Genomic DNA, 288,358 nt, shown 5'->3' with positions numbered 1-288,358 from the left:
AGAAAAGGAACTAGATAGGATAAATTAGGTGAAACAAAAATAAGCACTGCATAAAGGAAGGAATAAGGAAAAGGGACAGGAAAAGCCTCTAATATTTGAACTGAGTCTTGAAGGAAGCCTCATGGTAGAAATATGCCTTAGTTAAAAACTTCACCCCAAATGTTTTGGGACAATGCATTATATATTGCTAGAAAGCAATGTGCAAATCTATGCAAGAAGATATATGATTCTGCACATAAACTTATAGCAAAGATGATGAATTCATGTTTTAGATATGATCATTAGGGTAATCTTTATTATTTATGTACACTGGTAATTGGGTCACCTTAGTTCTTCAGTTTTCCATTTTAAAACATGTCCATGTTTTGTAGTCAGACTGGGTAAAGCTTAATGTTAAGTTAAATTTCCCTGTGGGTAAATAAACTTTTCTGTATCATGGCTCAAGAATGATGACATTTCCACTATCCTTCTTACAAATATGTGCCAATAGAAAGTGTATGGAATCCTTTTCTGCTCCCTTCTGGCTCCTGATTAGATAAGAATCATCCCAGAGAGCTATACCTAGCTCTTGTCTCCAAATAGGAGAAATTCAGAAAGACTTATCAAGTAGAAGTCCTCAAGAACAAATCATGATGGACAAAGCTGTGAACAAATAAGTAAAGGCGCTACATTTGGAGTCAGAACACTTATTATTTGCAGGGTAGGAGAGGGCAATCCCTCCATCTTCTACCCACAATTTAGTGTGCTGTGCCCTCAAATCTATTAAGATGCCAGACCTTCTAGAATTTTTAGCCTTGGTCTTAGATTTAAAATGTTGAAGCCATAAAACTACATAGGTTTATTCTAGAGAGAGGGGGAGATATTTAATAGAAACTATGAGAACATTGATTTAATAATGAAAATACCAATCTAGTGGAAGTTAAATAACTGGATTATTGCTGATGAGAGAGAATCAATAGCTTGGCACCACATAAATTTATTAATAATTACTTCTGTGTAATTATATAATAAAATATAATTCTTAACAATAACCCTGTCATTAAGAAATGAAAAAGTATTCATATGTATATATATGTATGTATGTATAGTACATAAACACACACACTGTACACCAGAAAATGGGGATGTTTCTGGCATTAATATGAGATGAAGTATTTACTGATCTGGGAATTATTGCCAAAGCGTCAGGAAAACATTTTATTGTTGATTCCAAGCCCCAAAGAAAATCATTGACAAAAATGGTAAATAAAGGGAACAAGAGCAACAGGAATGTGTTCTTTCTCATAATTTTCTCATATATTATGTTTTCTCAAAGATGAAATACAGTTGTGTAAATAGATCTGTGCTTGGAATGTAAGGAGGGAGGTAGATGAGCCAATTGAAGCTGAGGCTTTTGGAAAACAGGAAAAATTTGCCTAAAATAGAATAGCTTATGTCTTCAGTATAGGACTGATTGAAAACACATCAGGCTGAGTACGAACTTAAAGGCATACAAAAATGTAAAAATAATGAGGAATTTGTGTCAGAGTTATTGTTTTGGGTTCTTTTTTTAAAACCTCACCTGTGATATTATTTAGCCTTGCATCAGTAGGAGCTGACCCTTTTCTTCATGATCTTAATGGAACTGAGGTCCACAGAGGACAAATGACTTATTTGTCATACTCCCCCCATTTCCTCTGGTGAATGTGTAACAAAGCTTGAGATAAGACCCACATCTGCCAATTCATAATCTATTATTCATTTCCCAAGAGAGCATGCCTTATGCACAATTCATTTCCAATTTTCATCTTTACATGTATTGTAATTGTAAAAGAAAATGTTGGGGGAGGGATGTTTTTGTTTTGTTTTTTAGAAATCTTTAAACCTCCTACCTCCCCCACACACACTAGCGTCCCTTTCTTGAATGTCAGTCTCACATCTACTTTTCTGCCTGAATTATAACTGACATTGTGTCCTATTTTATTTCCTAGATTCCCTTGTTGGTATTGAAATGCTCTTTATGCTCCTTCACACCTAAGGTTCTATTTCAACTTGGGGCTTCCTCTGTACCCTATAGACTCTGGCTCTAAGAGGAGTCAAGGTTAGTTTTTCTGTACATTGGTGCTACTTCCTCTGGGTGGCCATTGGCCAGCTTTAGTAAAGGTAAAATACCCAATTCTTCAAGTTAATATTGATTTTTGTTCATCTCGAGAGGTGATAAGAATTACAGAAAACCTATAACACTTATTGCCATTATGAAGCAGACAAAATTTGTCCACTGTGTGATCTCTTCATTCCTTTCAGTCTTTCATATCACTCATTTTCTTCTCCTTCTCCTTCTTCAGCCTCAGGTTTCTCCCAGTCTGATGTTGAGGAAAACAGATCTGATAAATCATTAACAGAAGCAATTTAGGAGGTCTGCAAGATGGCAGAATGGTTTTTCTTGAAATTCCTTTAACCCAAAAATTTCAGAAAAAAGAAAATGTCTGACATAGAGAAATAAGTTGAATCCTTGGGATAAATAGACATAAACATTGCACAAAATTTTGGAAAAAGTGGAAAGAATTCTGGATTTGGAGCCAGAGGACTTAAATTCCAATTCCAGCTCTATCAGAGCTGTTATTGGTATGAACTTGGGCAAATCTCTGGGCCCCAATTTCCTCATCTGTAAAATTATGATGTGGATTAGATAAAATAATTTCAAAGATCTCCTTTCAACTCTTTGTTGGGCACCATGATTATAGCATAACATTAGAGAATTCTTTCTTAAAACCTTCACAGCCTTACCCATTCTGTGTGAATTCAAGCAACTTCACAATTCAGATCCATCATTGGAAGACGCTCCCCAGTGATACTAGCAGGGACTCTACTTGACCAGTATACACTTCCTCACCCCACAAGATTTGGTGACCAAATTCTTTCTTCGAAAAAGAAAGGAACAGGAAGAGAGGAAGGGGTGGGAAATATAAGCAAGGCAGAGTACATTATAAACCACAGTGCAAAATCAAAGAGAGGGGAATAAAGCTTCCAGGCTTGGTGGAACTCAAGCCAAGTGGGGAGCTGAGGATGTGCAACCATAGAGTCATGTTCAAAAGTGGAAGGGAAATAGATCAAAGACCAAGAAGGAAGATTAGATACAAGCATATGTTTTTTATCTTTCTTTATATATCCAGAACTTAGTATAGTACCTGGTATACAGTAGGTACTTACTGAGTCTTCTTTATTGACTGATTGTAAAGAAAAGGTAGAAGGAATATGAACCTGAGTTCCTTAAACAATTAGAATTCTATATAAAGAAATCATGAAACAACAAGAAGAAACTTGAGGATGGTTCAAAAAAGAAAGAATACTTTTTAAAGAAGGTATTAGAAATGAAAATTTATATCATAAACAGCAGAATATAGAATTTAGAAGATACTCTACAACCTAGCTTCTGAAATTAAGTGTGGAGGTTGTGAAATTATGATTTATTATCAGTAAATGTTTGATTTGTATACCTATTTTATATACTTATATACTCAGGGGCACATAAAAATTTCTCAGATAAGAAAGGGAAAACAAGTAGGAAAAGTTTAAGAATGCTGCTCTAAAAAAAAAAAAAAAAAAAAAAGAATGCTGCTCTAGAAAGAACCCTCAAGAAGAATAAAGAAATAGGTAATGAATTGAAGAATATAATTCAGAATTTACCTGAAAAAAATTAAAGTAGAAGGACAAAACAAATGAAAACATCTAGGGAAAGGGTATTACAAAAGAATATTATTTAAAGTACAATGTGAGAGAATAGTAAGGAATAGAGATTTTGACCCAGAAACTTAGTAGGTCATAGAAAGAGAAGGAGCAAAAGATAAGGAGAAATAAAGAAAAAGAAATTAGCAAATTAATGAAAGGCAAATAATGGGGATAGAATAGGTAAACAAGGCTGTAAATATAAATTTACATTTATAAATATATAAAATAGCCAGTTAAGGCTGGCTTAGACCTTAGCAGAAAGGAAACATTTTAAATAACTAAGTTTCCACAAAATAAAATTGGATAATAATAACAATAATAAATGGAATAAGTCTTAAAGGAACTATCATTGGGGAAGACAAGCAGTCCAGTTAGATTTGGAAAAGCAGCATAGTGTAGTAGAAAAAAAAGTGAGCCTTAGGAAGGCCTAAGTTTAAGTCTGAGCAGACATTTATTGGCTGTGTGACCCTAGGCAAGTCATGTAACCTATAAATGTTTTAGACAACTTACTAAACCTGAAATTTGTAAAGATATTGTCAGCCTGCCATTGATAGAGTGTTTCCTTATCTGGGAATTCCCTATGCCAGTAAATAAAGGTTTAATTTTTATCTTATTCAGATGGATTTACAAAGGAATTCTTCTAGGCATTTAAAGATTAATTACCTATGCTACACAGATTATTCCCAGTCATTAAGAGAATGGAAAAAGCCCATTCAACCATTTTTAAAAATGACAAATAGCAAATATGATTCTAAAACCCAGGCCAGATAAAAATAAAGAAAAAAGCAAACCACAGATTAATATCACTAATGAACATTGACATAAATATTTGAATAAAATCCTAGCAAGACTACAGCAGTATATGCAAAAAATTATTTACTCTGATCCAGGTATTTTTATTTTAGCAATGCAAAAATGGTTCGTTAGGAAAATAATATAAAAGCACTCCGAATCACATGATTATATCATTTGTTTCAGGTATGTTCAATTCTATGTGATCTCCCTTAAGGGTTTTCTCAGCAAAAATGCAGAAGTGCTTTGCCATTTCCTTCTCCAGTTTATTTTGCAGATGAGGAAACTGAGGCAAACAAAGGTAAGTAAGTGACTTGTCCATGATCACACAATTAGTAAGTGTCTGGGACTGGATTTGAACTCAGATCTTCCTCACAACATGTCTGGTGCTCTATATACTGTACCACTTATTGTGGTATAGTATTGTATAGTAGGCATTTATTAAATGTTTATTCCTTTCCTTTTGGGAGGCAATCATATTAGAAGACTGGAGAATGCTGCCAAACTAACAAAGAAAACTAATTAGAAATAATCAGACAGGTGAGAGGAGAATCAAGAGGGAGTAATGTCACAGAAGCCCAGTTTAGAGAGAGTAGACTTTGTAGTGGAGGATGTTAACAAATTCAAAAGCTGTAAAATATCAAGGAATCTAAGAATGTGAAAAAAAGCCTTTGATTTAGCTGTTAAGAGATTCCTGGCAATATTTAAAAGAGCAATTTCAGCTCAGAGGTAGAATCAGTAAGCAATAAGGAAGAAGCAGAAAATGTAGATTATTCTTTTATGGTGTCATCTATACTCATAACCGTAACACAGGGTTAAGAAAAAATCTTCTAAAGGACATAGCACAAATCTTTCCCCATGTATGAATGGATCTGTGGAATAGGACAGGGAAGGCTTAGAATTATTCTATTATTTAATTTTTCTCTATTATTTACTTTGCTATTTGTTGTTATTCAGTCACATCTAATTCTTTAGGACTCTATTTGGAGTTTACTTGGCATTTCTCCATCTCATTTTAAAGATAAGGAAACTAAGACAAACAGGGTTAATTGACTTGTTCAAAGTCACTTAACTAGTAAGTTTCTGAGGCCATATTTGAATTTAGGAAAATAAGTCTTCCTCACTCCATACCCATTACTCTACCTGCCATTTGCTTTGCTATTCTGTTTTAATTAAATACTTTGCTATTGAAAAACAAAACAAAATCATAATATCATATGAATATGAGATGTTATTAATAATGTTGATTATGTACCTACATATATTCTATTTTTAAATAGTAGTTTATAGCAATTTTAATATAGTAAATTTTATGCTAAAATTTAATAAAATTTTATAGAAGAAATTATTTATTGTAAATTTAAATAGTTAAATATAAATATTTACATAGTGCTTTAAGGCTACATAGGTCTTTAAGCTTCCTAAAATACATTATATGTAATTTTTATATCATCACAATCCTCACAATAACTCTGTGAAGTAAATACTATTATAATCTTCATTTTATAGATAAAAAAAAAACAAACACCAAAAGCTGAATACATTTAGGTGACTTACCCAGGGATGCATAACTAGGAAGTATGTAAAATAGGATTTGAACCCTGTTGTCTTTGGCTACGTGTTCAACAATATATTCACTAAGTCACACTCAAAAGTCAGCTGCTACTACTATGCTCAGGGTTATAGGGTAATAGTAAAATATGGGATTTCTGGGAATGTTATTCACAAGCTTCTCTTGGTGTGCTTCTTCATTATCAATTAGTCAGACTTAAATTAACATTTAGAAAAAGTATTTACTAATATGGTAGAGGGAGAACATTTGGTATAAAACATCTCTTTATAAGTCTGGGGGATATACTCCCCTTGCACGCACAAGATTACTGGGGAGAATGGACTCAAACTAAATATAAAGTTATCTACTGTGTGTTGTTGTTAACTCATTTTGCAGTCATGTCCAACTCTTTATAATGCAGAGATATTGCAGTAATTTGCTATTTCCTTCTCCAGCTCATTTTATAAATGAGGAAACTGAGTAAAGTAACACATAGAGCCACACAGCTAGTATCTGAGGCCAGATTTGAACTTAGGAGGATGAACCTTCCTTATTTCAGACCCACTGTGCCATTTAATGATTCCCTGATTGGTCCAACTGTTAGATTGGACCAATATCTGTTACCAGACCAAGCTGCTCAGCTAACAACTTACAACTTCTCCAAACCTTACAATGCTTACAAGTTCTTTGCCTGAATACATCATGGCTGGCTTCTACTTGTTCATCTCTTAACTTCGGTGGCTAGTGCTCTGGTGGCCTGTGCTAGTCATCAGTAGAACCCCTGAGGTGACCTCTGAATCTCCTAAATTATTAATGAACACATCCCATTCAGAATACTTGTTTATCTGATATTAAGAAAGAAAATAAGGAAAATATAAACACAAAATAGGCAAAAGCAGCCATGTACTTAAAATTACCAATCAGATGGGAGACTGCTCAAGACTTTTGTATCTACTTTCATTTTTAGCTCCTGAGTCGTAAGTTCTTTCACTTCATTAATCAATCAAAAGACTTTACATCATCACACAATCCCAAGGCCAGAGTCATTCATAATTAGACACTAGCTCCCCAAAATGTCCATGTGATTGGAATGTAATAATGTGGAAGCATCTATGCAAGCTTCAAGGACTGGTTCTCATAATCCAGTATACTTATGATACAGTGACTTACAGAACTCCTTTGACATTAAAAAAAAAAAAGGTGGGAGTAGAGGGAAGGGAATCTAGTAATGGCTTGGCTTTTCTTTATTCTTTTCAAAGAATTGGGCTGGAAATATAGAAATCTAATACAATTCTTTCTTTTTTAAATAGGGAAATAGGGACTAAAATAACCAGTCATACAGCTCAGGACTGCAAAAGCTGAGGTAAAATCCAGATCACTACTTTCATAACATAGCAATATTTTTAAAGAGAAGTCAAATATAGTGGTCCTTCCCCCACATATACACACTCACTCAGGACACCATACCACATTGTAACAAGATGGAAGAAATGACTGAAGGAGCTAGCTGTTCAACAGAGAAACTGATCATCAAAATCAAGTCTCTTTGCTATGCGCTTTAACAAAACACTATGGTCAGATTTATCTTTGAGAGAATATTTCTTTCTTTCTTGACACCTGCAAGAAATTATTTAAAAGGCCTCCGTCTCTGAACTGTTCATCACTCCATCTGCATCAAAAATTAAATCATCTTTATACAAGGCTGCAAGGACATCTGTTTGCAATCATCCTCCCCGAGGAAGCAGTGTTTCTGGAAAAGTAGAAATCCGATTCTCCCCTTTCTGTGTTCATAGGCTGCTTTTGGAGAAGTTTCCAGCAGAGGATCTGGGAAGGCTGAAGGAAGTCAGATAAGAGTGCCTTTCATATGACTTCACCACCGGGGCCTGGCTGGCTCAGGGGGCTGAAAATGCTTTTCCTCCACCATTTAGTCATTGCTTGTCCTACTTTTCTGAAGTCAAGAAGTACTCACATAAAGAGCAACTTGTTCAGTGACAGAAAAGGTCATTTCTACTGGCCAAGCACTTGGAAAGGAGACAGGAAGCATATTATTTTTGAAAGGTAAAGTGATAAAATATTTGCTTACCAAAGGGACAGGCAGCAATGTCTTAAACCCACCTTGGGGTCTGCTCTATCCTGCAGGGTGGGAAATGACTCCATCATTTTGCTATTACTCTGATGGAAATAGCAGGCAGTTAGGAACTGAAATAGCTTTTGCTTGAATAACACAGGGGCTCAAACTATGCAGATGAGTGACTGTATACACTGATGGCAGACAGTAACCTCTTCTACCTCTCTTGGAACTGGCAAATTCAGAAATTTCTCAGGAGTTAGGAAAGGTGGAAAATGGCTTTCTCCAAGATGCAAACCCAGGTTTAATGCATTTTTAGAGATGATTGTGTTGTGAAATTGCTCCTCCTTCTAATTTTGCCTCCCATTTTTATATATGCAGCAAGAGGATAGCAATTAAAAACCTCTGCTGAAATGTAAATGGGAAACTTTCCACAGTCAGAGTTTATATTGTGGCATCGTTAGTATGTAAATAACACATGGTACTTTATAGAATGTGCCATAATTGGCTCTATTTGAAAGGATGCCTTTATGTAAGAGAATATTATCATTGGAAATGCGATATAAGAGGTGCCATCAAGCATACAGTATATTTTAGGGAAGAACTACCAATGTTTTATTCGGGAGAGCAAGATGCATAACTTTCTAATTTTTTGTGACTAAGACTTAATTAAAGGCAGAAATACTATATAATTAAGAGCAAAATGTTTATTTTTGCTGGTAAAAGCTTTGATCAAACAAATGAAGTATTTTATTAAGTATGATATTAATCCAAGCATGCTGCTTTAGAGTCAGGATTAAGTCTTTCTTTCCTCTAATAATTGTAACTCTAGTCATTTACCCTCACCATATGCTAGGCAACTATTAAAACCTGTAAGTAATAGAGTAACTGTTGATTTGTATCAATAGAGGGAGTTTCCACACTGGGAATTCCTCAGATGACTGAAATCAAGGATTTTAATGATTTAAAAAGGATGCTTTTAAAAAAAAAAATTCAAGCCAGTTTTGTAATTAAGAACAAAACCTTTAACTGCTCGCACAGCAGGATCTCCCCCATAGAGACCACAACTGTAGTAAAATGAATTAAATTCACTCTGTTTTTTTTCCCCTGCTTGTTTGACTTAACGTTGGCATTTGCTCTGAGAAACTATGCAAGGCTAACCACAATTATGTTCTACCCACAGAGGCAACAAAGCTTTGGTTTTAGGGAGAATTATTCTGTCAACATATACTGCTTCCAGCAGACTTTTGTCTGGATCACTGCTCCTTGAATGGGGCTCAGTTGATTTTCAAGTGGGAAAAATAATCATAGAATTATAGAATTTTAGCATAATTTATGTAGTCTGACAGAAGCACCATTATTGGAGATTTGAATTTTCTGACTGTGGAAAAAAAAAAGGAAAAAAAATTGAAGTCAATGGGCTGATATTATACTGGCTCTGGAATCTTTGTGCTTAATTCTTTTTTCATTAAAACCAAGGGAAATTTAAAAGGAAAGAAAAAAACTAAATAAACCAGGTGATCTGATTCAGTTATAATTGGTTCCCTGAAAGTCATGGAATCAAAGAGGTGGGAGGAGGTGAGATTAGGAGGGGAAGGAAGTTATTTAATCATTTCTTTGCCTTCAAGAAAGGTCACATAGAGAGCATATTCCTGAAATGGGAAATCTCTTTTCTCCAGAGCCAGAAATTCTAAAACTTCCCCTGGTTACCTACTTCAACTTTTAATGACAGTCATGCAGGAGAAAAGCCAGCTTATATAAAAGAAATGTAATCAAAATGAGCCTCAATTATAAGTCCAGAATTGCCTTACTTATCTGACATCATCGGGGAAAATGAGTTACTCTTTATACGCGAATTTTCCTGACAAATGAAACTAAGCTTCATTTTTTCTTTTGATCTGGGGAGGAAATTTTCTTAAAAATATATGTAGATCATTTCTACACTTAAGAAAAATATAGTGAAGATAATTTAATTGTATCTTGTTGACTGGGACAATCATTATGAACAAAAAAGCAGTGGCTATAGAGTTGCTCATACCTCATGGAGGACATCTGGTATGCAGATTTCAACTCTTCTATGATTTAGAGGAAGTTCTAGGAAAGGACATTCAATAGATAGAAATAAGTGATTTTCCTAATGTCAAAAAGCTAACAAGTGCTAGGGACTGGATTTGGATCCAATTTAAAATTAAAATCATAATGTTAGAACTATTTTTTATGAGAAGTCACAATTTTTCCCTCCAAAATTTTAGAATTCACATAATATAAATAAAATTTATATATTTTGTATAATTTTATGACTGTGAAACTACAGGCAGATTATTTCTTGCATCCCAAGACATTACTATTAATAGTTTAGGAAATACTTTCCCTATGAAAAGTATACTATAAAATGGGAGACCAAAATCAAATGTATATTTCTCAAAGTGATAGGTGAAACATTGCATTGTAACTTATAAATGTCAGAAAAAAGGGGGGGGGTCTACTTAATTCAGTGGGGATAAAGCAGGTTTTCTTTTTTTTTTTAAATCGGGAAACAGCAATATGGAAGTGGTGAAGAACATAATTGTTTTAAAGTAATATTTAGAATACTTAGAATTTTATTATTTTTTTCTATCCAAAGAACTACAGAGAAAACATTGATATAAGGCAGGTTAGAAAACTTTTGAATTCTTCCCTCCCCCTTCTTAAATTCTCTGATTTCCAAGTTGTAGCAGCCAAAAATCTCATATGCTATATTCTCAGCCTATGGAAACACTATCCAAGAAAATGAGCTAAAAATAGCTTGTCCCCTGCATATATACATAGAAAGAAAACTAATGAATGTGGAGCCTTTGAAAAAAGCATGAATATGTAAAACCACCCAATAGGATTTTGAGGTTAAAGAGAAGGATGGAAACTGAAGTGGTTTAGGACAGACCCTGTCATGCTGAAGCCAAGTAAGATGAAAAAATGGGTTATCAAAAGTAGTGATAGCAACTTCTCTCTTGAGCAAGTTTATATATATGTGTGTGTGTGTGTGTGTGTGTGTGTGTGTATGTATAGTGCTTCTAGAACCTTCACAATTTAGAGTAATTTTACATATTAGTGATTTCATTATTCCAGTCACTTGAGAATTTCCATAGTTTACTAGGATCAATGTAGGGATGATATATAACCCCAGTCCCCAAATAGTACCTACTCTACTAATAGTCAAGGAAGAAAAAAAAAAAAAAAACCAAATAGTCTAGTATTTAATTGATATAGAATAGAAGAGGAAATATCAAGAAAAGGGTAAAGAAAAGAATCATTTTCAGCCCCATACATAAATGAGTACAATTACCCACAAATTTTCGTGCTGGATTTTATCCCTAATTAAATTACTAGAAAACTCATACCCTAGAGGAGCATGTTCCTTCAAAAATGTGCCCCTCCTCATTTCCCAAGTTTTATTGATGTCACTACTATGCTCTCAGTTACCCAGGTTCAGGTGCTTGTTTCTCCCTCTGAAATATCTTTTATTCATTTATTCCTTAATTTGTCAGTTTTATAAGATTATGTAGAATAGTTGTAATACTTTATTTTTATAGTGAATTATTCTTTTAAAAAATGAACAACTTTGATTTCATTTGATGCTTCAAGCAAGTAAGCATTGTTACTCCCATTTTACAAATTAAGAAACTGAGTGAGATTCTGACTGGTTAAATGACTTGTCTAAGGTTATACCAGTAGTTGATAAGGGAACTGAAGTTCATTCTTTCCGTTCACTCTGATATCAATCTAGTTGACTCCCACTTGCACTAATATAATAGTCTACTAATTATTATCTCTACTATGAGCTTCACACCTTTTTTCTTTCCAGAAGTTAATGTAAATTAGAAAAGGACACAGCTACGTCACTTTGCTCAAAAATCTTTAAAAAAAAAATTTATTAAAGGCCTTTTATTTACAAAACATATGCATGGGTAAATTTTCAATACTCATCCTTGCAAAGCCTTCTGTTCCAAATTATCCTCTCTTTCTCCCCTCCCCCCTCCCCTAGGTGGCAGGTAGTCCAATACATATTAAAATATATGTTAAATTCGATATATGTAAACATATTTATACAGTTATCTTGCTGCACAAGAAAAATAGGCTCAAGAAGGAAAAAAACTAGAAAAGAAAACAAAATACAAGCAAATAACAACAAAAAGAGTGAGAATACTATGTTGTGGTCCACACTCAACTCCCATGGTCCTCTCTCTTAGTTGTAGATTGCTCTCTTCATCACTGAACAAGTAGCACTGGTTTGAATCATCTCATTGTTGAAGAGAGCCACATCCATCAGAACTGATCGTCATATAGTCTTGTTGCTATGTATAGTGCTCATTTCACTCAGCATCAGTTCATGTAAGTCTCTCCAAGCCTCTCTGAAATCATCCGGCTGGTCATTTCTTACAGAACAATAATATTCCATAACATTCATATACCATAACTCATTTAGTCATTCTCCAACTAATGGGCATCCACTCAGTTTCCATTTTCTAGCCACTACCAAAAAGGGCTGCCACAAACATTTTGGCACATACAGGTCCCTTTCTCTCCTTTAAGATCTCTTTGGGATATAAGCCCAATAGAAACACTACTGGATCAAAAGGTATACACTGTTTGATAATTTTTTGAGCATATTTCCAAAGTGTTTTTCAGAATGGTTAGATCCATTCATAGTTCCACCAACAATAGAGCAATGTCTCAGTTTTCCCACATGTCTTCCAACATTCATCATTATTGTTTCCTGTCATTTTAGCTAATCTGACAGGTGTGTAGTGGTATCTCAGAGTTGTCTTAATTTGCATTTCTCTGATCAATAGTGATTTGGAGCATCTTTTCATGTGATTACAAATAGTTTCAATTTCTTCATCTGAAAATTGTCTATTCATATCCTTTGACCATTTATCAGTTGGGGGATGGCTTGACTTCTTATAAATTTGAGCCAATTCTCTATATATTTTAGAAATGAGGCCTTTATCAGAACCTTTAACCGTAAAACTGTTTTCCCAGTTTTTTCTTCCCTTCTAATCTTGTCTGCATTAGTCTTGTTTGTACAAAACCTTTTTAACTTAATATGATAAAAATTATTTGTTTTGTGATCAATAATGATCTCTAGTTCTTCTTTGTTCACAGATTCCTTCCTCCTCCACAAGTCTGAGAGGTAAACTATTGTATGTTCTCATTTGCTTATAATATCATTCTTTATGTCTAGATCATAAACCCATTTTGATCTTATCTTGGTATATAGTGTTATGTGTGAGTCTGCCATACTAGTTTCCTATTTTCCCAGAAGTTTTTGTCAAATAGTGAATTCTTATCCCAAAAGCTGGGGTCTTTGGGTTTGTCAAACACTAGATTGCTATAGTCATTGATTATTTTATTCTGTGAACTTAACCTATTCCACTGATCAATTGCTCTATTTTTTAGCCAGTACCAAATGGTTTAGATGATTGCTACTTTATAATGTAGGTTTTAGATCTGGTACAACTAGTCCACCTTCATTTGCTTTTTTTTTTAATCAATTCCCTTGAAATTCTTGACCTTTTGTTCTTTTAGATGAATTTTGTTGTAATTTTTTTCTAGGTCAGTAAAATAGTTTCTTGGGAGTTTGATTGGTATAGCACTAAATAAATAGATTAGTTTAGATAGTATTGTCATCTTTAATACATTCACTCAACCTCTCCAAGAGCACTTGATATTTTTCCAGTTGTTTAGATCTGACTTTATTTGTATAGAAAGTGTTTTGTACTTTTGCTCAAATAGTTCCTGACTTTCCCTTGGCAGATAGATTCCCAAATATTTTATACTATTAACAGTTATTTTAAATGGAATTTCTCTTTGTATCTTTTGCTGTTGGAGGTTGTTAGTGATGTATAAAAATGCTAACGATTTAGGTGGATTTATTTTATATCCTGCAACTTTGCTAAAGTTGTGCATTATTTCTAATAACTTTTTAGTTGATTCTCTAGGGTTCTATAAGTATACCATCATATCATCTGCAAAGAATGATAATTTGATTTCCTCATTACTTACTCTAATTCCTTTAATCTCTTTTTCTTCTCTTATTGTCAAAGCTAGCATTTTTAATACAATATTGAATAGTAATGGTGATAGTGGACAACTTTGTTTCACCTCTGATCCTATTGGGAATAGTTCCAGTTTGTCCCTATTACATATGATGCTTGCTGATGGTTTTAAATATATGCTACTGACTATTTTAAGGAAAAGTCCATTTATTTCTATATTTCCTATTGGTTTTAATAGGAATAGGTGTTGGATTTTATCAAATGCTTTTTCTGCATCTATTGAAGATAATCATATGGTTTTTGTTAATTTGATTACTGATAAAGTCAATTATGCTAATAATTTTCCTAATATTGAATCAGTCCTGCATTCCTGGTATAAATCCAACTTGGTCATGGTATATTATCCTGGGGATGATTTTCTGTAATTTCTTTGCTAATATTTTATTTAAATTTTTTGCATCAATATTCATTAGAGAGATTGGTCTATAATTTTCTTTCTCTGTTTTTGTCCTACCTTGTTTAGGTACCATGTCTGTGTCAAAAAGGAATTTGATAGGAGTCTTTCATTCCCTATTTTTTCAAATACTTTATATAGTACTAGAGTTAATTGTTCTTTAAATATTTGGTAGAATTTACATGTAAATCCGTCTGGTCCTGGGGATTTTTTCTTAGAGAGTTGACTAATAGCTTATTCTATTTCTTTTTCTAAAATGGGGCTATTTAATTAATTTATTTCCTCTTCTGTTAATCTGGGCAATCTATGTTTTTGTAGGTATTCCTCCTTTTCACTTACATTATCAAATTTATTGGCATAAAGTTGGGCAAAATAACTCCTAATTATTGCTCTAATTTCTTCTTCATTAGTGGAAAGTTCTCCCTTTTTGTTTTTGAGACTAATAATTTGATTTTCCTCTTTCCTTTTTCTAATTAAATCAACTAAAGGTTTATCTATTTTGTTGGTTTTTTCATAAAACCAACTCTTAGTTTTATTTATTAATACAATAGTTTTTTTTTTTTTTTTTTACTTTCAATTCTATTGATCTCTCCTTTAATTTTTAGAATTTCAAGTTTGGTATTTGATTGGGGGAATTTTAATTTGTTCTTTTTCTAGCTTTTTTTCATTGCAAGTGCCCAATTCATTGATCTTCTCTCTTTCTATTTTGTGCAAATAAGCATCTAGAGATATAAAATTTCCCCTTATTACAACTTTGGCTGCATCCCACAAATTTTGGTATGTTGTCCCATTATTGTCATTCTCTTGGATGAAAGTATTTATTGTGTCTATGATTTGCTGTTTTACCCATTCATTCTTTAGGATGAGATTATTTAGTTTCCAATTACTTTTTGGTCTGTTTCCCCTAGCCTTTTATTGCATGTAATTTTTATTGCATCATGATCTGAAAAAATGCATTTATTATTTCTGCCTTTCTGCATTTGATTTTGAGGTCTTTATGTCCTAATATTTGGTCAATTTTTGTAAAGGTTCCATGAACTGCCAAAAAGAAAGTATATTCCCTTCTGTCTCCATTCCACTTTCTCCAAAGATCTATTACCTAACTTTTCTAGTATTCTATTTATCTCTTTAACTTCTTTCTTATTTATTTTGTGGTTTGATTTATCTAATTCTGAGAGAACAAGTTTGAAATCTCCCACTATTATATTTTTGCTGCCTATTTCTTAACTTCTCCTTTAAGCATTTCCATGCTATACCACTTGGTGCATATATGTTTAGTATTGATATTGCTTCATTATCTATGGTACCCTTTAACGAGATATAATTTCCTTCCTTGTCTCTTTTAATTAGATCAGTTTTTGCTTTTGCTTGATCCCTGAGATCAGGATGGATAATCCCTGTTTTTTTTTTTTTTTTTTTTTTTTTACTTCACCTGAAGTATAATAGATTTTGCTCCAGCCTTTTACCTTTACTCTGAATGTATCACTCGGCTTTAAATGTGTTTCTTGTAAACAACATATTTTAGGATTCTGGCTTTTAATTCAGTCCACTTATGCTTTATTGGAGAATTCACCCCATTCACATTTATGGTTAAAACTACCAATTCTGTATTTCCTACCATTTTATTAATCCCAAATTATACTTATCTCTTTCCTTTTCTCCTTTCCCTCCTCCCCAGTATTTTAGTTATGAGCACTACTTTCTTCAAGCAATCTTCCCCCCTTTAGAATTCCTCCCTCTTTCTTATACTTTCCCCCTATTATTTCTGTTTTCCCCTCTATTTATACTACCCTTTTCTTTTTCCCCTTTTCCCTTCCACTTTTCTATAAGGTAAGAGAACTTTCTGGGTGAAACCAAATATGTATAATATTTTCTCTTTGAGCCATATCTGATGAAAATAAGATTCACACAATGTTCATTCCCCTTCTTTCTTTCCCTCAATTATAATAAGTTTTCTTTGCCTCTTCCTGAGATGTAATTTTCCTCATTTTATCTCCACTTTCCCCTTTTTCTGGTACAATTCCCTTTCCAGCTCTAGTTTCTTTTTTATAACAGTAAAATCAAATTATACATACACTCTCTGTGTATGCTCATAACGAAATACAGTTCTCAAGAGTTCTTTTCTCTTTACCTTTTTATGCTTCTCTTGAGTCAAAAACCTTTTTAAAAAAATCTTATTTCATTAAATATTTTTCAATTACACATAACAAGTTTTAATATTCATTAAAAAAATTTTAGTTACAAATCCTCTCTTTTCCCCTACCCCTTAAAAAGGCAAGCAATATGATATTAACTATACATATGAAATCATTCAAACTATATTTCTATATTAGTCATTTTACAAAAGAAAACACATAAATAAGAAAAAAGGAGAAAGTTTTTAAAAAGTTTGTTTCAAGGGGCAGCTAGGTATTGCAGTGGATAGAGCATCAGCTCTGAAGTCAGGAGAGCCTGAGTTCAAATCTGGCCTTAAGCACTCAACACTTCCTAGCTATGTAACCCTGGGAAAGTCACTTAACCCCAATTGACTTAGAAAAAAAAATTGTTTAAAAAAGTATGTTTCAATCTGCACTCAGAGTTCATCAATTCTCTCTGAAGACGGATAGCATTTTTCATCATTAAATCCTGTAGATTATGGTTTTGTCTTGGATTATAGTCTTGGTCAGAGTAGCTAAGTGAGTCACAGTTGATCATCTACTTACAATAATGTTAGTGTGCACAATTTCTCCTGGATCTGCTCACTTCACTTTCCATCAATTCTTGTAAAACTTCCTAGGCTTTTTTGAAACCATTCTGCTTATTATTTCTTATAGCCCAATACTATTTCATTCAATATTTATTCAATCATTCCTCCAAATGATGGGTATCCCCTCAATTTTCAATTCTTTGCTACCACAAAAAGTCATGCTCAAAAATCTTTCATGACTTCTGATTGTATATTTAAAAAAATTATAAACTTTTAAACCTAACATTCATAGATTTAAAGAATGATTCCAAACTACTCTTATAGCTATATTTTATATGTGATATTCTGCTCTGTGGCCAAATTGGATTGCTCATTGTTCCATAATCTCATCCTCTTCTCTTTCCTATGTTTGTAATGGATTCTCCATATATGACTCCATGTCAATTTAGTGAAATATTTCTCCTTCCTCAAGTCCCAGATCAAGTGCCATCAATTCCATAATATTCTCTCTGACCTCCACAGTCAAAAGGTATTCTTCCTCTGTGGAAGGAACAAATGATCTGTCACAGAAAATTTTATTTATGATACACAATTTACATAACTGCAGGAAAGTGGCCAACACAGTTTCCCCACTAACCAGAGATTTGCTTAAAGTAAAGTGCAATGAACTTTTATAATAACAATATTATAAAAAATGAGGGAACTCAATGGGAAAGACAAATTATTCAATTTTTAATGTTGTTTTTTAAAAATCATATTTAACGTAAAGGGAACAGTGATATAACATCTTTTGGAAAGATCTGGTCAATGGTTCTGACCTTGTAGGTCATTATGGGCACTGTCATTATTATAGCACTAATTCATAACCACAGAATTTGAGAATTAGAAGGTACCTCAACAGTCATCAAATCTAACCCATATATAAAAGGAATCCCAATCATCACATAACCAATAAGCAATCTTTCAGCTTCTAAAGACCTCCAAGAAGGAGTATACACAGGTCTTAATATAGTACCTCATACAAACTTAGATCTATGGACATTCTGATTGCAACTTATTTGTACTTGCTCATCCTGTGTGATTTCTGTCTATGGGTTCCCACAGATTCATCACATATTATCCATCTAACATTTTAAGGAATTTCCTTATCACTTTTTAACATTGTAATAATATAGTAAAGTCCATGGATTCCCCCCCCCCCCCAATGATTATCCTTCTTTTAAAAACTCATCTTTTTCAATTATCCATCTATTTCTCCAACGAAGATAACAGGGTAGCAAACATTCCATCTTGGGGGATGTTTCATCATGGCAGAGCATAATGAATTTCCCAACTCTCATTATCTTAATAATTTTTATATCAGATCACACAGCTAGTAAGTGTTTAAAGCTGAATTTTAACTTGGGTCTTCTTGATTCCAAATCCAGGGCTCTGCTGATCAAAATGATTTAAAGTCTATTTTAGTTTCTTCATTAATAGTAACTGATATACACTGGTAAATTTTTTGTTTTTATATAATTTCTTTCATGCATTTCTAATTTTTTTAACATTAATACCTTTTAAAAATTGGTTGGGTTGTAGTTGATTTCATTGTAAGTGCTCTATTTTTTGTAGTTTATTCTTCAAGCCTGATACTAGGCTTGATCTAACACATTAGTAACTATAGAGGGATAGCAGGATCAGTCTTGGCAGCAGATTAAGTTTACCATCTGAGGACTTCTCTAATCATCAGTAGGCTGGTCATTTGATCATGAATTCTTTGGCTATGGCAACCAGGGAAACAAAGAAAAATACCAAATCCTCTCAGTCCTTTATAGGCCCTTTCCTTTCTGCAGTGTACATAGTGGACAGTTAATGGACACTTGTTGAATATGCTGCTGCATTAAATTAAGTTTCAGAGAGATGTTAAACACTTCAAGCAAACAGTTCTCTTAGAAGGGCCAGATTCAAACTGTGGGAAGCCCATTTACAAAGAGGCATTGAATTAAGTGCTCCATCTAGCTGCCTCTAGAATACAAAGCAAAAGAAACTGATACCCAAATTGGGGGGAGGGGGGTTTAATGCAAGTCCAAAGTCACAGTCCCAGTGATTATTCTATTCCTCCTGAAGAAGGGGCATTGGGAAGATTTGATTATTAACCTTAAACTCCAGTACTAATGAATTACCTTCTCCCTTCTCCACCCTGAAATAGAGTTCTTGGGTTTCTCAGGAAAGACACACTAACTGATATGCTGGAGTACTTTGGATAACAAATTGTTAAATTTTCAATGTAAGCATTTACACCTTGAAAATTATATGGGGGGGGGGGGTGCAGTTAGGTGGTGCAGTGGATGAAGTACCAGCTCTGAAGTCAGGAGGACCTGAGTTCAAATGTGACCTCAGTCACTTAACATTTCCTGGCTGTATGACCCTGGGCAAGTCACTTAACCCCAATTGCCTCAGCAAAAAGAGAGAGAGAGAGAGAGAGAGAGAGAAAATTATATGGAAAGGTGAACTCAAATTAAAACCAGAGGCACTCAAATAAGAAAAGCAAAAAGGGGTTTATTATGATCTTACAAGAAAGGGCAACTCTCAACAGATAAGGTATCAGTAGAGAAGAGCAAAGTGTAAACTGCAGTCACAGGATTACATAGACCCTAACCAGACATACTCATTCTGGCCTCTACCCTTTTCTCCCATTGGCTGGAGAGTTCTAATTTACCCAAGAAACTAAATATGGACCCCAGAACACACTTTGCTGTATTAGTTATTTAAATGCTAATAAAAAAGGGAAGGGTGGAGAGACAGGAGGGAAATGCTTGTTTATCTAAGATAATCAAACACCTGCAGCTTTTATCTATCACTCAATTTGTTATTGCAAAGTCTCAACTTACAATTAGGGTTTAGGTCAGGCTACATTCTTATGAGAGGTCTTTACTCAGTTTATCCCATACATTCCCCCTCTCACACCATTCTTGATATATTCTCCGAATCTTCTGGACCTGGTCTGTCCTTTTTTTTTTTTTTTTTTTTTTTTTTTTTTACTGGAGTACTGCTTCTCTAATCTGATTGGCTTGGTCTCCTAAAAAATCGAAGGCCTTTGTGGTCTGCTTAATTATTTCCACCATGGCCTAGAGTCTAATGAGCCTATTCAGCATACAAATTGAGGTTGTGTACCCCCAACTCCCATGGGGGGGCCACCTATCACCCCAACCATTGTGTCCCCAGTAATTAGGATAGGTAACTTTTCACAAATAAAAATGCCTATCATTAAACAAAAATGCTAAAAGAAACAGACAGATATATGCATCTAGCAACAGATGGATGACTAGGCCAAATACTCACTCACTTATGTAAGATATAATGATTTTCAGATAGGAAACTTCAAGATCTTACATACTTGAATTGTGCTCATAGTTTCTTCTGAATGCTTACCGTGATTATAGAAATTTGTTATAAGAGGAAAAAGCAGGGATGTGATTATAATCAAAAACTCGTCCTTCAGGCCTCAGCCTAATAGCACATACATAACAGGATGAAGCATCCTTAGCTAATTGTGTGCAATAACAATTCCACCTTCTATCCAGACTTAGGAATAATCAGGTAGGTTCTTATTCAAAGAAACACCATTGGGAAACTGAGTCAGAAGAATCCCATCTTAAGGGGAGGCTAAGGTTGTCCTCTCAATTCTTGCCCAGATACTAATCTCTGTAACAATTCAGGATCACATTCCTCTGAGTAGTTTTGGTATATTCCTTTCAGATGCTGGATTACTGGCTTGATGATCCATCAGACAATCATAGCTGAATTCAAAACTCCAAATTATATCAGCTTTAGTTCTAAAAGATATTATCTCAAATAGAAAGTCTCAATAATTAGAGCTTTAGGTGATTTTAGCTCTCAGGGATCACATATCCTAAATAAGTATTGACTATAAGACTATAAGACTATAATTTTGCATTGATAACAGTAAGAAATTCAGCCTAAAAACTTCACAAATTATTTTATTTATTTATTTGTTTGTTTGTTTGTTTTTGCTGAGGCAATTGGAGTTAAGGGACTTGCCCAGGATCACACAGCTAAGAAATGTTGAACTCAAGTCCTCCTGACTTCAGAGCTAATACTCTATCCACTGCACCATCTAGCTACCCCAAGCTTATTTTTATATCTAAGTAGATGAGTTTTAAAATCAACATTATACAAATCATTTTACTTTAAGATATTCAATAACCAATCTATATCAAAACATGTTTAGATATTAATCATGTTCAAAGGGACAAAGACATAGAACACTGTTCTCAGAATCTCCCTAAACAATGGGAAAAGCCTTAAAATGACTCAATACATAGAATATATAGGATATTCTAATTTCACATTAACTGCAGTCTTAATCATCTGTAACAAAGTCCTTTCCATTCTGCTTCTTTCAGGACTTAATAAGCAGCCACTGTCTTGGAACTGCAAACTCCAAAGGTGTTGTCTGAGCTAGTAATCCTTGCTTCCTAAGGGCTAAAAAGGATGAGGACACTGCCAATATATAATTCCTTAAAAACTTATCCTTTGTTTCAAAAAAGGATCTTTCCTTTTTCCTCCCAAATAAAATAAACCAATATCATACGGGAAAGTCCCAAATTACTTCTAGGACCGATTCCAATTATTTAACAGAGCAATAGGCAAACATTTGGTCTAAGGCAATTTAGTCTCTAATATCCCTTTCTTAAGAATCTGATTCATTCTTTTCACTTTCCCTGATGAGGGTCTGCCCTCAGGTATAGAGAATTGCCACTCAATTTGCAATCTCTTCCCATTATTGCCTTTATCAAAATCAAACTCTCTTGGTTTTTCCACAGGTCTCAAGGACTTAAAGCTACTTTAAAATGATAATAATGATAATAATTAACAATTAAATAGCATTTCTAGTGTTGCTTAATACTTCACAAATGTTATCTCTTTTGATCCTCACCACAACCCTTTGAAGTAGGAGCTACTATTTTAGATAATAGCTGGGATTATAAATTTGAGTAGCATCCCTGATGAAAGTCTTATTGATTCCAAAATTTGTCCTCAATCCATCATGGCATACTTCTTCTTTAAAGAAACTCATTACATCCCACCCCTCATTTCTATAGGATTAAGTTATCTTTATTCCCCAACTGACAACTCACAGTTGGTACAAAAGATGGCCTTAGCCTACTTTTGTTTGCATAGGGACAATAAATCCCAATAAATGAACAAATCCCCTATAGCAGACAGTTAATCCATTAATGAAGAAATTGCCCTTTGAGTACCTTATATAGATACAGTGACTGAATTTGAATTTCTATAGCTGGTTTGATTCTTTTTGTTTAATCATTTCAATCATGTCTAACTCTTTATGATTCAATTTGGTTTTTGTTTGTTTTTGATAAAGATATTGGAGTGGGTTGCTATTTCTTTTTCCAGCTCATTTTACAAATGAGGAAACTCCTTGTATGTGTCTCATGCTGAATTTGAAAACTCATGAAGATGAATATTCCTGATTCCAAGCCCAGTACTCTATCTACTGCACAACCTAGATACCCAGATTTGGCCCTTAAGCAAAGCCATAGTCACAAAATAGACAGTATTTATTTACTAATTTCTTTACTGACTTTTTTATTGACAAAAAATTAAGACTGACATTTTTAACTTGCATAGCATATTTAAAAATTTCCACAAACATTTAAATAGGGGATTAATATGTGCAAAAGCACTGATCTAAACTGACTGTTGAATTAAGGAATGGTAGCTGATAATTCTTTTCACACTAATTACATAGATAAATAAAAAATGACTTTGATCAACATCTGCAGAGCACATTTTCTTCACAAATGATTTCTTGCTTTAAACAGGAACAGATATAATATTCTCTTTGTGACAGAATTTGATATACTGTGTTCTCTCTTTTCACTGAGTCTTGCTGCTACTTTATTATTCTATCATTCCTTATTTTATCATTTCAATCTATGTGAGCTTCCTTCCCTGGGCCTCAGTTTCTTTATCTTAAAGTGAAGGGATCAGACAAGCTGGTCTGTAAAATCCTTTCCAACACTAAAACTACAATTCTATGTTTCTATTAATTCTTACTCCCCCCCCCCCCATTACTTCTACCCCTCACTACTGTGGACAAGTAACATTAGTTTGTTCAATAAACATTTATTAAGACCTACTATGTGCCAGACACTGTGCTAAATCCTGGATTTACAAATAAGAAAAATAATCCCTATTCTTAAAAAGCTTATAATCTAATAGAAGAGGATAACCCATGAAAGGAAACTGAAAGGAGGGTATCTAGCATGAAAGCATAATGTTCCATAGGGCTGGACAGTTCTGAGCCTTCTATAAAAAAAGGCTTTGAGAGGATTCTATTGCTCCAATCTCCATCCTTCCAATCAGAGGAGAGAGACACCTGTAGCTGAGAAGGTATTGAGTATCAAAAACCTGAGCCAATCCTCATGGTGTTGAGAGATTTCAGGTGATGGGCTGATCCTAGAGGAGAAATAATGTTCCCTGGATTAAATATTGGAAAGCAAAAAGAACTAGATGTAAAATAGAGTTAACTAACTGCTACAATATTCCATATCCCATATATAATACAGACATATATATTTTTTGTGTGTATATAGAGGTATAAATATATAATGTTGCCTTTGTCACATTTAGCAAAGTGCCCAGCAAACATCATAAAGGATTGCTCTATGCTTGTAGAATGATGGAATAACTAACAAACTAAGCTTTATCATTTTCTCTGCTTTTCAGTGCTTCTTTTTCTATTTTGTTAGGCTTCTTTACTCTGTGCTGGGTCCCTAGTGCACTTGCATTTTTAATTTTTAGAGTGTATGCTCCTTGGGAGCAAGGTCTTTCTTTTGCCCTTATTTGTATACTCCACACAATGCCTGGCACTTAATAAAAGCTTATTTTCTTATTGACTTACACTGGTCTTTGAGACTGCTCAGAATTCCCCACAGCATCAATAAACAAAAATTTAGCACTGCCTACTGATATTGACTGTCAACCTTTTTTTCCGAGTTTGGTCTAAGAAAGACAAAACAGGTTGTATCTGTGGGTTAATTCCTCCTAAGTAGATGAACATGTATATATAGGAACAAACTTAGAACTGAACTCAGGGCAGAAACAGAAGGACATTGCACAGAGTATCACCAACATTTTGTAATGATCAGCTGTGATAAATTTGGCTCTTCTCAATAGTACAGTAATTCAAAACAATTATAAGTAAATGGATTAGGCAGAATGTGGATTGAAGGATAGTATTTTCACTTTTTTTTTTTTTTTTGCTTGTTTGCTTTTTCTCTCTTATGGTTTTATCCCTTTTGGCCTGATTTTTTTTGCACAACATGACAAATATGGAAACACATTTAAATATGTTGCACATATTTAACCTATATCAGATTGTTTGCTGTTTTGGGGAAAGGGAGGTAAGAGAGGAAGAAAAATTTGGAACACAAAATCTTACAAAAATAAATGTTGAAAACTATATATAATTTGGAAAAACAAAATACTATTGAGAAAAAAAGAATTGAGCTCAGGGTAAGTATAAACAAAAATCACAGAATGGGAGAGAGGAGGGATAAAATCTGCATAGTGATCTTATCAAGTTATCTCTAGACTAGGTTGTTTTTCACATCTGGGAGTTAATATGAATCAGTCTGAATTGGTTATGTGACATGGAAGGGGTAAGTTCTGGGTTTAGTTTATCAATGCTACAACGAACTTCTGATACCCCCCAGCTTAAGGAATTCTTAGTTTTATCTGATTCCCGAGTCAGGCCTCTTCTGGATATGAGAGCTCAAGCAAATGAAGATGATTAGTAAAGTCATGAACCATTCCTTTTTCACATGATTTTCTTCTTACTAGTCAAACTCTATACTTCTATATTCTCTTAGACTTCTGCTCAAGTTAAATAAATTTCTTTGAGTCAGTATGTTCATGTTTTCTTTTGGTGATTGTATGCTAGGTATGCATATCACAAACAAGAAATTATACATTGGGATAAAGGCTATCATCAAAGATATATATGAGGGAAAAAGTAAAGCAGAATACTTTTGCTGAGAGCAGTGCTCCTCTTGTACGTTTAAGATAATAGAAATTGAGAAAGACTCCAAAGCATTGTGTGAGTCCTTTCTGTTGAGTTTTTGGGAGGGATATAGAAAGGTGTTATAGAGGACGGGTAGTAGGGGTATGATGTACATCTTTGGAAAGAAAACTCTTTTCATATCATAGATCCTTTGAAGTATTGTATTAAGCCAAAAGATGATTTGTTTATTAACCATTACCTTCAATGGAGAATTCAAAGTAATGATATATCTAGTAGGAAATTATTAGTACCAAGCTGGGTTTATGGGTAAGAGGGAAAGTACTTACTGAGACTCCATCAAATTCTTGTTCAAAATACTGGTTAGGCCAACCTTATTTCTTCCTTTCCAATAGCCTGTCACTTACGCTATGGCCAAAGCCATATTGATCATCAAAAGGCAAGGGCAATGAATGATAGATTGTAAAGAATGAAGAGAAATGTGGAAGCTCAGTACACAATCTTGAAAGAGGCTAAGGGTTCTCAGCATTTTGCCATACTTATTTGATATACAGTTGATGAAATCAATTAACAAGTTGTATATTATTCTATTTCTACAGAAAACAAGATGCTCATTTCTTTATCCCCATTCCCAATGATACCTCCCAATGTCTTCTGTAAAGCATATTCCATCTGACTTTCGTAATTGATGTTTAAATAATCTCTCAGCTATTTGAATTTCTAATATATGCAGAGAAATTCAGACTTGTTTGTCAGCCTGTAATAATCAGAAGTACAATAACATGACATGAATGACTAAAGTCGACTTTTAGTAAGCTCTTTCATTGTCATTATCAGGAATTAAGATTAAAAAACAATTCTGAACCATAAAAAATTTATTTAAAAGTTTTGTACAAATGATCTATTTTGCTCAAACTCTTAATTTTATGGTATTATTTAACCAAAGGACCCCTTGCCTTCAAAATATTGAACAATTCATTCTTTTTTTCATTTTCTATTCTGTGGATTTAAGCGTTAGACTTTAGTGCTAGAGAAATGTTCCTTTAGACACAAAGAAAAGATTTTTTAAAATGTCATTTAAAAAACAGAATACTGTTTTTTAAAATTTGTAATTGAATGAAGTATTTTGTTTCTTTCTGCAGTAGAAGCAGGGGTGGTGAAATCAAGCTGCCTAAAGTTGAAGGAAGGAATTTATCCTCCAGAAATTTTGTGTTGAGAAACAGATTTCTTGCCGTGTGGTTGAAAGTTGGAATACTTTTTTTTTTCATACTGTGCTAGACATAACTTGTTCCAGATAAAAGGCAACTCATATAAGGAACAAAAATACCTCTCAAAAATATTGCTTGAGCTGATACTATGGGTGATTTTAGAGAAAGATGAATTGCTAATTACATGCAGTTAAAGCTTAAGGCTCAGTAAAGTGGATTGTGGGTTGGTAAGTGAAGGGAGAAGGGACATTGAGTGAAAGGGCAAACCCCTAATGTGAATAAAGTACACTAATGTTAAAATTATACTGAGGTTTGTTGCTTCTTATTAATGGAAATTGATTCTCATATTTCTCACAGTTGAGTTCCACCATTAGTGGCTGTTTGTTATTCAAAGTATTGGCAATCTCCCAGATGTCAGTCTCTAGTGGGGGTAGCACAGGAAATGCAAAATGATTTTTTCTGCTCAGATATTAGGGCTTAGCTACCACAGAGAATATACTGTGGAGTGACCACTGTCTTTTAGTCTAAGTGAAAGATCCCCAGTGACCTGTATACTTGAAATTGCCTGGAAAAATCACAGAACCTTAAAACTGAAGGGCATCTCAGACGTCATCTACTCTGATAGTTTGATAGCATGGAAGGAATTTTCCATGATAGTCTAGTTTGATAGCATACAGGAATTTGTAAGCCTCCTCTGTGGAAATAGTCCAAAACTAGTTAGTGTTATAGTTTGGGGTTAAGGCTTGAAAGACAGCATGCCATAGAGGAAAGAATACTACAAAACTGAAGAAGAAGAGAATTCAAATCCAAGAAATTTCATTTATTTGGGACTCAATTTCCTTCATTGTAAAATGAGAGGGTAAGACTAGATCAAGAGTTCTTAATTTTTCTGTGTGTTTTTGGAAGCTTAGTGGAGCTCATAGACCCCTTCTCAGAATACTGTTTTTTAAAATTTGTAATTGAATGAAGTACTAAAATTCATAAAAATTAGTGTGAATAACAATATAATTTTTTCTCTTCAAAGTTAATGTACCCCATGTACTCACATACTCCATGGGATCTTAACAGATCCCATGTTAAGAACCTGTAAATTGAATGATCTGAAATGTTCCTTGCAATTTTAATTCCTTTGAGGATACCCTTATTTGTTCTCCTTAAAACAAAACAAGCAAACAAACAACCCTCCCCCCTCAAAACAGTATGCTAATTCAACTGTGAATTAAACTCACTATGACAAGAACAAAACAGAATTTTATTTCCTCCTAATCTGTGAGTTATCCCACAAGGCAAGGCAATAAAAGGCACAGTCAATAGTAGGTTAATAATTATAAGAAGGAAATTCACTTCCAAACTGGTGAGCCAAAGTCACATTATACTTGCTTTTCCTTTAGGAAAAAAAGAAAGCAAGCCATTAAGAACTTTAAATGAAAAAAGGAAAGAAAGAAAGAAAGATAGGAAGATAGAAAGAAAGAAAGAAAGAAAGAAAGAAAGAAAGAAAGAAAGAAAGAAAGATAGGAAGAAAGAAGGAAAGATAGGAAGAAAGAAGGAAAAAAGAGAAGGGAGGGAAGGAAGGAAGAAAGGAAGAAAAGAAGGAGAGAGGGAGAAAGACAAAGGAAGGAAGGAAAGAAAGAAGGAAGGAAGGAAAGAAAGAAAAAATAGAAGGGAGGAAAGGAAAGAAGAAAAGAAGTAAGAGAGGGGAGGAAGGAAAGAAGAAAAGAAGAAAGAAAGAAAGAAAAGGGAGGGAAGGAAGAAAGAAAGGAAGAAAAGAGGCAAGAGAGAGAAGGAGAAAGAAAGGAAGAAAGAAAGAAGGAAAGAAAGAAAGAAAGAAAGAAAGAAAGAAAGAAAGAAAGAAAGAAAGAAAGAAAGAAAGAAAGAAAGAAAGAAAGAAAGAGAAGGAAGGGAAGGAAGGAAGAAAGGAAGAAAAGAAGCAAGTGAGAGAGGGAGGAAGGAAAGAAGAAGAAAGGAAGAAAGAAAGAAGGAAGGAAAGAAAGAAAGAAGGAAAGAAAGAGAAGGGAGGGAAGGAAGGAAGGAAGGAAGAAAAGCAAGGGAGAGAGGGAGGAAGGAAAGAAAGAAAAAGGAAGGAAAGAAAGAAAGAAGGAAGGAAGGAAAGAAAGAGAAGGGAGAGAAGGAAGGAAGAAAGAGAAGAAGCAAGGGAGAGAGGGAGGAAGGAAAGACAAAGGAAGAAAGGAAAGAAAAAGAAAGGAAGGAAGAAAGAAGGAAGGAAAGAAAGAAAGAAAGAAAAGGAAGGAAGGATATATATATATATATAGTATATTGTGGTCTTCAAAATACTTTTCTTACAATATCCTTGTTATTATTTTACAGATAAAGAAATTGAGATTCAAAGAGATTGTGTATTGACAACAATTACCCAGGGAGACATTTTTAAAAATTCTACATTGATAATGACATTTGAATTTCCATCTCTCTCTATCTCCCCTACCATGGAGATCCATATATGGGTTTCATTGTCTTATATTTCTTCTCCTTTTTACCTCAAAATTATTAATAATTACATTGTAATTAACACTATAGTTTGCCAGTATTTTACCAGTATTATGGTATAATGAAATTAACATTGGATTCTGATTTAGACAGTTATTTTTTTCCCCTGTGGTACTTTATATTGTATGACTTTGGCTAATCAGTCTACAAGCTTTTATTAAGCTCTTATTATGTGGCAATACTGTTCTGGGTAATGGATATAATGAGAACAATGAAACAATCACTTATCTCATGAACCTTATATTATATTGGAAGAGACAACATATGAATATAAATTATATTTTAAAAGATGTTCAAAACAAATACACGGGAGCTACTAGGTGGTGCCATAGATAGAGCACCAGCCCTGAAGTCTGGAGGACTTGAGTTCAAATCTGACCTCAGACACTTAACACTTCCTAGCTATTGTGCGACCCTGGGCAAGTCACTTAACCCCAATTCCTCAGCAAAAATTAAAAAAAAAAAAATACATGCGTACAAATACAATACATACACGCATACAAAATATATACATGGGAATTTAAGGGATATAATGCTGAGTGGGTGGGTGGAGGTTGAAAGTCAGTAAATCAGGAAAAGCCTCATGAGAGAAGTAACATTTTTTTTTTTTAATAGCCTTTTATTTACAGGATATATACATGGGTAACTTTACAGCATTAACAATTGCCAAACCTCTTGTTCCAATTTTTCACCTCTTACCCCCCCACCCCCTCCCCTAGATGGCAGGATGACCAGTAGATGTTAAATATATTAAAATATAAATTAGATACACAATAAGTATACATGACCAAAACGTTATTTTGCTGTACAAAAAGAATCAGACTCTGAAATATTGTACAATTAGCTTGTGAAGGAAATCAAAAATGCAGGTGTGCATAAATATAGGGATTGGGAATTCAATGTAATGGTTTTTAGTCATCTCCCAGAGTTCTTTTTCTGGGTATAGCTAGTTCAGTTCATTACTGCTCCATTAGAAATGATTTGGTTGATCTCGTTGCTGAGGATGGCCTGATCCATCAGAACTGGTCATCATCTAGTATTGTTGTTGAAGTATATAATGATCTCCTGGTCCTGCTCATTTCACTCAGCATCAGTTCGTGTAAGTCTCTCCAGGCCTTTCTGAAATCATCCTGTTGGTCATTTCTTACAGAACAGTAATATTCCATAATTTTCATATACCACAATTTATTCAGCCATTCTCCAACTGATGGACATCCATTCAGTTTCCAGTTTCTAGCCACTACAAAAAGGGCTGCCACAAACATTCGTTGCACATACAGGTCCCTTTCCCTTCTTTATAATCTCTTTGGGATATAATCCCAGTAGTAACACTGCTGGATCAAAGGGTATGCACAGTTTGATAACTTTTTGAGCATAGTTCCAAACTACTCTCCAAAATGGTTGGATTCGTTCACAACTCCACCAACAATGAATCAATGTCCCAGTTTTCCCACATCCCCTCCAACAATCATCATTATTTTTTCCTGTCATCTTAGCCAATCTGACAGGTGTGTAGTGGTATCTTAGAGTTGTCGAAGTAACATTTTTTTTTAAAAAAGGCTAAGCAGTCTAAGAGGCAGAGTTGAGAAGGGAATACACTTCAGATATTGGGAACAGAATTTAGCATGTGTCATATATGAAGAATAAAAAAAAAAACTAGTTTAACTATATCAAAGTATCCTTGAAGTAGAGAAATCTATAATAAAGTTGAAAAGATAATAAAGTATATCTATATAGGACTCTAAATGCTAAATGAGTGTGGATTTGATCCAAGATGTTATAGGAAAAAATATTGTTTGTTGAACAAGAGAATAACTATTTTAGATTGTTGTCATCCTTCACACCTGAGGAGAATCAAAAACATATTGTTGTCATCGTACAATTTATCTCACTTGGCTCATTACAAGCTCAGAAAACTCAACCACAGGTTGGTTACAAATAGTTCCTATGAACTTTAGGGATGGAGATGGCTTTAGATTTGTACATCTCACTTGCCCATCATCTTCTGCATTCCGTGCAGAGTGGTCCTGTGTCAACCAGAGTTGTTCAGAGAGATCTTGAGAACGTCTTTTATTGCTTCTTCTATGTGAGCACTGGGAGGCACTGCTTAGATTTGTACTTTAGGAAAAATCGTTTTAGCAGTTTTCTGGAGGATGGAGAGACTTGTGTCATGGAGTCCAATGGGGAGACTACTACAATAGTCCAGGTAAGGAGATGATGAGGATCTGACTTAGGAAAGAGAAGGGATTCAATAAGGACATGGAAAAAGAATTGATAATTGGCCACTGTAGAGTAAGGGAAAGTAAGGAGTCATGGATGACTCAAAGGTTGCAAACTGATATAATTGGAAGGATGCTGGACAATAGGTTCTAGCTTTTTCATCTGTAAAATTAGGGAGATGGAGTAGATGGAGTACCTCTTCTCTCTTCTTTTTCTGTTTTTTTTCTTCCTCTGCCTCTCTGCCATAGTCTGGAAAGGGGCATCTAGCGTGAGGGCAGCACTGTGATTGAGGTGCTAGACCAAAACCCTCTAGGTAGCAGTCATGGCTAATGGGACTACCAACTGCTATTGGTTGGGTAGGGGCTGCTTGATACAGACCCTGCAGGTGCAGGGGTTGGCAGAGTCCCAAGGTAGTGACTCAGGCAATAATTTTCAAATGTTTCTAGGTCACCATGCAGCTCATAAATATAAGGCTGGAGTGATGCCTTTCTACTTCTTAGCAGGTCAGTTCTATTCAGGTCAAAGAAAAAGGCACCTTGCCACCGAACCAAGGTTTTCTGCTGAGTTAGCATCTGTTAGGAAACTGGGAGAATATGACCTCCTCTAGCTTACTAGATTCTGAAAATTTTTAGGCATTTCAACAGCATGAAGTTACCCTTGTAGACTCAAATTAATGACATTCTTCAGTTCTGAATTTGAAATAACTAAGAAGACTAAACTGAAGAAGCTTTGATTTTACAGTGATTTTTTTTTCCCTAAATAACATTTGCTTCATTGTCCTACTTATACTATATTATCAATGACCTTTAATAATGCTCAAAACACCTGTGATTTCCTTAGCATGGATAACATCCTGCCTGTGGACATCACAATGCCTCATTGAGGTATCTGGATAAAGGGCTGGACATGGAATCAGGAAGAAAAGTTCAAATCTTGCCTCAGAAACATTCTAGATGTGTGACCCCAAGCAACCTTAACTTCTCTGGGTCTAAGAATAGGGATAATAATAACACTTCTCTCAGAGTTGTTGTGAGGACCAAATTATATATGTAAAGTGCTCTGCAAACCTTAAAGCATCACATAAATGCTGATGATGTCCCTGGAGACATTGGGAGACGTTGGCTTTTTTAAACTCAAGTTTTTAACAGATCTCAGTTTGACTGAGGCAATACCCAATAGATGATTAAGGCCAGGTAAGAAATGAGGGAGAGAATGGCCCCTTTTACCTAATTTAAAATATACATACCTATATACATACACACACATGCATACCTATGTGTTTGGGAAGGGAGAACTGCAGGGTTTCTGACCAAAATAGAAACAATTGCTATTTACATTCCCTTTAAGACAATCAGGGCCCAAACAATGACCAAGTGAGACTCAGTCTGGGACCTTTTGTTTGTCAATCAATGAGAGCCAAAGTGTAAAAGTAAAAAAAAAAAAAAAAAAAAAAAAAGCAAAATATTATTTCATCAGAGTCTCAGGTTAAATGAAGCAAGGAATATCTCCACACAAGATGGACAGTCTTATCCTCAGGTCAGGCAAGAGAAAATGGCACAAACTATTAGTCAGTGACTTAAATGGTTATAAGATGATCATCTGCTATTATTAGACAAGAGATCTGTCTGGAGGTACAAAAATATTGTGGGGAACTTTCCACGTAGTTGAATCACCACTGCCACAGTAGACTTGGCCATCTTGACAAGGAAAAACAAGGGTGGAAGGCTGTTAGTTAACTTCCCGAAATTAAGCAAGTGAACTTAGAATCTGCAGCTCACAGCTTTGGTGCATTATATATTGAACTTTGATATGATTCTATCAAATTAATATTGATTGGAATAGAGTAGGGGTTCAAATGAATTATTCTCACATTCCAAACAATTAGAGTTATTTATAAATGGAATGAATGAGTGACCATTTGGTGTGTTATGTGGATTCCTTTTTTGAACATAAATCATGTAAAATTTAAATAACAACTTTGTATATTTAAAAGGAGTAGCAAGTTATACATAATAGATTTTCAGTTTCATGTACAATCATCTTTTTAAAACTATACTATGTTGAGAAAATGCTTGTTTTATTCTATAAATTAAAAATAAAATACAATTTTAAAAAAAGCAATTCCCTTTTAACTCTGAATGATTCTGCATGATAAGAATTTGAATGGAATAAAGTCAAGGCAAATGAAAGAAAATATTGGCTGCTTTCTTAGTGTCATTAAGCTACAAAATGATTAATTAATACTTAGTTGTATTACAGTTATTTCCTATGGAATTCTTTAGATGGAGTATTTATTACACTATTGTAATTACATAATTATCTATATTTATGATTAAAGGTATATGAAAAGTCATATGAAATAATGTTCTAAATCACTATTAAGAGAAATGTAAATTAAAACAATTCTGAGATATCACCTCACATCTATCAGATTGGCCAATGTGAAAGGGACAAATGTTCTAGGGGATGTGGAAAAATTGGGACACTAACTCATTAAATTAGTAATGCAGTAATGCCATAAAGTTATGAATTGATCTAGCCATTCTGGAGAGCAATTTGGAACTATGCCCAAAGGATTATAAAACTGTGATACCCTTTGACCCAGCAGAGACAAAAGAAAATATTTTTGTACCTCCAGACCAATCTCTTGCCTAATAGTAGCAGGTGGTCATCTATAACCACTTAGTCACCAACTAATAGTTTGTACCATTTTCTCTTGTCTAATCTAAGGAGAAGCCTGTCCATTTTGTGTGGAGATATTCCTTACTTTACCCAACTTGAAATCCTGCTAACGTAATTATATAATTATAATACTACAATATTAAAATGTACAATATTAAACTAAAGGAATAACATTTCACAAGATGTTCTCCTGGTTCTGCTCACTTTACTCTGTACCAGTTCATATAAATCTTTTAGTTTTTTTGAAATCATCTTTATCCTACTTTTTAAATAGCACAATAGTGCTAATTATTCCATCATAATCATATACCACAACTTGTTCAGCCATTCCCCAATTGATGGACAAATCCTTAATTTCCAGTTTGTTGCCCTTACAAAAAGAGCAGCTATAAATGTTTTTATACAAATAGACTTTCTTCTCTTTTTCTTTGATTTCTTTGGGATACAGATCTAGTAGTACTTTTGCTGGGTATACACAATGTATGAGTATACACAATTTTAGAACCCTTTGGGCATAATTCCAAATTGATCTCTGGAATGGCTAGATCAGTTCACAACTTTACCAACAATGAATAAGTGTCCCAGTTTTTCCACAACCCCTATAACATTTGTCATTTCCCTTTTCATATTAGCCAATCTGATAGGTATAAAGTGGTATCCCAGGATTGTTTTAATTTATATTTTTCTTAATCAATAGGGTTTAGAGGATTTTTTCATATTATTTTCATATATTTTTGATTTCTTCTTCTGAAAACAGCCTGTTCATATCTTTTGACTCAATTCTCTATATAATTATGAGGCTTTTATCAGAAAACCTTGGTGTAAAAAAAAAAAAAATTCCCTCAGTTTTCCATCTAATCTTGCCTATCATCGATTTTGTTTGTACAGAACTTTTTAACTTTAATGTAGTCAAAATTAAACTTCCGATGACATAACAGGTAAAATTTTTCATACTCCTCTAATTAGTTCATTATGTCACTCTTTATGTCTAAATCATGTATCCATTTTGATCTTTTCTTGTTCTTCAGCATAAGATGTTGGTCTGTGTTTAGCATCTGCCAAACTGCCTTCCAATATTCTCAGAAATTTTAGTCAAATAGTGAGTTATTGTCACAAAACCTTATATCTTTGGATTCATCAAAATCTAGAATTATTTAATGATGTGTACTATGTACCTATTCTATTCCATTGACCCATCACTCTATTCTTAGCCAGTGTCAGATTGTTTTTATTATCATCACTTTGTATCACAGTTTGAGATCTGGTACTGCTAGGTCAGCTTCCTTCACATTTTTCTTTTTATTGATTCCCTCGATATTCTGAACTTTCATTCTTTCAGATGAATCTTATCATTTTTTCTAGATCTATACAATTTTTTTTTTGTAATTTGTAATGTCATTCAATAAATAAATTAACTTAGGTAAAATTATATTTTTGGCCTACCAATGAATAATTAATATTTCTCCAATTATTTAGATCTGTCATTATTTATCGGAAAACTATATCCATAAATACAGGAAAACTGTATTTATATGGCTCCTGGTTTATCTCACCAGATAGATTCCCAAGTATTTTATATTGTCTGCATTGATTTTTAAATGGAATTTTTCTATTTCTTTCAGCAGGACTTTATTGGTAACATACAGAAATGCTGATGATATATGATTTATTTTACATCTAAAGTTGTCAATTATTTCAACTAGTTTTTTAGTTGATTTCTTAGGTATGCCATCATATCATCTGCAAAGAATGATAGTTTTATTTCCTCATTGACTATTCTAATTCCTTTAATTTCTTTTTCTTGTCTTGTTGCAATAGTTAATATTTCTAGAACAATATTGAATAATAGTGGTGATGATCTTATTAGAAAGGCTACCTAGCTTATTTGAATTACAGATAATAGATTTGCTGGATAATACTTATCATGTTAAGGGAACTTAATTTATTCCTATGCTTTCTATATTTTTTAGTAAGATTTTGGAATGTTGTCTCATTGTTGTCATTCTCTTTAAATTATTGATTATATCTATGATTTGTTCTTTAACTCACTCATTCTTTAGATTCCAATTAATTTTTAATAAGTTTTCACAATCCTTTATTAAATGTAATTTTTATTGTGTTCTGATATGAAAAGGATGTATTATAAAGTAAACTTTTTTTTTTTTTTACTTTTATCCTTTTGACTGTGAAGTTTTTATGCCCTAATACATAGTGATTTTTTTTTTGAAGGTGAGAAAAAGGTATCCTCCTTTCTACTTTGGTTCAGTTTTCTCCAGAGGTCTATCATTTCTAACTTTTCTAGAATTTCTAACTTTTTCTAGAATTCTATTCATCTTCTTACCTTTTTTTTGGTTGTAGTTATTTATGTTTTGATTAGATTTATCTAGTTCTGAGAAAGGAAAGTTGGCATTCCCACTGGTATAGTTTTACTGTCTATTTCTTCCTGTAATTCATTTACTTTTCCTTTAATAATTTAAATGGTATGCCATTTGATGTATATATGATTAGTATTTTTATTTATTTTCTAAATAAAATGTGGTTTTCCTTCTTATCTATTTTAATTAGTTCTATTTTTGCTTTTATTTATATGAGATCATGATTGCTAGCCTTGTCTTCCTCAATCTGTCCTGTTTCTATCAGTCCCACTCTCTCCCCTTCACCATTCCCTTCCCCTTCTATTTTTTGAAATGTAATATCTAGGCTCTTTTTAAAATATATAATGGCTTTCAGGTCATTATATAATTATTATCATATTATATTATATATCATTATATAATGGCTTACCATTTTGCCGATTCTGTTTTATGAGGTGTTATTTTCTTTAATATTTTTGTGCCTTTTACTAAGCCATTAACTTTCTTTTCATAGTGTTCTTGCATAATTCTCATTTCTCTTTCCATTTTTTCCTGTCCCTATCCTATTTTATTTTGAAAATGCTTTTTAAGCTCTTTCTGGAATATTTGTTGGGTTTGTATCCAATTTGCATTTTTCTTTGAGACCTTGCTTTCAGGAGTTTTGACATCAATATTTTTTTCCTTGATTGTGTTTCTTTTCTCCCCTATTATCACAGATCACAGTAGCTTTTAATGATCAAGTTCTTTTTTTATTATTGTTTTTACTTATTTTTTTTGCATATTGTTTCTTGACTCTTAACTTTATGTTAAAGTTGGGCTCTGCTCCCAGGGAGAAGGAACAGTGTCTCAAGCTTTTTTTTTTTTTTTTTTTTTTTTTGCTGCTGTTAATGATTTTATAATTATTTATAATTATAGTATATATTTAATTAATTACATATTACATTTCATACATAACACATTATAGATTATATATAGCATATATTTAATTATATTATATATTGATAATATAAATATAAATAATTATATAATTAAAATATCATAAAAATTATAATTCTGAGGGTCTTTATATTTTTGGAGCTTCCAAAGTGGTATGATATAAGAGGAGGTGTAGTTACTGCTTTCATGGTCTGTGGTTTGGTCTTTATACAGGAAGGTACCTTGTTGCCCTATAGCTTTAAGAGGTAGTTATCTTTCCTGCATTGGAACTGAGATCAAGGTCCCTGCTCCCTTGTGAGTAACTACAAATTCTATTCCCCGTTCTGGAACTGACATGATCCTCTGCTCCCATGCAGTCACTTATGCTATTTCTTTTTTTTCTCACAAAAACTGACTGGAGTCTATGTTCTCCTGTGACCTGTCTCTGACCTGAGAACTCCCAAAGTTCCAACTTTTGCTATCGCAGCTGCCTCCAAGACCTGCTGCTAGTGTCCTTGTGGTTATCACAGACCACTTTTGACAACCTTCTGACTTTTCTTGGACTGGAAAAATGTCTCACCCTGACCCTTAGTTTGCTCTGCCACTTCAGAATTTGATTCGAGAAATTATTTTTAAATTGTTAGGAAGGGAATGTTGGAAGAGTTCAGCCGAGTTGCTGCCTGGCTTTGCTCCCTGATCCTTGTACTTCTTTGTTACTTATCCCATCCCATGTGTCTTATTCTTTAAAATCTTGGCTGGGGTTGGGGAGAGAACTATTGAGTGGGGCTGGTCTCAGAGTGTATGAGAGGAGCAAGTTTATTGGTGGCGCAGAGTAGAAGATTTGTTAATACGAAGGTAGAATCAGAGCCATCAAAAATCAGTCCTAGGGAAGGTGAGAGGTCTTTTCACTTGTCTAACAGAATGCTTCATGAGGCAACAACTATATCTAAGTAGAGCTTAAGCTAAACTTGGGTCCATATTCAAACATAAGCAGAAGATAGGCAGAAAAGGTCAAAAGATGGGGTTTTTTGGATTAATGAGATTTGAATGCCATGCTTTGGTCATCTGCTTTGCCTGAGACACCTTTCTGAACTGCCAGAATACTTCCACACTTAGTTGAATTAGTCTAACTGTAGAAACTGAAGTAAGATGCAAATTTTGGATTGGAACTTAAGCTAGAGGTTTGCAGGAAGATTTATTGCATGAATCAAAAGAGTCCTGGCCTTTGCCAGGAAAATTGGAAGGGAGAAATTGGAGGGAGGGGTAAAACAACACAAGTACCAACAACATCAACAATAATAATGGAAGGTCTACTTTTGGGGAAGAAAGACTAGAAATTCAGTTTCTTCTCCTTGTACATGTTCATCTTGTATACTTGAATGAGCCATGAATTTAGAGATAGAGGGCTCAGGATATGAACCTGAGTGACTTGACAAAGTCATATTTTCCCTCTGGGTATTACTTTTTTCATGTGTAAATTGATGGGGCCTAATGATCTCTAAGAGTCCTTCCAACTTTAAATCTATAATTCTTTGATCTTTGCTCTAAAGCTTGTTCAAGGCCAAGTGCCAAAAGTTCATAAGGATACCTGCAAGAAATATAATCAAATGATAGCTCCTTTAAGTATTTGTTATAAGAAGACTCTCCAAACCCCCCTTGATGCTAATTTCTTTTCTTTGATGATCATCTCTAATGAATCCTATAGATTACTTGTTTGTACAAGGTTATCTGCTTCATATCTCCACCATTTGAGAACAGGGACATTTTTCTAAAGGGAGAGGGAAACTTTCACCAGGCACATATTTAATAAATGCTTATTGGCTTGACTTTCTCGAATCATGAATGGATTAAGCTTGGGGATTAGAACTAAATTGTTACATGCAGTTATGGTTTTTGACAAGTCACGTTTGTTATTAAGTTAAAAATTTCCCAAATTAATTAATTTAGTTCTATATAATTAAAAGCAGGCATTCCTATTTTATAAAGAAAAAATTTTCATGTAAAATTTATTGAGTACTATATGCCAAGTTATACTATAATAAAAAATGGGAGCTGACAAGGTTTTGTTTACAATACCAGTTCTGTTTGATAATGAAGAGGCTGTTCAAAGAAAACTAGCAGTTCCTCAAATACAGAAAGGGGAGAAAGACTGGGCAGAATGTTGGTATTAGCCAGTGAAGATTATTTGGAGCCGTAATGTTTGAGTCAGGATTTTAAAAGATGGTAACAAGATTTATTAGGTAAAGGAGAATGATACTTTGAATTGGTAGTTTACTATTTTAATATTACTTTTAGCCTACGACATTCAATTCAAATGACAGATCTAGAATAGGTTTTAACCTGCATATGAGAACTGATTAAAGTTCCATTCTGTGCATCCTTTTATGCTTATACCCTCCCCCCATCCCAAATACTATAATTCTCTTGAGGGCAAGAACAATGTTTTATACTTCATTGCAGCCATAGAGCAACAATGAAATAACTTATTGGGTACTCTAAATGTTTGCAGGTGAGGGGTAAAATGCTATTTTAGGAATTGATTTTTAAATTAATGAAAAAAATCCTGCCTCCCTTTGAAGCCAGTTTTTCTTGGCTACAGTAAAATAGTTTTGACAAAGATTCAGTTTTGTGTAATTCAGCAAATTTATTAAGAACCTATTATGCTTAGGTAATGTGTTGTCCATATAGATTATGTGTATGTCACATGAATTTGTCCAAATGCCGCTCACAGAGAAGTTTTCATAGACATCTTGAGTATTTTGTCCACTTCTCTCTAAGGGGTATACCTCAGAAAGAAAGTTTGATTACTGTCTAGTGGAAAGCAGGGGAAAAAATCACAAGTCTAACTTTTCTAAGTCTCCCTTAGAAAGAAATTAATAGACTAGAATTTAATCTATTTTCTCTCCACCCCCATTCCAAATATTGCTAATCTGTGAGAATGATTTTTTTTCTTTTAGGTTCACTTTCTTATCTCTGTTGTTTAAAGAAATAGGGACACCGGCAAACTTATATCTGAAGGCTTGATCCCTTCCCATCAAATGCTTACCACAACTAGTGGATAACAAATGGAAATAGAACTTATACAAACTAGAATATATCAGATAATGCACAATGTGAATGAGCTCTCTCTGGGAGCAAGATATTTCTATTTAACCCAGAGAGCATTCTTCATCTCACCCAAAGAGAAATTCCCTTATGTCTTCAAAGAAGGAATTTTTTAGAAGGTAATTATTTCCCTTTTCATGTAATTGTAGAGCCCTGGTTTATATCAACCTATTTTTAAAACTTTTTTTTTGTTTAAAATAGCATGAATTCCTTTCATACCAGACTGAAAACAGGACAGAAAATATATTGTTTCAGCATAACTTATGACCAGTTGATTATTTTATCAGAGGTACTTTAAATTTTATTATTTAAAAGAGCACTTTGTTAGGGACTTTTTTTCTCCTTCCTTCATTCCTCTTTTTTTTTTTTTTTTTTTTTTTTTCCACTTTACTAAAGAATAGCTATCTAAGTGTTGCAGTTTGGCAATTGTCAAGTTAGCAAAAGCTGCCTGTTGGAGCTCTGGAAATCCCATGGAAGCCAAACTCCCAGAATCCTCAGTGTCCTGCAGTCTGTGGAGAATGAATACTTTCTGCTTCTCAGTTTTCTTTATATGGAGAGGGAAGTCTCTCACAGTGTTTTGTTTTGTTATTTTTTTCCTCTCTCCCTTCCACCATTTATTACATATGGCAAAAATTTTAAAAAGGCTAAAATGGAAACTCAATTTAACAAAAAGGAAGAATATCTTATGGCCCTCATTTGATTCTAAGAACTCAGTCCTGATATTTCTGTTCCTCAGATTCTTTGATTCCTATGTCCCATTAATCTTTTATGTCCTGAAAAAATCTTATCACCTGCGCTTGGTTCTTATTCCTTTGCTGCTAGAGTAAATCAAGAAAATTTACTGACTAGCATATTTAGTTTATAACATTGTTGCATGGAAATCCTTCTAATCATCTCTTAATCAACTCAGTATTATTCTCCCTGTACTGGTATATCTCAATCTATTCTCTCCTCTAGCCCCCAACTCAAATCCCTTCTTCTTCATTATCAATTAATGATTCATCTATTAACTTACTAATAATATGAGTGTATCCTCTCCAAAAAAAAAAAAAAAAAAGTAATCTCTCCAGCTTTACCTTTGATTCCTATCTGGGTCCTTGTTCCATTAATTGAATCTCTGCTGCACCCCCAAGTAATTTTTAAAAAATGAATTTAGAAAAAAAATGAATAAAGGAACTCACTTATGCTTGGAGACCTTTAATAATTCCATGGCCCACCTCTCATAAGGAAGGGACAAACGCATCCATTGGATGGCTTGGCTGCATCACTACTTTGGCAGCCACAACAGAAAGGAGGATCCCAGGTATTTTCAATTTTTCTTTACTGGATTCTCCCTCTCAGTCAACATTTATACTTAGACTTCCCTATCCAGTTGTACGGCCTTCATTCTCAAAGAGCACCAATGACATCAGCAAGGAGATGTCTTTTTATTTATTTATTTATTTTTATTTAATAGCCTTTTATTTACAGGATATATACATGGGTAACTTTACAGCATTAACAAATGCCAAACCTCTTGTTCCAATTTTTCCCCTCTTACCCCCCCACCCCCCTCCCCTAGATGGCAGGATGACCAGTAGATGTTAAATATATTAAAATATAAATTAGATACACAATAAGTATACATGACCAAAACGTTATTTTGCTGTACAAAAAGAATCAGACTCTGAAATATTGTACAATTAGCTTGTGAAGGAAATCAAAAATGCAGGTGTGCATAAATATAGGGATTGGGAATTCAATGTAATGGTTTTTAGTCATCTCCCAGAGTTCTTTCTCTGGGCATAGCTAGTTCAGTTCATTACTGCTCCATTAGAAATGATTTGGTTGATCTCGTTGCTGAGGATGGCCTGGTCCATCAGAACTGGTCATCATCTAGTATTGTTGTTGAAGTATATAATGATCAAGGAGATGTCTTGATTTGGATTTAAATGAAGCTGATGATTTGGAACAGCTCTGTCTTATATAGACCTATGTCTACATCAGCCTCGTTCTATCCTTGAGTCATCTGAATCCAATGGCAAGACAAGGTTAGAACAATTGGTGATGGCTCTGCATGCTCTTTTTAAGCTAAGGACTTTCCCAAATACCAGTTCATCTAAGGCAATGAAAGACTAGGTAAAAATTGAAGCAAAAAATTGGCCTAGTTTGCCTTCATAAAGAGTGTGGGAGGGGAAAGAGCATCAGAAATTTTAGCCAGAAAAGAAAGAATTGTTATGTATACTTACTCTGAACCATCAAAACCCAAACAGTAAGCAAGTCAGGCCTGGTCTGAGGTCTATCATTGACCTATCTATGAGTGAAAGTCATAAAGATTTGGGTTTAAAAATACAGTCAAGTACCTCTAGTTGAAACACAAAGGGCTTTATCAAAGCCTGCTTTTCTAGAGCTCTATTTCAAGAAATCATAAATGAAAACTACTCTACCCTAATTCTCTTCTCCATCGCCAAATTTTGAGACTTTTTTTACATTTGATGTTCTTGCTTTCTTTCTTTTTTTTTCTAAAATTTCAATAGTTTTTTATTTTTCCAATTACATGTAAAGATAATTTTCAAGATTGATCTTTGTAAGATTTTGAATTACATTTTTTCTCCCTCCGTCCCTTATGTCCTTCTTCCCCAAGACAGCAAGCAATCTGATAGAGGTTATACACATATGTAATCATTTAAAACATATTTCCATAATAATCATGTTGTTTAAAAAAAAAAGATCAGAACAAAAGGGGGAAATCAAGAAAAAGCAAAAGCAAGCAAACAAACAAAAAGTTGAAAAATGCTTCAGTCTGCATCCATTCTCCATGATTCTCTCTCTGAATGTGGATGGCACTTTCCATTTCAAATCTATTAGAATTGTCTTGGATATCATAATTGATCATTATGTAATCTTGCTGTTACTGTGTACAATGTTCTCCTGGTTCTGCTTACTTCACAGCTGTTACTTTCTTAACATCCATTCACTCCCAAACCCCTCATTGCCTGAATCTCATACCTGTCATTTCATTTAAAATTTTGTCTTCTACCATCGTGCACCTCAACAGTACAATTTTCAGAAAAGATAGTGCTAGACTCGTGATTTCATTGGTATAAAGAACTCCAGGAGGATACTTCCTCAGGCAATGTGAGAGAGTAGCTTTAATAATTTATAATAATAATACATTTATATAATATAACATATTATAACAACTTATTAAATATAATTTGAAATATTTAATTTATTATGTAATTATTTTTATGATATTATTATATAGCAATTTATTACATAATAATATAATTTATAGTCTTTGACATTGTTCAGAAGGAATGATAAGATTTGTCCAGAATCATATAGCCAGTATGTATCAAAAGTGGAACTTGAACTTGGAGTCTTCCTGAAAAAAATCAGATGCCTCTGGGCTATGTCCATTATCTCTCACCACTCTGATGCTGTTCTGTGTTTCAATTCAATAACACTGAGCCAGCCATTCTGAGAGCCTCCATTATTACTGTGCTGGAATTGGAAGTTTCATGAACTATTTCAGACTGCCAGCTACTAATTATGTCATTTATGAAGTTATATATGTAAATACTTTCTATCCGCTTTATTTATTTACTTACCTACCACAATTTATCACTTTAACACTAATAATCACATATTTATACACCTTTTTTCTTTCTGGTTTGTATTTAAAATTTAATGCAAATGTTTTCTGACTTCAAACAAATAATTACCATGTCTATTTTCTATAATATACAGGAATTAAATTAAATTAAATTAAATCTTAGGGGCAGCTAGGTGGAGCATTGGATAGAGCAGCTAGCTTTGGACCTTAGTTCAAATCTGGTCTCAGACACTTAACACTTCTTAGCTGTGTGACCCTAGGCAAGTCACTTAACACCAATTTCCTCAGAAAAAAAAATAAATTTTAATTAAATTAAATTTAATTAAAAATCCAGCTCACTCTCTCTGTGACTCCCACACCATTTTTGCAAATATGTGGATCAAAGTGATACTGAAGGTACTTTTAAAAATACTAAATGAAATTAGCAAAAATATTCATGGTATCTGTTATTTTAAACAATTCAAATAGTGGCTTTTGCCACAAATTTAGCACTGTTGACTACCTTTCTTAAGGCACTGAACTGATTGTTACTTTTCTACTCTAGTACCTTTCTTGACTTTCTATTTCATACTAAATACAATATGTACTTCTAAATCTATCATTCAAGGCCCTCCATAATTAATCTCTAAATCTACCTTTCTAGACTTTCCTCTATTACTTCCCTTCTCACAATCTGTCATGTTGTCTTTCCTACTACCTAGAATGAGATTCTCCTATTTTCATCTGTTAGAATGCCTCTTTTTCTTCAGAGTCCTAGGTGTCATTTTCTTCCAGGAAGACTTCCATGATCCACCCAACCTGCCTCTTGAAATTGAAGTTGCCCCTTCAATTTATTCAAATATAGCAACATTTCTGGATATTTCTTTTGATTCTTTTGAAATTTTCCCATGTTTCTGTGCATTATAGTTAATGTTCCTTTCTATTGGATTGTTCCTTCAGATGAGGGTGTGTCCTATTTTTTTACTTCTGCTATCTATCCATTGCCTTTATTTAATGCTAGTGTCTTCCCCTTGTTATTATCCCCAATTTGTCCTGTTATTTGTAGCTAGTTATTTGTATGTTATTTCCCCTACCAGACTAAAACAGGGACTGTTTTTTGTTTGTTTGCTTTTGCCTTTTTTTTTTTTTTTTTTGCATCTAGTGTCTAGCATGAATAAATAGTGGGCATTTAATAAATACTTATTGACTTACCTTATTGAATCATCGGGTTTAAATCATTTCTAATCCCAGATATTTTGGTGAACATTGTCTGTTCCATCATCCATCCAAATTTAAACTCAGGTCTTCCTGACTCCATGGCCAATGAGATGGCTCAGTAGATAGAAGGTAGGACTTGGAGTCAGCAAGATTCATCTTCCTTAATAGCTATGTGACCCTGGGCAGGTAATTTAATCCTGTTTACTTCAACTTCCTCATCTATAAAAATTAACTAGAAAAAAAAAAAGGCAAGTTATTCCAGTATTTTCACAAAGAAAACCCCAAATGGAGTTATGAAGTATCAGAAACTGAACTGAAAATGACTGAACAACTTCCTGACTCCAAGCCCAGTAGTCTACATTGCTCTATTTATCTGCCTTTTGTAAATGATGCATTTATGTCATTTGTATTACTGGACTTCAAAGGCAGTATACAAAAATACTACAAAGAAATACAAGTTCCTAAAGAGTTATAGGTAGGTGATAGATAATGTCTTTCAATTTTGACCATCAAATGACAATCTAAACTTAATGAAGAGAAGGATGTAATCAGTCATTGAATAAAATCAATCATATGGTAATATTTATTGAATGGGAGCTGTGGAAGACTACTGGAAGTAATAAACCAGTCCCCTCTATAGTCTCTCCCAGGCATGAGATGTTTCCTCTACATTTTACTAAATAAATATTTGTACAAATATATGTCTAGAAATCTCATGCTTTTAATATTGTTCTTTTTATTGATTATGGTCTTCCCAATGGTAACCAATAAATCTTTTTTTTTTTTTGCTAGGGTTTGAAAACTGAAAAAGAAAATAGAAGTAACATCATTATCAGATGAATGCTTTTGAAACAATATTGACTTACAAATGGTAGAAGCCAGGAAATTCAGTCATTATTTGGTCTGGATATATTTTTATTTATCCAACAAGCACAAAATCTCTTGGCAACTGTCCCCATTATGAAGCAATATCATGCTGGTCTACCAGGTCTGAAAATCAGGAACACATTGAATACATATTGAACATGAGAGTTTTTCTCTGGAAGATAAAATATTGTAAGTTCTCTTTCAGCACCATTTGGTCTACAACCAGAATATTCTTCTACCAATGACTGATATCTTTACCCTTTTTATTTTATTTTATTATAGTAACTTTTTATTGACAGAATCCATGCCAGGGTAATTTTTTTTACAACATTATCCCTTGCACTCACTTCTGTTCCGATTTTTCCCTCCTACCCTCCACCCCCTCCCCTAGATGGCAAGCAGTCCTATATATATTGAATATGTCCTAGTATATCCTAGATACAATGTATGTGTGCAGATCCAAACAGTTTTCTTGTTGCACAGGGAGAATTGGATTCAGAAGGTAGAAGTAACCCAGGAAGAAAAACAAAAATGCAAACAGTTTACATTCATTTCCCAGTGTTTTTTTTTTTTTTTCCTTTGGGTGTAGCTGCTTCTATCCATCATTGATCAATTGAAACTGAATTAGGTCTCTTTGTCAAAGAAATCTGCTTCCATCAGATTACATCTTCATACAGTATCTTTGTTGACGTATATAATGATCTCTTGGTTCTGCTCATTTCACTTAGCATCAGTTCATGTAATTCTCTCCAAGCTTCTCTGTATTCATCTTGCTGGTCATTTCTTACAGAACAATAATATTCCATAACATTCATAAACCACAATTTACCCAACCATTCTCCAATTGATGGGCAGCCACTCAGTTTCCAGCTTCTAGCCACTACAAACAGGGCTGCCACAAACATTTTGGCACATACAGGTCCCTTTCCCTTCTTTAGTATCTCCTTAGGGTATAAGCCCAGTAGAAACACTGCTGGATCAAAGGGTATGCACAGTTTGATAACTTTTTGGGCATAATTCCAGATTGCTCTCCAGAATGGTTGGATTCGTTCACAGCTCCACCAACAATGTATCAGTGTCCCAGTTTTCCCACATCCCCTCCAACACTCATCATTATTTTTTCCTGTCATCTTAGCCAATCTGACAGGTGTGTAGTGGCATCTCAGAGTTGTCTTAATTTGCATTTCTCTGATTAATAATGATTTGGAACACTCTTTCATATGAGTGGTAATGATTTTAATTTCATCATCTGAAAATTGTCTGTTCATATCCTTTGACCATTTATCAATTGGAGAATGGCTTGGTTTCTTATAAGTTAGAGTCAGCTCTCTATATATTTTGGAAATGAGGCCTTTATCAGAACCTTTAACTGTGAAGATGTTTTCCCAGTTTGTTGCTTCCCTTCTAATCTTGTTTACATTAGTTTTGTTTGTACAGAAGCTTTTTAATTTGATGTAATCAAAATTTTCTATTTTGTGATCAATAATGGTCTCTAGTTCGTCTTTAGTCACAAATTTCTTCTTTTATCTTTACCCTTTTTAAAGATGTCATTACAGTTATTTTTTTCTGCTAGACTTCTTTTCATCAGTAAAATTTACACTTTAGTTGTCTAGAGGAATAGGACTTGAATTATACTGTCCATATTCTCTCTCCTGTGAAGAGAATGCAACTCAGATTTCATTCTGATTTTCTTCTGTGGCATTTCCTCTTATATATTTAAAGATTCAAAGGAAAAAATAGTTCCCTATTAGCTGAAAAGAATTCCTGAAACTTCTATTTTTCTCTAAAGATACTGTCATAGTTTAGGGTATCAAAATATCCAACAATATTCTATTGAAAAAAGTCCACAAGCTCTACTTTGGTCAACCTGAGATATTCAATAGTTAATAGTAAATCAAATAGTTGGGCCAGCTAATACTTTTTTAAAAATATTTTTATGACTTTCTTACATTACAATCATTTCTGTATTCCTACACCAAATTGAACTCTTATTATATACAAAAACAAAGCAGTCAAGCAAAAAAACCCAACCACTACAGTGACTTTTTTGACCCTATATGCAACATTCAGCTTTTGGAGTCCTTCCTTTCTCTGGCATAGAAATTGCTTTCATTAATGAGCATAACACAGGAAATCAGTGTACACAACAACAACAATATTATATGATGATCAATTCTGATGGATGTGACTCTTTCCAACAATGAGATGATTGAGACCAGTTTCAATGATCTCATCATGATGAAGAGAGCCATCTACACTGAGAGAGAGGACTGCAGGAACTGAGTATAGATATTAGCATAACATTCTCACTCTTTTTGTTGTTCACTTGCATTTTGTTTTCTTATTCATTTTCTTTCCTTTTTGATCTGATCTTTCTTGTACAGCAAGATAATTGTACATATATGTTTACTATCTTGGATTTAACATATATTTGAACATGTATAACATATATTGGATTACTTGACATATAGGGGAAGGGTGGGGTCAAGGAGGGAAAAATTTGTAACAGAAGGCTATACAAGGATTAATGTTGAAAAATTATCCATGCATATGTTTTGAAAATAAAAAGCTTTAATAATAACAATAGGAATAAACAAAGGAAGCCACACACACAAAAATTTACTGGTGTTGCTAAAGAGCCAAAAATAAATAAAAAAAAATTTCTAAAAAAAATGAAATAGCATTCATTATTGTTATCTAGGACCAGATTTAGTTATTGTAATTAACCAGATTTGATATCTTTTCCTGCTTTGATAATTTGCCTTATTTTAGTCATTAAATATCTTCTTGTTCCACTTAATTTGTACTGGGTCAGTTCACATGAATCTTCTCATTCTTCTTTGACTTCCATAGCTTTCACATCCCATAACTTGTTCACACATTCCTGAATTGATGGGCAATCATTATGTCCCCAATTCTTTGTTGTAGTACAAAGGTCTGCTAAGAATATGATAGTATGCATTAAGCATTTCTTTATGCTTTTATCTTCTTGGGTTATATGATCTTTTTTGTGGCAGGTTAAAACAATAAGTCACTTTTCTCATATTATTTCTAATTGTTTTCTGGCACAGTAGTAGCAATTAATAACCCTATCAACTATGTGTTTATATACCCTTTTTTCTGTAGTCTCTCTAACTGACTTTTTTATATATCTTTGCCAATTTACTAAAGGTGAGATGAAGAATCAAAGTTCCTTTAATTTGTTTTTCTCTTCTTATTAGTGATTATAACTTAATTTCATGCGACTATTGATGGCTTAAAATTCTTCTTCTGAAAAACATTGTCCAGAGATGCTAATACTGTTTGGTATCATCCTAAAGGGCAGTTTTTTATTTATGAAAACTTGATACATGAATAACCCAAACATACCAACATTATTTCTGGGGAAAATGTGTTCCAAATTCTAAGTAGCTGAATACAATCAAACTTTTGTAATGTAATCTGTTTAAGTTACAGTATCTTCCTCATGAAGAGACATCCCACTAAATCCAAAGTAAAACAAAACAATAAAACAGCACAGGCTTTGTCCCTTGGTTTGGTGTCTGAAAACATTAGCTCACAAGCCCTCATCATTGAATTTAGCTTTAAAAGATAATGAGTTGACACACTTATTTCAAAACAAAAGCAGTTTCTAAAACAGTATCTTTAGAACAATAGCTTCAAACACCCCTCTTCCTACACCTGGAATACATTCTCCTACAAACACAAAGCATCTGTGTGAGCACAGACTTGGTGTCTGTGCTCGAGAGGCACACACTTAGGAAATACTTGTGGTTAGGCTCTTCATATTTCTGGTGCACACATTCTTTCTTTTCTCATAGAGTCCTCCTGCTGCTCCCTTCTCAGTCAAGCTTCTCTGCTAGGAAGGTCAGCTAGAATTCCCTGAGTGCCTCTGTCCATCATTCCACTGCCAGAGCTAGTTCTGTCTTGAATCCATAGTCAGCTTTGAAATTACTTTCTGTTTGGAATTCTCTTTTCTTCTCCTCTCTATGTGACTCCATGGAGAATATGAGTCTCTCTTTCCTGCTGGAAACATCTTAACTGCGCGTCGCACACTAGAGCTGACAAGGGACTGTTCTACTATATTTTAAGAGCCACCTGATGAATGACCAATATTTTGTTTACAATTCAATCAAAGCTTTTTCAGATTTTGTAAAAATGATGCACACATGCTATCAATTACTAAATCTTCCTTCAATAGTAACTCTTCCTCCACAGTAACTCTCATAACCTTTTTTCCCAACTCACAGAGCCAGTCATTCTCCATAACCAGTCCAGTCCCTCATCATTTCCTTTCCAGACTTCCTTCCCAAGCCTGCTAATTGATAATTCTTGCTTCAAGTCTCTCCACTCTCCACAGAATCCTCCTTTTAGCTGCTAAAGCGATTTTCCAGAAGGTCAGCATTATACTTATCAGTCCGTCCCTACTAAATAAATTCCAATGACTCCCTACAGCCATTAGGAACGTGTATGTGCTCCTTTGGTATTTTTAAAAAAATCTTTTCATACATTTCTAATCTTATTATATATACATCACTTCCTATGCTCTAATGGACACTTAATAAATGCGTATCAATTGATTGCCTGAAAAACATAGCATTCCTAGATTTCTGGATGGATTTTCCTAAATCTCTCGTGATTTCTTTATCTTTTGTTGGATAAGATGGAGAGATGTGGTATAACAGTAGAAAAGTTAGCTGGATCTTTAGACCAATGCTCTTTCCACTACACAAACGTACTTCTCACTTATCCTTACTTAGATGGGCCTTTGATTTCCTTGGTGCAGAAACTCTTTCTACAGATATAGAACATAAACATTCCCAAGCCCAGGCCCACAGTAGGGATTGAGATGTAAAAGAGAGTCAGAAGGAAAGGACTCTGTATAATCCAGAGGTTTTGTATTCTTGAAGTTTGAGCCTTTTGGTATTTGTTTGAGTTCCCCTCACTAAAAAAAAAAAAAAAAAAAAAAAATCTACAGAAATTCCACTGCCAAGAGAGAGTAGAGCAAAAGGTAGGGAAAATTTTTTTAAAAAACAACCACAGAGCCAGGAGGGAAAAGACTTCATTCAGTAAGGAAAGGAATAGTGAACCACTATGTTTTACTCTGTGCACTTTGGCACGGTCCCCATTGCTTTTGGCCAAATTTTCTGTTTGGAGCGGGTGCCCAGGGATTATTCAATCAACTTCCAGGCAGAGCTGAAAAGAGCTAATTGAGCGGCAGAAGCCGCGGGTGTATGTCTGGCTTTGTGCGCGTGTTTGCACAATGCTCTTTCCTGTTATGACTGCTGGCCAGCTTGGGTTTGAACCGTTGGGGGTCTTGGAGTGAGGAGGGAGAGTGGGGGAGTTCAGCGCTTAAGTCTATTTGTTCCCCGTCCCCCTTACTACACCTCACTTTGTCCCTTCAGCTGAGAGAATTCGAGAGCATCGCGGAGAGCAGCTGCCAGCAGAGATGGGTTCTGCCTCCTCCAGCTCCCAGTTCACCTCCAGCCGACTGCTCGCTCTGGCTGCCCTGGCGCTCGTCCTACTGGTGTGCCTGGGGCCAAGTGAGTGAGACCTTTGCATGGCGTGGCGCTGTCCGGGGCTGAAGGGAAGGGACTCAGGCCGGGAGGGGGCCGGCAAAGAGAGTGACTAGTAGCATTGCACTTGGCTTTACAACAGGTATAGCTGCCTGTACTAGGGACCCGTTATGGGTTGGAATGAACTGGGATGGGATGGGATGGGATAGGGATGGGATAGGGATGGGATAGGAGTGGGATGGGATGGGATGGGATGGGATGGAAAAGATAGTTAAAAAATAACAAAACTGCCTACATTATTCCCAGAGTGGAGCGTCAAGGGGAGGAGTAGGAGAGACGCAGCGCTCAGAGAGAGAAGATAGAAAGCTCCGTGAGCTTAGAAATGGAGAGAAAAGACATCAACAAATTAAGACCTGCAAATGCTGTAATGAAAAGCAGGTGCTGTTGTAAAAAAGAGTTGTGTAAGAAATATGAGTTAGAGCTTTAGCACTGACGCTTCCTAGCCGTATGACCCCTAGCAAATGACTTATCTCTGAATCCTTAGTTTTCTCTGGGTGTAAGAGGCCCATGGCAGAGTGGTTTGAGATCCACTTCTGAATCAGAAAAAATTGAATTTGACACTTCTCTCGGACTCTTGTTAGCTGGGTGACCTTGGCCAGTCACAAATTCTTAGTGCTTAGATAAGTATCTAAAATGATAATTTGGGGAGCAAGAATTCTCAACATCACAGGCCCACTCCCCAAAATTCCTCAAAGAGTAATTTGCTATCTGCTTCATAGGATCATTGTGAGGAAAGTTCTCTGTAAATCTTTGGAAAGTAAGTAAAAGTGGAAGGCAATTCTGAATTTTCTAGTGAACAGAAGGGGTTCCTTGATGAAAGAGATAAGGGAACAATTAGGAATCCATTTTAGAATTTTAGGTGTAAATGCTAATGAGCAGGTGGAGAAGCTGAGAATTACTCCCTGTTTGGGCACCTCCTATTCTTTGCTTCCTCTTCTTGCACCACCTGTTCTTAGATAATTTTGCCATTAAGTGACTGGGTGACAGGAAAGGTACAATAATCTCACTATAGTGAGTAGACTTAGTAACTTGAAATAAATTGTTCCTATATATAGTCTGGCAGGGTCTGGATAACAACATCTTATGGATGTTATTCCTCTTTGAGTAGCATTAAATTACTTTGGAGAGTCTTTCCTATTTTGAGATTTTAGACATATGACCATAACTCTGGAGACGGAAGTGATATCACAGGCCTTCTAAAGCAAAGCTTCTTAGACTTTTCCCACTTTTTCCCAAAAAATTTTTATGTGACCATGTGTATGTAAAATATATATAAGATAGATTCACAAATCAAACATTTGCTGATAATAAATCATAATTTCATGACCCCACATTCAATTAATGAGACCTCATATGGGGTTGTGAACTACAATTTTAAAAACTGTGTTCTAGTTCAATGACTTCATTTTTCAGAGAGAAATTGAGTCCCAAAGAGATGAGATAACTTCCCCATAGATATGTCAAAGGCAGACTTTGTTAGAGGCAGGATTTGAACCCAGGATTCCTGATTCCAGACTTCATATTCATTTCACTATATAACAAACTGAAAGTTCATGGGGTGGGTTGGAGACATTTGAATTAAATAAAGGAGGGTTATGAGGACACATGAAATTATATATATTTGAATTTCTATCTTATGATTGGCTTCCCTGACTTTTAAAGAAAAGCTAGTTAGATCCAGCCATTCTGGAGAGCAATTTGGAACTATGCCCAATCCAGCCAATGTCTCTATCGGGACTGTATCCCAAAGAGATCATAAAAGAGGGAAAAGGATCCACATGTGCAAAATGTTTATAGCAGCCCTTTTTGTAGTGGCAAGGAACTGGAAACTGAGTGGATGCCCATCATTTGGGTAATGTCTGAATAAGTTTTGGTATATGAATATAATGGAATATTATTGTTTTATAAGAAATGATGAGCAGGCTGATTTCAGAAAAGCCTGGAGAGACTTACATGAATTAATGCCAAATGGAGTGAGCAGAACTAAGAGAACATCGTACTCAACAACAAGATTATATGATGATCAACTATGATGGACTTGACTCTTTTCAACAATGAGATGATTCAAAGCAATTTCAATAGATCTATGATAGAAAGAGCCATCTGCATCCAGAGAGAGAACTATGGAAACTGAATGTGGATCAAAACATAGTATTTACCTTTAAAAAGAAGAAAAATGTTTTTCCTTATTTTATTTCCTCTGTCATTTTTTATTGGAATATTATTTGACTATTGGGTAAATATACAAAAGAAAGGCCTCCCTTAGATACTAGTTTACTGTGATTCTGGGCAAGTTGCTTACCCTCTTTCAGATTCAGTTTCTTCATCAGGAATATGAGAGGACTGGACTTAGCTGTCTCTAACATTCCTTCCAGTTTTAAATCTCTGACCCTAAGAAAAGATCAGAGTGATATATATGCTACAGGAAATTAGAAAAATAAGCTTTTTTTTTTAAATTCTAGGAAACTTAGAAGAAAATAAAATCAGCGAAAGAAAAGTGAAGGGGAAAAATTCATGAAAATGTCCTGATCCATAATAAGATACAAATATATTCTGCCTTAAATGACATTTGTCATTGATATAATCCTGGATGAAAATAGTTGCTCTTTTCTACTCCTCCATGTAGAAGGGATTGGGAAGATAATTGTTTTCACAAATCTTAACAGTCATCCAACTTAACCTTTTCTACAAAATTCATGACAAATAGTCATTTGATTTCCACTTAAAGGCTTTCAATGAAACCATTGCCCCTTGAGGTAGCCCATTCTATATATATTTTTTTATTATTGGGAAGTTTTCCCTGACATTCAGCATAAAATTGCCTCTTTGCATCTTCTATCTGTTGCTCCAGTTCTGTCTTCTGGGGAGAAGTGCAAATCTGACCCACCTTTTTTGTACAATCCTTCAAATACTTGAAGGCAGCTGTCATGTCTCCCCTAATCCCTGTCTATGCTGAACATTGCCAATTTCTTGAGAGGACTCTTTATGATGGGGTTTCCACTTTCCCTGCCATCCTAGTCTCCCTCTCCTGAACTTACTCCAGTTCTTCAATGTCCTTCCCAAAAGTTACTGCCCAGAATCAAACATAATAATCCATATGTAGTCAGACCAGGGTGGAATACAGCAGGACTGCCACTTCCTTTATGTTGTATATCATATCTCTCTTAAAACATTCTTAGAATTTATCTTTTTTTTTTCACTGTCTTATGTCAAATTATTGTTTCATAATGAGTTTCTTTTTGTTGTTCAGGCATTTCAGTCTTGTCTGACTGTTCATGTGTCCATGAACAAAGATAATGGTATGGTTTGTCACATTCTTCTCCAGCTCAATAGATAAGGAAACTGAGGCAAACAGGATTAAGTGATTTACTTAGGGTCACAGAGCTTTTGAGTGTCTGAGGCCAGATTTGAATTTAGGAAGATGAGTCTATCTTCTTAGAAAGGTGGAACCCTGTGCACTGTGGCAACACCTACCTGCCCCCTCTGTTCCCAAGTTTTGATCTTTGTTTTAGAGTGATTAAAGGAGACCATGCAATCCTGAAGCTAATCTTTATTTTTCCTTTTTTTAGATGGCACAAAAGGAAATAAACTCAAGCTCATGCTTCAAAAACGAGAAGGTAAATAGACTGACATTTTCAAGTCTTTTGTTCTTAGTGGGATTTAAGCATATCAAAACAAAGTTGTGAATTTCCTCTTACTGAGACATGCATAAAACTCAAAAAGTGTTTCTGCTTGGTCAATTTGAAGATGTGTATATGTAATGTTATATTAGCTTAATAATTTTGCTGATAAATTGATAAAGGTTATTCCTCTAGAAATCTATCAGCGTGAACTTTGAATAAAGGAGCCCCAATGTTTCAGTGTTAAGTGAATTAAAACCAGGGGACATTTTAGAGAGTGCTTTTCTGATTTCAAGTATATTTTTTGCTAGCTTATTGTTCTTTGAAGTGCAATAAAATTTCAATTTCACGAAATACTTAGGGAATGCAGTTGTTCTGGTTAATTGGATTTTCTATGAGCTGAAGATTAAATAGAAAACCTTTTTTTAATCTTCCATCATTGTTATTGGAAATATTTTTAAATCATGTTATTTTCAACTGGAAGCAACTGGAGAAAACATCTAGTCTTGTATGTTTTTAAAACAATTAAAAAAGAAATAACATTAAGCAACAATATAAACTATACTTGCTCAGTCACATTTACATTTAAATTAAATTTTATTCATAAAGTTTCATCACATTTTTTCAGTCCTTCCTGCTAAGCTTCCATCGATAAATTAATTTCCATTCACTTTTCCTCCTATGTTCATAGGTAGTGGGTATTCTATTCTTCTGTCTGATTTTCCCTTTTATTTTTTCTTTACATCATTTAAAAATATTCTTTCCTCAGGTCTTCTTTGTATCCCTCATAATTGTCTGCTTACTTGATTTAATTATTCTGCTATGCAGCAATATATTTAACCACTTCCCTATGGTTAACAATATATCCTTAAATGCTATTTAAAAGAGCTATCTGCTGAAAGATTCTCCTAACAATATATGTAATTAAAAAAAAAACCCAGCATCAATATCACTGGAAGCAATCTTGAGGTCTTAAGTGCTTTTGTGCCTTAGTAAATACAAAATGGTAAAAGATCATTTCATTTTTTATATTCAGAGCCATAATACCTAGTACAATGCTTGGAACATAGTTGAAGCTGAACAAATGCTTGTTGATTAAATTGACAGTGGGATCTTTCTTTTCCTATTCACTATATTGCAGTATCTTACAGTGTATGTAGCATCCAGAGACCTGGTTCTGCTATTGTGGCCTTGGGAAGGCCAACCATGTTCCTGGGCCTGAATTTCCTTATCTGTAAATTGGGGTTGGATCCAATGATTCCTGAAATTGTTCTTTTCAGGTCTAAAATTCTATATTTACAGACTTCTGGACATTAGTGATCATTGTTCTATATTACAAATATATCTATAATAGAAACCTGGCACTTTCCAGGGAAGCAGGGGACCTAGTTCCTTCTGCATGGATATTGCCATTTTAGGTGATAAGACATATACCAAACCCCTATTATACTTTAAAAGAAATAGAACTTCATAAAACCAACATGTAGAAGCATGTGGAGATGATAGAGCCATTTTTCTTGAATACTGAGACTATATTTTTTCTCATGGCATGGTAGAAATGGAGTTTTGAAGGGGATATAATGCATTTTTATACTGATTTATGACAGAAGAGAGAAAAATCATGTCATGTACTTTGGGGTTGGGGGGAATTGATCATTTCAGCATCTGATCCAACTAAGACAGAAGTTTCAGTAGGTGAAAGCAAAGCAAAGGAATTTTTAAGCAGCATGAAACGCCAGAAACGCCAGCTGTGGGATCGAAGTCAACCAGATGTACAGCAGTGGTACCAGCAATTTCTCTACATGGGTTTTGATGAAACTGTAGGTATACTTTTACTGTGTCTTTTAAATACTAGGATTCTCTGCCTTCATATAAAAGATGAGAAGGAAGGGAAAATGAAGGGTATCTAAAACATAAATTTTTGGTTTTGTTTGGTTGATATTTAAAAATATATATATCAGACATTTCCTGATATTTCTTTTTCTCTGTCTTTAGAGTCTTGCCTTATCACAGAGGAAAAATAGATGAAACTAGCCAACATAGGGACTATCTATAAAACATATACCATCTTCTGTAATTTTCCCCTTTCCCAAATAAGGGAAATTGTGTGTGTGTGTGTTCTCTGGGATTAATATTAGCTGTTGCCTTTAACCTAAGTTTTACAAATTACTAATCTCTCAACAATGTAAGTATTTCAATTGAAGCTTTTAGTTGCATATTAACTAACTTTAGTAATAGATGGATATCTTAGTACTGGTCTGCTTAGATCAAGAGATAATTCCATTTGGCACATCTGGGAGAAAGGTTTACTGAGGCATGCATTTAACTTCATTGCCCAGTCTTTGCTTGGATCTCCTGAGAGTGTCTGGTCTCATGATCATGAAAAAAATCTTCCAACCTCACCTCAAAAATGTCAAAAACAGCAAAGTTGGGACTATGGGATGTGAGAAAATAGGAAATGGAAAGAAAATGATATTAAAAAAAAAAAAAAAAAAACAGGCACACATTCATAGATTTCAGGGTGATTTCTAGAAATGCTGTAGTAAAAGCAGGATTTTTAGTCTATCTATACCTAGTCCAAAGTTGTAGCTGAAATATTCTACACAGGATAGAAAATACTGTTAAGAGGAAGTTTTCCTAAGGAAAATTCTAGTTTGTGCCAGTAGAAGGAGAGTGAGGAGAGTCATGGAACTGAATGTCCTTTGCCTCCAGTGAGCATTTCAGGGGTGACCTTTCTGAGTGAAGCCCCTGGAAATATTCAGCAGAAGAACTCAAGATCTAACTCCTGTTCTGGAGTGGGTGGTACCACTTAAGTATTCAGAAGAAATATTGAAGAAAAAAATGTATTTTAAGCCTAAATTCCAACCTAAATTTAGGAATGAAAAAAACATGGATTGGGCTTAAATTTAAAGAAGGATATAAAAGGTAATTGTGAAAAAAAAAGTTAGCAAAAAAGAGAAAATCACAACATCTTGAAGAATGAAAGAATGCCTTAACTCATTGTCCTACTTCTCTTTCCTCATGAATACTTTGGACCCAAAAAGGAATATAGCAAAGTTGATTGAGGGCAGTGAAGTAATATAATAGGATCTAGGTGCTACAGCAAATAGAACTCTGGGCCTGGAGTCAGGAAAACTGGAGTTGAAATCTTGCCTCAAACACTTCCTAGCTGTGTGACTGAGAAATCACTTAACCCTGTTTGCCTCAGTTTCCTCATCTGGTAAATGAGCTGGAGAAAGAAATAGCAAACCATTCCAGTTTTTTGCTGAGAATACCCCTAAAGGGGTCGAGAAAAATTGGACACAACTGAAAAATGACTCAACAACAACCAAGGAAAATGGGTCAGAGGAGAGAGTTATATTTCTAGCACATTGGTGCCTCCTTCCAGATACCCCCAAAAAGGCCACCAAGAAAGCAACATCCAAAGAGTTCACATTACATAGGTTTTAAAAAGCTCTATACAGAATAGTATAGTGAATGGAAGGAACTGGGATTCACATCCAAGCTCTGGTACTGTAACTTTGGGTAAACCATTGAATCTTAATCTCCTCATCTGTAAAATGAGGAGATTGAACTTTCAAGCTTGACCTTAAAGTCCTTTGTGGCTCAGTATTCATGATTCCATAATCAAACTCCTAGGGGAAAATATCTTTTATATAATTTATATAACCTCTCAAGACCTATCTCCTCTAGTGACCTGGAATGCTATAAAGGTATTCTATAATTACATCTCAACATTCTTGCTTTGATTTCCTATAACACATATAAACCTATTTGTTGTTATTCAGTTATTTCAATTGTGTGATCCCATTTGGGGTTTTCTGAACAATGATTTGCTATTTCTTTTTCTCACCCATGTTATAGATAAGAAACTAAGGCAAATAGAGTTAAGTGACTTGCCAAGGTCCCACAGCTAGCAAGTATCTGAAACAGGATTTGAATTCAGAAAAATGAATTGTCCTGACCTAGGTCTGGAACTTTATCCACTGTACTACCTAGCTACCCCAGTCTAAAACACAGTTCTATCACTTATTTATATACCAGTATTAATTTTTACTTCAAATCAAAGAAAGATTCTTCAAGCTCCTATTTTATGCAAAACACAATGCTAGGGACTAATGAATGTAAATATTAAAAAAGTGGTCCCTGACCTTGAGAAATTTACATTTGAGTGAGGACAATAAGACACAGTTAAAATGACAGAGCAGAATGATGAGTGTCATCGGTGATACAAAGTGCCACAGCATTTTTTAGGAATAAAAAATCATATTGATTTAAGGGCTCCAGGAGAGTTTTATGAAATATGTGGTTTTTGACATGAGTCTTGATGGATGAATTGGATTTCAATAGGTGAAGATAAAAAAAAAAATTGCTGCTCTTTTAGGCAAAGGAAAGACTGTAAGCAAAAGAAATGGAGGAGAGAAAAATAGCAGCACTTACTTGATTTTCTGCACATTTTTTTAAAGGTTGAGATCTGCTCCTAGGGTAAAGGGGAGATTATTCCAAGCTTCCTGTACAAGGTGACAGGAGTTTTGCGATGCTCTGGAGCTGGTGGTACCAGCTTCCTTCCCAGGCTCAGGGGGCATGGCCAAGTCCTATTTATTATGCTGGAGGGTTCAGGGACTCACTATTTGCCTTCTGTAGTTGCACCGCAGGTCTCGCAGCTAGTCTGCTGATCCACTGGCTTCTGAACCAGGGCAGAGTAGCTAACAAGCAATACTTATTTGAAAAACAATGAATAGTAGCAGAATTTGATGAGAACACAGGATAATAGTAAGAAAGATAAAGTTACAAAAGGAGATTTGTACCATAAGTGATACAGAAGAGTTAAGACTAAGTATAATAGTCAAGGGGAACCCATTAAAGGTTTTGAATCTAGAATGAACATGACTGGAGTATCACCATAATTCAGAGAAAAAGAATTAAAATGGGATTCACATGACCCATATTTTTTCATGTATTTTTATTCCCAATTAGTACAGTGCCTGGTATGCAGTAAGTGCTTAATAAATGAACGTTAACCTTACTTGATCCTATTTCCTGAATTTCATGAGAACCTTATTTCTAAGTTCAAAGTGTTTGTTTCTGGCAAGTGATGATTCTTGACAAAATGATGGAAAAGAGTTCTGACTTCATTTGCTACAACTGGTAAAATGTTTTATAGTCATGGTAAAGGCTTTGACAAAAGAATTGAAGATTCAGAGTAAGAAAGACCTGGGTTCAGACCCAGCTACTATCACATATTGGTTGTGGAGGCCCCAAGAACAGGCATTTGCCTACTTTGCTAAAGAGAATTTAGTGTTATATCGATCAACTCCTAGGTTTATATATTAAAAAAAAAAAAAAAAAGTCAAATCTAACATTAGACTCAAAAATTGCTCCTTTTAAGAAACAATTTCAAAAATGCTGAAGTAAATTCCTTTTCAGCCGATTTTTACTTCTAAGCACAAGAAATATGGCATACTTTTAAAACTTTTAAATATTTTTATTTAGTGCTAGTTTTTAAAATTAAAAACATTAAGTACTTTATTTAGAGAAAGTACCTGGATCAAATTACTAAATTTGGATGGGGGATAGTTTTTTGAGAGGGAAGGATTTGGAGGGGGGCATTTTTGTTACCTCAACTCAATGCTCGATATTCTTTTTGATTCAGAAATTTGAAGACGATATTAATTATTGGATAAACAGAGGTCGAGATGGTCATGACTACTATGGAGGTTATTACCAGCGTCATTATGATGAAGATGCTGCTATTGGGCCTCGGCATCCCCACACTTTCAGGCATGGAGCTAGTGTCAACTATGATGATTATTGAGTGCCTTTTCTGATGTTCTGGTTAAGACACCGGGGTTTTGTTTTTGCGTAAATTTGCCTAACTGGATTGTTGTGAGGATCAAAGGCAATAATTTGTGTGTAAAGTACTTTGTAAACCATAAGCATCATTTAAATGTGAGCTATTATTATTTCTATTTTACCAGTGCATTTTGAAAAGATTTTTATTTGGTAATAAATTTAGTCATTGCCAAACCCCCCCAAAAAAAAAAAATCTTGTTCATGTTCTCCTATAAGTTCAACCCTGGAGGTCCACTTCATATATTAGAGGCCTTCTCCATTTTTTCCTGTCACAGGAAAAAATGAAATTATGCAAAAAGTCTAAATAATTTGATTTAAAAAAAAAACAACTATTAAGGCTGGTTCAGAGAATGCTAAAGGTCTTAGAGCAGTATCTTAAGACTACTCTAAGACTTTTGGGATACTTTATTGACTTTAAAGAAATTATTTGCTTCTGTGTCCCTATTTCTTGTGTGCATCTTTTTATCAGATTTTGTTGCTATTTTTTTTAAAGATAAATATAATCATAGTCAGCAAGGATTTTGTTGTTCTGATATTGTATTCTTCATTCTACATTTCTTTCTATAGATCTTGCTATGTTTGTATTCTTATATTTGGCACAATAATCTATTCTGATGTATTTTCTAACTCCCCCTATATTTCTATTTTATTTTAATCCATATATATCTTTCTCTTTATGATTCTAATGCAATTGTTAAAGAACAATAGAAATGTCATCTGAAGTTTGATTGTATGTAGGTATGTATTGATAAACTCTATATTATGCTAGAAATAAACTCTTATTTTAAAAATGCTTTTTGCTGCTTTTGTTTGTCAAAAATCATGTTTATTTCAACAACAATTATTTTGTTATGAATTCATTTAATGTTTCAGAAGCTTGACTGTACGATACCACAGCAAAAGGCCAAGATTCTTTTGTTACCATTCTAGTGAATCCTTGGGATTTCTCACATATGCTACCAAGTCTTCAAAATAATACATCACCCACAAGATGTTGTATGGGAAGGTTTTTCACTTTAAAAGTTGACTTTAAAATCGACACTATGCTTTTTTTCCAGGATTGGTATAATAGAATAATAAATAAATACTGAACTATGTACTAAGGATACAAATTAAAAAGCTGTATCCACTGCACTAATTAACTGTCCATCTATGTTGTATATATACACACCATAATCAGGCTTTGCATTAGGATCTTGGTGAAGGTAAAACCACAGAGTTTTAAATTTCATCTAACATTTCTGTGAAGTCCGGACTAGCTCCCTGGAGGCCTCAGGGTCAGCCAGAGTCAGGATAAGTGAAAGTCCTTGGTCTTTAGGGGGAGAAGTGAAGGAGATGGACTAAACTGCCACAAGCTCTCCACCAACCTCCCTTCTCCTCATCCTGCTACAAAGTGACTCTGGCTTGTCTCACTCCACCCCTTAATCCTTTCTACAATTATCTGTATACACAGAATAGGCCATTTTCCCAAACATATGCTAATAGAGTATTGTCCAATAGGTAATTACCCTTAAGTGCTCGGTTGCACCTACTCAGAGTTTCAGCTCTTTACACATTTCAGCTCCTACTGAGATTTGGTAATAGGTTGAAGGATAAGAAACAATAAAAGAGGAATAAAAAGAAACAGAGGAGGGTGGTGAGCATGAAGCAGAACTGATTGTGAAGTAGTAGCAGGTAGAACTTTTTTTTCAGGAACAGCAGTGACAGGAGCTCTCATATTTGGGGAGAAGTGAGCTATCTTGGTGTGAGTATATGCAACCAATAAAATTATATCATGCCCCTAGAAGGAAGGCAGATCCATTACGAAAATTCAGCATGATCACAATCCAGGTGTAGAGTTACATTGCCAGGGAATATAACAAGCCAGTCACCTCCCCCTATGACTTGCATTACAGTCCTGGGTGGGAAAGAAGCCAGTGTTTTCCTTTCTAAACCTCATTATTGGGCCATTTCCTAGTCTTTTACTGGCTTCTATGGTGTCGTTGGTCACTGTTTTCTGTAACTCTCTCCCCTCCCCTCTCCACCTTTTATTCTTCCTTTTAGCTCCCAGCAGATGGTGTATGCTCTTCATAGTCTCTGATCAGTGATCCTTTGTAGCTTCACTTCCTGTGATTTCCTCTCAGCATAGCCCCATCTCCCATTGTTTAGCTAAGAGCAAAAGAAAATGAAAAAAAAAGAGCAAAAGAAAAAAAAAAAAGAAAGAAAAACCCTTCATGCTGAGACAACTCTAGGACATCTGCTTGAATCAAATGTATATTAAGTGTGCTTTAGCAAGACTAGGGTGTCTAAGTTCTTATAAACATGATTGAGGACACAAGTCCTATCACTTCTGTCTTCTCATACAGAGTTTCTAAAGGGATTATATTATTCTTGTACTATTTGAATCTATGATAGAGAAAAAGTAAAATGGTATGAATCAGACTAGTCATAGGATTATAGACTTAGATTCAGAAAATTATCTTGTTTTTCCAATAAGAAAACTGAGAATCATAAAGGGGAAGGAACTTGCCTAATGATATGTAGATAGTAATGCCTATATGTGGTAGTAAACTACCATGGATGGGACCATTTATGGGCCAGCTTAACTGAAGTCCAAGTAATAGGGTATTGATGCTCTCCTTCCCCATCCATGCTCAGCCAAACTAATTCCTAAAGACAGCACCAAATCCACTCGTTTTCTTAGGATCAAGCATCCCAAACAGTGGTTATTCCAAATGCTAATGCTGCTAGATCCATAGGCCTCATTGAGTCCATGAACTTGTTCCTAGGCTTCTTTCAAAGGAAGAGAAAGTGTTCCTACAAGTCTATGCCTCTCACATGAAAGCTGAAGCATAGAGTTTTGGACCACATTGGTATTATAAGAGACTTAAGCCTTTATGGGCCAGAATAAGTACATGAGAAATGAGTACAAAGTGCTTATTCCAAAAACCCATTTTCCTTTTTCTCTGTTCATTTTTAGAGTTCATCTCTAATCCAGCCACTGCATAGTCCAGCTCTGTGTGAGGTTCTTGGGGAGGCCAGTTCTACTACCAGCATTTCTGAATGATTGTCTAAACAGATATGTGCCATATTTAACAATGGCGCACAGTAAGACCTGGAGCCAGAGGTCTTTTTCAAGTATCTGAACTTTAGAAATATTTTTAGAGTTTCTGGAATGGAAAAAAATTAATTCTAGGTAAACCATAGAATTATGTAAATAACTTAATTTTAAAGATCATGAGATCACATTTTTATATGGGAAATGATAAAGGGAAAAGTCTTCCAATCAATATTTTTATTGTTCAATCATGTCCAACTTTTTATGGCCCACATTTGGGGTTTTCTTGGTATATATAATGAAGTAGTTTGCCATTTCCTTCTCTAGTTACATGAATAAATATGTAGGATCCAAGTATATAGGATCATAGAGTTAGACCTAATAAGAACCTGAGAGACCATTTAGTCAAAATGCTCCTGTTAAGGTTGGGAAGGGGATCTCAAAAGTTCGAAGTCACAGACAGATGTTGCAAGGTATCTCAAAAGAATATGCAGGCAAAATGTTTGTGGCAGCCCCTTTCATAGTGGCTAGAAACTGGAAATTGAATGGATGCCCATCAATTGGAGAATGGTTGAGTAAATTATGGTATATGAATATTATGAAATATTATTGTTCTATAAGAAATGATCAGCAGGATGAATACAGAGAGGCTTGGAGAGACTTACATGAACTGATGCTAAATGAAATGAGCAGAATCAGGAGATCCTAATACACTTCAACAACAATACTATATGAGGATCAATTCTGATGGAAGTGGCTCTCTTCGGCAATGAGAGAATCCAAATCAGTTCCAACTGATCAGTGATGAACAGAACCAGCTACACCCAACAAAGGAACACTGGGAAATGAGTGTGGACCACAACATAGCATTTGCACTCTTTCTGTTGTTTTTTGCTTGCATTTTTGTTTTTCTTCAAAGGTTATTTTTACCTTCTTTCTAAATCTGATTTTTCTTGTGCAACAAGATAACTATAAATATGTATACATATATTATATTTAACATATACTTTAACATATTTAACATGTATGGAACTCCATCTAGAAGAGGGGGTGGAGGGAAGGAGGGGAAAAGTTGAGACAGAAGTGTTTGACAAGGGTCAATGTTGAAAAATTATCCATGCATGCGTTTTGTTGATAAAAAAAAAAACTATAATAATAACAATGATAAAATAAAATAAAAAGAATACACAGGCTTGAACCTATTTCCTAGTCAAGGTACAAAGTTTTATTGTAATTGTAATACCAATTGCAGCAGTCTAAGTTCCAAAAGAAATTAGCAAACTGCTAAGAGAGAGAAGACATTTTTATCCAGCTTTCTATCACTGACACGCTAATTCTATGACCCAGGGGTAGGACTGGGGCCAGAGAGTGGTCTCTGGAATTTGGTTTTCACTGACCAACAGAGTATGACTATTGCCTCAGGTGTTTGGTCTGTGGGACTATCCTGAGGCCAGAAGCTATCTGACAGTCAGCAATGAATTGAGAAGAGTTCTATTCAGAATCAGACAGATTGTTGTTCTTAGGCTGGAAGTGTGGGAAGTCCTGAGACAGACTCCAATGCCAGAAGATTTAGGATTATAACTTGTTAGAATAGAAGCCCCAGAAAATCAGAGAAGCTCAAAATTATTGCTATCTCCCCTAGAATCTATATTACATCATTTCCCCTCTCAAACAGTTGTACCCCAAATTCATTTGAGACAAAGGGATGGAGATCTCATCTTCTGGAACTGTTTCAGGATGATAAGGGGGGTAAAGCTGTCCCTGCCTAGTGGGGGCCAGACCAGGAGGGGAAGCATACAATTTGAAGATGGCAGCAGTGACATCTAGGGGATATTGAGTGTCCAAATCAGTCAGCCTATAATATTCAGACTGAATGAGTAGTTGGAAGTTCATCACTTGGAGCCTGGAGGAAACAAATCTCACAACTAGATTAAAAATTCAGGGGCAAAATATGAGCAAAAAAAGAATAATTAAAAGTGGAGTTAATATAGGGGTTAGTTGAGACAATAGCCAGAAACCCCATCCAGAGAAAGGCTGGGGGGGGGTTGAGATGATATTTTCATGAATGTCTTGTATCCAGCCAATTTTCTCTAGGATTCTTGTAGCACAAAGCTCAACCTTCCCTGAGTTGTTGATGTACACACAGCAGCAGGTATTGACACCTCCACTGGAGGCAAGAATATAATCCAAGGGCAACCTAGTAATCTAAAACCATGTTAGCAAGAGTCCAGAGATTCTTGGATCTCTCGGAGAGAGTGTGCAGTTTCATTGGCCAGCTAGTTGATTGTGGCAGTCAAGTTGAAGAGGATATTCTCATGTTCCAAGTAGCCTACAAGGGAACAAGCACTTCTGTGCTTTTCCTTAAATACCAAACAACATTTCCCCCAAATCCCCACTTTTGTCTCCTTGAAGGGGGTGAGGGTAGTGTCTGAAGCAGTGGCATTATACACAGTGAAAGGAAAACTCAGATGACCTGGAGTGCAAGAACTATCATGTTTTAAAAAGTGTTAGAGAGTATGACAGATTGAGAAGGACTCCAGTCAGAGGCATTCCTTTTAACAGGTCCTTCAGAAACATTGAAGTAGAATAGAAAACCCCATTTTACAATGAGAAGCATATCCCTTAGGTACACAGATGGTACCTGAGATCAGATAGTAGCTTCTTAGTTAATTGTCCCCAAGGATGATTATAATCACATGACATTATATCAATTGGAATGTTAGTTCTCAGGAGGTTATGAAGAGGCTTCAAGGAAGGTGCCTTAGAAGCATTGTGAATTTGCCAGAATAATTTTGAATGGATGTCCCACAATTATTATGTGGATAAGAGATCCTTTCCAGCAAGAAAACGGGGGATAGGCAGGTTAAAGTTATTCCCCTGGGAGTGGGTAGCTAATAGAAATGGGGTAGCATCCAGGGTAGAAATGGTGACATTTGAGAATAGGGTCTTTGCAAATATGTATCAGGTTCCCACCAAGAGAGTTGGAGAGAAAATACTAAAATGAAAGCTCTCATCCTTGGATTGTTGTTAGAAGTACACCTGGAAAAAGTAGATAAGAACAAGAAAGAAAAATAGAGTGAGGGAGAGAAGAACACAGACAATTTCACCCTTCTCTCTCCAGAGTGTTTTCAGGAATCCTGTGGAAGAGTAGTTTCAGGTCCTCTATGGGTTCACAGAAATATTCAGGAATAATCTGAGGAAGAAGTAACAGAATTAAAACTTTTAATTCTAGAAACATGAGTCAGGCTCAGGGGAAACCTTCGAGTTTGCACCCAATTCTCTCTAATCTACAGGCATAGTTTAGTAAGGACTGATAGCTCTGTTTAATTGTTTCTCCTACCTTATGAAGAGTGAAGATAGGTTTCATAAGGGATTGGAGAGCGTTTTTCCCCTAATGGATAGCTTGGTGAAGGCCAAAAAAATGTTTCTACTGGCTTGCCTCTGGGATTAGAAACAGGCTTGAGGATGTTTGAAACCACCCAGAAGGAGAAAGGTTGTGTCCCCTTTCTTCTGCAAGGAGCTATAAGAAGAGGTGTAAGAGTCAGGGAACTGGGGAATTAAAGGTGCCATGGTCAGGGGCAAATGGACAGCAGCACAAGCAGCTGAATCTGCAAGCCTGTTTCCTTTGCATATTTAAGAGGAGATTTTTTTTTTTCTTTCAAAAGTCCCCTTATCTTCCATATAGCCCCGTGAGTGTGCAAAATATGAAGAGCATATTTGGAGTCTGTAAAGATGCTCACTCTCATTCCTTTCCCCAGTTCCAAGAAAACTGGACCCATCTGCAAACTATTCACCATCTGGGTTGTTAAGTCACCCAAATGAGTGTTGTCAGGAAGCAGAGTGGCAGGGTTGAGAGTATGGCACACTAGGAGAGTCAAGTTGGGGGTGTCCAGTAGGAGAACCTGATTTCTGGTAAGCCTCCTCCTAGCAAGCCCTTTAGCTTCCAAAATGCTCTGATGAGCTTAGAGGCTTCCTCAGTTAGAAGGGATGTGGCAGCTAGCTCTAAGGCAAGTAGTGGAGACCCCTAGGATCTGGTCCTGCCTGCCAACAATGTACAGTATAAAAGGCTTTAGGTAGGGTTAAGGCTGGGCAAGAGATTAGTTAGCTTTCAGGCTCTTAACAAACTGATAAGACTGTGTGGACCTTTAAACAAAGAACTTCATAGCCTTGCATGGGGAGAAGGGAGGTTGGAAGTTAAGAATTTATATGGCTACAGCCAGAGAAGCCTCTCTGCAGATCAAGATACCACTTAACTCATACTGGGCTATGTTTATAGTGGGGGGATTATGTTCCCCTGGATTTGCCCCTTCAAGGACAAAAAGAAATTGTGAGTCTTTATGCAATGGTATGCCAAAGAAAGCATCTCTAAGATCTCAGGTAGAAAACCATTGTGTCCCCTGGGATTCTGGTACTGGGTTCATGGCTTCTACTGACCATCTGCTCTGATTATAGAAATTTGCTGTAAGAGAAAAAACCAGGAACATGATTATAATAGCATCAAAGCAGGTCCTTTAGCCCTCAACCTGAGAGCACATACATCACAGGATAAAGCATCCTTAGATCTGTTTGACAGCTGATCATGCAGTAATAATTCCACCTCATAGCCAGACTTAGGAATAATCAGGTGGGAAACAAAGAAACAGAACTGGGAAACTGAGTCAGAAGGATCCCATTTTAAGCAGAAGAAGCATGATAAGACATCCACCTAGAAACTTATGGCATTTGTCTTGAAGGGTGGGCTACTGACTTAATGATCAAGCAATCAAACTCAGAGTTCAAAAGAATATCAGTCACAGTCCCAAGAGATTTTATCTCTAATAGCAAATTCTACCAATCACGTCTTAAAACTAAATATTTTAAAAGTTTACCAGGACTTAAACCCATAGGAGATTTTGTTTCACATGTTTTATATGTTTAAAACTCAACCTGGTGCAAAGGATCAATCAATAAACAAGCTTATAAATTTTTAGTAAATGCATTTCTTGTTTAGAAACTATAAATCTTAAATAGGCTCATTTCTCAGGGCTTACCTTGCTTACCCTGATAGTTTCAAGAAAACCGGCAAGCTTATAAATTAAGGGGAGTTGACATAGATCCTAGGGAAAGGGCTGAGCTTGCTGCTGCCCGCTCCAACTATTCTTAGTGTTTTCCTGGGCTATGATGTTTGGGTACCTCCTCCCCTAGTCTGTGAAGGGGAAAAGTGTTGCACACTTCATACCTGGAGGTAAACTGATAAGGCTTAACATGATGACAATAACTCCAAATAATTTATAACTTTAGAATTTTCCTAAGTAATAGCCAAATAGTCTTATCTATAGTTCAGAAGAAGGATGGATTTATTTTCTTTTATATTCAATATTTTTATTTTCCTCGGTAACATGTAAAATGATTTTTTGACATTTGTTTTTAGAACTTTGAGTTCCAGATTCTCTCCCTCCCGCCCCACTCCCTCCCTTCCCTTAGGAAGGTACATGCAAAGTTATGCAAAACATTTCAATAGAAGTCACATTGTGAAAGAAAACATAAATCTCCCCGCCCCCCCAATAACTTTCAAGAAAAATAAGTTTTAAAAAAGTGTATGCATCAATCTGTATTCAGACACAATCAGTTCTTTCTCTGAGTATGGAGAGAATTTTTCATCATAAATCCTTCAGTCTTGGATCATTGTATTGCTGACATTAGCAAAGTCATTCATAGCTGACCATCCCACAATATTGCTATTACTTTGTACGTAGTACATTTCACTTTGAGTTCATGAAGGACTTTAAGGTTTTTCTCAGAGCATCCCACTTATAATTTTCCATAGAATAATACTATTTCATCATAATCACATACCACAATTTATTCAGCCATTCCCCAATTGATGGACATCCCTTCAATTTCCAATTCTTTGCCTTGAGAAGATAGCTGCTATAAATATTTCTGTAATACATACATAGGTCCTTTTCCTTTCCCCCCAAAAAATCTCTTTTGGGATTCATGCCTAGTAGCAGTTTTGTTAGGTCAAGGAATATGCATGATTTTGTAGCCCTTTGGGCATAGTTCATATCTTTTGATCATTAATTTGACTCAGTTTCCTGTACATTTGAGAAATGAGGCTTTCATTAGAGAAACTTGCTTCAAAATTATTTTCCCAGTAACTATTGCTAATTGTATTTGCTCTCTGTTTATTCTATTCTTTCTCTCCTGTCATCTTGATTTTCTTCAAAAGTGTTTTGCTACCGACCACTCCTTCCCTCAATATGCCCTCTCTTCTATCACCCTCTCCCCTTCCCATATGCCCTTCTCCTCCTTTCTTTCTAGGTAAGATAGATTTTTATAACCATATTGAGTGTGTATGTTATTTCCTCTTTGAGTCAGTTCTTTTTAAGAGTAAAATTCTCGCAGTCCCCTTCCTCTCTATCTTTTCCCCTCCACTGTAAAAATCTTTTTCTTGCTTTTTTTTTTGTAGCAGATAATTTATGCCATTCCACCTCTCCCTTTCATATTCTCCTATTATATTCCTTTCTCACCCCTTGATTTATTTTTTTAGATATTATCCCTTCATATTCAACTCATATCTTCCCTTTGTATATATATATATATATATATATATATATATATGTACACACACACATATGTATATATTCCTTCTAAATGCCATAATAATGAGAAATTTCTATTGAGTTACAAGTATCATTTTCCCATGTAGGAATGTAAACAGATAAACCTTATGAAGTCCCTTATGATATCCCTTTTCTGATTACTTCAAGCTTCTTTTGAGTCCTGTATTTGAAAACCAAATTTTCTATTCAACACTAGTCTTTTCATCATAAATACTTGAAAGTCCTATATTTCATTGAATATCACCTTTTCCTCTGAAGGATTATGCTCATTTTTGCTGGATAGGTAATTTTTGGTTGTAACCCTAACTCCATTGCTCTCTGGAATATCGTATTCCAAGACCTCTGACTTTAAAATGTTGAAGTTGCTAAATCTTGTATTATCCTGTCTGTGGCTCCACTATATTTGAATTATTTCTTTCTGAATGCTTGCAATATTTTTCTTTGACCTGGGAGTTCCAGAATTTGGCTATAATATTTCTAGGAGATTACTTTCAGGAGGTGATCAGTAGATTCTTTCCATTTCTATTTAGCTTTCCAGGTCTAGACTATCAGGACAGTTTTTCTTGATAATTTCTTGAAAAACGATGTCTAGGCTCTTTTTATTTATTTATTTTTTGATCATGTTTTTAGGTAGACCAATAATTTTAAAATTATTTCTCTTGGATCTATTTTCTAGGTCAGTTATTTTTCCAATAAGGTATTTCATATTGATTTTTTCATCGTTTTGATTTTGTTTTATTATTTCTTGATTTCTCATAATGACATTAATTTCCATTTGCTCAATTTTAATTTTCAAGAAATTATTTTCCTCTGTGAGCTTTTGAACTTTCTTCCCCATTTGGCTTTTTAAGATATTCTTCTCCTCATTAATCTTTTGTATTTCCTTTCATACTACTCTCAATTCTCTTCCCAATTTTTGCTCTATCTTTCTTATTTGATTTTCAAAATCCTTTTTGAGCTTGTCTATGGTCTGAGACCATATTTTTTTTGGAGACTTTGGATGTAGGAGCTTTGACTCTTTGTATATTCTTCTGAATGTATGTTTTGATCTTTGTTACTATGATAGTAACTTTCCAACATCAGAATCTTCTTCTGTTGTCTACTCATACTCCCAGCTTATTATTTGGCTTTTAACTCTTTATGGAAGTAGGACTCCATTTCCAGGATGAAAGGTTCCCTGTCCCCAGCTTCAAAGGTTTTGTGCAGCTGTTTTTGGAAATCCTTCTAAGGATCTGATGACAAGCATTCCTTTCAGCCCTGAGCTATGAGGAGTGTTTTCACTCCATTGTGGCTATAAGTTCTAATGTCCTAAAATGACAAGAGTTTTTCCTAGAGCTAGTAAAGAGAGTGTCTGTGAGCTGAGGCCCTATGGAAGCTGCTACCTTCACCACCACCCATGCTCACTCACTTGCTGGTTTCCCAAACCCTTCACCCTACTGACAAATCTCTCCTGTTGACCGTTTAAACTATCTTCAGTTGGAAAATGTTCCTCTTTGTCTTTTTGTGTTCTGATATGCTAAAACTTGTTGAGAGTCATTAGTTTGAAGAATTTGGAGTGATTTGGAGGAGAGCTCTGTCTCCAGATGGGTGGGTTTTCAAGGAAAGATAATGGAAATTTGTTTTGATTGGCTACACATATTTGTAAAGGGGTGTGTGTGTGTGTGTGTGTGTGTGTGTGTGTGTGTCTAGAGGAATTTGAAAGAGGAGGGTCAAGAAGGTAGATTTTTGTTGATTAAAAATATATATTTGTATGTATGTGTGTGTGTGTATATATATATATATATATATATATATATATATATATCACATGTATACCTGTACACATATATACATATATTTAAAAGAAAAATAATGAGTTCTTTTTTATGCTGAGTTTGAGAAGCCTAGAAGATATCCAATCTGAAATATCCAATAAAAATAGCCTGGGAGAAAGATTAGAGCTGGATATTTAAATCTGATAATCATCTGCCCAACCCAGATGTTATCAAATAAAAGCATATAGAGAGTTGTATTATTTATACTTCAGAAACCCATGTTGTCTCTTAGAGATCTGTGGTGTTTTTCTTCTTTATAATATAATAGTTCTCTCTGGGAGAAGGTTTCTCGGGGAGGTTTTCTGGAGATAGCCTTCATTTCAGTTAAAATCAATAATTACTCCAAATGCAGCCAGGTGATAAAAGTTTTGATCTTTTATTGTCTCCAATGTAGCCTGGTTAGTTTTCTTAGAGGCCTATCTTTCTGCTTGGTTCCAAGAGCTCTTGCAGCTTGTCCTTTGCTTCTGCTTTCTTCTGCCTCCAGCCAGAACCAAGGTGGAAGTTGCAATGAATCTCTCTTGCCTCCGAGAGAGGGCTTGTAGGCTTCCTCCCAAAGTGCTCCTCTCTGGCCCCTGGGAATGTTCCCAAGTAACTCCTTTGACTGGCTCCCTGAAGCTCTATTTAAGCTCCTTCTCCGAGAGTGGGATTGTGGGATATGTCCCAGGTGCTCTCTGGCCCTAAGAGCTTCAAGGGAGGTGTGAATTCACAAAGTTACAAAGTTAACTTTTGTGAATTTCCCAAACGTGTGAACACCAATGAGTACTTAAATATTTCTTGCTTATATGAGCTCTCTAAAGGTGTGAACACAAGCATTGTTTCTATCAGTTGTACTTAGTACCTTGTTTCTTCTGGCCCATAACATCTCCTCGTAGGATCAGATTAATCATACTGAACCATGCTAAATTAGATAATTATTGTCTCTATCAACTCTAATGACAACAATTTGTAAAGATTCCAACAGAGATCATTGTTTCATTTAATACATATTTGCAAAAAAACCTCCCTGACTGGGGTGAAGGGGGAATTATTGGAGTTGCATCAGAAAGAACCAGACCATTAGCATCTCATCAGTGGCTAAAATCAAGCTGAGGGTTATGCTTAGTTTCTCATCAGTAAAATGGAAATGATAATAATACCTATCCTTCCTTATTCACAGGGGTGTTGTAAAGAAAAATTTTGTGTTTTTAAAAATATAATTAAAATTTTATTTCTCATTTCTGAATTTTTTCCCTCCCTCCTGCTCTTCTTTTGCTTATTGTATTATTCTGCAAATAATAATACCAACTATGTAAAAAAGTCATGCAAGACATAATTCTACATTAGCAATGTTGCAAAAGGGAAAACAAAACAAAACAAAACAAGAAAAATGAAGTGAAAGAAATATGTTTCCATCTGTCCTCAAGATTCCATCAATTCTCTCTCTGGAAGTGGATAACATTTTTTATCATGAGTCCCTTGGAATTGTTAAGGATTATTTTATTTCTCAGCCTTTCACACTGATTATCATTATGTTATTGTTCTTACTGTGTACATTGTTTTAGTTCTACATATTTCACTTTCATCAGTTTATATAAATCTTCCCAAGTTTTTCTGAAATCATCCACTTCATCAGAAGGAAATGCTTTGTAAATCTTTGTTAAAACCATTGCAATATATGTCAGTTTTTAATATAGTTTCAAATATTACTTTTAGAATAACCTGATTTTGATTGTGCGATCTTTTTTTCATAGATAGGGAGAAAAAAAGCAGAGAATGAATTTTGACTGAATTGAGTAGAAACTGCAAATAGTAATTTTGATTGCTCACATCTGCAAGCCCTAACATAATGCCTCTTCTGAAAGTAAAAAGCACAGGCCAGTCAGCTGGGTGCTGCAATCAGGGAAATATGTTAGCCATTTCTTGGCTAAGTCCAGTTCCATTAATGGCAATTGATTGAATGACAAATGAAACTGATTATCTCCTCTTCTCTGAATAGAGGCCATCCTTTTCTGAATAGAGTTGCCTTGTTCAGCTGATAGAAAAATTGATGTGAAATCATAAACAGGGAGATAGAAATCTCAGAGATATTTGACTGGGAAATCTTTTTGAAAAGGGTGGTGGAATCTAAAGCTTAGTGGCAGCCCTTGATTTCCTTGAAGAGGGAGGACAGTTACAGGCAAGGGAAATAGGATGAGGGTGAAAAGAATTTCTCATCTATTCATGAGCAAAATCATTAGCATTTTATTTACAGAAGATGTGCAGGACTCCTTTGTGACCCTAGCTTGTGTCTTAGGACTTTTATACTATTTATTGAGAATATGAATTTGTGGAGTCCATTCAATTTTCCAAAACTACTTCATCTTTACTGTCCTTTCTAGTGAAATGGTACCCAGGATCAGAGTATGTGCTTTAAAGATTTGAATTTCATGAGCAGAACCAGGAGATCACTATATACTTCAACAAGGATACTCTATGAGGATGTATTCTGATGAAAGTGGATTTCTTTGACAAAGAGAAGATTTAACTTAGTTTCAATTGATCAAGGATGGACAGAAGCAGCTCCACCCAAAGCAAAAACACTGGGAATTGAATGTAAACTGTTTGCATTTTTGTTTTTCTTCCCAGGTTATTTATACCTTTTGAATCCAATTCTTCCTGAGCAACAAGAGAACTGTTCGGTTCTGCACACATATATTGTATCTAGGATATACTGTGACCTATTTAACATGTATAGGACTGCTTGCCATCTGGGGGAGGGGGTGGAAGGAAGGAGGGAAAAAATCGGAACAGAAGTGAGTGCAAGGGATAATGTTGTAAAAAATTACCCTGGGATGGGTTCTGTCAATAAAACAAACAAACAAACAAAAAAGATTTGAATTTCAGTTGAATTCCTGCCTTAGTTGGTGAGTGCCTTGAATGGACCACTATATCTAGGCCAGCTCCAGTCATCCTTAATTTAACTTGCTAGTGAACTTCTCGCCACTAGTGAAACTTCCAATCTCCTCGCCTCCACTGCTTTCCTGGGGCTCCTGCTCCCCATTCTCCTGTTCTCCCTCTGTCTTCGTGGGGAATCATACGGGTGCTCTGTACCAAAAATATAAATGTTAGTTGCTAATGCTGCGGTTAGTGACAGTGCAGAGAGTTGTGGGAATCCCTTTTTTGGTCGGAGGTGCAGGTCCAACATGAAAGAATTCACGATCCCAAAATATTAGAGGCAAAAAGGAAGTTTTATTGGCACTGAGAAGTCAGCTTTGTTAGCAAGACTGACTTCTTCAGCATCAAGGTCCTGGCAGAGAAATAACAAGAGGTTTTCACTAAGAAAAGGGTATCTTCACAGAAGGCAGGAGTCCTGGAAGGCAGCTGTGCCCAAAAGGAGAGGTCCCTTGACAAAGCATACTACTTAGGGGTTCTGCAAGAAAATGAGTTTAAAAATTGCCTTTTTTACACCAAATCTGAGACTGGGGTTTCAATTGAATGAGATTCCTTTTATGTTGTCACTGCCCCCAGGCCTAGATTTCCAGTGAATTTAAGTTCCTGCTACTAGGAGTGGTCCTGGACTAATTTTCAACTCAATAGAGGGAGCAGCTAGTCACCACCAAGATAATTGATCTTGATTACCTGAGGAGGGCCTCTCCCAGAGGAGAGTTTCTCAGAGTTCACCCCTATGGCTTCCCCCCCATAGTCAGGGAGGACAGTTTCAGGGTTCACACTCCCCCCACTAATACTTAGCAAGGTATCTTGGAATTTGGCAACTAGATTTCCCCCCCATATTTATTTATTCTATTACTTTTAAAATAATTGAGACAATTATTTGGTTTCATGTAATTTTCATTTATGAATTTTTTTGAAATATAAACCCTGGAAAATCAGGCTATGATAAAGCCCATTGTGATTTAATTGGAGCTACTGGTCTATACCTTTAAATCCAAATCATTCTGGCTCTCACTGATTGGGCAATAATAGGTCTTATTTGCTCACTGTTTAGGTTTTGATGGCTCAGAGTGAGTATGAGGAGCAATTTTTTTCCGATTCTAGCCAGAAACTCTGAGGACCTTTCCCTCCCAGAATAATTCTTTTTATGAAGGGAAGCTAGGCCATCTTTTGCCTCAATTCCTACCCAATCTTTGGTTGCTGAATGGATGTTGCCCCCGACAAAGTGAGTCCTTGGAAAAACTGAACTTACTTAAAAAGACAAGATCTCCCATTGTATCCAGGACCATCACCAGTGGACTGTCATACTGACTCAAGACTCGATACTGGACTCCAACAACTTTGGAGAAGAGAATGAGGCTGAATACTGCACAGTCTATGCCCTGTCAGAATGTTAAATTTTCCTATTTAACTGATGGAATGTTAAATCAGTTGTTAAATTTAACAACTGATTAAATTGTTAATGATGTTAAACAATTAACATTTGTTTAATGTTTAATTAACATTAAAAATTTGACTTGCCTGTGGTACACTTGGAAAAACACATGTTTGGTGAAAACTTGAGAAATGACATCATTGTTATAATAAAGTAGTTGAAAGACCATCATGTACAAGAAAGATTAGACTTATTCTGAGAACCCAAAATACAGAACTAGGAACAATAGGTGGAAATTATAAGGGAAGCAAATTTTGACTCAATATAAGGAGAATCTTTCTCACAATTAGAACTGCCCCAACCCCTCCCCCAAGAGAATGGTCTATTTTTGAACTACTGAGTGTCTATACTTCTAATATTTATTAGAAATATTCAAGCAGAAGCTAAATGACCATCTGCTATGAATATAGTTTAAAAAAATTATTGCATTGACTAGAAGTATGAATATTGAGTGCTAAGGTCCCTTACAACTCTTGGATTCTATGATACTACAACAGTTTTCCTTTAAAACCTAATTGGTGATAAGGCACCTGAGTACTTATCACTTATGATAACTTCTCTGAAATTCAATTTCTTCATATATAAAATGGGAATATTTGTAGTATCCACCAGACAGATCAAATGAGATCAATAAATCAATCAATAAACAGTTACCACCTTCTATGTGCTATTATTATTGTGGTTGTTGCTTGTTCTTTATTCTTGAAGAGGCCATGACATCAGGGAAGTGATGTTATAACATGCAAGTGATTTGGATTGAAGTGAGGGAGGGCTGGACAAGGTCACCTGCCTCGATTTTTTCTTCAGAGTCATCTAGGTTCTGTGGCCAGATACAGATTAGGATGACTGAAGATGGCCCCAGATTCAGTGGGAGACCTTGACCTTTTAGAGTCAACAGGTTTCAATTTGATTGAGGATACACTTAAGAATTCTGGGATTTAAGCTAGGTAAGAAATGAGGCCAAAAAAAAAAAAAAATGACCTCTTTTATTAGTTAAAAAAAAAAAAAATTCCAATTTGGGAGGGGAAAATTCTCAGGATTTCTGGCCCAAACAGAAACAGTTGCTATTTACATTCACTCCAATGTACTAAGTGCTAGATGTACAGAAAGTACTTTGTCAATCAAAAGTTTTATGTGTTGGCTATTAAAGAAACCAACATAGATCAACACAGTAGCAGAGTGGATGGATAGTTAGTCCTGGAGACAGGAAGACCTGAATTCAAGTGACACCTCTGGGACAAGTGACGTAACTTGAGTCTGACAATTCTCTAAGGTTATATAGAAGAGAACAAAAGCCAATATGCACTGACAGAGTGCCAATTAATTACCAATTAAATCACTCCCCTATACCCATTAAATCACAAGTTTATCCTCACAAAAATTACCTTTAATTTTAAAATATTTAATATATATATTAAAATATATAAAAATTTAATATTTAATATAAAGTTATTTTTAATATTTCTCTAGGTACAAACTTGAGAAAATAAGCCAAAATATTCCTGATTTTACACATCACAAAATGATTTCTTCTCTAAGCTTTTCTTAGAGCATTATATCCCTCTTATATTTTTCTATTCTACACTGGTTCACCATTACCCTGTAACTATGGCAAGTTTATTTATGGTGATGTCATATTCACTCTGCTAGACTATGAGATCCTCATGGACAGGGGCCATATCTTAATTATTTTTTCATTTCCTTAAGCGACTAGAATAGGGTTCTACACTGTGATCCTAAATCAATGGTTGTTGGATGAATGAATACATAAGAACAGGGATAAAATTTACTATTTCATTACCCTAGGGAACTCTCTGATGTGGTAACTTCCTATAGCATTGTAGTTGTTACATTCTCTGTGCAGTATAGCCTCTAGAGTTACTATCTCAATTTCTTTTTGCACTGGCAAATTGGGTCATTTAAAGTGGGAGCTAGAAATTTTGCCCCTCAGGACTCTAGGAATAACTCAGGAGTTGGGAGTGGTTTTCTAACACTATTATTCATAGAACTCTATAGTGGAGAGACCCAACAAATATGCTTTTTCTGATGATTATCCATTGATAGCAGCTAGCCTGACAGACAATTAGCTTTTATAAATAGTGATTTACTAAGTTGGCACAGTAAGAATGACTGGTATAAAACATCTTCCCACTCTAGGGGCAAACTCTGCTATAAGTACATACAAAGTCCAAGAGGAAGTAAAATAAAGGTTAGAATACAAATGGCAAAAGAGACTTTCTTTCTTTCCCCTTCAGGTATAGCTTTCTAGTGTAATGCTGGAGAAACTGAGGCAAGATAGAGATTAGAGAGTTTTAATATTTAATTTGAAAGTGAGAGATTGTGCTGGGGGCATGCTGCTCCCAGGGCTGATGGCCAAAGCATCCAGCAACTAATGTGTGCTTCCCATGAAGTATACATACAGGTGGTTCCAAGGTACCAGGAGTTAGACCAAGACAGAGGTGGAGTCAGAGCACTGAGAGCAGGAACGGACTATCAGTCTGGTTCTGACTGAGTGAGGGGAGGCACCAGACATTCTGATAAATTAGGATGGGGAGAGGCACTGGACATTCTGATGATGTCTAAGATACAAGGTCTTTCTTCTTATCTGGATCACCATGATTAGGAGGGAGGGGTAATGTTGCAGGATTGAACAGAACAATTAGGAACTGAGGTAAAATAATTCAGGGAAATCGAGGCAGGACAATTTAGGAAAACTGAGTCAGGACAATAAAAGGGAACTGTGGTATAATACTACTAAATTCTTTGTGAAGTTCTGTAATGTATAAAAAGTTCAAGAGACATGATTTCTGGATTAATCATCATTTTACTAATTACACTAGTGGATAATTAATGAAAGGGCTCAGTGGCATTCTTAAATGTCTAAGATCCCTCATGAAACCCATTCAATACTTATTTGCCCTTGAAAGAATGGGTATTCAAAACCATTTGGTATTGGCTAAAAAATAGACTATTTGATCAGTGGAATAGGTTAGGTTCAAAGGAAAAAATAGTCAATAACTTTAATAATCTAGTGCAGGGGTCCTCAAACTACAACCCCGGGCCAGATGCAGCAGCTGAGGATGATTATCCCCCTCACCCAGGGCTATGAAGTTTCTTTATTTAAAGGCCCACAAAACAAAGTTTTTGTTTTTACTGTAGTCCGACCCTCCAACAGTCTGAGGGACAGTAAACTGGCCCCCTATTTAAAAAGTTTGAGGACCCCTGATTTAGTGTTTGACAAACCCAAAGACCCCAGCTTTTGGGATAAAAGTTCACTATTTGACAAAAACTTCTTGATTCAAATACATGACCATCAATTCTTTCTAGCATATTGCTTGGATGCTTGAGATATCCCATATCTTTCAGATTTTTTGAAGCATAAAATATCTTCCTCTAGACAAGATAATAGGGATACATTGCTAAGGAATGGATGGGAAGAAGAGACAGGGAAGAGACAGTTATTCCCTCTCAAGGATTTAGCTATAACTGGTTCTCCCACCATGCACTTAATTCCTGGTTTCTGAATTAAATTACTCTCTGTCAAAATCCAAAGACTGTGACTCAAGTTTCTTCAACTAATCCATAATTATAATTTCATTTATCCAGTGTTTGAATGCATTCTATTCTATTTTTTTGTTCCTTTTTGGTCTGACTTTTCTTGTATAGCCTGATAAACGTAGAAATATGTTAAACATTGCACATGTTTAACATACAGTGAATTTCTTACTGTCTAGGGAGAAGAGGAGGGAGAAAAATTTGAAACACAAGATTTTGCAAAAATGAATGTTAAAATTTTGGACTTATTTATTTCAAGCTCTTGATTTATTGATTCAACAGTGTTTTCAAGTGACAAAGGTATCAAGGATAGAATATTTGATATTCCAAGGGAAATATTTTATTTCTTTAAATAGATTTAGGGTAATGGTTCCGTCTCCACTCCCCACTCTGTTTTTTGTCTTTTGGGTTTTTTTGCTGAGGCAGTTGGAGTTAAGTGACTTGCTCAGGGTCACACAGCTAGGAAGTGTTAAGTATCTGAGGTCAGATCTGAACTCAGGTTCTCCTGACTTCAGGACTGGTATTTTATCCACTGTGCCACCTAACTGCCCCTTCTCCCCACTCTGATAGCTATAATTTAGGGCCTTAAAGAATTATGTATAGCAGTAAAAAGCTGAGTGATTAACTTAAGAGTCACATAGCCAGTTATGTGTCAGAGGTGAAACTTGAACCCAGATCTTCCTGGTTCTCTATTTACTATGTTTATAGATTAACCTAACTCAATTTAAGAAACTTTTCCTGACCTAGACATGGAAATGACCAACAAATTGACAGAGCATTCTTAATTCTGAGGATCATGATGCATGACTGTCTGTGGATCAATTTGCTTGGTTAAATCAGAAATAATAAATAATGGTTTATATTTATAGTTCATAAAATGGATTTCATTGCTTTCATGTGAGGCTGACAGATTATGTGACAGATGATGTTGGAATTTGAATCCTAGATTCTAGGATAACATGATACTAATTATTAGTCAGCTGCTAGAAGTTGATATATTCACATAAGAAAGAAAAATCATTAATTTTTTTTGTTTTCTATTCACCTCCAAGATCTCGTCTAATCCAGCAGTAATAATGCTTTATGTTTTTTGTAGCATTTGACAACAAAACAATGGTTTTCACATCATTATCTCAGTAGTTGCTAGATTATATCATGCATTATTTGTGAGTTTTAATTAGAAAATGTCTCACTAATTTGATTTCTGCATGCAGTTGTGTTCCCTTCATACCCCCACACCCTTCTGACAGTACAGAATCCCTTGTGCTATTGTTGGATTGTCCATGCTGGAAGAACAAAAGGAAGGAAGGAAGGAAAGAAGGAAAGAAGGAAGGAAGGAAGTGTAATGTTCTTCTCTAAAATATAATGTTCTCTGGGAGCAGATTTCTTGGGGGCCTTCTGGAGGCAGCCAGTAATCACACCAAGTGCAGTCAGAGATTAAAGTCAAAATCCTTTATTGTTTCCTTTTAAGTCTTGTCTCCTTCCTGGGGCCCAGTTAGCTTTCTTAGAGGCCTATCTCTCTCTTTGGTTCAGAGAGCTCCTGCAGCTAATCCTTTGCCTCTGCCAGCTTCTGCCTCTAACTTCCTCCAAATGAGCTTCTAGTGGGCTTCTCTTCTTTGGCCCTGAGAGCTCCTCCTTATATATATGCTCTCTTAAAAGTGTGAATCTTATGGAATTATAGTAAGCACTAAGTTCATTTAAATTAGAGAATCATTATCTCATCAATTTCACTGACTTGGCACCTTGTAAGAATCCTAACAGGTAAGGAGGGAAGGAAGGAAAGGAGAGGGGAAGGAAGGAAGGGGAGAAAGGAAGGAAGGGAGAAAGGAAGGAAGGAAGGAAGAAAGGAAGGAAGGAAGGAAGGAAAGGAAGGAAGGAAGGAAGAAGGGAAGGAAAGAAGGAAGGAAGGAAGGAAAGAAGAAGGGAAGGAAGGAAGGAAGGAAGGAAGGAAGGAAGGAAGGGAGGAAAGAAGGAAGGAAGGAGAAGAAGGAAGGAAGGAGAGAAGTAAGGAAGGAAGGAACGGAGTGAGGGAGGGAGGGAGGAGGGAAGGAAGGAAAGAAGGAAAGAAGGGAGGAAGAGAGGGAGGGAGGGAGGGAGGAAGGAAGGAAAAACAGAAGAGTCAAATAAGGGTTACCAAATGTTGTTCTTGTTACTCCATTTGTAAAATTGTTTGAATTTGCAATCCTAATATGTATATTTACATGTTTGTGAATTATATTCATGTGCTAATATGTCAATAATTAAGGGTATTATTAAAAAACTTTCAGAAAAATAGAAAAAAAATGAAATATTCATTTTTTGTTTTTTTAATCTCATTTTTCTTGTGTAGCATAATAAATGTGGAAATATGTTTAGAAGAATTGTACATGTTTAACCTCACAGGGGTCCTCAAACTTTTTAAATAGAGGGCCAGTTAGTTCACTGTCCCTCAGACTGTTGGAGGGCCAGAGTATACTAAAAAAAACAAAAAACAAAAAACTTTGTTTTGTGGGCCTTTAAATAAAGAAACTTCATTGCCCTGGGTGGGGGGGGATAATCGTCCTCAGCTGCCGCATCTGGCCCATGGAGCCGTAGTTTAAGGACCCCTGCTAGAGGATTGCTTGTTGTTGGAGGAGGGAGAGAAAAAATTTGGAACACAAGATTTTGCAAAGGTAAATATTGAGAACTATCTTTGCATGTATTTTGAAAAGAAAAATTTATTATTAATTTTTTTAAAACCAATGAAATAAAGATGGAATAATAATCTGATTAGAGAGTGAACAGGGAGCCAATGAAGGTTATTGAGTTGGGAAGTGATGGGGTCAGAGGCTTTGCTTTTGAAAAATAATTTTGTTTTTCAAGAGGATGACTTGGAGAGGAGAAAGAATTGAGGGAGGGACATCTATTACTGAGCCATTGTAACAGAATGTTACAATGGCTCAGTAATAAATGATGAAGCACCGCACTACGTTGGTAGTTGTGTGAGACAGGAGAAAAGAGCAGACAGATGCAACGAGATGTCACAATGAGATGACTATGTGGAATATTTGGGAGAATGGAGATTCAAGGATAACATTGAGGTTGCAAGCTGTGGATGGTGATGACTATAAACTAAATAGGAAGTTTGGGAAGAGGAAAGATGAAATCCAACACATCCAAATCTGCTCATCCTGGGCCATTCACTCTTTCTCACCAGAAAAACCAAAACCAAAACCAAAACCAACTGGTGATTGAGAACTACTGGGTATTATATGTCAATAGAAGAAATATAAAGAGGCTGTATCACTTCCACGATAGAGTAAGCAAAACTTAGTCATATCAACACCCACTTAGCTGCTTCTGGAGCCTGAGCTGCTCTGCTGCCTTCCCTCGTAGTGTCTCCCCCCCCCCCCCCCGCCCAACTGCTGGGAAAATTGGAAACTAATATAGCAGAAACTAGGCATTGACCCACACTTAACACCCTATACCAAGATAAGGTCAAAATGGATTCATGATGGGGACATAAAGAATGATATTATAAATAAATTAGAAGAACATAGGGTAGTTTACCTCTCAGACCTATGGAGGAGGAAGGAATTTGTGACCAAAGAAGAACTAGAGACCATTATTTGTAAAGTATGGGCTAGCTCCCTGGAGGACTTCAGAGTCAGCCAGAGTCAGGATAATCAAAGTCCTTGGTCTTTAGGGGGAGAAGTGAAGGAGGCAGGCAAGCTGCCACATGGCTTGCCAAAGATGTATCCTCGATTCTGGAGTCCAGAGTCTCCAACCTCTCTCCTCCTTGTCTTGCAGCCAAATGACTCTGATTTCTCTCCCTCTACCCTTCAATCCTTGCCTATGACTATCTCACTACCAAACATTCAGCAAGCACCAATGGTGAGGAGAGCCATCATCCAAATATATGCTAATAGAGCCATTATCTCATATTGAATAGGTAGCCTTAAGTGCTCTCTTATCTGATTCAGAGTTTCAGCCCTCTACAATTATTGATCACAAAATAAATAATTTTGATTATATTAAGTTTAAAAAATTTTGTACAAACAAAACTCATGCAGGTAAGATTAGAAGGAAAGCAATAAACTGGGAAAATATTTTTACAGTCAAAGGTTCTGATAAAGGCCTGATTTCCAAAACATATAGAGAATTGACTCTAATTTATAAGAAACCAAGTCATTGTCCAATGATAAATGGTCAAAGGATACGAACAGACAATTTTCAGATAAAGAAATTTGTTATGGATCAGAACTCTAAACTTGAAACAAGGATTCTTACAAGGTACTAAGTGGAATTGATGATACAATGGTTATCTAGTTTAGCATGGTGCTTAATAGTTCTTTAAGTTCAGTATGATTCATTTAATATTACAACAAATAATGGTTTCCTAGTGATATAAGGACAGGTTTATACTCAATATATAAGCCAAGCTCTCGGAGCCAAGGAGGGAGATTCATTTCCACCTTCAGTCAGACTCCTGGTGGCTCTCCTGGGGGACTGAGAGAGCTCAGATTCAGAGCTAGGGAAGACAAGTGGACTGGTGGCTGAAGCCTTGGACTCAGATTCATTCATCCCATCTCACACCACCTTGGTGGCAGGTTCTCCTTAGTTTCTCCACTGAAACCAAGACTCTGGAAGGCCTTTAAGAAAGCTAACCTGGCCCCAGGAAAGGAGAAAAGACTTTGAAAGAGATAATAAAGGATTTGGACTTTAATCCCTGGCTACTCTTGTGCTGATTACTTTACTGAAACAAAGGCTGCTCGAAGATCTTCAGAAAACCCAATTAAGAACATTACAGAAATTGAAATTATTTCTAGTCTATGAAAAGGTGCTCCAAATCATTATTGATCAGAGTAATTCAAATTAAGACAATTCTGAGATACCACTACATATCTCTCAGATTGACTAAGATGACAGGAAAAGATAATGACAAATGTTGGAGGGGATGTGGGAAAACTGGGACACTGATACATTGTTGGTGGAATTGTGAATGAATTCAACCATTCTGGAGAACAGTTCGGAAGTATGCTCAAAAAGTTATCAAACTGTGCATACCCTTTAATCCAGCAGTGTTACTACTGGGCTTATTCCCCAAAGAGATCTTAAAGAAGGGAAAGGGACCTATGTGTGCAAAAATGTTTGTGGCAGCCCTCTTTGCAGTGGAAACTGAGTGGATGCTCATCAGTTGGAGAATGGGAATAAGTTATGGTATATGGTATATGGTATATGGTTATTGTTCTATAAGAAACAATCAGAAGGATGATTTCAGAGAGTCCTGGAGAGTTACATGAACAGATACTAAATGAAATGAGCAGAACCAGGTGATCATTATACACGGCAACAAGATTATACAGTGATCAATTCTGATGGATGTGGCTCTCTTCAACAATGAGGTGATTCAAACCAGTTCCAATTGTTCAGCAATAAAGAGAATCAGCTACACCTAGAGAGAGAACTATGAGAAAGGAGTGTGGACCCCCAAATAGCATTTCCACTTTTTCTGTTATTGCGTGCTTGCATTTTTGTTTTCCTTCTCGGGTTTTTTTTCCCCTTTCTTTCTAGATCTGATTTTTTTGTGTAGCAAAATAACTATACAAATATGTATACATATATTGGATTTAACATATATTTTAACATATTTAATATGTATTGGATTACCTGCCATTTAGGGAAGGGGAGAGGGAAAGGAGGGAAAAGTTGGAACAGGTTTTGCAAGGGTCAGTGTTAAAAAATTACACATGCATATGCTTTGTAAATAAAAAGCTATAATAAAATAAAAATTTAAATAGTTGTCAGTCTTTCTCTTTTGAGTCATTGAGTCCTACCAGCAGGACAAAAGTCAAGATGACTGATGATGGCCTAGGAATACAGTGGATGACCTTGAGTCTTTGGTGTCTGGCCAACTCTAAGTGCTCCACAGTTTCTGCTTCAGCCACCTTGATTGCTATTGGAATAAATTATCCCCCCACACAATGGGCAGAAGTCTTCACAAGCTTGGGGTAGACATTCCCTTAACTCATCAAAACATTTGAGACTCTTTGATTACCCTTATTTATCATGTCTATTGAGTATGGTTAAAGGTGAGAGGTGGGTGACAAATTTGCCCTGTAAACTTGAAAGCTGAGGTGCTAGAGTCACACTTAGAGGTGCTAGTTGTCCCTGAACATCATGGGTATAGAAGAAAGAGCAATGAAAAATTCTTGACATAAAACTTTAGGAAGAACATTGGTAGCAATGTATCCACAGGAGCAAGGCCCAGGATAGTGAGGGAGCTTGAACTCATACTAATTTGAATCAGTTGGAAAAATTGGGAGGAGAGGCACCAGGACACAAAAAGATTTTTTTTAGAGAGGCAATCATAACATATCAATTGACTCCAGCATTTGAGGGACTATCACATGAAGTGGAGGGAAGTTTAATTCTGAACCACTTGTTCCCAGAGGGCAGACTTATAAACAGTGGGTGGGAGTTTATAGTAACACATTTGTCTTGGAAAATCTTAACAATTAGTTCTATCAATAATGAGAAGTTTTGATTTTTAAATTTACTTTTATTAATTTTTATTATTTGAAAGCCAGGGCTATTCCTCTTGGCAACTTTTGGTTAACAGAAAGGGGAAATTGGGCTAGATGATCTCAAAAGTCTCTTGTCAGCTCTAGATCTATGATCCTAAAGCTTATGATTCTAGGAAACCTGAATTCTAATTCTAGTCTTGCCATTATTGAAATGCATGACTATGAGTAAGTTGCCTCAATTTGTCCTATTTTCTGCTGACTATGGCCACTTGATCCTCACAGTGTGAACAACCAATGGGAAATACAAGTGGAAAAATCCATCCAAGTCTCCCTTCACATTTGTAAAATGACGGAGGTCAAGACTAAATAACTTTGTTTTCTTTTCCTGTTTTAAAATAGAATAATTCTAGTCTAATCCACTCACTTCACATGTAAGGAAACTGTAAAATAAAGAAGTGGATTGCCTAATGTCATACTATTAAGAAATCATTGAGAATTCTCATTTGGTAATGGGAAACATCCCATTTCCTTATCTTCTTTCCCACTAGCCAGCTAGGTGGCACAATAAGTATTGTTGTACTTGGAGTCCAACAGCCTAGCATCTGGAGCTAGAATCAGAAAGATCTGAATTAGAATCCTGCCTCAGATACTTACTGGACAAGTCATTTAGTCTCTATCTGCCTTAGTTTCCTATAAAATGGGGATAATAACCCATCCTTGAGTTGTTATGATCAAATGATACCATATATAAATCATTTTACGAAAATACTATGTAAATATTATCTATTTTTAAAATTAAAGGCAATAATTTCAATAAACTCGTGTTGCAGAAAGCCATTTGCATCCAGAAAGAGGACCATGGAGATTGAATATGGATCATAACAGTATTTTCACCTTTTTTGTTGTTGCTGTTTGCTTCCTTTTTTTCCCCTCATTTCTTTCCACCCCTACCTCCCCCTTTTTGATCTTATTTTTCCTGTGCAGCACGTATGGAAATATGTTTAGAAGAATTGCACATATTTAACCTATTTTGGATTACTTGCTTTCTAGGGGAAGGGAGTGGGGGTAAGGGAGGGAAAAAAATTTGGAACACAAGGTTTTGCAAGGGTGAATGATGAAAACTATCTTCCACATGTATTTTGAAAGTAAAAAGCCATTATTAAAAAAATAAATTAAATTAAAGGCAGCTAAATGTTATAGAACACTAGGTCTGGAATCAGGAAGACGAGTTTAAATCTGGCCTCAGATACTAGCTGTGTGTCTCTGAGGAAGTCATGTAACTCCTTCAGTTTCCTCCTTTGTAAAATGAACTGGAAAAGGAAATGAGGAACCATTCCAGTATCTTTGTCAAGAAAATTCCACAGAAATTATTATTAATGAAGGTAATAAAAAAAGACACATTTTCTGATAAATATAGTCATTTTATAGAAGTATGAAATTCTGGTCCTTTAAGTAATCTGTCTTTCCCACAATTCAATCACCTTTCTTTCTGCTGTTACTTCTTAACAAAACTCATTTATTTAAGGGAGAGAGCATAGGAGTAAAGGAAAAGTGATGCTGTTGGTATGTTCCTCAATGCTCAGGAGAAAGTGCTCATATGTGACCCTTTAAACAACTGATGGTGTCATTGTGAAGGGCTGTGTGAGCCAATATGAGGTCCCTGACCTCAGGTCCATTTGATATAGATTAGTACCATTTGACTGAGCTTCTATACCTTTTTCTTTCCATTTTCATCCTTTTTCCTTCCTGCTGAAAAGCAGATTTTCTGGAAAGTGATGTCAAACATAATAAGATCCTGAAGGGAGGCCAAAGTGCTGAATTGGTACTTTTACCAGCTTGAAGACAGACCACTTTTACCTCTTACAACCTGATGACAGGCAGAATGGAAAAATGGCTGATTCAGGTGACGGAGTGAGAAAGAACAAAGCTTTATAATCAACAATTTTTTAAAATTTCTGATGAGCAAGTATATATATATATATATATATATATATATATATATATATATATATTGCTAGTCCTGTAATTTCATTAGCAACTACAATGAAGATCAGCACTTTATTTTACTTTTTATATTAAAGAATTGCCTATATGTCTGCCTCATCTTCATTCAGCAGGCCTTCCAGTGTATGCTCGTGTTCTTTGATTTTTTTCTTTTATCTCTCTATACTATTTCTCATAAGGATCTCACCAGCTCCCATAGTTTTAATCACCATCTATATGCAATTGATTCTCAGATCTATATCTAGCCCTACCTTCTTTCATGATTTCCAGTCTTGTATCTACAATTGCCTATTGGATAGATATCCTAAACTCAACATGCAAATCACACTGAAAATTGAACTCATACCTCCCCTTTTCTTAACTTCTCTTTTGCCATAATAGGTACCACGATTCTCTCAGTCACCTAGGTCTGAAATGTGTCATCCTTGATTCTTTTAACTCAGTTAAAAGTTCGAGAACTTTTGTTCTTAATATGTTTACACTATTAAAAATTATTGAAGACCTGTCCAAAGAGTTTTATTTGTGTAATGGTAAATATCTAGGAATATAATTCCTAAATATCTAGGAATTATATTCTTAGATATTTACCATTATGAAATAAAAACTAATTTTGAATTAGTAGACCCTCTGAAAGGGTTTCAGAGACTCCTCCCCACAGCCCCAACAACATTATCTAGACCACATTTTGAGAACCACTGTTCTAATTCACTCCATATACCCAATCTATTGCCAAATTCTGTCAGTTCTACTTTTGCCACATATGTGGCCCCTTCTCTGACACTGCCATATTGGTGTAAGCTCTTATCACTTCATACCTGGTCTATTGCAATAGCTGGCTGATTGGTTTCCCTGTACAGAGTCTTTAATCAATCACTCAATCAACTCCAAGCTTCACTTAGCTGCCAAAAGTGACAGAAGATATTTTCAAATGAAATTACCAACTCTTCAATTTGGATGTTCCTTCTCAGTAATATAGGTCACAATCTTTCTATGCTTGCTCCTTTATTTCTGTTCTTTCATAATTTTATCATTCAATGTATTGGATTCTCCTTGATTTTTCTTTCCCTTTTTCTTAGTTTTGAAAGGATAACAGTGGAATATTTGGGTTGTCTATCTGTTATCTTTCACAGCCTTTGACAATAAGAAAATAAAATCCAACAATTGACTGTAGTTAAGATACGTACACATACACAAATAACAAGACATGCATATAAAAAGAGTATATAGAAATGTCATGTTAAAAGTCAGATGGGTTAAGCAAAGTTGATAAACAAAATCTAGGAAAGCTGGGTCAAATCCTTCACAATGAGGTCAAGAAAATATCATGGAAAGGACATGTTTATATCACTTTGTCTCACAGAGTCTTTTAAGTTCTTTTTTGAGATCCTCCTCTTAGCTAAGATTCTTCATGGTTCAGGGGCTACAGACCTGTATATGACATGCAATATGCATATTCAATTATAAAACAAATAAGTCTCAGGAAAAAAAAGTCTTTGTCATATCACATATTCTGATTTGAGATTCAGAAAATATATGGTTGACATATATGGTTGGCCCCAAGTCAACCAAGTTTTCATTTTCCTAATCTATCCTGATCCGTATACTTTTGGTTCACACCTATGATGTGTAATTTCAAATTGTATCATTAAAGTTTTTTTTTATTTAATGATTTAATTTAATAACTGTCATACATGGCTGTGCATTCATATAACATCTTGTTATAAAAGTCTTTTAAGTGGCATTTTGTGCTACTGAATCCAAAGGCTTTTTAAAAAAATTGTTACCAAAACAATGTTACAAACAATAAGCATAGTGAAAAGCTTATCTCAACATATTGCAGTTGTATGATAGTAAAGATGTGGCTTGCTGTGGAATGTCACTTTTCCAGGGAAGCAATTTAATCATTTTATTAACAAGGCCAACAGGTTATTAAATTTAAAAGGATTGTCATTTGGCCATCTCTTTTAGACCAAAGGCAAACGTATATCATGAGTGTCTAACTTTGGAACTTAAGAAGAAAATGTGAGATGAAACATGGAAAAATGGATGGAACTTGACAAAGATAAAGGGCAATTTCCTTTAATAATCGATAGAATCAAAGAGGGCAGTCCTTTTTGATAAGTACACCTTACAGATAAAAGATACAAAGGGAAAAAGTCAATGTTTCCCTTCCTCTAGAAACATCTGATGTCCTGTGGCTCTGTTCTTCTCCAGTTCAGGTCATTTGTAGAAATTTCCTACTAAATTTGGTCTCAAACTTCTAATTTACTTTGCCAATAAACAGGTAAGATAATGAAAGTTAGCTCAAATCTTTATGTCTTTTTAAATTTGGAATCTTTTAGACCAGGGAATTCACAATTTTACCTATCACTTATGTCATCTTACCTATATCACATATCACCATCTATGTTACCCATATCATCACTTATCTCTTTATCCATAAAGAGAAATCAGAAGCCAATGGACTCTAATACAAAAATGAATTCATCTAAAGTTGCCAGATTTATCTAAAGTTAACAAAGGGTACTGGGATGGACACATAAATACATTGAGTAACAAATTTAACCAACCCCAATGTAAAGCAATGAACATATTTACAACAAAACATTTAACTTTTAGCTGTTCAAAAGAATGACTCCTTAATAAAAGTAGATGTTACATCCATAAGATAAGAGAATTGTACCCATAAGAAACGTCACTTTCAAAAAAAGGCTGATTTTCCCCTACTAAAATCTGATCAAAGATGCTTTCAAAAAGTGCACAGTATAATCATGAGTTTATACCAAAAGGGTGAAGCTTTGGAACTTTTAAGTCCTCTAAGTGGTATGCACATTCTGGTTTTGAATAAGTATCTTTGCTTTTCTAATAAACTAAAAACTCCTTTTGCCTTATCATGGTTGCATCCATTGTCATCCATAGCTGTGAAATATAATCTAATTAACAAGCTGACTCAATGTCTAACATGCACCATGCATTGTGCTAAGTGCTAAATGGATGTTCCTGACCTCAAAAAACTTACATTCTGTTGGGGGAGATGTGTACAGATCTGTATAATGAGTATAATAATAGCATCTAAATCACAAGGCACTTTTGAGGATTAAGCAATACAAAATATAAGCTATTATTACATAAATAAATACGTATTACTTAAAAAAGCAAAGAAAATTTGGGGACCAGAGGAAGGGCATTAATAGCTATTTGGGAGGATAAGGAAATGTTGATTGAACCTGAGAACTTAAGCATTATTTGGAAGGACACAAGGTATCAAAATCGTATCTGAAAATTATATTCTATCCCTTTTGTTGTTACTTTATTTATGCAATACTGCTACAGTTTCATTTGGACTTACTTTTAGGAAGATCCTACTTGGTTTATCAAACCTTTAGACCAACCGGTGCCTTCTCTGCAAATGCTTTTAATTTGAAGACTATCCAAATGCTGAGTGAAGTTTCTCTTTTCTCAATGGGAAGGTAGCTGTAGAAAGTAGAAGATGCTAATCTCTCAGGTGTTCTCTTCTGAGTATTAATAAGATCTGAGATGTTTTCTCCATGTCTTTGGTATCTTCTTTCTCCCTCAAAAATTGGCGAATTCTTTAAGGCTCTCACAATTGTGTTGCTTCCAGCACAAATATCTTTAATAGCCCTTTGTTCTATCCAGCTGCTTTTTCCCATCTTTGTTCCCATTTTTCTTCTCTTTAATTCAATTTCTACCTCTTTTTAAGAAAATCTAGAACTGTGGTCATCAATGTGGCAGCTCCATCTTCTTGAGGTCATTAAAAAAGGGAGACATACACTTGCCGAAGGAATTTGACATCATCATGGAAAAGAACCAGTCTAGAATCAAAAGTTGTAGGCAATTTTCATACAGATGATTCTATTTGAAGATGACCTTGTACTGTTTCGAACAAGCTCCAGAATACCGTATCATTTCTTGGATGAACTCCATCAACATTTAAAATAGTTGGCTTTACCATTTACCCCCAGAATCCAAGTGGTTGAAGAATATCTATGGTCTAGACTATGATAATAATAATATTATACAAATAACTTATAGAGCATTTCTACCAGTATAATTTGGACAGAAACTGAAAATGGATAGAGACCAATATTATACAGGAAGAGGTGGGAAGGCCGAATTGCTTATTAGAAACCACAGAAAATTCCTTTAGTGACCCCCAAATTGTGCCTGAAATGAAATCATTTTATAAATGCTAATATTCTACCAGTGTTGTTGAATTGGATCTGTCATGACATAGTGTATGCACTATGGTATCTAAATAGTTTAAATTGATTATCACTCAGAAGGCAATAAAAGTATGTGTGATAGTCACATGCCTGTATCATAATAAATAAGGGATTATGAAAAATAGTTAAGAGTAAAAAAATCAAATGATTGAAAAAGATGGGCTGGCCATGTAGCAAAATCAGAGAATAACCACTGTTTTCTTGAGTGATGTCAGAAGAAATTTAAAAAGGACCATAGCTTGCTATGTGGATTCCCTGGGAAAAATTTATGGGAAGACATGGACAAGAGTTGAACAAGATGAATAAGGATGAAAGGATTATAATCTGCAACTCTGAAAAGGTCATTCATCTCCATAGTGATGAGAACATAGATCCATTTCAGTATTGAGTTAAAAATAACCAATTTTTAAGAACAAATTATAGCCTTTGAAGACGAAATTCTTTTCTTTTAGCTCTCACAATCTTCAAAATGAGAACCAAGAATTTCACCATTTTCCCTTCTTTGTCTCAAGGCAAGCAATACACAGTATTAGTTTTTTTGTTATACAAATCAGTTAAGTTGCAGAACCCAATTGAATGACCAGGGAAATCACATAAAGTCTATTTGCCATCATAGAAATAACTTTTTTAGACAGATATGTGTTAGAAAAGTGTATTCCAACTATAGCAATTAATCCAAGAGAATTCAAAGAAAAAAAAAAAAGTAAAAAAGCAATTCTAGCACACAAGTCCAAGTGTGTGTGTGGTGTGTGTATGTGTATAAAACCCTTGAACATTGCTGTATATTTGACATATACACACTTGGAGAATATTTCCTCCTCTGAAGTAAGCTAAGAACCCCTACAAAACAAAAAATACTCAGAGCCAATGGCTTGGCATCCATATCCCTGAACAAATTAAGATAGCAACTCTTAGATTTAAGGAAGCATATCCTCCAACTTCGAGAACACAGGGAGTAACTGAGATGATACTTTCTCCTTTTTTGGCACAAAGATGTACCATTCTTATCCTAGAAAGGCACAATGAGAAACCCTGCATTAAAACCTATCCTTTATCATGTGTGTGTATGTGTGTGTGTGTATGTTTAAATCATGGCTGATCCTGTGGTCAATTGTGAAGTGAACTATTTATATTTGGCATCCCTCACCTTCCTTTCATAGGTTTATTTTTACCTGATTTCAGAATCAGAGAAGTTGGCTTTTTACGCGATACAGGGAATCCATCATATAACATATTCAATTTCCACTTAAATGCTACCACTGATTGATAGGGAATTTATTACATGTATTGGCATCCATTCCATTTTCATGAAGATCCAATTTTTATGAAAATCTGTCTTACACGAACCAAAATATGCTGCTGTAACTTCTATTTTGAACCTGTAGGAGCTTAATAAATGTTTACAGATTATTTGTAAAACAGGGGAAATATTTGCATAGAATAGTCATAAGGAAGGCATTTTGTAAACTGTAAAGTATTATGTAAACATGAGCTATTATTATGATGACAAAATTTCATATTCGAACACTACTTGGAAAGAAAGATATGGAGCTTTTTATGTGCTCCATAGACCTTTCCTATGTATAAATCAGTCGCAGGTTTTATTACTCAGAGAACATGTAGACTACATTTTCAAATCTGAGCATAGCTTCACCTGCATCCTATATTTGGGTTAAGCAAATTTCAAAGGGTTCAGAAAAAGATTAGATAGGATGCTAAAAGCTAGCAAAAGATGGAGTGCTCTCAAAAATGAAATTCTGAAGATACCATTATGAGATATTTTCTAAAAAAGGACTGCTGTGAATGCACATGGAACTCTTAAATCAATTTTGATTTTTAAAATGTATGCAATAACAGGTAATGGGAAGAATACAAAAATATCATGATCTAGTAATAATAGTATAGGTATGACTAAAACCCACAACTGGTCAAGACTGATGAGGAATACCAAAACTGATAAAAGGGGTTTTAAAGCAATATATAGAGAAAGGACAGGATTAAAGAAGTTATAGGATTAATAGTTGGGGTGGATGGGACAAAGGAGAACAACAAAACTACTCAATTCCTATTTTATTTATTTTCTTGAGCCCTGGAGAACAATCAATAGGTAATGAAAGTTAAAACTCAAGATTAATGAGAAAATAAGTAATTACCTAGCTTTCTTTGATTTAAGATACCAATGGGGTCCTGAAAATTGGTTGAAAGGATTGTTTAGTCACCATGGGATGACTTTGAAAAGATCATGGAGAATGGGAGCAATGAAGTCTAGAAAAGGGCAAAAATAGAAAATAAAAATAAAAAAGGGAGGAAGGAGACAAAATGTGGAAATGAAAGTTCAAGGGGCTTGACTTTGTCTTTTTTTTTTTTTTTTTTTTAAAGTCCTTATATGGGATTTTTTTCTGGGAAGAGAAAAGATAAGATGGGAAATTTAGGCAATATAAAAACAAAATGTATAAATCAATTTTTAAAGTCTATAATTATTTTAGATCCTTATTGAATAGCTAGAAAAATAAGCAATGATATAGACAGCAAGGTTTCAGCAAGAGTGGGCTGATTTTTTAAAGGATTATTGGGTAGACAAATCAAAAAAGAAATTCCATAGTTATAGCTCATCTAGATATCAGCAAAATATTTGACAAATACTATCTTTGGGGACAAGGTAGAGAAAGATGGGTGGGATCAGAGTCAGTAGTCATTAATGTCTCAAAATAAATGAGGAAGGTTTATATAGGAGTGTACCAGTAGTGTATCTTTGCTAAGATAACTGTAAATTGGATCATGGTCTAAAACAACTGAATGACCACATATGAAGGCCTCAGAGATCCAGACTATCTCTGATATTTTGTGATTCAGAATTCTAGCAGTCAGTTGTATTTTTATCATGCTGTAAATACCATTTCTATTTAACATCATAATCTCATTTTTTTTTAAAAAAAAGAGTTCTTACATAGATACAAGACATTGTCTCTTGTTTCTTTTGATTATCCATGATAATCAATGAGGAAATGGGAAAAGGGAGGGGTACATATTTGTTTCTTTTCATTTAACTGGTAAACACATGCTCTGGCTTGAAAAGTTGTGATCTTAGTTTCATTTCTTCCTCCGGGAAAACAAAAACAACACAAAAACCCAATCAGTCTAACAAATCACACAATATAATACAAATGACCCATGCCTGGTCCCTATCTTTTATCAATAAAAATTTACTGAACAACAACTGTATATTCATCATACATCACAAATAAGCCCATGAATATAAGAATAAAATAAAACTCTAGTTCACTCTTTAAGAAGCGTAAAGTCTTCCCAAAATGTTCTTCATTATTTCTGTAAATTTAGTCTGGACTGCACATAATGATTCAAAGGCCATCATTTTCAATTATACAGCATATATAATAACTTTGATTTTTTAACAGACTTTTACAAATAAATACATATTCATTTTCTCCTTTTTTCATCCCTTAGAAAATGTACTGTACAGATATAAAACAGCTACTGTAATTAAAAATTGAAAAGTCTAAGTTTTAAGTTATAATATTTTATTAAAATAGCATATTCAACCACTGTCAACCAATAATACAATAACTTTTTAAATTTTCCCAGAGTACGCAGCACGACACAGTAGTGATTTAAAATATCCTTATCCATGATAATCAATGAAAATGTCTCCAATTCAAGTGAGCAACTAAAACTAAAACCTTGGAAAATTTCTGAATCCAAAGAAACATAAAGGTTTCAAACTGAATTCTTGTATATACTCCTGCAGACTCAATCCCAGCATTTTACTTGCCCAACAATACTGTTAAACTTCTTCTCTTATGCATAGTATAACTATGGGATCCATATTTTATAAATAAAATTGGCATTTCCATTCCATTTGTCTTCCTTTTCAGCTTCACAAAGAAACCAGTAAATAAAACTGTCAGTGACAGTCAACAACAAAGGATCTCACAGCAAGATAAAAAACTTGAAAATACTCAAAGATGTTTCTATTCTATTTGTACATAAAAAGACAGATTTTAAAAAGTGCAAGGCAAGATTTGCAGTTTTCTTCTGAGAGTGTGTGTGTGTGTGTGTGTGTGTGTGTGTGTGTGTGTATGTATGTTAGGGGAGGGTTTAGGCACATCCATTTCCTTAAAGCAAGCTTCAGAATGAAATTCCAGTTTGTTCTTCATAACACCTGTTTAAGTCTTTCTTTTTTAAAAAAAAAAGGAAAGGAAAAAAATTACATCCTGTCAAATGTAAAAGGGAATTCTCCTGTCCAGAGAAGCAAATCCTTCCTTCAGTTATGTCGTGTTCGGCCCTTTTTTATCCTTGCGGGTTTCGGTTTGGGGATGTATTGATTATTTGCTTGGTACTCAAGTTCTTTACGGAAGTAGTGAATTGCCTTATTTAAGCCTTCTTCCAAAGGGACCTGTTTGGAGAGGAGAGAAAAAGACAAGGTCACATCAATACTGAGTTTCTTGTCTAATGAAATAAATAATTGTGCTTGTCCTTTGGGGTTTACTGTGCAGGAAATGCTGGTTTTCAACATGAAATGTTTGCTAGGAATGCTCACAGCACCACACACTGGTCACAGGACCAATGCCAACCCAAAAAAACCAGAATACTCTGCATACTGTTTCAAAATGTGGTGGAACTCAGCAGCAGGAGTACAGTTTTGTTTTTTATCTTTCATTTTGTTTATTATAAATAAAATTCTGCTCTAAAAGATATAAAATCTTTAATACTGACCTACTTTTCTTTTTTTCTCCTTTCTTTAAACTTTTCTGCCCCTCCTTTTTTCCCCTTCTACCTACTAGTTTCTATTTTTGATTAAACGAAGAAAAAATGTTACTTGGGGAAACAATAATTTTCTTTTAAAAGGGAAAGTATTTTAATCTCCCAAGGACTGTTTCCTCATCTGAAGAAAGAGGAGATTGAACTAAATGGCCTTTGGCCTCCTCTCTAGAACTGATTCCATTTCATTATTATTCTGGAAGAAGGCCACAGGATGGGAAAAGAATATATAAAAACACAATCAGCCCTTTGCTAGTAAGTCCCTTTATGTCTCAAATATCTACATATAGTTCAGATTAAGCTGGATGGGCAACTTTCACTTACTGCTGGTTGAAAGGACAGAATACTGTAAAATGACCTGGAATGGCAGAGTTTAAAATAATCTTAACATCATTGTTAGCTGTCAGCTCACTTCAGATAACAGTAACAATTGAGCTTTCACTTATGAACATAGCAAAATGGAATCGGCAAGTGCCGCAAAGCTTCTCCTGATATAGGTCCTTTCAAAATCACCACACAATTAGAAATTAGAAAAAAGAGCTGATGACTACTGGATCACTGGAGGGTCCTTGGGATCACCTCAGTGACTATCTAGTCTAATCCTCTTCAATTTATAGATGAGAAAAAGTAACATGCCCCCAAATAAATATCCAAATAGAGGGATAAATATTCAAAGCAGAACTTGAACACAAGTCCTCTGACTCCATATTCAGTATTTATATAGCCTTCAAGTAGAAATTCCTAATTTTCTCACTAGTCTTTATAATACATAATGTCGGGTTTTATTACTTCACATAATGGGATTTTTGTTTTGTTTTAGGACAGGAATGGGGAGACTAGAACTTCTAACTTCAGTGGGAGATTCTCTCTCTACAAATGTAGATTAACTTTTGGCCTGTGACATTTAGACTCAGGGAATTGATTAGGGAACTGAGATGCCAAGTAACTTTGTTCAACCATGACCTAAACCCATGTTATTCTTACTCCAAGGCCAGACCTTACCACTATGCCATGCTTCCCCTTATGTGATGTTTCCAAAAAGTTGTAAATGAAATTAAATTTTTTGTAAATTGAATTAAATCTTATAATTATCAAGAAAAGCTTGTTATTTATATGGGAATTCTAAAGAAAATCTATTTTTTTGGGGGGGGAAGGATTCTTTTATAGGTAAGAAGTCATCCTAAATATTATTCTGTAATACAAATAGTTTGCAAGTAAAAGAAAAAGGGGGAAAAGGATAGGGGAAAAGAGTGGAGAAAAATGTATTTTTAATTGTTAAAAAATGGAAATGTAAGTAACAGCATCATTGTATAATGATCATGATGGAAAATGGTATCCACATCCAGAAAATGAATTAATGGAATCTGGATGAAGCATATTATTTTTACTTCTTTGTTTTCATGTTTTTTTTTTTCCTTTTGTTCTGTTTCTTCTTTCACAATATGACTATCATGGAAATATGTTTTATACGACTGCACATGTATAACTTACATCAGATCATTGGCTGTCTTGGGGAAGTGATAGGGAAAAAAATTCAGAACTCAAAAGCTTATTAAAAAATGAAAAAAAAGCATTCAACAGAAGTAAAACAAAAGATAAACTTTTGGGGATTTGAAATTACTTGTGTGTGTGTGGGGGGGTTACTTGCAACATGTTGAAGAAAGCTTGCAATGTCTAAAATTATTCATATGAAATTTTAAAATTTTTCATATTTGAATTGTCTTAAAGATAAATTTATTCTGATGTTAATAATTCTTTAATAACTAATGTAATTAATTTAATAAATCTTTTATATTCCCAATCTTGGTTTTCTTATATGAAAAACAAGATGAGTAGATCTTCCTCCACTGTTTGGTAATTCTACTCACTAAATTACCTACAATATAGATCTAGTCCATGGCTAGATGCTGTTTCTTTGCTAAATCAAGAATATGGGGGGCTCCTACCTCCTTAAGTGCTCTTGGTAATTGGCTTCAGAGTAGACTGGGAATAACAACAAGGGTATTCCTCATTGTCTCTACCACCAGCTATTTGCCTCAAAGCTATCAACAATACATGCTTCAAAAGCAGCCTTCCTCCCAACATGTAATAACAAACTTAGAGAATTCACATCAAGGGACAATTATCTTCCATGGATTAGTTAAAGCCCTAAAGCATGAAAATGTTTCCTACCTAGTGTTTATGAACTTGCTATTTCTCTGATTCATAGATAATAAATAGGTTACCCCTTCCAGGTAAGCTTTCATGCATCTAGGAAAGGGTACTGACAAAATTAAATGAAGGCATTTCCCTTTACCAGGAATTCTATACTTGGATCTAAGAAAGTAACAGGAACAAAGGTCCTGATGAGTCTATGAGCTCCAAAACAGGCCACTGGCCTACATGTCTGCACAGGGGAATACAACTGTGTATATGTCATTTCATTCAGCCCAGGCAAGGCCATCAAAGCTATTTCCTTGGTAACAGAAAATGATTCTCAAATGATGCATGAAAAGTCATTTAATGGTGTGAGGAAAACTCCACCCCTTCTTCCCCTCTGCCTCACCAAGCATTACTTGAATTCAGCTGGTATGGCTCTTCTATTGGACAGAAGGACACAAAAGGGAGGGGAGGGGGGAAGGTCATGTACAACAGAGGAAATCAATTTTCCAGGGGATGCCATGTCTCCTTTGGTTTCACTTACCACGGGCTCCCACCCCAGCATTAGCTTGGCTTTTTGGATATCCGGCTTTCTCCTCTGTGGGTCATCTTGGGCTTCTGAGAGAAACTGAATTTCACTACCGCTACCTGTTTAAAGACCGAAACCATAACATAATTTCTAGAGATATAAAAAGAACCAACTATTGTGATATGATGGGGGGGCAATTTAAAAAGGAAACAAACAAAACAAAAGTTAAAATCTAGCCTTGAGTTAGGGATCTGGATGATGAGAGGATTTTTTTTTGGGGGGTGGGGGTGGGAGGGCATGTAAGAACAGGAGGACTAAGTGTCACCCAGGCTGAAAGTAAAGTCAATAGCAGCTTCTCATGAGTCTTCTGATTCTACAACTTGTTTCCCCCTCTCCCCCCCTCATTTGGAACTCCTCATCCCTCCTTAGGTGGCTTACTCTCCCTTCCTATCCCCCCACTATTTTGGTGTTGGACTGGTAGCAGGTAGTTTAGTCTATTCCGTTTAGAACTCCCATGCTCAAGTGATCCAGTAGCCCCAGCCTCCTGATGGCAAGTTTTACAGGCTGTCACCACAATCAGGTGAAATGTTTTGTTAAACCACTTGGTCACATTAGCAAAGGTTCTTTCCCCCCAACTCTCCAAGACCTAGAAAATTAGGGCATTTTTTTTGTGACAATAGCCTCCTAGACAATAATTCTCATTTCCAGAGGACTTCAAGATAGTCAAGGTTGATAGTGTCAGAAACCTAGGCTTATATTGAGGAGGATCTGAGTTCAAGTGCAGCCTTAGACTAGTTATGTTATCCAGCCCTGAGACATTTAACCTTCCTGACATCCAACTGCTTTACCTGTAAAGTGGGAATAACATCTATACAATGTAGTATAAGGATAGATCTTTGTATCTTCTTGTTTGTTGTTGTGGTGGTGGTGTCTGATTCTTCCTGACCCCATTTGGATTTTTCTTGGCAAAGATTCTGGAGTGGTTTGCCATTTCCTTCTCCAGCTCATTTTACAAATGAGGAAATTGAGGCAAACAGGGTTCAATGACTTGCCCAGGATCCATCAGTCTGTCTGTATACATACATACTCATGTATACAATACACACACACACACATATTCCTACATAGATGTATGTATATGTGTGTATGTATATACTTATAAATATCTATGTATCTATATAGTTGCAATGTGACCCAAATTTTATCAAGGGGGGAAAAATGTCATTTTATTACTGCGGTTATCTCCTTCACCAATGCAAAGCACAAAACTCCTGGGACTTAGTACATGGACTGTTAGAGATATTTTGGCTAGAACACTCATTTCTCTGTGGTTGACATGGGGGCAAATGCCTTCAAACGAGAGATGCTGGTCTAAAAAGCTGCATCGTTAGTCAGTATTCAAAAGACTTTTCAGCTTGGTGGAACCTGCTAGACTTTGGAATCCAATACCTATGGCATATAACTTTTGAGAAACTAGGATCACTTCTAAGTGGGAACAAAGTCTGTAAGAGGACTCTGGTGAAGTCTATTAAAAAAAAAAAAAAACACTCCCGATTTAGGAGCAAACTATGATGACTGTGTTTATATTCCCGTTTCAATTTTTAGTTTCTCTTGATTTCTATAGCAGGGCCAGTCTTTCATGGATGCAGATATTGCCACAATAGGAAGGCTACTAATAACTGAGGCAGGAGTTACATTATCTAGAAAATCCTCTCTATTAGGTTTAAAAATTTAAATTTCTGCTGAACATACATTGACTAGGTTTCCCTTAAGCAGCATTGCAATGGAAGATTGGACCTACAATACCTGTAAAGCATTTTGCAAACCTTTAAGTGCCACATATTTGTTATCACCTTCTCCTCATTATTGTTGTCCTTGTTTATGAGTAAGAAAAAAAAAGTATCCCAGATACATGATGATTTCATTGGTGTAAAAAAATTCCCTTCATTAAAAATGAACTTTACAACTTATAGCCTGTGAAAACTGCTAAGGACACAAAGACTAAATGACTGGTCCAATGTCATAGCCAATATGGCTTAGAGGTTAGGGCTGGAATGCTTGAGACTAGCTCTCTATCTTTTACACTAAGATACTTCTCTAGTCCACAGCACCCACAATTTCCACATAATTTCCCATCAAGCTAAAATCAAGCCTTCTTAGCATCTGTGATGAAATGCTTTTCTATTTTTGGTTGTCTTTCAGTCATATCCAATGCTTAGTGACCTCATTTAAGGTTTTCTTGGCAGAGATGCTAGAGTAGTTTGTAATTTCCTATTCCAATTTATTTTACAGATGAGGAAACTGAGTCAGACAAGATTAAATGGATTGTCCAGCATCACACAGCTAGTGTCTGAGGCTGGATTTGAACTCAAATTCAACTGGACTGCAGGTCCAGTGCTCTAATCATTGTGTCACCTAGCTGCCCTTCCATTTTGGGTCTGATAAATTCACTCAAAGACCCCAAGGTCACCACTTTGTTACAATGAGGCACTGCAGTTTAATTTTAGTGAAGGTTGTAATTTAATAAGAACCTCTTAGAAGTGAAACTAAAGTTATTATTAATACAGATAATAAGTTAATCATACTGTCATTGTGATATCCAGAAAGTCACTCAACTTTTCAGTCACTCACAGAATTATCTAAGTCTATAAATTATAGAACAGGTACTGATCTTCATTGATAAAACCAATTTCCTCACTTGGTCCTTCCCTATATTGAAATGGAAATAAAACTTAGTTATTACACATTAAAGCCCAATACTTTCTTATGACATGGGGGCAACTCAGGATTACAGATTTATGCTTGAACAGGGTGTAAGAAGACATTGAGTCTCATGTCATGTTTTATACATAAGGAAACTGAGGCAGAAAGATTAAGTAATTAACTAAAAGTCATATATACATACATCTATTCAAATATCTGAGAAGGGATACTTAAAAATGACCTCTCTCATCTTGATGACGAAAACCTTTGCTGTTTTGTGTAATTCAGAGATTGCAAAAATCAAGTAAGGATTCAGGAAGAGGAACAGTGTAGTAGATATTATTCCAAATATGGAGTCCAAGAAGATGGCTTCAAATTCCATTTCTGTTATTTACTTCTTCACCCTTCTGGTGAAGAGACCCCTTCTGGGTCTCAGTTTCTTTATTTGTAAAATGAAGAGATTAGATCAAATAGCCGCTAATTTCCCTTAAGCTCTAAATCTTTGATCCTAATTTAATTTCTTAAAAAGACTCCTTCCTGGATGTTGGGGTGGGGGAGAAGGAGGGAACAGTTATCTGAAGGATCAGAGAATACATGGGAAGTGGGTGAACCTGGTGATCTAAGTCCCTGAGCTCGGGACTAGTTCCTCTCCTCAGCTTGGCCAATGAGAAGAAAACTACACATATTCCTTTGATCAGAAATCAAAATTCCAAAAAGGCTGCCTGCTACTGTAGGGAGATGAGGTTTTCTTAGGTCAGATCCAGTAACAAAGTCCTTGCTGCTGATAGGTGTGTATAATAAAGACATGAATTCAGATCAGGGAGGTGAAAAACACTGACCTTTGGTTCTAGGTCAAATTCATTTGTAGCTGAATCACATGATCTCAGGAATATCTATAAGTGGCTATATCTATAATAATATAATATCTATAAGAAATGAATATACAATAAAAGCTTTGATCTTAACAAAGCCTAATTACGCCAGTGCCATATTTGTTCAGCAGAAATCTTTAGTCTCCCTATACACATGGGTACAGAACTGAGAAAAAAAAATTCCAAAGATTCCACGAATTGCTCAGGGCTGGGGACTAAACTCATCATATAACAGGAGACAGATTGCTTGGACCTAAACTGAGTCTGGAAATCAGACAAAGCTCTGGGTCACTGTGGGGTTCAATTGGCTGGCTTATTATCTCTTGCCCTGATTTCTATGTTGGCTCTTACAATTTCACAGGAAAGCTGGTCAGAATTGTAAATAGTATTTATAGAGCTGGCCGATGTGTTCTACACCAAACAATACACAATTTAAGTGATTTTCCTTCACCCTCTAAAATTCCATTCTCACTCAGCATAGGCTCCTCAAACAAATCATTTTCACCTACACAAAATGACCTAACTTTGGGGAACAAAAAGGATCTATCACAGAAACAAGCCCACAGTTACAATCCCAAACAAAACCAAAGACACCCTTTTCTCCTGCTGTTATTTAATTAAAGCATCAGAAGACAAATGTCTCTGATAAAAGCTCTGCTTTTATTCAATTCAATTAGCTTATATTAATTACACATTTGCTAATCAAGGAATTAACCACTGATAGGAAACATTCATATTGAAGTTCACCCATGAAATGACTTATCCTACTTACCAACAAGGTTTTTAATTAACTGAGCAAATTCTAGAATTGTATGTTCTTCTGGGTTCCCCTAAGGAAGAAATGGTTACTGGTTATGAGAGTAATTAAGCATCACATTAATCTTCTGTAAGATGTTTATAGGCTCACTGACAGCAGAAGGCAACAGGCTTTCTAGAACATATATATGTTTATTTCATCACAGTTGCAATTTTCATTCAGGACTATTAACACATCAAAATTCATGTTTATAGACTCTGGCTGATACCTTTCCAAGTATGATAGCAGCAACCATTGCATATAGATTGCTGAGTCTGAAGTCAGGAAGCCTTGAGTTCAAATGCAACCTTAGATACTGTGACCTAATGCAACTCACTTAACCTGTCCACCTCAATTTCCTCAATTGAAAAATTTCCTCTCTTTGAAAAACTGTAAATTAAGGTAGTACCTAGTTTCCAGATTTGTTGTGACGGTTAAATAAGATAATATTTGTAAAGTTCCTAGCACAATGTCTGACATTATAAACATATAAATAAATATAAATAAAAAATCATTCGGAAGGTAGAGCCCCTAATGAGAACAGTGACATAAATGGCAAATAAAAGCAAAGCCTACTGCTTAAATCAGATAATATCTGGTGTCAAATATACTAGATAAATCCCATATAAAAGAGAAATTATGAATCTAACACTTATACAAGACGCAAATATTTATTTGATGAGTAGTAGCCCTTCTAATAAAAAAGATACACATACGCCTGAACAGGCTTTGTATTTAATAATGAAAAGAGAAGAAAAAGTCTTGTCTACTTTCATTTACTGTTTTAAAAGTCTCTAAATATTAATGGGCTAACTTCATATCTTCAAGGTGACAAGCTACATCTTTCATTTATTTTTCTTTTTTTTAAATCTGAGAAAATAAATTTCTTGTTACATATCTTTAGTTTTTCTGAAGGGTATTTTGATGAGTTTTAACTATTTTGAGGTCTAATTTTAATAATAATAATATTAACAAAAACCCAAGGACCATGGGGAAAATAGGCTTTCATAGTATCACCGGTGTTTAATTGGAAGGGATCTCAACAGACTAGCTAGTCCAAACTTCTTACTCTGAATAGAAGGAAACTGTTGTTCAGTTGTTTCTGATTCTGTGACACAATTTGGGATTTTCTTGGCAAAGATATTGCAATTTTCTTCTCCAACTCATTTTACAGATGGGAAAAATTAGATGAACAGGGTTAAGTGACTTGTCCAGAGTCACAGTTTCTAAGTACAGATTTGAACTCAAGATGAATCTTCCTGACCCCAGGCACATCATTCTATCCACTGTGCTACCTAGTTGCTCTAAGGAAACCAAAGCCCCTGCAAACTAAATAATTTGCCCAAAATCATAGAGTAGCAAGTTATCAGAGATTCAATTCGAACTCAGATCTCCTGATTAATCTAGCCAGCATCCTTTTTCTTGGCAAGAAGGCTGTTTTTCATAGTTATATTACAACTACTTTCATCAGTGAGATATTATCTTTGAAAAAGCTCTTTCTTCCATGTTACTCAAGGATATTTACATAAGATACATTCATGTATTAAATCAGGGACACGCAAATTTATGCATGTAATTTCCATAAATTACAAACATTATTAAAAAGCTTTTCTTAATACTGCGTGATTATGCATGTTGTTGCCAAATTGAGTGGACCTAGGTCTTCATTTATGAGTTTCTTCATTATGATCTTTTGTAAAACATCTTTATGGAAATATTTTGCTTGTAAAACTTTCTTAGTGCATCTTCCCCAGCAAAAAACCATTTAGATTCCCAAAGACTTTTTTTTTGATAGAAAAGATAGACTCTACAATTCAGATCTCATAAGGACCTTTACCAGAAAGTCATATTCCTGCCAACCAATGGAGAACAGAAAATGTGAAGGAAAAAGGACTTACCAAGTTGACAGGGCTACTAACATTGCTATTCATTAAAGCCACAAGTCCATTCACTAGGTCACTGCAAAAGAAGGAAAGCCATGTTGTCTATTTCCTCAAAATAAATGACTATTGAAAAAACAATTTCTTGGTCCCTCCCCACCAAAAAACAAATCGGAAAATATGAAGAATGTAAAAAAAAAAACCCAAAAAACAAATCCTGTAACGGAGATGGATGTTCACAGAATAAGTTCTTATATCCCTAATGAAAACCCATGTATGATGTGTCCCTACCCATTTGGCTCCAATGGACAATGATGAGCGTTTCTTTACCCAGATGAAATGTTATTATGAAACAAAAGCCCACTGAGATGAAAGAATTGTGCAAAGCATGGAGATCCCCAGACTGGTATGTTACAAAGACAAACCAAATAATATTGGTTATTGAAATATGATTATGACTTGTTTTCCAATGCCCCAACCTCCTCCTTCTCCCCAACCAACAATTTCACACTCCACACAAAAGTCAGGGAATTGCAAATGTTTCAGATGGATTGTGATTGGTTGGTCCATGAAAAGTGAAGAGAAGTAAGCAAATTTCCGCTTACCAAGATTTGGTTCTTATTTTCAGAAGCTTTAAAGTGGGGCTCTGTTAAAAAAAAGTTACTCTGTAAAAATGACACTGCAGTACTGCACAAAAGACACTTCTATTCCTATTCAAAAGGCAGCATATCCTTAGAAAGAGCTCTCAGTTCTGCACAGGAAATTTGAAAGATGCAAATTTTTAAAATATTTTGATGCTTCTCTGTGCATTGTTACCACCGAGGAGCAGGGCATTATGAGTCATGTTACAGATTAAAAAAAAAAAAAGTAATTGTATAAAGCAAAAGACAATGATCAACAGTCTTGCTTTTCTCTTAAACAAAGGAACCTTTTGGGGGGCTATTTTGGCAAACTTTTTAATTTTCCATTTATAACCAATGGGCATATTTATATTAACATGCTCAAATCATTCTTTTCTCACAAATCAAGCACTCATGCCAATAATTGCCAGCCATTTGATTATTTCTCTACTGTAGAGAAACTGACCAAAAAAAGTCACTTCATCACTATGGCAGTGAATCGTTGGTACCATCTTAACATTCTTTGTAATGGAGGTGTTTTCTCATAGCAATGTGGCCTGAAAAGATTCACAGTTTCAGGCATTAAAAGCTGCCATTCAATACTACTTATTATAATTAGTCTGAAACTGGTAGGGAGTGGGGATGGAGATGGTGAGAGTAAAGTTACTTAAGTTAATATCAAATAATAAGGCTAACAGGATTCTGGTAACCATGCTTTGAATGATGGATAATTTATAACATAATCTGGCAACTTTTAAGGCCAACCCTGCACAGATCACACTTATATTTAACCTAAAGTTCTTATCAAGTGTCATTTTGACAAAGTGACTTTTTTTTTTTTTAATAACGTGACTTTAATGTATATGAAGACATAACTTGACCATGAAAATATCAACCACAGCAATGGTAAAATGTCAATGATAATGAATTTGAATTGTTAGATATTCTTTACTTAGATGACACATTTTTGGAAAACAACAGTTAATTTTGCATTATGATGACTAAGTAGTAACATCATCCCAAAAGAGTAGAAATAGCAAATTGTGAGAATGAGAGATATTGGTTAAGAGGTTTTCTCATACCCAATACTAATTGTAATATAAAATGTGAGATATAGGATAATATGATTGATAGAGGGTTGTTCTAAATGTCATAAAGATTTAGATTCAAGTCCTTCTTCTGAAATTTATACTATGTGGCCCCAAGAAAGTCACTTAACTTTTTCAAATTTCTATGGCTCTAAATTTAAAGAAAAATTTCTAATTTGCAATGGAAGAACTTTCTTCATAGGAAGCCCTCTATATTGATAAAATTATGGAACTAAATTTTGCCAAAGAAAAGAATTCCCTAATATATAAAGATTTCTAAAAGAAGAAACTTTGAAACTTCTGTTTCAAAACAGAAAGCAAAATGGACTTGGAATGAGGAGGACAAAGGTTAAGATTCAAAGGTTCAAATACCATTACTGACTGTGATCCTGAACAAGGGTTTCATATAAGTTTTCTCATTTGTAGAATGGGTATGACAACATCCTTTGTACACACAAGGGTGTTGTGAAGACTCAAAGATATAACATAAGTAAAAAGCACTGTGCAAAACTGAAGTGCTATTTAAAAATATTAATTGTTTTTTTTAAGAGGAAACTTGGCATAGGAGAGTAATGAATTTGAAATCAGGAAATTCTGGGTTGGAATCTCATCTCACACTAATTAGCTGTATAATTAGTAGTGATGGGCTACAGGGAAAACACTTAATGTCTTCCTTATCTACAAAATGAGATAATACCTGTAAGAACATTAAAGACTTGGTATGTGACTCAAAGGAAAATATATGTAAAGAGCTTTATAAGTTTTAGGGCACTATATAAATTTCATTTGTTATTTATTTGGAGGAGGCATTCTAAACATTTAATTATTTACTTGAGTTACCTAGTTATTCATTTATTTATTTATTATAAGTCCAGAAATGATTCTTTGGGTCTTTTGTAGTTTGTGATAATTTAGTCAGAATTGGGGGCCTTTTAGGGAGAAAAGATTTATTTAGTGAATGAACAGGAACACCATTTCTCTAAGAACTTAAATGAATAGTCCCTTCATATTATATATTTACATCAAGCAAACTGAAGATAGAATAGTTGAAAAGTAACAGTATACTTTTCTACTTTGGCTAGAAACAGAATCTTGGGCTTGGTTTGAGATGAGTTGTGAATTTTAAATCTTGCTGCTTTAACCTCAATTGCTATAAGATCATGGACAAGTCAACGTCTCTGAGATTCAGTTTGTGTCTAAAATATGGATAACATTTGCAATTCTAACCTTACAAGGTTGTAATTAGAATTCAATATGTAAATGTCAGTTATTTTTATAAGAAAGAGAAAACTATGATAAACCTTAGTTATCTTCAGAATGAGTCATCATTTTTTGGATTCAATCTATGATTTCACTGATATAGTTAATTCCTGTTGAGGAAATTCCCTTCATTAATGCAGATCAGCTGATGCTGTCAAGATCAACTTAGAGAGGGACCTATGTCACTTAGAAATTAAGTGACTTTTCCAGATCACATTGCCATTATGTGACAGAGATAGGACCTAAACCCAATTTTTCCTGCCTTGAGGCCAGTTCTCCATTCATTATGGCTCATGCTGCCTATCTCATCTGTTATTATCATGATCACCAAAATTTTTCTTATATTTAATAATCGAGTTGCAATAGAAAGAGTGTTAGCAAAGTTAACGATCATATCACTGTTCTTTAATTTCAGTGAACTGTTGGGCAGGTAGAAAATATGATTCCTTTTTGTAACTGAATAAATCTATTGAGATTTCACTGACGTCGGTAAGTATTTAATCCGCAACTGATCATATTAGTCACTGTACTAAACAATAAGATACAAAGGCAAAAAACAAAACAAAATATGATCTTTCCAAGAAGGTCACATTCTAGTAAGGGGGAGACAACATGCAAAATATTATGTATATACAAAATAGATATAGAATAAGTGGGAGTTAATCTAGCAGTGGTGAGGACAGGGAAGGGGTCTCTTTAAAAAAAAAAAAAAGGGATTTAAGCTGAGTCTTAAATGAGGCCAGAACAGCAAGAATGTGGAGGTGAGGATGGAAAGCTTTGGAACAGGGGTGGGAGTGGGGTGGGGGGTGGGGTTGAGAATTGAAAACATCCAACTGGTGTTTTATTAAAGTCACTTTGGCAGTCGACTCAAAGAAGAATTGGAGTGGGGAAAGCCTTGAGGCAAGGATATCAACTAGGTTACTGCAATAGAATGGGTTGTGAGGGCCTGAAGCAGGGTGATAGCTATGTGAGAAAGGGAAGCATTCAAGAGATTCTAGGAAAGTAGAAACAACAAAACTTAAATTTGAATATGTAAGTTCATTATCTATATTCGGGAATACCATCACCAATATCATCAAATGATCATGGATAAAACTCAAGAGTCTAGGTTTTCTTTTCTGGAAAAATGGGGATTATACTGAAAGGGTTATTATGGTTAAAGCATTTGTAATTTGTAAAATGAGTGAGCATCAGAATGTCTTCATTCAAGTAGGACTTGTATTTAGTAACATTATATTAGCATTTAGATGAAACTGCATTTATCAAAGACTCTTTTTCTTCTATCAATTAGTTGGAACTTGTGAAAATTTAAAATGCAAAACACACCAGGTAAATAATGTAAATAGACAGCAATTGAATGTCAAGAAAGTAAACAAAAAATCTTGGCTTATTGGCATGGTTTTCAAACAAAAGGAATTTGTTGAGATGATGGAATCAAAATGACTTAGGAGCTGTTCTACAGAAAATAAAAATGGCACTGGAGTAAGGATATTTGGGTTAAAGTCCCAGGGCTGCCACCAACTATATCCATGACTTTTGTTGTTCAGTTGTTTCAATCATATCCAACACTTCTTGACTCAATTTGGTATTTTCTTGGCAGAGTTACTGAAGTGGTTGGTCATTTCTTTCTCCTGTTCATTTTATAGATGAGGAACTAAGGCAACCAGGATTAAATCAATTGCTTGTAATCACATGGCTAGTAAGTCTTTGAGATCAGATTTGAACTCAGGAAGATTGGTTTCCCTGACTCTAGACCAGGCACTCTACCCAATGATCATTTTAACTCTCTGGTATCAATTTTCTTAATTTGTGAAATGGGAATAATACTTGTACCACTTATCTGAAGCATCTTTGTCATAAAACATTACATAAATATTAGTTAATATTATTAGATTTTGATTTAATGAGGATACTTAAAAAGATGGGAAGAAAGGGAAATAAAATGGATGAAAGTGATGAATTTTCTACCTATAAGGTTGGGTAGCAAAATCTCCTCAGTATTTATCTTCAAATCTATTAGCTACTAAACAGTACTTAATAGTAGCATTACTACTACCAGAGTCCTTTCACCTAGTTTACTTTTCACCTAGATTACTTTCTTTTAGGTTTATAGGCTTATAGATGGAGAATTATAAGAAACCTTAGAGACCGTCCCTTTCCATTTTGCAGATAAAGAAACTGAGAGGTTAAAGTGATTTGTTTTGGGTCATACATGTGGTATTCCTGACTCCTAAGTTCAAAAGAATGACCTCAGCATTCTAAAAAAAAAAAAAAAGAAAAAAGAAAGCTCTTTCTATTGGGTCCTTTACAATTTGGGAATTTTTAAAGAAAGTCATTCCTTATTCCTGAGCCTCCAGTGTTTTTAAAAATTGAAATAGTCTGTACATATAAAGCAGAATGAATGGTGAAAGGACTTGTGAAAATGTATTTTATATTGAAGTACATGACAAAACATAATTAGACCAGAAATAAGTGGCCTTGCCCATCATGTATTTAGCTATCCAAAAATAGAATGGACTAATTTTTTTAAGTATATGACTACTTTTCAGGGCTATTATGGAGATTCTTAAATCATTATCATGGTAATACACATTTACATAAAGCTATAAAATTAGAAAGCACTTTACATGTCTTACCTCCCTTGAATCACAAAATTTTTTTAAATATGTGCTACAGGTGTTAGTTTTTCCTACCTTACAGATGAGGAAACTAAGGCTCATAAAGATTAACTGACATAAAGATAGTTAAATGTCAACAGTAGAATTTGAACTCAGGTCATCCTGGTTCTAAGTAAGTCCATGCCAATTCTGAAACTGAGATTCTAGATGATTTCTAAGATGTAATACCTATGTTTCAATTAAACTATTAAAAAACAGTTAAATGACTTGCTTATAGTCACACAGCTAGTAATTGGAACTAATCCTAGTATTCTCTTCATCATACTATTGGCCATCATTTACGATCATCTGTATTCTTAGAAAAGTTGAAGGTAGAAGAGGATGCTGGGGACAAGAGGTAGTCTGGAAATATTGTGCTGTGGTCTAAAGGCTCAATTCTGTACTTTGGTGCTGTGCAGTGAACCAACAAATGCATAAACAAATTGTAGCATCATAGAACCCACAGGATTTTGTAGAAACACAATTTAAAAATTAATGGAATTGTTTAGATTTTTTTTTGAGTTCAGTAGAATTTTTTAAATTATCTTAAGCTACAACATTAATTACATATGAAGGAGTATATATCTTTGTATGGATGTATACATCTATGATATGAATATAATATGAATAACTAGAAATCTAGCTCTGGGATTAGGAATACATTCTTAACTCAATATATTCTTAACCTGGGTAAGACAATTTCTTAGTGCTCCAGAAAACTCAAACTCTAAGTAATAGATTGAGTTGTCAGTTTGCATTAATGAAGATGCTTACTTTGAAGAAAATAGGTCTGGATTTCTATGTTTTTTTGTGATTGAAACTTTTACTTATTTTAATTTTTGTGTTTCAAATCTTCAAAATAAATATTATATAGAATTTAGTTTTTTTGAAAGGCACCTCCTTACTTTTTTCTCCTTAACCTTTTTGCATTACAAAGCTTCATTAGTATTCAATATAAGATAAAAATGAGGGAAGATTGAAAGTTACTAATCTAGATATTTTATTAAAATTTGGTATACACAAATTCTGCAGGCTTCCCAAGAAAATACTGGAATTAGTTGGAGAAAGGAAAAAAGGACAATGGTGGACTGAATATGTGGAAATGATGAAAAGCTAATCTTTGATGGAACTTCTACAATAAATGGAGAAATCATAAGTTTAAGAGCAACTCTGGGGAGACATGTCAAGAGAATCAGTTAACACAAATAATGTTATGATGCAGGAAACTTCAAAGATGTTTTTCTGAGAAGGTAGAAAATCTGTGAAAGTTCTTTAAGAATAATGTAAATGATGTAATAGGCTTCCAAAAGCAAATACCAAACAAGTACATTAATTTGTCTACTGAAATCATTTCTAAGAATTGTTTGCCTTACATTCTTTGGTAATGGGGCAACAAAATCAGAACCCTTTGTCTATCTTTACTTTCTGATTTTCTTCTGCAAAGGAAAGGGCAGAGACAGTTGTGAACAGCAAAGCACTTCAGTTTTAGATTAAAAATAATGATCAAGATTATTTTTATTAGTAATCTTAGGTTATATGGGACTTAAAAAGCCTGTTGTATAATCAAGGGGGGAAAAAAACCCCACTAATACCTAAAATTAAAAGTGGATTTTTATCAATCTAGGATCTTAAAAACTTTAATAGTGGTTATTTGCTCAAGTAATAAATATGATACTCAATGACAATTTTTTCACATTCTTTAAAATTATTTATAAATGCAACTTTTTGAAAATGAAAATAAGTGTGTAACTATTTTCAATCCAAACAGTAAGAGGTTAAAAACATTTGTCCAAATTCTTTAAGTATAACAAATATAATGTCAAATTTGCAAGATTTTAATGTAGGATTCCAAACCAAGGAAGCCTTGTCTGAAAGATGACACAAGATGCACAGTATTTGTTGATATGCTGCATTTAACAAACTTTTATCATCAAGATTACTTCTGAGAACAGCTAAGGGCAGAAATCAGTGTGATTGTCATACCCAGCAGACAAATGCAACCTAGGAACACTAGATGGCAGCATGGATTAGAAGAAAATCCACCAAAGTTAATTGCTAACAGAAACGCAAAACTTGGATTTAGTGTGAATTAATTTTGAAGACAAAAAAGGCCTTCTGGTTTAAAAAAAAAAAAAACCTGAATTTATTTTAAAAACAGAAACGGGTCTTTTCCAACTGCCTCTTTTCTAGTGTATCTTGGAACTTTACAAAGTAAAAATGAAGATTTCTTTAGAACTATCTTATCTGTTCCCAGAACTGGCTAACAGATGCTATACAATAATTACATGTTACAAAAAATAAACATGCCCTTACCTGACATATTGGAATGCTCTAGTCTGAGACCCAGAACCATATACCTAGGAAAACAAATAGAAAGCCTGTTAGGAACACAGTAATAACACGAAGAGTGCTGGTAAATGTTTAACAACCATATCTTCTCTTCCCCCCCCCCCCCAAAAAAAGTCTATAACCTAGACTTTTGTGTTCAGTCTTCATTATTAATATTTCTTACCTCCTTAAGTCTAGACATTCCACGAAACAGTAAGTCAAGCCTTGTTTTGTTTCGTCTCTTTTAGAGGTACAAATGCTTGAAATGAATATCTAACAATTGCTCTGGAATCAATTTACCCCTAAATCACTCTAGAAGTCATAGAAAGGATCAAATTCTAAGGAATACAAGTTGATGATGTGATTTTTTTTCACTCTCAACACATTTTTTTCTCTATCCCTCCTATGATGAAAGGGTTGTAGCTAATAATTAATTCATTAATTTAAAAGCTTCATTTGAACCCAGGTCTTGCAGTAGCAAGTCCAGTACGTTAATTAAGCTATGCTCTTTCTCATGCTGACTGGTAATTAAGTAAAGGCATCCTAAAAAAAGAGCCCAAAGAAAGAATGGTCTTCAGGGTGGATTCTTTGATGGACCACATAGAATACTTTGTACCTGAGAATATTTTTATATTCTGCTGAGAAACTGGGTCATAACATTCTTGGCTTCCTGATGAAATGGTTGAGCTTTCCTGTCTTCTTATTTTAATTATCTTTCCTAGCACTGACATTTAGCACTTTATTTTTAAATGCTGAGGCATTACTAGCTGAGACTATTAAGAACAGAGTCTTGCCATTTCTGGACAGTGTTATGATTACTTCCTTATACTTCCTTATATCTTGAGTGAGAAGGAAATTGGAGATCAGAAAATTCTTACTGTAAATAGCCATAAATCCTTGAGAATATTTTCTTTAAGTAAAACTGTAGAAGGGGAATGTGCTAGCATAGGTGGTTTTCACATAGTGGGTAGAGTACCTCAAATATTCATTTTGAATATTGAAAAAATTTTGAAAAAATACAGAGCAGGAAAAAAAGCTAAACGAAATGGTTCATTTAACCTCAAGAGGGAAAAATTGGGGCAAGAGATGATGTAGTAGCTTAATATAATTTTTTTGGTTCAGATTTATGATTTCATTGGTAAAGGGAAACTCCCAGATCAGCAACTATTCTGCAATTGACTATCTTAGAAAATTACTCGTAACGAGAGAATCAAATGAAATATTTGTAAAAGCACTTAGCCCAGGGCCCACTACATAGTAAGCACTTAATAAATACTTATTTCCTTTTCTTCCTTAAAGTAATGTATCAGGGATCATATAATCAGTATAATCTTTCCACTGTACCACATTGTCTTCCTTATTGTAGATAAACAAACAAATAAATAAATGTCTTCAAAAGAAAGGAATAGACACCATCTTGGTAAAGCAGTATTATCATGATAAATCACTTTCACTGTTCAAATATCTGAATTTTATTTGCTAATTTTTTTTTTCTTTTCATTGGAGGACATAAGGTAAAAGAGAAAGTAAATGATTGCTAACAGAAATTTTCAAAAATATATTTATGCTATCCTGAAATACACAACTTAAAAATAAATCCCAATATTAATACTATTGCTTATTGCATCTGTTTTCATCTTGGGATGTGCCCAAATTATGGCATCAGAGGTTCTTCAAAAGGATTTGAAGGATTTTTAGAGGGAAGCATATCTCACAACCCCTTGGCCAAATTTAGGAAGGTTTTGTTTTTTGGTGGAAAGTAGAGAGCTAGTAAGAAAGATTGTTTTGGGGACCAGTTCCTCCCTCACCTACAGCAGCAATATAATAGCACAGTAATGGTGCCTCCTCCCACTACCATGACCACAAGATATATCCTCCTTTTTTCCCCAATCATTAGCTGCCACAGGTACACTCATTCTACCTACCCCCCCATATCCCTAGGAAGCTCAGAACTAGCTGGTGGGGCTGAGTTGTTTAGAAAAAGCTTCATACCAAATCAAAAAAAAAAAAAAAAAAAAGTGAGGATTGGAAGCAGTCTGAGTAATCATCTAGTGTAGGGAGTCCTATCTTCATTTCATGAGCTTGTTTTTTAATAACTTCACTTCAATACAATCAATTTCCTTTAAAATCCCATAAATTTTATTTTATTCATTTAAAAACATTACTGTGAGAGGGAGTACCTAAACTTGAGGTGACCAAAGGGATTTATAACATAAAGAAGAATTGACCCAATTCCACCTTTTTCTTCTGTATAAGGAAACAGTCTCCAAGGGACAAAGTGAATTTTCTTTTTTTTATTGTATTTATCATATTTCATTTGAAATATTTATAGATATATCTTATTTTAACAGTATTATAATACATCATTTAATATGCTTATATATTTTCTAATTAATTAGATTAATCTTAGATTATGTTTATATAATTAGATTTTATAGAATTATATATTTTATACATAATTATACAGATGACAGAAATATCTATATTTATATATATGAATACATAAATGCATGAATATTCAAGTGAACATATATAATACATCTATATAATGGCATAAATAGTCTTTAGATATGTATCTCATCACATAAAGCGAATTTCCTAATATCACACAAAAAGTGAGGAGCAGAGTCTTGATTCCAATCTATGTTTCCATACCTCTCAGTCCAGTGTTTCCTCTATAGAATCAAGCATCTTGATGTTTAAAAATCTATTTATATATTCTTGAGAGTTTCACTTTTGAAAAACAGTTGTTAATATCTGCTTGAGTCTCCTTTTACCACTTACGGTGTACTTAAGGGTCTATAGGAGGCAGTTAAGTTAAGCAGAAAGAGTGCTGGATCTACACCCAGAGAGAGAACCGTGTGGAACACAACAGAGCATTCTCACTCTTTCTGTTGTTATATGCTTGCATTTTGTTTTCTTTCTGTTTTTTTTTCTTCCTTCTTGATCTGATTTTTTTTGTGCAACAAGATAACTGTATAAATATGTATACATATATTGGATCTAACATGTATTTCAGCATATTTAACATGTATTAACACCATTACTGCCAGCTAGGGGAGTGGGTGGGGGGAAAGAGGGGAAAATTTGGAACAAAAGGTTATGCAAGGTCAATGTTGGAAAAATTACCCATGCATATTCTTTGTAAATAAAAAGCTTTAACAAAAATAAATAAATGAATAAATGTCTGAGGCTGGACTTGAACTCACAAAGAGAAATCTTCTAGATTCCAGGTCCAGTGCTCTTTCTAATATGCAACTTCAATGCCTTATAGCTACAGTAGCAAATCTATTTAGTAGAAATAAAAACCCTGGAACTCAAAAGTAGATTAATTAGAAATATTCACCAACATAATACTTAGTAGTAATAAAAAAATAAGAGTTAATATTTATATAATACTTTAAGGCTTACATAGTGTTTTATAAATAATAATCATATTTTATCCTCCCAACAATCCTGAGAGGTGGGTGCTATTACTCTCCCCTTTCTACAAAGGAGGAAAACTGAGGCAGAACAAGCTTAAGAGTCTCATCCAGGGTCACATTGCTAGTGTCAGGGGCTACATTTGAATTTAGGTCTGCATGAGTCCATCTACTATGCCACCTAGCTGCCCATACATGCACACAGACAGCTAGTATTGCTAGCACATTTTAATGTTTTGTTTATAATATATTTTATTATATAATAATTATATATAACATACAAAATACATATGTTTATATATAATACAATATGTATAAGAATTTTATTATATATGTAAATATATAACTGCTCTATCTGGAAACTTTACTATGAGAAGTATACCAGTTGCTTCATCCATCCATGCTCTATTACATAATATTCTCCACAGAGGACTAGAAAATTGTACAATTAGCATTCAATTGTGATAAGACTCCCTGTTCATCCTGAGAAGTGTAATTGCAAAATAATTTTTTTAAAACTTGAAATTCTCAATTGTTGCTTTTCTCTAATGAGAGTAAGCACTGAAATGTAAAATCCTTAATTTATCCTTCTCTTGTTTTTAAGAAGGGACAGCAGACGACTCCTACCAGATGAGTACTTTGTGAAACACGCAGTCAGATGATGCTAACTTTCTGGAGATTTCTCTTTAAAGGCACTGGCTTCAGTCAGTGCTGCGAGGTACCTAATGAAGCCCATTAGGAGCACAGATCCCCATGACTGGGCTCTGAGAGTCTCTCTTCTTACATCCATTCTAATTCTCACTTGGGAATCTAAACTAGCCTTAGATATATGGTCTCTGAATCTACAAGGCCTACTTGGTGAAGACTGATTCCCTAGGATTAGATGTGGGAAATAAGGAATGGTCCTCTTTATTTTGAAAAATCCCATGGCTTTCCAGGACTTTTGTTACATTTAGAAGAGAAGAGGACTGTTAATCCCAATTCAACAGTTGGAGAGAGGAGTCTTTTACCTAAAAAATCCATGACAATGATCCTCAAATCATTCCAGATGTCATACCCTTGGCTGTAGTTGTGCACTGTATGTGTATGTGTGTGTGTGTGTGTGTATGTGTTTATATTGATTGAGGCCATCTTTTGCTTCAATTCTTATGTAGCCTTTGATTATTAAATGGATTTTGCCTCAGACAAACTGTGACTTGGAAAAGACCTTTGCTTTAAAAGACCACAGTTTTCCACTGCCTCTGGGACCACTGCAGTCATTCTGATCTATGTCCTGTCACTGGACTCATGACTCTGGAGGCTGATGATTTTGCACAGTCCTGGCATACTTAAATCCAATTCACTTGCAAGTCAAGACATTACCCTCTTGATGTCCTCTGAGAACAAAGGATGAGCAACAACAATTTTCAGTATTATTCAGGAATTGTACTGGAGAGAGAGCTGGGCTTGTATTCAAGAAGACCTGAGTTAGAATCTTGTCTCCGCAACTAAATCTCTAGATAATCCTGGGTAAATCATTTAACTTTGTTGAACCTTAGATATCTCATGTGCAAAATGGCAGTAATGGCACCCACCCTGAGAGAAGACATGTAAAAATCTGTTTGTAAAACTCAAAGTGCAACATAAATGTTAGTTATTGTCTTTATGATTATTAATTGATGTTGGCCCTAAACTTTCAGAGTAGAAGTCAGAGGACCAGTGGAGTGTCTCACAGGACATCAAGTTCCATTTCTTAATTTCAGAGGTGAAGAAACTGGGGATGTTAAGTAACCACCCAGGTGCTAAGAGACAGGGCTGAGGCCCAGATCCAGAAGTCTAAATCCACTCTACTTTTTATTGTGTCATGATGTTTCTGGTCTCCTACTTTGGACTGTCTCCCTTGTGGGCAGCATATCCTGAGCATCCATTGTGTGTTGAACTCTATATGACATTCACATGCAATGGGAATGACTAACCTTTGGGTGAGTTTGAAACCCAACATGATCTTACACTGGTCTTCCACAGGATACCAGGTTTCTGGTTGTTTTTTTCTACCTGTCAGCTTCTTTAGGTAGTGGACTAGGCTATTACTAGATCTATGATCTGGAGCTGGAAGGAATTTCAGAGACCACAAATCTTTTCACTCTACAGATGAATAAACTAAGGCATATACATGAAACAGCTCCTTTAGTTATAGTTGTTCAGGATGATTGGCTGGCCTACAGCACTAAGTTTTAGGGTGATCATAGTTAGGTTGCAAATTATGGTCACTTGTTTTAATTACTGACACATATCATCAATGTTTTAAGGGGGTAGAGGGAGAGCCAGATAAGGTTATGCTTTAAAATAAGTAAGCCAAGCCTGTTAGCTAGAGAGCTTCAATTTCATGGATCCCTAAAGATAGATTTAGAGCCTCTAATATTAAAGGCAAAATACCACCAAGGACTGATAGGTTATTCCAACATTTGCCATTCGTTTATTAGTACAGGGAAACAGCATGGGGTACTGCACAAAGCCTTTGGAGTAAGGAAAACCTGGACTTGAAAGTCCTCCTTTATTAGCTGTGTGATTCAGGGTAAGTCACTTAACTTATCAGTATCCTTAGGTGATCCTTTAAAGCCTCAAGTTGCAGAACAGGTTTCTGACAATGATGAAATCACAAGTCCAGTACAGAACAAAGACACACAGACACAAGAATACAGACACTTACTACTCAACTGACCCAGAGAAATTGTGCCCAGGCTCACATAGCCAGCATATGCCAATCTACATATATACAGGGCTTATGTGTAGGACTGGAGCAGAAGACAGTGCCAATCAGCAATGCTATGGTCAGGCAAGACTTAGTCTTTTATTGACAGTGTATAGCTTCTATTTTCATATTCTCTAACCTCTCTTTTCTTGTCCCAACTCTATCCACATCTGATATAGTTACAGATACAGCTATCATGGAAAGAAATGCTTCATTTCCTCCCCCCCAACCTCCAATTAATAGTCTCTAATAGCCCTCTCCCACCTAAACTTTTACCTCTTCATTAGGATTGCTTTAGGTTCCCCCCCTGTTCTATCTGCCATCTATTGAAGCACCAGTCCTTCAGAAGCCACAGGAAATCCACCCCACTTTGGGGTAGTAGACAAGGCCTTGGACTCAAGAGTCCAGATGATGAGTTCAAATTCTACACAGCTTTACTAGCTGTAGAGTTCAACTCTAAATCTATGATGCTATGATTTCAAGATTTATTCTGGGTGTCTCTTGAGCTCACTGGTCAAAGGATTTGTACCAATATAAAAAGTGGAATCCTCATTATATGTATGTGGAGGGGAAAACACTTGCCCCTATAATTTGATTGGGGAGAAAGGAAAGAATTTGCATTTAAAATGTAAAATTCACTATCCCATCCAAACATTACAAAAGGTAGGTAATGTTGTGCCACAGTTCTGTTTCCTTAATTATCCTGATTCAGTCCTGACTCAGTTTCCCTGCTTCTCAAAGCTCAGTTCTCCAAAACCTCCCCTCCCTCTTTATCAGAATATTTGATAAGGATAAAAGATCTTATGTTTTAGAATATCAGAATGCCTTTCTTCATCCCAAGCTATCCGAATGTCAGATACTGTCTTATCTAGATGCCTCTCCCCATGTCCCGGGTACCTTCCCCTAATATGTCATCCCCTGCTCACCCCACCCTGTCAGAGTCCCCCCACTCTCAGTACTCTGACTCCGCCCCTGTCTCAGTATATCCTGAGTCTGAGCCATGTGTATATAGGTCACTGAGAACTCACATTGTTTGCTGGATTCTTGGAGACGATCTCTAATTCAGCCCTGGGATCAAACTATGGATCCATTTGGTCCCAGTAAATCTCTCTCTTTCAAATAAATTATTATTCTCTAATCTCTATCTTGTCTCAAGTTTCTCCAGCATTACATTTGTCTGTAATAAACAGGCACTTGCCAGGCAATTTTGCCATCATCTACAGCAAAAATTCTTAACCTTTTTTTTTAGATCATGGATCCCTCTGAAGTCTATATGGCCCCCTTTTCAAATAATTTTTGTTGCTTACATTCTTAATAGAAGGAATGCTAAATACCAGTGAAAATTAGTGAAAAGAAAGATGTGTTTTCTTCCCAAATTATGAATTCCCTGCAATCTATCCATGGATCTCAGGTTAAGAACACATTTTTCTATGAGAAAAGTATCAAAACTCTGATTTAACAGATGAACTTCTATGAACTTCTAAAGAGAAATTAATCTGTTATTAGGCATCCCTAAAAAGTATTTTTGTGAGGCATGGTGCTTTGTTCATATCTTGTTGTAAGTCATCCACAGGAAGGTCCCTTTGGCAAACGTGTTTGCTAACTGCTATCATTTCAACCACACAGTTGTAATCTGAAGGCTTCCTCCTGGGGGGGGGGGGACAGTATGGACCACAAAAACAGAGACTTTCAAAGTAAGAAAAAGCAAAAAGGGATTTATTATGATCTTGTGAGAAAGGGCATCTCCCATCTGACAAGGTATTTGTCAGTAAAAGGAGTGCAAAGTAAAAATTGCAAAACACAAGATTAAATAGCTTAAACACAGAAGCTCTTCTCCTCCCCCACCTTTTCTCCCATAGTTTGGGGGAGTCAAGGTTTGACTCTAACCTAGAAATAAAAGAATAAATTAACTTTAAAAGGGACAGAAGGGGACAAACACCTGAAACTTTTTTTTTTTTTTAAGCTATAACTCTATTTGTTATTATAAAGTATCAAGTCACAACTAAGGTATATATAAGGCTATATTCCCAACAGTGTCTTCACTCAGTTAATTCCACAAACTCCTGAATCCTCCCTGTGCCAGAGAGCAGTAATTCTGCATAGACCTAATATTAAAAGAATAACAACTCATGGAAACTAAGGGCCCACAACCAAGATAAGAGTACTAAGAGGTTTATATGAAAATATGATATGAGGGAAGAAAAAAAAAAGGCTTCACTGAATTTCTGAATTTCTCTCCTCCCTTCCCCTCCCTTGCCCCACTTCATACACATAAAATTTCTAGGAATCAAGAGTGCTTGGAGAACAGAGAAAGCATCAGGCATAAATACACACAAAGCCCTATATTAAAAGTCAAATTGAACCATATGCTAATTTTCATCTCTAAACATGACAACGGTGAGGTGAAACTTTTAGTAGATTTTGCCTCTCTTTGGAAAGGAAAAATGAAAAGAGCTTTTGGAGGAGAGAACTGATTATTTGAGGATGGCATTCTGTGGAACTGTTTAGTAGATGACGAAGAGTTTAAAGATGAATAGGGAGGAAAGCAAACTGCACAGGAATGAGTGGGACAGTTAAGAGCAGGACAGGAGGTTATACTTCAGTCATTATTTTTATGAGTGCTATTGCCTCCTCCTGCTGATTCTCACAGTCTGTCAGTTTCCTTTTAAAACTTTGTATTTTTCTGAAGAATATAGCCATATTTCAGAAACCAGCAAAAGTTGGCTGCCAAATCAAATTACAAAATATCAAAGCATCTTCTAGATTTCCTTTAGTGCTACTGCCTTTCCTCTTTACATTACTTGTTTGTACAATGTTATTTGCATTTTGTCTCCTCATTAGATTGTGAACTCTTACAGATCAGGGACTGACTGTCTTACCTTTCATTGGGTCCCCAGTTCAAAATGAAGAAGGGACCCTGAAACTCTAAAACTCCTTGAAGGAGAAAATCTTCAACTCTGCCTCAGTGAGGGGCCCTGCCTGAGGGAAACAGACAGTTTCATTCTATTATCTAGGTGGGGTTGGTTCAGTTCAGAGCCAAAGGATTCCACCCCTATTGAATTAAAGAAACTCATTCAATTCTAGTCAAATTCCAGCTCAAGCTGAAACCCAGCTTCTAGATGAGCCAACTTGGGACTCTACCCACTAGCCTCCTTCAGCTTGTAGCCAAAGCTCCTATTATATATTTATTTATTTATTTATTTTAGTTGAATATATATATATATATATATATATATATATATATATATATATATATATATATATATTTATTTATTTAATAGCCTTTTATTTACAGGATATATACATGGGTAACTTTACAGCATTAACAATTGCCAAACCTCTTGTTCCAATTTTTCACCTCTTACCCCCACCCTCCCTAGATGGCAGGATGACCAGTAGATGTTAAATATATTAAAATATAAATTAGATACACAATAAGTATACATGACCAAAACGTTATTTTGCTGTACAAAAGAATCAGACTCTGAAATATTGTACAATTAGCTTGTGAAGGAAATCAAAATGCAGGTGTGCATAAATATAGGGATTGGGAATTCAATGTAATGGTTTTTAGTCATCTCCCAGAGTTCTTTTTCTGGGCATAGCTAGTTCAGTTCATTACTGCTCCATTAGAAATGACTTGATTGATCTCGTTGCTGAGAATGGCCTGGTCCATCAGAACTGGTCATCATATAGTATTGTTGTTGAAGTATATAATGATCTCCTGGTCCTGCTCATTTCACTCAGCATCAGTTCGTGTAAGTCTCTCCAGGCCTTATTGAAATTATCCTGTTGGTCATTTCTTACAGAACAGTAATATTCCATAATATTCATATACCACAATTTATTCAGCCATTCTCCAACTGATGGACATCCATTCAGTTTCCAGTTTTTAGCCACTACAAAAGGGCTGCCACAAACATTCGTGACATACAGGTCCCTTTCCTTCTTTATAATCTCTTTGGGATATAATCCCAGTAGTAACACTGCTGGATCAAAGGGTATGCACAGTTTGATAACTTTTTTGAGCATAGCTCCAAACTACTCTCCAAAATGGTTGGACCTGTTCACAACTCCACCAACAATGCATCAATGTCCCAATTTTCCGCATCCCCTCCAACAATCATCATATATTTTTCCTGTCATCTTAGCCAATCTGACAGGTGTGTAGGTATCTTAGAGTTGTCTTAATTTGCATTTCTCTGATTAATAATGACTTGGAGCATCTTTTCATATGACTAGAAATAGTTTCAATTTCTTCATCTGAGAATTGTCTGTTCATATCCTTTGACCATTTTTCAATTGGAGAATGGCTTGATTTTTAATAAATTAGAGTTAATTCTCTATATATTTTGGAAATGAGGCCTTTATCAGAACCTTGACTGTAAAAATATTTTCCCAGTTTATTGCTTCCCTTCTAATCTTGTCTGCATTAGTTTTGTTTGTACAAAACTTTTCAGTTTGGTATAATCGAAATTTTCTATTTTGTGATCAGTAATGATCTCTAGTTCTGCTTTTGGTCATAAAGACCTTCCCTTCCACAGGTCTGAGAGGTAAACTATCCTGTGTTCCTCTAATTTATTAATAATTTCATTCTTTATGCCTAGGTCATGAACCCATTTTGACCTTATCTTGGTGTACGTGTTAAGTATGGATCAATGCCTAGTTTCTGCCATATTAGTTTCCAATTTTCCCAGCAATTTTTATCAAACAGTAAGTTCTTATCCCAAAAGCTGGGATCTTTGGGTTTGTCAAAGACTAGGTTGCTATATTTGTTGACTGTTTTATCCCTTGAACCTAATCTATTCCACTGATCAACTAATCTATTCCTTAGCCAATACCAAATAGTTTTGGTAACTGCTGCTCTATAATATAATTTTAGATCTGGTACAGCTAAGCCACCTTCATTTGATTTTTTTTTCATTAATTCCCTTGAAATTCTTGACCTTTTGTTTTTCCATATGAACTTTGTTGTTATTTTTTCTAGGTCATTAAAATAGTTTTTTGGGAGTCTGATTGGTATAGCGCTAAATAAATAGATTAGTTTAGGTAATATTGTCATCTTTATTATATTTGCTCGCCCTATCCAAGAGCATTTAATATTTTTCCAATTGGTTAGATCAGACTTAATTTGTGTGAAAAGTGGTCTGTAATTTTGCTCATAAAGTTTCTGATTTTCCCTTGGCAGATAGATTCCTAAATATTTTATATTATCAGTAGTTACTTTAAATGGAATTTCTCTTTGTAACTCTGACTGTTGGATTTTGTTAGTGATATATAAGAATGCTGATGACTTATGTGGGTTTATTTTATAACCAGCAACTTTGCTAAAGTTGTGGATTATTTCTAATAATTTTTAGCAGAATCTCTGGGGTTCTCTAAGTATACCATCATGTCATCGGCAAAGAGTGATAATTTGGTTTCCTCATTGCCTATTCTTATTCCTTTAATCTCTTTCTCAGCTCTTATTGCTATAGCTAGCGTTTCTAATACAATATTAAATAGTAACGGTGATAGTGGGCAACCTTGTTTCACTCCAGATCTTATTGGGAATGGTTGCAGTTTGTCTCCATTACATATGATGCTTACTGATGGTTTTAAATAGATGCTGCTGATTATTTTAAGGAAAAGTCCATTTATTCCTATACTCTCAAGTGTTTTTAATAGGAATGGATGTTGGATTTTATCAAATGCTTTTTCTGCATCTATTGCAAAGCTCCTATTATAAAAGAGGCAATCTAAAATCCTCTCTTTGCAGAGGTTCTAAACATGCCATGCTATGCCAAGGAAGCCTCTGCCCGCTGGAATAATATTATTTTCCAGTGCCATCCTCTCTTTACTCTATGTCCCTAACCAGACTTTATGCCTCTCTGTCGCGATTTCTAACCTTACTTCCCAATCCCTATAATAAACCTCTTATCAATCTAGGTTTTTGGGTTTGTAAATTCCCTTACAGAGAGTAAATGCCCTGCCAGAAGGGGGTTCCCCAAAACTCCCTACCCTTGCATTGACTCCCAAAGGGTTGCAGGGGAGCCAAACCTTTCCATTTGATTCCCTGAACCCCAAACCTGCCACTAGATCTTATCATTTAACTCCTTGACCACTGGAAACCCTAATCTTGATACTAGTGTGGGTCCCGTTAAGATTCCTTTCTTTCTGATTCCCAACCCCTCCTAGTTAATGCAATTACCTTTTGATTCACAAATCCTGGTCCCTTTGAATTCCAATAGAAGATGCGGACCTGTCCCACCCCCACCCAGATCTGAGCCAACTTTGGAGCTACACCCATGGGCCCTTCTATCTAAATCTCCCATTATAAAAGGGCCATGCTGGGAGCCCCTCTTTGCAGAGGTCCCAAACATGCTAACCATGTCAGGACCCTCTGTCCACTGGACCCTCTGTCCGGTGCCCTTCTTGTCTCTACCTTCACCTATTCCTTACTTCCAAACCCCATAATAAACCTCTTATCAATCTAGCTTTTCGGGCTGATAAATGCTTTTATTGGGGACTTGCGATGCCACTAGACTTCATCTACCGAATCCAAGGGGGTTGCAAGGGAACTCTATTTGACTCCTGTACCCCAAACCTGCCACTAGACCTCAACTAAACCCTAATTTCATTTAGGTATCCCAAATCTAGACCTCATCAATCTCATTTTGGTTCCCTATCATTTAGTTCCCTACTAAAGGGAACCCCAAAACCTAAACTTTATCATATTTTTGGTTCCCATACCAGAAGCCCTAGAATATAATGGGTATTTAATAATTATTTGTAAACTTAACTGTTAAGGACCATGCCTAGGTGAAGGTGCAGGTCAATTCTCCAAGAGCCTCCACAGCTGTGAATCATAACATCTAAAGGAGTTGAAAAGCATCCTTTACTGACACAGGTGTTGCTTGTGGACTGGGAATGAAATAAATTGGAGGCAGAGGGAAGAGGAGATCAGAAAACAGCAACTGTTTTTCAGTCTCCTTATTATCCTCCTCCTCCTCCTCCTCCCACATGAAGAGAGATCCATTCTACAGGTTTGAGTTAGACCTCCAGCAGCCACTGGCAGGTGGCTCCCATATCACAACACTTAACTAATTTTAGAAGAGTGAGTATCTTCAAATGTCCAGGTAATTTTTACATTTAAAAATATGGAATAAAGATGACTCTTAAAGAGAGACTAAAATCAGCCACACATAATTTTATTCTTCAAACTGGAACAATTCATGCTATGTTGCCATTTATTTAAAAAAAAAAAAAATGAAACTGACATTTATGAAAAATTCTAACACTGCCAAATAACCAGTTTAATCCGAAGCAAACTAAATTTGTGTGGAAAAAAAAAAAGTGATGGAATCAGAACTTGGACTGAAATTGTAGCTCTACCAGTGTGGCCTTAAACAAATTGCTTAAACATTCTGGATCAGTTTTTTCATCTTTAAAATCAGGGGTTTAGAAGAGAACAACCTTTCTGTTTTAAAAACAAAACAAAAAAAAAACATTGCCCTATTTTAAAAAGATCCTAAAACTTACACGGAAAATATACAACATGTACATAGACACACACAATCACTAAAGCAGTTGATTTCATTCAAATTTTTAAATATAATGTCTCTTGATTTGATGTGAGCTTTTTAAAAAAAGACCTTACAAATTGTGTGTGTGTGTGTACATGTGTACTTTTTTTTCCCTTACTATTATGATGTGATCAAGAAATGACCTAAAAATTGGGCCTTTAGAAAACAATTTATGGGTGACTTTGTACAGGGTAATTAAAGAAGCTAAGTTGGTGCTAATTATTTTTCCCTTGGAAATGACTTTTAGAAAGCATATATGAGAAAAGAGGATGTATGTGTGTCTCTTTATTTTCCTTCCTCTAAGGAACTAAGTTTTTTCAAGTGCATTGGGGCCAAGAAGGGAGAAAAGGGTTTCCTCCAAACTTTTCCAAGTTTTTTGGGAACGAATTAGTTGGCATGAGTGTGCCAAAATATGATCCCTCTAACACAGCTCAGAGGATGGAGATGAGGGAATTGCTTCATCAACCAAGTATACTGTAAAGTTACTCTGAGGTAAAGTATCATAAAAGGAAAAAAAAAATCATTAAAAAAAAAAAAAGAAAGAAAGAAAGTCAACCTCTCCCAAACAATTTTCCTGATAATTAGTTTTCTTTTTACCTTTCCAGACTAAACTATGAGGGACTGCACTCACTGATGGCACCAGCCAGCCTTACATCCTCACTACGGAAGCTCTCCAGGCATAAAGACATGTGAATGTTGCTGCCTGTCAACAATAGGTCTTATTTTTGTGACACACCTGGAGGCTCTCTTGGCTGCCTAGCACTTGGGTTCTGACTGCTGCCAGGAGTCTAATGAATCAGGACCATGCTTCTAGGAAGATCTCTGGCAGTTTGTTCTTGAAACCAAATAGCTCTGAACTGTAATATAAAAAGAATGGCTTCTGTATACAAAAGGTGAAAAGAATGAGGGAGAGAAAAGGAAAAAGGAATGTCTATTTGGTGATTTATGTGGCACTGAAGACCAATAGAGTCCCAATTCAAGGGGAATTCAGAACCTCTAAGAGAAGTCAAAGGGGAAACAGAGAAAGAAGCTATCAATGCAGCCAAAGTGATTTAGACTCAGGTGATAAGAGCCAAGCATCCAATATTTGGAGCAAGATGCAGATTTAGTAATGCTATTTATGAACAACAAACAAAAACAAGAGTGGCTTACCACTAGTTAAATAGAGTGTGCAATAAATGGGCTTACCATTGTTTTCCTATATATAAAATATATACTACACACATATAGCAGAAAGATATAGATTGGTAATAACTTGCTGACATCTTCTCATTGGTATGATACCAGTGTGGAATTAAGTGAAATGAAGTGAAGACACTCTCCTGGGAATATAGCCTTAAACCAAACTTTGTGACTTGATTTGTCTATAATTTTATAATATTTTATTATATAATATTTTTATATTATAATTTTATAAAACAAATTATAATATATGTTTTATACATTTGTAATATATATTATTTATAATAACAAATAGTTATAACTAAAAAAATTGCAGATGTTTGTTCCTTCCTATTTCCCAACATCTCTTAATTAGCACTTAGTACTTCTTTTAAAGGTGATGATGGCTTTGATAAGATCTGAGGATATCTGCTTATATTGCAGTTCTCTAAGGAAATTTAAATTTAGTTTATTATTATTGACTTATATCCTTTTGTTTCTTGGTTAGATTTCTGTGATTAAAATGTAACCCTGGACTCCCCCAAACAATGGGGGGAAAAAGGCTAAGTTGGGGTGGGGGCTTCTGTATTGTGCAGTTTATGCTTTACATTTCTTTTGCTGACAAACACCTTGTCATATGGGAGATGTCCTTTCTCACTAGATAGTAATAAGCTCCTTTTTGCTTTTTCTTAACTCTGAAAGTCTGTTTTTGTCCCCCACACCAGAAACTGAAATTCAACATTTTGAAAATGGAACTTCTCTTCCCCTCCAACACATTCTTTGTTTAAATATTTTTATCTTGAGAATACCATAATCCTTCTAACATCCTAGATCAATAACTTTGGAATTATTATTAAGTCTTTCTTCATCCTATTATCAGTATTTTATCACTTGACCAAGTCTTTCACAACCTCTTTCACATTCTCTCCACTTATAGTCCGTCAAGACTTCCTCAAAAAACAAACAAAACAAAACAAAAAAAAAAAACAAAAAAAAACACCAATGTTTGAAAATAACATAGAGTGTGTTTTCCATTATTTTTGAAAATTGTAGCAGCATGAATATTATTTGTATAATATTAAAACAGGAAATTTATCTTCATCTAAATAAATCAATAAGAAAATGCTTTTCTTTAAAAAAAAAAAAAGACTTCCTCAACTCTAATAGTTTCCTAAGTTTAGCTTGCAATTTTTGTTTCCAATCCATCTTCCATGCAATTAATAAATTAACATTTGCATAGATCTGATGATATATCTCTCTACTTAAAAATATCCCGGGGCTCCTATTTATTTTTCTGTGGATATATTGCATTTTTTCAGCAGAATTAAAGCTTCTTCAGTAAGTGGTCTCATCTAGGCCTGGGGGCAGTAACAGCATTGAGGGAATCTCATTCAGTTGAAACTTCCATCTCAGATTTCCTTATAAAAATGGCAATTTTAAAAATTTCTTTGCAGAGGATCTAATATGCCATGCCAAGGAACCTTTCTCCCCTTGGCATAAGCTGCAATCCTCTGTCCGCTGAAATGATATTCTCTTTTAGCGTTATTCCCTCTATCTTTATCTATTTCCCTAACAAGACCTTATTCACTTTCTCTGCTACAGGATTTCTCTGCTAGAAAATCTCTGCCAGTACTCTTCCACTAAAAACTTTATATTCCTCTATTGGGACCTTGCCACCAAGGAATTCAGTCTTTCTAGCAAAGGCTGACTTCCTAAGGCCAATAATAAACTTATCAGTCTAGCTTTTCAGATTCGTAAATTCTTTGACCCCTGCGCTGCCCAAAAGATTTCCCACAATTCCCTGCCTGGTACCAAACCTCATCATTTGGGGACATAACTCTAAACCTCTTCATTTGATTCCCTGAATCTCTTCATTTGACTCCCTGACCACCAGAAACCCCAAATCTCATCATTTGGTTCCCTGACCAGCAACTGAGGAGAGTTGAACCTCTTCAAGTCTGTCCTAGATATATGGGAGGAAGCTGCAGAGTTAGAGATGGGTCCTCAAACTCTCTAGACATAACTGTTGGAAACAGCCTTTAGAGAGTCTTCAATAATAAGGTTCAAGCTGATGCAGAAGAAAATGAAGGCAGAGCCAGGGTGAGGAACAGAGAACAGTTTCAAATTTTAGCTGTTGCCATATCCAGGAACCATGGTCAGGCCACTGGTCCCGCAATTGTCCTTGGAAGAAACTCCCAGACCTGTGGCCTAAGTTCAACCAGAAGCCATAACTTATCTACAACCAGGAAGGGCACAGAGGGGACGAGCCAACTCTGCCAGTGCTCTGTCCTCTGTTCTCCTCAGGACCAGGAGTTATGGTGCCCAGGATTAGGCCAGGCACCCCCCTGCTCTATCACAATGGCTGAACCCAGGGTAACTTTGATGTTGCAGGTAAGTCCACTGAATTTCTCTTTTATTTTGTGGGAGTCCCACTTTCTGTCCTGCCCTGGTACTCCAGTTCTACCCATCCTTCCCCTCTTAAGATGATGGGAATTGAAGGGAACTGTTTTGAAGGTCTTCTCTCTGCCTTGTCAGTTTGGCGACCTATTATTCAAGCACTCTTTTCTTATCTCCTTCTGTCTTGCCCCCTTGTTGGGACATGACTTAATGGTGAAAGTAGGGACCCAATTTTCCCTTCTCAAACCTTTTGGACAGGCACTGGCTAAAGATTGAAGAAACCTGGAGCCACTCATTTTCAGTAGCCCAATGCAAGAGGCTTCTCTGGCTGCTGCTATAAAAATCTTTGACTTTCTAGGTTCCTGAGGCTATAAAGTTTCTTTGTCTAAGGTCCACTTTGGCCCATATATCCACTAAGTATTTGAGCAATCAATTAACTCTCATCTCGTTTTCACTCTCAGAGGAGAGGAAGCAGGTGATCATGTCACTCTCAGAACCTGACTCAAAGAAAGCTAAACTGACCTCTGCCTAGTGGGGCATGTGTTTGAAGCCACATTTGAAGTCAGATCATCCTGATTTCAGGACCAGTGCTGTGTCCACTGTGCCATCTAGCTATCCCAAAACAAATCAATGGCCTTAAAAGCCCTTTCTGATTTAAATGGGAAAGAAGTCAGGTTAATCTGTGGTGAGCCTCAATATCACCTTGGAGGCTAAGCCACTCCCTACTGGGACCTCTGCCCAGAAGGCTGAACTAATTATACCCTCACCAGAGCTTTAGAATTGGGGAAAGGAATGAGAGTGAACAACTATACTGACTCCAAATATGCCTTTCATCTCTTGCATGCTCATGGGACTATATGGAAAGAAAGGGGATTTTTGACAATGAAACATTCCCCCATTAATTATGCAGGGGAAATTCTATAATTACTGCAAGCTGTCCATGGACCTAAAGAGATTTTGGTTATATTTCATAAAAGATACCAGAAGGGGAATTCATTTCAGGCCCAAGGAAACAGGCTTGCAGATTCAGCAGTCCATACTGCTGCCTAGGTGCCCCTAATGGCACCTTTCATTCCCCAACTCCTATTGCATATATCTCCCAGGAACAAGACTTTGATAAAGGGGACACACCTTTCTCCTTCTGAGTGGTTTCAAACATCCTCAGGTCAACTTCTAAACCCAGAGGCAAGCCAGTGGAAATTTCTTTTTCTTTTTTTCCTTCACCAAGTCACTCACTTGATAAAGAATGCCCTCCAATCACTTGGGAAACTTATCTTCACTAGTCAAACAATTAGACAGGTCTACCTCATTCTACCTTTTTTTTCTTTTCTTTTTTGTGGTTGTTATCCTCCACTTTTTCTAAGTTAATTGTTTTCTCCCTATTGCTAATGAGCTTTGTATATTCCAGATTCTGGCCATGAACATCCCAACAGGAATACCACTGGCTACCTAATCCTAAATCTCAAAACCCTCTGGATGCTGCTGTCACCACCTTCAAGTCTCCCCTCCTCATCCTGGATTCAGCTGTAGGTAGGGCCAGCTCTACTCCCCTTGTCAGCCTGAAGCAGCTCCAGAAAATGAGACCTTCATCCCTTTGTCCCAAATGAATTTGAGTTAAGGCTACTTAGCCTTAAGTACCAGAAACAGTGGGGGCCAATGTGTTGGTCAGTAATCCCTAGGGGAACTACTCCTCCCCTACCACTCTTTAATTATACCTCTAAGCCATCTTCTTGTTTCTCTCTTTGCTAAAACTCCTTTGGAACTTTAGCCCACTTCAATTGGTGTAAATTGTAATTGATCTTTGTAATAAATTATAATTGTAATAAATCTTAACTTGGAGACTGATTGAGCATGCGAATTCTTTTGCCAAATCCATGACACTGACCAGGGTGTTATTTAGATTTCTTTTCTTTTTCTCTTTTTTTGGACTAGTTAAAAGAAGAGATTCTTTGCCTCAAATGCTACCTGGTTTTAGTGATTGAATGGGTGTGGCTTCAGTCAAATGGAGACCTGTTGAAGACTTTAGCTTAAAAAGGTCAAGGTCTCCCCCTGCATTCAGGGCCATCTCTAGCTGTCCTATATCTGGCCACTGGACCCAGATGGCTCTGGAGGGGAAAGTGAGTTAGGTGACCTTGCACAGCCCTCCTTAAATCCAATTCACTTGCATGTTGTGGCATCACCTGCCTGATATCATGATCGTCTTCAAGAATAAAGGACAAAACAACAACAACAAATCTTCGTGATGACCTAAAATATGCAGACTAAGGCACATAATAGAAACCAAAGTAACAACTTATTAGCCACACGTGAAAATACCTATGGAAATTTTAGGATGATGGCTGGTTTAGTCTTTCCACCTCTTTCCACTGTCAGCTGATGTACATACTCAGAAAAGGCAGACTAATTTTAAATTTACCTAGACAAGATCCAATTAGGAATTTAAATTTGCTGCAAAACACATTTATTCACAAATTTGAATTGCACATACTAGTGCTAACTCTGATTGATATGGATAATTAAGATTTGGGAGTAAATATATATATATGAGCACATATAGACAGTGAAATATGTGGTAGACCAAAAAACTTTTGGTTTCTGAGGTTAGACTTTATTCAACTGGTTATTTCTGTTCCATAGAAACCTTGTTTTTCCTGCCAAGTATTTGTGACACCTCTGCACCAATATTCCTTGTTGAAAACTTACAGCAGACATGCTGATAGACACCCCATCTCCCCAGTACCTTTCTACCCCTTACACCTATTCGTGACAATAAATGTTGGAAATCAAAGTGAAATTTCACCACTCCTTATAAAAAAAACCCCAAGGTTCTTTATTTTTTTGGTGAGGCAAAGATTTAACCAATATTAAGTATTTGAGGCCACATTTGAAGTCAGGTCGTCCTGACTTCAGGGCCAGTGCTGTGTCCACTGTATCATCTAACTACCCCAAAAACAAATCAATGACCTTAAAAGGTTCTTCTATATTGAACCTGTACTCTTAGGTGGGACCATCCAGCAGTCTTTTACCTAGAGAAATGGTGGAGGAGAACACCTGAACTTTTCTTTCTCCCTATGCCAAACTTAATGATTCTTTTACTCAAAACTAAGCCCTATATATCCTGACTCCACTATTGCCTTTCTCTCTAATATTACTTACTATGTGCTCAGTATTAACATTGTAGATTCTAATTATGTATAAGTTGTCCTATCATTCCCTTATTACAATAAAAAATGCCCAATGCCTTCCCCATTAGAATGTAAGAACTGCTTGAGAGGGGACTACTTTGGCTTTTTCTTTCTGCCCCTAGAGCAAAGAACAGTGCCTAGAATAATAACTTATTAAATGTCCAGAGTCTATTAGATAAATGAAATGCCAATGCATCTTTGTTCAACTGTCTAAAATTAACTAATCTTCCTATTGATGAAATAAGGACTCTGTGATCCCCTGATTTATTTAAATTTTTTTGGAAGGAGGGCGCCTGGGTTAGAAAATCTGGAATCTGCTGGCAACTCCTCCCTCATCCCTCTTTCACCTGGCCTTGGGAAACTCCTAAAATAATCCCCACCTGAATTGCAACTCCTCCCCACTCTTTTACTTGGGATCAGGAATAATCATCACCCATTATTGATTTGGAAATTAGTCCCTCAATTTATCTGGAGATGCCAGGCCAGAGAAAGCTAAATAAAACAAAACAAAACAAAAAAACCCTGTGTATCTCAAATCTTTGCTACCTTCTAATCAGGAGCCCACTGAGAGAAAGAGCTCCTCAGTATCAAAAAACCCTTTGACAAAACCTAACTTGGAGATTGGGATGGCGACAACACTGGCATGGGGACCCTCAAATGCTGTTAGGGTGTCTCACTCCTTAACACTATGTGTTCATGATAAAAAGTTTATAAGATTTCGGTATTACTAGTTGGTTTGCTTCTGTGGAAGACATTAAATTCTCTCAAATGAGCAGCAATGGATGAGGAGAATTTGCTTAATTTTGCACCAAGGTGTACATTTTTTCAGATATATTTATGTTTAATTTAAAATTTCTTTTCAGCTTTCCACGGTAATTTAAATTCCAAACAGAGGTCTCACAGTGATTTAAAATCTTTTAACTTATAAAAGTTTAAAATTAAGAATAATGTCACAAATACTTACTGTGAGAGGTTCCCCTTGGAGAGCTTGCAAAATGAAATTGCTGACAACCCGGCCGTCATTCATATGCATCCGTGGTCCAAAAGTATTGAATATTCTAGCAACTCGTACTTCAACCCCTTCCTGCAATGAAGAGGGAGAGAAAAAGTAATATTACGTCTAATTTTCTCAACTGTAATCTTGATTAAGGCAAAACAAATGGATGGAGGGGAATAGAAGCATAATTTTCTAGGAAAAGCAAGATTTATTCTAAATTTTATTATAATATAAAATCTTAGCTAATATACTATCTTCTTCACTTCACATATATCCTTTGACATTGTCAGGGGTTTTAAGTTTTGGAGATGACCAAATATGACAGCTTTCTTACAAGAGTAACCTTTCTTTAGTTGTAGATACTGTAACCAGCCTGTCTCTTCCTTTCTAAGTATTTTAAGCATTGCACTTTTCCAACTGTTCCTTTACAAGTCCATTAGCTCTCCTACTTACCCACACATTAACTGTGGTATGCCCTGAGGCTGCCCTGGATCCTCTGTTCATTTCTTTCTACATCGACTGCAGGGAATTCAACTCACATAGTTTAAATGATCACCTGCACATCTTTAGGATCTATTATCTATAGCCCTAAACTTTTCATACTCTCTCTCCCTTATCTATTTCTAGCCATCAACAGGATAGTTTCTCTTAGGACCATTTTCTAAAATAAGACACATGAATAATACTAGCAATCACCATTCACATTTATGGAACACTTTATGGCTGCAAAATGCTGCCTTCAGATAGAAGCTCTACTGTTTGGCATTTACGGCTTTTCATGACTTGGCCCCTTTCGATTGTTCCAGTTTTCTTACACATTATTCGGCTCCTTGCACTCTGTGATCTAGCCATGCTGGCCTGCTTAGTTTACCCTACACAATAATCTATGTCCCATCTCTGTGTCTTTTTACTGGCTACTCTCCAGGCTGGAATGTTCTGCCTTCTCACATGGCTTCCTTGTGCAACTTAGTTGCTCATTATAATTTCAACAGAAGGCCTTTCTTTCCCCTCCAGCTACTGCTACCTTTCCCTAATTTGGCTTCTGTTTTCCTTCAATAACTCCCTTTCATAGGAATTCAGTGAAGTTCTGGGTTCAAAATCCAGTCTCTGAAACATGTTCACCGAACAATCCTTGGAAATGATTTAATATTTCAGAGCGCTCAGCCATTCTCTAAGACTATAAGTTGATGAATAAATTTGCTGACCTGTATGGGTAAAAAGAGTTTATTCATTGGTAGTTCCCTATACCAGTGAAATCACAAGTCTTTTTTTATGACACATGTATATGTGTATATATAAAATATTAATTTCACAGAAGTTACAAGGGGTTAAGTAGTTTGCCTTAAGTTGTATGATTATAAGTGGCAAATTTAACATATGAAACCAGCTCTTCTGGCTTTCAGGTCACTGTTCTTTATACTTCTTCCAAATCATTAACTTCTCTAAACATATTGGTCTTGCAATAATCTGGAAAATCAAAGTGTCCTCTTGGGTAGTGCTTACTTATTATTCTTGGGGTCATCTTGACTGCTTTCTGTTTAACTGTAAGTTTATATTAACAATATTACTTTATATTTGCCCAGTACTTTAGCATTTCAAAGTACTCTCATATAAATCATCTTCTAATTCTCAGAGCAAAGCAGGGACAATCATCATGTTACAGATGAATAAATGATATGCCTAGGGACACATCTCTATTAAGTAGAAAAGTTTGAGGTGATGTCAAATTACCACAGCCCAGTGTTTCTTGCTGTCCTCTACTAGATTAGAAATTATTCAGAGGTACATTTGTCTCTCTCACTCTTTTTTTTTTTTTTCCTGAGGCAATTGGGGTTAAGTGACTTGCCCAGGATCACACAGCTAGGAAGTGGTAAGTGCCTGAGATCACATTTGAACTCAGGTCCTCCTGACTTCAGGGCTGGTGCTCTTTCTACTGCACCACTTAGCTGCTCCTATATCTGTCTCTTAATTCCCACAGCCATAACTCTAGCCCAAACCCTAACTATCCTAGGCATAGGATAGTTTTTCTCCCGGTCCTTGTTAATTTAAAGTTCCCCCATACTACCTGGCTTAGAAGAATGTTGGGACCCAAGAATAAGGTGCCTAGTACTATCTCTGCTAGCCTCCCCAGATGTAGCTATTGTTTGTTCAAAGATAGGTGAAATATGCTTGCATATTTTAAGGGACAACTTGCATCCCTGTTTCACATCCCCAGAAAGAGGAATCTAGCTGTGAAACTCATCTAGGCCACTTCCCTTCCCCTCAGCTTGCTTGGAATAAGTGGTGTATTTAATAAATGCTTGCTGAATGAATGAATTTTAATAGGATTTTCTTGGCTGAAGAGGAAGTTGCTGATTCAGACTGGGCTTTCTTCCTTGTCCTATCCTGATCATTTTTGGTCTACTTCTAGGATCTCCTCACTCAGCTACAAATATTGGAAACCCCAATCTTCAGGGGTTCTATCCTCCTCTTCCTTTTTCCACATCTCTTTTTCTATTCTAACATAAAGCTTTATAAAGTTTCTCCCATGACCAATAATCCTAGGGGCATATATCTAAGAGTGGACCTCCAGAACCAAATAAAATAATTGCAAACAATTTGGGAAGGGAGGAGAACGTCTTCTGGGGATCCCTTCCCCTCACTAAGCCCAGGGATGCAGGAGAGAGAGATAAAGATGATTTTGACAGTCATATTCCTCTCTCAGAGAGACTAGAAGGAGACAAGCAGTTCCTTGAAGCAATTGGGAAGGCTTTATTTTCATTACCTTGTTGAGCTCCACCTGCAGTAATATCAACAGCAAGAGCTGCAAGAGAATCTAGCACAGCTAGTAGCTGTGTGTGGGATGGTGAAGAAGCTGTTGATACTATTTCTGTTGTTTCTGGAGAGACCAGCAAGGTTTAAGCTGTGACCACAGAGCTAAGAATGCCATAGTTAGTAGTTCCCAGTTTTTATACAAAGCAGACTAGGGAAATAGTCTAATCTACCTATGAATGAGAGAGAGTGCCTTCACTTACTAAAAATGTTCTTGAAAGCATAAGACAAAGGGCTTCAGGTAAAGCTTCATTACATTCTGTTGTCCAAGATGTATAATCTCGGGCAAGTCACTTTTTTTTCTAAGCCTTGGTTTTCTCATCTATAAAAATGACCAGAGTAGAAGAAAAAAGTGGAAACAGTGCTGAAAGCAGAATTACATATGCTTAAATCTGAATCCAAATTCTGCCCTTCGCTACCAGAATGATCATGGGTAAGTGACTTAAGATTTATGGACCTTAGTTTCTTTACTTGTAAAAATGAAAGGATTAGACTGAATTATTTTCTTTTCTTTTCAGTGAGAAAACTGAAATTAAGCGATTTGCTTGGAGTCACACAGCTAATACATGTTAAGTGTCTGAGACCATATTTGAACTCAGGTCTTCCTGACTCCAGGACTATCTTAGCTACCCTTGACTAAATGATCTTTAAGACTCCTCCAAATCCTAACATTTTATGATAGATATTCCCTAGTACTGTTACTATTTCCTTTTTTCAGGTTAAAAAAAAACTTGGAGACATATTAATGGAGTTAAATGATTTGGCAAAAGAGACACAGGTACTGAAGCAGGAATCAACCTCAGTTATTTCTGATTCCAAGCCCAGCACACTATTCACTATTTATTCTTTTTTTCCCCCCCAGATTGCACAAACTTCAGCCCAGGCAGTATCACAAATTCTTAGTGTTGGTTTATAAAGTTTTAAAGTCCTTATGTTATACACAATAGTGTTTCTTCCATCACATTATAAACTCCTTGAAAGCCAGGATCTTAAAATTACTTAAAAATTTTTTATTTATATACACATGTATACACACACACACACATACACACACATATAAACTCTTCACAGCACAGAATATATTGTTATCGTGCTGGGTACTCAAATGTTGATGACTAAGGCTTGTGGTTTTATTTGTAGCCTAGAAACAATAAACCCTTTCCCCACTAAACAAGTCAGAGAAGATATAAAAAGGGGACTAGAGATGGTGATCTCAATTGAAAATAACTCAAAAGTCACCAACTTCAGTTTTATTAATAGAATGGGGGAAGGAAACACAGAAACAAGCAGTGAATGCAGCTTTATTCTAGGAATAGAACATAAAATCTCAGCAAGTTTACACAAATCAAACCAGTGTGCCTGATAGAGTAAAAGTCATACCAAGTTTCCATGAAATCTCCAACAAATCAAGCTTAGTAGCCCTCCAGCTCCTAGATCTATTAGCTGGTAGGGACCTCAGAGGTCATGTGATCTGACGTTTTCATTTTTTTTTTTTTAAACAGATGAGAAACTGAGATCCAGAGTCCCATAAATATTCCCTTTCCATCACAGCCCAGAGATATGGGGAAGGGAGAGAAACCTGCCTTCTAAGAGAGTAGAAGATGAAGAACGGTCATCCTTTAAAGCAACTCAGATTGAACTCAGGTCCTGAGCCCAGAATTAGTATTATTTTGGCTAATTACTTGTTGTTAACTTATTTAAAATATTCATCACTGTGCAGACAACCTGGTTGAATATGTTGAATTAAGTTAGGCTGATGCTCCATATACGCATGTTCAATATTCTATTGTCTTATTGTCAATATTCTACATTTCTTTCAGCTTGAAAGGCTTTATCAGAATTCACATTTCACCATCACAGGCTTTTTTCACTTGATCCTCACATTAGGATCTTCATTTTCTTAGGAGAAAGGTAAAGCGATTTGCTGGGATCAGTCTGTTTGCAGGAGGACTTGAATTCAAGTCTTTTTAAACTCTAATACTCTATCTACTGCAACACCTAAATGACTGATAGAAAATAAAATCTTCATAAATAAACAAACATCTCTCCTTTTTGGTTTCTGTTCTCTGGAAAATTATGGGGCCTAAAGGAAAGGAGGCTTGGTGACTTCCGAGACTTAAAAAAAAAGACAATTGTCTGGCCTTATGTTCATGTTATTATGATAATGTGTGGTCTTTATTCTTCCTCAAGAGACAAGAGATCAGCACTTTAAGGACAGTTGTTGCTGAAGAGTTTTTCAGTCATGTCCAATATCTTACTGACATCATACTGGTGTGATTGCCATTTCCTTCTCCAGATTTTTTTTTTAAAACAGATTTTATAGATGAACAAACTGAGGCAAACAGGATTAAGTGACTTGCTCAGGATCACACAGTTAGTGCCTGAAGCCAAATCTGAAGATGATTCTTCCTGACTCCAGGCCAGGCCCTTTATCCACTGTGCTACCTAGGTGTCCTATACTTCAAGCACAGTTGCTTTTTAAAATTTGGATTAAAGACTCTAAATCTTTTATCAACAGATGAATTTAGCTCAGTTTTTCTGAGCATTCAGGCTTTCAGGGGAACTTTTAACTTCTGAGGTTAGAATATCCTAATATTAAATCCTATATAGGCTTTTCTGAAGCTGCTTCATATTTTCTGTCCATTTAAAGTCTCCTGGACTTACTATGTCATGTAGAACCCTGATTTTTAGGGCTCAGTTTGGAAATCATTTAATCTCAAAATTAGCTTCCTAGTTTCTACTTGCTCAAATTAGAATCTTCCCTCTGAATGGCCCAGTGATTTCAATGCATTAAATTTGACACAAAAAGGGCAGACCAAGGAATGATGTTTTCAAAAATGATAAAGTTGCAAAGTTGCAAAAGGGAATTTTAAGCTGCTCCCTTTCAGATTTAGGAAGATTTTCCTCTTTTTAAACAATCTGATCTCATCTTCTCTGCTCTATCAATGTGATATTCTCTAAGTTTAAGAGATTATCCCCTCTTTTTAAAGAATAATAATTATTGATAAATTTTATTTTCACTTATATTTCTTACTGTATCTTTACCTTTACCTTCTCTCAGAGAGTCATTCCTAATAATTAAAAGAAAAATATTTACGCAGAAAATTTAAAAAAAAAAATTAATTGACCCTTTGAAGCATATAATTTTCACACATGGTTAAGGCATGATGGGTTTTTAGGAAGTCAAGATGGCAGTTTTGAACCCAGGTAGAATAATTAGGCTTACAAAGGGGAATATCTGTTTCTTGGCCACAAGATAAACTCATGGACTGAAGAGTTACTAGAAGGATTTACTGGGTAGATAAATGTAATAAAAATGATATAATGATAACACCAATAACTAAAATTTATAAAGCACTTTAAGAATTCTCATTTTAATCTCACAATAACCCTGGAGGTATTATATTTATTATACTCATTTTTTAATAAATGAAGAAACGGAGACACACAGAATTAGGTAAGTGATATATGTTGGGCATCACAGTTAAGTATCTGAATCAGAATTGGAACTCATATCTTCCCGACTTTTAGTCTAGCATTCAAGATTACTTTATCATGAGTTTGTGAATGTTGTCATGATTACCTAAAAAATTCTTCAAAGCATATCTCCTATAAATAAATATCTAGTAGGGATAAATAATTTTTACAGGCCAATTTAAAGCAGTAAAACTCATTTCTTAGACTTCAATTAATTTTGGGATGCTGAGCTGACAGCTCTACTCAGTCTTTTTTTGTTCTTTCCCAATTTTAAATCTTCTGGCAAAAATAAGTGAAAAAAAGATCAAAATGTGACTTCTCCAGAATCATACCTTAAATCCTGTTTTATAGTGGCAGATCCCCTACTGACTACAATTCTAGTAAATTTATATTCTTCACCAAGGATTTGGAGTCACAAGTCAGTAATTCAGGAGGCTCATGGCTGAATCACTAATGACTAATTTTCACTTTTGGGTTCTGTACCCATTGTGGGTACAGAATGTACCATTGTGGGGAATAATTTGAGTCACTGGCATCTCACTCTAGACATCACAATTTTTTATAAAGGGAAAAACAAATACCTTATGTCTGAAAGGAGAGTATGCAGTTGTCAAGTCACCTGAAAGACAGCAACTTGAAAATAAGATGGACAATTAGTCTTCCTCATAAGGTTGCTATACATAACTTCAGGGAAGCTTATATCAAATGAAGTTTCTAAGCCAACAGGCTTAATGTGAATTATTGGTTAAGTTTCCTGTAATGAATATCTCCCTTATGAAAAGTCAAGGGGAAACAAAAAACAATTAGCTATAAGAGATACAAAAACCAAAAAGCTTCTGAAGGACATTGAAAAATTAGGTCTTTCAGAATAGTTACTACATTTTGCTGATGTTTAGCTAATACAGTGAGGCAGAGGCAGATTTCAGAATCCTTCCCATGTCTGTTGCTCCCAGTTGAATATAGGCACATGCCATAGGTTGAGATAAGCCATAACAAGATATAACAATTAGCCTTAGCCCCTGTTCTTTCTTAAATTCACTCATTTAATAAGCATTTTAAAGTACTAACTATATTCCAAGCACTGGGCTAGGTACTGGGGTTATAAAGGCAAAGAAATGAAAATATTTCTGTTCATGAAGAGGTAGAGGGAGAAGAATAAGTAAATATAAAATACAGCAGAAGCATATGGAGACATACACATTTTCTGACTTGTTCAGAAAGGTATGTTTTGCTTGACTGCTTGCTTATCTATCAATCTATTTTTTTTTTGCTGAAGCAATTGGGGTTAAGTGACCTGCCTATGATCACACAACTAGGAAGTATTAAGTGTCTGAGACCAGATTTGAACTGAGGTCTTCCTGACTTCAGGGCTGGTGCTCTATCTACTGCACCACCTTGCTGCCCCTTGACTGCATATTTATTGCAAGGGTTTTGTTTTTCTCTTTTTCAATGGGAAGGTGGGCAGAAGGACATAGAAGAGAGAAGGTAGATTTCTATATATGGAAAAATAAATTTAAGAAAATGAAAATAAAAATTTTAAATAAACTAAATATAATGGGGGAGAGGTGAAGAATATGGTGAGAAATATTTATTAACCAAAAATATCAAAGCATTTCAGCCAGTTCCAAATTAGCAACTAGAAGAAGAATATCAGGAAAGGTCTTTTTCAGAAGAAATCTCAATGGCTAGGCTTCATGGCATAAAGAACTGCAGATGATCTTATGTTGGATGTGTAAAGTAAAGCAGCCCTATACATCATTTAGAGTGTTTTACAATAAAACAAGGGCTTGTGTTCTAAATGATATGCCTGTGCTGAATAACCCAAAACTGAGAATTTATGACATTTAGAACAAAAAAGCTCCAATGGTATTAAGTTTACCATTGAATTCATGCCTCCTTTCTGATCTTCTTTCTTTAAACTAGAGCCATCACAATCTACTGAATATGCCTTTACTTTTTACTATCATTAGAAGCACTTTATGTGTTTCAAGTTTAAGACAAGAAACCCAAAGGCAAAAATATCCTAGTAGAGGAGACAGCTATAACCTTGCTGCTTAAAACTTAAATGCTTGGAGTAACAGATGGTATTTCTAGGGCAACTTTGTTATGGATCTTCAGCATGAGAAGTGGTAACAAATGTTATGTAAATGCAGGCTATGGGCCATTTACTTTCAGAATAGTCAAATTATTGTGGCTGCCACACATAGATGATTCTGATTTCTTTAAATGCTAGGTACTAGTCTAAACGCCCTCTCTTCCCCCCAGCACATACTTCATTACTCTGCAGTGACCTAGTTCAGATGTTCTAGGCAAATGTGTAGGAGAAAAAAATATGAGTGAGAAGGAGAGTTTAGTATTGGTTCTGGCCATAACCATGGCACTCCTTTAGTTATGATAGATAATGCATTATCCAGAAGACTGGGAAAAAATAATTTTATCTCACTAGGCCTGTTTCTTAATCTAGCCTAACTAGAGTAGCCATGAGACCTTAGAATTGGGGGAAGGGAGAAGTCAGATTGGATAGCCAATCCAATTTAATAAGCATGCATTAAGAGCCTAATATATCTAAATTAGGTAATGCAGTGGAGAGAATGAGAAACCTGGAATCAGGAAGATTCATTTTTCTGAGTTCAAATTTGATAGTGAATACCTCTATCTGTGCGACGTTGGGCAAGTCACTTAACGATGTTTGCCTCAGTTTCCTTATCTATAAAAGGAACTGGAGAAGGAAATGACAAACCACTCTAGTATTTTTGTTAAGAAAATCCCAAATGTGGCCAAAAGAAATCGGGCATGACTGAAAAAGGATTCATCAACAACAATATGTGTAAGGCACTGGAGATATAAAAATTAAAACAAAATAACTTCTGCCCTCAAGGACTTCCTATGTTATTGTGGATAAATGCTACATGTACATTGATAAGTAAATAAAAAATATATGCAAAACAATGTGGTATGTAGGGGAGGAAGAATTGCCCAGCCTTACTTAGGTACCGAGATAAGATTCTTTGAATCTTTAACAACATAATCACTGATAATACTAAATGATACTAAAAACACAAGGGCTAGATCTATGGATTTTTTCCCACTGCAATACCCTGACTGTAGCATCTAATTAGTTTTTTGTTTGTATCCCCAGTATTCACCATAGTACCCTGCATATAGTAGGTGCTAAATAATTAAATGTTGAATTGAACTGGCAAAAAAAAATATCAATCACCAAGAATTTATTAATTATTATAATAATATGCTTACTATGTACCAGACACTATACTACATGCTAGGTATACAATTGACAGGTTAATTCTCTAAAGTCTCTTTCAACTTTAAATCTATGCTCATTCATTCTGGCCCAAAAATTTAATGCAGTTTTCTAAATACCAGTTTCTGAAGGTATCCTATCTTTAGTTCCACCTATCTTTAATTTTACTATGACTGGAAGTATACATTAAGGCAGGATTTGTTCATTATAAAAAGGTTTCTGAGAGAGAAAAAGAAATGCATGTTAAAAAGGAAAGAAAGCTACATAATTTGGACTTGAGATTTCTTTGCATACATCCACTTGACATTACCTACATGGCAATGTAGCATCACTGCTGAAATGTGCAAGCATGCCAGTGAGTTCTAGTTCTAAAGTAACAACATCAAGGAGAGACACTTTAATCCTGAGACTATAGGCAACTGTTCAGAGCTCTGAAACTCAGGTAAGGCGGCTGGCATCATAGAAGATTTTAAAGACATGAAGGAAGCTGAGTAAGGGCATAAGACTTGGAAAGTGAGGAAACCAGTGCATCCCACTCACAAAGGGACAATGGAATAGTGCATTTCTCCCAAAGTCTGCAGACTTTTTCCTAGAGGGAAAGGCTGAAGATATATTTAAAATTTAAAATAAACAATAACAAAAAAGACCATCTACCACTTTCCAGCTCCCAACCCATTAAATATGTTGAACACAAGTCATAGAGGAAGACAATGCATCAAAACTAACTAGAAGCATCTCCATCAAATATCAACATGAAAAAACATCTTTTTTCTTACTGACTAAATTAATATTACGTCTATCACAAAAGATCAGTTCCCTAAACTAAACATGATCTGAATGATACATGCTTAGTAAATAAAATAAGTCCAAATGAAGAAAACAAGTACTAAAAAGTATTGTAGGAAACCAAGGGCATACCTGTTTCATATAGGCATAACACATAGTCTCCGCCACACGCTTTCCTTCATCATAACAGGCTCTAGGTCCTATTGGATTTACATGGCCCCAGTAATCTTCACTCTGGGGGTGCACTTCTGGATCTATTAGGAGGAAATAAGGAATGGTTTTTCTTTTACCTCATTTCAAGCTTACAAACAAGATAAATTCACACTGAAAACGGGAGAGTTAGAAAAAAAGAAAAAGGGAGAGGGTGGAAGAATTTTTATATTGAGATTTATCTGAAATATAAGGAATATATAAGCAAGGTAGAATATTGAAGAAATGGGATAGGACAAATAAGTTTTAAATGGTATAGTACAAATTCCTTCCCTTTGGATACAATTTCTATATTCCTGAATGTGGATGAATGTATAAAATATTTTAATATTAAAACGAAACATTTTAATAATAAAATAAATTATTTCAATAAAGATTTTTTGTTTTTGATAACAGAAATTATCATGCCATAATTTATTTGTCATATATTTATTTTGTATATTTTTCTATAGGGAATCATTCTTCTTAAAGTTCTGTACAGAAAGCTAACCTTCTAAATGAAAATCTGTGATCACAAATGTTATGTTTTCTATGGAGTTTAAAATGATAACATAAAAAATATTTCTGATGTCTTTGTGTTCAGAGACTACCTTTCGGAAGTAATCTACAAGTACAAGGTAAAGAAAGCTGGACTTGGAATCAGAAGACTAACTTTAAGCCATGGTGCCTCCACTTGCTAATTGTATGCTCTTAGCCAAATTAGCTTGATTCTCAGTTTCTTACCTAATAAATGGGAATAAAAGAAAATATAAATGAAAATAAAATTTGCAGTCTTCCTTATAGGAACATTGTAAGTTTCATGAGAATGAATGTAAAAATGCATGTCAGAAGGAAACAAAAAACGAGGGATGGTTAAACAATCACTTATGTACTATGTATCAAACATTAAAAGACTATGTGATTATTTACATTTTTACTGTTTATTTAAATGAAGAAAAGACAATTATTGAGAGGGTATCACTGGAACAAAAAAATCACCTAGACAAGGCTCTCATTTCACAATTAAATAACAAATATTGCGAATACTTCTAGGAAAGAATACAGTGTCCTTAAGAACACAGTATCATAACATTAAGATATGAATTAAGTTTTAATAAAGAGAAGGAAATAGGAACACAAAAAGGAAGGACTCCATATATAGAAAACAAAACAGGAACACAATTACGTGGTTTCTCAGAAGGACACAGACAAACATAATTTTGCCTAGGGCTTACTCTACCTGTACAGATCACCACCTGTTTCATGCAGTAAGAGCCAATTAATTTTATCACTAGCATCAATGTTCAAAATAGTTCTTGGTGGTAGGTATTTGTGCATCCCAGAATAACCAAGTAGTAAAAGATCATGTTACAAAGAACAATCCCAAATACCAGAAGAATATTTCCTTGTATACTTAAGATTTCTCTATTCAAGATAAATGCTGTCAACATGAAAGATTCATTTATGAGTTTTCTGTGTTATTTATGGTTTAAATAAAAGTATACAAATAAAGGAGTACCCAACCACATAAAGATCTTGGCACTATAAATAATACTTAGGAAAGATTTTTTGACAAAATTGAGTCTGAAATGGAATGGCTGGGAATTTCAAAAAATGTACTGTTTTCCATAATCTCATGAAAAACAAACTCCCATCAAATATGTCATTCAAGTAGAAAGGGAAGATGGGATATATGCTTTGTGAGCATGCTATCTTGGATAGGACAAGAAAGATTGTTTTATATTTTAATCTTTTTAATCTTAAAACAGTTCTAAGCCCATGGGACATACTAGCTTGGAAGGGAAAGCATGGTTCTTGGACATAGTGTTTTAAGATATTTTGCTGCCTTTGTCTTTGAGGAAGAGAACATTTGACAATTTAAAGGGAGAGCAGCCAGTCAGTTCATCATTTATTCAAACAAAACAGACAATGTTTCCATGTTTCTTCAGAGATGGGAGAGGGATGAGAAAGAAAGATAAAATAAGAGGCAACTAGGTGGCACAGTGAATAGAGCACCAGCCCTGAAGTCAGGAGGACCTGGGTTCAAATCTGACTCCAGACACCTAATACTTTCTAACTGGGCAAGTCACTCAATCCCAATTGCCTCAACAACAATAAGATAAAATAAGAGGAAAGGGAGGAAAGGTGTGTAGTGAAGATAGAACATTTCAGTGTCTCAGTGTACCAAGAAGCAAATCAACAAAGAAGAGAGGTTATACCTTGAGCTTCTGAGAAAAAGCTGGTAACATTCTTTCCCTGGAATGTAAAATAATAAAAATATACAAAAACTTTATTTTGGGTGGGTGGAGTACTGTTTAGGTAGCAGATGTGTCCCAGATTACTTTATTCTCTCTTTATGTAGCATCTGCATAGTTTTCCAGTACTTCATTCAGAATAGCACCATGACTTACACACCAGCAAAGACTTTCAATCTCGCCCTAAATCTAAACTGGATCGTTTTTGATATTCAATGCCTTGCACACATGCTGTGTTTACTTAGAAAATTTTGCAATGCCATAGTGTCAACGGTGTGGGTCTTCCTCTATGCTCTAGTAAATATACTCTTTGTGAGTTGCTATGGTAAAAATAATTCATCACCTTTGAAACCAACCTGGTGATGAGCTGCTCCAAATTGCTAATCTGGTCTCCAGAAGACAGAGATACAGTCTGTTGCTAGGTTTATGTTTGAAACCCTTCCAGCTTAGGAGAAGCAGCTTTACTGCTTTCCTCTAGTTTAGCCTTTGGGAACCTAGGGTCACCTCTACACTACATAACAAGGAAACATTAGTGTAGGACTAAACGGAGGATAATTTTACTGTGAATTTAAAATGCAACTCCCTCTGATACTCTTTCAATTAGATACATCACTGTTGTGACAATGGTAGGCCAGGGGAAATGTTGATGAGAATGCTATTAGAGGGTAGCACATTTTATGTGATAGATTTTTGGGATGTGCTCTTTTAGATATCTTACAGCACATAAGGGGCAGCTAGATGGCACAGTGGATAAGAGTATTGCCTGAAGTCAGGAAGACTCCTCTTCCTGAGATCAAATCTGACCTCGGACACTTACTAGATAGGTACTCTGACAAAGTCACTTAACCCTGCTTGCTTCATCTGTAAAATAAGCTGGAAAAGGAAATGGCAAACCACTCCAGTATCTTTGTCAAGAAAACCCCAAATTGGATTATGAGGAGAACAAGAGAAGAAAAATAAAAGCAGTTGATGTATTCCTTCTTGGAACTGAGTTTTAATCCTTTCTCTCCTGCTAAAATAAATAGTTTATTTATGGAAAAAAAAAAGATTTTAGAAAAATATGCTGAGAAAACAGGTAACTGGTACCAGAGGAAAGGACAGGAATATGATAGATGCTGGTACTGTCCAAAGTAACAAATAAAGGAATACCAATATAGGGCAGGAGACTGGAAGGAAAAAGTCATTATTAAGACTGGAATGATGGAAGATAAAATAAGCTTTTAGGTAAAATGATGCTGATTAGTATCCAGCCCATGCCAATGTCCACAGATTAAAAGGCTACCAAGAAGAAGCCAGATTTACTGCTAATGCCTGAAGATAGATCTAGGTTCTCCTATTTCATTTATGAACATGATGTTTAAAGGAAAATTCCCACTCTTATTGGGTTCTTACTCAGCAAATAAACAAATGCAATTTGTAGTCTCCTCTTTTCACTTCATTCCAGAAATTAGTCAAGGAAGTAATAAAAGGGTACAAGCAGGGAGAGTTAGGGGAAACAAGAAAAAAATACAGCAGAAGGAGTCTCAGAGTTGAAGGATTCCTGAGAAGCTATGGACATTAAAATTCTTTTCCTGCTTTCCATTCTAAAACAGGCTCCTTGCTCATTTTGCTCTCCTGCTTTAGGATTGAGAACGATGAAATCTACATGAGTGATACTCTACCTGACACATTTTAAAATCAAGTCCCTTCTGGTCACAAGACTATTTTGGGGGTGACTGTCAAATACTCACCTGTGACCAAAGATAAGAGAGATAAAACTGTGTAAGAAACTGCAGGTTCTTCTGAGATGAAACCTCAGAATTCGACCTTAAAATTCTCCTACCAAAATTTTTATAAAGTTCTGGCAAGTGAAGGCTCCCACTGACCCTAAGAGACAAGTTGCCACTGTCTTACCTCCATATACTTCTGAAGTGGAGGCCAGAAGAAGACGTGCTCCAACACGTTTTGCCAACCCTACAAATATGAAAACATAAAAGGATTACTGTAGGTTTCATCACTACAGGGAAGAAAACTGATTCTAGAAACATTAAGATAAATTTTTTTTGAATTTTTTTATATTAAAATCACATAAATTCTGAGTCCTGTCACAAAGTGCATAAAAAGTCCTATCAGTCTGTGAGAGACCACACAGCCGAATCAAAGAGTTTCTATCTGAAAATGGGGTGGTGGTGGTTCAACAGAAGGTAAAATAGAAGGCCATGTTGAGAGGGAATCAGGAACTATTTAACTAATCTTGCCTCAAATGCAAAAACTTGTGTTTATATATTATTATAAGTATCTAAAACTCAATGTCCTGTTTTTGAGAATAACATGTATCCCAATATCAGTGTTGGGACAATAAGGCTCATATTCTTGATGAACAGCTCCTTATTCAAAGGTACCAATGTTATGCTGCATGCCAAGTTCAGAATGATAAGTACAGAAGAGGCTTGGGGCAACTCTGCCATTCCACAACTATCGAGTAGACATGGGAGTAGACAGAGGAAAGTATGTTATATTCTTTAATCTATCTGGCTCCTGTGGAAGGGACTGATAATGCCTGCTCAAATTCCTTTTTTGAAACAGAAAGATGAAGTTAAAAAACAAGACAAAACAAAAACTCTTCTCTATCCATTTTCCTTGGGAAAAGAATGCTGACTCCATTTCCTGAGATAGTCAATTCATTAAAAAAAAAAAAAAAAAAAAAAAGCAAGCTCATTTTAGTTGGCAAGACTCAATTTTTTTTCTGGCTATATAGGGCACTGATCTGAAGGAGAAAACAATTTAGAGAAATCACTTGAAACTCATAGCACATTAACTAAACTCAATATAATATTTGACGTTTTATTTAGAGAAATCAAGATCCCTTTTTTTCCTTACTGACCTTAGTAACTTCCTCACCCTTCCTTTGAAATTAAACTTCAGTAGCATAGTACACTGAAAAAATTGTTATTTTTTAAGGCAGAAAAACTGTGTCCAAATATATGTGATCTTACAAAAATGTTAACTCTTCACCTTTCTTCTGTAACACACATCATTCAACACCATCAATAAGAATAGTTTAATATCAATCTTTTGGCTTAGTCCAGAGTCAGGTAATATAGTTCAGTTTCAACCTACCTGTCCTAACAATCAGACAGTTTCTCCTTACCTTTAAATAATGCCATTAAATACCTACACACCCATGGCTCTATGTCAATCTAGAGCTGAGCTCAAGGTCATGAGTACTTCTTTGTAAATTTGTAAGAATGGAAGGCATGGGATTCATTTCTGGTATTAGATAATTTTTTTAATGATTTCTGGAATTGTAGAGGGGAAAGTGATGGCTATAGGATACCTGAAGAGGAAGCTCCCAAGTACAGATACCTGCTTTTAAAATGCTGGCTAATTAGTTGCTCTACCACAAAAATGGTTACTCAGTGAGAAAGACACTGTAATAACTTAAGGACCCCAGGCACTGCACAAGAATTAGAGAAGTCCTAGCTGATAAACTGGCATTCAAGATTGCAAACTACCATCTTATTAGGACACTCTTTTCTTAAGCTACAATATAAGGGAAACCATTCCAAGTCTGAGATAAATGTCCAGTGCAAGAGCTCACGATGTGTCTTTTTATCTTGTTAAATTAATAAATATAACTTATAAAAGAAACAAGGAACTAATTTCAACTTACCCAACATATTTAGTGTTCCAATTGTGTTGGTCTTTAACGTCTTGATAGGATTGTACATGTAGTTTGGAGGAGAAGCAGGAGATGCTAGATGATAAATCTGGTCCACTATAAGAAACATGATAAAAGCATGATTTCCAGAGACCAATAAAAATCTCAAGATTTTACAACAAAGGCCTCATTAAATTGATTAATTCCTTTGTCTAGACATATATATATATATCTTATCAGCTTATTGCTCCAATAAATCACTCACTACCAAGGATCAGAAGTAATTCCTGGCATATATCAGTTAAGATTTTGCTGACCAAATTTCTCTGATGCGTATGATGACAGTGATACAAATATCTTTATATGATGCTCTCTTTCAACAACAGTGGCATCCAAACGAAATTGAAAGGGATTCAGCTACTGCATTAATGACTTAGAAAACCACAGATTAACACAATCTATGTTGTATTATATTTTCATTTATTTTGCTCAACAATTTTAATGTGGAAGTTTTGCTGGCCAATTCCAGAGATGACTTTGAGTTTGACACCTCTGATCCTTCCCTATTTCCACTAACAGCACCACTACTTCTCATGCTCTTTTGTGAAAGACATATCGTGGATTCTGCCTTCTTCATTACTGCCCATGTTCCATTATTGACTTCTGCGAACTCTTTCACATTCTCTCATATCTATTGCTCACTTCTCCCCCATACCCTCACTAGTGGTCACCTCTTGAGTTCAGGACTTCTGAATATTTCCCTCTTAAACTATGCAATCCTAACTGATCCACCTGTCTCTAGTCTCCCCCTTCCACTTTTCATCTTAAACAGTGCTGTTAAATTAATCTTCCTAATGCACAGTACAGTTCTGATCAAATCACTTCAAAATTAAAGGATCACAGACTTAGAGGTGGAAGGAACTCTGAAAGGTTATCTATGGCCAACAACCTTCACCTTCTCCTTTTTCAGATCAAGAAATTGAGAGCCAAAGAAATTAAGTGATTCACCAAACTCACATAGACACTAAGCAACAGTGCCACAATTTGAACTCAAGTCCTCCAACTCCAAAACCAGAACAACTTCTATTGCACCAAGGCTCCCTATTGCCATAATAAATAAAAGTCCAAATATTTGAGGCTTCAACTTGAGGTGATGCTACCTTTCTAAACTCTAAACCCCATTATCCCTGACCCTTTGCTTCCCCATGAAAAAGTTTCAGGCTTTCTTACCCCAAGTTCTCATCATCTCCAACTCATCCACCCTTGCTCCTTCCAGTTGCTCTATTCCTTACTTATTCTTATTATTGGTTATTCTTATTCTTATTATTGGTTATTCTTATTCTTATTATTGGTGAGACAATTGGGATTAAGTGTCCAGGGTCACACAGCTAGTAAGTATTACGTGTCTGAACCCACATTTGAATTCAGGTCCTCCTGACTACAGGCCAGTGCTCTAACCACTATGCTATCTATTTGCCCCTACTTTCAGGTTATGATGTACAATGTCTTCAAGGTCTTAGTGAAATTTTAAGATACTCAAATTAAAAACTGCACTAGGACTTTGGGGATGCTCTATATTAGCAGAAGTGGCATTTTCAATAAAAAACAGAAATGACATTGAATTCACTAAAACATTCACCTTCTCTCCTCCTTCCCTTACATAAGAATCAAGAACAACAACAAAAAATCAGAACCTGCTTCTAAAAATACTCAATCTAAAATTGCCTTGCAAATAAATATAGTGGTTTTTGGAACTTGAGTTTCTACGTTTAAAAAACATCTCTTGCAACAGCAATGATCACCATATGCTAAATGTTTATCCTCAGATAAAAGAGAAAATAATAGCTCCATAATCAGGATGCAGGTTTCTATCATGTCTTTTCTGTTTTCTTTGTTTATTACCCTCTATCTCAGTTTCCTGGCAATAATGCATTGAATTACATTTTACATTCTGAGGAAAAATTGGCAAATAAGCCACTGTCAGTGATCCCTAAAATATACGGAGAATTAGAAAGGTTACCAGAAGCCTAGAGAAGGGCAAACATCTAGATTAAAAAAAAAAAAAAAAAAAAAAAAAAAAAAAAAAAAAAGGAAGAGGCTCCTGCCTCTGCAGTCTACAAAACTGTAAGCCTGTACACACATACACATATACGTGTGTGTGTGTGTGTGTTTATATTTAATGATAGCTATCTCTATGGTGGAGAGGTAAGGAAGGAAAAAAAAGAAAAAGAAATTTATATAAGAACTTTGTGATACATTTATAAAGAATAGCAAATTGTACATAATAAATTTTCAGTTTCATGTACAATTATCTTTTTTATTATAATCTTATGCAAATACTTATTTTATTCCATAAATTAAAAATAAAACAAACTTAATAAATAATTTAAAAAAATTTATAGGAAATATTATTAAAGGGATGGCTTGTGAGCACTTAGATAAGGAAGCACTGGTGAGAAGATCTGCACATCTTAAATAGGTGAGGTCTTAAGGAGGACTGAACTATTAAAGACTTCAATTTTTGAGATGACAGTCTTTTAGTAGTGTAGAAATAACAAAGCTTAACATCTAGTAGGATACATTCCTTTATATATTTCCCCCAGCAACATGAGAGGGTTTTTTTTTTTTTGGGGGGGGAATTTATTTCAAGTTATGTAAGATATAGCTTGTGGTATTACAGGTTATGCAAAAAAGTCCTAGTTATTGCTGAGGATAGAGAAATTGTACTGGATTCCCCTCCCTCCCTTCTGTGCTACATGGCTAGACTAGGAATATCAAGGGAATGCAATTGACATAGTTCACTTAGAACTCAGCATTTTACAAAACTTGTCATGTTATTCCTGTGGGCAAAATAGAAATGTGTGGTAGATAATAGTACTTTTGGGGGTCTGGAAATTCAACAAGTTAGATGAATTTGAATAAATGTATGAATGAGTTGAATTTCCAATTTGAAAAAGGAGTCATTAATTATCTAATGTCAAGTTGAAGGGTGATTCTCCTAGAACAAATGAAGGATTTGTCTTTGACCCTATGCTCTTCACCCCCCCCCCCTTTTTTTAATCAGTTAGTAACTGAATGAAAGCATAGATGACATGCTTGTGGAATCTGCAAATGACACAAAATTAGGAGAGATAGCTAATATACTGAATATGGGAATCAAGGTTTAAAAAAGAGACTGGCAAAATGAGTTAAACTGAATAAAATAAAATGGAAAAGGAATAAACGTGGAAGTTCTACATTCAGATGAATAAATTCACCTCCAAAATTATAAGATAGAACATATGCTGCTAGACAGTCTTCCTTATGAAAAGAAGGTATAGAGAAATTCACACTGCCATAATATATTTTGAGCCCAATATTCTTCCATGGTCCCATCAGTTTGGGAAGTGATGTTAAAATATGATATAATGATACTGGCAAAAATCATCAAGACTACAATATAAAAAAAATAAGCAAATCCCAAAACAACAAGTACATTCAATATGCTCGTTACCTCATGATTGGCTAGAATTACCAGGAGAATGTTAAAATGTCAAAACTGAAGATAAAGATTCTGGAGAAGATTGATTACATGGATACAAGTTTTAATAAATTTAAAATCAAGAAAAAGAAACTATATTTCAAATTGGCATTGCCAAGGTTTTGTTTGGATCCATTTAACTCCTACTCTAGAAATCTATGAACCTGAAGTATGACAGAGCTTTTAAGCTACCACTCTAGACTAAACAAAAGGCATAACCACTTTTCATCTGAAAGTCTTCATTAGAAACCAAGTTTAAAAAAATCCAGTTTCTCCATGGCATAAACCAGGCCACATGCAAAATGTAAGATAGGACTTGCCCAAGCACAGAAAGAAATTTTCAAATGGGGCTTTTAAAAAGCCAGTCCAATTAAGTTAGCTGAATAATACTTTTTCTTAGTTTTTTGTTTTATTTTCTCAGTTGTTTAATTTATACTTTTTTGAGTTTAAGAACAGAAAGATGCTTAGCCAGTTTTCATGGTGTTTAAGTTTTGTTACTTAGTTCTTTTTTTTTCCCCCTGTTGAAGCAATTGAGATTGACTAGCCTAGGGTCACAAAACCAGGAAGTATTTAGTGTCTGAGGCCAGATTTGAACCCTCCTGACTTTAGGGCTTTTTGTTCTATCCACTCCACCAACTAGCTGCCCCTGTTCACTTAGTTGTGAAGGTTATTTACTAACAGACTTTTTCCAAAGGGGGCTGGTTTCAGCTTATAAAGTGAAAAAAGTTTCATTTATCTGTTTCCTTTGTTTCTATCAGTTATTTTTCAGTTGTGTCTGATGCTTCATGACACTATCTGAGATTTTCTTAATAGTAGTATGGTTTGCTTATTTCCTTTTACACATGAGGAAACTGAAGCAAACATGGATGGTGAAGTAACTTGTTCAGGGTCACACAGCTAATGAGTATCTAAGGCTGGATTTGAACTCAGGAACATGAGTCTTCCTGACTCCCGGTCTAATACTAGATTCACTGTGCCACTTACCTGCCCATTCTTCTTCTTAACTCTATGGATAATTAAAAGTAAGTTTGAGTACTTGAACATTTTGGTTTTGTCATATAACTAGATTCCTTGACAATGTTTCATTAAATATTTGCTATGCTTCCTAGGGGCTCTCAAAATAGATTGAATCTACAATTGAAGTTTTTAAAAATGACCATGGGTCTTAAAGATAAATCTTGGTATAAAATTAAAGCATGTCTAACAGCTTGACTTGCTTACCATCCCAATTTACAAAGTGATTCCTTTCTGTTCCTCTAAGAGCTAGCTCTTAAAAGTTTTCCGATATTCTGTAAAAATGACTAAATTTGGATGATGCCTGTAAGATATGTTAATGACAGGACTTTCTTTCATTTAAGTGTTCAAGTAGCTGCTTCTGAGGTCTATTCCATTCTCATTTTGTGATTTACAAAAATTCTATTGTAGAATGAATCTTAAATACCCATTGCATGTTTAAAGTAATAATAGATGCAAAGAAAGAAAGGAAAAGCAATAAAGGCTGTTGAGAAGAAAGCTTTCCTTTTAACATCACACTAGTGATGAAACTATTATATGAGAGTATGGGTAAGCTGTATGATTATCTGACATCTTGAGGAATGAGTCTTCAGCATCAACTGTAGAATGGCAATTTTTAGCTTGACTCTATTCAAGTCATGATTTCTCACCTCTCTATTTGTTAGTGGACAGAATGACAATACCAGTCCAAGTGTTGATCTCCCTAAGTATTCTAGAAGGCACTGTTCCAAAAATCTAAACAAATCAATTTTTATCTATACTATTCACGAAGGAATCTGGAAAGCACAATGGATGCAAAAAAATTTCCCCCCAAAATTAAAATAAAAGCTACCACTTTAAGGTTAGCCAAATGAGTTTAAAATTACATTATTTCATTTGATCCTTACAACAATCCTGTGAAGTAAGTACTACAATTATTATTAAAAGGCAAGTACCTGGGTTCTAAGCTTATCTCAGATTTTACTACCTAGGCAACCTGACTACTGGTCTCAGTTAACTTAAGTCTCCATGAGTCTCAGTTAACTTAAATGTAAAATGGATAGTTTAGATCAATGAGTCTCTGAGGTCCCTCTCTTCCAACTCTAAATCTAAGATCCTACAGTCATTATTTTACAGAAAACTGAAACTTACAGAAATTGCTTGACTTCACTGAAGAATGTCATAACACTTATTGATATGATGATAATCCTTTGAGATGGGAACCCAAGTTGTTTCTGAATCCAAACCCAACACTCTTAACATTGACACATCTCTACAATCCCTCCTTTCTTTCTTTTTTCCCCATTTCCCTTCTTGTTTTTGATGCCTCTTACATATTGTCTCCTGTGAATTCCTGGGAATGAGTTTCTTATGAAATTATGGAAACTATTGCTAATCTTCCTTTATTTTAATTATTCCTTAGAATACCTAATTGGTATTCTATATATAAAAGGATAAAAGGAATAAAACATCATCCCCTTCCTCTTCATACAACCTATTTTTAAGACAAACAAAGGGCAAGATATCACCCTTGTGATATCATTGGTCCTCTTCAAGAATAAAAGATAAACAACAATTATAACTCTTCTTTTCCAAAGCAACTTTTTCTGCCTCGGTAGTTTTGCAGATAAAAGAGCACCAAAAAAAAAAAAAAAAAAAGACAGCAATTCCTCAGGTCCTGTCCTTCAAAAAAAAAAAAAAAAAAAAAAAAAAGACATTATTTTAGTTCTAGTTGATAAATTAATTTCTTAAAGAATTATGAAGAAAAGAAATGAGAAAAGGAAAAATCCTTCAAATTATCATCAGGAATGCTGCTTCTATGTCAGCACTAAATTATTATTAATAGCAATGAGTTGGAATGTAAATAAAGCAGCAATGTTAACTCTGCTAGTCTAGAATTAGCTCCATAGCATGTCAACTGTTTATACTTCAGACTGTAATAAAAATGAAAAATGATTCGGTTGGAGGGTGGGGTGTGGGGAGGAGGGGAGGAGGGAAGGATGGAAGTAGGAGGCAAAAGACAGGTATGCACTAGTCATTTACTACAAGTTTCCTTCCCTCCAGTGGTACTGACCACTAAATGAACCTTTCATAAGCACTGTCCATTTGTAATGTCTGGTAACCTCAGCTAGTAAAATTATGACCCTCAGGAAATGAGCCTAAATTATTTTAAATTAGTTTAGTTAACCCCTTTTAAAGACATGCTTATTTTCACTTTTTCACAGAACTGCTAAAAATAGCTCAGAAAACACTGTTAAGAACATAGTTTTGTTCCCTTTGTGTTATGAAAGGAAGGGGAGAGGCAAGGAAAAAGGGATAGCGTAGACCACACAGATATGAGAGGCAATGTGCCTTGCAGAATTACTGCCAATAATTCTAGTGGAAGAAAGGCCTAGCCATCTATGGACTATTTGTGGTTTCTTTTAGGAGTACATTTTAGCGAAGCCTGAAGTCTATGCAAACAAAGCATTTATTAAAATCTAGAAAGAAAACTGCAAAAAACTGAGAAGGAAAAATTCTCCAAGTATCCCACCAGAGTTATTGTACAGAATATAAAAACAGCAAAATCAGTTTATTTCCTATCATGCAAGCAGAAGGCACATATAAAAATAGATGGTCTCTTGCAACACCCCACTGATTCCTCTCTGCTGAAAGCCTCAATTCAGACCCAGTGCCAGAGGCCATTAAAACTCTAGCCAGACATACAAGCTACTTTACTTCCACAATGATGGCATGAGGGCTAATTAAAATCTGAGATGTCTTGCCCCCTGAAAATGAGGGAAAAAAACCAACAGTATCATATTCTCCCCTTATCTGGTAAGCTCCATTCATGAATGGCTAACTGCAAAATAAAATATAGCATCTTAATTTTTAGAAAATACAAGAGTGGGGAAAAAACCACTAGAATCTAGCCTCTTATTCTCAGAAAGGCCACTAATGCAGTTAGTGGCCACAGAGGAAAACATACATATCTATCTATCTATCTATCTATCTATCTATCTATCTATCTATCTATATAAACAAGAGCCAGCATAGCATACTCCTGGATAAAGAGCTGGCCTAAGAGAAAAGATCAAAGAAAAGGGTTCAAATCCCAATTCTGATATATCTTAGCTTGTTGATTTAAACAAACTACTTAACCTCTCAGTGTCCTAGGCAACTATCCAAGAATATAAGTTTAGAGAAAATATCAATCTGCATTGGTACATGGACACACACACACACTCTTCTTTTCCTTGTGCTAATACCAAAAGTCCCACAAAATCTTGAGAAAAAAAGAGAAGGGAATGTCTCTATTTTTGAGAGCTTGTAAGGTAGTGGAAAAACTAAGCTTGGTAAAAAAAAAAAAACAGGGAAAAATTTTGCTACATCTTTTAACCTGTGACTAGATGGTCTCTAAAGATAGGCATTATGCATTTGATTTCAAATCAGTTATACCTTACTTCACAAGCGTTGTTAAATTTTCAATTCTCACTTAGAATTGTAGAATATCAGAGTTAGATAAGAAATAACTTGATTATATATAAAGCCCAATGCCTCATTTTACAGAGGATAAAACTATTTAATTTTTACATGGTACTCTTTACAATTATGCATTTTAATAATTTTTTCATTATGAATACAACAATAATAACTTCTGAGAACTAAGTTCTCATCTACCAAAGAAAAGGAGTTTGACTCTTGGCAGATAGCCTTGTCAAGTGAGGGAGTAGGTAATATCTAAGGCTTTTCAAGTATAACATTTTATTATCCAAAGATTCTAAAGAGAAACGATCTTCAACAGGATGATTTCAGAGAGGTCTGGAGAGACTTACATGAACTGATACTAAGTGAAATGAGCAGAACCAGGAGATCATTATACATGGCAACAAGAAGACGATACCATGATCAATTCTGATGGACATGGTTCTCTTCAACAATGAGGTGATTCAAACCAGTTCCAATTGTCCAATAATGAAGAGAGCCATCTGCACCCAGAAAGGGGACTATGGGAACTGAGTGTGGTCCACAACATAGTATTTCTACTCTTTCTGTTCTTGTTTACTTGCACTTTTGTTTTCCTTCTCAGGTTTTTTTTTTTCCTTTCTAGATCCGATTTTTCTTGTGCAGCAAGATAACTGTATAGATATGTATACATATATTGGATTTAACTTATAATTTAACATATTTAATATGTATTGAACTACTTCCCATTTAGGAGAAAGGGTAGGAGGAAGGAGGGGAAAATTTGGAATAGAAGGTTTTGCACAGGTTCAAAAAAATTACCCATGCATATATTTTGTAAATAAAAAGATATAATAACAAAAAAAAGAGATATGGTTTCTGCTTTCCAACAACCGTTTTTTTGTGCTTCATATTTGCAATGTGAAAACTAGAATTAAGAAACCTGCAAGTTAAATGATTAACTTGAAGTCATACAATTTAAGGCTGAAAAAGATCTGAAATCTCTCATTTTACAGGTGAGGAAACTGAAATTAAAAAAATGAAGTAACTTGCTTAAAAGTCATATGATGACTCAAGTCTCTATTCTGACACTGATGTCTTCTTTCAAATCTAAAAACTCATGAGGGAACAGAACTCAGATTCTTTTTTCCCCCCTGAGGTAACTGGGTTTAAGTGACTTGCCTAGGGTCACACAGTTAGGAAGTGTTAAGAGACAGAGGCCAGATTTGAACTCAGGTAACTCCTGACCTCGGCTGGTCCTCTATCCCTGTACTACCTAGCTTCCCCAGAACTCAGATTCTTAAAGTAGCATACTATAGTATGCTTGACAACATTATTTTTGGCCTCCTATAATGATTACTCAAATATTAATAGTTGGAGTCATCAATATTCCTCTTTATATCGATCTCTGGTCATCTTGTAGTTTAACAATGAAAGAGAATTTTTTTTGGTTACTTTGAGACAGCACTATAAAAAAAAATGGAGGAAGAAAGAACAAGATTTAAAATGATTATTGATAATGTTTTAATTTTTTTCCTTCTGCTCTCTCTAGGTCCAGCATCCACAGATTAAAGTGTATTTGTCTCTCAAAGAAGATACAGTTCTAATGGCCAACATCTGTCTTAATTTCACTTAAACCTCTATTTGTCTGTTATCAACAAAGACCTTAGATCATGATGGTTCTCCATTAACAATTACAATACAAGCCTCAAAATGCAATTTCCTTTCCTCCCTCCCTCCAACTTTTGCATCTCCCCATTTTCTATCAATACTCAAGGTGATTAGACTTCCCATGGAGGCTTTAAAATCTAGTTCCAACCTGTTTCCAGCCTCCATCAGAACTCAGCATTCTGAAATTCCACCCTCTCTGTGTAGTTTCATTCATTATTCCCTATATCCTTTGCCCTCTCCTTTCCAAATTCTGTCTAACATCCATTTGTAGAAACTTTCCCATTTCTCAGGACCCCAACTTTTAACTCTAATTCCTCCTCAAAAAATCTTATTCTGTCCTCTCCTATGAACCAATCATAATTTAGCTAATTTGTTCTTTCAAACATACATATTTTATTTCTTTGTTTTATGTCCTCTACTATATTATAAACTCCTTAAGGGGAGAGGTTGCGTGAGTCTTTTTCAACTTTGAATAAGCAAAGGTCAAACAAGACCACAAACCTTCCAAATTAATTGGTCACCAAAATCCTGTACTACTTACCAAGGTTGTAATTAAATATTCCTTCTGACTCCACACCAAATTCTTAGTGTAGCTAGCTGTTGGCTTCTTTGTACAATAAGAAATCAAAGAACCCAAGGAGAAATCCATTTAATATCTTTGCTTTTGAAACATAATTGTTATAACCTGTAAGTCCTAAAATTACAGGCATTTTTCATCTACAAATGGCCTTCATGCATGGCTGAAGGAAATCTCCAAAGAAGAATTACAGGAGTACTGTACTCTGGACATGTCATATCGTAATTATTACCTCATTAATCCAAACAATTTACAAACAACACAAAACCCTAAAAGTTTTCAAGGCTAAAGAATGTTTTCAAATATGCTCAGACTAGTTTATGTAAGGGGGAAGAAAGAATTATAAGTATTCTTTTGGGGAGGGGGGGGGGGGTTGAAGAAAGAGATGAGATTTTCTTTCTTTATCTCCTAACCCTCTCTCACCCTAATGAAGGAAGGAATAAAGCAAAACCATTAGCTGTCAAATAAATCTGAACGTGCTTTTTGGTAGCTACCAACATATTTCATTGCACCATGTCTGCACTAATCTAAAGGGACCACTAATCATTTGCTGACAGTTATTGAAAAGAATTGAATGACTTCTCTAAGACATAGCCCAAACCTCAATTTCTTTCAAATGCCAAAAGTGTGTGTATGTAGAGAGAGAGGGGATGAGGAGAAAAAAAGGAGAAGTCAACAACAACAAACCCCTAATATATTTTTTCTTATTTACAACACATGAAACAATATATGACAAATGAAACTAGAATTCGCACAAAAAGATTTTTAAAAAATCTATAATCTGAATCACCATGATTCTATCAATTCTTTTCTATACATTATTGCTACTTAACAATATATAATATACAAATCTTACATAACACATAAATCCATGAATTTTAATTTGGTTTATTTTATTATTACTTTATAATTACTCTATTAACATTATATCAAGCATTTTTTGTGTGTCTATGTGCCAGACAGTGTGTTAGGAACTTAGGCGACAAACACAAAAAATGAAATTATCCTTATTGTGAAGAAATTTATATTTTATTATTTATTAAATGTTTATATTCATATTTTAACAGACTATTTGAAAATAAATTAAAAACAATGGAAAAGTATTAGCATTAACTACAAATTTTAGCAGTTAGTAAGAAGATAGGATGCATGCACATCAATAAATATTTCCCCCCAAATGAAAACTATCCATAAGACATGTTTTCTCACCTTCAATGTAGAGGGGCTCTACAACATCGTGGTTAATTAGTTCAAAGTTTTCATGGCCGATCCAATGTTCCACATTTCTTTTCCTGCCCGTAAAGAAGTTGTCCACAACTGTAACCTCATGGCCATCCATCATTAGTTTGTCAGTAAGATGAGAACCCACAAACCCTGCTCCTCCAGTTATCTGCATTAGGACAGTTTGTATGAAATATTTACAGAAAACACCAAAGAAATCAGATGAAAACAGATTTTACAAACTGGCTTTTGCAGTTGGCTGAGGTTGGGGATGGAGAGGTGGGAATGGGAAGAAGTGGGAAGGGAAGATGGGAGGGTAAAGATATTTTAGGTAATACCTTAACTTCTACTCCAGAGAAAGCAAGCATAAATATCTCAACAATCTCTAAAACAACCAAAATATATTACTCAGATAATTGTTTAGGAAGATAGATGTTATAAATTGAAAAATATCTTTCTCTATAGAACATTAATTACATTATTTCAGCATTCTGTTTACATGAGATACCCTGAGTAACGCTGGGATGGCATTACCATAAATAGAAGACCTAACAGAATTATTTTCATTACAAGACATAGAATAGGCAAAGTGACTCGTGCATTGAATGTCTATGAGATAAATAGAAGCTTCCATTACAAGAATTCACCAGTAAAAAAAGCTAACAAGTTGATAAACAAATAGCAAGGACTATTCAAAGGCTAACATGCCAAACACACACACACACACACACACACACACACACACACACACACACACACACACACACACACACAAAACTGCTGCTTGATTATCATCACAAAAAGGTAAATCCTATGTAGAATCTAACTATGTGCTACTTCAGAAGTGATATAATTATACAATTACTGTGCTGTGACAGGGGTTCAGTAATAACCAATTTCCTAAAATTAAAATTCATAAGAAACAGGGTCAATTCAAAACATATGAATGAAAAGATGCTATTAATACAATGTTGTGTGTTCATGCTTGGGGAGAAGGTGTGGGTGATTGTAGAGGCTAGACAGGTGTAAATATAAAAAAAAAAAAAATTGCCATGTTCTGCTCTGATTTCCATTCCATTATACAACAGCAATTTCATTCATTTAATTTAAAAGTTCCTAGATGAAATTTCTAGGTGACTAAAGCCATTCTATTCTGCTCAATATCCATCCCTTTTTACCTATTCCTCCTTTCAACCTCCCTCTCTGTCCCCCACTCTCAAAAATGTTAAAAGGCATTTTGATATTGATCAAAGAACATTGATCTTAGGGTCAGAGGATCTCCCTATCCTGGCTCAGACATTTCTTAGCTATGCTACTAAATGTTATAATTTCACTTTCTTCCTCTGTAAAATGAGGATAAAGATATTCATATTCCCTACTACATATGGCTGTTGTGAGAAAAAAAAATTTGGAAAATCTTAAATCATTATTATGTCAGCTATTTTATGATGGTGATGAGGAAGAGCAAGTGAATCAATACCTAAAAAAATACATGACATTCATTTTTTAAGCCTTAATAAATGTATATTTTTTGGAATGATTTTTAATTATCATTCTTAAGGCTAAGTAAATTTGATTGCTCATGTTAGAATCATGGAACTGTTGTTTGAGTTGGGAAAGAAATCAGATATAGAATTCAAAGAAATCTTAGTAACCATCTTTAGCCCTTTCATTTTACAAATGAGGAAACTAAAACCCAGGTGTTAGGTAGTAACAGGATGAGAGTTCAAATCTAGATTTTCTGAGTCTAAATCCAGTGCTCTCTTCATTGTACTGTCATGAAGAACTCTGGAGGGCAGATAGTCCAAATGGGGCATTTTACAGATGGAGCAACTGGTCCAGAGAGGTTAATTTGCAATGTAATTAAATTTATTCACTATTAATAAAATATTCATAAGTACCCTTTTAAAACCATTGAATTATACTAAAAGAGACATTAGGATCACCTTTTAAACAGAGATAATAATTCCTACCCTGACTTTTTATAGGGACTATAAAGAATACTTTGTGAACCATCAAGAGACAAATAAACGAAAGATAACCTAATCTAGTCCTGCATATGAAGAACCAAGATCTAAAGAGGCTTATGTGACCTGGGCTCCCAAAAGAGGGATACTTTCACTATCCTACTATGCTGTTTTAGCTGAATTAACTTTACTGGCAGGTACTAAAAAAGTAATTAGGAAGTTACTTTTGGAATTGCCATTTTGGTCACGAAAGTGTTTTTATAATAATTATTTCATTTTGCCCATATATCCACATGGCAAGATAGTCAGGGTAGGAATTATTATCTCTGTTTAAATGATCTTAGAGTCGCAAGTCTAACATTTTTTTCTTTTTTACAAAATGTTAAAAGAATGGTGCATCTGAGAAAGTGCTGAATTTGGAGGCTGATAACGTGTTCAAATTCTGCTTCTGTCACAATTTAATATTTGTCTAACCTTGTGCAAGTCAAATGTTTTTCTCCACGTCTGTTTCCTCCTATGTAAGAATAAGTGTAAATGTAAGTGTAAGTGTGTGTGTGTGTGTGTGTGTGAGAGAGAGAGAGAGAGAGAGAGAGAGAGAGAGAGAGAGAGAGAGAGAGAGAGAGAGAGAGAGAGAGAGAGAGAGAGAGAAAGAGATAGAGACATTGTCTGTTTGTCTGAGGGAAGGGATTAAGTGTTACTTCCTGCTTTTTAAAATGAAGAGGGATTTGATTAGATTATCCATGGATCTTCCAGCTCCAGATTTATGATCCTAAACTTTAAAAACATCTTCTTTTGAAAACAAGACAATGAATTAAACTTATCCTATTAAGGGAAGAGGGGGAAAAAAAGTATGAATTAAGCAGTTAATGTGTGTGCCAGGTGTTGTGCTTTATAAATTTAATTTAATTTGAACTTCAAAATAACTCTTGAGAAGTAGGTGCTATTATGATTCCCATTTTACAGATGAGGAAATGAAGGCAGACCAAAGTTATGTGACTTGCCCAGGGTGACACAAATAGTAACTGTCTATTCAATCATTTTTTACATATAATGCAGAGTTAACAGCCTAGAACCTGAAGCCATGCATTGTATTTAAGAATTGCTTCCTGTATTTCATTAACTTCAGAGTCATGAAATTGTGAGAAGGTCCCTTGGCCTAGGTGGCCAGAGTTGCCTTAATGGAATAATTATCCTCTGCCAGAAGCACTTAATGCTTTATGTTACTTAGCTAGGCTATCAGAATATTTTCTTCTTATCTTCAGCCCATTAAGTAAGCATTCCTAATAAAAGGAATATTGATAGAAGCTGAAGGCTTCAGGAGGAGGAAAAATTTCACCACAAAAGGAAGAATAAGGGTAAGAATCAAATCTTCTTGGTAAATTTATATAAAGGTACCAGCAAAAAAAAAAAAAAAAGGCTTGTTATCTATTACATTGAAAATTGGTTGAATCTACACAACTTTAGGTGTTTTCCACATTACAGACTTCAGTTGATGCATTAATGTTAAAGCTTTTCCAAGGTGCCAAAAGAAACTAAAATGCTTAAGGTCAAACTTGGCATTTAAATGTGAGGTTGCTCAGCAATAAGAAAAAATAATTTCAAAATTTATTTCAACAAACCATTCTTGGGTATGAATATTTTAACAGTCTTTCAGTCAAAAAGGTCCTAAGTTGTAGTGCTAAAGAATTTGTAAATTAAAGCTGTATAACTAGTTCATAAATGGTAAGTCTCTATATAAATATACTTTATGATTTTTAGAGCTTAAACTATCATTCTAAACTCAAACCCACACACAAAAAAACCCCAGATGAACTTGTCTTTTCTCACAGTTTAACTTATCTTAGAGCAGTTGCTCTAGAAATAGTAGTCAGAATTTTGCAGTTATTTGTAAAATAGCATAAATTTTGCTACCATTCACAATCCTGTGACCTTTGCGACATCATGTACAAAGTCTTCTTCAAAACCATTAGTTCTTCCTATATAGAATCTTATGCAAGATTAATAAATGGTCATGATTGTGCCATTCGTCAGAAAACTCAGCACCTAGTCCTATGGCTCCAGACGACTGGAGAGAAATAATTGTCCTGTGCCACATCATCATGGGTTACTACTCCATTCAAGCTCAGATGGGGCAATAGATATTTCTGGTGAGTTGTAAAAAGAGGTTCTGACCCAAGTAGAAAGACGACATTTGTAAAAGAAGTTTCTGGATTTGGTCTAGGTCTGGGTTATGTGACTCACTTGGAAAAGGCAAGAGACGACCAATCTGTCTACTCCTCTTAAAGGAGTTTTTATGTAAAGATAGTTTATTTGCTACTCAAAAATAAGTAACATTTTTCTTACAAGTGCTTTTCTTTTCTTTTTTTTTTTTTAAATTCCCACAAACTTAATGTGGGATAAGTACTATGAATACTCTGGTAAAGCTTGTATTAAATTCAATTTCAAGCATCTTAAAAGGGATGGGTTACAATTTATAAGTCATCAAAAATAATAGATTAACAGGATAAAGAAGTTCCTTTACTAAAAAGAACACTGTGAATGAAGAAAAAAATATGCAAAAACTTACCAAAATTCTTTTTCGATCCTTTTCTGATAAAAATTTCACTGGTGGGTACTTCTGGGTAAAGCTACAGAATGTGAGGACACACAAAAAAAGCAGAAAACCAAAATTAGGGGTCTTCATTCTTTTTTAACTGATGAATCACTAATAGCAATAGTTTTACAGAACAAATATGTTTCACTTCTGCTTTTCGTCTTAATGGTCAAAGAAACAGCTGACCTAGGGCATGTCTTACATGAAATTTATATCTATTGCTCATTCAATTCATTAAATAAATGTTATTTAATTTGCTGTTCCACAAACAAATTGAGTATGACTTGAGGATCTACCACAGAGCCAATCTGCAGTTGAAGTTGACCTGAAGTTGACATTGTTAACAACACATGTAAAGGCAAATCACAAGAGAAATACATACATACTAAAATAACTATACAACCAAAGTGCTGCTCGAGCCTTGATAGAAAAAAATAGAAGTCATCTTTTTCTAATTCTCAGAGCAGGGAAGAATACCATGTTGTGTCAAACAAGAAGTTGAAAAAAACACTTCTTTTCACTTTTCTAAATATTAGTCCCTTCTCCCCAATTTTTCAGAATTCCAAATTTGTTTTTTTTTTTTTTTTAAACAATCCCTATGTCATTTTTCTTTTCTTCCCAACTACTAGGCCACCTGGTTAGTAAGGAAATCCCAGAAGTTCATCTAGTCCTGTAGTTTCAGCTGCCCCATGGATCTCTTTCAAAGTATATCAGTAGTCTTGACTTCCTATAGGGAAGGGGGTTCTTGACTTTTTTTTTTCTTTTTTTTGCATCAAAGAAGTCTGGGGAAGCTTATGGACCCCATCTTAGAATACTATTTTTAAATTCTAAAGGAAAATACATAGCATTTACAGCTAGTTTAAAAACAGTTATCAAAATGTAAGGGAGGAAAAGTTTACATATCCTAAATTAAGAACCTCTGTTAAAAAGCTTGTATATCCCTGTGTGTACATACTCACAGACACACACATATTTGTATACCCATACTTTTATATATAAACACACCTGTATATATAAAACAGACACTAATATAGCAAATATATACTTCTATACATAAACGTACTTGTAGGTAGATATGTAGAACAGACATATTATATTACATACACATACCTGAATACACAAAACACACACTTATGGCAGATATATATACACTTGTTTACATGCATATAGTTGTGTGTGTGTGTGTGTGTGTGTGTGTGTGTGTATATATATATACACACACATATACACATTCACAAATATACACACATATATTTCTGGTGAGAATATACAAATACACTTTGGGAGTTGGGCACATAATTGAACAAGACTAGGAAAGCAGGCTCTCTTGGCTATGGGAAATCGCAGTTCATTTAAAGACCCCAAAACTCCTACCAGAAGCAAAGGGATTATCAGTACTGCTATGACCATGAATAACAAAAACCAGAATCTGAGAAATTAAAAAATGAGGGTCATAGAGAAAAATGTCAAGAGTGTAAGTAGGATGTAGCACATAACAAATATGGAACTTTGAAGGTGAAATTGAAGAAAATGATGTTATCAGGAAATCAAGGGCTCTTCTAATGTAAGACAGCCTCTTAATATCAGGAAAAAAATCAAAGATCAATACTGTGATGAGTGGATTCCCTGAAGTGAATCTATAGGAGGACATGGACCAGAGTGTATAGGATAGGAAGGTATATGTAGGCTATAATCTGTATATTGCTAGAGAGAACTCTCAAAACAATAACACCTTAATCCCATCCTTTATCTCCAGATACATGTACTTCCACTGGCTAATTACCAGACTTCAAAAGTTCTCCCTTGCTATCTTCTGGTTTCCCTGGATTCCTTCAAGTCCCATCTAGAATTCCACTTGTTCCAATCCCCCTTAATGCTACTGCTTTCCTTCTGCTGATTTTTATTTATCCTGCATGATCTTGTTTATATATAGATGTTTTCATGTTATCTCCATTAGGCCATGAGTACCCTGAGAGCAAGGACTACCTTTTTTACCTTTCCTTATGAGCCTCGGTCACAATGCCTGGCACATACAAGGTACTTAAGTGCTTACTGACTAACTATATCCCAAGAACTCTAATTTCGCTTGTTTTAGGAATGTGTCTCTAATGTTTATTTTCAAAATTTTTAAATTTTTAGTGCTAAAGTTTTTCCTCCCCCCCCACCCCCCAATAAGAAGGCAAGAGTGAGGTTTAAAAGCAATAGAAAGACAAACAGCATGCAGTATACCTGGAGCTTTGTGAGAGGAAGCATTGTATTTCCAAATTAATGATCTATAATGCTTATCGGAACACTGGTTTCACTCTGAAGGGCTTTTGTTAACTGTGTTTCCATGCAGAACAGGCCTTTTAGCAGCACCTTCACAGCCTCCTTGGCTGCATGCATGAAGAGAAAAAGGAATGAGGGCATATGTTGCCTGTAGCAATGGCCTCGTTACATACTTCTTCCAGAAAAGAGACAGTGAAAAGATAGGATTGTGCAAGTGCCAGGGCTGGATCATAAGGTCATATTGTCAGAGCTAAGGAAGATATTAACAGATCATCTAGTCCATTTTGTCACTTAAGTGACAGAGGCAGACAGAAGAGAAGACTGATCATTTGAGAATACTGTCTATAAATATTTGTTTTTTTTAACTTTTCCAGGATCATGGAATATTCAAGTTGGAAGGGAACCTAGAGTTCTAAGACCTTTCATTTACACATAAGGGGACTGAGGGATAGGGAAAGTTAAGTGACTTCTCCATACTCACACGGAGAATCACTAGCAGGGCCTAGGCAAGCAGCTAAGTGTTTGTTCATCTAGGACTGATTTTTTTTCCCCATACTTTCCTTTGCTCTTTTTGTACTGTCTTGGGATTTAATATTTGGGGGAGGAAGGGGTGGAAGGGGAGAAAGCTACAGCCTCCCCAATTTTCATTTCATTTTCCAACCTCTTGAAAACTACATTTATTTATCTTTTAAATGAAAGAGAAACTTCTGGTTAAGAGGGTAATTGAAAGGTAGTAAAGAGCTTATATCTATAGGTAAGTCCTAGCTTGAAAAGGACCACAAATAGAGAAATCACAAGAAAAATCAGAGAAACAAAATTAGAGTCCTTTTTCTAAACCAGAACTGCACTAAAAAAGCCAAAGCAAGTCTAAGTAAATAAATGGACTTGAGGTTGGTCAACTCTGGAAGAAGGACTATGATAGGGAAGCACAAGCTACTATAAATGGTCCTAATGATCACTGATGCTCTTGGGAAAGGGATGAGGGGATGAGTGGTAAATCAACACAAGCTCCAGGAATGGTGAACTGAAGCCAGGAACTAGCCCTGGTCAGTTGGTAATTATACTGATCAGAATAGAAGTGAGGGGCAGAAAAATTCTTCATAGCTCACTTAGCAGGAAAACAGGACCTTCCTGGGTGTACCTTGAACATCAGGGAGGCATGGCAAGAAGAAGGAACAACTCAATGACTAGGAATAGGAGGAAAGATTGAGAGGAGAGGGAAAAGAATGATTTGCAAGAACCCTGAGAATAGTATGATAAGCAACATCAAATGGGCCTTGTCTTGCAGCAGAACCTACTCTCAACTGGGGAGCATTTAAGAGAGACAGTGCCTATGTATCAAAAATATTTACAGCAGTCCTTTTTGTAGAAGCAAAATATTGGAAACTAAGGAAATGCCTATCAATTGGGGAATGGCTGAACAAACGTGGATTATGATTCTAATGGAATACTATTATGCAATAAGACATAATGAATAGGCAGATTTCAGAAAAATCCGGAAAGATTTGTATGAACTGATGAAAAATAAAATGAGCAAAATTAATACTCAGTACTAGTACAAAGGAATCACAAAGGAAAATGCTATCCTATAACCAGATAAAGAACTGATGGACTTGGAATACAGATCAAAACATTTTTTTCCCATTTACTCCCTTTTTTCCCTTTTGATTTGTTTCTTCTTTCATAAATGTGACTAATATGGAAATATATTTTATGTCATAACATGTTCATAAACTCAATCAAACTGCCTACCACCTTCAGAAGAAGGGAGGGAAGGAAAGAAAGAAGGCAGTGGAAAACTGGAACTCAAAATCTTGAAAAAATGAATGTGAAAATTTTTCTTAACATGTGAGGAAAAAAATTAAAATACTGTTTTTAAAAAAAGAAAAAATGTAAATGTTGAAAAGATAAACTAGCAAAAAAAAGAGACAAGTATCGAGAGTAGTGCCTAGTACTAGCCATTTTAGTTAAGAGTAGCAGCAGCTGAGATGGAAGGACCAAACAGGGTTTAACCATTCAAGATACAAAATTCCAATTTAACAACTGAAACGAGAAATAAAAGTAGGCAGGAAAGGGGCTACTAGGTGGGGCAGTGGATAGAGCACCAGCCCTGAAATCAGGAGGACCTGAGTTCAAATCTGTTCTCAAATACTTAACTCTTCCTAGCTGTGTGACCCTGGGCAAGTCATTTAACCCCAATCGCCTCGGCAAAAAACCAAACAAACAAAAAAGTAGTAAGGAGAAAACAATGACAATGAAAAAATGATAAAGGCTAAGAAAAACCCAAGCTGTAAGCCCAGAAGAAAGTAATTCCACTGGGACAAATAGAGCCTCTAAAAGCAAGGGTTTGGCCACATGGACTACATGAGAAGATGGAAAGAAAGAAGCAAGAAATTAAGTTAGATTTCTGGAGAAAAAACATGGAATAAAAACAAATAGCTTAGAAGTTAGGAATTCTAAGGAAAAAAAAAGGTGAAAAAGGGATGTATTCTTTAGGATATAGAATGTCATATACAGGAAGCAGCTAGCAGCACATTTCAACAAGAACTGAGAGTGTAAAAAGGAAAAAGGAGACTGAGTATAAATGATAAAATAGGAATGGTAATGTAGAATTGAGTACAGAGAGTATTATGAGCATTGAGAGTATTATGATGAAAAAACAGTTCTCTTTCTTCATTTCCAGTGCAATGCCTAAATAAGTGGGAATCAAAAGCAGCAAGAATATTGAATAGCTAACCAGGTGGTCACTTGAGTTCCATAGACTTCTATTAAATACTATGCTATCAACCACACTTTTCTAGCAATGCACTATTAGAAATGATACTGAAAATAAGTGTAACTACCTCTCCCAACTTACTTAAGGAGAGAAGAGTGAAGTGGAGTATAGCTTTCCCTCAGACAGTCCAGGCCAGAGAATTATAGTTATATAACTTACATTTATTGAACTTTACTATTTAGAATTCTGTGCTAATAAAACTATTACTAATAACAAAAACACTATTTTTCACCTATGCAGCACTTTTCAGGTTTCAAAGCTTATTCCTAAAACAACTCTGTAAGATAAGAGAGACTCAGAGACATTTAGTGATTTGGAAAATATCAAAAAATTTAAAAAGGTTCAAGGAGAGGTTTGTTATTTCAAGCCTTCAGACAATTCTATATTATTTGCATTACAAAGAAATTTTAAAAATCAGGCTCACAATCTAGGTGGGGAGATAAGACAAACATGATAGCTTAAAATAAACAATACAGAATATTATAAGATAAGTAGTCAAATGAATAAAACAGCTAGTGAATGAGAAAAGGAAAGAAAGGGAAAAGAGAATAATAAGGATAAAAAAACAGAAAAGGAAAAAAACCAAAAAGATATTCTAATTTGCTACGTAAATTTCAAACATACTAGTAAGCTATCAGAAAGTAACTTAAAATGTTAACAGAGTGGACATTATTTCAAATTGGGGGCAGCTAGGTAGTGTAGTGGATAAAGTACTGCAAGTATAAGTCAGTAATCAAGAAGAATCAGAAAGATGAATCTTCCTGAATTCAAATGTGGCCTCAGATATTTACTAACTATATGATTCTAGACAAGTCACTTCACTCTGTTTCAGTTTCTTTATCTGTAAAATGAGTTGAAGAAGGAAATGGCAAACCATTTTAGTATCTTTGCCAAGAAAATCCCAAATGGATTATGAAGAATTAAATGTGTCTGAAAAATGACTGAACAACTGAAAAACATTTGAAGTTATTTTAACAGCATTATTATTATTAGTAAAAAATTTTTAATACAACACATTAACCTTGAAACTATTCTTGATGAAAAATTATTAATTTCTACTTCCCAAACCACATTTCTTTATTTTTCTTTTTTAATATTGTGGTTAGGCAAATTCTAAAAAAAAAAAAAAAAAGCCAAAAAACTATTTTTCTGCTAATAAACAAAGGAGCCAATTCTGATAGCCAAATATATCTTCTAACTATAATTACATGTGTACAAAGTCAAAATATTCCCATGATTCTAGAACAGAAGAAATAAAAACAGATGTCATGCTACTTGAGAATATGTGCGCGCGCGCACACACGCACGCACACACACACACACCCCTCACTCTGCTCAGTTAACCTGAAAAATGTTTCATAAACTATATCTAGGAGTTTAAGATAGATCCTTACACATTAAATATGTAAATGTAAATAGTTCTGTGAACACACAGATAATCTTCAAAGAAGGATAAAAGGAAATCTTCCATTTCTCATATCTGCAATATTTTTTTCTTTGTCAATAAAGCAAGAATGCTATAAGACCAGTTTATTTCTTCATTTCACAAACTTAAAGGAATTTCCAGCCCAAAAAACAAGAAGCACAAATGGACAAATTTATTTTCTCAACTATATATACTCCATCATAGGAAATCTTATTCCAGTTTTTTTGTTTGTTTTGTTTTGCCTGTTCTTTCTCATTACAAGCATGAGCTATCATTGCTCTTGCTCACGCAGCAAAGCAAGCTCTGATTACTGAATTTGGGTTCTTTCTACCCAAAGAAGCTTAATCTTCGATTTAGGTCAAAATGATTTGGATTTCAATAACTCTCATGAACCATAACAGGAAAATTCCCTAATACCTGAGCTATTTTCCTTAAATAAGAATAAAATATTTTACTTTTGCTCTAGGGAGAGATTAAATGGTCAATGCATTAGTCTTAATTGACGGCAAAACGGGAAAGGATCAAGATTATTTGAATCACTTATAGAGCCCAACTTAAATTTCCAAACCAGAATAATTTCTCCAGGCCACAACTTCCTAATATGTTACCTTATTAGAATATAAAGTTCCTTAAGGGATATGTCTTTTAAGTTCTTTTCATTCATTCAAACTAAATTACTACCTTCCTTACTTTTTTATAAATATAATTCCCATAAAATTGAAAGATGCTATTTTTTTTGTCCTGCTGTCCTGCAAGAGGCAGTTTGAACTTGTAAAGAGCCAAATGGTTAAATTTTGTGTATGAGTTGGTTATGCCTCAGAAATAGACAAATGCTATAAACCAGAACTTGATTTATTATAGTGATAATGTTCAGTCATTTCAATCACATCTGGTTCTTTGCAACACTATTTGGGATTTTCTTGGTAAAGATACTTGAATGGTTTGTCATTTCATTCTTCAGTTCACTTTACAGATGAGGAAACAGACAAACAGGGTGAAGTGACTTGCCCAGGGTCACACTACTACTACATGTATGTGGCCAGATTCCTGACCACAGCCAAGCACTCTATCATCACAGCCACCTAGTTGGAAGTAAATGTCAGAGACCAGATTCCTACTGAAACCTAAAGTAATAATGATGACAATGATAATAATATCAGAGAGTCATCATGACAAGGTGCTAAGTTGTGGAGTAGAGATTCTAATCCCCTCAAAAGTGGAAGGAATATTGGTAAGACTGTTAATAATGATAATAATATAGAGATCCAGTCAGTTAGGAAACCATTGCCTCATATCCCATCTGACACCTTGTAGGTGCTTAGATTTGGCCAAGTCACTTAACATCTTAGTAGCAAATACTTTTCCCTAAAACTCTATACCAATGTCACCATAGATTTCAACCAAAACACGTATTATGGTAAAAGCGGTCAAAGAACTTAAACATTTTCTCCCAATCTTGGCATCAATGCTTAACATCTCTCTAATTCACTATCTCACCTCGAATATTCAATATGTAACCAAAGTGCTATCAGTTCTAGGTTCCATAATATTCTTTCCAATATCTCTCTAATACATCCTTTTCTCTCTTCTGACCCTGCCAGCACTCTGGTGCATATTCTCATCCTCTCAGGCCTGCAGTACCCTTTGGATTGGGCCATGTTCATCTCCAGTCTATCCTCCACTTAACTGTCAATTTCCTAAAGCATAAGTTTGAACATATCACATCACCCCCAACCCTAATCAATAAATTCCAGTGTCTTCCTACTATCTCACTATTGACTTCTCTGCCTTCTTTTTTAAGTGCTAACTAAAATCTCACCTTCTACAAGAAGCCCTTCCCAACTCCTCCTAATACCAGTCAGTGCCTTCCCTCTGCAGATTATTCCATATTTATCTTGTGTATATTGTTAATTTACATATTATTATTACCTTTAGACTAAAAGTTCCTTGACGGCAGGTAGTATTTTTTGCTTCTTTTTGTATCCCTAGCATGCAGCATAGAAGGTATTGAATAAATGTTTACTGATAAATAGGGTCATGAAGAGCCAAACATGACTGAAAAATGATTAAATAACAAAAAGAACAGTAAATTATGCTTAATTATGCATATGTCTCAGATTCCTCCTAGTTACAATTTTTTAAAAAATGTCACATGTAATGTCTAGCTCATCTTTTTAGGAGTTCAGCAAATATTTGTTGAATGAATGAATCAGCCTAATCATCTATGAGAGAAGGGGGCACCAGGCTTGGCTAGGTTCCTTTTCCCATGTGGAATCTTGGCAAACCAGGCTCTGCCAAACCTTGGAAATAACTTTGTTAAACAAATCACCTCTTTGTAATGTTTGCGTTATGGATTTTATCTATAAAAACTAGCAACGTAAACAGAAATTGAGGTGAATGCCAGGGATACAAAACTGGCTTATGATGAGCCCACTCAAAAGTAATCCCCAGCATCTTCCCTAGTGGGTGTAGTCAGAAAGACACTGTTTCAGGGGAAGGGAAAAGGGAGAATGGAATGGAGAGTGTAAAGATAGAGATTCTATACCTATTTCTGTTACTAAGAAACTATATGACCTTGAATACACTCAAGCTCTGGACTTGATTCCTCAAATATAAAGTAAGCTAAATTGAACTAGATTATGGTTATCCTTTCCACATTGTAGAATTTAGGGGTGTGGTGCCCCTGCAATCTGGAAAATCTGTTTAAAATTTTGATCTTCTTCTTGTACCAGAGAATTCTGAATTCCTACAATAAAAAAAAAAAATTGCTAATACATAGTATTATATAAGTATTTTAAATAGGTGGCTTAGCTGTACCAGATCTAAAATTATATTATAGAGCAGCAGTTACCAAAACCATTTGGTATTGGCTAAGGAATAGATTAGTTCATCAGTGGAATAGGTTAGGTTCAAGGGACAAAACAGTCAACAAATATAGCAACCTAGTCTTTGACAAACCCAAAGATCCCAGCTTTTGGGATAAGAACTTACTGTTTGATAAAAATTGCTGGGAAAATTGGAAACTAATATGGCAGAAACTAGGCATTGATCCATACTTAACGCCGTACACCAAGATAAGGTCAAAATGGGTTCATGACCTAGGCATAAAGAATGAAATTATTAATAAATTAGAGGAACATAGGATAGTTTACCTCTCAGACCTGTGGAAGGGGAAGGTCTTTATGACCAAAGCAGAACTAGAGATCATTACTGATCACAAAATAGAAAATTTCGATTATACCAAACTGAAAAGTTTTTGTACAAACAAAACTAATGCAGACAAGATTAGAAGGAAGCAATAAACTGGGAAAAATATTTTACAGTCAAAGGTTCTGATAAAGGCCTCATTTCTAAAATATATAGAGAATTAACTCTAATTTATAAAAATCAAGCCATTCTCCAATTGAAAAATGGTCAAAGGATATGAACAGACAATTCTCAGATGAAGAAATTGAAACTATTTCTAGTCATATGAAAAGATGCTCCAAGTCATTATTAATCAGAGAAATGCAAATTAAGACAACTCTAAGATACCACTACACACCTGTCAGATTGGCTAAGATGACAGGAAAAATAATGATGATTGTTGGAGGGATCGGGAAAACTGGGACATTGATGCATTGTTGGTGGAGTTGCTGAACGGTCCAACCATTTTGGAGAAGTAGTTTGGAACTATGCTCAAAAGTTATCAAACTGTGCATACCCTTTGATCCAGCAGTGTTACTACTGGGATTATATCCCAAAGAGATTATAAAGAAGGAAAGGGACCTGTATGTGCACGAATGTTTGTGGCAGCCCTTTTGTAGTGGCTAGAAACTGGAAACTGAATGGATGTCCATCAGTTGGAGAATGGCTGAATAAATTGTGGTATATGAATATTATGGAATATTACTGTTCTGTAAGAAATGACCAACAGGATGATTTCAGAAAGGCCTGGAGAGACTTACACGAACTGATGCTGAGTGAAATGAGCAGGACCAGGAGATCATTATATACTTCAACAACAATACTAGATGATGACCAGTTCTGATGGATCAGGCCATCCTCCAATCAGATCAACCAAATCATTTCTAATGGAGCAGTAATGAACTGAGCTAGCTATGCCCAGAAAAACAACTCTGGGAGATGACTAAAACCATTACATTAAATTCCCAATCCTATATTTATGCACACATGCATTTTGATTTCCTTCACAAGCTAATTGTACAATAATTCAGAGTCTGATTCTTTTTATACAGCAAAATAATGTTTTGGTCATGTATACTTATTGTGTATCTAAGTTATATTTTAATATATTTAACATCTACTGGTCATCCTGCCATCTAGGGAGGGGTGGGGAGGTAAGAGGTGAAAAATTGGAACAAGAGGTTTGGCAATTGTTAATGCTGTAAAGTTACCCATGTATAAATCCTGTAAATAAAAGGCTATTAAAAAAAAAAAAAAAAAAAAAAAAGAAAAGAGTCACTTCCATCAGAGTTGTTCATCACACACAAAAAAAAAGTATTTTAAATATTTCTACATCTCTAATGTTTTTCTGTATTGTCTGCTTGCTTTCACATGTTGTCTACAATTTTCATCAAACTCTGAAAAAATTTCCATTTAATTTCTTATGCTACCCTGCAATATATCGAAACCATGATGAGAAAAAGTCAAGTTATGGAAGAGATAACTACATTTTATGCTACATAATCCCTCACTGCAGAAAGGCAATCTTATTACACCTCCCTAATCCACTCACCTCTCCTATGACATGTCTTGTTCAAGAAAGGAGAAACAACCACCTTTGAATAGAGATAACCCTACTGGGGACCCTGAAACTGGACAGTTGGGTAGCACAGCACTGTGTGTGTGTGTGTGTGTGTGTGTGTGTGTGTGTCTGTCTGTCTGCACATCCTCTCCCTTCCTCCTTCCTCCCCTCTTTCTATGTCTCTCCCCCTCTCCCTCCTTCTCTCTCCTCTCTTTTCTTTCTCTCTCTTTGCTTCAATTCTTACTTACTCTTTTTATCAATGAATGGGCATTGCTCCAGTCAAACTCAGAACCTAAGGCCATTTCCAGTCATCCTAATCTATACCTTCCCACTGGACCCATATGACTGGAAGAGAAAGTGAGGCAAGTGGCCTTGCACAGCCCTCCCTCACTTACATTCAATTCACTTGCATGTCATGGCATCACTTCCCTAATGTCATGGTCCTTTTCAAAAATAAAAGACAAAAACAATCCATTCACAGTCTCTTTTACCACAATGGTTTCATTCCTTCTCACACCTCCCATGGCACTCCTCCCCTCAAATCTAAGAAGTTTGACTGTCTAAGTGAGAGGACTCATCAACAGTTCCCTCTTCTCATATTACTAGGATTCTATCTGATAGGAAGAGGTGGCAGCCCTGCTTGCCAAAGCTAACCCCTCTACATACCTCTTGAATTCCATTCCATACTATTCCAGGTAGGTGGGTGGAACAGTAGATAAGAATGCTGGACCTGGAGTTAGGATAATCTGAATTAGTGTGGCCCTAGAAAAATGACTTAATTTCTTTCTGCCTCAATTTCTTCAAGTAAAATAGGAATATAATAGTTGCAAGATGCTTTGCAAACCTTAAAGTGCTATGTAAATGTTAAAAATTATTCCATCGCATCTTTTCTAGATCTTAATCTTCTTTGTTGAATTTTCATCAATACCATTATCACCTTCTCTTTTGACCTCGTCTCATTTTTCCAACTGTCTACAGGACATCTGGAACACAATATTCTATAAAAATATTCCAACACAACATGTCCAAAACAGAATTCATTATCTTTCTTGCCTTCCTCAAGTTCTCTTGTCTTTCAAAGCTCCCTGTTACTATCAAGGGCGCTGCCATTCACTCAGTTACCCACACTCATAATCTGAGTGTCATCTTCAACTCTTTATTCCAACTCACTCCAATTTGTTGCCAAGGGTTGTAAATATTAATTTCTCAATTTCTTTTGAATACATCGCATTCTTTTATTTGACACTGCCAGGCCCTTATCACTTTTTTGGTTGTTCAGTGATTTAAGTCATGTCTGACTCTTCGTGATCTCTTTTGGAGTGGTTTTCCATTTCCTTTTCCAGCTCATTTTACAGAAGAGGAAACCAAGTCAAACAGAGTGAAATGAAGTGTCCACCAGGACCACACAGCTAAAATATATCTGAGGTAAGATTTGAATTCAGGTATCCCATATTCCAGTCTAGGTACTCTAACCACTAGGCAACTTAGTTGTCCCTTATCATTTTATTCCACGAGTGTGGAAATAGATTTTTCTTTGTCTCAGATATTTTCCCCACTTCAGTTCATACTTCAATCTGTTGATTTTCCTAAAGTCCAACTGTGGCCATGTCGTCTATCCCATCTGATCAATTTCAGTACTAACATGAAATCCTCTTTTCTGAAACTTAAAGCCCTTCACAGACTGATTCCTTCCTAAATTATATTCTTGTAGATTTAACTTCTTTCAAGCTAGTCTGCAATTCAAGGGCCTCTTTGCTGTATCTTATATATACCATATCCAGAATTTTTGTCTTTCCTAGCCAACTCCCAAGCCTCCTGGCTTCCTTCAAATCTTGACTCAAATCCTTCCTACTTTCTACTGAAGCCGAGGTGAAATTAATGCTTCTTTCTATTAGCTCCAATTTTCCTTGTATATGTCATGTATGTATATCATTTTTTGCATACCTTTTGAGAACAAAGACCATTTTTACCCCCATTCTTCATATTCCCAGTGCTTAATACAGAGCCTGGCACAGAGTAATCAATGTTGCTAATTTGACATAATTTAGAATTAATCTAACATCTCCCATCCCTCAATCAAAAAAGGAAAAGAAGATAATCACCCAAGAATGAAATCAGGGCTTCTTTAGATCAAAGCTAGCTGCCTCCAAAGAAAGTCATGTTTCTAGGTCTGAGTAAATACTGCAATCAGCTTTAGGAATTTGCCTTAATACCTATAGGCATCACTAGTTCCTTTCTAAGAATACTGAGTATGATGCTGATGCAAACTAAATTTGGCATTTTACTGTTTTTATCTCGGCTATTACAGTAGTTTCCCAATTAATTTTCTTGGCCTCCAGTGCTTGATTCCTATCATTCCTATAATTATATCATAGACCTGTTCAAAAGCATGCAATGATGATGAAATAAAGTACAAATTCCTCAGTCTAGAATTTTAGGCCTTCCAGAAATCTTGCTTTCCATCCACATTTCTAGCTTCATCTCTCACTAATTTCCTAACACATACCTGATACTCACAACCTTCCAAATATGCTTTGTTATTTTCTATCCAAGACAAGTCCAAAAGCCTTATGATGAAAAATGCTATATATATTCAGTGAAAGAACTGATAAGTCTGAATGTAGACTGAAGCATACTATTTTTCTTTTTTTTTTGTTCTTTATATTTTCTTTTCTGTTTCTTCTTTCACAATATGACTAATATTGTGATTGTACATATGCAGCCTATATCAAATTGCTTACAATCTTAAGGAGGAAGAAACTTTGGAAATTAATATCTTATACTAAAAATGAATGTTAAAAAAAGGAAAAAAAAAAAAAGAAAAAAGGAATTAAAAAAATAAGCATGAATATCAATTCTCAGTTTGCCACACTGCCCTTCTCACTGAGAATTTTGCCAAATCAGACAGACACCAGGCAGCAAAAGATCTCCTGGTTGGAAATCTACTAAGTAAAGATTTAAAGTCAATTGGTAGATCTGATCTTCTCTTTCAGGGCTCTAAGTTAGCAGGTAATAGCCATTTAATCCATTCACAGCCTACAAAAGGTTCCATTATTTAATGAGAAACAGGGAACAAGTTCTTTAGAAAGGAGCAACTGATGTGTATGGTCACTATGAAAAGAATGAGAACAAGAAGGCTTGAATTTAAGCCATTTTTACTGAACATATATCAACCTAATATTTAAAAAGTTATTTTTTTTTTCCCATGGAAGAGGCTAATCAATGTTTGAAAAAGAAACAATGTCCATTTTGTTTTAAGCTACATCTATGTGAGAGTATGTTTATGTCTGTGTGTATGTAATATTTCTATATGTACTTTAACATATACGAACACAATCACATTACACACATAACAAATATAATTATTTTGGACAAGACTGTGATTTCATTATTTCAGAAAGAACTCCCAGGGAAGAAATTCCTTATAGACATACAAATTAGCATGTACTCTGAACTTTTTGGTTTTAAGAGGGTTGCCCAAATTCAGTGAACTGCCCTGCCTTGTGTATACAATATGTATCAAAATATTTAAATAGAGATCTTCCTGACTTGGCAACCAGCCTTGTATTCATTTCTTGGATTAAGTACGTGCTATAGTAGACAAGAGTGCCAAGCCTAGAGCCAGAAAGACCTAAATTCAAACCAGGATTCAGACACTTACTAGTTGTGTAATTCTGGATATTTGTCTCAGTTTTCTCATCTATAAAATGGGGATAAAGCACCTACCTTCCAGAGTTGTTGTGAGGATCAAATGAGATAATTATCATAAAGCAGTTAACACAGTGCATAGGAAGTGGTACAGAAAGGTTTGCTACTACTAGTAATTATCCTTTCCTTCTCCCTACATCTCCCCCCATACAAACATATACTCACAGTTTAACAATTTAGCTCTTTCAACAAATTACTTTTTTTGGCCATTTTTCATTAGAAAACGAAATATCTTGATAGCACAAGACTATGTACATGTACACACACACATACACACACACACACACAGCCATACAAAGAGAGACTTACTCAAATGATGTATCCACATATACTAAGCGATACTTAACTGATGAGTTTATTTATACTAGATACCTTTCTAGTAATTGTCTACTCGGAACATCTCCAATATTATCAAATTGTAATTCTATTGTCTTAAATATATTCTATAGAAATTTACTTACCTTTTTTCCAAGTCTCTAATTTTCTCTCTCAATGGTGCAACAGCCTACGACAGGGACAGAAATAAATTTTAAGAACTCAAGACCTTTCTCCACCCCTGAAATACACGGGCTATTCTTTTATAAGTAAGCATAAATGTCTTGCAGACATAACACAGAAGTTTAACATTATTTCCTACTGTTCATTTTAAGTCTGAAATCTAAATGTACTACAACTTGGATTCAGCTGTTACTCTAAACAATTAGGGGCAGGCATATGGTGCTTTTATTCCTTGAGATTCGTAGGGTTTGGGTAGAAGATAATATCTATACCTAGTCACCATCAGGATCAGTAAAGGGGAATTTCAGATCAAAACCAAACAGACAGGAACCATCCACATCTTTTTCTTAATAAAGCAACTTTTTCCTATTTTGGCTTACAAACGATCAACATTTTGTTTGTGCAGCCAATTTGATTCAGTAACTGAGAAGTCGTTCCTCCAGCATGTTCATACGTATTGTGTTATGAAGCATAAAATCTTGGGGTGAGTCAGCACAATTCATGGTCTTCCAGAAGTTATTTGTTTTGTATTTTTTTTAACTTTCATTTGAGCCTCAAACCAATCTTTAAAAAAAAAAAAAATGATGCTCAACTACCCAACTTGATCCTTATAAGGGAATTCTGGCAATTTTTTTTTTAAACTCAAATTTGTTTTTTTAAATGTAACAATATATATTTGTAGTTTCTGTATAACAGATGCTTTGGTTTGTCCACCAAGCAAGAAAGCTAACTAAAGTCATTCTTATTTGTATTTTTTCTTTTCTTTTTTCTCCTTATCTTCTATTTTTCTTTTACTCCTTTCTTCCTTCTTTTTCTTCACCTCTTCATTCTCCTATTTTTTTCCCCTCTCTCTCAATTTCTCCCACTTGTTGCCTAGGAAAGATTTCACTGAATGATGATGGATTAAATTTTCCTTGAGTTAGTTAAAAATAATAAAAATCTGTATTTAAAAGCAAATTAAGTGGAAATGCCATTTGTAATATAATAGTAAGAATTAGAAAAAACAAAACAAAACAAAAAAACACAAAAAAAAAACCAAATGGGGCATGTATCATCAGCTCCCATCCCAATGAAGATATCTGGGCAGGGTCCCAACTCATGATTTTGTACTCTGATCCAGGGTCTACTACTTACTTTCAGAGTAATTTTAAACAAAGTCTTTTAACCTTTCTTGGCTGGAGCTTCCTCACTAGTAAAAATCAAACAGCATCAGATGACCTTTAAATTTTTTTCCAGCTAAAAAATCTATGATCTTGTTATCAGAGGAATAAGGAAAGTAAACTAACCTCTTCTATCTTATTTTCAATTTTCTGTTCTCCATTTTCCTGTAGAGACCTATGGAGGAAAAAAAGGATATAAAGTTGAGCTCAGTTGAATAATTTCATGATTTTTAACAACTATTTTAGCATAAATTGATTCCTAATATTCATTTTGCCATTTTTGTTATATTTACAAATATAACAAACTATATTTGTCTCCAGTCACCCTAACTGACAAGTTTTTAACCTAATCTAAGTAATCTCATTTCCATATTAATCTCAAAACTAAGATTTAAATGTTAAGAAGCAAAACTTGTTAAAAAATAAATTTAAAAAGTAAAAAGGTATGGGACCCTTCATTATTTTAAGGGTGTGGACTCTGTATACTAGGGAACTTTCTTGGGCATCCAAGACAAAATGGAACCCTTTCAAGTAGCATAACAGAGCTCCTTTACATGGGATCAGCATACACCACACCTAGACACACAGAAGCCTCTTTGTTGATGAAACATACATATGCCACAGTGGTAGAAATCAGATCGACATTTCCCCCACCCACTTTGGAAAAATCTTTTGGTCAAAATAACAAATAAATAAAAAGACCTTGGGAGGTAAAGAGTAAAAAAGAAAAAGGAATACTAAAGTAAAAAGGAATACTCTTGTCTTTGGAGACTTTACACTCTCACTACAAATAGCAATAGTAAAATATCAATTTTTAACAAGCAAGGGTTATGGTGACCACCCTCCCTTGAATTCAAAAGTCAAGAAAGAAACATGGTAATGAGAATTTCCCTTAGTTAAAATAGCTTTCTGGGAAAACCTGAAATATGTTTTAAATAACAAAACATAATTTTCCCTCCCTAAATACACATATATGCAAGGGCACACATACATAATCACATAAGCTCTTAAAACAGCCTACTAATTAACTAAAACATCAACAGTAAAAGTGTACACAGTAATATAAACTGAATAAATAGTATTATCATTGCATATATCAAGAATTTGCTCATATGACAGGGCACTGACGAGATTCAATTTGAGCAATTAGATCTCTACTTCTTCCTTTCTCCTCCTTTCTCCCTCCCCATATTCAGACTTTTCAAAGGGCTTTTAAATCAATAAACTGGACTTTGGGAAGAAAAAAAACAAAAACACTTCAGTTGTTCTTCCTTCTTAAACGTAGAATCTATATTCTAAATGCCAATGAAAATGTTTTAAATCATGGTAAAATCTGAATACATCTTTAAAATTTCATTTCAGAGAAATGAGTAAAAAATGTCTAACTTTAAAGTTACAGAAACTAAGCACTCACATATACCAGTGAGAGTATGAAATTATACCAGAATTATAAATAGCCATAAAAAAATTAACCCCAACTACAAGGTTGCTTTTTTTCTTATGTTAGAAAAATAATCCACGCTACAAATTCTCAATTATTCACTAATAGAGAATTTTATTACTATGCACAATACAGAAAAGCACATAATTAATACAAAAGTTTATATCAGCTCTATACTTTATCCTGCTGAGTCCCCAACAGGCTTTTTAAAGAAAGCACTCATTCTGCCTGTTTCTGGTGATATACTTTTGATCTTGTTTTATTGAAGTTAGGAACTAGCTGGAGACCAACTGACACAGGAGAAGATAGCTTAGATACTGAGAATCCTATCTAAGATAAAAGTTTTCTTCAACAAATCTACAAAATATTTAGTTGGAAAATTAATTATAAAACACAGTTGCACAGTAGATATTCAAGTGAATTAATTACCTCATGTTTACGAAGTTGCCCCAAACAGCTGCTAGAAAAAAAAGGGAAAAAATCATTAAAATATATATATATCATTTTTAGTAAAGAATAAAAAGGCAAATTTTCAAGAAAACTAACCTTTAAACAAACACACAGAAAATTATAGTATATAGCCTACTGTTTAGCTACAAATTATCCTCATCACATATTATTTATATCATTTATTATATATAAATGATATATATCACAATATCATGACATCATATGATTGGCTAAATTTATTTACAATAAAGACATGATTTTAATGATATAACAAACTAGATTCTTATATATTAAATAAATCAAGGCAGGCAGCTGGTTACAGTAGAAAGATTGTAGATTTGAATCAGAACCTGGGCTCAAAACCAGCTCTGCCATTTATTAGTTGAGTGGCCTTAGGCAAGGGAAAAGAGGGGAATAAACATTTATTAAATGCCTATAATGTACTAGGCACTGTGCAAAGCCCTTTGCAAATATCATCTCCTTTGTTCCTCACAACAATTTTAGGAGGAAGGTGTTATTATTATCATCATCAGTTTACAATTGAAAAACTGAGATATATAGGTTAAGTGACTTGCTCAGGATCACACAGCTAAGAAATATCTAAACCTGGTTTTGAATTTAAATCTTCTTGACTGGGGATTCAGCATTTCTGCACCATTACAGCACTTGAGTTGCCTTTGTCATTTTATTTCCGAGTCACAAATTCTACGTCTGTAAAAATTACTGGGTTGGACAAGATGGTTTTTAAAATGTTTTCCAGCTTAAGAAGATCTTTCCAACTTAAACCAGGTGAGCATTTGTGATGGATGACTAATCCTGGGAAGATTAGTAAAATGCAAATTAGAAAAACAAAACATTCCCCACTGCCTGGGAGCTAGCAAGAAAACGCTTAAAAACAGAGCCAGGAAGGACCTAGCCAAAAATCCATGCCAATTCTCTCATGTCATTTATGAGAAAACCAAGGCCCAGTAATGTCAAGCTACACATAGTGAGAATCAGTAGGATCTGAATTCAGACTCTCAGACTCCAGTGACTGTGCTCCCAAGGTGTGAACCTAAAGAGGCAGCCTTGATTCTCTGCCCTGGTTAAGAAGGAAAGGTGAGTGCTTGGTAAAATCCAAAGGGTTACTTTTTTTGGAAAAGGATGGATAACATAGTTTAAAAAAAGGAGAACAATGGTGGGAATGGGAAGAGACAGAAGATGAGTTAATGAATGAAGTCTCTGGGTATCTTTACCTTGTTAAGATTACCCTTATATAATTCTTTTGTTTTTGCATATATCTTTTGGGACATCTGTTGAGTCTCTTAATTTCCTTATGCATTATACTTTTGTGGAGTTTTGTTCACTCCTGGGTTAGAATTTCCCTCTTTCACTGAAGAACAGTTAATTTAAGATATTATTTTAAAATGTAGCATATGTACCAAACTATCTTATTAGTCAGCCTTTTGTTTTTGTTAGTGATTTTCTACCCATATCTGTCCCCTCTATGACAAAGAAAAATAATTAGGCAAAGATATTCCACACAGAAGTCCTGCCTAGCAATATATCTATACACACACACACACACACACACACGTACATACATGTACCTCCTTGTCCTAGTAATGAGGAAGGAGTCATATTTTGTTATTTCTTTTCTAGAATCTTCACTGGTTTTTCTGTTACAGAGTTCAACTTCCTTTTAATAAGCTTTTAATGTATATTGTTGTAAATTATTACATCTAATGTTCTTTTATAATCTTGCTCAAAAATTACTTAATCTTATTCTATTGCATTCAGATAGTTACTTTAGTTATACCCAATCAACAGGTCATCATTTTGTTTCTATTTCTTGGCTACAAAAGTACTGCTAGGGATATTATGATACATCCTCATTTATCTTTAACTTCTTTAGTGTATATACCCAATGGTGAGATGCTAGTTTAAAGACTTTAAATCATTTGCTTTTTTTGGAAAATTTCAAATTGAAAAACAGAGTAGTTAGATGATATCCTAACATTTTTTAAAAATTCTGATTTTTTTTTTTTTAAGGAAGATTGATTAAAAAATCAAGTATCCAGCAACTAGGAATAGTATATGCTATAAAAAAATAGCAAAAACAATGGTGTTAGAGGAATCTGGAAAAACCTGTATGACGCAGAGTGAGGTGAACAGAACTAAGAAGATAATTTATATAATTGTCAAAAAAAAAAAAAAAAACCCCAATCACTCTAATAAATTAATGAAAAAGCATAATTCTAAAGGACTGATAGAGAAGCATACTATCCAACTCCTGGCAGACAGGTAGAATTAAGGTGCAGAATGAGACTTGCATTTCTTGATCATGGATAATATAAAAATTTATTTTGCTTGACAATGCACATTTGTTGAAAGGCTTTTTTGCTTTTTTTTCCTGTCACAAGAGAAGCAGAGAAAGGAAGAAAGGGAATAGTCTCCACTCTCAACAAAAAAGAAAACCGAACCACTTCATATCTTTCACAATGGTTAAGATGACAGGAAAAGATAATGATAAATGTTGGAGGGGATATGAAAAAACTAGGATACTGATACATTGTTGGTAGAGTTGTGAAATGATGCATCCCTTCTGGAGAATAATTTGAACTATGCCCAATGGATTATCAAACTTTGCAAATCTTTGATCTAGTAGTATCTTTACTGGGTCTGTATCCCAAAGAGATCATATAGGAAAAGGACCCACATGTGCAAAAATGTTTGTAGTGGCTCTTTTTATAATGGCAAAGAAATAAAAATTGAGTGGATGCCCATCATTTGGGGAATTGGTGAATAAGTTATGGTACATAAATGTTAAGGAATATTATTGTTCTATAAGAAATGATGAAAAGCATGGAAGGACTTACATGAACTGATGCTAAGTCAAGCGAGCAGAACCAAGAGAACATTACATATAATAACAACAAGATTATGTAATGATCAATTATGATGGACTTGGCTCTTTTCAACAATGAGATGTTTCAAGGGAATTGCAATAGACTTGTGATAGAGAGACAGCTACATCCAGAGAGAGAACCAGGGAGAATGAATGTGGATCAAAGCATAGCATTTTCACCTTTTCCCTCCTTTGTTGTTGATTGATTGTTTGTTTGTTTTTCTCATATTTCTTTTCCCTTTTGATCTGATTTTTCTTGTGCAGCATGATGAATATGGAAATATGTTTAGAAGAATTGCACATTTTTAACCTATATTGGAGGGGGAAGGGAGGAAAGAGGGAGAAAAATTTGGAACACAAGGTTTTGCAAAGCTGAATATTGAAAACTATCTTTGCATGAATTTGGAAAAATAAAACACTATTTTTAAAAAAGTAAAGAGAGAAACAAAAAGAGAGAGAGAAAGAGAGAGACATGAAGCAAGAAAGCTCTAAATTTTACACAATAAATTTGTTATATATTAAAAAAAAAAAAAAACTCTGGGTAATGGAAATTCACAACCTGAAAGTACCATTTTCTTCTAGTCTATAATCTATATGGAAATGTTAATTTTATTTGGCATTTACTAAGTTCAGGGAAAAACGAAATAAAAATGAATAAAACTTAAAGGGTTAAAAATTAAATTTAGCCAAGTGAGTAAAAGAATGAATGTATTTTTTTGCCTTTTTTTTTTTTTTTTTGCTGAGGTAACTGGAGTGACTTGCCCAGGGTCACACAGCTAGGAAGAGTTAAATGTCTTGAGACCAGATTTGAACTCAGGTTCTCCTGATTTCAGGGCTGGTGTTCTAACCACTGTGACACCTAGCTGCCCCCAAATGAATAATTTTTTTAAAAGTGTATTATACATGTACTAAGTTTTAGGGATACGAAAGCTAGTAACTTTTCTCAACAAGGGTACCTTCTATTAAGGAAGAAAACATAGGAGAAAAGTAGCTATAGCTAGACAAGGATATTTAGATATAGCACATCTACAAAATGGTGAGTAGAGCCATAGGACAGTCAACTGACAAGATCCTTGCAAAAGTAAAGGCAATGTTACATCATTAAAGATTCCAGCGCAAGATGGTAAATAGGGATGTAGCATAGTGGGAAGGTTGGTGTGAGAGTAGGGAAAGGGCAACACAGTTGCTAGTGTAAAGCAGGATAAGATACCAGGTAAAGTACATTACCTGTGTTTGCTTCTCTACTCACTCACTAATCAAGAATTATGACCACAGAGTGGGAAATGTCAGAATTTCCTTATTGAGTCCCAAATGTAATTTGGAGGTAGTATATATAGGGCTGACTATGATCATTTGACATGCCCCATATTTTGAGGAAGAATATATTTCATCCTTAAAATACTTGAAACTAGACAACAAAGCTCTAATTAGTTTACCAGAAACTCATTAAATTTTCCATTTTTAAAGATTAAATAAAGTATTTACTAACACCCATTAACATTTTCACAAAATTATTTTAGGATGCATAATGTTATGGCTTTTTTGTTGTTGTTGTTTGGTTTGGGGTTTGTTTGTTTTTTGGGGGGGAAGGGATGCCAGTAAGAGAAATCAGGATAGTAGGAAAGTAAAAGGAGGAAGATATCCGAAAGAATTACTGAATAAAAAATATTACCCTACAAGTAGTAAGTAATCTCCACTGTCCTTAATGCTATAGATCTGTGATCCCAAAGTTACCTATACTTTGAATGAAATATTTACACCTTCTTGGAGATATAAGCACCACAGTATGAGAGTTCCTCAAATCCTGGAATTTTGGTGAATATCTTGATAATTTATGCAAACTTCTTCATGCTTTTCTCAATTAGCATTTCATTATTTTAAAGCCTGTTCTTTCTAAAAGTTGTTATTCTAACCACATAAAACTATGGGAAGTAGGATTTTCCACATAGTCTTCATGTCTACCCTGCCATTTTCTATCTTTTGCTCTAGTCACCATATCAAATCAATACCATCATGGTTTCAAGTCACTCCTCTAAGGGTCCATTTCCCAATCCTTGAGGCTTCCCAGGTCAAAATATCTAAGTCTCCCTACCTTCCCATGTGTATTGTCTGTTCCCTATTAGAATGTACATTGTATGTAACTTGTATGCATACAGATATTTAAATAGTATTTCTCCTCACTAGAATGGGAGCTCCTTGGGGGACAGGAACAATGGTTTGTTTTTTCTTTGTATCCCCAGTGCTTAATGCAATATCTAGCACACAGTAGACACTTGTTGACTGAAAATTCTAGGATCAAATCTTGCCTCTTGTATTTCCATTTCCGTTTGTATTATGTACTTAGCACAGTGCCTGGCACACAATAAGAACCCACTCCATCCTCTCTCTGTATCCATGCATTCATCTATGTATCCATCACCCATCCATTTATCTATCTAATACTTACTATGTTGCAAGTTCTTAACCTCTATTTTTCAGGCAAGTCCCTAGGCCATTATCTACTACAATTCCCTAAACGCATGAAAATCAAAGATTCTTTGTATATTAAATCTCTGTAAAATAGACTGGGATGATGTCAATTTTTAATTTGTACTCACTTGGAAGTATGTGACAAAAGCATTCCAAGAATTTTCTAGGCATGTCAAGAGGACAAATAAAGTATATCACTCATGCAAAGTGTTTCAACAGAGAGCTTGGCCTTGGAACAGATCTTAAAAGTTACTTGATCCAAAGCTCCCATCTGATAAAAGATTATCTCAACTATCAATCAAACAGCAGTTATTAAGCTCCTATTTTGAGGCCAGGTAGAGACAGGACTAGGAATTAGGAAGGGGATAGGGAGGTAGGGAAACAAGTGAAATATTCCCCGCCCCTAGGGAACTTAGATTCAATCAGGGAAACAACATGTACATACATAGGGATTGACAAAAAAAAAAAAAAAGACAAGCTGATTTACAGAGTATAGAATGTGACACCTCTTGAAATAAGTTTTGAAGTTAGGATTCTAAGAGGCAAATGTCAAAAGGGATATATTCTAGATATGGGGGAAATTCAATGCAATAGCACAGAAAAGGGAGATGGAAATGGAATTTCTGATGTTATGAACAGCAGAAAGATCAATCTGGTTACACTAGAGTGAGGGGGAGAAGGAAAGGAGGAAATGTGTGACAAAAGTGAAAAGAGTGATGAAGTCAGATTGCAAAAAACTTTTAGTGCTAAAACAAGATTTTAAGAACTGATCCCAGAGACAGTGGAAAGCCACTGAAGTTTATAGAGAAGGGAAGTGACATGTTCAGGCTTATACTTTAGGGAAATAATTTTGGCTCCTGGGTGAAGGATAGATAGAATGGAGTTGGGAAAAACTTAAGGCAGAAAGACCAAACAGAAGACTACTGCTATGATTCAGGAGATAGAATTACAGAATCTTAACATGGGAAGTGATCTCAGAAATCATCTAATTTAAAATCAAACAATTCTATCAAATCATTCAAATTGAACCAAAGTGCTTCCTGTAACACTGCTTTGAGGATATAAGAAAAAGGATGCTTATACTTTGCTTCAACTGTGTACCATCCTAGTAATGTACTCCCATCTCAACCCTGCTATTCTGGGACTTACTACTTAAATTTAAAATGACTTCAACTTCTGTGCTTTGGTTTCCTTTTGTAATAAAATAAGTAAATATGAGAAGATTTAAACTTTATAGGTTTGGTTTTGCTAATTTAAGAAACTAAATAATGATGGGATTCAATTATCATAATATCTAAATTATTGTTATTGAATTATAACAGTGGAAACAGAACCCAAGAGTTAGAAGCTGTTGTTCAATTATCTAAGACCTCATTTGGAATTTTCTTGACAAAGATACTGGAGTAGTTTGCCATTTTCTTCTCTAGTTCATTTTACGAATGAGGAAACTGAAGCAAACAGAATTAGTAACTTGCCCAAAGCCTCACAGCTAATTTCTGAGGCCAGATAGGAATTCAGGAAAAAGAGTCTTCCTAATTGCCAACCCAATGCTCTATCCAATATGTACCTAATTAGTTAGAAGACTAGTTAGAAGTTAGTTAGAAGACCTGGGTTCAAATTCAGCTCTATCTCTTTTACTATTTATGTGACCTTTAGTCCAATTTCTGGATCATGTTTTTCTCTTGAGCTTCAGTTTTATTTCATAAACTATTGCTGGATATATATCTATCTTATGCCTCACAGGCATTTTAAATTAATCACATACAAAATAGATCTCATCTTTTCCTAAAACTCCACCTTCATTCTAATCTCCTTATTTATTTCTGTTGAGGATTTTACTATTTTTTCAATCACCTAAGTTTGCAAGCTGAACCATCCTGTGTTAAGGACCACACCTAAGTGCAAAATCCAGAAAGCCTGTAAAGTTAAAGGAGACTGTACCAGTAAGGGGCAGGATGGTTCTCTGAAAGCCCCAATAGCTGTGAATCATAACACATTTGAAGGAATTGCAATTCAGCCTTAACTGATGCAGATGTTGCTTGTAAATTGGGAATGAAATTAATTGGAGGCAAGAGGTAAGAAGAGAGGTCAGAGAATGCAACTAGTTCAGTCTCCCTGTATCATCATCCTCTCACATGAAGGGATCTACTCTGTTGGTCAGAATTAGATCCCCAACAGCCACTAGCAGATTACTCTCAAAACAAGCCTGTGCTCTTTTCTCTCCTTCATCTACCACAATCAGTTACCCAGTCTTACAGATTTCAGTCTCTAGAACATCCCTGGCACAGATGCCACCTTAAGCTACTTCTCCCTCTCATCTGGAAAAGCCTAACATGCTTTAGTCAGAGATTTATCTCCTAATACCTGAAATATGCTCCATCATCCCTCTTCTTAGAATCACTAGCATCCTAAGGGTTTTCAAGAAAATTCAACATCCTTAACTCCCTACAGGAGACCAATTTTGATCTTCCTGGTTGCTAGCACCCAACCCCACCATAAAAATTATTTGTATTTACTTCATATATATTTTACATTTATTTATCTGTATTTAGGTTGCTTCCCCTAGAAACCTCTGGAGACAAAAGCAATTATTTTTATCTCTTAATTCCCAGTACCCAGAACAATATCTAACATAATGGGCACTTAATGAATGACTGAATTAATAAAGAAAATTTCTGGGGGGAGAGGGAGATTAAGGAGATGAAAGAAAATGTATGGAAGTATCACAGAAGACTGAATATAGCAAGTCAAATGTCTGTTCATCTTGATATGAATATAAAATCAGTTCAGGCAAACTCAAGCCAATCCAAGGAGTCAGAAGCCTATGCCATTCCCAATTTGCTCTTTTAGAGTTCAGGTCACTATAAAGACAAATCCAGGAAGACTAATTATCATTCAATACATTTAGATATCACAACCAAAAGTAGATCAGTGGCCTACCATGAAGAGGATTTCAGGTAAAAACAGGCTGAAGAAACCCACTTTAAGAAAATAGTTTTGACTATTTCAATTACATATTTAAGTACCTACTATGCACATATTACAGAGATTAAAAAAATACCAGAACTGAGATTTACACAAACCCTTCCTTTCCTCTCTTCTCCAAAAAGAAAAGACTTTTTTAATGGCAGAAACTCATAAAATATTTATACAAAGGGTCAACCTTAGGCTATCTAGTGTATGGTAGTCCCTTCCATGAATCATTAAATATTTATTGAGCAGCCATTGTGTGTATGGAACTATCACAGCAAGAGTTTTGCTTTCCCTTTTTATAACATCTTCAAAGATAAATTACCCAAAGAAGGTTAAACAAGTAAGGTCCCTAACTTCTATCAGCAATTCTAGGAAAGAGCTACTATGCTCTATGAAATTGTCTAGATGAGCTAAGAAGCTCTATACTCCTGCTGGTACAAAAGATAGGGACAGAGGGTAAAAAGAACACTCCTGGCTGCGGAGTCAGGGGACCTGTCATTTTTGTTTAATTCAGAAATTTAAGATGTTTTGTATCCCCAGCATTTAGGACAGTATCTGACATATGGTAAGTGTTAATAAATGTTTACTGATTGGTTGATCCTTCAATAATAGATATAACACATTCTTCAGAGAAAAGGGCCATAGGTTTTAACTGTCTGTCACAAGGTTAGGAATCCTTAAACTAGACTGTCTCTGGGTCCTCTACAGCTCTAGATCTTTAATCCTATGACTAAAATATTTCATAAATTTTTTAATAGTAACAGATTTAAAATTGGAGGGGACCTCAGAAATAGAGCACAGCTACAGATTTGGTATAGTATTCTCATAGAATTTAAAATTGGGCCCTTGAAAATCAGCTAATTCAGCTGCTCATTTCATGAAAAAGGAAACAGAAACAATATGCTCTAAGATAAATAGGAAATAAGAGGTAGAGTGAGGATTTGAACACGTGTCTACTGACTCCAAAATCCAATACTCTTTTCATTATACTGTATTTCTGATTGATTTTATTTATAAATGAATAATAAATATGTATGTTAAGCTATGGGAGATTCAAGAGTATCTAAAAAATTTGTTTCTATAGGAAAACATGGGGAACATGAGCTATCTGTAAATTAAGGACTCCTTGTACTGGGTATATGTTAAGTACTCTATGTCCTCAAAGCTGACATTTATTAATTGTTTTTATTATGTTATTATTATTTTATAATGTTTATTATACAAACAGCCAGGTGGCAAGGTAGATAAATAGAGTGCCTGCCTGGGTTAAGAAGATTTCTCTGAGTTCAAATCTGACCTCAGACATTTATCAACTGGGTAACAACCCTGGACGATTAACTCTTTGCCTCAGTTTCCTCATCCATAAAATGAAGTGAAGAAGGAAATGACATACCATTCCAGGATTTGTGCCAAAAAAAACTCAAATGGGGTCATGAAGAATTACACACTTGACTGAAAATTGAACAATTAAACAACAATGATCACAAAAGGTCAAAATTCAGATTTTGACTCAAATACAAACTAGTGTAAGTCTAGGCAAGCTACAGAATCTACTTCCCAGGGCTATTGTGAGTATAAAATAAGATATTTGTTATTATTTTGCAAACTTAAGGTACTCTATGTTATTTATTATTAATATATTATTTCCATGCGTTTATCCCTAAAATTTTCCTGTTCTTTAAAATAGTATTTCAGCCCTAATCATCATACACATACAATCACAAAGCAATGCCTCGGCACTCATGATTTCTCACTAGACTACAGCAACAGCTTTCTAACTGGGCCAATTTCAAGTCTCTTTCTCCACTCTGCTAACAAATCGATTTTTCTAAAGCCTAGATCTGATCATGTCACAAACTCCACTCCTTCCATTTCTCAGCGAGCTCCAGTTACTTCCCATTTCCTCTAGGATCAAATGCAACACCTCTATTTGGCATTTCAAGCTCTACACAATTAAGCCTCTTCTTACCTTTCCATTAGTCTCGCACTTTATTCCTCATCCTCACTCCCAAGTATTCTTATGATTCAACTATCCTGGCCTACCAACAATTCTTCTGCTAAAACTCCAATTCCCAATCATCCAGCTTCCATAGCACTGCTAGACCACTGCCCCAGACCTGAAATTCTACAGTACCTCACCTCAATCTCCATATTTCCCAGTCTTCCTATAAAATTCAAGTCAAAAATCCAACTTCAATGAAGCAACACCCCCCATTCTCCTCCCCCCCCCCCATAATTATGCCTTCTATCAACTAAGGGGGAGAGGCTATTTATTAAAGTAAATTCTAAGGTAAATAACTATAAATTCTATGCAAATAACTTACATTCTAATGTAAGCTTCAGGAGGGCAGGAGCAGGTTTTGATCATTCTGGAAATTCCCACCATTTAGCAGAACAAAGCACATAGTAAGCATTCATGAAAAGTTTGAGTGAAAGACTAACCTGAAGAAGGAACTTGGCACTTTGTCAATTTTTAAAAAAGTAGATGTGAAGATATATTGATACACTGGATACTTTACTAACATGGATTGGAATCAAAAAGGGGAACTTTTATTCCCAACTCATTTAAAGGAAATGTTACGATGTAAAGAGGGTAGAGATTGGGACCAGAAGACCAAGACATAAAACTTGGCTATAGCAATTTATTCTGAGATCTTAAGCAAGTAACTTTATCTTTCTAAGCCCCTGTTTTCCATTGAGATGGTTTAGATGCTTCCCAAGATCCCTGCCAACTCTAAATCAATTAAATGAAAACTTTAGATTACATAAATGAACAGTGGGAATTAACTGTATCTTAGCCAGTCACATCATTAAAGCCCTTTTACTGCTGCCAAAATAGAGTATAGAAGTTAACAATTTATATGAACCTATAGGGCAACCTCCTATAATCAGAACTTTACTGATTAACCCCACTGAGAAGATTACAGACCAAATAAATCTTTCATGAACATTAACTAGTTTTAAATAAATTCTGCCAGAGATAGAAAGCCTAACACCTGTTTTATCAATTAAACATCAATTGGCCAAAGAGAGAGATAGAAAAGAACTTTTTCTTAGATAATTTCCTTCCTTTCGAGTAGCTATATTTTTATTCTGCGAAAAATAGCTATGATGAAATTACAATGTTCATCTTAGTCATTTTCCCTCTTGATCTTTAAACAGAAATTTCTTGGTGAGATACAATTGGGCATTTGTTATTCCTTATAGAGAGGGATAAATATGGAGAAAGTGAAACAGATATATATATATATATATATATATATATATATGGATGTATAGATATAAATAAAATGAATTAAAATGTACATGATATGCATTCAAATGAAGGAAGTGAGAGCTCCCAAGTATTGGTAATGAATAAGTAAATAAACCCCCTCCACAAAAACCTTATTAAGTTTTATGTGTAAATGTATATTTGTGTATATATACACACACATATATTTATTCATATATATATGCATACATATATAAATAAAATTAATAACAAGTGCTTAATTGTACTTCACCAAGAACTATACACATATATTTCTAGTTCTTCATTGAGCTCCAAAGTCAGGAATTCTCTTCTCTTAAAAAAAAAAAAAAGTTAAAGAGATGGCTTCATGCAGCCCACTATTTAAAATCCCATATTTTCGATTTGGCTTTCAAAGACCACAAAGCTAAATATAGGTCCTTTCTTTTTTTCTTCTGTCCAGCTCTTCAATATCTTTCTTCATTCACAGGAACATAGATTTAGAGCTGGAATGGACTTCAGAGGACATCTAATCCAAATTTTACAAATCCACCATTTTACAAATGAGGAAGTTGAGGACCAGAGAGATTAAGTGATTTGATTTAAAGTCATACAGCTCATAAGTGGCAGTTACAATCTGAACCCTTGTTCTTTGATTTCAAATACAGAACATTTCCCATTGTACCACACCTTGCCTTCCCCTAAAAAACTAGGTTCTAATCAAGCTAACCTCTTCCCCTATATGTGATTTATGTGTCTGGTTATGCTTCGAAATCACTTACTCTTCCAAAATTGCCTTCTCTATGAAATGCTCCCAATTAATTAGCCTATCCTAATGACACTCACTGTTCCTTCTGCTTAGGACCCCATTTTCCAATACTTACTTTACTTTAACTGCCCTTTGCCTATGTTATTTTTATGCAACCCTAATAGTCTATAGAGCCAAGTATACAAAATTCTATAAATTTAGAACTCAATTAGTCTGAGCTAATGAGATTCCCAAATAAAACATGCTCTCTAAGCTTGGTTGGAAAAGTGATTGATTTCATTTCCATAACTCCAAATCCAAAAGCAGTTGCTTTGTAATGAGAATTTAAAGAATGGGCATTTGAAAAGAACATATTTACCTGATTTCTAATTTTTCCAAGAAGGGGAGTTAAGCCAGTGGGATAGAAATGCCTAATACAAATCAAGGTCAGCTCTAGGCATTCAAATGAGAGGAAGTGGGAGTTCCAAAGAAGTGGCAGAAAGTGAATGAATGAATGAATGAATGGGGGAGGGGGAAGCACTTAAGTGCTAACCTAAGAGCACAGCACTAAGTTAAGCACAATCGATGCAAAAAGGAAGGTAAGAGAGTCAGTTCTCAATCAGTTCACATTCTAATGAAAGGGGGACTACATATAAGAGGAGTTTCAGCTGCCACACCAAAAGGTCATACAATCCTTAGAGTGAAGCTTCAAGGCAGATAGTAACAATTCTTCCATAATCTCATTTCAATTGATAAAATCTTATCAGTTTCTAAAGCTAAGCCATCTCACACAAAGGTAGAAACATTCCTATTCCACAGGCTCTTCTGTCTCTATGAAGGGGAGAAAATGATCAAGGTGGTAGTAGTTTGATTTGCCTGGCATGTGTTGCTTCTTGTTACTCTGAGTGCTCTGCTGATTCATGTGGGCTGATTTTTGAATTAGTGGGAAGGATGGGCCTCTTCTGCATAGAAATATCCAAAGAAGGATGGGCTGGAAGCAAATAGATGTGCTGTATATTCCCTCAACTCTTGTTCCTATCTGCCTGTTGCTGGCAGTTGGGTCAGCAGTTATTGGTAGTGAAGAGCTCTCCATAATGATTTTTCCTCTCAATAATGGCTTTGGAGACTGAGCAGGATGCAGATCCAGTGGCTTGGAAGACACTGCCATTTTCAAGGCTTTTGGACTCAGGGTTCTGGGCTGCCTCTATTAGGTCAAGGAGAGATAGCAGTCAGGGTGGTGGTAGTGGTGGTTTGATTTGCCTGGCACATATTGCCTCCCATGTCCTCTTCCTGATGTCCTATCAATTTTTACTAGGCTGAATGTTTTTCCTGCCCCTTAATGGTCAGATTGTATGCAAACTAGTGTGTTCAGTTCTGGGTTGTACAGAAAGGCAGGAGGAAGGGCAAGTATGGTAAATGAATTTGATACCATGGCAGTGGAGAATCAGTTGAGGGAATTGGAGACAATTCATCCAATAAAGGAGGAATAGTAGCTGTTTGCAAGTATTTAAAAGGCTCTCTTGTGAATGAGATCAAAATTATTTTGCTTCTCATTTTGTTCTATGTATGTTGTCTTTCCCATTTTTAATAGTCAAGTAAGCAACTTGAGGAAAATGGACTGCATCCCCTGGAAGCTTTAGGTACAACAGAAAATTCCTGGCCTGGCCTAAGCCCCAGTTCTGGCTGAGTAAATTGTTTTAATTATGAGTTTCATTTTTCTCATCTTATAAAATGGATCTATGAATATATTACATGAAATCACATAGAATGAAGTTAGCAAAAACAAGAAAATATAAGAATATAAACAGAAAGAATAAAAATATGAAAATGAACTTATATATAATGATAACCATCTCTATGGCTGGGGAGAAGGAAAGAAAAAAAGGGAGAAAAAGAAATTTACACAATAATTATTATATGTTTAAACTTACTATTGTAAGTTGTACATGATAAATTTGCAATTTCACATTCAATCATCTCTTTTATTATTATGTTATATTATGTTATAAAAATTCACTCTTTGTAGAGGTTAGCAAATACAGGCATATATGTAGTACAGACATGAGTTAATTGTTTTTGCTACCTTTTTCCTCTCCACTTTTTTTTCCCCACAAGTATTAGGGATGGCTAACTGGGTAGCAGAGGAGGGAGGACTATATTAAAAGTAAAGATATAAAAACAAAATATACCAATAAAACTAGATTTATTTTTTTAAAGAGCCTACCAAAGATTCAAAGATATATAATGTAAACTATTCTGTAATTAGGAAATTCTAAAAAATGATAATGCCTTTCTAAGATCCTATCCAACTCAAATTTGGTCATTTGAATTTTTTGAGATCTTTTCTTATTTCATCACAGTGTTATCCTTGATATCTGCATGTTTAAAAAGAACTAAGGATGGACTACTACAAAGCAGGAAACCTTTAGAAGTCAATTGTGGTTAGAGTTAAAAGACAGAGCTGCTAACACATGAAACAAGATTTTAAAATAAACTTAGTAGTATGACTTACTTATCCTAAAAGACACAGAGCAAGTTTTTTATTTTTATTTTTATTTTACTGAGACAATTAGGGTTAAGTGATTTGCCTAGGGTCACACAGCTAAGAAGTGTTAAGTGTCTGAGACCACATTTGAACTCTGGTCCTCCTGACTTCAGGGCTGGTGCTCTATCCACTGTACCACTTAGCTGCCTCCACAGTGCGAATTTTTTTAAAAATGGATCTTCTCTTGCCCAAGGAAGGAAATACAGGGGACTGATCAGCAATAGAGCTCTGAGCTGATCAGTTTCTGACTTAGCCAGTGAGCCCATCCAAGACAATAGAGTGGCATCAATCCACACTGCTATACTTAGTGGGAACAGTCAATCAATTTAGCCTACTACACATAGCACAGAACTCTAGAGCTCTCACCAGCCTCTACTTTCTCAGGTAGCAGGAATTTCAGGTGTACATACGACATGCATGAGTTCTTTTTTTTTTTTTTTTTAAAGGAATGCAGCATTTCCCTCTATATAGCTAAACATCATTGGGAAGCATCAGTTCCTAGAGGACCCATGTCATTAAAAGTCAGAGAGAGTTGTACAATAAGAGAGTGATGAACCACAAACTTTGATTTATAATATATATAATTCACTTTTAAAATATTACCATTGGTATTATTCAATTAATGTTTGCCTGGTAGTAACTTCAGAGGCCAAGTATTATAAATATACTTAAAGTTGAAGAAACAGAGCTAGACAAGGAAAGTAACTGACAGTGACAAAATTAATAAGTAAATAATCTGTGAAGATGGGTTAAATGGAAAAAAGGTTAAGGATGGCTAGAATACAATAAAATATGAAGATAGTTTGGCTCTAGTTTAACTATATAGTAGTAGGCCTACCTCTAAAAAAAGATCAAAGAGAAGAAAAGATTTAAATGTATGAAAATACTGAGAGCAAATCTTTTTATAACTAAAAACTAAGGTGGTACCCATTAATTTGAATGAACAAATATGGTATATAAATGGTGTGGATACCTTTTAAAATATTTTTTACTCAATTAAAACAATAAAGAAACATCCTTCTCCAATGAAAAAAAGATATTAATATCTATCACAGACAGAGGCAGAAGTGAGGGGAGTGATCCAGGAGGGAATGGAAATCCTGCCTTTTAAAAACCTGTGATCATCTTTGTTTAAAGTTCCTAAAATGTTACCTAACATTGTTCTGATGAATAGAATTAGTTAGCATGTGGGACTATGACAATTTGGACATCTTCTCCAAGCTAGAAATGCTCAGATATTAGATTAGTGTTAAATTTACTAAAATTGTTTCAAGCAAACATGAGCCTAAAATGCAGAAGGCAGTACATTTTTTTCCCCTTCAACAATGAAATGAAATAATACTGTGCTATAAGAAATGACAAAGAGATAGTTTCAGAAAAACCCAGAGAGACTTACATCTCATCATCACATGAAATGATGTAGAATGAAGTAAGCAGGCCAAGAAAATAATTTAAAACTTTGATATGTGCGAAGATCAACCATAATTGCAGAGGACAGATGTTGTTAAAGAGTACTACCTATTGCTTGACAGGGAAATGAAAGCCTCAAAAGAAGATACAGAATGAGAAATATATTTTTGGACAATGTCAACATGTTAGATTAAATCAAGAATTTATTAGATGTTCTGTGTACATTAAACAGTGTGAATACAAAAAAAAGCCAAAACAAAACAAAAGACCCTACCCTTAAGAATCTTATATTCTCTAACAGGAGTCAAGAACATATAAAAGGAAACTGAAAAACAAGAAGAAAGCTTGGAAAAATTGCAAGGTAAAGCAGTCTATCAAGTTAGAAGCAAAGCACAATTAAAGGTGTGCAAGTCAGGTCAGGGAGGTAGTTTACTTTACTTGATTCTTCATGTTATACGTGTTTTCTTCTTTTCAATAGTGGAAAGGTAGAAAGATAAATAAGTGCTTATTAATTATAAAATAAAATAACCAAAGCTAGAAAATAGAGGTGGGATTCAAACCCACCAAGTTTTTTTGTCACTCCAAACCAAATGTTCTTTTTGCTTCATCACGAGTTATTATTTTATGTCATGATCACCTTTGACTATCTGGTCAAGCCTATGGACCCCTTCTCAGAATATTTTTAAATGCATAAAATAAAATCCATACGATTACAATAGAAACCAATCATACTGAAATAGTTTTTAAAAAGAGAGTTTACACTGCTTCAACCATTCTGAAGAACAAACTGGAACTATACCCAAATATAAAATTATATAAAATATATATCTATAAAATTATGCATAACCTTTGACTCAGCAATACCTAGTAGGTCTATATTCCAAAAAGATCAAACAAAAAGGAAAAGGACTTATTCAATTAAAAAAAATTACAGTAGCTCTTTTTGTGATGACAAAGAATTGGAAACTGAAGGAACATCAACTGGGGAATGGCTGAAAATGTGGAATATGATTTTGACGGAATATTATTGTGCTATAAAAACAAGGAAAATGATTTCTAAAAAATCTGGGGAGAATTATGTGAACTGATGCAAAGTGAAGTGGGAACCAAGAGTATACTATACAGTAACAGCATTATTATAATGATCAATTGCGAAAGATTTATCTACTCAGATCAACATAATGATTCAAGACAATTCCAAAAGATTCAAATGCTATCTACCTCAAAAGGAAATGGATAAATGCTGAGTACAGAATTGTCCACTTCTCAGATACTATGAAATACAATAAAAGTTTCATAGTAACTGCCTCTTGAGATAAATCAGACAGAGATGATCTAAAGCATTACAACTGTAGAAGGGTAGTTTGGGCATTTTCGACTACCCATTCACTCAGCTCAAAATTTTTCCCTAATTTTGCTTGCTTTCCTTTCCTTTTTTTTTTTTTTGGGGGGGGGGGGAGGCAAGATGGCTACTTTAGAAACATGTTCCACATGATTTCACATGCATAATTGATATCATTTTACTTGTCTTCTCAATAGATAAGGGAGGGCCCTGAAAGAGGGAGATAATTTAGTACTCAAAATTAAAACAAAACCCCCCAAAATAATGTTAAAAATAAATTACATGATTTTTTTTGGGGGGGGGGGGGGAGCCAATGTTGAGAATTCACAGATCCCAGGTTAAGAACTATTACAAAACATCTTGCCATCGTCTTTAACTGCCCTTGACTAATTTAACAAGCCATGGTCACTGGGTTGAAAAGGGGAATGATAATGAATTTAGAACTAGAAGGAATCTTTGTTAGAAACTTCCTCTAGCTCACATTCTTTTTTTATACATAAGGAGTTTAAGTACTTTTTGTCCAAAGATCACAAGGGTATTAAGTGGCAGAACTAATATCAAATCCAGGTCTCCCAATTCCAAATATCTCTTTCCACACTAAACTACATGGCTTCCCATTATAATGGCTGGAATAGCTAAGTGGTGCAATAGATAGAACACTGAACCTAGAGTCAGGAAGACATGAATTCAAATCTGACCTCAGAGATACTTTTTAAGCTGTGTGATCCTGACAAGTCAGTTAAACTTGTTTGCCTCAGTTTCCTCATCTGCTGGAGAAGGAAGTAAACCACTCCAAGTGTCTTTGTCAAAAAACTCCAAATTGGGTCATGAAGAATCAGACAAAACTGAACAAAAATTACGATGTTGAGAATTAAATTTGAGCCTTGGAGAGGTTTACTAACTTCTTAAGTTCCCTAAAGCTTCAAGTGTCTCCCTACTACAATATAATTATTACAATTGATTTGTAAAAGTTCTTAGAAAGTTGACATATTCTATGTTAATCCTTGGTGATGTGAGTATTCTCTTAAAAACAAACAAACAACTACAACAACAAGAACAACAACAACAACAAGAAAGTTCCTTTTATGTTTCTCCAAAGGACTTATTTCCAATCTTTTAAGCAATATTGCTGCTTGCTTCTGGACCTTTTCCAAATTGTCCACATCTCAGGTGCTAAGTCAGATACCTGACTCTTGACAAATCAGACAAAAGTGACCTAAGCCCTTACAACCATTGAGGGGCAGGTTGGGTATTTTCTACCAGCCACTCACTCACCTAAAACAAATAAAAATTTTTTTCTTTCCTCCCCCCTTCACTTCCTATCTCTCCTTACTATCTGTGCTCTTTTAGCAATGATCAAAACAGAATATACTCACAAGGAGACAAACTTCAGAAAAAATGGCCCAATTGGAACCCAGTCACCAAAAATGTCCAGCCTTCTTTCTGTTTTCTACAAAGACTTATATTTTCCATAAAGAATATAAGACATTATTTTTAAAGAGCTGTTAAGATTCTAAACATCAAACTTTTCCAGCATTAATTTCTAGATGTTGAGTCATTTTCAGATATTAGTATTAAGTAAGCATAAAATAGAAAAGATGTTTGCCAGTCCACGATACAGCATTTATTAAGAGCACATTCTTTTCCAGTTATTTTGCCAGATGCTGGATGAATGAAAGAATAAATGAATGAAACAGCATTTATTAAACATTTATTTTGTCCAAAGCACTGTAGTGAATACTACACACATACACACACACTCTCTCTCTCTCTCTCTGTCTCTTTCTCCCTCCTTCTCTTTGTCTCTGTCTCTCTCAAGCAATGCTTTTAATAGGGAAAATTCAGAGATGTTTTGGCATTTGGAGAGCAGTAGAAATTAGTGCTGCAAATCAAGACTTGACTTATTATTAAAGTGACGGGGAAAATATTAATGATGCAGATTAAACTTAAAAGTGCCTTTTTGGAGATCTAGTTGTTACCAATGATAGCCTAGGCTCTGACAACAGTCAGAGCTACAAGACAAATGGAAAGAAAGAACCATGGTGCTAAGATCCAAAATAGTATATTCATATTCTTCAATATTATTTTCACCATATCCATTCAAATCTGGCCTCAGAGACACTTTTTAGCTGTGTGATCGTGGACAAGTCAGTTAACCTTGTTTGCCTCAGTTTTAATCTCCTGCTGGAGAAGGAAATGGCAAACCACTCCAATGTCTTTGCCAAGAAAACCCCAAATTGGATCATGAAGACTGAACAACAAAAATTAAGATCTATTAGTAACTCGAACCCTTTGACAATGCCAAAGACTTGATGGTAAGATTCTTTTCTCCATCTTCAGTGGTTGTAGCTGCTCAGTCAGAAAATGTCACACCTGTAAAAAGAGCTATGAGTCACATCACCAGGGATGGGGGAATATTGGGTCAATATTGGGTCAGAAGTAGGGTCTGTGGTTTAGGGGATGCTGCCATTTTCAGGGTTCTTGGACTCAAGATTCTGGGATACCTCATCTGGGGATGAGGGAAGGTGAGGCAAAGGTTTGTCATTAGTGAGAGGGGATAGCTGCCTCCTTCTCCACTGAGGTTGCTCTCCTGGATAGTGACTAAAGAGACTGAGTTAGAAAAGTAGCCAGAAATCTGGGGTATATGGCCATCTCCAGAGTTCTTGGATAGGGGGGAGGGGCGGTATTTGTTCAGCATTAATTAAGTGCTTTCTACATGCAAAGTACTGTATTAGGCTAGGTATACCAAGGCTCATAAAAACACGTCTCTGCCCTCAAGGAATTAGATTCTACTGATAATGGCATATATACATAAATAAGTAAATACAAGGTAATTGAAATAAATGAGAACCTTAACATTTAGAGGAATCAAGAAAGACTCCTTGCAGGAGAGGGCACCTAAACTTGAGCTTTCAAGGAAGCTAAAAAAACGTAAAAAGGTAACTGTAAAAGGGCATGGAGGATATGTAAGGGGATGTAGACGGGAGATGACACACTTAGCTCCAGGAAGAGCAGGGAGTAGCAAAATCCAAATGGAAGAGTAATTCCTTATAAATAGTAAAGTTCTAAGATGCTTCTATTTGTGAGTGAAATGAAATACAAGGGAAAATAATGGGATAGAGTAAGTATTTTTAAAGTGCCTACTATATGCCAACCATTATTTCATTTGATCTTCATAACAACCCCGTGAGGTAGCTACTACCAATATATTAATTTTACATTTGAGCAATTGAGGTACAAGAAATTAAATGATTTGTCTTAGCTAGTAAATTATCTTAGTCTAAATCTGAATTCAAGTCTTCCTGACTCCAGGCCAAATGGCCTATTTAACTACAAGATCTCCTTAATATTATCAGCCTAAGAAAAACCAATTGGATAAAAAAATAGTTTGCCATGATGGAAAACGCTATCCACATCTAGAGAAAGAACTGATGGAGTCTGAATGCAAATCAAAGCATACTAATTTTTATTTTTATTTTTGCTTTTTCGCCTTTTGTTCTGTTTCTTCTTTCACAACATGACTACAACTGCACATGTATAACCTATATCAGATTATTTGCTGTCTTGGAGGGAGGAAAAGAACTTAGAAATCAAAATCTTATAAAAATGAATGTTGAAAATTGTCTTTACAAGTAATTGGAAAACAATTATTTATATTTTTAAAAATACAGTTTACATGATGAATATAACAATTTATAGGAAGAATAATGAATATTACAGAGGAAGACCTGAGTTTGAATTCTGTCTCTGATATTTACTCCCAGTGTCATCCAGGGCAAAATCATTTCATTTTTCCAAACATCTGTTTCTTCATCTGTAAAAGTGAAGAAAACTGGATTATATCTTTATACAACTCTAGATCCTATGACTTCAGAACTCTGATCCATATGAGTATCAATCGCAATTTCAGAAAACTTATCAAACATGCTACATCTCTTCCTCAAGCCTCCCTTCCCGGATCCTTCCCATTCCAATGCCAAAGAAGACTGAAAAGACTTTCTCAGACATGGCCAGTGTTGTTGACTTGTTCTGCTTTAATACATACACAGTAAGTACATAAAGTCATCACTTTCATCACCTTCATCACTTAAATCCAACTCACTCACATGCTATAGCATCTCCCTGATGTCATGGTTCCCTTCAAGAGTGAAGGACAAAGTGCAAACAATAACAATACATACGTGTGCACACATCCACATACATATCCACACATATTTGTCTTTAGTTATTTTTTTAGTAGAAGGATATTAAAAACCTACTTTTGTTTCAACTAAAGATATTAAGACAAATATTTTTCTAGTCTGGAAACCATTTTTAGCTAGCCTTTTTCCTGTTTAAAAAGTATGTAGAAGACAAAGACCAGAAGACCTTTCTTAAGGAAATATATAAGTATTTCTATATAGTAGCTCTAATACTAATATCAGTATTCTTCACCTTCCTGAAATAATGGGCACCCCAACATACCTCCTATGAGCAATGCCTCTTTTTGAACTTAAGGTTAAGATACTGAACTCAAGGAAAGAATCCTTTGTTTGGTTCATAAATGTACTTAAAAATACTTTATAATCTTTTCCTTGTTCAAGATTTATAAAAATGTTATCTCAAATAACCTTGGGGTAAAGTCACATCTGAGAACATGGAGAGGCCTATGACATTTTCTCAACGTTTTTCACTCTAAATTACAAATTACTTGAAGATAGAAGAGTAACAAATAAAACTTTCTGGCAGATTTGTGCCTAAAATACAGTGTAACATTAATAATTTTTTTTCATCATAAGGGAGAACTACTGAGGAGAAGAGAATAAATGGAAAGTAACAGATACAAAGCTTAAAAAAAAAGAAAAAAGAAAGAAAAGTGCATTAAAATATTTTTAATTACACACAAAACAAAACAAATTTAATAAGGAAATCCAAAGAGTGCCATGTTTTTAATACTTGGTTCTTTTTTCTTTGCAATAATTTGTCGATATTAATATCAATGTCAATATTAAATCAATAATTAAATTCATAATAAAAAGGGAACAGTTATATGTTGGCCATATACACAGTTGGATGGATAGCCCACTTACTTTATACATCAGTATAGTTGCCTTGGACAAGTGTTACATGAAGCCAATGAACTAAACTTACAATTAAGAAAGAGCTGAATTCCATTTGGGATTGTGTAGAACTGTCAATGACCCCAAGTATTCTCTCACTAGAAAGCCCATCTTTAAGAACAAAACACTAAAAAAAAAAAAAAATTAATAAAAACAAAACACTAATATTCTCTGGGTGATGGCTATATGAATCATTAACTACCATATCCCCCAATGAATAAAAATTGCAGGTAATACAAAGGAAAAGTATGAAATCACATGACTTGCACATAAGAAATTATCTGAAAAAACATCAGAGAAATAGAAAAGGAAGTGGGCTGGTAATGAGAATAGATAGGCAGCCTTCATGCTACCTCCATGAAATATTAAAAGCTCAGAGAACATAGATCCTCTATGGTCTAGAAGATATTTAATGAAGGACAAGGCTTACATGAGATGAGGCTTGCATCAAGGAAATACTCATACAAATGAAATCATTTATCCATTGAAGACCACCATAAGATGCCTTATAAAGATGCCTCTTAAGAACAGATCAAACTCTCAAACTTTAAAAAATTTTTCTTGTTCTACCCTCATTCTTTATTATGAAATTTTTCTCTTCTTCCTATTACATATCCCCAGTGACTTCAAAAGTTCTTCCTCACACAAAGGTTGGCAACTTCTAGCCTGGATTGTGAATTACAATTCATTTTTAAAATAAAAATCTTGGGAATTATTTTTAAAGGCCTGTTATAACCAAAACTGGGGGGATGAGAGGGAAAGCAACACAAATGTCCCTTAATCAAGGATTACTGTGACTCATATTAAAATCCACAAAAAATCAAGGTCCACATCAAAGCTTCTTAAACTGTGGGTCATGACCTCACATAGAGTTTCACAACTGAACGTGTGGGTTGTGAAAAATTTGGCACAATAAAAAGTATCAAATATTTCACCAAGATTTAATTCTCTATATAAAAATTAACAAGCACATCCATCTCATTAGTATGCAAACTTGTTTTCATCTTTAATAAGTGGTAAAATTATATCAGTAACAGAATTGTTTTAAAATAAGTTTCTTTATAATTTAATATCAGTAAATGTTTGATTTATATACCGGTTTTATATATCTGGAGTCCCGGAAAAATTTATTAGGTAAAAGGGGGTCAGAAGTGGAAAATGTTTCAGAATCCCTTGTCTACATAGCCCCAGGCTCAAGACTTATAAATATTTTAAATATTTTAAATATAAATATTTTACTCTTTTAAGAGACATATTCAAATACAAATATTCTCTGGTAGGAATATTGTGAAATGAACTGAAGGAAGTATGTCATTTTTTAAACAGGTGTCCTAATCCCCCGAAAATTTATATCTTCCTTGACACTCCTCCCAACTCTAAAAAAAAATTAAATTATTGGCAAGAGGATAAAGGTGATATTCTATCATTCTAATAATTTTAAAATAACTAAATAAAATAAATAAATAAAAAATAACTAAAAAAAAAAAAGAACCATTTAAGGCATTTTTTTAATATGGGAGGGGAAGGGGTTAGAACTATTAATAGAAGATTAGTCAATGATAGATGAACAATCAAATGGACAATCAAAATTTTGTTGTTTTTTTTTTCCCCAATCAAAGAAATGGTCATCAAGACTGAGAAAGAAGGAGCAAAAAACTGGTTAAATGGGAATAAAGACTAAGATAAATGAAACAGGAAAGGAGCAAATTGCTGTCTTCAATGAATTCATATATCCAAGCCCAAAGAAATGGGGGAGGGGAAAATAGAAGTGAGGGACTTGAGGGTTGCTGCCAAGATTCTACAATACATTATTAAAGGAGTAGATAGATTGTAATCCCTTCAAAATGGTGATTCCTATAGTGCAGCACGTAGTCCAGGGAAGGAGGGTAAGAGGAAGGGAGATTAATAGGCCAGACAAGCATAATTTCCTTTATAAAAAGGTATATTATAAGACTGTTAGATCAGGGAAAGGTCACCTCATGCCTTCAACCCTATTTCCAGTGCCATTTGAATTCCTTGCTCTCATGACTTCTGATGACAGACTGGGCCAGAAGGCATAGCATAATCCTAGCTCCTAATTGCCACTTCCACAGTCATAGACATCCACTTTGCCCATGAAAGAAGGAAGTACATTTTCTCATTTCTTCCTTGCAGACAAATTGTAATTACACAGAATTCAGTTTTATCATAATAATTTAGGAACATAGGTCAAAACAAAATTCATTTTTCATAGCTTAAGGCTTCTTTGCCTCCTCTCCATCATACTGAAATTTTTAAGAAATCCTTAAAATAGCTTTAAAATAAATCAATCCTGTCACCTTATCACCCACCTCTTTCTATAATGCAAAGAATCTTTTAAAAGTTAACACTTTCTCAGTGGTCTATTATATTGTCACCATCCACATTTTAGGTTTTTTCATCTTTCAAGAGTACTTCCTTATTATACAAAGTTTTCCAAAAGTTTTAGCTTTAATAGCTTAAAATTGCACTAAGACTTTTGAAACATTATATACATTTTTTCACCTTAAAAAATAAAATGGGTCCATCCATATATGAATATTAAATAATTCATAAAATGCCTCTAATAATTATTTAAACTATGCTTTGAAGGGAAGAAACAAGCAGAGCTAAACATTACTCTAGATTACTAAAGGAAAAGTCAAGATCTGACAAAGAACAAAAACACTTAATTCTCAAAGCTATCAAATTTTCCCATTTCTTAAAAAAAAAAAAATTAGGAGGGAGTGATCCCTATTGAAGCTTTAGCACCTCTTGGTGCTTTTTTTGTCTTCTCTCCAAATATTACATGATGATTAAAAAAAAAAAATTTAAACAGAAATAAAAGTTTGTGTTGGGAATTTCAGAACACCTCTTGAGACTATCTGGTAACACAATGAAATGGGCTTGGGATAGCCAAAATTTACTGCATGTAAATTTTCTTAGGAGCAGGTTTCTTGGGGAGGTTTTCTGGAGGCAGCCTTAGTTTCAGTTCCAAGTAATAATCACTCCAAACACAGCCAGGAGTTAAAATCCAGTCCTTTATTGTGTCCTTCAAAGTCTTGAGCTTCAGTCCCTACCTCCCTCTGAATGTCTCCAGCCAGCACAAAGGTGGAATATGGAATGACTCTTGTTTCCTCCAAGAGTGGGCTTCTGTCTCTCCTAGAGTGCTCTTTGGCCCTGAGAGCTTCTTGCTTATATGCTGTATACTGAGTACACACCAATCATTATATCACTGGGAAACCATTATTTGTTGCAGGATTAAATCAATTCTAAACTAGATTTAAACATTGTCTCCTCAATTCCATTTAGTACCTTGTTTCAAGTTCTGGCCCATAACATCTCCTTGTAGGATCAGATCAATCATACTGAACACCAAGCTAAATTAGATAATTATTGTCTCTATCAATTCTAATGACTTAACACTTTGAAAGGATTCCAACAATTGGACATAAAAGAGAAAAAATAGTCACATAAAATTACCATATATAGAGGGAGAATTCTGGGAAGATGGCAGAGTAAATTGGTAACCTGACTTCCCCCACAAATAGAAAAAATTTTCACCTTAGGGCAAACATGGACTGGTGAAAAATCAAGACTTGGGCCAGAACAGGGGTCCTCCAGGTACAACCTGAGAAGATCTGAAGAGAGATCTTGGGGAATTAATCCATGTGAAGTACAAACATCTCTCAGCTAGCTCCACAGAAACATCTACAGAAACAGAAATAGTCCTAGGGCTAGCTGGTTTTTGCTAGAGCCTAAGTAGTAACCACAGCAACTTTCACCTCCTGGACACTGTGTAGGGTGGAGGCTCTGAATACCAGAAGACTGAGGGAATCTCGGCAGATTAAATGCTAAGTCCACCTGTGCTGCAGGGGCACAGCCCTGGGAAAGAGAGGGAAACAACACATTCCTGAGTGCAGAGGCAGCACTGGGGCAAGGATGCTGCTGTATGAGAGCCCTTGCTGAAGGGTGAAACTCTTAGTTTGGGGTTGCTGAGCAGAGAGGAGAGCTGAAGTCAAACTAGATGTACCATTCCACCCCCCCCCCCAATACCATGATTACATTCACACCTTTTATTAAAAAAAAAAAAAAAAAAGAATGAGAAATGATAGAAACTTACTAAGGGAACAGGGAAGATCAGGGTTCATCTTCAGAGGAGGACATTTAAGTAAAAAGAACTTCTACCCCAGAGAAATGGCTCCCTGCCCAGGGACAAATTATAGAAGAATTAAAAAAAGAATATAAAAATCAAATTAGAGACACTGAGGAAAAACTAAAATTAAGTAAATAAAAATCATCCAAGAAAAACAAATAAAAAAAAAAGTTAACAAATTAGAAAAGGAGATCGCGTCTCAAAGAAAATAACTCTGAAAATTAGAATTGGGCAAGGGGAAGCAGTGAAGCTCTATGAGGCTAAGAAATAACAAAACAGATTCTAAAGAATGAAAAACTAAAACAGAATGTGAAACATGTTATAAGAAAAATGACAGATCTGGAGAACAGATCAAGAAGAGAAAATAGAATAATTGGATTGCTTGAAAGTTATGACCAAAAAAATAATCTTCATACAATAATGCAAGAAATAATCCAAGAAAACTGTTCAGGAGTGATAGAACATGAGGGGAAAGTAGAAATAGAAAAACTCTACCAATCACCATCTCAATGAGATCCTTTATAGAAAACACACAGGAATATCATTGCCAAATTTTGAAACCCCCAATCAAAGAGAAAATTTTGCGAGAAACAAGAAAAAAAACAATTCAAGTATGCCAGAGGTACAAATTGTACAAGATTTATCAGCAGCCACAGTAAAAAGACCTCAGGTCCTGGAATCATATCCACTGACAATCAAAAGAACTAGGTCTGCAGCCAAAAATACCACACCCAGCAAAATTATCTATAATATTGAATGAGAAAATAAACATTCAAACTTAAAGATTTTCTATCAATCAAACCCAAACTTAATAGAAAATTTAACATAAAAGAGCCAATATCAAAAATCAATTTCAAGAAACTCAACATGAACAAATTGTTTACATGGGAAAAGTATACCATTTGATTGACAAAATAATGTAATAGCTCAAAAGAAAGACTGAGGTAAAGTTAAGGTAAAAATAGTAATTATGTTATACAAATGAGGTGCAGAGAAAGAATAGACACAAAGGCACTAGAGAGAGGAGGAGGGCTCATAGTTCTGAAAATCTACTCACAGAAGTTAAAAAGGGTTAAATTGACAACACTACATATATACAATGAAGGGAAAACACTTTTCAAAAGCTATAAAGAAATAAAGGGGGAAAATTGGGCAGATGGGGAAGCAAAAGGTGAGGGAAGAAGACAAGGGAGGGATCCATAGGTGGGGGGAGATTAAGTAATAGCAAGGCAAGTTAAAGGAGTAGAATTAAAGCAAAGAGTTAGCAGGCATTGGAAAGATATGTGTGTGTATATGTAGGGGCAGATGCAGGTATATGTATATGTATATATCTGCACATGTATACATAAATACATCTTTTCTTAACTATAGCCTGCTTGGGGATGGCTGGAGGGTGGGGAAGAATAAAGTAAAAAAGTGCATAGCAGAGAACAAAAGAATAATTACAAGGAAGCAAAGAAAAGATAGACACTCATGAATATAATTTCTTCTACTTATATATACTTTCTTGTGGTAATTCATTGTTATATATTTTGAGTCTGCCCTGATGTTCTTTTGGGCACATGACAATGTTCTCTCTTGTTTTGTATTCCTTTTCTACTGTTTTGTTTTTGGTTTTTTTAATAAAAGAAAAAGGATTTTTAGCCTATTTTTTAAAAAAAGGAAGGAAGGAAGGAAGGAAGGAAGGAAGGAAGGAAGGAAGGAAGGAAGGAAGGAAGGAAGGAAGAAAAGAAAGTTGGGAGAGCCATCATAACTTTCTCCACCAACTGTTGGTAGTAAAATCCAGTAGAAATGGTAGCAATACCTGACACCAAAGGAAAATGGATGTGGAAATCCAAGCATCTAAGGATGGTGGTGGTTTCAGAAAATGAGACTCTTGAAGAGAGAAGCGCCATTTATAGACTCTAGAAAGATGCCAGTTGTTGGAACCCAAGAGAAAGCTACAGTTAATAGGAAGTTTTTGAGGACTTTATGAAGGGAGAACAGATCTCCCAGGGATAGGAGATTTGAGGTACTTTTGGGTACCACATCTTCTCTACACATTTGTCTGACTACTTTTGTATTTAAATTTGAGTTCACTTTTTCTTTTATTAAAGCTTTTTTATTTTTCAAAACACATGTGTAAACAATTCTTCAACATTAGCCCTTGCAAAACCTTGTGTTCCAATTTTCCCTCCCTTCCCCCATGCCTTTCACTAATTGGCAAGTAGTCCAATATATGTTAAACATGATAGAAATATATGTTAAATCTAATGTATGGATACATATTTATACAATTATTGTGCTTCACAAGAAAAATCAAATCAAACCAGTAAAAAAAAGCAGCAAAATAAAATGTAAGTAAGCAATAACAAAAAGAGTGAAAATGCTATATTATGAACCATATTCAGTTCCCACAGTCCTCTCTCTGGGTACAGATGGCTATTTTCATTACTGAACAAATGGAATTGGTTTGAAATCACCTCACTGCTGAAGAGAGCCATGTCCAAGAATTGATCATCGTATAATCTTGTTGCTGTATATAATGATCTCCTGGTTCTGCTCAGTTCTCTTAGCATCAGTTCATATGTGTCTCTTCAAGTCTCTCTGAAATTATCCTGTTGGTCATTTCTTACAGAACAATAATATTTCATAACATTCATATACCATAATTTATTCAGCCATTCCCCAATTGATGGGCATCCACTCAGTTTCCAGTTTCTTGCCACTACAAAAAGGGCTGCCACAAATATTTTTGCACATGTGGGTTCCTTTCCCTTCTTTAACATCTTTTGGGGATATAAGCCCAGTAGTAACACTGCTGGATCAAAGGGTATGCAAGTTTGATAATTTTTTGAGCATAGTTCCAAACTGCTCTCCAGAATGGTTGGATTTGTTCACAGTTCCACCAACAATGCATCAGGGTCCCAGTTTTCCCACATCCCCTCCAACATTTAGCATTATCTTTGGTATCTCAGAGTTGTCTTAATTTGCATTACTCAGATCAATAATGATTTAGAGCTCCTTTTCACATGACTAGAAATAGTTTCAATTTCATCTGAAAATTGTCTGTTGATATCCTTTGACCATTTATCAATTGGAGAATGGATTGAATTCTTATAAATCTGAGTCAATTTTCTATATATTTTAGAAATGAAGCCTTTATCAGAACTCTTTAATATAAACATTTTTTTCTCAACTTATTGCTTCCCTTATAATCTTGTCTGCTGAGTTCACTTTTTTAAGAAACTTCCTCTGTCTCAATTAAAATCCCATCTTTTACAGGAAGACTTTCCCAACCTCTCTCAATTTCAGTACCTTCCCTCTATTAATTATCTCCTAGGTATAGTGTATATAGCTTTTTGGTATTTATTTATTTGTATATTATTTTTTAATTAGATTTTGAGCTCCCTGAGTGCAAAAAAAAAATTACCACATAAAAACATGACTCTATTTGTGAGAAGTCTGTTATTTTTTCCTGAAATTTAAAGAAACGAGCTTCCAACACACAATATAAAAAGCATCATAGCAAATTAAAAAAGAACCCAGAAAATCAGGGGCATAGATTCAAAATGGCCCAAGGGGAGAAAGCACTTCTTTTAGAGATAGGGGAGGTTCAAGATTGAGACTCTCACTGATCCTCCATATTACCTATCCCCTTCTTATATCTATAGCTCTGGTTAACTGTGAGCAATTCTGCGATGAAGTACTGGCAGTCTTTGCCAGTCTAGGGGATCATTAAGGAGTTGGAAGGATAATGCCAGAAGACTTCTTAGGGACTGGAATAAAGCCTCACAGGGAGGAAGGCTCATGGCCCTCCCAAGCTTTACAGCAGAACAAGTCACTGGTCAAACAAGGTTCTAAGGTGTGGAGCCTTGGGGATGTTGAAGCTACAGTTCCTAGGGACATATGTGTGATTTAAGAAGGTTCTATGATACTTTCATAGTACCAATGCAGTGTAAGATACACCCAATCAATCTACAAGTATGCATTAAAAACTTCTATGTGCCAGGTATTGTTAACTTAAGGCCCCAAAACTTCCTGTACAAACACATCAATGTAACTGTAACTTTGTGTCCTAGAGATGTGCTTACAAGCGCTAAGACATTAAGGGATTTGTCCAAGGTCACACTGTTAGTATATACAAAGTTTTGACTAGATCTTACTCCAAAGCCATGCCTCTACGAACAGTCAGACCAATACTGGACACACACAAACTTTTACAAGTTACCAAATTGTGAGAGATAGTGGATGTTCACATTAATAAAAGGCTTAAGTATAAAATTACTTTAAAGACTAAACATTTAACACATTTTTAACACATATACACACATATATGTGTATATGAGCCTTAGCTCCTTATCTATAAAATGAGGTTATTAAAGTCCCGAAAACTACAGCTCTAAATCTGTTTCCATGATCCTACATATTAAAGCGAAGAAAGAGAAACAAGTATATGCATCTGGAAGGATTTTTTTTCAAAATCCACAGTACAGTAAATTGCATTTGTGAAAATAGCACATTATAGTTATGTTAAGGGCATGTTTAAAGATAAGTCTTTCAGTACTTCTAAGACCATTTATTTAATTGGACGGGGCCCTTCCTCATCAACATAGGTTTTAAAGTCTTTATAACTTAGCAGAAGGTTTTCAAGAGTTCCTGTGACCAAAGAGTTAATTTATCACACAGCAGACAACCTGGTGATGAGTTAGACTGGTCCTCCAACTACAGAACAGAAACCCATGTAAACTAGATTTCCACTTGGGCAGGCTTTTCCAGAGGCTGGGCTCCACTGCTCAGGGTCACCTCCAAGGAGTGAAAGTGTTAGTAGGGATTTCTAATACAATTTACTAATTGTACTGATGTACTAATTTACTAATACAATTAAGTACTATATAAAGAAAACTTCTTTAGAAGATACATTTAAAAGCTTAGAGATTTTAAAAGGATTCTTTACTTTGGAATAGATAAGAGATTCAAATGAGTTAAATGTAAGGACCACGCTAGTGCCCAGGACACTCCAGAATCAGCGGGAGTCAGGATAAGCAAAAGTCATTAATCTTTATTCTCAGTCCCCAGACGCAGGATTGAACAGGATGGAAGCAGATTCTCCGAGACCACCTTCTCCCTCTTCTACTGCCCAGAGTGTGTCCCCGTCTAATCTTACTCCACCCCTTAGTCCCTTCTACAATCCTCTCTATACACCAATTATTGAGCCAGTACGGACAGTGGAAAAGACCATTTTCCAAGCATATGCCCATAGAGTATTGTCCAATCAGAAGTTAGCTTCAAGTGCTCGGCTGTCCTGACCTCAGTGTATCAACCCAATAGTTTCAGCCCTCTACAGGTTAAAGGTCAAATAACATATAAGTGTTTCCAGGATATGGTTTTCAGTTTTAATAATGTCCCTTTTCAGATTTCATAATAATATAAACTCACATAAAAATCTTCCCACATCAATTCAGGGAACAGCATTATCAGGTTGCCCACTAGTTTGGTTCCAAAGAGAAGTTATTACTTTTTCTCCCAGACAATTCTCTAAGACTAATTGCTACTGTACCCTGATGAGGGGTGTCTCTTTATCAGGAGATCTTTATAGCCCCAGTTCTTTATTCTCAGGAAACTCCTTAAACTTAAAAAATTAAGGACCTTCCCTCAAAGAATTTTTGTTTACATGGTTATATAAATTAGGAATTAAAGCATCTCATTATTATCATGAAAAGAGTTTTGACCTTGTAAGACTCTGCTAGAATCTCAGGGACTCTCTCAGGGGTCACCAAACTATACTTCTGAGAGCTACTGCTCTGAAGTGATGAAATAGTGAGTCTAAGCCAAGGACCAAAAAGTAAAAGTGAAGTGAAAATGAATAAGCCATTTGGGGGTGTTAGGAGATACATGACTTTCCCCTTTGAGGGAGGCAATCTTTAATTAAGCTGCAAACTCTATTGTACTAATGACAGATAGATGCTTGCCTAAACATAATTTTAAAAGAGTACTAAAAAGGGACATTAAAAAAATAGATTCTAGGTCCTTTTCCTGGTTGTCTTGCAGGGTGCTGAGCTCAAGGAAGGAAAAACATGAGGAAACGGATCAGTTAAATAAATAGTGCCACAGCAATGAAGTAACATCACCCAACTACTCAAAAATCTTTCAGTGGCTATCTACTGCTAAGTAAATATAATAAAAATATTACCATTTAGTACAAATGAGGAAACTACGGCTCAAAAAAAAAAAGTCTCCCTCACGATCATATTGAGAATGTGACTATAGGCTTTATATTCATGTCATGATTTTAACTATAGGATTCTTTCATACTTATAACAACTTACACTCTTCTTGTGAAGAAGACAGAGGATGGTTTGAGAAGTAATCCCATCACCTGGATTCAGAATTGGATATAGAGCCAGGCTCAAAGTGGAATTATCATAGATGGCTGAAGGTACAATGTACTAAAAGGGTCTTTGTAGGGCCATGTGTTAATTTTTATTCAAATTTGGATAGATACTAATAATAGTATGCTCATCATGTTTGCAGGTGACACAAATCTGGAAGGATTAGATTATACAATGGATGACAAGAGGCAGGATCCAAAAAAGATTTTTCAGGCTTGTAGCTGGTGGCACAGTGGACAGAGTGCTGGGCTTGGTGTCAGGATTCCCGAGTTTAAATCTTGCCTTAGATATTTACCAACTATCTTGGGCAAGCCACTTAACTCTGTCTTAATTTCCTTAACAGCAAAAGAATGATAATAATAGCACCTACCAAGATTGTTATGAGATACAAATGAGATCATATTTGTAAAGTGACTGCCATATGTAGTATAAATGCTTAATCCCTTTTTCATCTTCATCCCAAGAAAAAACTGAGGACTAAGCTGAATCCAAAAATTAAATTCTGTTGGATACAAGCATTTATTAAGTGTTTACTATGTGTCAGCCACCAAAATTCAATGGATACAAATAGAAGCAAAGACAATCCCTGCTTTAAAGGAATTCATTTCCCACCTGGCTGAACTCCTTTGGAATTTTTTGTCATACCCAAGAAACCTCTTCATCTTGCAAGGTCACACCAGTGCTGGAACTCTTACACTTCTCAATAGCCTCTACCCCAGGAGCCCTCTGATTGAAGGTCAGAGAGCTCCAAGAGTCTATATTTGATAAAGATAGGCATCTCTTCATCTCTCACTTAGCAGAACTCCTTGTGACTTTTCAATCATGCCCTAAAATCGGATACCTTTCCCCGTTTCAACTTTATTTTGTATGCTGTTTTGCCCCATTAGATTATAAGCTCTTAAAACCAAGGCCTATCTTTTTTGTATTTCCAACACTGACTAGTGATTAGAACATAGCAGGTACTTAATAAATAATTCCTGACTGCCTAATTAATGGTAAAAGAAATAAACAGAAAAAGCCATCCAACAAAAACAAAGCAAACAAAAAGTTTTCAAATATAAGATGGGGAAGACATGAATAGACAGTCATACTGAAAAAGATCTGGGGACTTTAGGGGCCAGCAAGCTCAACTACAAGACACCACAATCTTGAGGTATATTAACAAGGGTATCACTTCCAGGAATAGGAAGCAATAGTTCCTCTGTACTTCTGTCTTTATCTGTCCTCAATTCTGTTCTCAATTCTGGGCAACATAAATTTAAGAAGGGCATTGCTAAACTAGAGTGTTCAGAGGAAAGTTGCCACAATCCTGAAGGACCTAGAGTCCATGACTATAAGAGTGAGATCAATTAAGGAACTGGGAGTATCTAGCCTTAAGAAGATTCAGAGGATATATGATGGCTGTCTTCAGGAATCTGAAGAGCTTTAACTTTGAGGCGGGATCAGACCTGTTCTCTTTTGGCCTTAGGGACAGACCCAAACGTAATGGGTACAGGTTTCCAGAAGGCAAACTGAGATTTAACATAGATGGACGTGGAGAACTTCCTATATAGAGATATCCACAAGTCAGATGGCCTATTTGGACAAGTGGGAGGTTTCCCCTCCCCATTTGGAGGTCTTCAGGTAGAATTGGGTATGCAAATCAATTAAAAGATGAATGAACAATGATGGTTTATGATTATAATGGCATATATAATTACAAAGAGGAAAGGGATGAATTCAGAGGAACCAGGAAAAGACTTGTATGAATTGATACATAGGAAAGTGAGCAGGACCAAAGGAACAATTTATATGATGAATAGAAATAGTAAAGGCAAACTAGGAAAGACATAAGAACTGTTAACAATGAAATAACCAATCAAAACTCCAAAAGAAATGAAACATGCTTTCCTCTTCCTGGCAAGGAGGTAATAAATTGCATGGCTGTGGGAACTGTTTCAGACATGAAGTTATTTCGCTTCTCCATAAATTTGTTAAGGCAACATGATGTCACCAGTAGATGGGGAACTAGCCTTAGGGCCAGGAATATCTGGGTTCAAATCCTCCCTTTGACATATACCAATTATATAACCCTCAGCAACAGCAGAGAAAATGTCACTCAATATTGGTAAAGGGAATTTTCTCATCTGAATTTCAGTGAAACCTTATTCCTATACTTGTTACAAAGCAAGAGGGTTATTTTCTAGTTGGGAAGTACTGAGCAGAGCAATGACAGTGATTTTTTTTTTTTGAAGAAAGAAAGTTATCAATGATTATGTAAAAATACAAAGAACAGGCCCAAAGTTATGAAGGAATTCAGATAAGCAGGGCAGTAACCTGGTAAATTTAAATACATATCTTTAAAAAAGAAATAATCTATATGCAAATGAGTCACAATTTCACAAACAATCTTTTTTCCTGTTCTTTGTCCATGGGAATATGCATGTTTGCTGGCATTTGTCAAATCAATAACAACAACAACAACAAAAAAATGGAAGAAAAAATTAAATTAACACTAAGATAACAAAAGAAAAGTTTCACAAACAGCCTTTTTTAAACCAACCTTCTGAACCTTATTTCATTGTAACTTCCTTCCTGCATGCTATTATTCTGCCTACTCCCACAGCCAGGCTTTTGTGCATTGAATCTACAGATTCAATGCTTCTGCTTTCCATAGATCCCTTTCATCTTCACTAATTACTACAATCTACTGAAGGTCAAGCTGAAGAGTACCTTCTCTATGAGGCTTTCCCTGATACTCTGGCAAGAAGCAATCGACTCACCTCTTTAAGCCTCTTGAGCCATGATTTGAATTTTTGCTTACTTGCTTATACACATTTTTTTTTAATTTTCCACCTTCTTATGTCTTTAAATTGTTTACAACCACTTTTCATTCCCCACCCACCCAGTACCTAGCAAAACCCCTTAATAAAACACCTATATGGGATAGCTAAATAGAACAGAGGGATAGAGCATTGGCCTTGTAGTCACAAGGATCTAAATTCAAGTCCAGCCTCAGACACTTAACACTTACTAGGGGGGTGTGACCCTGGGCCAAGTCATTTATCCCCCAAATGCCTCACCAAAAATAACATTTTCATTATTGGGACAAAGCAAAATATTACCACTCTTGTCCTCCTTGATTGCTATAAACCATGCTCTCCCCATACCACCACCAAACACAAAAACATAAGAATTAAATCATGGAAAATTACTTGCATGACTATTCACCCAAGCCCAAATTCAGGAATTCTCATGTCCTTTGCACTCTTACCCCAATTAGTCATCAAGTCCTGTTGATTTTTACTTGGAAATATCTCTATATTTCATGCCTTCAATTCTATTCCTACACCACTATTCTCTATAACCCTGAACACCACAAGCCTAAATTACTGGAATTGCCTCCTAGCTGGTCTTTCTCATGCCAATCTCTATGTTTCAGTCCATCTATCTAACTAATTTTTTAAAAATTAAATCATTGCTTTCAGCATGTTCCCCCATCCCCCCCAAGACTGCTAATTCCGTAGAACATCATCCATTTGCCTTTCAATGTGCATTGTAATTGGGCTCCTTCCTATCAAAACAACCTTTATCTTTCACTAGTTCTCCAAAACATTAGACAGGTCATCTTCTTATTGTTTCTCTTTCATACCATGTCTTTATTCATGATGCACCACTATTTTTAACCTCATATCTTCACACTCTAGTCAGCTATATCCTTAGGCATTTTCAAGTCTCAGTTCCTCCGTGAAGATTTCCTGAGGATGGTAGTGTATACCATGTAACTCCATTTGCACAAACTAGAATCATTCTGTTGGGATCTTATGGCATATTGTTCTTTGCCACATAACCTAGCTTGCGCGTGCTCTCTCTCTCTCTCTGTATATATATATATATATATATATACACACATACATATATACATATATACACACACACATATGTATGTATATTATATATGATATATCTACATATAAATATATGTGTATATACATAGAGAATAGGTAATTAATGGCTACTCTCTCTACATATACATGCATTTAGACAAACTCTAGCTAGTTATATAGTTGGGGAGGCAAAAAAAAAATGCATAATGAATAAGCTACTCATTCACTATATGCTTGCCTATTCCTTAATGTGTATGTTATGTCTCCCCTGTTCCTTGCTAGCTACAAATAGGATTAGGGACCCAAATTATTAAATTTCTTTTTCAGTGCCTCAGCATCTTAAATGATACAAGGAATATAATGGTTGCGCTCATGCTCTGTTTTTCATTCATACCTAATACACACAAACACACACATATGCAAACTTTTTGAGAGGAGGGGAAGCACAAATTAGATTAATGTAAGGAAACTCCTAATAGTGAAGAGAATTTCTTGCTAAATAATTTAAGTATTCATTATCTAGGGTTCAGATGGCTAAGTGATTTGTCCAGGGTAAAAAAAATCAGTGTCAGAAGAATAACTAAAACCCAATAATTCCTGACTCAAAAGTCAAATCTCTATCCAAGACAGTCATGCTAATTTATAAAATACACATACACACATCTATATCTACATCTACATATATGTATATCCACATATATAAATAGCTTGATTTTTGCTAAATAGATACATGTATATACATATATGTGTTTTTATATATATTTCATTCAAAATACTTTGTAATATCCTAGATGAATGAGTAATTTTCTCAGGCATTTTAAACTAAGACTCTGTCTAAATATCTTGACTCTGCTGTGTAAACTCAATAAATAATGAACTACTGAATTTGATTTGACAATCAAGTTGGCATGGGGTTTTACAGGGAGAAGGGTAGAGAGAAAGTGAGCATAAGAGAGAGGTAAGAAAGGACTAGAGATATGAGGAAGGAGAAAAGGTTCAGACATAACGTTTTCTTGCCCTGAGACAGGTGCCTAGAGATACAGGGTATATACATAATGAATATGAAATATCTGCTTCCCCCTTCCCCCCCCAACCAACCCTCCCCAAGGTATTTATTTTTTCTGAGTTTGCTTTAGAGCAGGGATTTAACTCTAGCAACTTTTTATGTCTCATAGCACCAATGGTACTGGGAACATAGTAGTTGATCAAAAAAAAACTTGTTAAATGAATTTGCCAGATCAAAATAATAAATATCATACTATAAACTTCACTTCCACAAGCTAATCCAAATGCCACCTGGAAAAATCTTTATTTTTTAGCCCATAGATTAGACTTTGAGAACCATTTATCTACATTTGCATGGGTTATTCATCTATTTTTTTGTGACCTGGTCATCTTCATTAATCAATCATATAGTGAATCTTTTAGGCTCCTCAGAATAATGTTCCTAAATATACAAAATATAATATATAGGATTTCAAAAAGAAATTAATTATATTGAAATAAAGATCCAAATTCACAAACATTCTATGATCTATTCAGGCTAACAATCCCTGTTTTACAAGCTTGGCTCAAAAGAGATATGAGAAGACACACCTAGCTCAGTACTTTGCAGCAGTGGAAAGTTCAATAGCTTGGCATATTGACTATATTTTTAGACTTTTTCACTGTATTAACAGGTTTTGATGATTTTTTAAAAAGTCTATTATTTTTTGTTGTTTAAAAATACTCTCTAGGAGAGGAAGGGAAAGGAGCACTTGGAGAAATTCCAGCAATATAAACAATAAAAGCTATCAATACATTTTTTTTTTTTTTAACAAACCCAACGCTCCTATTAATATATTTTTTGCTTTTTTAAAATTGAACTGTACAAGATGAGCTTTTCTTTCAGCCAGCATACTTTTAATCTTAAGTATTTCCTCATAAGCTAAAGTCAATCTAATTTATTAGGTTGCAAATTCAATGTACCATTATTTAACATAAGTATGTTGAAAGTTCAGAATACTTAGTGACAGAGTGCAAATTAAAATGCCCATGAGAAAATCTGGAATTAATCCAGGAAGCTATGAAATAGCTTATATGAGAAATAAAGACCAAAAACAAACAGCCACTTTTGACTAAAAATAAAGCACAAACAAATAAACTATCAATGATACTTATAACATTCTAGGCTAGCTGAAAATCTTAACAGTGACTATTCTGTATCCTTGCTACAGTGTACCTCTTTTAAGCATTCTGTATCCCTAATATGGTATACCTCCTTGCCCAATTTGTCTTCCTGGGATAGTGTTCCTCTCTGTGTATGTCCTAGGTACTCAGCACAGTCCCTGAACCAATATATTATCATGGACTAGCAAGTTCCTCTATTTCAACTCAATATTTAACTGAAGATTTACATAGAACTACCTGCATATTACAGTGTGGGAAAAGGAATTCTCTGAACAACTTGAAATAAACAGAACTGAAGGGCAACTCTTCTATTTGCAATTCTTCACATGGGAAAGTTCTCCAGCTTTTCCATAGTCACAGCAGGACAAGGAAACATTTGACAAACACATTCCACTCTCATACATGTCATTCCCAGTTCTCAAAGGCATCAATATTTATTTCATAGAATCTTAAATTTAGAACAAGGAAAGAACGTTAGAGGTCATCTAATTCAAACTTATCTTACAGATGAGAAAACTGAGGCCAACCAATAAACATTCAAAAACCTAGCTCAAACACTAAATCAGAATAGCATAAAAGTCAGGAGGAAAAAGATGGGGAAGGATGGGGAGAGACTACGAAGCAGACTATTTTTGATTTTTGCAAAAAACCCAAAATCTATTCTTTATTCTGAAGACAAATATGAATGACAAAAAACACCTCCAGAAAAACAAAAAATTGTAAACACACATGAGAAGACAGAGTTGGCTACAGGGTATTCAAATCAAAATCACTTCAGAATGCAATGATAAAGAGAAAAAAAAAATGTAATGATGGCTTTGCGTTGGTACAGTTGCAATAGAAACTATTTTCCCTAGTTAAAAAAAATTAATCAGTCTTTCCACTGGAAATTAAAGGAGAAAAGTTTTGTCAAAGAAAATGTATCCTCTTAAAGGTAATAATATCATTTGATACTTACATGGTATCTTATGGCTTCAAGTAATGCATTGGAACCTCACAAATACCCTTTTAAGGTACAGATGAGAAAAACTACAAGGTAGTGGCTTCCCCAAGTGCCAAACCTTGATCTTCTTAAGTCAAGTCCATTACAAGTTCTGATACTTCAATACATTAAGGTTTAGTGATTTTATCACTAATATAAAACCATCAGCATTTATGGAGTATTTTGTGTTTTACAAAATGCTTTATATATATATATTGCCTTACTTGGTCCTCACAATTTTATATAGTAGGTAAAATTAAAATCCCCATTTTCCAGATGAGGGAATTAAAGCTAGGGGATAATAAATAACATTCCAGGGTCACACAATATGTTTCTGAGGTAGAATTCGAATTCAAATCTTTTGATTCGTTTTGCCCTCTATTCACAGAATCATCTAGAGGCCTTATAACATCAGTGTGGCTACATTGATTAAAACATGCAGACTAAAACTTCTCCATGATTTTAATAGATAGTCTGTAAAAGTTTCCGCATTTAAAAAAATTTGCCAGACTGATAAATCTCTTTTATTTGGTCATTTGGATGATCATGTGTGTGTTGTCCATTCCTAGACTTCTATTCTTTCAAGCTAAGTAGGAAGGACCTATTGGAGGCTCATGTTCCCCAGGCAAAAAAAAAAAAAAAAAAAAAAAAAAACCCACCACCTTTTTTGAATCTACGCTCACTCCCATGCCATGAATCATTATTAGTGTTGGCTTTACAGGAAGATTAAAGAACCTTAGAATGGCAAAGAATGTATGAAGCCATCTGGTCCAACCCACAGCTGAAGAGGAATCCTTCTGATAGCAGGAACCATCTTCCTTTTCTATGTGTAGCTTCCAGGATTGGGATGGGGCTTATTACTTTGTTGTTGTTATTGTTGTTTAGTCATTAGTTACATCTGACTATTATTATGTGATTCTATTTGGAGTTTTCTTGGCAAAGAGACTAGAGTGGTTTCCCATTTCTTTCTCCAGCACATGAGGAAGGTGAAGCAAACAGGGTTAAGTGATTTACCCAGAGTCATACAGCTAGTAAACGTCTGAGGCTGAATTTCAACTTAATTTCCTTAAGACTCTAGAAGGACAAAGTGAAGCAGTAGAGTGCTTTCTCTATGGCAGCAAGGGTTGGTCTTCCTACTTATGTGACCTCAAAAACTTGAGTTTCTTCATCTGTAAAATGGATTAAATAACCTCCAAGATCCTTCTGGCTCTAGAGCAACAACCCTTTGGTTCACCAAGAGGCCAAGGATTACAGTCTTCACTGTTCCCATTCACTATTTCCCTCTGTTTTTCAGGCATCCCCACTAGCTCAAAGGTTAATAATAATAGCTGACCTGGTACTTTACTGTTAAAAAGATTTTATATATTGTGCTTATCCTAACCATCAATCCCATGATCTAGATTCCACTAGGACCTTGGATTTCCATAAACTGGGGACTGTGTCTGTTCTTTGCCACCAAGAAGCATTACCCCTTCAGGTTCCTCTCCCCTTCTTTTCCCAAGCCTCAGAGAGAAATAACCCTACAGAGATGGCTCATAATAATGAGCTTTCAAGCCCCAAATCTCTGCTATCCTTTGGCAGCATAGGCCTTTGTTTTTTTTTAATTAGCATGACAGTCACTGGCAGAGCCTGTGTATAAATGACAAAGTTAGAGATTAGTATTAAATTGTATATAATATGACAAGTACCACTATATACCTATATCCAGAAAACTATGAACATTAGTGCTATTTTAGATACCAGTTCTCACATCAAGAGCTATAATGGGGAAAAGGAGAATTGATTTAGTTGTACAAAAGAAGTAGTCAAATATTCTGGATTAGCTACAATCCTTGTCTATTTAAGACCAGTATGACTCAGTTAAGTAAGCTCTGGGGTCTGGAGTCAAAAAGATCTGAATTCAAATCCAGCTTCAGATACTTAACTACCAGCATGACTGAGCAAGTATGGGCACCTGTCTCACAAGCTTATTGTAAGGATTAAATGAGATGATAACCATAAACATTTAGTCCTGTCTGGCACATAGTAGGTGATAAGTAAATGTTTATTTCCTTCCCTCTTTTCCTTGGGTAAACTATTACACCTTTCCAGCTCTGTTTCTTTGTTTTCAACTAGAATTCTTCCTTTTAACTCTAACTCCTACAAGAAATGCTAAAGTTGGATGGGGAATTCAAACCTTCTTCAGTACAGTTTTTTTATTTTGACTTCAGCCTCTAGTTCTATATTGTGCATATTCTAAACATATTAAGGACCTAAATTTTATTGAAAATTCATGAAATGCCACTGTATAAACAATAACTCTTAGATATATTATTTCAATTTAATTTCCTCATAAACTTTTTAAAGCTCATTAAATTCTGTTCCCCACAACCTCATATCGATGTGAAATGTGGTCATCTGCAATTTTTTAATTTTAAAATTTTAATTTTTTTGGTTACATTTTAAGTTCCAAACTGAATCCCTCCCTACCCACTCCATATTAGAAAGCCATCATTTCACACATATACACACAGACATACAATAATTATACTATGTATATCTTCATTTAACAATTATTTCTCTGAATGTATACTAAAATGTTCGGGCTAGCTTTCTGGAGGTCCTTTGGATGGGCCTTGGTCTCAACAGGATAGACACCCCGAGAATGATGAGGAATAGAGTGTAGAGTTTTTATTGTCTCCTTCACAGTCTTTCTCCTTTACAATCTGTGTCTATCACAGTCTGACCCAGTCTTGATCTTAGTGGAGGAGTGCAGGAGGCAGGAGAGCCACTAAGAGGATGGTCAAAAATGTAATGTCTCATTTCCAGTCCTTCTTAGCCCTTATATACCTTACTGTAATTATATCATTACAGCATACTGATTATGTGTGAATTAGAGAACCATTATACCACCATTCTACATACTAAGTATATGTATATTAAAGAATCATCATCTCATCAAATCTTCAGTACTAAGTTAATACCTTGTTGTAAGTATCCTTGTTTTAAGTACACTTCTCCAAAGTTTCAGCCCTCTACAATGTAGTTTCTTCTTTCATAAATTCTTAGAAATTGATTTTAGCATTTATAATATTCTCAATAACGTAACCATTTTTTAAAAATATAACCTAGTTGAATTAAATCTCTATAACCTATATTTAGGTTCTCTATATGCTTTGTAGATTATCCATGGCATTTAAAAAAAAAATCTGAGATGCCATCTAGTTTATACCTGAATGTTCTTTGCATTCAGCTGGTATGTACTCAAGGAATAAGTTTACTTTAATGAATTAAACATAATATAAAAGGTTCATCTGCAGTTTCAACACTTATAATGCATTTTAAAGTCAAATATGCCTTTAGATTATCTAGGGACCAATTTCCATTAGTATGCATAATGGAGAATTAACACACTAAGCCCTAAAATTTAGTACATACAGATATACATCTATTTATATAAGTCATATGTTCCTGTACAGTGAACAAAGTTTATATGGCAGCAAGGGTTGGTCTTCCTACTTATGTGACCTCAAAAAGTTGAGTTTCTTCATCTGTGAAATGGATTATTCGGTTTGGGAGATTTTCTTGTAAACAAGGGAGAAAGGAACCAAAGCTTGGATTTCTGCTAATTTCAAATTTTACTAGGTTCAAAAAGAAGAAAAATAAAAAGTAACTAGGAAAGATTAGGGAGATAATTACAGAAAGAGGAAAGAAAACAAGAAGGAATTTACTCCTTCCCTTCTTTACAGAGATGGGGTTAGTTTGGCTGGAGTTCGTTTTTTCTCCTTATATTCAGTTTTGTTATAAAGGATGGATTGATGAATAGAAAAGGGGGCTGAGTATATATTTAGAAATGAGAATGATACAAGAACAAAAAGACTAATAAATTAAAATCTATTAGATTACATTTTATTAATTTAAGAAAAAAAGTGCTACAGATAAAATTCCATTATAGATGCTATGAGGTAATCAAATTGTTTTCTTCCAACAGAATTTGGACATAATGAGCACATTGGAATAAATCACATCCCCATTCTTAAAGACCTCATGCCAGAGGCCCGATATTATGAACAAGACCCAATGTTATGAACAAGCAAGTGGAAAAGAATATTCTGAACCAATTAGAGGAAAACTGGGAGAGTCCGGACACTGCATCTTTTATTCTTCAGTCCAAATGCTACTAAGCGAGTTCCAAATATGTGCCTACTACATACTTGTCATAGATGCAATGGGAATAGAAAAATGGCATGAGGCTTATGCCTTGATCTGAAGTAGAACTGAGAAAAAATGTATATGAAACAATCTGAGACTAACACAAGGAAATCTATGTTCCAGGGCTAAATGTCAGAGAATAACCTAAAGTGACTTTCTTATGTGAAGTAGGGTATACTATGTGAATGAGGCACTAAGCTGGAATCTGACTGAGATGTAAATGAACTCTCCTAGGAAATCCTGTAGCCTTACTTATTCATTCATCAGGTAAACATTTATTTAAATACCCACTAGATAGTGGCACTGAGGTCCCTGAAACAGATACAAAGATAAATAAGACATCTCCAGAGATGAGAGAAAAACCTAGTAAGTTTGGAGTCAGCAAACCTGAGTTGGAATTCTGATTTTACTACTTTTTTACCTGCCTGACTTGGGCAAGTCACTTAAATTCAGAGAAACCTAAGTTTCTCCTTCTGTAGAAGGAGGTTGGTGGTTCCCAACCTTTTTTATATAAAAACCTTGAAGACCTCCATACTAATACCATCATATTATCAGTATCCATTGAATAATAAATATTTAGTGATTTAAAAAGGCTATCCAATTCAGTAATTCTTTTAAATGATTTTCTACTTCAAGCCACAACACTTATAAACAACTGAAAAAACAGCAGTATTTATTTGAGATAATTTCATTCAACCAACAGGAAGCATGCATTGTTTAGAATAGTATGCTACACTGTATTTTCTTGGATTTATACAGATACCAAAGTGACTGTGTGTGTGTGTGTGTGTGTGTGTGTGTGTGTAGGAACCTGTTCTGTAACAAGCACCAGAGAAAGAATTGAGTGGAGGAGCTATGCCTGAAGTCAGAAAGACCTAGCCTCAAATACTTACTACCTGTAAGATCATTTTATCTCTTTCTGCCTCATTTTCCTCATCTATAAAATGGATATGATAATAGTAGTACCCATGCCCCAGGGTTTTGTGTGCTCAGATAAGAATATTTGTAAAAAGCACTTTGGAAATAATAAAGGACCCTGGGGAAGAGAAAACAGATGAAGCCCTCAGAGGTGAGATGGGGGAAGGGGGAAGGTTAGAGAATGGTTTAACAGCATGCTTGGGATAGGGCTACTAGCCTCTCCTATCCCAGGAAGCCCCCAAAACCTAACCTGCAATCAAGACAAAAGCAGCAACTCTAACAGGATTCCATAGTTCTTTCTTAGAACTTTGTGATTAAGTTAATTCTAAGTTTCCCTATTGTCCAAATTCTGCCAGAACATTTCCCTGCAACTTCCAAGAGGCCCCTAGTCATCCATTCTTAGTTGCTTAAATTTTAAGGAATTACTAAACCCTCATTCTTATTCTAACTGGCTCCTTCTTTGAGTGTATTTCAATCTTTTCTATCCATCTCCTCAACCATTACCCAGTCCCTGTACCCCTCACTCTCAAATTCTACCGGATTCTCCAACTTTTCTAGCTACTTGCTTTTCCCCTCAATATTAGCTGTCCCTGGAGGATACTGCATCATTTGTAACACTTATAAAGAATGCTCCTCCTGGCACTTCTCATCACTAAATACAAGGAATAGGAAGAAGGAATGGCAAACTCCACTGACACATCTAGTCCATTTCCTCTAACCACATCTCTCAATAACTTATCCTTTTTGAAGTCTATCCAGTCTATTTATAACATCAAGTCCCCATTCTTACTTTTGTAGTCTACTGACTTTTAGCATTTGGTTCACAATTTCTTCTCCATTCTATTGCCTGCCATCATCCTCCTAGACTCAAATATTTATGATGAGGATTCTTGGGGCATAAATTCTCTACTCCTCACCCATCTCAGTCACATGATCACACATTAGATCACTACTACACAGAACTTCATTATTTCATAGTGCATAAGAGGACCTTAGAGTTTTTGCCTCACCAGACCTTTAGCACTACCTCTTTTTAGAGATTCCCCTAATGTGTTTTCTTCTCTCATGGGAATGCAGACTCTATGAGGGCAGAGCTAGTCTTGTCCATTAATATTCTATTCTCTTCTCTAGTACCCCACCCAGTTTATTACATTACAAAGGAGTTAAATAAAATGCTTTATCATTGAAGGGCAGCTAGATGATTCAATAGAGTGCCTGGTCTGAAATAAGGAAGATAAAGCTGGTCTCAGATACTTAACTAGCTTTGTGACCCTGGACAAATCACTTAACCCTGTTTGTTTCCATTTTCTCATCTGTAAAATGAAATGGAGAAGGAAATGGCAAAACACTCCAGTAGCTGCCAAGGAAATACTATATGAAGAGTCATACATGACTGAAAAAATAACTGAATAACATAAATCCAAATTGAGTACAATCATTTCAAGGCCCTTCATTTTACAAAGAAATTGAGAACTTAAGTGACTTGCCCAAGATCATATACTCTCCTTCCCCTCAAATATCCAGTCACTTTGCTAAATCTTGTCATTTCTAACTCCACAACATCTCCCACATACAATTCCTTCTTTCTGCTGTCATAATCCTAGTTTAGATATTCAGCCTGTCTCACCTAGATTATTAGCCTACTAAGTGTTTCGAATTTCTTTCCTCATGTTCAGTTAAGTAAATTTCAAAAAGATGAGTAAGTAACTAATATCCCTACTCCTTGATAAAGACAATTCCTTTATTTGTATGCTTACTCCCACCCACTTTTATTCTTCCAGGGCTTTACTCCAGGAGTCACAACCCCTGTTATACAGTCAATAATCTCTTCCTCTACAGGTTCTTTCCCAACTGTCTACAAACAGCCATAATATAATATGCTGTAGAACTGGAAGACAATTCAAAAAATTATCTAGTCAATTCTTTATCACACACAAAAAGAAAATGAGGCCCTTGGAGTTAAGTACCATGCCAAAGTCTGCACATGTAGTAAATGTGAAAGGCAGGAATAACATCCAGGTCTTCTGATTAAAATATTGCCTCTAGACCACCTTAGATTTCTCACAATCTTAAAAATATCTTCCTCTAAACTATTAACATAATTAAATGTATCAATAACCAAATTAGCATTTGATAAAATCCAACACCCATTCCTATTTAAAAAAAAATTCCTATTTAAAAAAAAAAAAACACCCATCCTAGAGAATATAGGAATAAATGGACTTTTCCTTAAAATAGTCAGTAGCATCTATTTAGAACCATCAGTAACATCGTATGTAATGATAAGAAAAGGACCCATTGCCAATAAAATCAGGAGTAAAACAAGGTTGACCACTATCACCATTACTATTCAATATTGTATTAGAAATGCTAGTTTTGGCAATAAAGATAAAAAAGAGATTAAAGGAATTAAAGTAGGTAATGAGGAAACCAAATCATCACTCTTTGCAGATGATATGATGGAATACTTAGAGAACCCCAGAGATTCTACTAAAAATCTATTAGAAATAATCCACAATTTTAGCAAAGTTGCAGGATACATAAATCCACATAAATTCTCAGCATTTTTATACATCACCAACAAAATCCAACAGCAAGAGATACAAAGAGAAATTCCATTTAAAATAACTGTTGATAGCATAAAATATTTGGGAATCTATCTGCCAAAGGAAAGTCAGGAACTATACGAGCAAAACTACAAAACACTTTCCACACAAATAAAGTCAGATCTAAATAACTGGAAAAATATTAAGAGCTCTTGGATAGGCCAAGCAAATATAATAAAGATGACAATTACCTAAACTAATCTATTTATTTAGTGCTATACCAATTAGACTCCCAAGGAATTGTTTTAATGACCTTGAAAAAATAACAAAATTCTTCTGGAAGAACAAAAAGTCAAGAATTTCAAAGGAACTAATGAAAAAAAAAATCAAATGAAGGTGGCCTAGCTGTACCTGATCTAAAACTATATTATAAAGCAGCAGTCACCAAAACCATTTGATATTGGCTAAGAAATACACTAGTTGATCGGTGGAATAGGTTAGGTTCACAGGACAAAAGAGTCAATAACTATAGCAACTTTGGGGATAAGAATGCACTATTTGAGAAAAACTGCTGGGAAAACTGGAAATTAGTATGGCAGAAACTAAGCATTGATGCACACTTAACACTGTACATCAAGATAAGATCAAAATGGGTTCATAATTTAGGAATAAAGAATGAGATTATAAATAAATTAGAAGAACATAGGATAGTTTATCTCACAGACTTGTGAAGGAGGAAGGAATTTGTGACTAAAGAAAAACTAGAGATCATTATTGATCACAAAACAGAAAAAATTTGATTATATCAAGTTAAAAAGCTTTTGGACAAACAAAACTAATGCAGACAAGATTAGAAGGGAAGCAATAAATTGGAAAAACATTTTTACAGTTAAAGGTTCTGAAAAAGGCCTTATTTCCTAAATATATAAAGAATTGACTTTATAAGAAATCAAGCCATTCTCCAATTGATAAATGGTCAAAAAATATGAACAGACAATTTTCAGATGAAGAAACTGAAACTATTTCTACTCTTATAAAAAGGTGTTCTAAATCATTATTGATCAGAGAAATGCAAATTAAGACAACTCTGAGATACCATGACACATCTCTCAGATTGGCTAAGATGACAGGAAAAGATAATGACGAATGTTGGAGAAGACTGGGTAAACTGGGACACTGATACGTTGTTGGTGGAGTTGTGAACAGATCCAACCATTCTGGAGAGCAATTTGGAACTATACTCAAGTTATCAAACTGTGCAATACCCTTTGATACAGCAGTGTTACTATTGGGCTTATATCCTAAAGAGATATTAAACTGACTCTGGCTGATCCTGAGGCCTCCAGGGAGCTAGCATGGACTTCACATAACATATATGGGACCACCTGCTATCTAGGGGAGGGGATGGAGGGAAGGAGGGGAAAAGTTGGAACAAAAGTTTTTGCAAGGGTCAATGCTGAGAAATTACCCATGCATATGTTTTGTCAACAAAAAGCTATACAAAAATAATAATAATAATATATGTATGTATGTATCTTCCTCTAATCCTTCAATCTTATTCAACCATGATTCCATTTCTCTCCTGTCTAATAATCAAATGTTTTGAAAACGTCATCTATACTCAATGCCTTCACTTCCTTGCCTAAACTGCTTTCTCCCTAATTCCAGGTAATATGACTTCTATCCTCTCTCTCCCAATTTATTGAAGTCACTCTTTGAAGAGATGAACTTTTAATCACCAATTCTAATAGTCATTAGGTAACTTTTTAGTCTCCTTCCCAGTACTAGATATCATGAGATCAGCAAAATACGCAACTGGAGATATTTTCTTGTCTTGATTTCCAATTCACATAATCTCTAGGTTACTTTTATCTTTCTAACTATTCTTCCCTATCCCTTGGTGATTCAAGGATAGGTACTATTTTAAGACTTTTCAGTTGAATTCCTTAGCTTTCTCTAATTGCTCTCCCAACAGAAACTTCATTCAATCCTCTAATTCCTTTCTATTCCTGCTGTAACCACCCTAGTACAGGACCTCACTACTTCCAGTTCAGATAAGTGAAGTAACATAACAGGCCTTCACAAGGAAAATGCTTCAAAATTTTCAACAGCCTGTAAGAAATTATGAAATGATTAATGTAGAGAAGCATGAAAAGATTTATAAGAACTAAGCGAAAATGAAACAGAAACAGGAAAACAATACTTATGATTACAATTGTATAAATGTAAATAAGGACAGGAAAACAATCAAAAAGGAATACTATAAAATTACAATAACCAAGCTTGACCCCAAATAGATATGAGAGAGCACTTCTCCCCACTAATCCACAGAGGTAAAACTATAAAATTAGCCAACAAGCGTTTGTTAATCACTTATTATGTGTTATCACTTATTATGCTAAACAGTAGGGATACAAAGAAAAGCAAAAAGCATTCTCTGGCTACAAGAAGTTCATATTCTGGGGAATGAGGGGTTCTGGGCAATCACTATATACATACAAAATATATAAAATTTAAGAAAATGGGAAATAATCTCAAAGGGAAGGCACAAAGGAGAGAGGGGGAAGGGCAATCAAAAAATGTCTCTTATAAAGGGTCAGATTTGGACAGTCTTGAAAGAAGTTAGGGAATCCAATAGTCAGACATAAACGGGAGAGAACATTCCAAGCATGGAAGAGAACCAGTGGAAAGGTAAGAGTTAGAGAGAGTTTATTGATCAAGAAATAGCAATGAGGGCAGTTTGCGGATCATAAAATGTATGGAGAGGATTCAAATGTAAGAAGATTAGAAAGATACAAAGGAACCAGAATGTAAGGTGTATATATGTGATGCATTTAACTGCAGGTCAGACTTTTTTCCATTTGTTAGTTAATTTTACTGAATTTTTCTCCCCCTCTTTTTTTTTTTTTAAAGTAAATAGTTTTCCCATTTGGAACTATGCCCAAAAGGCTACTGTATTATGTATACCTTTGATCCAGCAGTGTCTCTAACTGGATCTGTATCTCTTTGACATACATAAAAAAGGGAAAAGGATCCACATGTGCAAAAATGTTTGTAGCAGCCTTTTTTGTAGTGGCAAGGAACTGTAAACTGAGTGGATGCCTATCAGCTGGGGAATAGCTGAATAAGTTATGGTATATGAATGTAATAAATACTATTGTTCTATAAAAAACCAATCGGCAGGATCATTTCAGAAAGGCCTGGAGAGATTTACATGAACTGATGTTAAATGAAGTGAGTAGAACCAAGAGGACATTGTACATAGCAACCACAAGATTATGTGACAATCAATTTTGATGGACATGACTCTTTTTAACAATGGGGGGATTCAGGCCAATTTCAATAGACTAATGATGAACAGAGACATCTGCATACAAAGAGAGGTCTATGGAGACCAAATGTGCATTACAACATAGTATTTTCATTTTTGTTGTTTGCTTGCTTGTTTCCCCCCCCCCCCTGCCCCCACCATTTTTCCCCCTTTTTGATCTGATTTTTTTTTTTTTTTTGCACAGCATGATAAATGTGGAAATATGTTTAGAAGAATGGCACATGTTTAATCTATACTGGATTGCTTGCTGTCTAGGGAAGAGGAGAGGAGGGAGAAAAATTTAAAACACAAGGTTTTGCAAGGGTGATTGTTGAAAACGATTTTATAGATTTTGAAAAATAAAAAGCTATTAGTATTAAAAAAATAAAAATAAATAACTACCTTTCCAAGAGAGGGAAGGAGTGTTACATTGAGAAATGTACTCTGTATAAAACAAAAGATATCTATAATACTATTATTAAAAATAATGTTATTTTTAAAAATTTCAGTGGCTTCACACTGCTTAACACCTTTTACCAAGCAATCAAAGCCCAGTCCTGACCATTGAATTCCAAATCATCTTTGAAAGCATACCCTCTTAAGATGCTTTTTCTGATTTCTCTCCTCCCTCCCTCCCTCTCCCTACTTCTCTCACACTCACATTCTCCCTCTCTCTCAAACTCACTCACTTACAAACTCACTCTCACACTCTCTCTCTCTCTCTCTCTCTCTCTCTCTCTCTCTCTCTCTCTCTCTCTCTCTCTCTCTCACACACACACACACACACAAATAAAAAGGCTCAATACCACTTTCTCAGCTGTGAACTTCCTCCCCTTGAACCTCTTACAAAGTACCATGTTTATACCTCTTTAATGAACTTATTTGTTGTAGCTGAATATAGCAAATTACCCACAAAATTTTTCTAAAATTTCTAGCTCCCATACATCTGGAATAGAGATCTTACCAGCACTTATTAGTGATTAATAAATGTTTGATTAATTGGACAAAGACCAGAAATTGAACCAGAGAAACTCAAAAACCATTTATTAACCAGGGCCAGATCTTGTGCAAAGTGTAGAGCATATAAAGAAAGGTAAACAGTAACCCTTGCTCACAGTCCAATAGGAATTCACATTCCAGTAGAGGGGACAACATACAAACAATCATCTATAAACAACAGGATAAATTGGAGATAATCTCATAGGGAAAGCACTAATATTAAAAGGGATATTGGCAAAGGCTTCTTGCAGAAGGTATGATTTTAGCTGGGACCTGAAAAACAAGAAAGCCAAGTGAAGAGTGATGAGAGAGAGAGAAGTCCCAGCATAAGGAACAGGTAATGAAAAATGCTGAAGAGTTGGGGAGATGGAGAATCTTGTGCAAAGATGGTGAGATTCTGATCTTCATCAGTGGTGGTGGTGGCAGATGAAAGAAGGTAAAATCAAAAGGATTTGGTAACAGATTGTGTATAGTGAGATGAGAAAATGAAGATTGATGATAAAACCTACGTTGCAAACCTGAGTAACTGAAAGATGCCCACATGGTAAAAGGGAAGTTGGGAAGTGAGCTGGGAGAAAAAGATGAGTTCAGTTTTGGACAAGATAAATTTTAAGATATCTATAGGACACCCAGTTCAAGATGTCAGTTGAAGAAGAGTGACTAGGAGTTAGATCAGCTTATTTAGAGATCAGAAAAATAATGTACTAATAGTCTTCTAAGACTTTTAATTTTAAAACTTTTGTTTATCCATAGCTAGTAGTTGTAAAAATCCCTAAAAAAAGAAACTTAAAAAAAGGTTATGAATCTCTTTAAGGACAACATAAAACATGAAGTGAAAATCTGTCACTCCCTGATGCATTATTTGCAAAGGCCCTTTTCCCAAATGTCACCATCTCCACTCTGGATGGCATCCCATTTGTACTAGCTACCAGCCGCCCCCCCCCCCCCCCCCCCCGAAAGATAATAATTGTAGGATATCCATTCCAAAATTTTTCTGGCAAACTCACTCATAATACTTCTACACCACCTTCCTTGAAGTTTCTTCATACTCACTTTAAAAAAAAATACTTTCCAGTCCTTTTGAAACCTATTTTCACTGATTACAAGCCAGGAGAAACAAACAGATCTATAAAATGTGCCCAGTTTGTGAAAGGGCTGCTAAAACCCCCATCCTGAAGACTATCTGGAAGAGGGGTACATTCTTAGGGAAGGACTAGCAGAAGGATTTTACACATATGCCCCTCTCAGAGGCTTCAAACTGCTTTTTAGTTTTTGTTGTCACCTTTACTAATTGGGTAAAAGTCTTCCTTGAAAGCTCAGGTTTTTGCTAAAGGAGATCAAACCCATTTAAGATTAATTATTATCTCCACTCTGCATGTCATCCTCTCTACCCAATGCTTAACACCTTCAGAGACTCGTTACTTGTATCCTAGGTCATCTGAGTGCTCCTTTCACTGTGTATAATGCCACTGCTTCAGACACTACCTTCACCTCTTCAAGGAGACAAGAGTGGGGATTTTGGGGAAAACATTCTTTGGTATTTATCCTAGGAAAAGCTGTTTGGATGAGAGGCATTCATGATAGACTCATCTTCCTCCCACCCCAGCCTTCCTCTGGGTGGGGTTCCTGGCTATTGTCCCTACTAACTCTACTTTTAATTATTATTTTTGTTCCTATTTGGCCCCTTCATTTTTAACCTACTTGTGAGATTTCTTTCCTCCAAGTTCCAAGCTATGAACTTCAAACTATTTGTTCACTCTGAATACCACTGGCTAATTGATCCTGACACTCGGCACCTCATTGAATGCTTCTGCTGCCATCTTACCTCCCCTTCTCAGTCTGGACCCCCACTGGGCAGGGACAGCTTTACATCCCTTGTCAGCAAGAAGCAGCTCCAAAAGATGAGACCTCCATCCCTTTATCCCAAATGCACTTGGGGATGACTGCTTTGAGGGGGGAAAATGATGTGATATGAAACTCTAAAACTTTGGTTTTAGAGTCTGCCTCAGAAAACTCCTATGCTCAGTCCATCTGATTCTGAATAGACTACTTCTCAGTTCATTGCTGAGTGATGATCTGGTCAGTGATAATCAAATTTCAGAGACCATCCTCAATTCATCTGGAAATTACTCCCTGACCTACCCTTGAGCCATAGAATTAGAATATCTGATTGAAAGCTGTATAAATGTATCTCCTTGTTTCTGTTTCTTTACTGAATTCTCTTACAATCCAGTCTGCTTTGTAATGGTGTTATATTGCAATAAAGCTTTGCCCCTTGATTAGGAGGGGAAAAAAAAAAAAAAAACCCTGTCACCCTTTTCACAGAGGTTGTAGATGCTGAAAAACATAGGTGAAAAAGACAGGTAGTATGGGGCAGCTAGATGGTACAATGGAGAAAGCATTAACCCTGGAGTCATGAACCCGAGTTCAAATTTAGCCTCAGTTACTTAGCTGTGTATCTCCAAACAAGTCACTTCACTGTGATTGCCTCCAAAAATAATGATAGAAAAGATTCAGGGGAGAAGGTGGGCCAGACCTTGACAGTCTTAGGAAACCAGTAAATAAGTATCACAGAAAGTCATGACAGGAAGAGATTACTGTGGATCAAAAGAATCACTGAAGCAACAAGATATGGAACATTGAGTATCTCAAAGGAGAAATAGTTGGTTGCTATCCTTCATTCTCAAATAGGACCATAATGACATCATTATGTTAGAGTCAAGTTACAATGTGTTTGACTGTAGCTGATCAGACCAACACAAGAACAGAATGCTCTGCCACTGGTCAGACATAAACAGTCCATATGAACATTTGGGATAGCTTCTCTAATTTTGCGTATCTAGCATTTCTGTTGGACTAATTCAATTCTGCTTTGCTCATACAGCACGTTCTCTGATGAGGAGAAAGAAACATGAGAAAGGAGCAGGAAAACCGGGTATGTTATTTGTTTATTTGAAGGGGGGGAAGGTTCAAGGAAGACTTTACAAAGATTTTACTCTTGATAAAGGATATAGGAAGAGAACAAATTATTAGTTGGAAAGACAAGACATTCAGCTATCAAATTTCTGTTTGAGTCCCTGATCTTCCCACATTAAAGAAGCCATACATGCTTGCCAATTTTTGTATTCAGAGGAGCTTCCATCAGGATGTCTCACCATTACCTCCAAATCAAAATGTCCAAGCTGAAATCATTTCCTCCAAATCAGATTCCACCTTTCTAATTCTTTTGTCTTGGTCATTTGATTCACTTATTCTACCTTTGCCAAATCCTGTTAATTTCTTCAAAATGTATTTCAGATTTGATTTTTTTTTTTCTCTATCTACATTGCCACTGCCCAAATCTAGGGCTCTCATTATTTAATGAAATAATTATACTAATAGCCTCCTAAAAGTCAGCCTGACTCTATTTTTAAAGGTTCTTTCCCTAATTAGCCTACACCTCATTGTCAGATAAATCTTCCTTGTGTATAAAGTTGGTGATATTACTCCTCCACACTAGAGCTCAACTATGTTTTCAGATAGGATGCTTTACAAAAAAAAAAAAAACAATAATCCTACTCTGCTCAACTTCTTCAGTCACTCCTTATTTCTTACCTCTTCAACTAAACTCTTCTTTTTTCAAACCTTAGTGAATTAGGAATTCTTACTTTTAATGTACTTTTCCTGTCCCGCCTTTTTTTTTTTTTAAATCTTTAAAAGTCTAGCTCCAAGGCTTACTCTTTCTCAGTGAAGACCAAGTGTCTCCAACCATCACTTTCTAATTCCTAGAGGGGTTAGCCTGTACCTCACAATTGAACATTTAATCACAACCTATCCACTGCTGTGCCACAAAAAGAGACTTCCCTGAAGCTTAAGTCACCCCTGGAACAATATCTTCCTTCCTTGGTATAGAAAGTAAGTAGTTGCATATCTGTTTGTTTGGTGATTTCTTCTTGAAGGGAACTACAGACTACTATGTACTATGGTTTTGCATATATATCTCCAGTGCCCACATGAATGCCTGGAAAAGAGAAGGTACTATAATGTTTTCCTCTCCACCCCCCCCCAATACCCTAAAACACACACAGCACCACCACCAATTTTAAAAAACAACACAATCCTCCAGTCATGTAAGTCAGCAGAATGTCTTTCCCTGAGCAGGAGCTCTACACTAAGGACAAACTAAAACCACAACCACCATGGATGGACGGGGAGGAAGGGGAGGGAGAAGGAGTAATGCACAATCCCTATACTTAGTCCTATTATCTATCCTGTCTTATTACTCTCCCATCCTCCTCCTTTCAAGATTTCTCTCTCATCAAAATAGTCCCATCACCTTTCAGTCCTTTGAGTAATATTTCCTCTCACTTAAGGACTTAGCCAGCAGCTAGTAGCTAGCACGTAGAAGCTAACAAGTAGCACCGCATTAAAAAGCTACTCAGATGGAAGAACCCATCTCCCCAGGAACAGCTCCACACACTGTTACTTCTGTTAACACTAACTGCCGGCTTAGCCCAGATACTGAATCAAACCCCGGAAAGAGGTTGGATACACATGTAACTCTAGCAGCTGGCTGTAACCATTTTCTGAATCGAACCCAAGGAAAAGGTGGGATACACCATCCACTCTCTACCATACAGAAGGAGAGGGACTTGGGGGGGGGGGGGGAGAAGGGAGGGAAGGAGGATTCAGTTTGGAGAGTAAAATTTAGCATGAGAATAGTTAAATGCTGAGTAATTTCCCCCGCAGTGTAAACACTGAAGCTCAGTGGATTCTGCCAACTGCACAGTATTTTTATCCTATTTAATAAACAACGATGACTAGCTGCGGGTGTTACGGGGTTCCGTGGCTTTTCGCGGCATAACTCTCTCTAGACTACAACAAAGGAGAGCTTTTTGAGCTTTTATCCAGAGAGATTCCCAAAGGGCATTAACCCAGCACTTGCAGAGCAACTGAGCTTTGCCAGCCTCTTCTGCTACTCTCTGCTCGACTTCCACTTAACACACACAATTAGCGCTCTTACACACACACACACATTTTCCTTAATGGGTGATGAGGATCGGGGGGAGATGCTGAAGAGGAAAAAGAAGAATTTGGGGCAAGAGTAAGACACCGGACTCGCCTATACTCTAAAAAAGAGGGCTTCCAGGTGATATAAGAAAAGCCTCTAGCTAGTCCTTTCGGCCCTAAATGATCCCTCTTTCGCGTCTCTCTCTCTCTCTCTCTCTCCCAGATACCAACTAGCACCCAGCTCCACCAGCCTCAGAACGCAGACACGCCTCCCATCTCGCTCCCCCCCCCCCCGGCCACTTTTCCTGTCTCAAGTTCACGGTTAACTCTACCCAGGTTGCATTCTTCCCTACGGGCCCTAAAACGGTCTGCGATGGTTTGGGCTGAAGTTTGCTCGCAGATTACTTCCAAAGAGAGCAAAAAATCGCCGAGTCTCCCCGAAAGCCGGGAGGGAGGAGAAAAGGCGTTCGGAGAGGGAGAGGGAGGGGGAAGAAGAGCAGGTAGCGCCAGGTGTGTAAAGGGAGGTTTAGAAAACTGGAAAAGCACCCTCCGGGCTAAAAGCGCCTGCACCCAAGACACACACACACACACACACAGAGTCCCCACCGCCACTCAGAATGCAGCGTGTAGGCAACCCCAGCTACACTACCGCCTGCATCAGCAGCGCCACTCACTTCCCCCCTCCCTCCTCCCCGCCCAGGAGGACTCCCTCCACAAGACGGGAAAAAGAACCTCGGCCACCCGAGGTGCTCCCCCCCCATCTCCTTCCCTCCTCCCCCCCCCCAAACAACGAGTGCTCAGCAATGAATGAATGGGGGCTCTCCATCCGTCCCCGCCAACACACACTTACAGGCTACGTAGGCGACAAAGGCGATGACCACTAGCAGCTTCATCCTCCTCCGGTTGACGGCAGTCAGCAGGCGTAACAGCGGCGCCTTGCTCACCATCCCTGGGAGCCGCGCGAGCCCAGGACCCTGCCGCGCGCGCGGGGACCCGCCTGCTGCACAATGCGCGCGGCAGGGCGGCAGCGGCCCGAGTAAGCTCCTCCCCCTGCCTCCCAGCCTAGATTCTCCGCCCCTCAGCCCCAGAGGCTTCCTGCCGAGAGACACCAACGCGCAGGCGCAATTGTAGTTCCTCCCTCTCCTTTACTTCCCGCCCCCAACCCGCAGGCGCAGGAAGCATCTCTTCCCCCCGCCCCTCCGGTCATCAAAGAATGTTGGGGGCGGGTTGGTCCAACTTCAACTGGTGCACGCATGCGTAGAATAGCGCTTCTTGGCCACGCCTTCTCATCTGTCTGGGCTTATCTTTTTTTCACCCGCCCTGAGGGCTCTCTCTGGCAAGCTTAACTTTTGGTTTGTTTCAGGAAAAATGGTCCTCGATGAAATGAGGGAACCATTCATGCTTGCTTTTTTTTTTTTTTTTATCTTTGCCTATCCCCTTCTCCCTGCAGTTAACTTACCTTTATCCTTAAAACGCATTGAGAACATTTTTTTTTATTTCTTTTATATTTTTATTTATATTTATTATTATTATATTTTTATATATATTTTTTTTATATTTCTTTTTCCTCTTGCATAAAAGCATCAAAATGATAAATCTGAGCCCGGCACATAAGGCATCCAGTCCCCCAGTCAATAAAGGAAACCTTTCTCGGGGACACAGAATGTGACTTATATTTGTGGTGGTGGTGTTGCATCTTCCGAACGGCTAAAACAAGAATTGATGCTCCGACAAAAGAGTTGAGATCGAACAGGAATTTCTCAAAGTCCTTTTGTGGAGTTCACGAGTTGAATAAGCAGAATTCTTGAGTAGTGAACCCCCTGTTTGCTGGAAAATGTTCAAGAAAAGGGTTCAATAAAGTAAAAGGACCACAGAACTTGGGAATCTAGAGAAAAATGCCACTAACTATGTAATCATGGCCAGGTCACTTTCTCTAAAGTCTTCGTTTTCTCAACTGCAAAATGATCTCGTTAGACCAAAAAATTATGACTTTTCAGGATTGTAGAAAGGGAAGAAGAAAAAGGAAATGATTTGTGGGCAGGGGGTCCTATCTATAAGTCTTCAAATAATACCCTATAAACAGTTTTACTAAGTAGTTTACTAAACTACTAACTACTAAACTTAGTTTACTAATAAGCCTTGCTAATAGGGTCTGCACTCTGAAATGGCCCAGAAATTGCTGGTATAGAAACAAGGGTGTGTACTTGCGAATGTTAAAACCACATTCAAAAAATGTACACTTTTGAGTTTAAATTGCATTATTAGCTTTGTTCCATCACTTTCTTAAATCTAGACAATCAAGAAAACAGTAACTTAAACCCTAATTTGTATGATTTGCCTATTTCCAGGGTATAAATACTCACACTGAAAATTTAGTAATTAGCTCTCCTGAGCTGGTTGGAGCTGTCTACAACGCACCCATGGCACAAAAAACCAATACTCTGAAAATGAATAATAATAGGTTATTTAGAAAAATAATCCCTGCTTTATGTGTTAGCTAGACCATCTGTTTCTTTGATCAAAATAAGGTCTTATTGTCAGCTCCCTAGCAAGCCAGAAATTTGGGATTGCCCATTTAGGGATGCCCTGAAGCTCAACTAGAATTTTTTTTGTGCCTGGTAAATAAATATTAGAGGAAGAAATGGAGCAACTGGAATAATTCAAAACCTGTGTAGATGAATTCACCTTAAGCATTTACGTATAGTATAAATACAGAAGATTTCAAGTATACAGATAGGGGGGTTATGTCAAGGGACCTTTGATAATATCAGACTATTCCTGAATAATGTCTATCTACCTTCTGCTAATTCATGTTTGCAACTCAAACAAGTCAACTTCTATTCATTCCTAGTTAGAACTCAGACACTTATAATCACTCATTTATGGTACTTGGAACAGGCCTCACAGAAATAAACCCTTTACAGTCATTCACTTCTGCTTCCCCTTGGCTTCTAGACTTGTGAAAGCTCGTTGCTCGATTCTCCAGGATATCTCTTCCTAGAAAGAAGTTCTATTGCTCCATCAAGTGCACATTCAGATAGAGAAGGGAGAGAAGGAGCATAGCTGAGAGAAAGAGAAAGATAAAAGAAGGAAGTAATATGGAAGGTAAGAAAATAAACTTACTTTCTTGTGTTCTTGGTAAACTAAGTGAAGAAACTTCAAACATATCAGTAACATGAGTATTTTGAAGGACAACATTCATGGAATAGGTAAGTAAAGAGAGAAAGGAATAAGCATTTATTAAAAGTTTATCATATGTCAAGCATTGTGCTAATAGCTTTACAAACATACAAGATTCTTACAAGAACCTTTGTAAGTAGTGTTACTATTATCCCCATTTTATAGTTCAGAAATTGAGGCAAAGGTTATGGGACTTGTCCAAGGTCCCAGCAATGTGTAAGGTGGGATTTGAACTCTGGTTTTCTAGCTGCCTCCTTGTGTTTTTACTTTTTAAAATTTTTATTGTGGTGAGAGAGATGAAAATGTATTTGGTTATTGCAAAAATATTTTTCCTTAAAACATTTAAAAATATGTGATTAAAAAAGATAAATATTGAATGCTTACAATCCTTTGTTATAAGATGAGAACAGAATTTGTTGTTGAGATAAATTTTTGAATTTATGAATCTGGAATAAAGGTAAAGTCAATAATTAAATCAGATTTTGAGATTTTTCAGCACTGATTATAGGATGGAAAATGCAGTACAAAACTAGTGAATGTATTTTGAATGCCTTGCATAAAATCTAGGGTGTAAGGTGTAGCTTGTTTCATTGTTAAGGTAATAACTCAAGAAATCAGGAAGATTTTCTGCTTTGAAACATGAAAAGATCATCAGCTTGATCTCTGGCATCTGTGCTTGCTACAGAAAAATTTACAATGAGGGGAAAACCAGATGTCCTTCGAACCATTACTCAAGAAGCTATCAAATAGCCTCAAGATCTAAAATCATAGAATTTCAAATCTAGGAGAGACCTTGGAAATAATTTAGTTTAACCTCCTTAGTAAGTTTCCTCAGTTACCTAACACAACTTCCTCAAGAAAAACCTTTAAATTCTACAACCTTGAAGAAAATTTTCAAATATCTTTTAATTTTTTTTTTTTTAGTATAAGTGTCTGGAATTAAAATAATGTCATATGACGTTATTTCATATTTAAATATAGTGGTATGGGGTTGGAGATTATGTTTGCCTATTTGATTTTTGGACACTTTAGACAGCTTTGTACTGTGTAGCATACAGGCAGATAATTTTAATCCATCAATTAGCAAAAATATATTAAGCTCCTACCATATGCCGGGCACTAATCGAGACAACTCTGACCTTAAGGAGTTTACATACATAGTTTCTATTGAAGGAGGTTCAGATTTCTAAAATGCACGATGGATGTCTGAGGGAAATTTGAGAGTCTGTGTGGATGTAGGACTGGGAATGATTGATGGAGAATCCTTTTAAGAAGAGGAGAGAGGTATAGTGTTCAAAAGAAGCAGATGAACAATATATTTTGAGAGATTGAGACATGTGGAGTGCAGTTGGTATCCCTGGTTTGGTTCCTCCCCAGCACTAACATCCAGAAAGACTTGAAGAACTTAAGATTCAGTTGCAGGAGATGTAACCCTTTTATAGTGTGAGATATTTTCCTATCCTCTTATTCCCAGGGACATCTAGAGGGAAAACTGCTCATCTCTTCTGCAGCTAAAGAGGAAGTCTACTTCCTGACATCGGAAAAATCACTGATTGCCCTAAATCCAAGAGCCTAGGTGCATCACTCTTGTGAAATGGAACTTCCTTTCTTCACTGTTCTTTTGATTTCTGGTCCTAATTTTATATATATATTTTTTCACCATGGAATAGTGGTGGTGCAGTGGAGACAGCGGAGGAATTGGAATCAGTAAGATCCTTGACTTTGAATCCTATCTCAATTACAAGTTGTGTATTTCTGGACCAATCATTTAATCTCTCTCAGCCTCAATTTCCTCATCTGTAAAATAAAGATAATAATAGCATCTGCCTCAACATTGTTGTGAAAATCAAATGCATTAACACATGTAAAGTGCTTTTATTTTTTTATCTGAACTGATCACTACTTTTTATGAATTTTTAAATCATATCTTTTTTATTTTTTTGAGAAGATCAGGTTATTTGGTGGTACAATAGTAATTTTTTTTTTTCAGCAGAACAGTGAGAACCCTGATGACATTATCTTTTTCTTCTTAGTCTCATATATGTTGTTTTGGATATTTTGCTTGAGAAGGGACTTTTTACATCTTCTTTCTAGAATTTGAATTTTTTTAAAATGTTTTTTTCTTTATAATGAGTGTAGTTGTTAGTTTTTTTTTTTAATTGACAATTTATTTCATTTTCCAGTTATATACTGGAATTATAATTGCTGGAAACACTCAGAAACTAGGCATAGACCGACATCTCATGCTATGCCAAGATAAGGTCAATATGGGTTTATGATTTATATATAAAGGGTGATGTTATAAACAAATTGGGAGAACAAGGAATTGTTTATTTGTCAGATCTTTGGAGAATGGAGAAATTTATGACCAAACGAGAAATAGAGAACATTATGAAATACAAAGTAGATAATTTTGATTTCATTAAATACAGGGTTTGCATAAACAAAACCAATGCAGCCAAGGTTAGAAGGGATGCAGAATGCTGGGAAACATTTTTTATAGCTAGTGTTTCTGATAAGGATCTCATTTCTATAATATATAGAGAACTGAGTCAAATTTATAAGAATACAAGTCATTCCCCAACTGATAAATGATCAAAGGATGTTGGAATCTTTACAAAGTGTGAAGACATTGGAGTTAATTTAATCTTAGAAAGAATTATTTTGGGTCAGAACTTGAAACAAGATACTAAGTGGAACGGATTGAACAATGCTTGTGTTCACACCTTTAGAGAGCTCAAGTATCTAAGTACTCAATGGAGAGTTCAGGGCTAGTATGAGAGCTGAATTCACACCTCCCTTAGGACCAGAGAGCACTCTGGGAGATAACCCAGAATCCCTCTCCCTCCAGAAGGCGGAGTTAACCTTTGGGAGATCACATAAATGAAAGAAGCTCTTGGAGCTAGGAGGAATTTCTCCAGAACATCAACAGGGCTCTGAGACAGAACACTCTGGAAGAAAAGATTACTCGCCACAGAGATTGAGAAGCCACGAGTCAGAGCTGGCTGGAGGCTGAAGAAAGCAGAGGCAGAGGCCAAGGACAAAGCTGCAAGATCTCTTGGAGCCAGGAAAACCACCAACAAAAGGATATGAACAGACAATTTTAAGATGAAAAAAATTAAAGGCATCTATAGCCATAAGAAAAAAAAATACTCTAACTCAGTATTGATTAAGGAAATACAAATTAAAACAGCTCTGAGGTAGCACCTCATACTTTTCAGATTGACTAAAATGACAAGAAAAGATAATAATAAATGTTGTAGGGGGTGTGAGAAAACTGGACTCTAATGCATTGTCGGTAGAGTTGTGAACTGATCCAACTATTCTGGAGAGCAATTTGGTTCTCAAAGGGCTATCAAATTGTGTACATCCTTTCATCCAGCAATGCCACCATTGGATCTGTATCTCAAAGAGATCATAAAATAGGGAAAAGGACCCACATGTGCAAAAATGTTTGTTGCAGTTATTTTTGTGGTGGCAAAGAATTAGAAAATGAATGGATGCCCACCATTTGGAGAATAGCTAAATAAGTTATAATATAACATTATTGTTCTATAAGAAATGATAAACAGAAAAGTCTGGGAAGACTTACATGAACTGATGCTGAGTGAAATGAGCAAAATTCGGAAAACATACACAGCAATAATAATATTATATGATGATTAACTATGATAGACTTAACTCTTCTTAGCAATTCAGTGTGCCAATGCAATTTCAAAAAACTTTGAATGGAAAATGCCATCTACGTCTAGAGACTGGATGGATACTGAATATGAATGGAAACATACTGTTTTCACTTTTTTCTTCTTTTTTTTCTTTCTCATGCTTTTTTTCCCTTTTGTTCTGATCTTTTCCCCCAACATGACTCATATGGAATTATGTAAAAAATGAATGTACATGTATAGCTTAAAAAAATTCAAAAAATTGACAATTTTATTTCATTTTGTGGTTATATACTGTAATTACATTCCCCACAAATACTCCAGGAAAACTTTATTTTCAATTTTATTTTATTTATTTTGTGGAGGTGTGAAGTTTTTTCACAGGCTAACTTGGTATTCCATCTATTTGCTACTGATATGAAACATTATTATATGATATGTCTTGCTGAATTTTCTTGATGTGCTTTGTGTTTATAAACAAGTTCTGAATACTTGTTTTATGCAAAACTTTTGCTATGTCAACACAGAAATTATTAATAATTTTTATAAGTTTGACTTAATGCTTGCTGCTTTGATATTGTATGAACAGTGGTTTGGTATTTATACTTAGTATATTAATTATATTATCATTGGGTTTCAATATAGCAAGCAATTTTATCTCTCAAGTTAATATTTGAGATATGGATGATGTCATGAGATCAGTCTCAAAATTTGAGAGTTAAAGCAACAGAATTGGAATAGAAATAATTAACAATATAATGTTAAAATACATAATTAAAACTTTCAATAAGGAGATAGAGTTTTAAACCTTGAAATTAAGACTTACAAATAGCTGATCTATTGAAAGTACGCATACAAAACTATTGAGAGATTAGACAATTTGCCCATTTATAAAATAACCCTAGAACATGGAGGAGATCCTAATAAGGCTACTCACTAAAACCCTTTCTTAGTTTGTGGGACATTCTAATTATCAAGAAATGATGAAAACTTATTTCAACAGGTAGTGAACAAAGCCAACAACATATGAGTGATGTTTTCCATGAAGAATTTATGTATAACACACTTAATTGTGCTAAACCTAAAACCAATTTCTTGCCTAGAATTGTCCCTGAAGAGGTTCCTAAAGTTGCAATCCATAGAACACAAGAATACTGATAGCTAACCTGACCCTATCTTAAGCTTAGGTGAAGAGAAGCAAAGATATAATGATACTGATCATCAGTCCAAATTATCTACTATCATAAATATAGGAGCAGAGAAGTCAGCAAGTGACTTAGGAAACAGATCCAAAAAATTAGTTATTAGACTAACTAAAGATGAGATTAAAAGGAAAATCATTAACTGGAGAATCTATGCAGCAATTTCTCCGATAAACATCTCATTTGTAAGAAGAAGAGCCATTCCCTAAATAAAATATGGCTAAAAGATATGATCAGATAGTTCTCAAGGGAAGAAACCCAAGCAATTAGTAGCCATATGAAAAAAAAAAATGCTCCAAATCACCATTAAATAGAGAAATGAAATTAAAGTAATTCTGAGATTCTGTCTCATATTCATCAGAGCGATAAAAAAGGGAGAGAAAAGGAAAATGTTAAATGTTAGAGGGGTTATGAGAAAATAGGCACATATATACAATATTGGTAGACCTTTAAATGGATATAACAATTCTAGAAAGCAGTTTGGTTTTATATATAAATACTTACTAAAAAGTGAGTGCCATTTGCCCCAGCTATAACACTTGAGATTAAAAAAACAGGAAAAGGTACTTTTTGTACCAAAAATACTCATAGGAGCTTTATTTGTGAAAGTAAAAATTGGAAACAGCAAGATATCTATCAAGTGATGAAAGATTGAGCAAATTTATATGAGTGAAAGCGATAGAGAACTATTTTAGTGTAAAGAAATAATGAAAAAAAAGATGATTTTGAAAAGATGTAAGAAAATATAACTGATATAGAGTGAAGTGAGAACCAGAAGCACAATATATACAATAACATAAATATTATAAAACTACAATTTTGAGAACTGTGATAAACTAACGAAAAATTACATGAACAAACCAGAACAATTTATAGAATAATACTGTAACAGCAAACAACTTTAAAAGCTGTAAGTCATGATCAACATAATGATCATTCATGAGTCCTGAGAACTGACAATGAAATATGCCAACTATTACAAATAACTAATGGAATTAATATGTAGTATTAGACATCCATACACATACCTATATATATATATATATATATTCTTCTAAAATTTCTTGTTTGGGACCTAAGCATCAAAAAATATTACTTTTATTTATTATATTATATAAAAATATATAATATATGTAAATTAAACATACAGAAGAACACAAAAATTGTATGTGAAACTGTGATCTCCATGTTATACAATATACTTAAAAATTACATGATAGATTTTACAAATAAGTCTCTTTAAAAAAAATCAATAGTATTTCATTTTCTCCCAACGACACATCAAGATAATTTTAGCATTCATTTTTACAAGAGTTTGAGTTCCAAATTTCTCTTAATGGAAAAAATGGAAAAATGTGGTGTATTACAGAAGTGAAATGTTGCATGAACTTTTAGATGAAGTCATTGTATTTTAATTTTACTTAACTTTTACTTTGATGCAAGAGTGAAGAATAATCTGCTAGTATTTGTAACAAATACGAAATACATCAATGAAATTGAAATTTTTTAGAATAGTTACATGCTTATCTAGATGACAATACTAGATATTGCCCAAATGTTTATCATGTTATAATTGAATGTTTTTTTGCTACATATGATAATTACTGTATGTTTCAGTATGCTTTGCTTTATTATGTTCATTTACTTATGTACCTGTGTTATGTGTGTAATAGAATTATAAATATTTTCTAATTGTTTAACTCTTTTGTTTTTGCATATATGCTATGATTAATGTTTTAGTCTATTTTATAGACCTGTTGATATTAATATTACTATTGCTTTGTCAGTCTTGCTTAGCTTTATTGCTTTGCTGTTTGTGATTATTCCCTTTGCCAAGAAATATTTATTAAACTGCTTACTATATGTTAGAAATTGTGCTAAGTGTTGAGCTTGATTAGACATTGAAGACACCAAGGTCATCTACTGAATCTTGAGCTATTACCAGATATTTTGAATCTGTCTGTTGTGCTACAGTTGGTGTCTGTAGAAGAGAGAGTGATATTGATGTCTTGGTGCAATTCTGCTTCATTTAAATACAATTTATGCATGAATCAAAAAAAAAAAGGCATGTACTTCTAAAATGTGCATATGCTATATGGCCTATATGTAACTTAGGCATCTTGTCACTGAAATGTCTTATTATAGTAATGTTTTTCATGGTGCCATGATTATGTCAAATATTAATAAAGATGTTTTCTTTATTTTTCAAAGGTTTTCTAGGTTGGTCACCTGGCATGCCAGGAAAATCACCCTTATTAAACCACAAAGTGTTAGTGTTATATTTATGCCGCATGGTTATTGTTTCCAATCAAATCATTCCCCAGCTTATTTTTGCAAGAGAATGCAAATTTCTGACATTGCTGAAGAATGTAATCCTGTTTAAAGAGACTCAGAGTCCCCAAATGTACAGCAAGGGATATTTGACTTAAAAAATCCAAAGTAAAGTAAATTAAATTCTAGAAAGTAAGCATTGGTATACTTGATTGGAATTGGTTCATAGAAAATTTGAGGGAAAGAAGAGAAAGAGAAAAAGAGTTCAAAGAGTGCCAGAAATGTTCTAACTCATGGGAGAAGAATGCGTGGACTGATTTCCTCCCCAACACCAATATCCAATGGACCCATATGAACCTATGACTACAGAACCACAGTTTGTAGTAGAGAAGTAGTATCATAGACTATAATCCATTGGGAGAACCTGTTATAAATGCCATTCCTTCTCCATCTTTTGTAGCCAAACCAAAAGACATTTATCTCTTCATTATCCCAAGTAGGAAGTCCTCTCTGTTTCCTATAGTCAAAAGAATCACATATTTTTTGGGTGATCAGTTTTTCTCCTCTCCATTCTGTTTATCCTCCCATTTTTATATTCTAATCCATCCTTCTTGGTATACACAATTATTTTTAGTACAATAGCCTTGACTCTGTGATAGAGCATACATAAGCTCCATTCTACTGGAGGATAAAGCACATTCATAGATAAGTATATACTAGATATTACAAATATATAGAAATTTAGACCTAAATACAATGTTTGGGACTTTTTCTATTTTTAAAAATGTGGATGATTTTTAGGCAAGATACAATTAGGCAAGGTACATTAATAAATTTAAAAAAATACTGAATCAACAAATTTAAAAATAAATGTCTTTAAGGTCTTTAATCAGGCTTACAACCCTTATAATTACTGAGTCTATGGGAAAACTGAATTTGATGTAAATTTTTTAGAAATATAATTACAAAAGCAGTTGTAAAGATGTCAGAGTAGGTATGAAAGACAGTTCAAGTTAACTATAAGCCTAAATAAAAGTAACCCCAATGCTTTGCAATTACATCCTCAGACTGAATTTTTGGCATCTCAGATGTACTGTTCTAGGAGAAAGCTTTTTGGAGCTGAAACTCTGGTATTCGGAACAATAATAAAAAGAAAAAAAAAGTTGCCTTTCTCCCAGTTTTAAAAGGATTATTTAAAGAGATGTCCATGATTCTTGAGAAGTTGGACTAATTTATTAGACCTTTTCCTATGATTGTGATACTTCATTTTCCCTTTGTTCTCTTCTTTCTATAGGCTATTGAAAACTCCTGCATTTATTGTTAAAGGCTGACTTCTGCTTAATGCCATAACCATCCAGAGTATCCTAGAATTTCTAGGATATAATTTTTTAAAATTTATTTTTGAGAGACAGAAGTGTATTGTAATGGTTCTGAAAGTATACCCCCCAAACCCCAAGACCCTTTCAGGGGGTCTTTAAATTTTATAATACTATTAAGATGATTTAATTCCAAATATGGTCAGTATGAATCACTATAATCCATATAAACAAAAGGTCTTTGGGAGAGGGAGTCTTAAAAGGTTCATAAAATCAAAGACCTGGATGCAGATCATCCCTCTGATTCATACAGACTATGTGACCATTAAAATTAATTTAATTTTCCAGTGTTTTACACAGCTCTCTAAATTAATAAAGTATAGATCTATTATTAATCGAGGGCACTTCCCAAGCAGGATAAAATGCTAACACAAATATAGGTCCGAGTCTGGTTCCCAACATTCAAAAAGCTAAGGAATTCTTTGTTCTGTCTTGCTTCTTCATTTTTTTTTTTTTCTATGATATAGTTATTGAACTCGAGGTCAATCCTGAGACCATTACTGTAAAACAACTAAAAAGTACTGGGATATATCATCACTCATGATTTGCTTTTACAACTTAAATTCTTTGCAACAGTGATTCTTCCATGTGGGTGGCTCCACCTTAAGTGGTCAGAATATTTGCCAAAGACTTTTTTCATATTTGTGAAATTTTAGAAGTGTCACAGGAGACAAGAGAAAATTTTTGTATCCATAAGGCCAATAATAAATAATAAATAAAATAATAGTAAATCCAAGATTATTATTTCTCCACATCATCTTGCATGTAATCATCATCTTGAATGTAATCACTTAAATGTTTTTTGAATAAATCAAGATGGGTCTTAGGTCAATATCCCAAAGAGATCAAAGAAAAAAGAAAAGGACCTACATATACAAAAAATTATGTGGCAAAGATTGTAAATTGGAAAGATGCCCATCAATTAGGGAATGACTGAACAATTTGTGGCATATAATTGTGATGGCATACTATTGTGCTCTAAGAAATGACAAGCAGAATGGTTTCAAAAACCTTAGGAAGACTTACATGAACTGATGTGGAATAAAGTAGCAGAACCAGTAGAACATTGTACACAGGAACAACAATGATATGCAGTGATCAACTATAAATGACTTTAGTTTTTCTGAGCAATACAATGATCCAAGACAATTCTGAAAAACTTTTGATAAAAAATGCTATCTACCTCCCATGAAAGAACAGAGGGAGTTGAAAACTGCAAATCAAAAGAAACTTTCTTTTTTTCTGGTTTGTGTTTCTTTTTGCAACATGACTAACATGGAAATTGATTTTTCCTGACTTCATAAGTATAACTATATTAAAAGGTTTGTTTTCTTAAGAAGTGTGGAGGCAAGGAAAGGAAGGAGAGAATCTGAGAATCAAATTTTTAAAAAATTAATGTTAATCATATATTGGATTGCTTGCTGTTTACGAGTTGGGGGGGAGGAAGGGAGAAAAATTTGGAACACAAGGTTTTGCAAGAATGTTGAAAACTATCCTTGCATATATTTTGATAATAAAAAGCCATTTAAAAAAATTAATATCAAAATTTTTTTTAGGAAGCAACTAGGTAGCATAGTGTATATAGCACCAATTCTGGAGTCAGGAGGACCTGAGTTCAAATATGGCCTTAAAAGCTTGATACTAGCTATGTGACTCTGGGTAAGTCACTTAATCCCAGTTGCCTCAATACTCTTCCCTCCTAATTTTTCTTTTACTTGTAATTGAAAAAAATAAAATAATAATTAAAAAATCCAATTTGGACTTTCTTAATTTGAACACTTCTTATTTTGACAACTGCCTTTTCTAGTGCAGAAAAAAAAGCAAAGCCTACAAGATGGTTCCCATTTATGTTTCCATTCTTATTTCATGTTACTCCCCTGAACCAAGTCTCAGTTCTTATCAAAGTACCTGGCTAGTTTTTTCCCATATCTTCTTCCACCTTCCAGCTCTGTGTTTTTGTGCTCACTATTTCTTTAGTCACCTCTGACTCTTGCAATCTTCACATTTTTTGAGGTCCTCATGCTTTCTTCTTGATTGGATTAATAAAACAAATTTCATATCTGATATTGATAAAATTATATGTGGATTAGCTTTTCAGATGTAAAAAATCTGAAAAAAATCCTGAGACTTTATGGAGGTTGAATCACACATTGATAGAAATCAACAAATTCTTTTTTTCCCTGTATTTTAGAGGCAAATAAGTATAGTTCCATGGAATTTCCTGGAGAAAATGTAAACAATGAAAAATCACTTTTCAGTTCTAGTTTCTGATTCTGATTGACATGTTATGACAGGACTTGAACTTGAAATTCTTTTGTGTGGCTGGTGAAATGTCAGGCCTACTCATATTCTTCAACATGAAAGAAAGAAGATCAAGCTTGTTTCAGGTCCCGTGAATATATAAAAATGGATGATCAAAGATACTATAATTCCATGGTCTCATCTTTCAGGACATTGGAATGGTATATATTGCAATACACCATTTAATAAGATGAATCAGGTTTTTAAAAAATGTTAATAAATAGGGAATTTGCCTTTAATTTAAGCAGACCTTCCCCCTCCTTCTTCCCTCACAACCATTCTCTTATTCTGTATCATCCTAATCCCTTTCCCACTCTTTTCTCATCTTTGAGGAGGCTGGGATTAAGAATTGCCCCAAATTGTGGCTCATTGTTTCAATGTACAAGTTTATACATTCCTAGGCTTCCCTGCCTTGAGATGTTGACAGGCCTGGGTAAGGAAGGACAGTCATGGGTAGTGGGAGTAAAGGCAGGGAAAGGATTTGAGCTGGGAAGTCTATTTTGTAAAGGGCAGATCAGCATGCAAACTGGGCAGCATCATTATAAGAAAGAGCCCATGTACTTTCTCAAAGGGAAATGAGATTGAAATCAGAACTATGATAAATTCCAAAGGCAATTTTAAAAGTAAGAGTCTAAGGTTCATGTCATGTTCGTGTTAATTTTGAAAAGCAAGTTACTGAGGAAAGAGCATTGACTCTGGATTCAGAGGACCTGGTTTTGAATTCTGTCTTTCATGCTTTTTTTATTTTGGATTTGTCACTTAATCTCATTTGATCTTGAGTTATTTATCTGTATAATGAGGGGATTAAATGAGATGATCTCTGAGGTCCCTTCCTAGTATTCAATCTATAGTACTATAATCATATATTGAGACAAAGTCTAAGGAGTATGTGCCTGTTTTTAAGGAGGCAGCATAGTGTGAGGTGGAGAATGCCACATGGGAAGTAGGAAGAAGACCTGGGCTCAAATGTGACCTCTAACAATAACTGAGCAAGTTACAACTTTTCTGTACTTAGTTTCTTCCTATGTGAAATGAGGATCATAATCCCTATGGTAACTGCCTCATAGGATTTGTTGTAAGGATCAGAGAAGGTACATGAAGTTTTTTTCTAACCTTAGGGTACATTATGAGTAAGGGGTGAAGTCAATTATAAAAGATAAAATAGATCATTTTGATTACATGAAGTTGGAATATTTCTACATGCAAAATTAATGCATCATGGCTAGAAAGATCAATAGATTAGAATAAAAGCAAATAAATGGGAAAGATAATTTTTTTTTTTTATCAATTTCTTCTATCTAGAATACAAGATGTATAGACAATTAAAATTTAGGTATTTTTATATAGGACTGCTTGCCATCTAGGGGAGAGGGTGAAGGGTGGGAGGGAAAAATCGGAACAGAAGTGAGTGCAAGGGATAATGTTGTAAAAAAATTTACCCTGGCATGGATTCTGTCAATAAAAAGTTACTATAATAAAAAAAAAATTTAGGTATGTTTGTATATATAAATGAATATACAAGAAGAATTTTAGATAGTTTTATGTAAATATAAACATTTATCCATATGTAAATATTATACAAATACATCCAAACATATACATTTACATTAAAATATACCTAAAATATATAGAAATGTATATAGAAATGTAAAAATGTATGTATAAATATATATTATATCATTATATCATATTAGAAAACTAGGTGGCATAATGGATAGAGTGCCAGGCCTTAAGTCAGGGAGACTCATCTTCCTGAGTTCAAATCTGGCAATAGACATTTGCTGTGTTCTGGGCAAATTACTTAACTTTATTTGCTTCAATTTCTCATCTGTAAAATAAGCTGGAAAAGTGGCAAACCACTCTACTATCTTTGCCAAGAAAACCCTAAATGGGTTCACCAAGAGTCAAATACAATGTGTGTGTTTTAATTGTGTTTGACTCTTGGTGAACCCAATTGTATGTGTATATATATAATATTTTTATAATATATATTGTATCTCAATACATAACTATCAAAGATATGAACAAATAGTTCTTAAAAGAATTTTAAAAGTGTTAATAATCACTTGAAAGAATACCCCAAATTATTAATCAGGAAAATCAAAATCAAAATTATCCTGAACTTTCTCATTTTATAACAAAAAAATTGACAAATATGCCAAAAGATGGAACTAATGTTGGAGGCTTTATAGATACATATAATAGCTGAGTCAAAAATCAGTACAACAATTTTAGAAAACAATTTAGAATTTTGCAAACAAAGAGATTAAAAATGTCCATTCTTGCCTCAGAGATTTCAGTATTGATATATACCCTTAGTAGGTCATTGACAAAAGAAAGTCCTTCTAAACATAAAAATTTTTATAGCAACATTTTTTGATGTAACAAAAAAGTGTAAGAACTGCAAAACAAATATAAATCTATTGGGGAATGGGCAGAAAGAGGGGATATTCAAGTAGTACAGAGAAAAGAAGACATATAAAAAAAAGTATTACAAAGGTAGAATCAATTGAACTTAGTAACTCTGCGCATGTCAGATGAGAGAAAAGTCAGAGATAATTTCAAGGTTTTAAACATAAGAGACTAGGGGAAATAATAGGCGGTTGAAATAATGGAGTCAAAAGGAAGACAAGATTTATTGGAAAATATTGTACAGTCTTTTAACAAATTGTGATACACAAATGTAATGAAATATTACTGTTATTAGAAATGAAAAATATGGGGAATATAGACGTAGGGATAGATTTATATGAACTGATACAGAGGAGAGTAAGTGGAACTAAGAAAATAATATACACAGTGAATATATGAATATAAATAACCAATCAAATGATAGTGAATATTATAAAATAATAAAGGAATAAACAAAACCCCAAAAATGAAATGTGGGAAGAAACCTTACTCAATTTCTTTGCAGAGGTATGAGGTACATGAATATGGTATTTTTAGAATTTTTTTGAAATATTAATAATTTTTTGTTCATTGTTTTTCTTTTCTTCATTTCCTTTTTATATTAAAGATTATTTGTGATTGTATGGAATGACTCTCTGTAAAGGAGGAGGGTAGGAATACAGGACAAAATTAAGGCCACTGTAAGTGTCAATAAAACTTTTTTTAAAAAGTTTTAAAAAGTATGTAAATTCCAACAACATGTTATTACATTGTGCTTGGCTCTGCTTTTCAGGCTTTGCTAAATTGCTTTGAGCTGAAGAACTTCTACTATTCCTTTGGGCAATCATGGCATAACTAACCACAATATCGTTTTATCAAGCCTAGAAGGGAAATATACTCTGGTCTGTTCTTTTGGCTATATCTTTAAATTCCAAATTCCACTGCTATTCTCTCTCTAGGGGGAAGAAAGAGTTCTCTTGCTTAAATGATAGATAGCTGAGCCTGGAGTATATATATGGTCCTGTGCCTATTGACAGACAAATTCAATGGAATCTGGGAAAAGTTGTGTGACTTAGAGAAATTCTCTAGCCACAACAAGGTTTGCATGATTGGCTGGTGATAGTGGTAGGGAATTCTGTTTTCTAAGTCTGCCGGGGAATTTCATTACCTTACCACATATAGTGGAAAAATGGAACTAGTATACGAATAGCTCCTTCTTTATTAGTCCCTGGCTTAATTTTCTCTTTTATTGGAAAGGTTGCAGAATTTTGTATTCTGGCTAGATGCTGGGACCCCACTAAGAGTGCCAAATTCAGTCTTAACTGCAAACAGCTCTTTTTTCCAGATGGAATAATGCTTGTCAGTTGTTGATATTTGCTATGAAAAATAAATAGGGGACCAATATTAACTTAAATATTTTTCATAGGTGTTTCTAGACTAAGGGCATTTGGTATCATGTTTTACTCTATGCCTGTATTAAAATGATACTGATTATTAGCTAAAAATATTTAACTGTTGCACAGAAGAAAGATAAGTAAACTCATCTGTAATATTCTTCTCTAAAACTTAATCTTCTCTGGGAGCAGGTTTCCTTGGGACTTCTGGAGGCAGCCTTCCTTTCAGTTCAGAGTAATAATCACCTCAAATTCAACCAGGAGTTAAAGTCCAAATCCTTTATTTTCTCTTTCAAGTATTGTCTCCTTCCTTGGGCCCAGTTAGCGTTTTTAGAGACCTATCTTTCTCCTTGGTTCTGAGAGCTCTTGCTGCTAGTCCTTTGCCTCTCCAGCTTCAGCTTCCAGCCAGCACAAAGATGGAAAATGGAATGAATCTGTCTTCTCCCTCAAAAGCTTCTAGTAGGCTTTTGTGTCTGGCCTTGAGAGTTTCTTGTTTATATTCAGTACACTGAGTACACACCAATCATTATATCACTGGGAAACCATTATTTGTTGTAGGATTAAATCAATTCTAAACTAGTTTTAAACATTGTCTCCTCAATTCCACTTAGTACCTTGTTTTAAGTTCTGGTCCATAACATCTCCTTGTAGGATCAGATCAGTCATACTGAACCATGCTAAATTAGATCTACTTATATCAATCTACTTGTCTCTACTGTCTTAGTACCTTATAAGAATCTTAACAATCATCTGCCAGAATTGTGTGATACAGAATTGCATTCTCCTTTATTGTTTTCTATGAAAGTATGGTTTTGGGTTGTTTCATTTATCAAATTGGAGGAGGATTTATAGTCACAACATCTCAAATAGTAGCCTTAAAGTTTTGGCCCTGACATTTCCTAGTTCTTGGGCAAATCATATCACATCTCTAGGCATCAATTTCCTCTTCTCTAAAATGAAGAAATTGTATTAACTATTCTTTTAAATAATTTTTTCTATATTGTTCTCCTTATTCTGATTATTTTATTCTGCTTTTATTATATATATTATGTGTAATATATATATATATAATATATATATATATATACATACATACACATATAAATACTGACTGTATTAAACACCTTCTCAAAAATAGAGAGCATGACCATATACAAAGCAGAACAGAAAAAGAATGGTCCTAATTTCTTATAACACAATAATGTTTTATCATATTGATTTGTCCAAAGAAGAGTTTCTATAGTGGAAATCCAATAAAAGGATTTTGGGTTACAAGCATAGATACTTTTATAGTTTTTATAGTTTAAATTTGGGCTAACCAATAGTGTATTTTACGTTTAGAATGGGAATGTCATTTTTTCCTAATGCCAAATTTTTGAAGAACAAATTAGTATTGTTGGTGCATAGGATGGCTGTAGTATACTCCTCTTTTGTTGTTGTTGAATTATTCCAGTATGTGACTCTGTGCCCCCATTTGACTGTCATTTCCTTCTCCAGCTCATTTTGCAGGTCAGGAAATCAAGGCAAACAGGGTAAAGTGACTTGCCCAAGATCATGCAGCTTATAAGTGTCTGAGGCTGGATTTGAACTCAGATCTTCTTGACTCCAAGACTAGCACTCTATTTACTGTGCTGCCCCAGGATGACTTATACCAATGATATGGCTCCTTGGAAGTGTTAAAGAAATTATCTTATGATACAAAATATAGGATCTGTTCAAGGCTTTAAAAAAAGAAATTTAGAAGAAAGATTTTAATTTTTGATAGTTAAAGCAATGTGTTCATTTTGACTGGACAAAATTCCTCATTGTTCAATAATTTGAAGTTTTATTTTTAAAAAAAAAACTTGTCTTTTTAGTTTTACTTGGATCATATCAGTGTATTGTGCAAGAATATGCATTATTGTGCATTTTTACTGTAGAAAGAACACTCCATCTTTTTATCATTATTACTATAATATAAAATAATTTGTTTCACTAGAACATGGGGAGGGAGTACTTTGGGAAGTCTGCCTGGAAAGATGAAAGTTTTATGGAGAATGTGGTTTCAATTTGGTTTGGAGGGTGGATAGGAACTCATAAGGCAGAAGAAAGAGGTAAGAGTGACTACATTGATGTAGGTTGATTGTTCAGCCAGCCATTGATGGGAGATGGAATGACTAGAAGTTGTTGGATGAGCACAGAGCCAGGAGAGTATTTTCCAGGAATAAAGAGTAGGCTAGTTGACAAAAATAGAGAGGATACTTTGTAAAAGAGAAGTATTAGATAAAACCTGGAAAGTTAGAATAGTTATGATTATGAGGGTCCTTCAAGGACAGCTAAAGGAGTTTTGATTTTTTTTTGGTGGGTGATTGATGAGCTACTAACAACTTTTGAGCAATGGAGTAAACATGTCCTTAAGTCAGTTGAAGGAAAATTAGTTTGGTAGTGCAAAGAAGAATAAATTGGAGAGGAAAAGAGAAAGATTAGGCATTGGTAATAAGGAACTTACTAAAGTAGTTGAAGTGGAAAAAACCATACATATACATACATATGAACACACACATATATATGTGCATATATATATATATATATAGATATAGATATATCTATATGAAAGACATTATAAAGATGGAACTGATTTGGAAACCATTTGGATATGTGAAGTAAAAGAAAAAATTAAAGATAATTACAAGGTTTCAAATATGGAAGAATAGAAAAAAAGTCATAGGATCCAGAAATAATAGAGTCAAAAGGAAAACCAGGTTTAGGGGAAATATTGTATTATCTTCTAGTTGTGGCCCATATATACACATACATACATACATACATATATATGTGTATGTATATATGAATACACACACACACACACACACACACACATATATATATATATATATTCAGGAATATATAGCCTGAAGGATAATTTAAAAAACGGCTCTGATGCAGAAATCTAATTCAAGTCATTCAGAAATGTCAAATTCATACTAGGTAGATCTCAGAATCAGACTTATCAAGGTAATCAACAATAATGGATTAATGGCTGTGATGGATCCCAATATAATAAATGTGGTCTCATTTCATAAAGGGAAGATTATCTTCTCCATCTCTTTTCCTGACTTTTTGACTTGTTCTTAGAAATATACTTTCTTTTTTTTTTTTTTTTTTTTTTTTTTAAGTAATTAGGGTAAAATGATTTGCCAAGGGTCACACACCCTTAAGTAAATGATTGAGGTCATATTTGAATTTGGGTCCTCCTGACTCCTGGGTTCATGTTCTATCTACTGTGCCACCTCACTGTCCCTACATATATTTTCTTGAAGAGCCTATGTATCACCATGACTCCAATGTTCATATTGGATCTGGGTTTAAATCCTAACTCTGCTATTTACTACCAGTGTTATTTTGAGCAAGTCACTTAACAATTTTTTGAGCTAAGATTAGCTCCCATTTCACAGATGATAAAAAGAGGTAAAGGACTTTTCCATGGCTGTGGATTTGGATTCAGGAAGACTTTGTTAATTTGTGTCAAAGTAGAGATTGAAAACCATTGAGATTGTCTTAAAACAGAATATTAGGGAAAACTAGAGATCTACTGGAACAAGCTCAAATTGTTTTTGATAGTGGATTGATATATTTTTAGTGAGCATTTTACCCCTCAGAAATAGCAAGTACTAAGAACATAATTTATTGTTTTTCTGATTGTCTAGGTTTTAGTACTGAAGAAAGTATTGATAACAGATTAAATGTTTAAATTTTTTTTTTTTTTCTGATACAATTGGGGTTAAGTGATTTGCCCAGGGTCATATAAGTAGGACTAGGGTAAGTATAGGAGACCAAATTTGAACTCAGGTCTTCTTGAATTCAGGGCTGGTATTCTATCTACTGCTCCACCTAACTATCCCTTTTCTTTCTTTTTTTCTTTTTTTCTTTCTTTCTTTCTTTCTTTCTTTCTTTCTTTCTTTCTTTCTTTTTAAAGTTGCTAGTTGTTAAACAGTCTGCCTCACTAATCTGTTTCTGGGGAGAACCTATCTTAATGGGTGGCAAAGAAGACAAGAATCAGCAAAGGAAGCTAAAAAAAAAGTCATTAATGGAGAATTAGGGAACATCAATAACTCCAAAGTCAAAGATGGAGATGGAAAACATATTTAGGAATAGTGGTTGTGGAGCTGTGAACTAGTCCAACCCTTCTAAAAACAATTCTCAAAAAGAGAATTATGCCCAAGAGCTATAAAATTATATATACGCTTTGACCCAGCAATACTACTATATAGATCTGTATCCCAAAGTGATCAAAGAAAAGGAAAATATTAAAAAAAATAATAGCAACTCTTTTTGTGATAACAAAGAGTTGGAAATTGAGGGGATGCCCATTAGTTGGGGAATGACTAAACAAGTTGTGGTATATGATGGTGATGTAATAATATTATGCTACAAGAGATGATGAACTTTATGGTTTCAGAAAAAGCCTGAGAAAACTTACATGAACTTATAAAAAATGAAGTGAGGAGTATCTAGAGAACATTGTAGACATTTACAGCAGTACTGTAAGGATGAAAAACTATCAAAGACTTATGAACACAATGATCCAAGACAATTCCAAACGACCTTTAATAAAATATCCATCCTATCCTTATCCATCTCTGGAGAGAGAATGGATGAACTCAGCAGATTTTAAAACCTTTTTTTTTTTTTTTTTGGTAGTTTCATTTCAATTGGCTAATATGGACATATGTTTTGCATGATTTCACATCTATAATCAAATTCAAATTGCTTGCTTTTTCAAGAAGAAGGGAGGGTCAGGAAGGAGGGAAAGAATTTGGAACTCAGAATTTTAAAAATTGGTTGTTAAAAATTTTTAATATCAGTTTGGAAACATTTAATGAAATAAATAAATTTTAAAAAGAGAAATACTATTCATCTATCAAAATCTTAGAGGGGTCTAGGAGAATGAGGACTGAAAAAAAATTTAGTTACCAGGAAGTTATTAATAACTTTAGAAAGCAGTTGTTAGAAGAGAGATGGGTCCAAAACCAGATTGCAGGAATAGATTGATAAGTAAGGAAATGGACATGTTAAAATCAAATCATTTTTTCTTTCTTCTTTTTTATTAATTCCATTTTATTGAAGTTTTTTTTATTTTCAAAACATATGCAAAGATAATTTTTCAACATTGACCCTTGAAAAATCTTGTGTTCCAATTTTCTCCCTTCTTCCTCCCACTCTTTCTCCTAGATGGTATGTAATCCAAATATATATTAAACATGGTAAAAACATATGTTAAATCCCATATAGTCACATATAATTTATACAATTATCTTGCTACACAAGAAAAATCAGATCAAAAAGTAAAAAAAAAAAATTTGAGAAAGAAAATAAAATTCAAGCAAACGACAACAAAAAGAGTGAAAATGCTATGGTGCAATTCACCCTCAGTTCCCACAGTTCTCTCTCTGGCTATAGATGGCTTTCATCATCACAAGATCATTGGAAGTGACCTGAATTATCTCATTGTTGGAAAGAACCACGTCCCAGATGATTTTTTCCAAGAACTTTAGCAGTGAGGGGGAAGAAGGAAGTAGAACAGTTGCTAGATGGAATAAAAGGACCGAGGAAAGTCATTTGTGAAATTAGGGAGACATATTTTTAAGCAGATGAAAAGGAGCCAGTATAGAGAAAAAGATTGAAGATACATGAGAGAAAATATCAATCAATCAATTATTTGATCAATCAAAAAGCCTTTACCGAATGCTTACTATGTGCCAGATGGTGTTCTAAATGCTGGGAATGCTAAATGCTGGGAATGCAAAGGAAGGTAAAAGTCTCTTCCTTCAAGAAACTCATATTCTAATGGGGAGTCAATGTGTAAATAAATAGCTAGGTAGAAAACAAGATACATCCAGAATAAATGGGGAGTTGTTTCAGAGGAGACAACTAGGTAGCATAATGGATAACCAGGGAAATAAAAAGGCAGAAGTGAAGAAGGATAGAATTCCAGGTAAAGTTACTGAGGTGGAAGATGAAGTTCCGTAGGAAAGTAATAGTAAATAGCATCAGTGGATTGTGGCAACCATAGAGCAATGAAAAACTTAAAAAGACTGGAAATAGAAGACATATTTTAAAAAGCCTTAAGTAGCAAAGGACCTTAACAAAATTCTGGAGGTAATAAGGAATCAGTAAAGCTTATTTAGTGTGGGTGGAGAGGAGTAACACTAGGAAAATTACTTAACAGTTGAATGAATAATGGATTGAAGAGGAGAATTTTGAGGGAGGAAGATCAGTTTAAAAAAGTCTATTGAAATAGTCTAAGATGTGATGAATGTATGGACCAAAGTGATAGTTATGTGACTGGATTAAGGGGAGATAGATGAGAGATATTGTAAAAATGGAGATAACAAGAATTGACAACAGATTGCATATGTGGATGTGGAATTGAAGAATTGTGGTGCACTTGAAAATACTAGGGAAAGTTCAAGAAGGAGAAAAGAGAGGGGAATTGAAATGAAATGAGCTCCAAGTTAAGAACAAAGAATAAACTATTACAGTTGTCATAATGATTGGAAGAGGTCACTTAATTCCAAATGTAAGACATAATTGGTAATTTTGGAGAAAAGTATCAGTAGAGTGATATCTAAGACAGATTGCTCTTCTCATAGGAACAAGTGTCCCCTCCCCAGGTTATGCTCGCTACCTCTAATCTTCTCACCACACAGCAAACTCAAACCTTGATTGACAGCATCTCCCTCAGTCTCCTCTCTACCCTGACTGCTACCAAATTCCTCCCAATGTCTTTCTTTATAGAAGGCTGAAATGTGATTGCTTAGCCCTCTCCACTCTGCATCTGATGATTTGTCTGGTTTTCCACAGAGCAAGATGCTCCTCTAGATAGCTCCTGCTTCCCTCTATTCTCACATCTTTTAGGTATGTTGTCTCTCTCTACCCCTGCTCCCCATCATTAATTGCTTGTGAGCTCCTTGAAGGCAGAAAATATCTTTCTTTTAATTAATTATGGCCCTTTTGTTTAGCTCAGTGCTGGGTCCATAGTAGGTACTTAATACATGTTTATTGCATTGGATTGTATTATCAGAATGATGAAAGGTAATTGAAGGACTCAGTGAAAGGATGTATGTTGACCATTATCAGGATAGTGGGATGAAGTAAGGATTTATTTTATTATGAATTATGGGAAAAAATATCACTAGACTGGTGAGTATGTTTTTGGTACTCTGAGTGATTCAATGAAGATCAAAGAATCATGATATTTCTTTTGTAATTTATCTGTACTACAGAAGATTATAGGATTACAGATTTAAAGTTAGAAAGAACCTCAGAGATAATCTGCCCAAGCCACCATTTTACAGGTGAGAAAACAAAGACCCAGAAAGGTGGTTTCTGAGGTTCCAAGATTTCAGAGTAGTAAAACTGCAAAGACAGGATTTGAATCGAAGTCAGAGGATTCAAAATGCTTTACAATATACATTGCTGAAAATAGATTGTAGGAAGAAATCAGAAATCCTGCTAAGATGCTAGGTTCAAATACTTTCAAGAATAGGAAAAAGAATTCAGGATTCTAAATGAAAATTAAGCTTGATAAATCTGAAAAGCAAAATGAGCTCCTCTCTTCCAACAAAGGCAGATATGTTCAACATGTTTTCAAATGAATTCATGCTATTGAGTAGCTATAGACATAAGATTATTTGTATATATTAAAGTATTTTTAAATGTTATATTTTTCTTTCCTCCTCCACCAACCCAAGAATAGTTCAGTGATTATGGAATGTATTTATTGCATGGATTTCTCAGATCTCACTCTAAACTGAATGAATAGAACTTCAGAAATTTATCATAAGATTCTAGCCACAAAGAACTCTTTTCAGGTACCAGTTTATGTTATAAATAAAATGTTAATACTTTTTACAATTGGGATTTCAGAGATAAATATTTGCTTAATAATGTTTTTATTATGCTTCACAGGATGATCTCATCTGTAGGGTAGACCATATGACTTGTTCATGTAATATAACTTAAGGGATATCTAAAGGCATGTTTGTTTCAAGATAGCTTCCCAGGCAAGTTTCTAATTTCCACTATTAAATATTTTATGTTATTGAAATGCATTATGAAAAATATGATTTCTTTTGTTTTTATTATACTTATTTCTAAATATATACCTTTGTTCATGAAAACCATGCCTTGTAACAGAGAAAAAAAGAGGAAATAAGGTAATTTACCAGAATCAATCAAAGCAAACCTGAACCAAGTTTGACAGTATAAGCAAAATGCAATTAGTGCAATGTACACCCCCATCTCTGAAAAGAATGGAGAAAGTACCCTCAAGAATTACTCATTATGGGTCAGCTAGATGGTACAATGGATAGAGCACTAAGCCTAGAGCCAATCCAGCCAAGAAAATCCCATGGACAGTATTGGTGTAATATAGTCCTTGGGGTCATGAAGAACCAGAATAACAAAACAAATGACTTAATATTACAGATTAATTTATTTGATTAATTCATTGTAATTATCACTTAACAAGGTACTAAATGAATGATACACAACAAGATATACAAGGAAGAGAGGGTATGAGGCAGCTGTTTAGCACAGTGGACAGAGCAGTGGACGCAGATTCAAGATTTGAATTCAAATATTTTCTCAGACACATACTTGCGATGTGATGCTAGACAAATCACTTTAATTTTTATTTGCCTCAATTTTCTCAGTTGTAAAATGGGAATAATAATAGTACCTTCCCCTTAGCATGATTGTGAGGTTTGAATGAGATGATATATACTTTTTTAAGTGCTTAGCACAGTACATGACACATAGTAGATACTATATGAATGTTAACTCCCTTCCTTTCCATTTATAGGGAAGAACTGGAGAAAAATGATTTTTAAAATTAATTTAAAAAAAACAAATTAGCTACAGTAGAATGGGGATGAAGTTCAAAACTGAACTTTGCCCATTTTATAATTTTGCCCAGGGTGAAGAGGAAATAGAAGTTTTTGTTCCTTTGAAAAAAGAGTGAAAGCATTTTGGATACTTTAGCTGTTTATAATATTTTGTTTTGATAGCAAGACATCTGAGAAAGGAAAAAAAGAACCAATTCATGGCACATATAGAATGCTAGTTTTTCAATTGATTAGATCTTTATGTACCTGGCTCTTTGCAAATACTCATCAATAATGGTAATATGTATGTTATGAATACATATATGTACATAGATATTTGTGCACATATAATACAAGTATAGCTATATAAATATATGTGTCTGTATGTTCATCTCTATTGATCTATATTTGTATTTATCTATCTTTTGGCAGACTTATTTAGTTCCCACCATCATTAGACATTAATAGTTCTTTTCTGTTGGGAAAGGAATAAATATTTATAAAGCTCTTATTATATGCAAGAATTATGCAAAGCACTTTAGAAATATTTTATTGTATTCTAAAAATAACCTTGTAGGGTAGACGTATTATTATCTCCCATTTTACATTTGAGGAAACTAAGGTAGAGAGAGGGTAACTCACCTACAGTCATACAACTATAGGTGTCCCAGTCAAGTTTGAACTCAAATCTTCTTAACTCTAGGCTCAGAACATATGCTTTGCATGACCTAGCTGGCTTCTTTCTCCTATATTTATGACTACTTGACTTTTTGGTTTCCCTTTTCTTTTTAAATTTTATTTATTATTATTTGGCCAATAACTCACACAGCAAGAGAAACTGGAAAAGAGAAGCAGGGTTACCTGGAAGCTTTCATTTATTGCTCTAGGAGACTTAACTTTTATAGCTCATTTGGCAGCTTCTTTTTCTCTGGCTTCCCTAGTTATACTAAGCTAGAGGCCCATATTCATTGCTCCCACCCTGCCCAAGACATGGGATTTTATCCACTGAGCCTAAGCATGAAGGAGAGATAGCAGTTACTTCTGAAATGGAACATTTCATAGCCAATCAGAGACAGGACTTGAAACCAGGTGATTGAGTCTCTCTATCTATGATGCCATTCTGCCTTAATGGGATGACTATAGGAAGAGTAATGGGAGAGATCAAGACAACAACCGGGAACAACAAGAAGCCCAAATTGGACAAAAATATTTGAAGAAAGAGGAGTAGTGATTTGCAGCAAAACTGGACAGGTAGAGATTGTGTTAGAAATTCCATTGTGAAATGTTCTGTATTGTACTGTTTAGCAGTGGCAAGGAAATAAGGGAATATTTTGGAATAATTCCTAAAAGTGTTTGAGTAATATTTGGGAGATGTGATTGCTGAACCAGTTACTGATTTTTAAAAAATAAAGATTTGAGTGAATGGCAGAGGTATTACAGATAAGGAGAAAGGCAAATATTGATTCAATTTTCAAAAATTACAAGTGAGTAGTTGTCTAAATTACAGGACAGCGAATTTGACTAGCCTTCCTGGCAAAATTAAAAATTCCAGACTACTTTCTCAAGGACAGAGTGGTAAAGAAAAGGAATCCTTTTAGAAAGGAAGCAAAATTTGTTAAAACCAGATTGACTTCATCAAGAATAAGTTATGCCAGGCTCCATTTCTGTTCATGATAGACTGGAAAATTAGGGGAATACCACAGGCAGAGTACATGTAGATTTAAGCAAAGTATTTGACAAAAGCTCCTGTGCTATATTTGTAAGACAAATAGAGAGGCAGCAAGATGCATTTTTGTTAGATGGTAAGTATAATTAAGTGGTAAATTCCACTCAGGGGGAGATCTCTAGAGAGTTGTCCAGAGAACTGTTTTTGGCTCTGCTGTTGTTTAGTTTAGTTGTGTCTGACTCTTGATGAACCCTTTTGGGGTTTTCTTGGCAAAAATACTGGAGAGATTTGCTGTTTTTCTTTCTAGCTCATTCATACAGCTAGCAAGTATCTAAGGCAGGATTTGAACTCAGATTTTTCTGACTCCAGGCCCACCACTCTGCCCACTGCACCATCTTGCTGGCCTTGTTTTAGCATCATGGAAGCCCATTTCTACCTCCAAAGGCTAGGATGAAAGGATGGAAGTATAAAAGCTTGTCAAATTCGCAACTAACATGAAGCCCAGAGGGAAAGTTAATAGGATTGAATAAGGATCTTAAAAGATCTTGTCATGATAGAATGAAAAGATGAATTCAAGAACTGAATGGATGAATTATGACTACACAATAGTTCCTATGAAAAACATCTGTAAGCTATACTTTTGTGGGCTATAATGTAAGCTCAGTATGCATCAATAGTTTGGCTTGAACCAAATAGCTAATGCATTGAGAGGCCTCTATTCTGCTGCTGCCATTTCTCCTAGAGTTGTTGGGCAGCAAATACCATATTGACTGTTCTGTGGCCACACTAACTCTCAGGTAGATAACCTTCTTCCAGGTGTAGGATCAGCCTAGTAAGGAGGACTCACCAATAACTAAAAGAGAGGTCACCCCCCACATGCTCATAATTGTCATAGGACAATCTATTTTCCTTACCTTTATAGAGATGAACAATGGAGACATCCTTGAACTCATGGGAAATAATCTCCTCTTGCCATATAATCTGACAATTTCAGTCAGTTCTTGTATGAGCAATGGATTCTCCGCCTTGTAAATCTAAGCTGGAATAGAATCAGCACCAGGTGCTTTGCCACACAAAAGTAGCCTCTAATGGCATTCAAAACCTCTCCTTCAGCTGGAATTTCAACTAGAGAGTGATTGATTTACCATTGATTAATGATGGCCTATTAAAAACACTATGGAACTGTTCAGCCCTTCTCTCTAGGATCATGTCCTTATTATTAATTAATGTAGCTTTATCAGCACTGAGTAGTTGAGATGCACCATAGGCAAAAGACCTATGACCCATAAATAGCCTTCTGTACATCACAAAAGAGCTTGGATTGTTACTATTGGCATAAAACTGAATTTAATCTGCCTTCTCACTGAGCCAAGAATCCTATAAGTTTTGATTGTACTTTACTTTTGGTGGAATTGAATGCTACCTTCTTAGAGATGGATGAACTTTACTATTGTTACACCCTGTGGAGTTCTTATTTTTTCATTGAGCAGCTTCTGAATTTCCCCATCATTTTCATGAAACTAGTCTTGATATTTGTGAGTGTTCTGACCCAGATGAGAAAGTGCAGTGCTGTATACCAACTCTCTAAAAGCTGCCCACTCCTTTTATGTTCCACTGTTGCCAACTGTGTGTTGGCTCAACTTACCCTGCAAGTTAGCAACAAACTGTTCACTCTCAGACAAGCACTCTAATCTGTTGACAGTAATTCTTCTGGTAGTCTTTTTTGCCTTGGGACTGCTGCTTTTGTTGAATGTTAATATTTAACTTGGAGAGGATAACTCCATGATCAGTCCAGCACTCTGCATCACGCATTACTTTTATCACTCTCACATTCTGTCTGTCTGTTCTCCTTACAATTACATAGTCTATTAAATAAAACTTAAATAGAAATTCTAGGAGCAGATCAGAGGTCTTTACACAACATTTGTTGATCTGTAGGGTTTATGGAAAATTATATCAAAATTTGGTTGCCCAGAGAAGTTCATCAATATAGTAGGTCAATTTCTTGATGGCATGGCATGCTTGCCTGAGTTCTGGACAATGGACAATGCTCTCAAACTTTCTCAATCACCAATGGAAACAAGGCTGTATGTTTGTGCTTGTGCTTTTTCGCATGTTGAGTTTTATTTATTTATTTTTTTAGCTCTGTTGTCAAATGTCTTCAATGAGCACAAACATGGTATCAAAGTCAACTGATGGAAAATTCTTCAACTTGAAAAGGTTACAAGGCAAAACTAAAGGGAGTGTTGATACATCATTTTTTGTTTTCAGGTGCATTCAATGCAGCCTCTGAAGCTGAGATGCAACAAAATATGGATCGATATTCAGCTTTTTATGCTAATTTTGGACTAACAATTTGTAAAGGGCAAACTCTGAAGACATATACTTGAAACAAGATATTAGCTCAGTGGAATTAAGATAATGATTCTCTAGTTAGCATGTACTTAGTACTTAATATAGTTCTACAAGACTGACACCTATTCTACAAGATTGATACTTATGGTGATGTACTTATAGTAGAGTATATAAGAGCCAACAAGGACTGGGAGGGAGACATTCCATCTCCCACCATTGTGATGGCTGGCCTGTCCTCTTTCATTTCTCCACTGAGACCAAGACCCATCTGAAGGCCAGGAGAAAGCTAGCTGAGCATCAGGCAAAGGAGACAGACTGTGAAGGAGATAATAAAGACTTTTGGACTTTATCCCTGGCTATTCTCATGTGTGATTATTCTGCTGAAAACAAGGCTGGTCCCGAGACCTCCAGAAAATTAACCAGAACATTATAACAATTAACAAGAAAACAAAAGTATTTCAATAACCAGCACTATGCCATCCATATATGGAATCTTCGGTTACAGCAAATGGAAAGGCTTTGAAAGCTGTGGATAAATTCACTTACCTTGGCAGTATACTTTTTAGAGATGTATGCTTTGAAAATAAGGTTGAAATGCATTGTCAGAGTTAGCTCAGTATTTGGGAGGTTCTGAAGGAAAGTGTGGGAGAGGATAGGTATTAGGCTATCAAACTGTAAGCCAAAAATCTACTGAATCATTGTGCTGAGCTCATCATTGTATGCTTGTGAAACCTGGGACAGTATACTAGCACCATGATGGGAAACTGAATTGTTTCCATTTGAATTGTTTTAGGAAGATCACCAGTCAGGATAAGATACCAGACATTACAGCTAAACTGCCAAGCATTCCAACTCTATTACAGAGAGCAGAACTCCATTGGGCTGGGCTCATTGTTTGAATGCCAAATGTACTTTTGCCAAAAAAGACTATTTTATGGAGAACTCAACAGGATAAATGTTCACAAAGTGGTCAGAAAAAGCAATATAAGAACACCCTCACGATCTCTCTTAAAAACTTTTAAATTATTCATACCCTATATCAAGATAAGGTTGAAATAGCTTCATGATTTAGACATAAAAGGTGATACTGTAAGCAACTTAAAAAAGAAAGGAATAGTCAGATCTTTGGAGAAGAGAGGAACTAGGGAAGAACTAGAGAATATTATGAAATATAAATTGGATAATTTTGATTTCATTAAATTAAAAATGTTTTACACAAACAAAACCAATGCAGCCAAGTTAAAAAGGGAAACAGGAAGCTGGAGAACAACTTTTACCACTAATTTTTCTGATAAAGACTCATTTCTAAAATATATAGAGAACTGGATCAATTGGTCAAAGGTGGAATTGAATTTTTGGTGGAATTGAATGCTACCTTCTTAGAGATGGATGAACTTTACTATTGTTACACCCTGTGGAGTTCTTATTTTTTCATTGAGCAGCTTCTGAATTTCCCCATCATTTTCATGAAACTAGTCTTGATATTTGTGAGTGTTCTGACCCAGATGAGAAAGTGCAGTGCTGTATACCAACTTTCTAAAAGCTGCCCACTCCTTTTATGCTCCACTGTTGCCAACTGTGTGTTGGCTCAACTTACCTTTCAGGGAAAGGACCCTCATGTCCAAAAATGTTTTTAGCAGCACTTTCACTTTCTGTGGTAACAAAGAATTGGGAAATGAGTGGATGCCCATCAATTAAAGAATGGCTGAATAAGTTATGAGATATGAATGTAATAGAATATTTTATTATTATTATTATTATTATTATTATTATTATTATTATTATAGTAACTTCTTATTGACAGAATCCATGCCAAGGTAATTTTTTTACAACATTATCCCTTGCACTCACTTCTGTTCCGATTTTTCCCTCCCATCCTCCACCCTCTCCCCTAGATGGCAAGCAGTCCTATATATGTTGAATATGTCCTAGTATATCCTAGATACAATGTATGTGTGCAGATCCAAACAGTTTTCTTGTTGCACAGGGAGAATTGGATTCAGAAGGTAGAAATAACCTAGGAAGAAAAACAAAAATGCAAACAGTTTATATTCATTTCCCAGTGTTTTTTCTTTGGGTGTAGCTGTTTCTGTCCATCATTGATCAACTGAAACTGAATTAGGTCTCTTTGTCAAAGAAATCCACTTCCATCAGATTACATCTTCATACAGTATCATTGTTGACGTATATAATGATCTCTTGGTTCTGCTCATTTCACTTAGCATCAGTTCATGTAATTCTCTCCAAGCTTCTCTGTATTCATCTTGCTGGTCATTTCTTACAGAACAATAATATTCCATAACATTCATAAACCACAATTTACCCAACCATTCTCAATTGATGGGCAGCCACTCAGTTTCAGCTTCTAGCCACTACAAACAGGGCTGCCACAAACATTTTGGCACATACTGGTCCCTTTCCTTCTTTAGTATCTCCTTGGGGTATAAGCCCAGTAGAAACACTGCTGGATCAAAGGGTATGCACAGTTTGATAACTTTTGGGCATAATTCCAGATTGCTCTCAGAATGGTTGGATTCGTTCACAACTCCACCAACAATGCATCAGTGTCCCAGTTTTCCGCATCCCTCCAACAATCATCATTATTTTTTCCTGTCATCTTAGCCAATCTGACAGGTGTGTAGTGGTATCTCAGAGTTGTCTTAATTTGCATTTCTCTGATTAATAATGATTTGGAACACTCTTTCATATGAGTGGTAATGATTAGAATATTATTTTTTTCTGAGAAATGATGAGCACACTGATTTCAGAAAAGACTGGAAAGACTTACATGAACTAATGCTGAGTGAAGTGAGCAGAACCAGAAGAATATTTTACACAGTAACAGCAAGATTATGTGACAATCGGCTATGATAGACTTGGCTCTTCTTCTTTATTAAAGCTTTTTATTTTTCAAAACATATACGTGGACAATTCTTCAACATTAGCCCTTGAAAACCTTGTGTTCCAAATTTCTCCCCTTCCACCATGCCCTTCCCTAGATGGCAAGTAGTCCAATATATATTAAATATGGTAGAAGTATATGTTAAATCCAATATATGCATATATATTTATAAAATTATTGTACTGTATCAGAAAAATCAACTCAAACCAGTGAAAAAAGAGAAGCAAAATAAAATGCAAGCAAACAACAACAAAAAGAGTGAAAATGCTATGTTGTGAACCCCACTCAGTTCCCACAGTCTTCTCTCTGGGAGACTCTGATGGCTTCTCTTCATCACTGAACAATTGAAACTGGTTTGAATCATCTTGCCATGTCCATCAGAATTGATCATCATATAATCTTGTTGTTGCCATATATAATAATCTCCTGGTTCTTTCATGTAAGTCTCTCCAGGTCTCTCTGCTGCTTATTTCTTACAGAACAATAATATTCCATAAACTTCTATAACAGTAAGTCATACACCATAACTTATTCAGCCATTCTCCAATTGATGGGCATCCATTCAGTTTCCAGTTTCTATCCACTACAAAAAGGGCTGCCACAAACATTTTTGTACACACAGGTCCCTTTCCCTCCTTTAAGATCTCTTTGGGATATAAGCCCAATAGTAACACTGCTGGATCAAAGGGTGTGAACGGTTTGATAACTTTTTGAGCATAGTTTCAAATTGCTCTCCAGAATGGTTTCAATGGATCCATTCACAGTTCCCCAACAATGTATTAGTTAGACTTGGCTCTTTTTAGCAACAAATTGATCCAAGATAATTCCAATAGAATTTTGATGGAAAGTGCCATCTGTATCCAGAGAGAGAACCATAGAGATGGAATATAGATGGAAGCATACTATTTTTACCTTTATTTTTATTTGCTTTTTCTTTCCCATAGTTTTTTCTTTTTCTTTCATGATATGATTAATTTGGAAATATATTTTAAAAGATTGTACGTGTATAATTTATATCAGATTGCCTGATGTCTTGGGGAGGGGAGACATAACAGAGGAAGGGAGAAAAAAAATTGGAACTCAAAATCTTACAAAAATAAATGTTGAAAACTATCTTTACATGTAATTGGAAAAATAAAATACTTTTGAATTATAAAAATTATAAAAAAGAACTTTAGGATTGGTTGTATGACCTGAGACACACTGGCATGCCCTTATCAGACAAGGAGCTGTGCTCTATGAACAAAACAGAATTGAATTAGCTCAGAAGAAATGCAAGATGAACAAAGTTAAAGAATCCACCCCAAATATTCATAGAAACTATTTATGTTTGACCTCTGGCAGAGTATTCCAAACTTGTATTGGTCTGATCAGTCATAGTTGGATACACTAACTTGACTCTAACATAGTGATGTCATATTAATTCTCTTTGAGAAGGAAAGACAACAAATAATCAACCAACCAAACATTGAGAAGCATCTGGGAGTTTTTTGAAGATTATTCTGCTGTACTCTGCCATGTTCAGACCATATCTAGAGTATCTTGTTCAATTTCAGGAATCAGTTTTTAGAAAGAACAAAAGCAAATGGAAGCACATCTGGAAGTGGACATCTAGGGTGGTGAGAAGACTCATGGTAATGCCATGTGAGTATTGGCTGAAAGAACTTGGGATTTTTAGCTTTGAACCATAGTTGGAACTAGGGAGGGGTGACCAATCTTTCCTAGTTGGCCCAGGGCTTTTTCCATCCTCAAGTTACCTTATATTTACATATGTGAGCACATGTTATAGCCAAATAGAATGTATGCTTCTTGAGGGCAGAGACTCTTGTCTTTATATTAATAATACCTACCACAGTGTCCTATTCATAGTAGGTGTTGAATTGATGATTGTAAAATTATGTCCCAGGAGCTTTACCATTCCTATTTAGCTTATCTTGCTGGAGAAAGAAGCAGTTACTTCATTCTGTTAATGTTTTCTTCTCCTTCTACAGCTTAGAAACATTGTGATTTCCTAGGGAGCACTTCCTTTCCCTCGTGGTCACACTCCAAATGAATCTGTCTTTCCCCCCTTCCTGCTACTGTCCAAGTACAATGATCCTGCCTGAAGAAAAGAAAACTTAAGGTAGGAATGGGGATGGGGTAGGGGAGATGATACCAATCTTCAAATTTTTCAATGGCTACAAGCAGTTAATTTTTTCTACTTGGCTCTAGAGGGCAAAACAAAGATCTGTGGGCAGAAGTTGCAAAGAGAAAAATTTAGACTTGATATAATGAAAAAGTTGCTCTTATTGAGAGCTGTCCAAAGGCTGAATGGGCTGCCTTGGGAAGAGGTAGTTTCTAGTTCACTAAGTTCGGGGGGGGATGACCACTTGATTATGTTAGTGTTGGGAAGGAAACATGAATTAAAACAGATGGAGTCTCAGGTGACCATCAACTATAAGATTTTAATTTAGTTATTTTTCTCTTATTTCAGGAAAGAATAGAAGGAGGTATACATCAAACAGGAGAACATCTTTGCATTTTATGGAAGATCCTGAGGCAATCTTTTTTTTTTTTCTTTAGATACTAACTGCTTTTTATATTGTATACTCTTAATGAGTATTTATTGAATGGTTGACTCAAGAGATATGCATTCTGTAGTCAAATTACTTTTTCAATTTGTAATATTATAAAGTTGGTATTAGTCATTAAAGAGCAAGTTTTCTCTGGGGTGTGTTGAATAATTGGTTTTCTTGTCAATGAACAAAATAACCATAAGATATAAATCATTATGTATCACAAAGTCTGTCCTTGAAAATGAGATATTTTCTTCAAGTTCAGATGCAAATTCCTTGCCTTTTAAATATGTTTATTCATCAGCAAAAAGTCCAGTCATTAGAAGTACAATTAATTTTTAAGCATCTAATTATATAGTTATGTGGTAATACCACAAAAATATTGATTATATAAAATTCACAAGGCTTGCAAAAAGTATAAGAGCATATCCTTGGTAAGACTGATTTGTATTTTTTCCCCTCCCCTACAAGGAGAGAAAAGAAACATTGTTAGAGGAAGGAAATCTTCTGCAGCTGTTTTAAGAGCGTGTTTTATTATCCAGGGATTTTAATTAGAACCTCAATTGGAAATTGGACTTATGTATTACCCTTCACAGAGGCGGGTAACCTTGTAAAATATGCTTTATTGAGCAGGTTTTGGATAATGTCCTCTTTGCTTTCTTTCTTTTTCTTTTTTTTTTTCCTTTTAAGTCAAAGTACCTATTACTTTTCAGAACAGTAATCTGTAAATGTAAGATTCAGAGGACATTTTAACCTTTAAGGTGAATCTGGCTTCAGTAGAAATTATTTTGCTTTCTGGTTAAGTTAAAAATAATGGGAATCTTTGTAATGAAGAACTCAAAGAACTATTATGAAACTTGCTACAAATACTGAATTTGTACTGATGATAGGAATGAAAAATTAGCATTGTTATTTTCATAATGAATCACATAATATAATGGAAAGATCAATGGAGACAGAAGAGTAAGGCATGAATTTTTTTTTATAGCCTTTTATTTACAGGCTATATACATGGGTAACTGTACAGCATTAACAATTGCCAAACCTCTTGTTCCAATTTTTCACCTCTTACCCCCCCCACCCCCTCCCCTAGATGGCAGGATGACCAGTAGATGTTAAATATATTAAAATATAAATTAGATACACAATAAGTATACATGACCAAAACATTATTTTGCTGTACAAAAAGAATCAGACTCTGAATTATTGTACAATTAGCTTGTGAAGGAAATCAAAAATGCATGTGTGCATAAATATAGGGATTGGGAATTCAATGTAATGGTTTTTAGTCATCTCCCAGAGTTCTTTTTCTGGGCATAGCTAGTTCAGTTCATTACTGCTCCATTAGAAATGATTTGGTTGATCTCGTTGCTGAGGATGGCCTGATCCATCAGAACTGGTCATCATCTAGTATTGTTGTTGAAGTATATAATGATCTCCTGGTCCTGCTCATTTCACTCAGCATCAGTTCATGTAAGTCTCTCCAGGCCTTTCTGAAATTATCCTGTTGGTCATTTCTTACAGAACAGTAATATTCCATAATTTTCATATACCACAATTTATTCAACCATTCTCCAACTGATGGACATCCATTCAGTTTCCAGTTTTTAGCCACTACAAAAAGGGCTGGTAAGGCATGAATTTGAATCAAAGTTCTGATGCTAATTAGATCACTCAATTTTTAAATTTTCAATTTATTATTTTTAATATGGGGATGAAAAACAGTGGAATTTAGTAAATAGCATTGGAATGAGGAAGACCTGAATTCAAAGTTTTTTTTTTTCAGCTCTTTGTCAATGGTCTAATCTGCTTAGCCACTCAGGACTCTGGATAAACCTCTGAGATTGTTGCAGATTAGCTGACAATATGCATCAGTGAAGAGAATTTTCACACAAGAAGTTTCCCAGACCAATAAAATCACAAATCCGGGTCAACCGCTTCCCTCCCCCCCACCAAAAAATAGAAAAAATATTCTTTCACCACCTATCTCAGAAAACTCTGGTAAAGAAAATATTCTGATCTATGACATCAGGGGAAGATTTAGTAGAGTGGTAGGAAGCAGTATGGCTTACTTTTCACTCTACTCCACAAAACTTCTCTAAACATACTTAGAAAACACACAAAAGAAATGCAAAAAAAAGTCATTTGTGTAATCCACATTGTCAGAGGGAGACAGAAGAGATATCTGTAGACCCTGGGCTAAGAAAATGCCTTTCAAGAAGCATTCCAATGCTCAGCCAGGTAAGAAAAGATCCCAGACACTTAATAGGTACCCAACAGACCCACATGGAGCATTATAGTAAGGACAAATGCCAACTGATAACTTTGTCACTCACTATCCAGTTCCAGGTCAAAGATCCAAGGAGATTTATGGAATAGCACCATTGTGATGCTTGGAGGTAAGTAGGCTCTGGGTGGTATATTAAGAAAGGAAGTTCAGAAACCAGTTGTAGTTTTAGTAGTATGGTCCAGTAGTATCTGCACAGATGCAGACTAGAGTCTCATTTGTTTCAAGAATATACATTTTATTTCAAGAAATCTTAAAAAAAAAATCAAAATACACACACACACAAATACCAAAAAAACCAACATTTTTTTTTTTTTTTTTTGCAGTGGCCAAAAGTGGAAATCTGAGGGAGTGCTCATAAATTTGGAAAATGATGAGAAAATTGTGATATATAAATGTGATGGTATATTTTTGAGCTGAACTCTAATCAGCAAAATGACCACTCATTATTCCAGAGGACTAATGATGAAACATGTTATGTTTTTTTTTTTTTGGGAGGGGGGGAGACATGGCCAATGTGGTAATTTGTTAGGATGGACTATATATACTTGTACTGAATTTCATTTTTCTTGTGTGCTTAAGTGTGTGTATATATGGGGATGGTATTTGAAGTGGGAGGTGAGGAGGCAGATTTTGGCTGATTAAAACAAATGATTTCTTTTTAATGAAAGGTATTGTATCAGAGCTTCTTTTTTTTATTTATTTATTTATTTATTTTTTAATAGCCTTTTATTTACAGGATTTATACATGGGTAACTTTACAGCATTAACAATTGCCAAACCTCTTGTTCCAATTTTTCACCTCTTACCCCCCCCACCCCCTCCCCTAGATGGCAGGATGACCAGTAGATGTTAAATATATTAAAATATAACTTAGATACACAATAAGTATACATGACCAAAACATTATTTTGCTGTACAAAAAGAATCAGACTCTGAATTATTGTACAATTAGCTTGTGAAGGAAATCAAAAATGCATGTGTGCATAAATATAGGGATTGGGAATTTAATGTAATGGTTTTTAGTCATCTCCCAGAGTTATTTTTCTGGGCATAGCTAGCTCAGTTCATTACTGCTCCATTAGAAATGATTTGGTTGTGTATCAGAGCTTCTTGATGTCCTTTGCCTCTCTCTCTGTCTCTTCCTCCTTACCTCCCCCCTCTACCCCTGTAGGTGAGTGTATGTGTGTGTAACTCTTAGTCAGTTTGATAAAGTATATAGCTTTCTTCTCAGAAAATTATTTTTATATGCATTATGTAAAATACATAGGATTATAAAGGAAACACATGAAAACAAAGACTCATTTTTCCTTTTCAAGTCCATGACCCCTTGAAATCTGTCCACAAATCCCTAAGAGTTATGTAGATTTGTGTTAAGAACTCTTGCATTACTTAACTGAGATCTATCACTTATCATTATTATAGAATCATAAAATAGTTTTTGAATTGGAAGGAACCTTAGAGATCATATAACTCAATCATCTCATTTGAAGAAACTGAGACCAATTTGCCAAAAGCCACACAAGTATTAAGTGACAAAACTTGAATATAAACCTAGTCATCTGATTCCAAACACAGAACTCTTTCTGTTGTGTTACTCTCTCTTTGTGGCATCAGTGACATGGGTATTCCATTCTATTTCTATCAATATCATGAACTATAGTCCACCCATGCCTTTTAATGCTGGATGACCTCCCATAAATCCTGTATAGAGGATCCTCTGATACTCCATTAAATTCATGCTCCATCACTTGTCTAGCCATTCTACAATTGATGGGCCTTTCTTTTGGTCTCCTGACATTGTATAAATATCAATAGTAGAAGAACTTGGCCATTTCTTTCTCTGTAAGGTTGACCCACTTATTCTGGTTATACATCTTTCTGGTGACATTTTTTGTAAAATTTCCCCTGTGTAATTCTTCATAATGTTTTGCAGTCTTCCCTATTCCCTCCCTCTTATAACAGTATTGAAAACATTGATATTTAAAAAATGGAACTTTGTTTCAGGGAGAAGCTTTTTTTTTTCTTTGGTAATCAAAAATGATAAACAAAATGGGATCTCCTAGCCTCTACATCTGTCAATTAATTGACTATAAATATACATATTTAAATGTAGGAATCTCTACAGTCTCCTAAAAGACAAAATAAGTAAAAGCTTGTTTGTTTTCATACTTGATGAGTATGTAGAGGATTTGTATAAAAGATTTTGTGGGGATGGAAAGTAATTATGTGGGTCACTCATCCTTTTGGGGATAATGTAAAGGTCCATGTCTCTCATTTCCAAAACACTTGGTATCTCCTTCTTTAGAAAGGTACTTAAATGCTCTCCAAGTATACTTAACTTTGACCAGATGCTTCTTTCCTTTTTTTTTTTTTTTCCTTTGCTATTATTTCTTCTTCCTCAGCAGTATATATGTTATGTAATGTTAGGTTGTCACTGTCATTGATAGAGAAAAATATTATAAGAATCTTTACTTATCTTTTCCATTTTCTCTGTGTTTATAGGCTTTTTGCTTTCATTTTAAAATGTTTTCAGGATGATCTACTTAAATTGGATCTCTTACCAAATTTTCTATAACTTGTTTTTTTCTCCATTGATTCTTGCTGTTTTATAAGGTGACATTTAACATCCTCAATCTATAAGATTTTACAACTTAAATTGGTATTGCTTTTGGCTGTCATGTATACTTATTTGACAAGGAGAACAAGTTTTTCCTGGCTGAGCTTGTTTCCACAATCTTTTGGTTACTTTATTTTGACAACTGATTTTTATTTCTTAAACTTCCTTAGGAAATGATGGCAATCTATAACGATATTGATTCTTTTGTCTATTTCCCCTTATTTTTCTTTTGTATCACTAGTTTGTTTAAATAGTTAATAAGACCTGCTTCAATTTCATACTTTATCTTCTTATTCATTTTATTCTTGCTAATCTGATATGATTTTGATTTTTGTTATAAGTCAATGATCTGACTCCAGGGGTAGATGTTTTAGAAACAATTCCCACATCAGTTTTTTCTTATTTCTTAAAAAATAATCAGTTCTACTTTTTCTGATGATATTAAATGATTGCCATGTTGAAGAAAATATTGAAGCTTTAACCTAGTATAAAAATATTTGGTCTTTTAAATTTCTTATTCCTGAACCATAACATTTTTACTATCTTTCTTATGTCTCTATTTTGATTGAAATCATCAAAATGTTTTAATGTGAAGGGTCTTATCAAGATCCTCATATAATTTCTCTATTTCTTTATCTTACACAGCAACTCTAATTGTCTCCATGGAAGTAATTTTACAAGTGTTTATTATGCAAACACTGCAGCACATGATGACCAAGAAGTCTATGAAATGGAGTTTTTTATTGCGTTTGATTCATGATAGAAACAAATGCTGCTAACTCTTTTATTTGCCTCTCCAAGGCCATCCTTCCAATTAGCTGTACCTTCCTTTTGTCTTCTTGCTTCATTTAGAGAGAATGTATCAATATTAATATGATTCAGCTCCTTTGGTTTGAGTGCTCACTAGTCATTGGGCATAGGTCACAGATCTTACATTCTAAGGATAAATAGTTAAGCTAACATTTATATGAGACAGACACAAACAAAAGTGATTCTAGATGACGCATTCTTTTTTCTAACATTTTGTTATCAAAACCGCAGAAGCAGGAAACACAAAACTGAATATCATTTTGTATCTCTTTGTTTCATGGCTTGATATGGCCAATGAAGCCATTGTCATATAACCAGCAATTAACACATTTTATGGCAATTAGAACATGTCATAATTGATGACATGTTAAAAAAAATCACTCAGAAAATCAGTGGCAGAATTAAACTTTCTAGTCAGTTATTTAACAATACTCAATAAATATTTATTGTGAATGCAACATTATTATATACCATGGAGGGAAAAAAAAAAGGCACAGATACTTAGGTTATACAAGGCAATCCATGATTAAGTGACAAGATGATTTGTATGTACAATAAATATTATGGAGGTTCAGGAGTCAGCAAAATCAATAAAAATGAAAATTGCAAGTGAAGACTTTATGGAAGAAAAAGTATAGAACTGAGAATTGTAAGAAGTGGGTTCTAATCATGGCTCTATCAATAATCAACTAATTAACTAATAAACAAATTATTTATTTTCTTTGTCTATGAAATAAAAGACTTACACTAGATGTAGCCTAAGTTCTCTTTCTAGTCCTAATCTCCCAGCAATGCATAAATTAAATTTGATTTATGCCTAATAGAATAGATTAGAATCAGATAGATGGAGGAACAAGCATAAATAAAAGCTTAGAGGTGGGAATTAATATAGTTTAAGAAAATTTTGAAGATACAATTAGCTAGAATATAGGAATCAGATAAATGAGCCATGTTATACAAGATTAGACAGGATGGAAATTCTATTAGTAGTTGATAATTGTAAAAACAAAAGTGGTCATAGATTATTATTATTGAGTTGTTTTTCAGTCATGTCCTACTCTCTATGGCTTTTCAGGGTCTTGGCAAAAAGAAAGATAACAAAGATATCTTTGGAGATAATCTCTGTAATACTGACTTAATCAAATTGTCATGAGGTTCAAATAAGATAATGTGTGTGAAGCAGTTTAAAAATTTTAAGACATTATTATTATCACTATTAAATATCAGCTCTTGACATTCTGCCCTCCTCAATATCCCCTCCTTTCATAACTCCCTAATAAAAGCCTAAAAATCACAGTGTAATAATCATTCCTTTATCTCTTTCTAGAGGTGTGGGAGGGCACTTATGGGTGTGGATAGTGCATATTCTGGGTTTTGTTTAATTGCCTTTTGAGATTTCTTTTTTATTATTTGTAGTAAGAGATGAATCACTAGGTAGAGAAAAGAGAAAAATATTCTAAAATGAAGATGATTTATAAGATCAAGTATTAAAAAAAATCCTCTTCTCAAAGGTACCAAAGTGTTCTGAAAAAATGCTTTCAGAAACAATGCAATAATGTTATATTTATGCCATCAAATGTATAGTAACTCTTGATACTCTTGAAGCTTAAAAAAATGTTTAATGTTTTTAAAAAGTCACCTCAATAAGCCAGCATTGATTTCCTCAGCCTGAAGTGATCTCTTTCTTTCCTGAGTTTTGTTATGGTTTATCTTTACTTCTTTTATGGCATTTCATTATAATTTTTAAAAATTCTTATGAATTAGAAAGTCACCAACAGACATGAATATTTCCATGTATAAAAAACCCTAGAAAGTAGAGATTATATAAGAAAATGTAAATCTATTACATAACTTAATTTTAATTTAATTAATAGCATATAATTGATGGACTTGATATCAATATAATCAATATAATTTTGGTAAGAATACAATTAATATATAAATATAATTTTTATGTCAAATTTGATGTGTTAGTACCAAACATTGCCCTGCTCATGTGTCCCCTTCCTAACTTTCTTCTGCCTTTTTTGTAGGATATTTTAAAATATTTTATTTTATTTTTATTTATTTATTTTAAATTTATTTTAATAACTTTTTATTGACAGAATCCATGCCAGGGTAATTTTTTACAACATTATCCCTTGCACTCACTTCTGTTCCGATTTTTCCCCTCTCTCCCTCCACCCTCTCCCCTAGA

At 35.0% G+C, this 288,358-nt stretch overlaps 2 protein-coding genes across 5 annotated transcripts; one reads left to right on the top strand and one right to left on the bottom strand.

The window, feature by feature from the left end:
• The first annotated feature begins 7,943 nt into the window (after positions 1-7,943).
• On the top strand, positions 7,944-61,838 carry ECRG4 (ECRG4 augurin precursor). The gene is made up of 5 exons (XM_023500457.2): positions 7,944-8,110; positions 51,402-51,539; positions 55,142-55,189; positions 56,855-57,012; positions 60,846-61,838. The coding sequence occupies exons 2-5, from the start codon at positions 51,446-51,448 to the stop codon at positions 61,005-61,007; spliced, it is 462 nt and encodes a 153-aa protein (XP_023356225.1). The 5' UTR covers positions 7,944-8,110; positions 51,402-51,445; the 3' UTR covers positions 61,008-61,838.
• Positions 61,839-96,319: 34,481 nt separating this feature from the next.
• UXS1 (UDP-glucuronate decarboxylase 1) lies at positions 96,320-245,269 on the bottom strand. 4 transcript variants are annotated; one of them, XM_031958788.1, is made up of 16 exons: positions 208,458-208,789; positions 207,019-207,102; positions 187,103-187,130; positions 185,359-185,407; positions 184,036-184,079; positions 168,623-168,683; positions 164,078-164,258; positions 152,676-152,780; positions 150,917-150,976; positions 146,712-146,833; positions 136,211-136,330; positions 114,771-114,814; positions 106,851-106,911; positions 104,929-104,986; positions 100,597-100,700; positions 97,417-97,548 (listed from the first exon to the last, which is right to left on the bottom strand). In XM_031958788.1, exons 3-16 carry the CDS (start codon positions 187,105-187,107, stop codon positions 97,417-97,419), a joined length of 1,146 nt encoding a protein of 381 aa, XP_031814648.1. In that variant the 5' UTR covers positions 187,108-187,130; positions 207,019-207,102; positions 208,458-208,789. The 4 variants fall into 4 exon arrangements, with proteins under 4 accessions (XP_031814646.1, XP_031814648.1, XP_031814647.1 ...); XM_031958786.1 differs by lacking the exons at positions 207,019-207,102; positions 208,458-208,789 and adding an exon at positions 245,173-245,269 and having other exon boundaries at positions 96,320-97,548; positions 187,103-187,133; XM_031958787.1 differs by lacking the exons at positions 207,019-207,102; positions 208,458-208,789 and adding an exon at positions 245,173-245,269.
• Between the last annotated feature and the right edge of the window lie 43,089 nt (positions 245,270-288,358).

Source organism: Sarcophilus harrisii, chromosome 3 (genome assembly GCF_902635505.1).
Source record: "Sarcophilus harrisii chromosome 3, mSarHar1.11, whole genome shotgun sequence".
NCBI classification, from domain to species: Eukaryota; Metazoa; Chordata; class Mammalia; order Dasyuromorphia; family Dasyuridae; genus Sarcophilus; species Sarcophilus harrisii.
Note: the sequence above shows the minus strand (reverse complement) of the source record. Positions and strands in the feature narration are given on the sequence as shown.

Excerpts from the sequence above, each read along its gene's own strand:
- ECRG4 (XM_023500457.2), top strand. The coding sequence starts at position 51,446 with ATGGGTTCTGCCTCCTCCAGCTCCCAGTTCACCTCCAGCCGACTGCTC. Across the intron at positions 55,190-56,854 it reads CATGCTTCAAAAACGAGAAG|CATCTGATCCAACTAAGACA; the intron begins GTAAATAGACTG and ends TGATCATTTCAG. Across the intron at positions 57,013-60,845 it reads ACATGGGTTTTGATGAAACT|AAATTTGAAGACGATATTAA; the intron begins GTAGGTATACTT and ends TTTTTGATTCAG.
- UXS1 (XM_031958786.1), bottom strand. The coding sequence starts at position 245,269 with ATGGTGAGCAAGGCGCCGCTGTTACGCCTGCTGACTGCCGTCAACCGG. Across the intron at positions 136,331-146,711 it reads GTTATGCCTATATGAAACAG|GAAGGGGTTGAAGTACGAGT; the intron begins GTATGCCCTTGG and ends TCTTCATTGCAG. Across the intron at positions 106,912-114,770 it reads AGAGCATTCCAATATGTCAG|TGACCTAGTGAATGGACTTG; the intron begins GTAAGGGCATGT and ends CTTCTTTTGCAG.